Source organism: Centruroides vittatus, unplaced genomic scaffold, assembly GCF_030686945.1.
Source record: "Centruroides vittatus isolate TY-2023 unplaced genomic scaffold, ASM3068694v2 contig_461, whole genome shotgun sequence".
Taxonomy (NCBI): Eukaryota; Metazoa; Arthropoda; class Arachnida; order Scorpiones; family Buthidae; genus Centruroides; species Centruroides vittatus.
The window spans coordinates 720226-1008583 of NW_027122257.1; the positions used below are offsets into that span (position 1 = coordinate 720226).

Below are 288358 nucleotides of genomic sequence, written 5' to 3' on the forward strand. Positions count from 1 at the left end.
CGTTATTAAAAAATGAAAACAACCCGTTAATTGCGTTTTACTTAAAATTTATGCATCGATTAAGTACTTAACAGTTATTTTTATGTTATAAATGTAATTTTTAATTTTAATTATATTAAAATTAAATATAAAACAAAGTAGTCTTTAATTAAAATATATAGTTCATTTTATACAATTTTATTATCTATTTTATGTTATAATCATCTATAGTTCTTAATATATAAACCATAATAAATTTGGCAATCAATGATTTAAAATATATGCTCTCCACCTCAAATTAGTAGTGGCTTGCCCCTGTACATCATACTTTTCCTTTAACAATAGAGTCTTGCCGGTCATCTATATGACCCCTTTCAGGGGTAAAATTTGAATTGAAATAACGTGGCTTCCGGTGCACGTGGAAAGTTCGTGTATAGTTAATTGGGGCATCCTATCCCCGAGGTTTCCATTTGTCCGAATGTAAGTCTAAATTTAACTAAATTCGTCTTTTACATTTGATGTATTTATTTAACTTAATTATAAATAGGTCTAAATTGAAATCTTGATGAAGATTTTAATTCGAACAAGTAAAACGGCAAGGCCGTATTTGGAACAAGACTATTAACAAGATAAAACAAGACTTCTGGTTGGCCCTGTGGGTACTGAGAAGGGCTTTTTTTTAGCAAGCCCATTATGAGTTTGGCCAAACTCGCAATGGGGCAGCCGGATAGAGAAAGACAGTACCCGACATATCCAGATGGACTACACTTAAAATATTCCTGGGAATTTTCGACCTGTCTGCAGTCGATTCCGGGTCTTACAGAGCGGTAGGCTACCACCTTGACCGCTCGGCCCTCCGGCCATTTACAAATGATCGGAATGATAATGGCTATGCAACAAATGGACTGCCTTCTCACAATGCTGCCTCAAGGAAATAGTCTTCATTTTGGAAAGTTCTTCCAGCTTATACTTAGCTGTTAAATACAAGTAAAATCGAATTTAGTTACAAATGATTGAACTGATGAACTAAGTTTTGCCACGTTGCTACCTCCAAGAAAGACTATCCAAAATAAAAAGTTCTGCGTTATATTTGGATGTCAGACGTATGAAGATAATCCGATAAACTCGACATTTGAATTTCGTCACGCGAAAACCTGCCAAATGCACCACGACCGTATAAAATCGAAGAAAACAGGTAACCTTTTTGATTTTATGCACTCGGCGACATATAGGCTTTCTACAGAGTATAAGCTTTTGAAGAAAAATTATAACATTTCCTATATTTTATATAAGTTTCTCATTATAAGAAACATTTTAAAATTTTCAAAGTTATGTTTCCTTTTTAAAATCACACTGAAATTTTCGTAGGGATTTTATTTCGAAAGATCTTAGATTTAATCCATAAACTCAAAAATAAAGCTTCTGAAGACAACAGAAATATTTCTTGAATTGTTTCTAAAACAAGGAAGTTACACAACACAATGCCCAAAGCAATATATTGATTAAAACAACACATACAGTACTTCTTATGTTATATGAGACATATTTAGAGTAGGATGCAATTAATTAAAATTCTTTATCGAAGTATATGTTAGTAGTTAAAACAATGTTTTGTACCATTATAATAAAATAGCTAACATATCAAACAATTAAGTGTGTATACTCATACATAATTAAGGATAATTAATTTTCGATATCCATTACATGAAATATGCCAATAACTTAATGCACTTAGAAAATACTTTCTTAAACGCGTGCTTTTTTTTTTTTTTTTTTTTTTTTTTTTTTTTTTTAACTCTTTCCGCCCTGTGGGCACTAAGAGGGCCTCTTTTAGTAGGCCCATTATGGGTTCGGCCAGGCCCACAATGGGGCGACCGGGTGGTGAGGGACGGGGCCCGACATATCCGAACGGACCACCCCCGAAAAATTCCTGGGGATTATTCTAAACGCGTGCTATCAAAGTTGAGCTTGAATGAAGTGGAGTGGTGAGATAGACAACGCAACAACACAATGAGATATTTGATAATTTGATTTGATAATTTTTCAATGCTTTGAATCAATTTTCGTAAAATGTATTCTTATTTAAAGCAGGATTTTCCTCTCTGTCGCACAGGTAGGGAGGGTCTACCATAATTTAATCATAGGCTATACTGAAATTTGTTCACATTACTTATTTTCAAAACCAGTTTTTAAACCATATATCTTCCCATAAATAAATAGTGTTTAGTAATTAGATTGATATTAAACTAAATTTTCATAATATTATTACAACTAGATGGTGAAATTTAGAAAGTAACAGAAGATAATTCTTTAGTTGAAATGTGAAATAAGTTAAATATTTCACTAAATTTCGGCTGAACGGCCTTTTTAGCCAATTTTTCGAATACTTTGTACGCGTTTTTGGTCCGAATAATCATTCTCCACCGCCGAACAACGGACAATTTTTACGTCTATGTCAGAAAGGTTTGACCTTTTGAAAATGAACATTATGACAATGGACGAAGAAATTGACTGGAATGAACTAAAAGATCTGAGTTCTTCTTTGAATGTGCCTATAAATGAGGATAAATTGTATGACGATTACTGTTTACTAAGAGAAATTCGTGAAGTTGTGGCAAGCAAAACAAAGAGAGTAGACTCGCGTTGGGTCAATTTTTTTGAAAACTGTGTGGGCGAATCTGGCAAAGATATAAAAAAAAAAATTTGTTGCATTCACTAGCGATTCCTATCGCAAACGCCGCTGCCAAACGTGTTTTCAGCGTAGTAAACGAACTTTGGTCAAAAAGACGTAATCGACTGAGTGAAACACACGTAAAATCTGAAATACAAGTGTGCACAAATTTCAAATACACCTGTAAAGAATTTTATGATTTTATCGTCTCCAATCAAAAGGCATTGCAAGCTGCTCGCAGTGTAAAAAATATTAGATTTTCGTTGTATTTTTTATGTCACTTCCTGGACAGTGCTCTCGAATGCAACACCCTCCCTGGCGGAAAATTCAAAAGTACGAAAACCATATATAATAAACCCGAGCTATTTTAAACCCCATAACTCCATAACCTAAGTGTTTTAAACCCCACAGTTAGTTTATTTATTGTTTATGTAGAAAACGTTTTTATGGATTCCGAAAAGATATTTTCCAATTTATTTTACATAAACAATAAATAAATAAATTACATTATTAACTGTCCCCCGGTTTATGGGTTTAAAAGCTTAGATTATCAGTTATGGAGTTTAAATAGTTTGGGTTTGATATACATGGTTTTTCGTACTTTCGAACTTTCCGCCAGGTAGGGTGCTGCATTCGAGAATACTCCCGGATTTCTGACCCACTGAGTTGGCAACCCTAGGCATGACCCGAGGCTCGTTAGTTTAGTGAAATGATTCTTGCTTCGGGTGCGAGATATCCCGGACGAGCCCGTTTTTTTTTCTTCGGTAGTGAAGCTTGCGAAAGTGGTAATCGGAGCCGAGCAACCAAAATAAAAATGCTCGGCTCTGATCACCATTCTCGCAAGATGCTATTTCGTTTTTAGCGGCGTTCGCTTAAACGAGAAATTTTTTTCTGCCCGTTTGTAACAAAGTGAAATAAATATTCCTGTCAACATCTAACACTCTGCTAGAGAATAGAGTAATAGTCGGGAATATACACATTGTTTTGTTGAAAGTTTCGTGCATTGTTTTGCGAGCCAGTCGAAAACTGTGTCCGAACGTCAATCTGTACGATTGAGGCTGATAGACCATTCGGATTTGCTGCTGTAAAACGAGACGAAAACGATGACTAATTACGCGGCGCATGGACAAAGCCAGTCGCGACCACGTACAAGGACATAAAACTGATTCCTTGCTGTGAGAAATTTTGAAACTGTGCGGCGAAATGCGAAAAGTGCCGATTCGATAAAGAGGAGTGGAGTGTGCAGGATTCAATTGTGCGGGACGAGAAAGAAAATAATATACGGGGATGGAAAACGTGTGCGACGAGAAGACTCCACTGGAGCAGACCTTGTGAATTTGCTGTACTAGGATCTTAGCAAATGCTCGTGTTCTTTTGTATGCCACTAACTAAATGTGTTGGAATGAAAGAAGGAGAGACGTTGGGAAATCGACGAACGTTTAGTCGTAAAATAAGATTTCATCTTCTTTTTTCTTGCCACTAGTTTCTGTATTTGGTTTTTTCCTTTTTCATCTACTGTTTTCTGATTAATCTGTTTAACCTGCTCTATTTCTAATTCTGCTTCAGATTCTACATCTGAGTCAACTTCGTGTTCGTCTTTTTTATTAATTTGCCTATCACTATTTTGCTTATTACTATCCTGCTTATCGCTATCCAAGAGTTTTTTCTTTTTTCTTTCAAGGCTTTTTGCTCTTTTTCCGTTCAAGACATTTCTGGGACCTTTACTAATAATCTCTGCATAACTAGGTTTAGGGCAATCTTTATCTTTGTCGTGCTCCTGTCTACAATAATAACATATTGGGCATTGGCTGATTAAATGATTAAGGCTATTACAGCGAAAACATGCCTTCTCTTTACAATCTTTAACTTCATGCGTATCACTCCCACATCTGTGGCATTCTTTTCTACTACCAATATAAAACACTGGAATTTTCTTACCCAATATTTCGGAATCTTTTTTCTAGTGACAATGCCGACGCGATAAGAGCCCGTTTTAATTTTTCTATTTGGAAGGGTATTAGCAATTACATTGGTTAATCTATCAAATACATGGAAAATATTTCTAATTAACATTTCGTCTGCTTTACTAGGGACATATCGTAATGTTAAGGCCACTATTCCAGCTTACACAAACCCCACTCTGAACTGATGATCTCACTACACTCCTCCCTTCAAGCCGAAACCAACGATGTATCACACTTCACCAAATAACAAATTATCCGCCGTAAATTACGCGATTTACGGAGGATAATTTGTTATTTGGTGAAGTTTGTTATTTGTTATTTGTTATTACGGCGGTTAATTTGTTATTACGCGATTTACGGCGGATAATTTGGAGCTCTAAAACGCACGTCTGCGCTCATCAAGATAAGAACAGTACTTCACTATAACAAATTATTATAATAAAAACAATATTTTAAAAAACATTTTATCAGTTATTATTGCCTTATTGTCCTTATTTCGATTCTTAATATATTTGTCAACTTGGACATTAATTATTAACAGGACTGTTAAATTGGGGTTAAGTGTATATGCAAAATTGAGTAAAAGTTCTTATAGAAAACAGACATTCTTTATTGAGCCTTCTGTAAGGAGGCTCAATAAAGAATGTCTTATATACACTTAACACTAGTTTACCAGTCCTGTTAATAATTAATGTCCAAGTTGACAAATATATTAAGAACATTTTATCAAGTTCTAAGTCGTTGTAAGTGCAAAACTACTGTTTATTATTGTTTAATCGTGACATTTAAAGTGTTAATTTAAGTCATTAGGCTTTCTCTAGAAAAATCAAACTCGTTTGTGACTAATATTGAGTTAATAACGATTTTTCAAATATTTTCTCCCATAACTTTTCGAGCGTAGATGATTTTTATTATTGACTTTTCTTAAAATGACGAAAATCTGCATGAAACAAAGCGTCTCCCCGTAAACAAAGAGGATTCGCAGTTCCAAGGTAAGAACCCATTAAAAAGAGGAAAATTTATAGAATTCTGTAGAAACGTATTCTATAAATTCTGTTGTCGCCGTAATTCGGCAAAGATTTCCGATTGGATGGACAGGACTTAACTCATTATTTAGAAAATAATGGACCCTTGGAAGAAGCCCGACTCAAAATGATCGGTGGTCAAGTAGCTTCGGCCATAATGTTTATTCATAACTGAGGTAATTTTTTAAATCATTCATCTTTAACAAATGTAAATTGCACGATGAATTTGTTTGTGTCTTCGACAGGAATCATTCACAGGGACGTCGGGTCCAAGAATGTCATGCTAGATAAGTCAAAAGGAGCGATGCTGAAAAAATAGCATCAGGCCGTTCGACCAATTGCTACGAAACTCGGCAGTTACATTCACATACAGCTAACTTAGATAATGTCAAACATCGCATTCCAAAGTTGCTATTGGGTTTCTGTAAATCAATTGATTTCTATCTTCATTCGATTCGCAGGAAATTTAACAAAACGATAAAAGTAAATATAATTTTTATAAAAAGCGCGAGCAACGCTGGGTTCATCTGCTAGTTTATATATAGTTTCGCAAAAGCGCAAAAGAATTTCTCGACGAATATCTAGGGATTTAATGATTTTATCAACATGTTTATTGAATGTAAGTTTGGAATCGAAAATCACTCCCAGGCAATGGCGTAGCGAGGGGGGAGGTGCAAGGGGATGTATCATGCACCGGGAGCCACTCGCAGAGGGGCGCCCAAATGGTCTCCAAGACAAACTACAGTAGAGAGTCGTTAATCCGAACCCCGATTATCCGAACGATTTTCAGTCGGACTGTGTCGTGCTGAATCGAACGTTTTTGATACTAGATTTACTTCTAAAGTATAATTTTCATGTTTTTTATATTCTTCAATATATATTGGCTCGTTGGTCTAGTGGTATGATTCTCGCTTCGGGTGCGAGAGGTCCCGGGTTCAATTCCCGGACGAGCCCTTTGCTTTTTGATGTCTGCAATGCAGAGAATTCTGTCTATCTTTTTTAACTTAGGTATTTTACCAGCCGGTGAAGCGGCCAAATATTCTTTTTCCCTTATCTTTTCCTTTTATATATAATATATATATATATATATTCTCTCTCTCTTTTTAACACTGATAATGAAATATAACTTTTCTGTTCTGAAACTTATCAATGTTTTCCTTACACATATTAATCACTGTATTTAACAGGAACTTTCGATTCAAGGGACGGCTGCATTTAGAAGGATGAGACGACGGTGATGACAATAACTCAAGAAGGAAAAATCTGTCCGCCCGCTTACTGGAATAGAGTGCTGTGTCCTTGAAGACCGGGATTAAATAAAGTTTCGCCTTATATCGCCCAGTTCTATTGGTCGCTCTTCCTCATCCTCGCTTTCCAACTGGTCGCTTGCCTGTTACTAATGTAACAGGTAAGCGACCAGTTGGAAAACGTCAAGTGAAATCCTGTTACATTGGCAACAGGATTTCAACTTGGATCACGGGAGAGGTCAAACTCGAATTGAATCTGATCTCCCAACCGGGAGATGGCCGATTTTGGGTCTCGCATTTCTCTTACTATTTATGATGTCGTGTCGCGACAGACAACTTTTTTCTGTCTTTAACAAAATAATTTTTTAAATGCGAATTTTAGTGGTAGTTTGAATCTGTCCAGGTCCTCACATAGACGATTGATGCTTCCTGTAGTAGTGTGACTCTAGAACGAGTGATCGACGTGCGAAGGAAAGCAACACCATTGAAGTACAGTACATAGTAATTAGTACCTTGTTACGGCCAGTTACAACAGCTGCACCGTACAAAAAGTTAGTTTAGAAGTCTGATTTCTTAAAAAAAAAGTAGAAGAAAAAGCTAGGAGTCGTCAAAAAGGAAGAACCCAGACGAACATTTTCACTCGAGCAATGGAGTCTCCTCGACAAAACATTCGATTACGGATGCAATCATAAAATAAATTTTTTTTTTTTTTTATAACTCTTTCCGCACAGTGGGCACTAAGAGGGCCTCTTATAGCAAGCCCATTATGGGTTCGGCCAGACCCACAATCAGGCGGCCGGGTGGTGAGGGACGGGGACCGACATATCCGGACGGACCAACCCCCCGAAAAATTCCTGGGGATTTCTCGACCCGTCCGGATTCGATCCCGGGTCCCCCAGGGTGGCAGGCTGCTAGCCTTGACCGCTCGGCCATCCGGCCGCTCGTAAAATAAATGACGAAGCTAAATAATTATTTCGAACTTATTGTTTTTGTAAATAATAGATATACCCCTAGTGACTTTAGAGTGGAGATGAAGATTATATGAAATTTACGTTAACATTTTTGTATTATAAAAGAGGCATTGGGACCACGCCCATATTTTTGAAACTTAGTTAACTATGACCAGATAGCCAAGCGCTTAGACGGCCGGATGGCCGAGCGGTAAAGGTGGCAGCCTACCGCTCTGGGGACCCGGGATCGAATCCGAACGGGTCGAATAATCCCCAGGAATTTTTCGGGGGGTGGTCCGTTCGGATATGTCGGGCCCCGTCCCTCACCACCCGGTCGCCCCATTGTGGGCCTGGCCGAACCCATAATGGGCCTACTAAAAGAGGCCCTCTTAGTGCCCACAGGGCGGAAAGAGTTAAAAAAAAAAAAAAAGCCAAGCGGTTAAGCTGTCGGCCTACCGTTTTGGGGACACCCGGAATTGGAATCCGGATGAGTCGAAAAACCTTAGGAATTTTTCGGTTACGAAGAGCTCTGTCCCTCGCCATCCTCCCATAATGGATTTAGAAAAGAAAGGCCTACTGGACTCAAAGAATTTTGAAAAAATATGCCTCGTTATCAGTCGGAGGAAATACATCAAGTTAATATTTACGAATATATTAATTAAAATTTTTTTCGAATAATTATTTTTTTGAGTAAATAATAATTTCGAGCTGGCAATATTAATATTTAAGTATTTTATTTTTAAAAAATATATTAATATTTTTAGTATTTTCCCGTTTTTAATTATAGCCACCAGGAGGCATTCGACGACGAAAGCAAAGGGGAAGGTAAAGCGTGGTTTTCGATTTTCAGTTTCTCGTCTATGTTTTTTTAAAGTTTGTAACAATTATATTAATCTAGTTTTGTATTATTTGGCTGTCGAGAATGTCATTACGATTAGTTTATTGGTTAGTGTTTGTCGTATATTCGGCAGTTTGTTTACTTGTTTAAATTACTGTATTACGTGTTAATGTTGCATTTTACCTTCTGCTAATCGTTGTAACTTGAAAGCTCGCCACCACGTGACCAGAGCAGTAACATTTTGTCTGCTGGAAACTATAAGATACGGTTGGAGATGTGAATGACGCTGTTGGTACCTTAATAAGGCTGTAGAGCATGCCCATAGGAGCAAAAAAGTCACTGGAACCATACCTCTAAATGTGACCCTTTGCCAGATATTTGCCTCCGAATGTGGAAACCTAACTGCTGGTTGACATCTTGCTTGCGGATGTTGTGAATGCAATCAAGTTGCTTTGGGTGTGGTGATTAGTACCTGTAACAAATAATGCATTCATTTCTACTGATCAAAAACAGTTTTTACCTCGAATTGGCACTACTACCTGTTATTCGTGATGGTTGAGGCGAGCGATGGTGAGCCGTATGTATTCATACATGGCCGTGTGCTTCGGTGTGAGCAATGGCAACTACCTTGGCACCCACGTGAGGGTGAACCCACACACGCTGTAAAAAATTTTGAGTACTCGAGAATGGTCGATTTGGCTCCTCGAAGCTGGCATAGTTGCACAGACTAAATAGTTAAATGCGATAGTCTTAACAGAACTTATGGTGTGCGACAAGACTCTCCATTGGACGTGACCAATTTCGGGAGGTCGTATCTGATAAAGGGTCACATGTAGAGGTACAGTTACCTTGACTTTTTGCTCCTATGGGCATGCTATACAGCTCTGATAAGATCCCAACAGTGTCATTCATATCTGCAATTGTATCAACTATAAAATATTAATTCAGATTGTTGGCTGTAATGGAAGATTTCATTTTTGGATTACTCTTAGTGTTGCAGGCCATATCTATGCAGCAAATACAGCTTTGAATGAGGCAGTTGGACCTTATCAGAGCTGTAGACCTTGCCCATAGGAGTAAAAGAAGTCAAAGAAACAAATGATTTATGTATGATTCTTGTCAAGATGTAGTCCTTGAAAGTTCCCTATCTGTAATTTAGAAGAGGTACAAAAATAAGATACAATTTAAGTGAAAAATCTGGAACTATTTCTCAAAACAATGCCAAAAATAGATAATTTTTTGCTTTACTAGAGATGGTTAAAAGCTCATAAAACACGAGAAATGCTATTGCACTTGCTACTTCTGAATGCAATCGGAGTTATGCCGTGTTCTTGTTAAGTCTATTGTGTGTTTAATAAGCAGCCCAGTCAGATATTCTTGGACTTTTTCTCTCTTTATTTGCAAGGTTTACAGTGTCACCCACCTCATTTACAGTTGATTTGTATTGAGCAACTTTTCATATGATATGTCCTCCCCAAAATTTTCTTTCTAGGGGCTGAATAATATACAAACTTGATGAATTAAAATTAATATCTTCTCATACTGACCAAATCAATTATGAATAAGAATATCCACAACTGATGCACATCTGAGAAAAATATTCTTAAAAATTTTGTCTTAATGTTTATTAAGCAATTTATTTTGTTTTACTTAATGTGCTCACTGCTAGCGATGACTTGGAGCACTTGCCGTCACAACATTGCATGTGTTGACCCTGCTTGTGAGTGTCATAAAGATTTGCCATGAATATTTCAGGAATTCTAAGAATATTTTATATAATTTCTTTGACATTTTATAGTTAGAGACGTTGCTTGCTGTGTTGGGAGTGAACACATTAAGCAAATAGAATATTTTCTGTGATGAACTTTGAAACATGCAAAATTTTAATCATGTAGATCCAGTAGAAGCATCAAAAAAAGATATGAGAGACAGACAGTTAAAATTATTTCAAAATTATACTTTATTAAATCAGATGTTTGTTTCAATAGAGAGCAATGTAATTATTACAATTTATTGTTTTCTTTGTTATACCCAATCTTCAGATTAGCATAATTTTAAGTTTTCATTAGATTGTATTTTTACTGTTTGGATTCATGTCAAACAGTATAAACCCTCAATTTGTTTATAAAATCTTCCTAACTTCTCCAGTATGTCCATTGAATTGTTACTGTTTTTCTTAGTATTTATGTTTTAGTTAAATTAATTAACACACCTTTAACAGCGAGTGAAGGCAAATGTGGAATGTCTAGGCACAGGAATTCCACTTTCGACCATCTACACCCAAGGATGGCTCGTAACTGGGTTGAAAATGTTAGCATTATTTAAATTTTGCCTGTCATTGAAGGCATATTAATTCGGCCGAGTAACCGCAGTACTTAGTTTGTCCTTATGTAGTTTGGTATTTAGTGTAAAAATATTTCAAATGCTTACTTTCTGCTTATAGGACCTAGAGCATCGATGCCACTATTTTCATATAATTTTAAAGGACAGACATGACTCTTGTTTACAGCATCTTAAAGTCTATGAATATGAAGATTTTTCAGATGGGTGAGGAAAATTTTGATATTTTCAAACATATTGATTTTATGTTTATTTTAAAATATAAGAATTTATCATATTTACGTACAGTATTTTTAAAAGTATAAATAAAAGTTTGTGTTATTAATATCATAAAAAATTGTCATCTGTTTTATTATTTACTGATATTCTTTTGAAATTATTAAATTGTAATATAAAGTGAGTGTGTTCCTGAACTTTCTTGCTCTGAACATTACGTTCAACCTTTAGTGCTTGTATATTCTAAAATGTACAATATTATAGAATATAACGTAAGGAAAATATAGTGATCGGTGAAATTTTGATCACCCTTTATTACATTTTTTGATGTTTTGACACTCAAAGAACCAAAAAATTGAAAAACCTTGCAAAATTGTAGTGGATATTGGCATCTATTTTGCATTCTACCTTGAATGAACCAAAAATTTTGAATCTTGACTGGTTTATTTTTATCTGTAGGGCATTGATGCTATTAAATTTTAGTAGTTAAGGGTCATACGGGCTACGTGTAGTATCATATTGTGAGTGAGAGTTGGACTTAATGAAAGTTTAGTCATTATTAGCATTTACAATTTCTTTAAAAATTCACTCCACTCTCCAAAAAAGTGTTTTGTTTTCTTGTAATAATTAATAATCTAAAAATTATTTTTTAGTGAAATGTTACAACAGATGGCCCTAGACATAACTTTAACTTTTATTAAGGAAAATTCTTTCATAGATTAACTGTGAAAGAATTTTCCTTAATGTATATTCAAATATAATTTTCAAATGCATGTCTTTAATGTCATTTTTAAAATGTTTGTTAGGAAAACATAAACTTATTCAAAGAAACCCTTCAACTTTTTTACAAATTTACAAGAAATTCAACTTACTGGATCTGCAAGAATTTCTGTTCACTTCAGTATACAGCAGTCTAATCTTATATATCATGAATAAATTTGGCATATTGGAACATAGATTTGAAAATAAGAACAACGGTCATAGTTGCCAATTTATTTAAAGGTTTTTCTGCATGCTTTCCATCTTGTGAGCAGTAATGGGGCCTTTATTTTGTGTCTGTGGATATGACGGGCACCTGACCGGTAAGGTACAAGGCTCATTTAAAGATTACGCAGATGCAAACAATCAGATTATTCATGTAAAGTGACTAATGTGTTGCACTGAAGGACATCAGAGGAGATACAAAAAAACTCACTTGGTTTCTTCTGCTCGATCTTGAATATGGGAGACCAGAGTATGGAAAGAATGTAATTCAGACACATGAATTCAATCGACAAACTTAGAACTAAACTACCTTATTTATATGAAATAAACAAAACCAAATAAGTAATGTATACAAAATTTAAGTTTTACAAATGGATGATAAGCATAAAAGTGAACTTGTAATTTGCTACAGTTACAAAGGACTTAAAGGACTTACAAAGGAGAGTTTCTGGAGAGAGAAAGATGATTTCAGTTTTTAATACAAAGGGAAAAAAAGGAGCTAAGTCAGCTAAAAAAAGCTGGACTAACTAAAAAGATCTCTAAATTTAACTTCATTTTAGTTTTTAGGAGTCAATACTGATTGGGGACAACTGTGCATCTTAAGCCTTCCACAACACTTGGCCAACTTTAAGCTTTTACCACGTGAAACTGAAATTATAATCAAATGTTTTAAGCATTAAATATTAATCCAAGATGGCAACATAATCACTTGCCTTTAATCCAAATTACTTTATATCTACATATTTAATAAACCAAGTTATGGCCAATGAGTCCAGTGTTTTCGTACAATTAATCTACTGCACCCATTAAGAAAACGAGACCATGTTTAATTAACCATTGTAAAAAACAACCTACTAATATTGCAAACTCTTGTGGAAGGTATTTCAAATTAGAATTAAATTTGTTATTCTCACAAACATTAAAATAGCCCATAATGACTGCTCTCAAACATGGGAGACTAGGTGTTAAAAAATATATAATTGGATCCAGAAAAGCACCATGTCTTTTATAAGAGGACTAATATACAGGGTGTGTAGTAAAGTGCTTACATCACTGACGTGCGAGTGATGCACAATATACAACACTCTGTAACAACTACAGAACGAAGACATGGGAAAATGAGAAATGCACTGTAAAGAATTTCAGTGGATTCTTAACAAACAAAGACCACGTGGATCACTACAACATTCATCCTTGATATGCTGGGACAACATCTCACCATCTGATTTCCTCCTCCATTCCTTAACGTATGGTCCTATGTGTGCACCACCTGGTCCCTACATACGACTGGAAAAGATCATGCCTGACGTCGAAAACCTCATTTCTGGAATGAATGACGTACACAAGGAATATTACCGATGGAAATCTGCCTTCAAGATAATAGCTGCTAACAACCGGAAACAAAAGGATGCGATTTGGAAGCAGGTCACCAAATCCAAAAAATGGTTGGAAGACCATAACATAATCGTCCTCAAGGCAGACAAAAGCAAGGCTCTCGTGTTATTGAAGAAAGAAACATACACTTCCATGATGCAAACATACATCAACGACACAGAATGTGAACGCATCGATGATGGATTTGTCAACAAGCTACAAGCACGTGTGAAAAGATTTACACAAACTTGTTTAGCCAGAGAGCTGAACCTTAGCAGAGCAGTGGTACCTTCCCCTGATACCCCCAGGCTATTCGCGTTCACTAAAACGCACAAAGATACGCCATCCTTAAGACCTGTCCTTGACAAGGCAAGATCCCCCACTAGAGAGCTGGATGCGGCGGTGCACAAGCGCATAATTCACGACTTAAACAATTATCCATGGACAGTCAGGAACCCACAAGAATTATTAGACGTATTGAGACCTCTCAACGTAACGGACCGTGCATACATCACTGTTCTCGATTTCGTTTCATTGTACCCGTCGATATAAAAATCCAACCGTGCTTTTGCGCGATTAGAGATCTCTTACTAACATCGCACGGAGCGCACCGTAAACTAGTCCTGGAACTAGCCGACATTCTGTGCAACACTTCCTTTTTCCATTTCGACGACAAAACGTATCTGCAGAAACGTGGTGTTCCGATGGGCAGCCCGCTGTCGGGCGATTTATGCGAGTTGGTCATTAGAAAACTGGAACAAAGAATCATACCCCTCTTTAATTCAGATATACATATTTATAGGAGGTACGTCGATGATATCTTTATCTTATGGAAAACTAAGCCCAATATAAATAGATTCATCGATGCAATGAACAACAACCCATATGGACTCCACATCAAGCTTGACCAAATAAGCAACACAAATGCAAACTTCTTAGACATCCATATGCAAATAGATGGCAACACAATATCCACTAAAGTCCATTACAAACCATGCTACACTCCATTATTCATCCCTGCCGTTTCGGAGGACCCCTTCTCTTACAAGGTAGCTGCCTTCCGTGCCCTTACGAAAAGAGCCTTCACGCACCACTCCAGAATCGAGGACACCATATCTGAATTAGAGCGCATCCAGATCATAGCCACAAGACACGGCTATAGCCGTACATTAGTTCATAACCTTGCGTCTGCACATTTGCATCGTACTGACAACACCAACACACGCACTAACGACTCCAATACCACTCAAGCACTTGTAGTAGTTGAATATAATAAACACCTAGACTCCATTTACAGGGAAATTGCCGCATACACCAACAAAAAGATCGCTTACAAGAGACGTAACACTATATATGACCTCATGCGCAATTCCAAGGACATCGTAGATAAAAGAATGGCACCGGGGGTATACTCTGTTCCATTATGGGATAGCAGATTCCAAAGAGAGCTTGTATACATCGGTTCAACGAAACGGTCGCTCGACAAGCATCTACGCGAGCATAAATATGATATCGACCGCAACAGAGGCACCACTACCCTCTCTGCTTATGCCTCGACCCCGGGCATAAGTGCTGATCTGCAAAACGCGGAATTGATTAAAATATCCCACCGATTGGACCATCTGCGATCCCTGGAAAGTCTGGAAATATACAAGGCTGGACTGCACACAACCTGCATCAATTCTAAAGATGCGTGTAACATTTCTCAAGCTTGGAAGTTTTGTTACGAAGGGGATGTTCCCCATAGCTCCATTTAATTCGTTTGTATATGGATTGTAATTTCGTTGTGTTTTGCGCCACACGTATTACGCATGCCAACACGTAACACGAATGCGCAACGGTTCTATTCGAAAATTTGAATACGTTCTGGAACAGTTTTGAATCTCAATAGTTAGAACCTGATGAAGACCGAGTTAACGGTCGAAAACGTTTGTTTTCAAATTTTTATTACTGGTTTTTAAAAGGTTGAATGTGAATTATTTGCTCACACCAGTACAGAAGTCGAACCTTTAACAGGACTTATTATACTGGAAAATATGGATGCAGATATTTAGTCTTACAGATCAAAAATAATGTTCTTTATTTAGTTCACCTGAACTTTAACAGATACAGAACATTATTTTTGATCTGTAAGGCTAAATATCTGCATCCATATTTTCCAGTATAATAAGTCCTGTTAATATATAGAAAGTACTAGTATACAAAATAAATTTTAAATTAAGTTAAAAAAGGACACAAAGGCATAATAATTAGTAGTTACAATAATTTAAAATGTTTTTTAAGTTATATATAAAAATTTTCAGGGTGTTTTTATATGGCAAGCACCGTCAGTAAATCGTCTTCGGTGTTTGGCAAACAATCTCTTCCTCGAATCGGTGCTATTTCTGCTGCTTTTTTGAGAACTAAATCAAACTTAAATGACGACCAGGCAAAGTGTGGCGAAAATAAGTACAGCACAAGGCCTTTGGCCGGAGAAGTACTAAAACCCGACGATGCCGACGAAAAGATCACCAAAGGTAACTTTTAATTTCTGCATTTCTGATAAACTTAGAATATATAAAGGAAACAAATTTATTGAATTCTGAAGGTATTTTCTCTCTGTCCTTTGACCACCAAGCAGGCTTTTTTAGCAAGCCCATTATGGGTTTGGGCAGACCACAATGGGGTGAGGGATGAGACCCGTTGTATCTGGATGGACCACTCCCAAAAAACTTTTGAGTTTTTTCGACCTGTTCGCCCAAAGTGGTAGACTGCCATCTTTACTGCTTAGCCATCTAGCTGACTTTGTTTTTAGAAAAGTCACTTCTTAACTTTTTAAATTAAAACTAAATACAAGAATTAAAATTTTGTCCGTATAAATGTGCTGGTAAACATAGAGTATAAACTTTCCTCCCTGGAATTTAAGTCTAATTATGTCTCTTGGCCAGTTTTTCTCATACATTTTGCCAAGAGTGTATTGTTGACTTCTTCAGAGGGGTGACAAAGTATGTTCTGCTTACATCCGAAAAATGGCTGGAATTGTAGCTGTCTCGAAGAACCAATTTGGAATGAATTGACAGAAATAATAAAGGAATTGAGTCATTACATAGATTTTTTTAGAATTTATAATTAACCAAAGTAATTTGTGTTTTAAATTTTTTAATAACATTTTCAAAAAGACAGATTAAAAATTTAAAATACTGATCTTTTTAATGCTGTTTCTTATTTTTCATATTGATAAGATTTCAAAAGTATTATTATTAATCAGAAATACAAGGCAAAGTTTAAACTGAAGATCAATTTTCTTATTTTTTCTTTAATAAAAGTCAAGATTGCATTGTCATTTATATTTTTAGAAGTAATAGAGGCAGTGAATAATCAAATCCAGACCAGCACGACCGGTCGGCTGTTTGCTGTAGTCCAGATAGCTGCGAGACAGTACAAAATAACCGAAAATGACCTCGTTCTATTGACTGGATATAATCCGATGGCCATTGGCGACAGAATAGTGCTGGAAAAGGTTAGTATTAGTATTATTATTTTGTGTTACAGTTTACAGATACGTCCTAAATAACTATTTATATAAATGAAGAATTATTGGAAAAATATCAAGTAGTTAAATGGTAATAATTGATTTCAAATGAGTCTCGAGTCATTCGAGATTTTTTGGAAACGAGATAATTTTTTCAAATGATTTTTTCATTCTGTAGGTTGATTTGGTGTAGTTTTTGCCTTATGGCATTACGGAATATATTTGTATACTGTTAATTGTGTGGTAACTGTATCATGCTGCCTGAAGAGAGACCCATGTGTACTGTATGCATATTGGATTTTAAGAAAAGCATGATTTTAGAAGTTTAAGAAAGTAGCTGATCCTTCTGTGATATTGACATTCGTGTTGGAAGAAATGCAAGTGTAATGCAGTAAAATGGTCTCGGTGAGAAGACAATCATATGTATTGACATCAGAAGTCTTATTCATTTATGCAAAGCATTGCACAAATAAACAAGAAAATTGGTACTTGTATTTATATGGAAGATATATAGATGTTTTAAAATCCTTTCCCGGTGAAGACATTTTAGTATAAACATCGAGTGGTTTATTAAATGCTTTTTCTTAGCAAATTAACACTATCAAACTGATTTTCTTAACTGATTAACTCGAGGTAAAAGTAATCTGTAAAGTGCATCAAAGAGTTAATCTATTCAAGTTTTAGTATCTTTAATTTTAGGTTATTGTACTTTAGGATTGGTCACAAGGAGGACACAATTCTTTCCTCCTCCTGTTGAATTCAGTGTAGCATAGGATGTAAACAAATTAAAACCCAAATCTTAACATTGAGAAAACCATTGCTGAATATATTTTTTGGTCTTTATTTGTTATTTGCCTAATTTTACATCAGATTCAGATATTAGTTAATTAAAAATAATGTAAGTGGAGACCAAAATTATTCGTCAATGTTTACCTTATGTATTGCACCGGATAATTATCCAGAAAAAGTAAATGAATTTCTTTGCTCATAAAATTACTTTAACAAATTATGTTTCCAATTCATTTTACACATTTTTTTGTATTAAAGAAGCCAAATTATTATTTTAAAATGCACGAGACTTTATAGATTCTTGTTAAATTATAATTATTTATCATAATTGTGAGATTGCTATTGTGTATTAATTAACGGGTCATGCTTGATTTTTGAGTGGGTTAATCTTTCTGTGATATCAAATACATGGAGCATCATTTCTCGTCATCCCTCGGTATGCTTGACAGATGATGCTCTTACGTAAACTATCCTTGATAAATAATGAGGAGCCAGATAGGATTTAAACTTTAAGTACTTTAATTTTTAGTACTGTATTTCCTGTAATAATTGTCCCCTCTACAATTTTTTTCCAGTTTTGGTGGGGATTTATTGGTGTAAAATTGTAAGAATTCATTGTTAATGTTGCAAGACCTTGCATGATTCAAAAAACTAACTAATGTAACAGCTAAGATAAAACTAGTTAAATCTGAATATCCTGACAAATACATAAAAAGAATAATTTGAATGAAGTACTTGGATTACCTTAACCCCTGTCATATCAAATGTCAATAATAATATTAGCTGGTATTCATTTTTTTGTCTTTGATATTGGAAAATACTGTATCGCTAGTCAATTATTCAATAATATTGAACATAACCGATATGCCAGTATTTAGGTCGACCAGTGAGTTTACCTCACAATACAAGTTAGATGGATGATTATTACATGAAATACGGTACATTTTAAAATTTGGCACATGTAATTTTTAAATTTCTTTACATCAATTTTCTTATAAATCTAGATTTTGTTACTTGGAAGCAAAGATTTCACTTTAGTTGGACATCCTTTACTCAGGTGAGTCTTTACGTCAATCGTATTGCCATAGTGATAATCAATATATTTCTAATTATCAAAATTACTTTCGATAGTAAAGACCAGATAAGAATAGAAGCGACCGTCATTGAAAAGACATTGTCTCCTGTGGTAACTTTGTTTAAAATGCAACGTAGAAAGGAATACAGGAGAATAAAATGTATGCATTTAATTAACTCTAATTTTTATAAAATTTGTAGAATTAATTTATAATTCATTCTTTAAAAACAGTTTTGAGGATCCCTCAGACAGTTTTGAGGATTAATAGCATTAGTTTAAAAGAACTTTCGAAGCCCGACGTGGAAGGAGTTGAAGGAAGAATATTTTAGAACATAAATCTGTAGAATTTGTGGAATTTAATCTGTAAATAATTTATTAAAAAATATTTCACAAAAGCTTAATTTTTATACAAAAAAATAATCCGAACAGTTATTTTTAATTTGTCCAAATTCAGCGGTATTGGTAAATTAATAACTTAAAAGTTTTATAGACGACAGAAGTGTATATATACTTGTATAGTAAATACTTCCACATTTCTTCTGCTTCTGGAGCCCTTCTTCAGATAAATGGGATGATAGAAGATGATATAAAGTTGCAAAATACTGAAAAAATTGACTTTGTAAGTATTCACTTGTAATTTGATAAATATCTTAAAACATTTTTTCTTCTTACTCGAGTATTTTCGATTGGCTCGTCACTGAAAGATGAACTCATTTCGTGACAATGGAGGAAGAAAGCGCGTTCTTGTTCTACCATGAGTAATGCGTTCATTCCCTAAAAGTATCATAAATTTTAAAAAATGTTACTGCTTTAATAATTAAATTAAAATTACCTCTGATTCTCTTTTGCATGTTTCAACACACTTCATCACTATCCTGTGCGACTTGTTTGTGGAATTCCAATGACTCCACCCAAATGTATAAACATTAGAGTATAATGCCATCTGTTTATAAACGTCATCTTCTAACTGACTGTCCTAATAAGGATTAATAAAGATGTTAATAAGTAACTATAGAAAGTTATGTTCATGCCAAAACAACTTCACCTTTGGGGTATTTCCTAAATATGATTTTGCAGATTCTTCGGGAGTTAGAAATATTCCAGCCTCTTTCAGCTCCTACAATTAAAGATCAAGACAGTTATTGCACATTAGTGATTCACTTAAATCATTAACATATAACTTGCTTTGAGAAGATGTTTAGGTTTGGACCATTCTTTGCCTATGTTCGGATGAGTTACGGAGTCTTCCAGCGTTTGCAGTCTGGTTACTCGACAGAATTTACCCTTAATTTCTATCGTCAGTGATACCAAAGAACCGGTTATGGTTAATTGAGCAGAGTCGAGATCACTCTGTGATACAAGCTGCCACGACTAAACAAAATTAACATTGAAGTCATTACATAAATAATATAAAATAGCAAATAATGCTTACCTGGTATGGGAAATTAATATATTTATTCTGCACGATTCCAATTATGCCCCAGCAAGTGGCTTTAAAAGAAAGCTGTCTGTTTTCTGTAGCAGAATGTTTTAATGTAATTTATTAGTTAAAAAGTTTAATTTAATTGAAGCTTACTTGCCTTCTCTATACTTTACTTCGTGAAATCCACCGGCCACCCAGCAGCTCTTCTTTGCATACCAGAATGCTGGTCTAGGTTGATCCAGATACATGGTATTCTCTGGTAAACTATTAAAGACACATTTATTATTTAAATGTAATTGTATTTTTTTTAAATGAGATGGACTGGCAATAATGTCATTTACTTTCAATAAAACAAAATATATGTTTATATATATATATACTCATTGCCATAAAAATTAATGCACCAAGGAGTTGTCAGAATTAAATCAAATTGTGAGTGTGACAGGGATATAAGTGATTACAAAGTGAAAGCAAAAAGATCACTTATTGCAAGTAAAACTACAAATGAAAGAAGGTTCTAGTACCTTGTTGGGCCACCTCTAGCATAAACACATGATGTGATATGGGCAGGCATGGAGGCATACAGATGCTGTATGGTGTCCTGCAGCATCTCAGTCCACAGTTGCTGCAAGTGGTGTTCTAGTTTGACCAAACTCTTAAGCCAGGAATGGTGAACCTATGGAATGCATGCCCAAGTGGCATGTCGGGAAAAACATCTGACATGTAATGTAACATGTGGTTTCAGTTTATCACCTTTCTTTTTATTTACATTTATTCTAATTAAAGAATATTCATTTCATTTCTTTGAATATCTTTAATCAAAATGAAAAATTGTGGCATGCATAAACATTTTTAAAGCTAAGCTTGCTTGCTACATTGCACGTGGACTCAAAAAGGCTCACCTTCCATCCTAGTGTGAGAATCCACAGTGCAGAATAGAGATTGTCTAACTCTTATCACCTATTTGAGAAATTGGGACAATAAGGCTCGCTTACTTTGTCAGTGGATGGGATTTATTGTAATTTGTCACAAGATCATAAGATTTTACTGACCATTTTCTCCTGACACCAGTTAAGATAATTTGTGATTTGGAATCTGCATAACTGTGTTTGAGTGGGAATGGTCGTAGACTCATCGATAGGGTGACCAACTATTAGAAATAATTTAGCTCAAAGCCAATTAAACGAAAACAAAAAGTTTAATAATATAAATGAATCTGGACCAAACTGAATCTGGAGTCATTGCTGTGGACAATCCAGCTCCATTCCATTGCAGTCTGATTCCATCAGGAGCAACGCCATTCCAAGCGGAGGCAACGTGAGTGGTGTCAATGGCAGTACACATAATGGCCGCTGCAATATGAAAGATTACATGTAGATAAAGTTAACACCCTTGTCAGAGGATCTGATATTATATCAAAGGAAACAAAATATATAGAATATCTAACTAATTACACCTCTAATTTGACTAAGAGAGAAAGTTTGCATTATGTAGTGCATAATACTTCTTTATGACAGTCAGATATCTTCATACACAGGCTACAGTCTTTCAGTGGATTGATTATAACATCAGAACACCTCTTGAGAATCTTTTCTTGAGTCTTTTGCTGCGGGAGAGACAGACGAGACCCTTGAAACTCGGATGTTTACCTCTTTTATCTCCTAATCTCTTCCAATCAGGAGTCAAGTTGTAACACGTGTGACGGGATCGTGGGATGAGTCACACTTACAGATGTATCATCAATGGGCGAGATAAGATCTTGCCACAGGAAGTTGATAACCAAAAGGAAGTTTTATTTCCCTTTTTCTAGCAATTTTGAAAGTAAATGTAAAATTATATATTTTGTTTCTCTAATAAAAAATATTTAATTCATTAAATAATTAAAACAAATTCCAAATAAATCTTCCCAATCTAAGTAGAGGCTCTTATTTTATGTCTCCAGCTTCTCACACTAGGCTATCTAACTTGGGATCTCGGATGATCCTAGACATGTTCGATTGGTGACAAATCAGGACTGGGCAGGCCAGGGAAGTGTGGAAATATGGTGGAGGCAGTCCTGTTACACCCTTGCTGTGTGGGGTCAAGCATTGTTGGAAAATGGCTCTTGGGAGCCCTGCCATGAAAGTTAACACATGTGGCTGCAGGATGTCACTAACGTACCATTGGGCTGTCATGGTCCCTCATATCACTGCTAGAGGTGATCAGCTTTCATATGTGATAGCACCGTAGACCATCACATTGACTGTGGGGCGGTGTGTCACTCCAAAGCATAAACAGGATTGAGGATTGATTCATCACGTGGCCTCCAGATGCAAACAGGGCTGTTGTCAGCGCCCAAACTGATTCTGGAGTCATTGCTGTAGACAATCCAGTTCCATTCCATTGCAGTCCAATTCCATCAGGAGCGACGCCATTCCAAGCGGAAGCAATGGCGAGTGGTGTCAATGGCAGCACACATAATATCCACTGAAATATAAAATGTTTCTCACCCAGGCATCTCTAAATGGTATGGAGACATGAGCCTGTAATGATGGCACCACCTATATCTGGATGCAGACAGTGATATAGTTGGCTATGTGCATGCTTGTTGGAGGACTAGTCTAGTAGTAGTCTGCTGAGGGTATGTGAGAGGTCTAGTAGTTTGCTGGGTGAGCTCTCTCTTGTCCACTAGTCCCAACACTTTCTCATAGTGTTGTGAGAATGGCCTAGATGGCAGACTATTCAGCAAGATGACCATTCGGTTTCTCTAAGCCCAATGATCTTTCCCCTCACAAACTCGGTTCGTTGTTTATATGATCTTCAGTTGTGACGTAAAGGCATCTCTCTGCAACAGGTAAATTACGGACAAAATGACTTTGTTTGCTTTTTTTTACAGGCCAAGAGGGACGCATTTTGACACCCTCTGCTGGCATTACACAATGAGTTATCACACTGTATCTCTAATCGTTCTATATCTGCTTGAGACTTATCTGCATGCCAAGTTTTTCAGCAATATGACAATTCCTTTTTTTTGGTGTGCTAATTTTTATGGCAATAAGTGTATTTTCTTTGTTCTGACAAAATTGTTAAATCATAAGCAGTTCTTAAACAAATCAGCCTCTTAGTTATCTGACATATCCCTATCATCTGCATGTTTTTGTTTCCAAAAAAATGCTAGTTGTGTCACAAACACTGTTTTTCTGTTTACTCAGGTTTTGTTTCCATGTACAGTATTTTGTGTCAGTACACTGTATTTTTTGCAATTATCCTTTCCGCTGTACTGTATTACAGCAATAATTTTAAAATGCCACCCCACAGTTTGGTTTTGTGTTTTGACCTCTGACTGTCAGAGCAAGTTTACAGACATACAAAATGCCTTTATCTATTGTTTCATCTGAATTTTGAAAGTATCTTACAAATTTAAACTTAATATAATCTCATGATATAGTGGACAGCTTGTACTTATTTATAAAAACAGGTTTGTTTACAAAATTTTAATTTTTGTTACATTGACGAGCATTATCTCCAGAAGTTTTAATTTTGTGCTGCAATTTTATGCTTATTTGACAAGAAAAGAATCTGCTATTAGTTTAAAATTATTATATGAAAAGAATTTTGCAACTTAAACATTAAATTTAATTTATTATTTATTATGCATTTGAATTTTTCTATTCTAGTAATGAATGAATGTCAGTTTTGTTCAAAATATATATTTCAATATAATTTGAACAATATTACATACAGGTTGTCCAAAAAAGTTACTATGCAGGAGAAATTTGTAATGACATTAAAATTATATGTATGGCATTACATACAAGACTTGTAAGTTGTACGTTCTGCATTTCCAATTTGTGGTAGATGGTGTTACTACTCACTTGCAAATGTTTCGGTTTTTGGACTACAGTTTTTGGAAAACTTCTTTGCCAATCATATAATCTCCAGCTATGTCTCTTGTAATATTACAAATTTTAATAATACAGTAGAGCGTCGAAAATCGGAATCAGTTGGGGACTGGGGTTGTTTCGATTAGTCATTTGTTCCGATTACCGACTTTGTACGAAAAAATACATTAACCTGTCTGATGTTCAAACTTTTTTCCGTTGTGTGTCGCTTCGTGTTGAACTTTTCTTCGTCGCGTGTCGCTTCGTGTTGAATTTTCGTCGATTTTAAGCCTAATGAAAATTTTTATAATAATAATCCAGGCTATCGTATCGTTAAAAATTATTTTTTCATTTTGTACAAACAAAATAAATATATTGAAGAATATAAAAAACATGAAAATTATACTTTAGAAGTAAATCTAGTATCAAAAATGTTCGATTCAGCACAACACAGTCTGACTGAAAATCGTTCCGATTACCGGCCATTCCTATTACCGAAGTTCCGATTAACGACGCTCTACTGTACAACAATTGAACTAAAAAGAAAGGCGATCACAAGCACAGATGAATTCAACGTTTGTTCCACATATGTCCAGTCTGAAAGGTGACCTTTCTCTCCTCTATCCCCTGACCAAGCTCTTCCTTCCCCTTTGTGACCCCTCAGTTCTCCGAATTCTCGACAGATGTGGAGTTAATGGGGAGGGGTGCTAATGAGTAGCAGATTTTAAACTCTGCTTACATCTCTAAACCTTACTCCCCAGATTTTGGAGACACTTCCAGCATTTACTTTAAGAGATATTGCAGTATCATACATAAAACTTCACTTTTGTTAAAACTAACACCCTGTATTAAAATATAAAGCATAAGCACATAGAAACTAACTAATAGTACTGGACTAGTTAAACTTTCTAAAGCATGCTCTTGTTTGTAAGTAACTATGCTGTTCTTAATGTAATGGTAAATAACACGAAGAATCATTGTTTAAATAACACATATTTTTACATACAGAAATGGAATTACGTTAAAGAAATGGAAGCAGTATTGACCAGTTCTTCTTCGTAGCGTTTATTTTCAGATTCTGCAAAGCTGGCCACTTCGGTGGGTTTCATGTTAGGTTTTGGAGGACGGGGAGGAACCACTCTCACGTAGAAAGGAATGCGTCTCGGTTTCGGTATGTCTTCCACTAAAACATAAACTTTTGTTTTGTAGAAAAATTAAGTATGGAATTTTCTCTAAATTAAATTTTGAATTGACATTATTGTTGTTGCATTCACTTATTTTGAAGTTTAAGCAAACTTTCTTTTGCCTTTCTATCTATGCTGTGAGGTTTTACAGACTTTATAAGTACTATTTACTTGGTTTTTTTCACTTGTAAGATAATCCCTCCCAATTACAAAAGCTCTTTTCTAAATGGGGATTCATTTTGATCATTCTTACAACCCTTCTTATTATGAGAATTACTCTTGCTTTGCTATCAAATATTGGCAATTTTAATACAAAAAGAGATCACCTTCTTGTTTATCATTTTGTTAACAGGATTATAAAGCATTAATGATTGAACAAATTACTATTTTATATGGCACAATACAAGTTTTTCCTTTACAAAAATAACCTTAGTTATCAGATAAGCAGTTTTGTTCTCTGTTGATTCTGAAATTTGATGGTGATAAAAGAAATTTTCAGAATTTCAAAATAAGTGAAATGTATTATTAAGCAAAATATTTTATAGTTTGTGCCAAAATTGTGAATACAATAACACTGTTTTAAATATAAATTCATAAATTTCATACCTTGTTGTATAATCCAGCATCCTTTCTGAACAAGTTGAGGTGGTATTTCTACTAACTCCACTTGAAATATACCACCCAAGATATAATTTCCCACCATGTCAATCAATTCCGATGGTTCATCCTCTTCTATTTAAATTAATTTTAATTAAAAGAAATATATTAAATATATAAATGAAATATATTAAACATAGACAACCTGGAAATCTCAAAAATTCAACTGAAATTTAAATTCTTCAAAGTTTTACTGGCTTACTTTCACAACATAAAAGATATTTTTTTACTTGTTTATAATAGTTTATGCCCTAAAAGTTAAACCGACAAGTCTTGAAACATTTGAATTTTGTGATTTCATTCCAAAAAAGTATAATTTTCTTATACTAATGAGTTATAAAAGTTTACCTTCTTGATTTATATGTTCATTTTTGGGATTACTTCTGTTAGATTGAACAGATTCTGGCTAAATTAAAAAAAAAATTATATTTTTATAATAAAAAATTCAAGAAATAAAATAAAATTATGACAATGATATATGAAATTCTGAAATTTAATTTTTTATACGATAGAAGGATTATAAATCAAAGTATAAGACAATAACTCTTAAGGACTTACTCGACTCTTAACTTCGCTTCCGGCCGATGCAGTAGAAAAACTTTCACGTTTAGAAGAGGGAGTCTTGGGGGACAAATGTTGTTGTTGTTCTGCAATTGCCAGTTTATCCGGCTCGGTAGGCAGGATTCGAACTTCGACATCGGGTATGCCGTCGCCTTTGTTATCAACTTTTTATATTTATTTATCTGTACTTAAATCTAACATTAGTCTTTAATTTAAAAATTTTACCAGTTTCTTTCTGCTCTTCTGTTAACTTTTCCTCTTCTGGTATTGTGTGTAGTGGAGAATAAAAATCAAATGCTGTGTGCAAAATAATTACTGCGCATCTTTTTATCCTTAGGAAATAAGGTATTTGAATTTCGTGTCTTCCTGCAAATTTGGGGCCTTCATACCTTGGAATCTGTGACAAGTTCCCCCATAGATACATCTCAATCTTTCTGGTTGGATATTCATCTAAGTTGTCGTATTGCACATGCTGCATGTTGAATGTTTCTATATCAATGTATTCATTTGAATTCTAAAAAAGAATAATAATTAAAATGAGTACAGGGACATCCAAAATGAATGCTACCATTTTAAATTACGCGGTAATTATGTTATTATTTGCAAAGTATGTGCCATACACCAATTGATAGAAGATCATTTGAGTTTCAACTCCCATCTGCATTCAAATGTCTCATCGTCTATTAACTTTAGGAAGTGTCATAAATGAAAATGGCAACTTTGCAACAGAGAAGGCATTTTGTGTTCTGCAGTTTGCAAAGTTGGAATCACTCATCATTGTGTAACATGAGTAATCTGCAGGAGCTGCAGAATACAGCTGTAAACTTGGAGGTACCAATCTCCCCTCGAACAATCAAACTCAAAGCAGTTCCTATTATAGAAATCCAATACCTAAAATCAAATATATAGTCCCAATATCCTTATGATTTGTAGAATACAGTCATTGCAAGGTTTGAGTGAATGAAACTCCAGAAATAAAATTGTAAATTTCATTATGAAATGGTCCCAAACCAACACAGCTTACTATTTTCATCAAAACATTAAATTGCAAATCTAAAAATTCAAATCAGCTAAGCATGACTAGGGATTGCAATTGCTGGATCCCTCATTCAGCAATCCAGCTGGATCCAACACATTCTTTGGCCTGCTGGATCCGCAATATTCTATTAACTTTCTAAGTAATGGTGCAAAAGTCTACATTGTCGGCGTTGCCGCTTTGCTACGTGTGCTATCACTCGGCGGCGAGAGTGGCGTTGCCGTTCAGTGCGGCATGTGCTACACCCCTCTCTACACCGCACTGTCTGTCCTTTTGCCTCTGCTGATGTAATTGCTAGTTGACTTTCCGCTCTTGCTAAATAAAGAGTCTTTGCGCTAAATAAAATAAGTAACTCCTCTCCTAGTCCTGGTGCATAATTCTAATTTATGGTCAGTTGTGACATCAATGAATCACGTGACGGAACGATTTATGATTATTTGATGACCCCGAAACCAACTAACGTAGAGGCAGAAAGGGCCTTTTCTGCAGCGGGATATATATACAGTTCATTAAGAAGTGGGTTGGGAGACAACACCATCAATACCATTTGTTTCTTGAGATCCTACTTCCAGAAAAGTCAAAAAAATAACAGAAGTGATTGATTTAATTTTATTTAATCCTTTAAAATACTTTATTCAAGACAAGACTAATATTTTATAACTTCTACTCTAATTCTATTAAGTTAGAGTTTTTAACTTTTATTCTATCAGTGGTTAGTGGGCTAGACTAGACAATTTTATTGTGAAAATTAGTGAGAAACTGAGACTACCTAGTTAGTTAAATAGTTAATTAAATTAATGAGTATCAGCATCTTAGATATATGATAATATGAATGTATGTGATTCGTGATTGTGATAATAATAGCTAACTACTAGACTACTACTAATTACTTACTCACTACTTTACTAACATGAATAATTAAATTAGTTATAAATAACAACAAACTGATATGTAGAGTTTATATAAGAAAATTGGTAAGACTGATAGCCACTTAGCCACTGATTATCCGTCCTTACATTATTATAATATATTAATATAAATTAATTAGTAGAATTACCTTTGCTATTATTTAACTTAAAGACTACATTATAATTATAATGTAACCAAACATTTAAAATGAATTATCTCTATCTCAAGTGTTAAACCAAACCAAAGTTAAGTTTACTACCTAAATGTGTAAGAAGTTTTACTGATTTATAGTGACCAGTCTAAATAATAAAAGTTTCTTAAGTATTTTAAAAAAATGTTTTATTTTCTTTAAAAAAACCATAAATTGCTAAATAGATAGATAGATAGATAGATAACACTTTATTGCACCAAAAATACATTCACGCTGGATCCAGCTGGAATGATGTTGGTCCAGCAAAAATCCAGCTGGATTGAAAATGCTGCTGGATTGCAATCCCTAAACATGACCCATCATTTACAGCTTTGAAGGCTATTAGTTTCATTAACTTAATGCTTATAAAAAAAGAATAGGATAAAAAATTCCACCAAACAAAAAAATTATCAAACACAACACAAAAAGAAGACATACCACTAAATAAAGCACCATAAAATAAACAAAAAATAATAATAAAGATTAACTAAAGAATATAAATTAAAAAACAGGACAAAAACACTTTCAAAAGACCGACAATTACCATTTAGGAAAAAATTCCAACATTGGAGGAAACCCTCCATTCTTAACATTAACATTCAATAGGAATTACATTATCATCTGTAGAATTGTGGCTGCTGTGGAGCATGATAATGGATATGCCATGGCAAGTGTAGGAAGATTCTGAGTATTGGTTGGTTGGACATGTGTTATGTGATACAAGGTGCACCTGTTGAGAAATTGTAATGGAAAAATGTGCAACTTGGACAGTTTTCCAGTGTTTTAACATGATACAACATTCTCAGGAAATAATTAACATAATTATAATAATTTAAAATGGTAGCATCATTTTTGGAAGACCTTGTATTTAGAACATTTTCAACATACAACCAAGAAAGTATATATTGTTTTTTCTATTTTCTGTTGCAGCAAATCTTGAAGATTTTTCAAAAGACTGTAATGTGTAAATATAACAATTATTTATTTTATTAATATAATTTAGATGAATATACTGTGATATACCTCTTTCCACTTGATTTCTTTGTCAGTTGTTTTATCTGGAGCATTGTCTAAGGCCAGATTTAGTTCTTCTATTAACTAAAAATTGATTTTTGGTGATAAACAAGGCAATTACTTCTGACAAACTATAAATGTTTACATGACATACCTGTAAACAAGTACGACATTCTTTCAAGATGACGAGAGTGTCCTCTTCTTGCTCGTCTCTCCATGCCGTGATGTACGAATTTACTTCTGACGTAATTAGAGGATTCGGCATTCCCCATGCAGACAGTTGCCACTAAGAATATAAAATTTTAAATTTAAAATGGTTATAAAACAGATCTGTTTATTTGCAATTACCTGTTTGTCAATCCATTCTCTAACTGCATTTTGTTTTGATACTGTTTCATGAACTGTTACGATTGAGTGCAGCTCCTTCAGTTGAATTTCCTTGATAGCACTCTCCTGAATAACAAAATATGGTATTTATTTTCAATAGCATGTTCTTTATGAAATTTCATATGGTATACAGAAATATTTCATAAATTTTTAAGTATACAAATGCATCATCAATGCTACTAAATTTTATCCATCAATATAAGTTAGGAATAACTGCAAACAGCAAGTGACATGGTATAAATAACTGATTACAACTGATGGCTCCTAATGGCTGAATGCCGAGGCACAGCCCTCTGGAACCTGGGATCAAATCTAGGCAAGTAACTCTCCACGAAATTTTTGTGGGCAGATTAGCCTATACCAGATAGACCCTGTCCGTAACCAACTAGTGCCCGCATTGTGGACCTGGTCAAACCATCAGTGGTCAAGTGAATAAAACCTTCAAATGTTGGTTATAGGTTGCAGATTTGCACTTCACCAGGGGATTGGTTACATGGAGTTTCCTAGGTTTTTTCACACATCTTTCCTAGAACTTGGACTACTGATCAAAATATCTAGCATGTTGCTGTCACTGATGATGTCACGAAGTCAGTGGAAAATTATAGTTATCGTGGAAAATTTAGGAAAAGGTACAGTATTTTTGATGGGAAATGGTTTGATACGAGTATCTTGCCATGTTTAGTTGGAGGTGTTCACATTTAGTAGCTACTGCAGTTTGAACTGGTGAGAAGCTTGCACCGATACAATTTGGCAATATGACGGCAATACTCGAGAGTCGATTAGTGTCGAATTACTGGATGTGTCGAACTAGCGGGCGGCCGGATTATCGAGACTGTACCGTATTTTTACAGTATGAAATAGGAACGTGAGAATGATGATGATTGGATGCCGAAATCGCGAGGAAATGGATCGTTTCAAATATTTTGTTAAGTATGATCTATCATCATCATCAGTCAAAAACGTTAAGTTACAATAGTTTGCCTATATTTTATTTTTTAAATTTGTTTTTTATTACAATACTTACATCTTTTTCTGTAATTTCTGTCGGATGTTCTTCAACTTCTACACTTTTCTGATCTTCAGATGGTATCAAGATGTCTTCTAGAGAGAAGATAAGTTAAAAAACGAGCGATTATTTATTGCGACATGGTCACAATGCCGGGCTGCAATTTTTTAATCATATTTTTCATTTATTTAATTTAAAATATATGCTCTCCACCTCAAATTAGTAGTGGCTTGCCCCTGTACATCATACTTTTCCTTTAACAATAGAATCGTGCCGATCATCTATCTAACACCTTGGGATGGAAATTTTTGAATTCAAATAACGTGACTTTTGGTAATCGGAGCCTCCTGTCTCTAAGCTGTCATATCTAGTCTTGAATTTCATTTATCTAATACCGTTCTCGAAATTAAGGAAAGACCACAGACGGACGACAGTGGGAATTTTATAGGTCTACAATGTTTTAAATTGCAGCCCAATAAATGCGTTCAAATTATGCTTTAAGCATGACGCAAACGAAGTTAGGTGGTGAAACGATGCAACGAATATCAAATATACACATTTATATCCATAATTTCCGAATTGTATGAAGTAAACAATACCTTTTTGCCATTCTTTAGACTCCTCTCCTTCGGTACTCTGCTTACTCAATTTCTTCTTAATGCCCTTCCTTTTCTTAGATTTTTTCTTGCAGAAAATAAAATAACATTAATGAAGCTCGGAAGGAAAGTTAGAAATCTTATCTATTATTTACCTCCATATTCGCAGTGAATAATTGAGACTCACACAATGCATACCATAAATATTCACTAAACGTGAAGTATAATCTACTTTTCCATTAGCAGAAACCACGAAGATTAAGGGCTATATCGAAAAGTAGTAAATGGGAATTGTTTCTATAGAAACCATGACTATTTCGTTGTAAACAACAGCGATCGATTCGTTGAAATGTTGCTGCTGTTACTACTATCATTTGCTGTGTTGAAGTTCCCAACTTTTAGTGGCTCTTACGGTAAATGCTGATGCATCCATCTTGCTTTTTTAAATGGAATTATTGAGGATATTGTTTCTTGTTGAAACTAAAGCACCTATGAGTTTCAATTTCGTGATCAGTGCTTCCAGAATTTGTCCTCATTTAGGTATCTTAACGTACATAACTGCGAGACGTATTTTTGAGCTATACCCCAATTGTACTTCCAAATTTACATTAGATAAGCATAAAGTTGCTGTAGATAGATCTTTATGATTTTTCGAGGTATGACTCGTTCGTCATTTGAATCGATTACTCTTAAGATTTTTAATTAAATATAAGCACAAAGCACAAAACATCAAAATTCGTGCTTTGTGCTTGGATTTATTATTATTATAGCCTAATTTTATATGTTGGGTGTTTAAATTATTATATTCAGTTATAAATGTGATTGAGTGTACTTTAATGTTGATTCCCTATCGAATTTTTAAGTTTTCCTGTAGGTTTCATCAAAGGAGTATTCAGATATCATTGTTGAGAGTATCCGAAATACGTTTGCGCGTAAAATTTTTATTTGTAGATAGGCCTAAAATATGCCACCCTTTAATCTTAGCCTCTTAATTCCCCTTCTGATACCTCCTGAATATGCCTCAGGATGTCACGAGCAATAATTTGGAAGCGTCGCATTCGACATTTGAAAATTATTTTCGAAGATGGCGCATTAAGCTATAAGGATACATGCGTTTTAAGTGTGAAACGTAGTTGAAATAGCACTTTTTTGTCCTATTGCCGTAAAGAGTCAGAGTTTGAATCCTATTCCGATCTTTATTCTATTTCATTACTTACTGAATGTTGGCCTCCAGTTATATCTCATATATGTTACGTGCTACAAATATGTAACTTTCAATGATTCGTTTATATATTTAACCATGTTGCATGTTACGTGGGACGAACATGCAACACGGTTGGATATACAAATGAATCATTAGACCTTAAGCTAGAAAGAGGAGGAATTTATGCAGTAACGTCATAAATTCGCAAGAACTTCAAAAGAGTACCTTCATATAGCCAAAAATTCGAGACAAAGTCAAAGAACAAGTGAATTACGTTATCTATAGACTACATGACCTATGTAGCAGGTGGGCTCGTATGAATATAAAACGTGTAAAAAAAGCTAAATCATTGGATGGGTATGGAAAAAACTTATAATGACCACAAGACGGGAAGAGAGAGAACACACAGAAAAAAAAATTACACATCATAAATCACGAAATATGTTTAAAAATTATTAAGCACGCAGTTTAATTAGCGAAAGAAGTGGGTTCGATTTCTACGCGGAGCCACACACATTTTGAACTTATTTATGGTCAAGAATTTTCTGAATTACGAAAGACACTGTTTAAATTTAATCCCAAGTTTCAAGATTTGCCATAGCGATAGGAAGGGTCAATACGTTCCTTCCATTATTTTTGTACTTGCCGATTCTATTACAAGCCTAGTGATGGACAGAAATTGAAACCAAGTGGAACGGTTTCTCGCGAGAAATATCCAAATTTTAAGTGATGCTTATAAATTATTCTCTTTTCCGTACGCTGTAGCGAATCTTCGATCGTATTGCGGAATGAAACAGGAAGTAGACAAATGACGCCATTTTTCGGTTACGATCGATATAACGGACAGTCGGAAAATGTAATTTTTGTTCTTCGAATGATACGAATCAGTGACACGAAAGGAAAACTGTGAACTGTTATAATGCTCGAATCAATAATGGCGGGGGAAGAAATACGAATGTTTGTCTATGAAACGTCCGTCGTGTTTTTACCAGTCATAGCTCTCTGATTCAATTTAATTCTAGATTTTCCGAGATGGAATGTAAACACAAACTTGTAGGTGCAATCAGAAACTACTTCACTGTAGTTGATCAGTAATTTTTGCAATTGACTAGCTATAAAATAAATTAATCATTCGCAAAGAGCATTTAATCGATTTAAGTTTACGTGTCGGAGAAATGCGCGACGCATGTTAACAATGCAATTAGATATTGGAGACGGAGCGATACACGAGAAATGTTTGAATCATCTGTATGAAGTTTCATTTTACATGTTTTCATTGTTCTATAATTGATTTTTAAATAATTCTTTCGCCTTGTGAGCGCTAAGAGGACCTATTTTAAGCAAGCAGGCCCACAGCGGAGTGCCAAACGGTGATGGAGGGGGTTTGAATTTCTGGAGAGATCACTCCCCGAAAAATTCCTGGGGATTTTTCGATCACGGGTTCTCCAAAGCGGTGGGCTGCCACCTTAACCACTAGGCCATCGTCTATAATTTGAATTTTATGGGTTATTTAATTAGCCGCGACTACGAAATTTTCAAAATCATCTTGCCTAAATTTGAATCCTTATAAGTTACGACGAGAATACTTGAAAATATCGCCCAAAAATAAATGCAAAGTCAATTCTGGATCGGTTTCGAATCCGGGCGCATCGCTGCTTACAATACGAAGTACAGTACGTCTAGATGGCGATCAACTAATAAGTTTCTTGCTTCATTTCTGGTGTCTAGATGCATCTATAAATAGTACCAGATTAAAGAAATTTTGAATTCTAGGAAAAAACCTTCCAAGAAAAAGTCAAAAAAACTTGTTAAATTTGTTATTGGATCTTGATGAAGCGGTGATATAGTTGCATTGTTTATTATACACTAAATATTTTATTTACTTATATATGAACTAGCAGATAAGACCGAAGCTGCCCGGACGAAAAGTAAGAACAAATAAAGGAACAATCAGATTTCGAGGAAAACGGACTAAACATTGACTCCCGGAAAATCTGCGACTACATGTTTTGTGTTCGCTAATAATGCGTCATTCGAATGGTAGGGGAATGGCGCGATTTCATTGGTCGGGTAGACAGGAAATGGTTTTTCAACAGAAAATAGTTGTTGACTTCTTCCTGCACCGGAAGGATTCGAGATCCAAATTTCTGTAATGTTAACTCAAACGTACCCACTCATGACCGAATACGAAATGATAATCGGCCAATCGATTAAATTTCGCGAAAAATGGGCAAATATTAAAACTCGGCACACTCACTTTGTATTAAATAATAATCAAATGCCACCAATTCGCTAGTCGGATAGAAAGGGAACCTTTTGTGGGCTGGGGTTGTGGATGGCCCCCGAAAAGTTTCATTGAATTTAAACTGAGAACGCAAAGGAACGAATAAACAAAGTGCTTAAACAACAATACGTCATAAAGAAGTATAATTTACAACTGGACGTGACGTTCTATACTACATATCGACTTTCCATCACCGTAATAACGAAGATGGAAAGATAAATATTGCAATTTTCGGGTTTTAGATAGATTCTAATAGAATATTTAACGTAGAGAAACGAATAAAAATTTTAATTTAATTAATCGGAACTCGAACCCAAATTCATTTTTTAATGAAATGCGAATTTGCTAGCCGCAAGTTTTAAATAATGAAGTAATTCGGAAATATAAACTATTTCGGAATAATAATAATTACATCAAATCATTCGCTAATTCGTGATAAAAGGTGTGACGTTTATTCTTAACCCGACGAGGGATGTCTATTCATCTAAAAATATTCACAACCTCTCGTTTTAGCAGAAAACGACCCCCTCCAGGTTGAATCACGTTCTATTTTAAGAACTATTTAACGCGATTCTCGGAGCGAATATACCGAGATTTAGCCAAATTTTTGTCATTTCCTCCTCGTAATTACCGACTAAAATTAAATTTTATTTCAAATTTTAATTAAATTGGTTTATTTTCCCCAATGTTATTTATTTATTTAAGACTAATAAAATTAAATTCTCGCCAACTCAAGTTAAAATGGCGAAGAGGATATACGAAAATCTTAAAGAAACGTGCCAGATATATCGTTTTCATCTCACCAAAATTTCACAATTTTTAAAGTTTAATTTAAAAAAATAAAAAAAAAATTAAAGGAAGGATAATAAATCGGAAAATTAATAAATTAAAAAAAACAAAATTAGAGCGAGGTGCCGACGGTGGCTCCTCTCGGCGTCGGTATCGATCCCTACTCGAATGTCGGAAACGGGACGTCGATGTGCCTAAAATCGAAGCCGTAGATTTAAAAAGACGAAATGTCGGCGTTAAAGCAAAATCGCGTTATATTTGGGATTTGGATCGTCGCCGTTTCACACTAAAGACGGTTCCTATGCCTATGGAAACGCGTTCGAGCAACGCTCTTTTCAAGAGGGCCGAACAGTTGAAAAGGTGGGAAGAGTCGGAAACGAATCGAGTGTCGTCCGATCCTCCGAAAGACAAGAAGAAAAAGATCCGATTTAGCGATGGATGCGTCTTCTTGGCCGCCTGCGCTTCCGGCGACAAGGAAGAAGTCGAAAGGCTCCTGAGCCAGGGAGCCGACATTAACACGGCCAACGTCGACGGATTGACCGCTCTACATCAGGTAAATGGCTCCTTCTCTCCTGTCCCCTCCCTCCCTTTGGCATCTTTTAAAATGCCACTTATCCCCATTATGTTTAAAAATTCAAAATGGCGACCGTGCCCGATCCCGTGGCAAATTTTGTATATACAAAAATTATCTGTTTTTTTTCTTTTTTCATTTTTTTAATAGGTGTTTTTATTTGTTTTTTTCTTTGTATGGCTTTATATACCAGGGGCGCTCCGATTGACGTGTTTCGAATTTGGTGGTTTAACTGGGTTCGATTTCTGTGGAATTTGGGATCGGGTGGCGTTAGGATTGCCTTCTTCTCGGTTTCGACCTCTTTCCGGGGCGTCGGAGTAAATTTTGGGCCCGGTTGGAATCCTCTTGGCTGGCCCACCGGAGAACGGGCCGAGACGTCGGAGCAGGAAGATCGTTCGGTCCTCCTTCCACAGTTCGGTCTCTCCATGTTCTTTCCTTTGTCGTTCGGATCCACCTCCTTTCAGATTGCACCCAGTGCTTGGATTCGTTCTTTGTTTGAGTCAGATGTATGGGCTTAAAAATTGATGTTTCTGCTTATTTTTTCGTTTTTGGAAGTCTCTCGGTTGCGTCAGCTTTAATGAAATTGTGTTTTGTGAATGCAAACTTACAGAATGTAATACTAGACGAGAATGCTGTTGCTGAATGTTGAATGGGTTTAAAATATTTTTTGTAATGTGAGTACTTTTGATGATATGAAATTGTCATCACCGGGCTAATGAATTTTTTGAATTTAGAACAAATGTCGTCGCATATGACATAATGTTCTCAACATTTAAAATTTTGCAACGGAATTCCAGGCTGGCGAGTACGAGAAAGAACTGTGTTTTTTTTTTTTCGTATTCACAAGTATGTTTGGAATATTTAATGTCGAGAATGTTGTACTGCACATAATGATGTTCTGTTCTAAATTCAAAATCTTTGTTAGCCCAGTGAGGACAATTTTGTATCGTTGAAAGTACTTGCATTATAAAAAAGACTTTAATGCCATCTGACGGCATATACATCTAGTATTGTATTTTTGTGTGGACTTGGAAATACTATTTGTCTAAGCTTACAGAAATTTCAATGAAGTGTAAGATGCAATAGAATGTCTTCTATATGAAACTGTATATAAAATACTTAAAATTAAATCAGAATTTTGGCATAAATTGTAAGAGAATAGGATTAAGAATAGATGCGTTTAGTTATTTGTCGGTTATCTTTATATTTTGTATTGTGATTGACAGAATTACAATAAATTTTCAACTTAAATTGTATACAAATTGGACATAATATGCTTTTAATATTAGCTGATTAATATGCTTTTGTCTAGAAGATATGAAGCAATTCAACAATTATAAATAGTTATATATGTATTATTGTTTGAGTTTAATTTAAAAACAATTGCTAATTGTTATCTACCTTTAAATTTAATTTCCTAATTAGTAGTGTAGTAATTTATATATATGGATTAATTCCACATATCCTTCAAAATAACAAATTAAGTAAGTTTAAAATGTGCAGAGTTATGTTACATGGTTAGATGATTGACAAATTAATGGCCTTTTGATTATTATCCGGTAACAGATTGTCAAACCTCCCCTTATTCGTACGACACGTTTCGTTGTTTATGACAGTGAGCAAGATCCATAACACTTATGTATGCGGTGAGACTGCAAGTTTCGTCGTGAATGATATAAAAATTATCTGTCACTTCGAATTTTGAATTAGAAAAAATTTGATTGTATGCAGGGGTTTAATTGTAGAAATTTTGTTATCTGTAAATATTGATTTGTATCTTTGCAAAAATACTTACTTATCAGACAAGTTTACAAGCTTTTATCTAAAGTAAATATTTAATGTTGTGATTGTAAATGTTAGGAGGAAAATTACGAATAACAATAAAGATGAGGATGAAGTAATTATAAGTTATAAAGTTATTATATTTCTTTTGTTGTCAAATACGAAACACAAGGCTAAATTGGCTTCTTAATTAATATACTTCATGCAAATTGTACAGCATAAATTTGTGATTTAGCAGCAGTTTCACTCAATCACTTCAAAGGTAGTGCTATTTTTTAATGATATGCACCATGTTAGTGGATTTCTAATAAAAGTTAAAGTACTAAAATAGGGTTGTGTCATGTAAAACTTCAATGTAAGTAATGGGATAAATATTTTCTATATTATAAAAACAGAATTAAAGACAAATTTTCAAAAAAGGAAAGCATTTTTATGAATTTAAAGTTGATATTTACACTCCTTTTCCTTTAATATCATGTTTTGTTTAATAAATTATAGATTTATATTACATTTGAACTTATAAGTGGAAACCAGTGAACAGAAACAAACTCAACACATTGATTCGAATGACAATCTAACTTTGTGTCGAATTACCAGGTTAAAAATTTGATCCAAAATATAGATTTTAATATTAAAGTTTCAAATAAATTAATTTTTGATAAAGAAAAATGATTTTTCTGAATTCCTATTCATTTTTTAAGTATTATTTTTACATGCAAGTAAAATAAGTAAATATTTTTGACTTTTATATTGTTAAATCTATGTATTAAGAAATATGGCATATATTGACAAGCATTTGCTTCTGTTTCTCATAAAGAACGTTGCATTTGCATTTAACAGAACCAACCAACAAGCGAAACAAAATCATTAGTCTCGACCAAGTGATTTTCCAATAAGCAAATAATTAATTGCTAAAGTATAGAAGTTATAAATCGTTATTACACAAATAATTGTATTATTATCATTCCATTAATTTACTAGACTCTTATATCTGCAATGATGCGCGTTAGGAATTTAAGTTTTAAAATAGCCGCACTCTGTGAAAATCTCCACCGGTCTCTCTTAAATTTGGCTGTTAAACAAAATAATGTTATATAATTGGATTATATTTGTTTCAGTCATTTGTCATGATATGTTTCCAATTTTTAATTCTCTCTATAGCTGCTTGACTAATTTCTTTAGGAATTAATACTATTGCATAAAAAATATTTGATTTATTTGAAAGAGAATAGCTTGTTCATAATCCTTACAATAGAGTAGTTTCTTTATAAGAAGAAAAATTAAACTGTTAATTGTGATATTAACTGATTAATTAATTAAATTATTAATTCTACCACATTTATAAATCCACAATTATGTATAGTATACTGTATATCTATCTAATAACTGATTAGATTACTTGCTGCTGAGAAGAAAAGTAGCGACGTACTCTCCGAATTCTTTAGGCGATGCCTTTAAAGTGTTTTGAAATTACCAACATTTTCTACATCTCTAGATACAGGAACGTTCGGAGCATCAACTAGAAAATCGATTAAAACTCTCCCGTCATGTGTTTTTCTGATGTAAATCAGATACCAGCTAATCCATATTTTTAAATATCTAATAATAAAACTCCAAAAATAATTGGATTATAGTAATGTTTACACTCATTTTTTCGTAATTTATCTAAAAACGTTGTCACTTTATTTGATAAAAATGCTGATGCTATGTACCAAATTGTACAGATGATAATAAATTTTATGTTTATTACACTTTATATTTACATCTCTTGAAATAGTTTGACAATAATGTTGCTGATGTAGGTGAGGAAAGGATTACACTTGATGTATTTTTGTTTTATTTCCTTCCTCCTCTCGGTATTACTCAGGATTTTCCATCATTTTTAATGTCTCGGTTTATCTAGGACACCTAATATGAGAGATAAATATAGCCACGTTTATGATAAGGAAAATATTTTTGGTCAAATTGAAAAAAAAAAATCTTGTTTTTAAGTAATTATTAATGTAAAATTATGGAGGATGTTATATTTATAATTAATCATTAAAAGTGCAAAGTAATATAAGTTTTTGTCAGTGATATGGCTTTGTTTATAATGATTTTTCTTTTTATTTTGAGAAAAGAATTCAATAAAAATGTAAGTTTATCATTTTTGGTGACAAACTGCAATTGTTTGTTTTTGTTTCCCTTTCAATTTTTGCAAGTAATTAGTGAAAGTAAATAATCTGTTTTTTAATCCTTTGCACTTCGCGTGTGTTGTTAGTAAACAAATTTGTAAAGAATTATTGTCGCCCTAAATTTCAGAAAACGCCGAATTTTTTTTCGCTCCTTTATGTTGTTAAACATTGAACTTTTGTTTTGATAGTTGGCAGGGTACCAAGATTTTCCCCCCATTTTTTTATAGTTTGGTGTTTAGTGATTCCTATTTTCTAATTATTATATGATTTTTATCTTATTATTATTATTATTATTGTAAAATTTTTTAAATTGTAACTTTGTATTTTAAGTCATTTGACATAAAAATGATAAGAGTCCAATTCCAAAAGCACTGTTTATAAGAGTCAATTATAACGAACTGATTTATTTACAAAATGCAAAGGTGTAGTAAATAAAATCCTGATAATTTTTGGCTAAGATTTTAGTATTTTGGCCATAAAACTACATAAGAGCTATACTAGAATTGGTTTTAAGTAAAGTATAGAAAGAATTGATTGAGAAAGAAAGTTAATATTTTAATTTGAAAATATTTTGCTAAATTTTGATTCATATTAAATTAAATTATCCAGTAATTTGTCATTTAAGTCAATAATTAGGTTTCTTTACAAGATAAAAATATCCTTATATAGAAATATATTTTATATATATTTATATAAAACTAGATAAAATTGCTAGGAGCAAGTTTAGTATCACTCCTTTAATAGCGTAGATATGAAACCGTTATTGATTTTTTTTTTGTTTTTTTAACTCGGAATGTTAGCATCTAACATTTTTTGGATAGTTGCAGAAACAAGGAAACTTCTCCTGTCAAATGTGGAGAAAGTCAATTTTTGTAATAAGAAAATTTGTCGAACTGGAGTCGATTACTCCTCTACGGACGATTGGAACGGTGGAATGTATCATTGCATTACAAATTTAATTATGTTTTATTAAAATTCACAAATTTCTTAACAAATTAACGACATAAAAACGAGTGTTATTACAACCTAATTATATAGTGTACGTAATTTAATTTCTATTATTTCATGTAATTTTTTTCCAATAAATTAGCTTTACGAAATAAAAATAGCAAATAGAATAGATTAAGAAAAAAGTTATTAAATATGAAAGTTTTTTCCTTTTCTATTTATGGCTGCCTACTATTTGCTATAAATGTCCATTCTATTTATTACTTAATGATATAGTAAAATTGCTGCCGCAAGTTTTATTTTGAAATGACTTTTTTAAAAATAATAAAGTCGATTCAAGAAAATTAGAATAATTTTTCTGCAATTTTATGATCATTCTTTGACAAATAGTAATTAAGTTTCTTATATATTTTATTTTAACTTGAGAATGTTTGGAGTTTCTGAATGGATATAAAGGTTTTATTTATAATTGAAAGTGTTTTTGGATGTGATAACTTGCTGCTGATAATTTTAAATATAGAAGACGGACTTATTTTTAGGCGTCTCTGCGATAAAAGCATTCATAATTATCGCCAAATGATCCGTTTAAATGCTACAGAACCTGGTGATTCCTAATGTTAATAAAAAATTGTAATTCCGTTAACAAACGGTTTGTATGTTAAGCATTTAGTAAATGTTAACAATGAGACAACTGTATCGGTGGGAGATGTTTATCGTAAACATGATACTACAGTCCACAATGTGCTTCTTGTGTTTCCCTCTGCAAATAATAATAATAATTTGATAATTAGCAAAATTTTTGTATCAAGCAGCAAATGCAATGTGTTTGGAATTTGCGTCGTTATGCTCGGTCTAAAGAATTTTATTTTTCTACCATTTTTATGACTGTTTAATTAAATATTTCTATTTATATTATAAAAATATTCTATTTTTACTCTTAAAGTTAATTACAAAGTTTATTATCCAACATTTATGAAATTTAAATTTTGGTGTACTTGTGATGAGTTTTAATCTTAATTTAAATTGATTGCTTTGAAATATTTAATTATAATTAAGCATTATTCGTCACAGTTACTTTTTAACATAATTAATGACTACAGCGATGACATTGTTAATTCATGAAACAATAATTAAAAGGAGAATTACTTGAAGCATTTAACTTAGAATATATTTTGATTAGCTAACAATCATCAGGCTCTTAATTTGTTGTAAATTTAATGATTTTCGAACCTCGACTCATTAGTTAAAAACACTCGAGACTTTTTAAAATCAAACTCGTCAAACCTGTAATTCTTGTGTTTAGTGTTACTAATGCTGTTGTTGGCTGTTTTTAAGTTTATAGTAATTAGAAAGTAATGTTTTGCCAGTTTTTCTTATTGCATAAAATTAAAGATGTCTGTCGAATGCAGAAGATCTTTTAACTTACGTACACGCTTAGGAGTTTGATGTCGGCTTTAATTGCATACGATATACAATTTTAGCTATTAAACATTTTTAACTTTCATTACATAACATTGTAGAGACTGTTAGAAGAAACTAAAGTATTGATACAACATGTACGTGTAAATTTCGAGGTTAGTTAGTCGAAACTTTTCATTGTCAGTCCTTCATAGATGAAAATTGATTATAAATATTCGAAATGCAAACACTAAATTAATATTTAGCTGATATCGGCATTTTTCTGACTCTGTAAGTCATTTAGAAAATAAATTTAGTTACATTTAACTTCTGAGGATAGTAAGAAGTTGTCACAAATGTTTTGCTATACTCTTTCCATATTTTAAATAAATTTAGAAATGAATTACTATAGCTTTTTACTTTAGTTTTAAACAGTATTTTCTTCACATTCTCTGCATTTTATATCTTGCATTTGTACTATCTGCCAGTAAATTTGATAAATTCCATTCCCCATTCTACTTATGGGGTGGCCTAAGAGTGAGTTAACCGAGACTAAATTGCTGTCTCGTATAAATACTTTTATTATTTACAGGTGCTGTGAGAAATTGCTTGCAATTACATGATTAACATGTATTATTACAATTTGTGAAGGATAAGAAACTAAATCTATAATTTTAGTCAAAATATAGGGTGAAAATTTTGTGTAGTTTTAGTATGATTTAATTATTTTATCATGAAAATAATAAATACAATTTAAAGATAAACCTTATATGATAGTATTGTGTTATCAGAAAGAGAATAAAATTCTAATTATTTTTCAGTTATTGCATAACTTGAATTTGGTATTTGTTGCAAATTGAGGTGTGCAAAATTTATATTCGGAAATATTTGTAAATTTAAAAAATGCGCGCAAGTTCTCATTCATTCTCAGATACCGAACCGATGCAACGCATTCGAAAGATTTGAAAAATATTATATTTAGCAATTTATGAATGACAAACTATTTCGAATAGATCTTTTAAAAATGCTTTTATTTAGTAACTGACTGTGAATTCTTTACTGTAATTCGGTCAATAATTGCTATTTTTAAGTGTGAAATGATGATAATTGAGATAAGCTTTGTAATAAGTTCAGTATTTATTTTTTATTATCAATTTTCTAAATCAAAAATTTTATCTGTATCGGTGACATTTTTTATAAGGATCGCACTGCAAAGGTGTATAAAAATCATTCTTATATCAATATAGAGATGTGAAATTTAATCAAAAGTAAGATATTGAATATATAATTTTTGAATATTTATTATTATTTGTTCAAAAAATGAAAATGTAGATTGCAATTCATGGTGAAATCTTTGCTTTATTTTTAGAACAGATAGTCCAAGTGTATCACTTTGCAGTCTGTATGAGACCATCCCATCATTTAGTATATATTACAAGTATTTTGGAATGCAATTCAAAATTAAGGGACTTGATAAAAATTAGTGACATTGGACTGTCGACTTTTTATGGTTGATTTTGTTTACGTATAATTGATTCTCATTATTAGATTTATCTGAATATCATGTTACATAATGATTTTATTGTAAATTCTGTTCTTTTGTGTGATTTTAAGTGAAAGAATAATTAAAATAGTGAATAAAAATTCCCAGAAATTAATTACCTTAAAATGTTTTTTGAAACATTAAGCTTAATCATGTTTACATAGTTTATTTTTCTTTATACTTAACAATTATCACAGCAAAAAATTTACACTTAGATTTAAAAAATTGCCAAAATGTCTGTACTTCGAGTGCTGTTAATTTGTTTAATTAAAAATTCAAGAAATGAAATTTTTGCTTGGAGTTCTTTCTGCCTTTTATTGAAGTCATTTGTATCATGGAGTGTTCACGTAAAAGTATTTTTAATGTAATTCTTTATCATAATCTTGAGATTTAAATTGTCTCGGTTTATCGACAAATGCCAAAGAGGAAATTAAATGATTAATATTTTGTTAAAGGCATTAAAAATGTATTAACTTTGATAGATCTTTTTGTTAATTGCAATTATCTTGTTGTATTTTTATAAACTCAATGTTTTGTGCATCATTATTTATATCAGTAAGTTAATGCTTGAAAGCAGAAATTAATGTGCCAAATTCTATTGTATAAGTATCAGAGAGAAGAAGTCTTAGATCACTGATATCTTATAAAACATTTGAAAGAAGTTTCTTAGATTAGCATTTGAGTGAAACGGAAATGTTTCATTACGATTGGATAACTTTTATCATAGTCCTCATGTTATAAGAGGTATGTTATCAACAAAACTTTATCTTTGTAATAAAAATAATCATTTGGAGGAATAGTATATCGACACTAAGTATTTTGCATTAATATACTTGTTATTTCTAAACTGTTTTACTTCCTTAAATATATATATATATATTTTTTTTTTGTAGATAAAGCAGTTGCAAAAAATATTCTAAATACTCTCGTTATATCATATTTACTCTACGTTCAGTATTTTTAATTTTATCTTCTTTAAAATACGGCATTCTGGATTAACTTGAATTTTTATTTGTATGTTGTATTATCAGGTATACAAGGTGTATCAAAAAGAATGACCCGATTTTAAAACTTTATATTTATTGATGGAAACACACTACAAAACACAAAATGCAAAATACTCACAAAATCTTAAAGTTTTAGCTATGTTATTACAAATACTCTGTGTCCACCAGTAGCCACACGAACAACATCTAGATGATAGCTAAATTCTTCATACACTTTACATAAGATATCTACGTTGACAGCAGTCATGGCAGCTCTTATTCTCTTTTTTAGCTCATCTAGGTCATGAGCTAAAGGGGTACGAAAACTCTTTCCTTCACGTATCCCCACAAGGAAAAAGTTGTATGGGGTTATGTCTGGAAATCTTGGAGGCCAAGAATGTAGGACAGTGTCTCAGGGTCCCATGCACCCTATCCAATGTTGAGGCAGTGTGTCTGAGAAATTGTCATACATTGTGGCATCTATTGGCGATTCTCTAAAACTTTAGGCCATACCCATTTGATCAACACACATTTCCTTCCTGGAATGTCTCCAGTTTTGTAGTTATAACACTCTAAAATCAGGTCATTATTTTTAATATGCCCTGTATATATAACACTATATATAGCAGACAGGCAAATGCGGCTCTTTTTGAGTTTCATGCGGCTCTTGCTGAAAGTGTTAATTTCTGCGTTTTATTATTATTTCCACAATTTTGTGAAAATATGAAATTATATATATGTAATATTTAGTAATTTATTTCCAAGTTGGTGCAATAAATTAAATTGACATTTCAAGTCTATTCTTTTAACACGTTCACAGCATTTGTAGATAAACGTTTAGGCAGCTGCTGGGCGTTACAAGTCATGAGTGACTCTTAGTTTATTTTAATACAGGGCGGCATGAGTCACCTGTGCTTCGTACTATTAAATTAATATATTTTATTGCACATAATAAAATAATATTGATATATCAAGTATGATGTTTGTAGAATAATGTTATCAAAACATATGTGCCGCCCCATGGAAAAACAAGCAATTATGTCTGTTGCCCTAAGTAGACATGTCCATACAAGTCACATGTGCCTCATAATGCCGTAACTGTGTTAAAACAAGTTTTTGACCCCGATGGGGGACACCCTATCCTTCCCTGCCTTACCATACTATCCACCACGACAGTACAGAACTGCGGCTCCCTTGCATTTTGCAAAACCTACATTTCGGCTCCCATTGAACTCTTGAATCCACCTCTGATATATAGTATTACAAGCCTACAGATTATAGCTTATACAGTTTGTGTAGTTATGAGCATGAGTATACATGTAATTTTTGTATGTTCTTTAATAAAATAAAGCCAGCAAGGGCACGACTTTCCTGACGCTTGGATGGGAGGTTAATATGACTAGAAAGGAAATTTGATGATTTTCAATTATACTTCAATATAAAATTTTAATAATAATAATAATAAAAGCTTAAAAGGAATAGTTCTGTTAAATTCTGAGAAATTTTTCTATTTTCAAATACTGCTTTTTTAAACTTGAATATTCTTATGAGATTTTATTAAAAGATAATTTTGTATTATTTATTATAAAAAGGCAAAAACCTTATTTTTGAGGGTAGGGATGAGTTTTCTAAAAAATGTAATGAAAATTTTACTTGTAATTTGCATTTAAATCCAACCCCACTTGATATACGACAAGCGAACTCCTATCTATCTCCTCTCCTCCTCGACCTTTAACCACCAAAATTTAGTAGCATCAATGCCCCATATATTGAAATACTCTTGCCAAGTTTCAAAATATTTGTTTCATCTAATCCTGAGAAGTAATGCAAAATAGACAAGCACATGCAGAATTTTGTAAAGGCTTTTCTTCATTTTTGGTCTCTGAGAGGTCAAAATTTTACTCATCTCAATACTTTTCCTATATTATATTCTTTAACAGCCAGGAAAATAATTCTAACATAAAAATTAAAAAAATTGCAGTCTATTGATTTGAATATAAATTAATTTTTAATGTGGGAACTAAAATACTGGCTTAAACAATGTCGTTTTATTTGTAATGAATTTTTTGCATTTGTGTAACACATTTTCACATGAGTCTTTATTGGTGCGGGTTTAACTATTTCTTAAGGAAGCTTTTCTAATGTATCCGATCCAATTTAAACTTCATTTTTTGAGCAAAATTTCAAATTTTCTGAGAATTGTTTGCTACGAGAAAACTGTTTATTACACACATTAAAGTAGACTTTTAGACTCATCAGTTTCATTTGACTAAAAAGCAAACTTTCCAAAATGATATTTTATGCACATCACTCGTTTCGAATACATAAACATTTTAGATTTTAAAAGTAATGTGAATAATTTGTAACATTTTAAATTTTATTTATAGTAGAAAATATGAGTTTTTTTCTAATTTCATCTTTCTATTTCTGCTAAGTAAAATAAAATAAAAATAAATTTAGAGTTTAAAAATCTTGCATCCAAATTATTTTATGATTACAGTAGAGCATCGATTATCCGACTTAATTGGGGACTGGGGTTGGTTGGATAACTGAAAAGTCGGATAACCGAAAAGTATGAAAAAATACATTATTAGTATAGTGTATTAGGCCTGGTTTAAATACTAGCCTTCCTTTCACGGTCGAGCCAGTGCTGCCAGCTAAAACATGCAAAAATTTAACAAAAATAATATTAAAGTAGCCAAGACATAACCAAATATTGTAGCGCCACATCACTAGCGGACATTTGAATTTGCCGACTAGAACGTGGTCTGTTAATCCGGGGTCAGATAATTGATTCTCTACTGTATTTTCAAATTATTCTATGCATGAATGATTTTATATTTATAATAATAGCTTATCTGTCCGGTAATTTTTTTACAATTTATTTCGTAAGCTGGCGCATTCAACAGTTATGAATTAGTTTTGTATAAAATGACTATTTTTTTTGTAATTATTGTAAAAAAATATCTTTTGCTTATTAAATAAAGCTACAAATATTTTATCGCCAATTTACAAGAATAAAATAGTCATTTTTGTAACTTACCTTTCACATTACAAGCTAGTGTTTGTGAACAGGGCCTTCAAGAGGGGAGCTGGTGGTTTTTTTCTCTGTTCTGGAGGAAATTTGGGGGCTCGTAGTAGTTTATACTTCTGTAAAATAATGTTATTTCTACTAACAGAAAATAAAATCTTGACTGTTTTTTATTAATAAAGAAACATTCTGTTTAAGAAAAAGTTGGCGAAAGGGGTCCACTCTATCCCCAAGCTCTGTATGAGCTCAATGGTCCCATTTGTAGACATTCAAATAGAGCTTAAAATTTATTAAATATAAAAGCTTCATTGGATATTTTTTAATGAAATTTTCATAAATTTATGCTTCAAATTTATTTTCTTATTTGTTTATAATTCTAGAATTGTTGTGTATTCTTTACAAATGCATTATTTTTATCAATGCAATCTTTGTAGATTTCTCATCTTAAGATATTTGTAATTATTCTATTGCAGAAATAAACAAGAATTATAAAAGTATCCTTCTCCCACTGCCAAATTTGTATTAATTAATGAGACTTTTACACTTGAATTACTTTCATAAATTTGGTCTTGAGAATTTATTTTGTTTTGAAATTGTTTAATTAAATAAATGATTAGTTAAATGCTTGACATAGAATTTAGTCAAATTAGAATTTCTATAGTAAATAATTTAACAAAGTGTTCAAATGTTTAAATATTATGTATATAAGGTACGCTTTCACGCAACTCAAGTGATACATCTTTAATTTATTACAATTAAATACCTTGAGAAACTTCTCAAAGGACGGACTTAAAAAGGCCCGTTAATTAATTACGTTAGCATTTTTTTCTTTCCGCACAGGACCGTGGCACAGAGTCACGTCACCCACCACAGTTGTTCATTTGTCCAAAGAAGTTTCGAGTACACTTTAGAAGAAAGCTCACTGTGTATCAAGGTTATGCAATTTAAAAGGCTTGTTGTGTAGCTAGTTGTTAATACTGTGGTAGGATCATTGTGAATGTTTATTTATAGCTCCTGTTACATCATTGAAATTAAATGTTATAATAATAATAATAATAATAATAATAATGCTGCAGATTCAAAATTTCATTTTTCTCTGTATTTATTAGCCCTTTGTTTATTGCAATTTAAAATAGAATAAAATTAAAATGAATAATTTCTGTTTATTATTTTTATTTTGCAAGTTAAATAGTACAAAAAAATCAAATAATTTTTGCTAAATTAATGATTTTAATAGCAATATATTTTTTAAAATCATTATAAAAATGCCTTAAGTGTAACAAGAGTGGAATGCTTGTTGCACGGAGTTCAATACTGAATGAAAGTATTTTGGCAGTCGTTAAAATAGAATCCTTGAATGGTCTCGGAGTAGAAGATAGATTAATTTACAGTCCTTAGAGATAAATTCTTTTGAAAATTCTCACTTCTAATAAATTATCTGCCAATTTTAATTCGAAAATTAAATATTTTTTTGATTATTTTAATTACTCATGCTGTCGGGATGTTGCGTTTAACGTTTCAAAGATTCAATTTTTTAGGATTTTTTAAGTCTTGAAGAAAATAAAATTTTGAATTAGTATTAAGGATATGTTTTTTTTCTAATTATTGAGGAGATAGATTTTTAGTTTGTTGTCATTAGAAACGTTGGGATAGAATTACAAAGGCAAAAAATAGTCTGATGCAAATGAAGTTTGAATTTTTTAGAATTTGCATTCACCTTTTAAAGTATGCACTTCGAATGCATATTTCTGTAGGTGAACTTATAGGTGTAGGTGAAAGATTGGCCCATTATTGATTGATTTCATTCCATTTTTCTATTTTGTTTAACATTTAGTTATAAATTATGCAAATTTTATTTTAGAAAATAGTGAAAGTATAAATACTAAAAAATACTTTGCATGTGTAGAATATTATTAAAATCTACGACAACCTTGACCTTTTTTCAGTGCCTGTGTTGCCTCCAAAGGTAAACATTATTTTAAAAGTGTTTTCTGTCAAACACTGCTTTTCTTGTCTTTTTGACTTTGAGACATTTAATTATGCAAATTATTTGAAAAGACACAAAAATGTTTTTAGAACATCTCTAAGAGGGCTTCAAATTAACCAAAAATATGTTTTTTTTTTATATCGTTGAATTGTATCAAATCAAATTGTAGATATCCAAAGAATGTATTATGAAGATTTTCTTCAATTTTTTTTATTATTTTTTAAACCGATTTTTATGTTTAGTGGTTAAGAGCTTTGAAAGAAAGGTTCAAGGTCATAGTTTTTAGCTGCTCCCATACAATTAGTATTTTTAAATTCGGTCTTCAATTTTATTACTTTCTAATATAAATAATTTGTTTATTTTTGATTTGTAACTAATTTTATGATGTGTGTTGTGTTTAATTTTGACTTGAAATCTTATTCCTAATACATGTGCATTAAAAACATGCTCTTATATTGAGAAATAATCTTAACATGGTTCTATGAGGTTAAGATCTATAGAAAATTGTAGTTACTATTTTACATACTGTATGTTTAAAAATTACTAGAAATTTAGTCAAATTTAATCAGCAGCAAAACTGTAGAAGTAATAATTATTTTTATTACAAATTAAGATACAGAACACAATATAATTTAGCCAGCATGCCACGTTATCTCTGCTTTGTAGCCTTCAGACTCCATAAACCTGTCATTTCAATCCTTTTCTTATATAATTTGTGTTCAGGGAATATCTCTCGGTGTTTTTGGGCCCCGTCCAATCTTCCATCAAACAAATTTCGAGGTTAAAAGTCTACTGGTGCCGCCACTGCCAAGTATTGTTTGTCACGGTGGCAATGACTGATTTTTCTCGAACGCGGAAGTCACTGTTATATAGTACAAGATACAATTTGTCGAGGTTTGAAGATTCAGACTTTTAAATTTAATTCGGTTTATCTGAAATATCTTTGTTCTGTCAAATAAATAATTTAGCATTTATAAACAAATTAGTAATTACTTTTTATATTTGTTTTTACTTTTTGTTTATTGAAAAATTTTTAAATTATGAAATGTTGATTGTATGTTAAAGATGATGTATTTCATAATATTTCATTTGGCATAAAAATTAAATACAGTGAAACCTTAATGTTGTGCTCTCTTCCTCTTGAAACCTCGATATAGTGCTATGTCACTGTTGTAAATCCCCAATAAATACTCGCAAATAGACTTTTCAGTATCTGTGAATTACTATATATATGATTTTGCATAGCAAGTGATGTTATTGACAGATACAAAGCTTTCAAGTTTATGAACTCATTTGTGTGGATCTGTCCATTTTTTGTGCCTTTATCATTAAATTGTTTATTCTTTAGAAAAAACAAAAATTTAAATGCTTGAAAAACTACCATAGAAAGTGCAAAAATTAAGAGCAGATCTGATGTTTGTAGACATTAGAACAGGGCTTCTTAGACTTTTTCCATTTATGAACCTCCTTTTATTTGAGAAAATATTATGCAACTCCCAGTATATAGGTATACAAATAAAATCACTTACTGATAATAAATAATAAAACAATTTGTTGATATACATATTTTACCATTTATTAAATCTTATTAAATCTTATTAAATCTCGGTCGAATATGTGATACTGTGGGATGAAGGAAAATAATCAAATATTATGAAAATTACTAAATCTCTGTAAAATTCTAGTCTAGAAATAAAATATTCATAGTCATATTTTTGATTGAATTAATAAATAAAAGGTATGTAAATTGAATCAAAAGAACACACACTTTGATTCTCAAAAAAAACCATGCAACACTTCACTGCTTTACTCAGAGATTCGTCTCTCTATTACTAGTCTTTGTGCTCCGAGCACTATTGGAGCTATGCTCCATCTTTGGGGTTTGTAACAAATGTAACAAAAATAATATAAAATATAAAGATAATCTCTTCTTTTTCTCTTTGTTTTTATAATTTCAAAAACCTTTATATTTGAATTATCAAATTTGCACTAGTGAAGAAAAGAGAAGAACGAAAAGAATGTCTCGAGTTTCAAATTCTCTATTCAAATGTTTTATTATTTTTTTTAAACATTTTAATCTGGAATTTAAACAGAGTTACTGTGTAGGGAGATATTCGTAATGATATTATACATGTAGCATTTCGTACAAGGTCCAAGTCGTATGAGTAGATGGTGTTATCATTCACTTGTGGACGTTCTGATTTTTGGAAGACTTCTTTTCCAAGCACACAGTATCCTGCAGAATCTGACTTGCCAGGTCTCTGGATCTCACTTCTCCATGTTTTGGGGCTATTAAAACTTTAGTTAAATCTGTTCTACTGCACAGTAACTTTTTGAACAGACTGTATTTTTGAACATTTATATCAGAAAATGAGAGCAAACAGTTTAATTTTAGATAAATGCCAGATTCTTTCAATTATTCTAACTTCAACTTTTTCGGTGATGGATTTGAATAAGGCAGCATTTTAGTCTTCACAGAGCCTAATTTACTTTTTCATCTCTCTGTATTAATTGCAACGATAATATTTTTATATGAAAATACTTAGAAAAAAATGTATATATTGATATAATTGATAAGAGAAGAAACAACAGTATATTTTCATATACAGCAATAAGATTTTTCTACCAGTTCTGACATAGTTCAATTAGTTACATTATACACACAATTATTCTGTTTGAATTATGTTAATACATAGCCTCTTAATATATTTATAATAATTGCATGGTAAGACAATAAACTACATCTTTATGACTTGAAAAACTTTTAAATAATTAAGAATTATTATTTTAGTAAATAGGAAACTTGAAATTATGTGAATTTAAATTCATTTATATAATGTAAAGAATTCTTTAATAGTAGTAATTAACTGAAAGTGCACTTAAATTTTAAAAATAAAATTTCTTATTTTAATAGGCTTGTATAGATGATAATTATGAAATGGTCCAGTTTTTAGTAGAACACAATTGTGATATTAATAAGGGAGATAATGAAGGTTGGACACCTCTCCATGCAACAACATCTTGTGGCATTTTAAGTATAGCGAGGTAATTCAATCATAAAATTATTCTTCTTTTATTTATTAAAAATTGTATCAGCTTATCTCTTCTCGACTTAGATATTTGATAGAACACGGAGCTGATGTTGCAGCCGTAAACAACGATGGTGATCTACCTATCGATATTGCCGAATCTGAAGAAATGGAAGAACTACTTCAGGCTGAAATCGATCGTCAAGGTAATTTAAATTTTATAATATGCTAATATAAATTTTACACTCTACTATACAATATTTAATGAAGCGTAAGAGTGATTTTGAGATGTTTTTAAAATAATTTATTCTGAGTCATTAAACAGTTACATTTTTGACGGTTTGATACACAGTATCGTTTTTATAGCTGTAATTCTTACATTTCCACATACAGAAAAATAAAAATTGATACAACACTAAATATATTATTTCACAATAATGTGTAAGTTTATATTCTATCACTAACATTGATGAATGTAAACAAAATTTGAATGTGTATTAAAATGAGAATGAAAATCCATAAAATGTCCATTCTTTATAATCAAAACAATACTTTAGCAATATGAAGGACCAGTCTTGATAGCCTTGAAACCTAAATACATTATGGAGTATTGATGATCCATAGCTTTTCTCACTATACAGTGGGTGATCAGTTACCAAACAGTTCAGTTAATGCTCAAATCAGATAACGAACACTTTTGTGAAAGATTTTTATGTTTGGACAATGAACACATGTTTGGATAACGAACATCTCACAGAACAAACACAAGAAGCAATATAAAATAATGAATACCGATTGGTCTTCCCTTATCTCTAGACAACAATTCAGAACTTTTTGGAGCGGGGAAGAAGTCGACATTGACGCTCAACTCTGTATATACTGATTGGATAGTATTCCTCCGAACTTTGAAACTCTTCCTTGTAATTCCAGTCTTTTATTTTTCTGACAGAAATAATTCTTCTGTAGTATTTGCAAGACTGTCGGGTGGGCACTCATTAAGTATTGCATGGGTTTTTATTTCCAAAAGGTGAGAGTATAATAGCAATGGTATAGAGTGTGCAGAAGATGTCTGATGTTGCTGGGCAGTATGGCTTGAACAGGTATAGGGTGCAGTTCAATCTTATCTAAGAAAGATACTGTATAATCAAGATGATTCAAGAAGCTAAAGGAGTAACAAAAATTACATCTGAGAAATAAAGAACATTGAAGAGCTCATAATGGAACCTGAAACCAATCTGACGACAGAAGAACACCAAGAAATTCGACGAGATATGTTTTCTTCTGAAAAAGAGGATTAATGCCAATATCTGCAATTAAACATCTTTTAAAGAAGTGGGAAGATGTCAGAACAACGTCTTAGAATGGCATCCAAACCAAGTTGAGGTTAATAGGCTTGGGGATCTCTACAATTACAATGCTATTAATTACTTCTGAAAAATCCTGAGAGAAAAGCAATTGACATTAGATAGATTCTTTAACCTCCACAAACGGAAAAAACATGACTAATAAAAATGCAAGACTGTATATATATATATTTTTACTATTACATATTAATAAACATAGTAAGAAAGTATATAATTTTTATTTTTTGGAATCTCCAAAACAAATTAATCAAATTCCCATAAAAACCTATGGTAAATTGATAATTGGTTAATTATTCAAACAAAGTCTTGGAACGGATTATGTTCGTTAACCGATCACCCACTGTATTAGCTTTTGCAGATTTCTTAAAAATTACAAAAGTGTCACCTTTTCCGATTTTTTTTCATTAATATGGATTTTGTGGCTTAATGGAAAGTTTCCTCTGAAAAATGTTAATCAATTATTAAGGAAGTTCACCAATAGAGGGACCACAGTTGTTTTGAGATTTAAAAAATGGCAGAAAAAACAATTTCAACCAATAAAGTGATCCAACAAAGATGAAATAAGGACTGCAAATTGTTTTATTGGCTTGCATGTTTGTGGCTATAGTGTTTGTAGAATGCAGCTTTTCTAAAAGTGAGGAAAGCTTCCCATCATAGATACTCTTATTTATAATAAATGAAATATAAGGCTTATTAAAAATGATAAGCAGTTTGTGTTAATGTTGTTCTTGATTAAATATTCTATAGATATTATAATAATGGGTTAAGACGTTGTTTTCCTAATTTACTAGATTCCAGTTCAGATCCACTTTGTGCATTTATGTTTATATTGTCATTTTAATTAGGATGTAATGTTATTTTCTATGATTTAAGGCATTTTACTGACTCTTTGATTGATACTTGAAGCAGTATAGAAAAAATTTGCATAAAATTTGTGTTTATTAAAATTAATCTGTCAACTTGTTGGAGATTGGAAAATCTGCTGAAGAAATAAAATGCAGACATCAACAATTATTTTATTTTATTAAAATTAACATCATAATCACACATTTTTAAATTTTTTGGTTTAAAACGACATTATTTTTCTGATCATTTTAGCTTCATAAAAGCATGTTATCTCTTGTCAACTGCACAAAAACGAGCATAGTTTAACAGGCTAACAACAACTGGTTCAACATCTACTTGAATATCTGTAGCCCCACTCAAAATTTTGTCATAATTTTGTACTCTCAGAACTCCTGGATTTTTAGCAAATGTGTTTTTGAATTTCTCAAATTCCTGTAACTGCTAATTTCTGCTGTAGCGTAGAAATTGTCTTCAGCTGTGGAATTGAGAAAGTCTCTGCCTATCAGCTGCTCAATAGTTACAGGAAGAAAACTGAAATGTCTAATAGATATACAGTATATGTTAATCTGCTAAGATTGTCTTTATATTTTGCACAGCATTTTCATGGATCTCTTCCAATACTTGTTAAAACAATCTGTAATTATTTGAATAGAAATTTGCTGCTTTTAACCATGTTCCACATGTGATTACTGGTTCTGGTGTATTGGTAAGTGCTTTTTTTAGCAACTGACATTCTGGAAGGTAATTTTAAAAAATACATTTTTATTTGTAAAATAGCATCATACACTTCGTTTTAACACAGAATCACTTATCATTATTGAATATTTTGTTCACACGGTGCAGTTCTTACATTTTCTTGGCTTTTCCATGTAACCCTTGTTAACCGCATAAAGACCTGTCCATATTTAGTAAAAACCATCTTCTCACAGTGCTATGCATAATATAGCTTATTTACACATCTTGTATGTTTGTAGTTTTATCATTCGTTAAGTAATAGTAGCTGTTCTCTAAATGGGTTTTAATTATTTTCATAGTTTCTTCATAATACCTAGGTAAATACAGTTTTTTCAAGATGCTCTTGTTGCGAGTCACCTTTTTAGTTTACTTCTCCAAGAAGTGGGAGAGGATTTTATTTTGTAATTTCTGTAGATGAATATATGCTGCTACTGGTGCACTTGGTCAGCCGGACTGCTTTGACTTTTTAAAATCAGCATCTGCTAATGTCGGCAGTGAAATGTACATTGCTAAAAAAGTTTGAATAAAGAAAAGTGTTCTATGTAATTTAACCTTTCATACTCAAGGTACTGAGTGATATTAGAAACTAGCATGAAGGAAACTTATTGAACTTACAGTGGTGATCAATGCAAAACTTTGGTTATGGATACATTCTTGCAGATATTGCAAATTATTATACTGCCATAAGTTGTTATTATTTAGTACAATCTATTCTCATCAATCTATTCTCATAAGTTATTATTATTTAGTACAATCTATTCTCAATCTATACCTTCAAATACTTTGAAAGTTGTGGCATTTTGTAGTGGAATCAAACATACAGTAGACGAATGTGAAACCTTAAAACATGTTAACTCCGAAATGCATATGGTATGCAAATGTGCTCTGCATGCCTGTTGGAAGGCATTTCAGTACTCTTTATGTTCTTGAATGTGAATGCTTACTAATTGATTAGCATCGAGTGATTGTTAACAATTCTGTCAGTACCTAGTAATGGACTCATGTTAGTTAAATTTTGAGTTTAGATTGTGTTTTCATATTTAATTGATTTAAGCATATGCAGTTAATGTGTTAAGGAAGTGCAAAAAGAACACACACGAACAGAAACAAGGCTCAATATTGTTTTTTGGAAACAGACATGCACAAAAATATTTAATCAAAACTTATAATTGAAAGTAAAAACCAAGAAAATTGGAAAATAACTAAAATCAACACAAAATGCCATTAACTGCATAGATGTCGTAATGTCAAGATAAAGCTCTTTAAGCTTTGAAAATTTCTTTTTTCTGTATAACTGCAGACAAAATTGCCTTCGCCCCTCAGGCTACGAGGGGAATTTGTACGGCAAAACCAGTCAGACAGCTTTCCCTTCGGCTGATTTCATCTTGAATGAATTAAGACAATTTTGACCAAATTCATGTTTAAATCCTCAGCATTCTTACACAATTTTTTTAACCTAAGAAAAAATTACAATTTACTATAGAATACATGCACAAACTAAGAATTATTTTTAGATAAAAAATAAAATTTTAAAATTATAAGTACAAAAATTTTCTATTATTCACTTTAAGCTATTTATTGATAATTTAGTCGTATAAGATTGTATCAAGTGGGGAGTAAGAACTAAATCCTTACATGTGACAGACCGGAAAGGTCACTGTGCATAATAATTTAATTAATATTTTAATTTTTTCCATTTCTTTCTTTTGAATCTAGAAATTATAATTAAATTTACAGTAGCAAAAATTTATTTATTTTTTTATAAGATTCTGCTTGCATTTTAATTAGAATTTCTTGATAGTTCAGTTTGTTTCATTATAACTTAATTCTAAAATAAAACAAAAAAGATTTTAAAGCATTTTTTATTAAAAGAATTTGACAATTTAAATTTTAAATAAATTACAAAATTTCAATATCCCCCCTGTAAAATTTTACAAAATTAAAAAAAAAGTAAGCTTTTGTTTCTATTTATTTTATTTAAAATGGGAATTAGTAAGGAAGAAACAATGCCAAATTATATATGTTTTTTGTTTTTCTTAAAAATATACTTGGTAACATTGTCTTGCTTCAGTTGTCAATCGTGTCCAAGTTGTTGCCACGTCTTTAGATTTATTCCGAAAATGATTAGAAGTAATTAAAGTTAATGTTTCTGTACAGTCAAATAGAAGGTTTATTATTAACGCTGAATATAATCATTCTTATTACGCATTATTCATTTAAAAATAATATATTGTGTTACGATATGAAATAAAATTGAGTATTATTTTCTTTTTTAACAGTAATTTCTTATTTAAATCTCTTTTTTCAATGAATTAATCTTTAAATATCTTAAAAGTTGATGTACAATATTTCTGTAATTTTTATTTTATTATTAAATTTTCACAAATTGACATTGTTAAAATAGAATTGTAGCTTTGCATTCTAGAAAATTGGTTTTTAAACTAATCTTTTTCTTGCATTTGCTGTGTGTCACGCATTTATAATTCGAATCATTGTGATTTATGAATGTTCCCTGACACGCTTTCCTTTTCTAACACTGGATTTCTTATATTTATTAGAAGTTATCTTCAATGTTATATTTTCTTTATTAATTTCAAATTACAAAGCTTCTAACAACAGTGGCTAAGGTGTATTTCCTCAAAGCAGAAAATAATTTGAGGAAATATACTGGAGACAAACTGGACATAGAAAATAAATTGACTAACTGGAAACATTGCAGTTTTGAATTTTTCTTTGGATTTCTTTAATGTGTTTGCTGCTGGTATAAAAATTGATTTTCCTACCAATATGCAGACAAATTTTTAAAAATTTTCCATTTAATTATAATTATAGAAATGATAAAAATAAACTTTTTTTTTTATAAACAAAGGAAAAACATTTTTTAAGTGATTAATATAAAAAACTGAGGGTGTCCGAGTGTCCACTGCGTACCGGGTGAGGTGGTACGGGACACTTCGAGATGGCTTCGGTATTGAATGCATTAAAGTAGAACTAATATTTTAGCTCACTCTGCTGTTGGGATGCCTACTTTTTAAGATATTCACATAACAACGTAAATTGTGTTAGACTCTATAGCTGAGGTTTCTACAAACTCTAGAGCAAGGGTTTCTAACTTAGTCCCCTTAAAGCAATGTCCTATTTACCATCCTGTGTAGCTCATTTTAATTGGCATGCTTTATCATCAAATGAGTTGAAAGAATATAAACTTTGAGAATGTAATTAGAATTAAAAGACTTTGCTGCAAATGATTTATATAAAAACCTGTTTAAAGAAGAGAGTTTAAATTTTTATGAGTCTTTGCCAGAAGAGAATTTTAAATCTTTGGTGTGCCATAATTTAGTTAGCATGTAAAAGTTTTACTAAACAATACAAAAAAGGGAAGTGAGTATGGAATCTGTAAATCTTTAAATTTTATAATGATAAAAAAAGAAAAACAAGAATTTTAATTGTTTAGCTGTTTTTCATCAGCATAAAATGAAAAATATGGTTTCTATAAAAGAGAAATATCTGCTGAATAAACAAAGCCATACTTCTCAAGTTTACATTAAAATGTCATAGAAATTTATATAATTTCAATAATGATTAATGGAATTAAATTCTAATTAATGTTATAAATTAAATTTAACATTAAGCCACGGTTTTTGAACTATATAGTGTTTTGTAGATAATTTTCAATACAGTTTTGTTATTGAAATTCTCTGATTTGTAGAGGCTAATTAATTATTTTGTATTTTTGCACGTCTGACAGAAATTGACTGCGACGCGGCTCGAACAGAAGAAGAACACATCATGTTGGAAGACGCAAAAAGATGGGCCAACAACCAGTACATCGAAGACTGCATTCATCCCAAGACCGGAGCTACGGCTTTACACGTGGCTGCTGCAAAGGGATACATACGTGTTATGAGGTACCTGTTTTGTTACAAAAAAATCGGTAATATATGTCATTTAGTTTTAAAACTAAAATGCATATGTTATCGCGTTTTAGTATTTTAATAAAAGCTGGAGCCGACGTAAATGCTCAGGACAACGACGACTGGACGCCGCTTCACGCTGCGGCTCACTGGGGCCAGAGAGAAGCCTGCGAAATGCTCGTGGAGAGTTTGGCTGACATGACCATTGTAAATTCTGCTGTAAGAAAATTTTATTTACCATATGGCCAAATTACTATTCAAATTTTAGATTATTTATTTACATTTTGAGAAATTTGTTATTTTAGACATATAATACTATAGATATATTTTACTAATAAAATGTAGCTTTTATGCATAAGATATTACTTACTTTGTAGTTGTGTATTAATTATTATACATAAGGAGTGAAAAGTCTCCATACCTCAACTAAGGACCCACTTTATCATGCAGTTAGTAATAAATAAATCAAAATATGCTTCATATAGTGCCATTGTAACTGAATGCAAGTACAGATGTGTTCCTTTCACAATGCTTTAATGTTATAAGTGCATTTATATCAGAGATGCATTTTTTAAGTGACTTATGTTTAACTTTTAACTTGTCCATGCAATCGACAAATTTTTATTACCGCAAAAATTAATATTGTAAGCACGTAATCTATGAAGCTGCATATATTTTACATGTTTTTAATATCATGGATATATAATGGAAGATGATTTCATCTCAAAACTCTAAGAATGCTCTCTCAAATTTTACTTAATTATGTACAAACAGACAAATCAATTCATAATCTTATCAATGATGTGTAAATTTCCAACTTCATTTGATGCCATACACCCTGCACTGTGACTCTACCTGCTCCATGTTTAATGGTAGGATACGAGTTTCCAACATCTAGCTTGGTGTTCAGTTTTCTCAATGCTATAAAGCCAATCTTTATTATAAAAATAGTAAATTTGCTTATGTCAGACCAGATAATCTCGGCCTTATGCTAAGGCTTATTATGTTGAGAGACTTTACCTGCTGGAAGGAAGTTTGTCAATGACTTTACTGATATAATGAAATGATTTACCCTCATCTCGATTTTACTATCAAACACCTGAAGGGTAGATACTTTTTGACCTTTCTCCATAACATTATTTCATGTGTTAAAGACTTTTTTGCAGCTTGCTTTGTACAGAAGTGCTTATTTGAAGTTACTTATTTTTAGCTATCACTTTTCTTTATATGCTGTCAGGTTGAAAGTGCAAAAATATAAGTTCCGTTTTTATGACTTCAAAAAATTGAGTGGATGGTGCCACACAGCCTGATAAATTTTTCTTGAACAAATTGAAAACAATGAAACAACAAATAGAACAGGTATAAATAAATTCAAATTTTTGTCAGATATGATGCTGTTAGAATGTATAAAAATGATTTATTTATATTAAAACGTCATTGAAATTTGGGGGAAGATGGATGCTACTGTCTGTTTTAAAAGTTCCTATATACAAGATTGTATTTTGGGTTTCCCAGTTAGAGAATGTCTTGGGAGACATTTTGGTGGATGATGGATCAAATGGAACATTGTAAAAGGAAAATTTTGCAACAGTACTCCAAAAATAGCTATCGACAACTGCTTTAATGACTTACGATTATCATTATGAAAGATATCCCAGAAGAACTTGAGAAAAGAATTGATGTTTTCATAGAGAATAATGATGAGGAGCATACAGATAACTTCTAAATATCATTCTTAAGAACTTTATAATTACTCTGTAAATAAGTCTAGGTAGTTGCAATAGATATTTGTATAAGTGATATAATGTTTTAAGCAAATTAAAAAAATTATTTTTAATGATTTTGTGTTATTTTCTTTATTTAGGGACAGACTTGCTTTGATGTTGCAGATCCAGAATTAGTTAAAGTATTAGAAGAACTTAAGAAGAAACAGAATTCTGTGAGTCAATTATTTGTTTATAATCAATATAAAGGTAATGTCATAGGAATGAAATACCTCTCTCAACAAACAATATAACCACCTGTTAAAAACACATAGCATACAAATTATTTTAAAATACAACGTATAAAAGTGTACAATAGAACAAAGGTCACAAATTTAACTGCAGAAGATATTTACTGAAGACAAAATACATTTGCAGCTATACACTTCTGCTGACATTTGTACCACTGATTAAAACAGTCTTACAACTTATTCTGCATTTCTGGTGCAGCTGTTGCAACACATTTTACCTTATTCATTCATTTAAACTCACAAGTTTCAGTAGTGCTTTCATTTTGATGGCAAGAGTGAGGTCTGTTAACCCTTGTACTACTGACTTTTTATTGTTACACTGAATACCATGGGGTCAAGGATGACCCCAATACTGTTTAAGAATATATTTAAGTGACTTTTTTATTTTACGGATTAATTTTGGATTAATTACAGATACTTCCACTGAAAGTACAAAATGTAATGTTATGTATTTATTTTATTATACATAAATAGAAATACACACACACGTGTGTGTATATATATCTATATATATTATATGTATGTATGTATGTATATATTATTCCTCTTCTTCCTCAGTGTAATGACTACTTGATGTACTACTTCTGGAATTGTCCTATCAAAATGATACTTACTTTTTGACAGTTTCATTATTGTATTCTTGAGCACATTCAATACAAATCAGCTGTTTAGAACAGAAGTGTGTACATTTAAGAAAATGACTTGAATGCTTTCTATCTTTTTACCTAGTTCAAAGCAAACATCAGGCAAAGTTTTCATCCCCTTTCTGGTAGGGTGACAGTTTTTAGTATTTTGCTCTACTTCCTCACTAGTGATTTTTCTATTTCCAAGAGAAATAACCTTCCCCTAAACCTCTGTTTTCATTCCAATTTGGGTTTATATATATCCATACTATAAAAGTGTCTAGAGTAGTGATATCAAGAATGTTGAAACAGATAACCAGTTTTTGTTGTTTTCTATTTTTTCAAGTAGAAGATGCAGTCATTTTTCTATCATTTTAGTTTAATTTGTTTGGTGCCAAATTGGAGAACTCTTATTGTGTAGACCAGGCCTGGCCAACCTGCGGGCCGCATGTGGCCTGTCACGTTAAATTGTGTGGCCTGCTAAGCGATATTATATATTTATTAAAACTTTTGTTTGCCGTTATGTGTATACCAAAACAATTAAATAAATGAAAATTTGCCTGTGTTATTTTTATAATGTGCAAGAGCAAGTACAAACTCTTGGTATAATAATAAAATCTTACTCATTTTGTATTTGTTTTACTATTTTAAAAGCATGTTTGTCTAAATTGTGGCCCACCGTAATGTTACGCGTGATCAAAGTGGCCTGCGAAACAATTTGGGTTGGCCAGGCCTGGTATAGACAGTCAAATTTACAATCTGTTCTTTGAGAAAGTGGGTGATAGATATGAAAGTGATTTAGAAGATGTCTTGTACAATAATTATGAAGATCACTCAAATGACGACGACAATGAGATTGCTATAACAGAAATGTAGGAGCAGTATAATTCCAGCAGTTTGTCAAATGATGATTTATCTGAGGACAATCAGGAAATATCAGAAATGATAAGGAACAATCATTAATGAATATTTTACAATTCTATACTAATGCAAGAAAAACACAAGAGACTTATCAAAATGAAAAAAGTTAACTTTGGGGGGGTCACAGTTTACCCCATGGTAACAGATGTGAGTTTTAATGTAACTTGCAAAATAAAGCCTCTGGCAGAAAATCCTTTTTGGACAGGCACAACTGAGAAAGAAATTACAAACATTTTTGAAAAAATATAAGACTCAAAAAATAGGGTATGTGGTCACCATTGACCCCATAGTAGTACAAGGGATAAGAAACGATGTTGTGAAAATACAGATATCTGATGTTTATCCTGATATTCACTGACTAGAAAGAGCTGGATGTACTGGGACATTGTTTCAATGGAGAATAGGACCATACTAAACCAAAATTTTGATATTGATATCAATATTGGGCTTGATATTGATATTCTTTTGATATGTTGGTAATAAAAAAATTTCAATAAATACAAAAAATTATTGATAGTGTTGAAAACTGATATATAAAACTGAAACTAGTGTTTATATCAATATTCTAAAATCTAGAATTTTGATATTGATGTACTAGATAAATACCAAAATCAATAAAATAATGACTCAGTATTTAACATTGTTAATAAAATATTTATTGTCAATGACTATAGTCAGTTCTACTTCTTTCAACTTAATCTTCCAGCTGTCAGAAAATTGCACTAGAACATTTAAAATTCTGGAGGGAATTGTTACAGTTTTCTCAATTAGTGCCTGCTGATAACTAATACATAAAACCATAATTAATAAAGGTTTACAATATTGATATCAATATCCTGAAATCTAGAACAAAATATTGATATTGTAAATATATATATATTGGTTTTGATATATTGTTATTCTAAAATATAAAATATTGATATCAATATTGTAAATATTTATTTGTTTTGATTAGATGTCAACACAGCACTAAAGGAGAACTCTTCTTTTTGCTTGTCAGACATAAGACCATTTTCATTTTACTATGTCACTGGTAACTAAGAATACCAGTATTGATGAATGTACTGTTGGGAGCAAACTTGTAATGCACTTGGTCTTTCCCAAGTGCATTACAAAAAAAGCTGCAAGAATTACCTTCCCTCTGGATTTGTTGAGACAAAATTTTTCTGTCTTGGTGAAGAAGTTGGCTATGTTGGTGAAGCATGTTTGCTGTATGGGTTGTACAAGAAACACTAGGTGTCACTGCCAGTAATTACTCTGTTTAAGATATCAGAGTGTCTTTTCACTGTATTGATGAGTTTTCTGTTGATGGGTACATCATGTTCTTCATGTTGCACCTCTGTTAACTTCTTGAGAACAATGTGAAAATGGATATGATGCATCAGCTCTTTCAAAACTGCCTATTATAGCCTTTTTATTTATGTCCATATCATGGTTTGGCCAGGTCTCAACATATGTGGGATGGACCATCTCCCCTGAAAATTTGAGATTTTTTGATCCACCCAGATTCAGTTCTGGGACTTTAGAACAGTAGGCCGACACTTTAATCTGTGTACTGATGGCTGAGTGAATAAAATCACCAAATGCTGGTGGTCTGTCACAGGTGTGCACTAGACCAGTGGGTTGGCCACATGGAATTTTCTGAATTTTTTTTTTTAGATGTCTAATGCTTAGATAGGAGTAATTTGCATAGAAAGTCCTCTTGGAAGGCATTGTTGCATTGCTACATCCCATCCAATCATAATTGTTTTGGTCATTCAGCTGCCCAGTGCACATGGTAGCATCACCACATGTTTTCTTAAGCATATCAGATGTTTCAATAAAGTTTTGTCTAAGTTTGACACAGAATTTAGTACCAATCAGTTGCTTTTGTGATACATCTCTTTATAATCTTAACATGCACCTCTACATAGTCCATACTTTTGACATTTTGTTCTAATCCATCTGATTTCATGCATCTACCACATTCAAACAAGTACTAACAAGCTATGTGTGAAAAAGTTTGAATGTGTGTGAGCTTGTAATTACAACCATTGCTAGATAACATCATAAGTTTGATTTATTTTTGACTTTATTACACATTCTTATGCAGATTTTGTTCAAGAGTTCAATATAATCATTTTTCAATCATGGCAAATTATTAATGTAAATTACAGTGGATATTAATATGGAAAAGTTTTAAAAGAAAGCATCTAATTTAGTTGTGTCAGATTAGAATTGATTCAAATATTACAAATAAAATTTCAGATAATTAATCAAATAATTTCTGAAAATTGATGGATTAACTGATTTATTAATGTTAGACTTACAGACAATAGGCCAAACCAAATTTTTCCCATTACAAGTGGGATCGATCACATTGAGATCAGCCAGACACTGAGGATTCAAGCTTGATATATTTAGTCAGACAATTTTATGAAAATTTTTTTAAATTGATGACTTGCATTCAAACTCATCAGCAAACAAATCAAAATAATCCGGTTTTCAACAATTATATTGATTTTAATTTAAAAAAAAACTGGATGACAATTATATCTCTAAAAAATTCACAAAAATAAGTGAAGAACCACAAAAAATCTTTATTTTTGTCCATGACACACCTGAAGCAGAGTGCCCTTTTATTGTAGGCTCTGTCTTTCTCAATATTTTTTAAAAATATAATTGCCATCCTGAAGGAAAATTTATTTTACATGTTTTACATATTGAGGCAGACAGAGCCGACAATAAAAAGTCAACTCTGCTGTAAGACTGTTTTATTCCTGTGGTGTGACATGGATAAAAAATGAAGACATTTTGTGGTTCTTCAATTATGTTCGTTAATATTAATTTTTAGTAAAATGAAAATGATTTAAAGACATTTTGTCTTAAAGAAAGTAATAACTTTTCAAAATACAAAGATTATAAAATAAATTTAGTGACTTTTACATCAATGATTATATTATACATATTGAATAATCAAACAAACACATGTGCTAGGAGTAAACTTAGCAACCTATGAATTAGCTACACTCATTCCTAATGTGCTCAATGTCATGAGAAACATTAAAATTTTTAATATTTATTTTCTACAGATTTGAGTGATAGCATTTGAAACTTCTTGCTAACATTGCCAAGTAAATTTATTTGATTACTACATTTAAGATTAATGCTTTAACAATTATATTGATATAATTATGAAAGTGATAAGAAATAAAATTTTAATAGTTACAGAAGCCAGATATTAAAGATATTGATCTGAGAAAAGTTCCTCCTCCTCTGAAGAGAAGAACTTCCGTCAATCGCATGAGTGTCGCTGACAAGAACAATGTAGTAATTAAAGATACCTTTTCTGAAAGACTACAGATTCAAGCAAAATTAAGATTGCAAGATATGAATGATGATAAAGGTAATTATTTTTGTTATTTGAATAGATTTAACCCAGTAGTTCTCAAAGTGGGTGCTACCACCTCCTGTGGGTGGTGAATAAATCTAGGGGGAAAAAAGAAGCAAGTGGGCAGCAGGGTATTGAAAGTTGGGGTCACTGACTTTTCTCTTTCCTCTGTTAAAATGAATAAGAAAAAACATTTTGTTTAAGGATTTCTAGATGTTGAGAACAATATACAGTAAGGACACAAAGTGCAAAATTTGTAAAAAAGTTTTTCTAAGAATATTTCCAAGCCTTTCTCACTGAAGGGAAAATGGATTAGGAAAGTTGGGGTACAGTGCAGGCATTGGGTATAATGTTATGTAACTAAGGGAGTGTGACTCGAAAAAGTTTGAGAATCATTGATTTAACCAAATGTGATCCAAGAAAATGATGCATTTATTTTAATATATGCAATTCAACATCCATACAAAGAAATTCTTCCAAATTTCGTTCCACAACAAGAAATTAATGTTTGATGTGTGCTAATCTGTAGACTAAGAGAAATGGGTATACTTCTGATTTATGTAAACCATAAAATTGGAGTTTGTTTCTTTTTACATGCAAAAATTTAAACATCAAATTAATTACAACAAAATTTCTTGATAGTTGTTGAATTTTTAACATTTTATAAACCTTTAATAATTTTACAATTTAGACAAATTTTATAAAATAATCTTTGCAAATTTAAACATTTTTTGTATTAATTGAAAGAAAATATCTTAAAATGATATTCAAAAAATCATTTAAATATATTTAGAGATAATCTTCTCTAAAGTAATTTAATTTTTTTAATTAAATAAAACTAACATTTGTACAAATACAGTGTGAATTAAAAGTAGTTGGACAGTAAATGATAACATATATTGAGATTACATACATGCAAATTTTGAAGTTACATATACAATTATATTTACTAATACAATACAATACAATACAATTTTACCAACACAGATGCTCAAACTGCTGTTCATCACAATTTACACAGCTTTGAAGTGTACATTTACATTTCACCATTTCGTGCTTCAACAAACATTTTTGCACACGTATCTTTGTGTATTAATTTCTTGAGATGCATCTCTGATGTAATTTTTCAACTATAACCATAACTAAGTTAAATATATACCATTGTTATAGTATAAACCTAACACAAACCCTATTCCACCTACTGTCCACCTACTTTTGGTTCACCCTGTATAGTAATTATAAAATTTATTCTATAAAACATGTCAAGGAGAATTATTCAAAATCACAATAAATGTACAGGGTGTCCGAAAAGTTATTGTGCAGTGAGAAATTTGTAATGACATTAAAATTATACAGAAACCTGTAAATCATATGCAATATTGTATGATCAACTGGTACCAAATGGACAACTTACAGATCTTGTATGCAATACAGTATGCATAACTTTAATGCCATTACAAATTTCTCAATGTATGGTAACTTTTCAGACATATACCAGTGTATTGTGAAAGTTTTTTAAAATACTTCCGGCTCACAGACGTAATTTGAATCTTCATTATATTTCTTAATTTTGTAAATGGAATTGATTCAGAAGGTAAGCTTTTCTTTTAACTACTAAAAATATTTTATGGTAGAAAGAATTAACGATAAAATTTGTAAAACAAATGAAAACTTTCAACAATTAATTATTAAATTATTTCAAATAATTCAAGATTTTAGACATGATTAGAAATTAGTACATTTCAAAACAGCTGTGAATAATTTTTATTTTGCATTTTCATAAGTAACAATAACTAAGTTCTGGCTTCATAAATACTAATAAGTAATAACAAATAAAGTAATGACTTCAAGGATACTTCAATGAACTATAATATTACAAAGAGATTGATTTTGTTTTTCATTTCATTTGTCTGTTGTTATATTCCTTACTGTATAATGATTTTGAAGTTGTTTTATTCTCTTTCATATTAATTTGCATTATAAAAAATTTTTGAAGATTAACACAATAAATAAGACTGTCTTTTGCTTTATTGATTACATAAAACTTAGCTAAATTAAATTCTTAAAGTTTTTTAAAGAAATTTTATATTAAATGCATAACAATATGTTTTTTATGCCTTGAATTTTTAATAATGCTACACAAATTATAAGTAAATATTCTTCTAATTTTGATGTATTTTATTTAATTAAAAGAGTTGAAAGTTTTTGCTCTTCACTAATGAGTGCTTTGTGATGAAATATTTTCTCTTCATTCACAAGCAGAGAAGATCGCAAGTGTCTTTGATAAAATATTCTTTTTTTAATATTAGATTTTATTTTATGGTTGTTATTGTTTTAAGAGTTAAATCATATTCTATATAACTCTTTACTATTAGTTTCCTAATTTTGTTTTTCCATGAGAGATGTATAAATTCTTTATGATTTTATTCTCTAAGAACAGTGATAGTTAATAGCATTTTGCTTTATCTCACACTTGTTAGACTTGTATTCATACATAAAGATTTATTTATTAGTAATCTGATAATGTTGTTAATTAATGTGTTATGCTATGCTAATTGCTTTAGAGTACTCTCCAAACAACATTCCATTAATTACAAATATCTAAAATCCACGATAAAACTTGGAGCTCCTCAAAAATCCACACAGACGAAAGCTTAAATTCACAGTTTAGCAAATTAGAGACAATGTAAAATTTTAAGAGATTCGATTGTCAGACCAGATTAAAGTGTTAAGACTAATGCATTATTATGTACATAAAATGTGCTTAGATCTTTTATAATCTGTTTTGTTAAATTAAAATCCTTTATTACTTAATAATGGATTATTGTTAATTAATAATAAATTGCTTTAAGTACAAAATTAACTTTTTCTTTTTACATATTTTCCTACATGAGTAATTGTATTTTGTATGAATAAATTTTGATTAAATTTGTTATTTAAGTAATTGTCATAAGATCTTTTGATAAAAGTTTCATATCAAAACCAAAATTATTTTAAGTTCTAATTTTACATTTCAAATGCAGATTATTTTTACAATTTTACCAAAATGAAACTTAAAAAATGATTAATAAATCACTTTTATCGGATAGTTTGGTTATTGTTGATTATCCCTACAAAAATTTAAATTAACACGATCATTTAAAAATGCTTTAAATTGTCATTTTCACTGGTAGTGACATACAAAATAATTAGATAAATACTTTTTTGTTAATCCAATTGTCATGACAAAAGAAAATTAAGTGCCTCTTCACTGGATATTTTGCAAGTCACATTGGAATTAAGCCGTAAGAGGTCGTAGTTCTCGGTGACAGTTGCAATTTGTAGAATTGTTTAGCAATGAAATAATACGTAGAAAGTAACAAATTAACTTTTTTTTCGCAAAATTATAATTTGGAATTCGTCTTTGATTCAACAAACGTAAGTGAAATTTTGTAAAGTCATATAAAAGAGTATTTTCGTTTAGTTCTTTTGTCGTTAAGTATTAGAAACTGCTAAAAACGTTTATTAAGAGAAGAAAAAATGGAATAAAAAATCATTTATTAATGACAAATTAAGCATGTGATGATTATTAATTTCAATATAACATTGATATTCTGAAAGGAAAGATAGGCCCAAAGCAGAATATTCTAAAATTAAATAATTTTATTTATAATAATTATATTTAATAAGACATGGCGGCCTATCTCCTGCTTAGTAATTATTTAGCCTTATAGCCTGATAAAGAATTTTGCTATCCATTTGTTGTTTGAAATAACTGTCGGATTAGTTGTATTTATTATATAACATCACAGTTTGACGAATAGGTGAACTGATTTCAGAGGCAATATGGTAAAAACTTGTCCAAAATGGAAACCTGTTAGTGGAAAAATTCTTCAAACAGCTATTTTTTATGTTAAAAAATCTGGTAGGCTTGAACTATTTAAACAAACAGGAAAAAATATTTGGTATTGTACTGTACAATTCCAGTTTACACCAGCTTTACCATAGTTTTAAAATTGAATTGAAATATAGCTAAAGTGACTTTATTTGTGAATTTCATATTTTGTGAACTCAATTCATTTATTAATTGTTACATTAAAGCATTTATATTCACAAAATTCAGTTTATACTTTATAAAGTAAATTTAAAAGAGAAAGAAATCTCAGATTTGTCTTTAGTGCCAATGGCAATTTAGTTTTGGCATATAGAAAGACTGCCATCACTTACAATTTCGTTTATGATTAATTAATTAAGGACATTAATCTAGTTCTGTGACAAACTTGTCCAATTGACTGCTTTAATATTAAGTATCTTGACTTAATATCAACACTGAACATGCTCAAAAATAATAAAAGTATATTATGAACAATATGCAAGTTTTACTTGTATTTAAATTTTTAGTGAAGTCATAGACACCAATTGTAACGCCGACATAGCTATATCATAATTGTAGCAATACCGATGACCCTCAAATATAAGTTTTGTTTTTGTAAATATATTTAATCTTTATACTATACTACTCTAGACCAATAAAAACAGAATAATTGCACTTTGGTTATTAGTTTATTGACACATTTGTGCTGTACTGTACTAATAGTATAAATATGTCAATAAACTAGTAACCAAAATATGATTAGTTGGTAGAATATAGACAAAAGAAGCAAAATATTAATACAGTCTCTGTGAAAATTAACATCCTGTTAATTTTAAAATGCTTTTTATATGCAATTAAATTAACAGATTATTATTTTGTTTTCAAATCCAAGAGTCATCACTCTTAAGATTATTTATTTGTTTAGTTAAATACAATTAAAAATAAAATAATATTTTTTACAGTCTCAGAACTACAGAGAGTACATAAGCAATAATACATTTAGAAAATGTTTCTGTGCAGTTGGACTTCTCATACATACATTTGTGTAATTAAAATTAAGTATCTATATAAGGAAAAATAGATAAATTGCAGCAGTTTCATTAGTAGCAGATTCAGACAATCTGCCAATAGAAAATACTTTTACATGTTGTTTGTTGAATCTTGACTCTAAGCTCTTATAATAAATTAGAATTTGGTTACGTTATCTCTTAACTAATAATTATTATATGTATTATGTTATTTATAAACTTCTAATTGATTTAGTCTAGTAATTATCTTAATTTGTGTGTGTCAGTTTAGGTTTTACATACCTGTTTTATTACAAGAATGACGTGCTTGTCTATCGGTTAATTAATAAATAAATTTGAGTTCAGCGACAATATACCAATGAGAAACTGCTTTATTTTATGATGATTCATTTATTTACTCAAATCAGCTTACTTTCTTATGATTCATTTTTAGTTTTTTACTTAATAAAGCAAATGTTATTAAGGATAAAGCTGTTAATCCAAGATGAAATGATAGAATAATGGTAGAAACTGCCTTTTCCTACCATTTTTAGTATCTTAATATTAGAATTTTTAGTAATTAATAATTTTAGAGTAGGATAATTAAAATTTAAAATAAAATTCATTGAAATTTCGAAGTATTTGACTCTTAAACTATAAAAATCTTTTGAAATTAGACAGAAAACAGCCTCCTGGAATTGAAGTCGAATTAGAATCTGCAGAAGAAATGAAAAAAGAAGAGAGTGAAATCGGTACATATTAGATTAATTGAAAGTAAAATGTTCTATTTTTACAAATTTTTATTGATAATTTTTTTTGTCAGCAATTCGAAATAAAGCCAATAATGCGGAAAATGAAAAGGAAATAATTTCTTCTGTGTCGACCAATTTAGAAAAAGTACAAAAGGACGAAAGCTTGCAGGTAGAGGTTTAAAAACATCTAAAAATAAAACTTTAACAATAAAAATATTAAATATTTGTCAAGATTTTATTAAATTGAATAATTTATTCAGTCGAAAGTCGTGGCAGAACCGGAATTACCTGACATAACAAAGCAGACAAATGTAAGAAAGAGAGATGTATCCAGAAGTTCTGGAGATAGTGATGCCATTTCAGCTGCAAAAGTTCCGTTGTTGTCGAAGGACGAAGAAGAAACCATAGTACTGCGAAAAGTGAAACAAGATTCTTCAGATCAAGTAAGAAATATTAGCCACATCGTCTTTTGCTTTTGAAGATTTTTACGTTTACTTATATTACAAAATAAAATTGTTTATAGATTAACTTAAAACCACAAATTGAAGAAATTAACAAGAACAAGTAAGTGTTTGTTTATTTTTGTATTTTGTAACAAAAGAACTCTCTGAAGTGAATTAAAAAAGAATATTTAATTTAGGAATAGGAAAAGTGAAGGAGAAAGTCAGCCAAAAGTTCCTAGTGATGTGCCATGTGTCAAATTTGATTCTTTGTCTCCAGAATCTCTGCCAAGCATTACTGCACAAGCACCGTCGTCATCATCTCAAACAAGGAGGTAGTATTTAACACTTGTAATGTGATTATTATAAATCTTTTGTTTGTTGTTATAATTAGTCATTTATTTTTCGAAAGGTCTTTCGTTCCACCCGTTCGGGACGAAGAATCCGAAACTCAGAGAAAGGCACATGCGAAGCGAGTCAGAGAGACGCGACGCTCAACGCAGGTAACGAACGACATTCCAAAGAGTGAATTATGTTTTTAATAAAAAGAAATATTTTAACAGATGATTGTTTTAGGGTGTAACATTAGAAGATATTAAATTGGCAGAGCAACAGTTACTTAAGAAACAGCAGGAAGCTGATGAAAAGAAGGAACAGGAGAACAAAGAAAAGCGGGGATCGGATGCCGAGAACAACAGCTTAAATACCAAAGCTTCCGCGATCAACACTGCATTAACTAAATCAATTACCAAAGCAGAGAAAAGGATATCACTTGACGATAAAGAAGATCTGAAAGTATGTTTTGTTTCTAAAAATGTTCAAGTAAAATGCAAAAAAATATATTTTTATAAAGTTTCTATATGACTTATTTTAGACGGAACAATCTACAACTCAACTTTTGCAAGATCTGCCACTCTATTCATCTAATACTGACAAAAGTAATGTTTCTAAGTATTTGACTCAGCAAAGCGATAGTAGCGATATTATTTCTACGAAATTACGCTCAAGGTCTTCAAAAACTGAAGATGCTAAGACAGGTAGCTTGTTAATATTATTCGATATATTAAATGTCACTTGCATGATTTAAATTTACATTAATAATAGATCTGTAGACGTTGAGATATATAATGTATTATTAAAAATTTGATAAATATAATAACCGAATGACCTAATCCAATGCATTGTTTCATTACCAAATTTTATAGAACACGAAATAGATAGTGAAAAAGATGGAGACAATCGTAATGCTCAGGGAACACAAGCCGTCATACAGAGACGAAGGAGACCAAAACGTCGATCTACGGGTGTAAATCAGATGCCGCAAGAGGTAAATTTGTCCATTTGTACGTAGAATAAATGCTTTCATAATTAGTTTTCGAACAGTTGGATCACAGCATTTGTCAGAATGTCATTTATAATGCTAATTTTGTTACGTTACACATATTAAGTACTATGCAGTTAAATATATAATACAAAATATGTATGCATGAAAGTTTAATACCAGACTAAATAATTATGATGGTTGTTTTTAAATTATTTTGATGTTTACTAAAATGATTAAGAGAGATTTATCATCTGTGGATATTTCATTACACATAATTTGAATTGAAAGCCATGAATTGTACTGGTTGTATCTAAATTTGGATTTTTTAATTAATGTCTTATTGCTAAGGCCAAAATTTCAGTTATGAAAATTTTGGTGATAATATTAGATTATACAACAGAATTCACAAATATATACTGTATATAAATAGTAATCAGACAGATAAGTAGACATGTATTTTTGAAATATTTTTTCCTTTCTGTTCTGTGGAGACAAAGAGCGATTCTTAGCAGGTCTGTTGTGGGTTTGGCCAGGCTTGCAATAGGGCAATCAGATGGCAAGGATGGGGCTCAATATATATGGACGAACTGTCCTGAAAAATTCCTGGAGTTTTCAACTTGTTTGGATTCGAACCTGGGTCTCCAGAATGGCAGGCTGCCACCTTAACTACTCAGCCATGATTATTTGTTAACATTTAATGTTGTTATGATAGATTAAAAACAGTCAATTACAATTGCTTTGGATAGCAGCCAATAACATATGTTTCTTTCATTAAAAGAAACACATTTCACTGTAGAAAAATATATGCATATCTTTTTGTTTTTCTAGTTTGTTAGTATGTGTTTTGGGAGCAAAGCTCAAAAAAAGCCATTGCCAAAAAGAGCTCTTTACCTTGAGTGAAGAGGCAGAATCTTCAAGAACTATTTTGTCTAGGTGTGCCAAAGGAATTTTGTGAAAAGATTTGTTCTTTTTCATCTGAACAAAACACTGTATTTTGGTACCAGGATGATGTTTTCTTGTTAACCATCCATTTTATAAGGATGTAAATGTCTGTTTGCTTGCTCAATACTTTCCTGAGACTGAGTGTGTATGTCAAGGTTTTCCATGTTTTAGAGCCAAACATACAGTAGAAGTTAGCTTGTTTGTGACTTGCGTGGCAAACTCTTGTTCATTGTCACTATGTACTATGCATGGAGTATCTTTAGTGCAGAAGATATCAAGAAGATTATAAGCAACTTGCATTGCTCATTTTGTTTTTAATGTCCGTTTAATTCCATTTATTTGGTTCTGCAGGAAACAAATTTTATAAGTGGTCCTGGTAGTCGAGGACAGACTTGTAGCCCTTGTCCAGCTTATTTTACATGTCAACGAGTAACTTGTTTTTTTGATTTTGCAATGTTGTCAAGAATAGGCTTTACTCACTAAACCCTTTTCTTTGTTTTTCAATTCCTCCAATGACCAAGCATCATATCTTTCGATAGAGTAGCTTTTTACTTGCAAAACTTTCTCTTCTGTATTAACTCGTGCTCGGCTGGAATGAATGTCGACTGCTTTAGCACTAGAGAGATTCACACAATTTTCGCTTGAAATCATCCTTAGAAACTATAGATACATATACCACACTTACAAATGACAACGAAATAATAACTCACAAACTTATCGACAATAGCAGAAACATCTGGACACTAGACGTCATAGAAATGTCTGAACAATGCATTCCAGGTATAAATCTGTGTTGACAATTGTTTTTGTGGTTCAGCTTTGGATGATGATTTGTTGTTGAAGCCTAGATTTGGATGTTTCAGAATAACCATGACTCAAAAATAACTGCATTCTATACTTTGGCAGTTCACTAAGTCCTGGGGACTACAGTTTCTGCTCCTAATATAGAGCAGTTAATTTTACCACAGACCAAATTTGGCTCGTCTGACAAATTGCCATGTGCATGTTAATCTGGCTCGTGACATATTTGACACATTAATATAAACAATATACAAAATTTGGACGTATTTCCGTGTGGACTGTGTAAAATATTTGTGGCCGTGCAATTTCGTCTACCAGTCTAAAAGCTCAAGCATGACCATTTTATACAAAGATCCATTTTCAAATCTGACTGTGATGATTTTTTTTCCTAATTATTATTACTGTTTATCTTGGCAGATAAGACGATAGTTGAATCATAAAAAAGCCCTGAAAATCATGGGTCATCTCATAGGACAGATACAAAAAAAAAATTAGATTGAAATTTATATAAATTAAAACCATTATAGTAAAATGGACAAACTAATTATTTACTAGTAGAGAGTAGAGTATGTCCACAAAATAGAATAGGCCATACGATGTTTTTATGAATAGTCAAGGTCATTACCCGAATGTTCGAATCAGTGTGAATGTTTTGCAACAATCGCAAGGCAGTGCTGCCAGATGCAAGAAAATAAAATTTGATGTTCTTTCAAAAAATTACAAATAGAACATGATTCCGTATGCTCTATACAGTGTTATTATCCAGATGATGATCACTGATCTAAAGTAAATACATAGGTTGTTGATAGTTTGGGGTCGTCTTATAGGACAGATATATGCTAAAACTATAAAACTTCAATGAAAATTTATACCTCATCATATCTGCCGAGATATACAGTACTTTGTTTAATCAATGTTACTTAAAAATTAGTAATTAATAATTGAAATGATAATTTATAAACAGAATTATAAATACGATGTGTGATCTCTCTCAATAATAAGAATGCTACAAATGTTAATTTAAAGTTGTTTTATGACAATGATACTAACATTTCAAAATTGGAATTTGTTATTGACGTATTCAAAATTAAAACTTAATCTTATTAATGCATTCAGTTCTGGTAAACAGACTAAATTTATTCTTATTGGATTCTTATTTAGAGTAGCTGCTAGTCCGTTTCGAGATCGACATCCTTTATAGATAAAACTGCAATTGAGTACAGTTTTACTGCCATTGCAAAAATGTTAACAGGGTGCTCTCGCTAGACTTAACTAGTTATTATACAGGGTCTATAACTGTATAGGAAGAAAAGCAAATAAAAATTAAAGACAAATTTGACACTTTTTTAAAATTAATCTGTAAATTTCTTTCTTTATAGACACTGCATTAAGCAGAAAAACAGACAAAGTGAGTTTGGGTTAATGAGCACATCATATACTGGTTTGCCTTAATTGCATTTATTAACTTAAGTTTTAATATAATCATACTTTATCTTTGATATATTGTTTGTTTGGGATTTTATGTTGATGTGGGGGAGAAAATCTTTTGTCCAGGAACATTTTCTAATTGTAAAGAAAATAAATCTGATAAATAATCCTAAAGGTAATTTTAAAATACTGTAATTTTACTTCTAATTGATACACACATTTATTATTAGTCTTAATTTTTTTTAATGTAAATAAAATTTTGTAATAATACTATCACATTTTTTAAATAATGTGATCTGATATTTTATTGTCAGATATAATATATCTTTAACGTAAGCCAGACGTTAACCAGTTACTCAGTTTATTGAAACTCTCAAAAAGATTCTTAAATTAGAAATATAATATTGCAAAGTCTTTCCTCAAACATTAATGAGAATCTGTAGATTTTTTGAATTATTTTATAAATGTATAATATATGTGATTAAGTAATAACTAACTAAATTATTTGTGTTTGCAATCGTAGAATGTCTGCAGAGAATCTAGCTTGCCCTATCCAATTTTGTTGTTGTTTTAAAATAAAAGGAACTAAAAGTATTTTATTACAAATCTGTAAATTGAGAACTTATGTTTTCTAACATTATATTTAAAAATATAAATTTGACTTTAAGATAAGTCAAATTTAATTTTGGATAGTTGCCACTCTGTATTTTAAATTTTCGAACAAAAACTCTCGGAAGCATGTTAGGTGGAGAAGTCATCTAATTAATTTTTGATGCATCTCTAAAAAATTTAAGTCGGATCAATGGTGAGACGTGATTTTCTGTATAGAAGATGTTGGCTTATTTGAGGCAGACCATAGAAGAGAGGGAATTTTGTACAGATAAAATTAATGTTTTGATAGGCAAATTACAAAGTTAGAAATTTCTAACTAGTAGGATAGACTTTTAGAATGGAAAGGAATATTATGAAATAAAATAATATGGATATTAAGGAATTGTTAAAATAATGCTGTCGAGCCAGTAGCAGTTAAAATAATATCGTCATGCAAAATTGTTCGTATCAATTGCTAAGATCTTTGTTCACAGAAGAAAATAATATTAGAAATGAGAACAGACTCACAAGTGAGTTTTTATCTGATTTGTGAGAAAAATCATTGCATTGACTTTGTAATGTCTCTTTTTTTAAAAGGCTCATTCTTATATGAAATATTAATTTTGATTATAAGAAAATTGTTGTTTCAAAAATTTTCTGTTTATAGTTTTAGTGATAAATAGTATCTCTAGTTCGGTGTGTGTCAAAATTATGTGGTCCTTAGACCAATTAAATCAAGTCTCAGATGAATTGCAGATTGTCCATTTCTTATAAAAATCACTTTAGATACATGCCAAAATACTTTTTCTAATCTAGAAGTCTAACATAAATGATAATGTGCAAAAATATTTTTTTCTCTGGTTAAATAGCATATTATCTTCTTTTTTATGAATTTAATCAATTCCTAGAAAATGTCAATCAGCCATTATAAATCAAAGATTTATAATGGCTCAATGACATTTACTGCAAGTTCAGTGTCACAAAATGAAGTTCTATTTCTAGAAATGCAGTTTGAATTATATAATTTTATACCAAGATAACCAGCAGAATGTGGAGTGGTAATGTTTATTTACTGTTCTCCTGTTGAGACTTGAGGTCGGTTTTGTTTTAATTAAATTCTTCTGACTTATCTGCTCAGTTTGTCCTCCTTGCCGTTCATTCCTCGCTCGACCTCTTTTTTCTGAATTTTTAAGATACCATTTCTTGAGAGGGATGTCTTGTTTATATTCCCAATGGCAATATTATTACAAACTATGGCTTAATACATATTTATAACAGAAAATTTATACAAATTATGAAGTGTGTGTTGTAAATCAGGATCTACTATTCTCTGTTTTGCTTTTCTGCTTTGTGGCATACTAAGAAGATCTTTTAAATGTACCTGTCTTGGGCAAGACCAGATCTACGACGGAGTCACCAGGTAGCGAGAGACAGGACTCAGTATATCTGTGAATACTTGGGTTTTTGTCTCCCTGGAATGATAGGCCAACGCCTTAATGCCTCGGCTATTTAGCCAGTTTAGTCTACTATATTAGAAGCGTCAACTTTAATGTAAAACTATTGTTTTCAATTTACTAAATTGTTACAAGAAGCATTTAGTAAATTGAGATAAATATATTTACAATGTATAATTTTTGTAGGTGATTATTACGTCTGTCTTTTGCATAGCAATTTATATGCCGACAGTAAAAGGAGACATACGCATTAACAAACATAAAAAACAAAATTTTTTTTTTGAATTATAACATGGAGATTCTGTAATAAATATGAATCTATATGAATATTAATAGATAAGTAGACTATTTTAATAATACACAGTTTGTTCAATTAATAATGGCATCAAACTTTCATAATATTTTTATAATTATAATATTTTTTGCCACTTATAGCATCCAGCTGAATTATATAAGGTAGATTTGATTATTTATATAGATTTACTTTCGTACGGTGCCATAATAAAGTCAGAAAGGATTAGATAACTTTATCAATGCATTTTCTAAATGAAATATTTATAAGAAGCTTTGGAACCAAGTTATTTAGTTATTTTGGTAAATACTCAAAGACTTCTGCTAAAGTAGTGGTATATTATGAAAATTTTTTCTTGTAAATCTCCTGAAATGTGGTTGCTGTGGGACTTCGTCTGTAAGGATAATTGTAGATGTAGACTGAGACTGAACATATTTATTCAATTCTAGCAAAGTATATTGACACTTAACTATCACATATAATCCAAAATATATATTTAAGGTTGTGTTAATTGTGCAAATTAACTCTCGGTATATGTTGTTTAGCATCCGACGCTGCCAGTTGGCTATTAATAGTATTTTGTTAGTTTGACATTAGCCAAGAGTTCTAAACGTCAATTCTGTACTGGCTTGTTTTGCGCAACAATTATCTATTGTTATTTTGAAAAAAAAGTATTTTATTTTATTGTCTATTTAGTTATTTTTGCTACAAAAAAGAGCGGATTGTTTGCTTTTTTTAATTTCCTTTTCTATTACTTTTGTTTTTTGGTAGCATTTAAATGGAAATAAATTGACAAACGACATTACGCATGATAAAATTTAATGTCTTTCCTCCAGCATTTCTCATGTAAATGTATGTTAAGGTGGTCCAAAATCATTTAGCTCTTTAATTCTTTTAAAACATTCATATAAATTACAATTATTTGAAACTTTAAAAATCACACAATTAATAATTAAATAATAAATAGAGTAATAAAACACAGTGTTGTAGAAATTAAATAGGCAATTAATTGGAACTTAATTAAATGATTCTATCTCTTCAATGCTATTTTTCAATTATTTAAGGTAAAGTATTTTAATTGCAATTAATTGTATTGGAAATACAGTAGAGCATCCTTTATCCAAATCAATTAGGGAGTGGGGTTGTTCGGAAAATCGATTTTTCAGATAACTGATTATGTACGAAAAAATATATTAACCTATCCCATATTGAAATTTTTCTCCGTTGCATGTCGCTATGCGTTGAATTTTCATTGATGTTAAGCCTAATGTAAATTTTTTAAAATAATAATTGTGGGTATTGTATCATTAAAAATTATTTCTTTATTTTGTATAAACAAAATAAATATATTGAAAAATATAATTTTAACGTTCAATTCAACACGACACAGTCTGACTGGAACACTTTCGGTTAACCGACGTTTCGGTTGATCGGATTTCGGATGAACAACACTCTACTGTAATTAATAAATTAATTAAATTAAAAATAATTTAGAATCCTACAGCTCTAAACTATATTTGATTTATTTTATCTCAGAATATTTTAAATTTTGGTAATTTTACAAGTTTAAAATAATTACTAAACTGAAATTTAATTATGATATTTTAATTATATAATGTTTTTAGATAGCCTCATTTAGAAAAGTAATAAATTATTAAAACTATTTAAGGATTGAATTTATATTTGTTTGTTGCATTATTATTTGTAATAAATAATTATTAAAGTTTCTTAATAATCCACAATGATTTATCTTTATAGGAAAATCAGGAAAGTGCCAATACGATGGAATCCAAGGAAGAAAAGTCTGAGAGCAGTCAAGAAGAACCAGAATTAAAGGTTAATCCATTTGCTATTTTCCTTGTTTTTGGATCGTAGAACTGATCTTTGGAGAGATTCATTTCTGTAGTATTAGTGAATAAGACAAAAACTTCAGTCTACTTACAAAAAATTTATTAAAAATACAGGATTTGTGAAAATTGTGGTACAGTTACCTATTTTAAACACTGTTTTAATATGTCACTTGATTAGATAGCTGAAAATCTATAAGGTGTAATCTGTTTATTGAAATTTATCCACTTGATCTCTATAATGCAAGACATATTAAATATTTTATAGTAAGACTAAGAAGCTTCACTTTCCTGCTGACTTTGAAAATTTTGTTTCTGGTGCTGCTGTTCCTATTTTTATTTTCCCTTTTTTTGTACATGGTGTATCTGTAAATGTCTTGCTGCACTTTTATTTACATATATGAGCTAATGGTCAAATGGAACAGATTTGCCATTCAATAAAGATGGGAGAGGCGAAATTTTCATTTTTTTAGAGGTTCTATTGGACAATGATTTCAAAATGACCCATGGGCCTCTGCACTTGGTGAGGCAGGACGGCGGCGGCAGTATGACCACGAGTGGCAGGATTTGATGGTGGTCTCTGGCAAGTACTGGCTGTTGCCATGTGTAATTCATTATATATATATATATATATATCTAATGTCTTAATGTAAAGATGTGTTAACGTTTAAGATTTTGAGTATTAAATAAAACAAAGGGTAAATGCATACAATCAAATTTTATTTATTTTTATCTAATGCATGTATATCTTCACTCCTGTCATACATTAATAGTTTCAAAATTGTATATTATTATTTTATGAACAAATTGAACTTAAATGAAAATGTCATCTTGAGAAAGTTGGTAAAAAGATTAAATCAAGAATTTCTCATACCCAATAATCTCAAAATGACTAAAATTTGCCCAGCAGAGCCATACTGGATTTGATTGGATTTGAACTGTTATTTATCTCTCTAGACAACATTGAATAGAAGTACTTTAATTATAATCACTTTGTACTTTAATGGTGTGTTATATTTTAATTTAAAAATGAAGTGAAAAGGAAGTGATAAATATTTATAAATTAAAATAATTTAATTATTGTAGGTGAGACTTAATCATTATCAATTACATCTCAAAAGATATAATTGATTAAATAGGCAAAGTGGGTCATTGCTTCATTAGCCTCATTTGGCCAAACATCTTTCTAAGTTTAAGTTGTGTATTGTTCCATAATTAATAGTTTCAATTACTAAATTTTCATTGCAGGCAGAGAAGAGGAAGGAGATCATGTCTTCCTCTTCAGAGAGCAGCGAGTGCCTCGGCTGGGCTGGCAACGTCGGCTCGAAAAGAGACAGCGATAGGAAAGAGATAGAAAAAGACTATAAAAAGGTAAGACTTTCTTGTACTAAATAATTAAAACCAGTATTTTTCATGGCTTCTCTTCTGATGTAATTGTCAGATGTGATCATACGTGATCTGTTCAAAAAGTTCCAGAACTTATTTTTTCTTCAGATTTGCACATACCTACAAAGTCGTTTTCTTTCAAAGTATTCTCATTTATCAATACACTGCTTCCAGTGGTGCTGCCATTTCTGGAAGCACATCTGGTAGCATTTTTTGGAATTGCTTATGTGTCCCTGTTTTTCTTTATGTCTTCAATTACATGAAATCTATGTTCTTTCACATTGGATTTCAGCATAGGGAATAGGAAAAAGTGCAGAAGTGAGGTTAGGTGAATAGAGAGTGGATGGGGAAGTGCAAGTGTTCCTGTTTTATGCAAGAAGTTGCGAATCAGAAGAGATGAATGTTCTGGCACATTGATGCAGTATTCACAAGATCTTTTTCAGAGTTCAGGTCTTTTCTTTCTGAGACTTTCTCTTAGGCTCCTTAGCACTTATAGGTAATAGGTCTGATTCACAGTTTGTCCATCTGGTAAGAATTTGAGAAGCACAATGTCTTTGATATCAAAAAACACTGTCAGCATGACTTTGACCTGACCTTTCACATTTTATTCAGCTGTGATGATGTTTTCCCAACCAGCTGCAGTGATTTCCTTTTTGTGTCCATGTTATATTTGTACACCCAAGTTTTGTTGCTGGTAATGATTCTTTTCACAAAGGTTCATTTTTGTTGGCACAATCCAAAAGATCCTGATAGATGGCAACCCAAATGTATCTCTGATCTTGTGTCAGGAGTTGTAGCATGAACTTTGTAGTGACACAAGGCATCTGCAATTTTTCCTTCAGAATGCTGTGGCATGAGCCTATTGAGATATTGCACTCTTCAGCAATATCCTGAACTGTGAAATGATGATTAGAATGCACGTCTTCCAGAACTTGTGCAACATGAGCATCATCAGATGAAGTTGATGGTCATCCCTCTCATGGGTCATCGTCTTCTGTCTGCCGACCATCCTTAAATCTCTCGAACCCCTTGTAACGCCATGTACTAATAAGATACTTATTGCTATAAACCTGCTTCAAAATTTCATTGGTCTCCATAAATATTTTTTTTAATGCTTTCTGCAAAATTTGATGCTGATCTATTGCTTCTGCATGTCTATCATCTTGCAAATTGCAGACCACCCTATACATGCACGTAAACAAAAATATGTAGCACGAAAATAATTGTGGCAGAATAAGATGACGACCTGGCAGGCTATGAAAGAAGATTACTGCTATTCAATGTGCATTGTTGCCAGATTGAATTGGCATGCTATTGAAATGTACCAGAACTTGAACAGACCATGTACTATTTGTATTATAATCAGAGTGAATATAATTTTGTGGTGTATCTTTTAATGACTCAGAATAGTATAGAGTTTTTAATGAAAATAATTGTTTAAAATAATTTTATAAATATTTACATTTAAGTATGTTTATGACTGTGATGATGGATTCTTAAAAAATATTTATTTACAGTTTTATCACCAAATGAAAGATGAAAATAAAACTCTAAAAGATAGATTAAAGAAAGTAGAAGTAGAATTAGATAATACAAAACAGCAGTTACAAAAAGCACTACAGGTAAACAGTTTTTTTTATGCAAGTTACATTTATTTTTTTTAACTGTTTGACTAAAACATATTTTGAATTTTTGCACGTAGAATAACAGCAGGAATTCTTTAAGTGACGCAGAAAAAAGAGTGAGTCAAAACTTTTCAAATATTTAATATTTTTGTAACTATCTTGCTATTATAAACCTATTATTATTGTCAGTTATTTAATGTACAGCTTTTAAAATCTGTCAAGAATGATGGGAAATAACAAGATAGATATCTACTCTTAGGTTAAGTTATATTGGAAGAGTGTACGGTTCTCAATGACGCACAATTTTAACAAAAGTATAATAAAAATCATAGAAAAGCAGGAGTAGGAAGCTTTAAATTGTGTATATCTACCAGTGACTTCTCTGTTTTTTCTTTCTTTTTGGTGCATCATATCATTGCTTCGATAATTTGAAATTCGTGAATATGTCATCAATGAATCACGTATATTTCTCTTTAATAGTACATGCATCTTATTACTAGAAATTGAATGATTTGAGTGTTAAGAGTATATTTTATCTTATATTTAGATCTTTAACTTGAAAAATGTACTAAAATTCTTATTGAATTATGAAGAATCCAAGTAACTTCATTTCACACATTGAAAATCTTCCTAAAATAAAAATAAAAAGTCAGCTCAAAAGTTTCCAAATAAAAAATTTATTAAATGAAATTTTAAAATGTTTTTCTTTTACTAATGAAGTTGGAACATAAGAAGCTTTCAGATATTTCATGCAATGGGATTTTTTTCAAATTCTAGTCGACAGAAAACGCCACAAACATACAAAATTATTTGGAAAAAAAAAAAACAGTTAATTTTCTGTTTTTATCTGAAAGAAAAGTTTTATACAAATGACAGACATTCACAGCTGCGCAAATGACGTGAGGTTGCATAATATTTAGTCATTTGTGAGTCACGTTTCCAAATATGTAACATGGATGCTGTATTATAGCATCTCGGCAAATATCGGTCATAAAATATTTATTAAAAAAGTAATTTTTAAAATTATTTTTACTTATTTTTTTTTATTCTTGTTATAGAAATGTATTAATCATTTAAACATGGTTTTTTAAAAAAAATCTAAAATTAATTTTTTTCCTAACAGGAACGAAGATCTTTGGAAAGGAAGATATCAGAACTAGAAGAAGAATTAAAGGTGGGATGATTCATTAGAAAAAAAATTACATATTGCTTTTGATATATGATCCTCCACTAGTAAATATAAATATTTATTTTAAAAAAATTCAATATTAATACTGTTCGTGCTTATAGCAACATTAAAATATTTTAAAGCATGAATTTCAATCTCCTTACACGTCTCAAATTAAAGAGAGGCCATTTGTAACGAGAGATACGTGAATACAAGAGTTCATTCAGTGCGGACGGTTCCGTATTCGAATGCTTTTTAACTAGATTTAAACACTCCAGTTACGGTTGAGAGGGAAAAGGAGAATCCGCATTATGTATTAACATGTGTCATGACGCATTTGATCGTTAGAGTGATGCACACCACAACAAACGATCATCGTACCGGAATGGTGCTTGAGAAATGTGCTCTGTACGTAGTGGCTGTCGTTGTGTAGCGGCTGAGTGTCTCCAATGGATATGAGAAACAAAGGATGCCTAAAAACAGACAAACTAAAGCTTTGGCATGCATTCCTGTCTAACAAAATACTATTGCCTGTGCTTAGCTACTTAGCTTTAGCTGTTGTTGTTGTTGTTGTTGTTGTTTTTTTGTTTCCTTAGAAAAAGAAAACTATAAGTCACGAATTCATACTTTCAGAATAAGTGATGTCTGATTCTGTTTCAGAAAATTGCCAAAATAAAGGTGGAAAATGAGATACTTAAAACGGAAAACAAGTCTTTATCTCAAGTATTATTCAGTTATGCAAAATAGGTATGAGAACATTTTCGAAATTCTGGCTTAGCCGGGAATCGTATGCCATAGCTTTTTCTTTTTTTAAAATTATTTATTGAAAGCCTAAAATGGTGAATATGTGGTTGTAAGTAGTTAAAATGGAATTATCTGATTTCATTATTTTCTTTTAACTCGTTCTCTTATCAAAAAAAAATAGCCAATTGAATTTTGTAAAATTTGGTCCCTTTTTTTTTTTTTGTATAGATTTTGTTTTTGAAATTATTTTTCAACCATCCACTTTTATGTATAAATTTTTTGGGCATGCAAGCTGTGAGATTTTTGGATAGTTTTAGATGCTAGATTTTTTTGCTTTGTAGTTTGATAATTAGATTAAACAGTTGTTTTAATTGTATATTTTTAAACAAACATTAGATTTTTTTTAGAAGTATTTACACCCCTTTCCTATTAAACCAAATGAAGAAAAAAGATTTTTTATCGAGCTATTTTTGGGCTACGGAGAGAAGGCAATTTGTCACTTATACGACACAGTCGTCCTCTTTCAATAACATTAATAATTAAACATTATCGACAGGCGGCGCCTCGGTTCACTGAAATGGCAAATTATAATAATAGTTGAATTCTTTATTAGCCTAAATATAGCCCAAGAACTTTCTATCGTTTGGTTTAATTTCGTCCGAGTTCGCGTTTAAAAATCTTATACAACCGAAACGGTGAAAAAGTCTGCCGAATTAGGCTAGTTGTTTTAAATATAATTATTCATTCGGGGAGAAGTCGCCTCCAATATCAATAACATTAATAATAATTAGAAGCGCCTCTATCGGCGATATTCGTTAAACTAAGAGACAAGTTGTCACCATAGACGGTTTCAAAGCTAGCCTATTAATAGCCCAAAAACGTTTTTTTTAATCGTTAGGCTTAATTTCATTACGAGACTTGGTATATTTTTAATTAATTACAAAAGCTAGCACTTACAGAATATTAAAATTAATATATCGATCGGAAGCGGTGCAGTTTTTTACACTTCCATCTATTTTTGTCTTTCAGGAGACCGAACAACTGAAACTGGATAACCAGAGGCTGAGAGAAGAAAATGGAGCGCTGTTAAGAGTTATCAGCAAACTTTCCAAATAAGTACTCTAGAAAAAAGGCAAACAAAAAAATACACTTAGTAACATATTCTCTCTCCCGTCTCGCATCCGAACTTTTATATAAAACATTATACACGTATATAAAAGTCGACGGACGAAAGTTCTGCAATAGACTTCTTTACACAGTAACAAGGTAACAGGAGGTGTAGACTACGTTAAAATTACTCGTAATTTTACCGTCGACCACCGACAAATTTTCTTTGCCTTCCACGTCGAAGAGCGCGTGCGTCGAAAAAATAAGGCTCGAGTGCCTGCTTTAAAGTGCCTTAAAATCCAAAAGAGGAAAAAAAATCGAGTTCGAATTTTCGGCTAATTTTTCTCGTTTTCGATCCGTTTACAAAAGTTAGGAATCCGCCATCTTTTTTACTTAGCGTTCCGGGTTCGAGAATCACGTCGTAGCCATCGTCGCGCGCACCCGATAACCAATCGCGAAGCTCGTTACACGCTTATTATTATTATTATTATTTTCATTACCGCCCGGTTTTTAAGTGATTCGTCCCGTCGGTCTGCACTCGCACGATCTAAGGCGAGAAATTCGCCGAACTTAACGTTAACGAAATAACCGATTTTTTTAAACGTCCGGCATTTAAAAACAATGGCTGCGATCGGAATATATTCCGCCCCCGACGAACGGACGGACGTCAGTGCAATGCGCGTTAACAATTTTTTTTTTTCGTTGGTTTGGTGTATAGATTAGAAGAACGTGCTCAAATTTTTACGTCTAGACACCGGTGCAGACCGTCTTAAATGAAAGCATTTGATAAATTCCCCTTACCATTATTATTATTATTATTTGTCTGCTGTTAGTAAAGTTTATTGCCTCGTCCACTAATAGTGTTTTGTTGAATTGTGTTGATAGTCTGATATAGTATTTATGAAGTTTTATAATGTTCTTTAGGTTTACAACAACCTGTACAAAAACAAATAAATATAGGCAAATAAAATTATACTTTTTTTGCTTTAACGCCGATTTTTATAATTATTATTCGCTTCCTCTGTCTTACGGGAGGGCCTTTGAAACGTACAGATTTACAAAGGCCCTACCGGGGATCACTCCACACCCGTTTGTATCGGGTGTGTGGAGGCCTTCCCAAATGTGTGTGACTGGGTATTACGTGGTGCAGATAAGTAGACGGGTGGCTACAATATACTTGTGTGGAGCCCATCCGGCCACACGAGTCTAAACTTGTTTACAAAATTTGAGCTGGCTTCTCTAATTACCTTCCATCAATTCTCCCGACACGCGGACGGACGTTTCATTTATAGAACGCAATAGATGTTTATCCTTTTGATCCGCGTAATTTCTGATCGTAGCCAAAGGCAATTTATCATTGCGTAATGCATTTACGGGACGGGATCGATTGGGATAAGCTGGATTCTCCTTTCTACCTGGATGCCCGGCGGAAAGCGGAATTTACAGGGGCGCGCCCCGCTTAAATCGGATTTGAACGTCGACGTGTCTTCCCATCGATCGACCCGTAAACGACACAGTTTGACATTCATTATGTAAATTCGTGCGGGATGACGCGTTGCCTTTTTAGAGAGGTTACACGCCGAGCATGCGACGTTAAAACGGATGGCCAGAATTCGCGTAACGCTATGTTTCGGAGCGTGGTGGATGACGTATTGGTTACGCGGAACGTTTGGAAACGTCATGGGATTAGGTTTACGAAACGTCAGGCCAATTCGACGGCTCCCAAAAATGCTTAACGTCGGGTTAAAGTACGAAAATGGCGGGTCGGAAAACGCGCGCAACGTTTTCCAGCCCGTAACGGAAGTTCTATTAGGTAGTGGCTCCATCTGGCGGTTAAATGTTTGGAAGCGGACGAGTCGGTCGACAGCGACGACGCGATAATTTATTTTTAAACATTACGACGCACGCAACGGCACGCGATTAAAAAATGGCCGAAGCGTTAACCGGATCTTGGCGTAAGTTTATTTTGGCAGAAGGGAATCTCCGGCATCATCGCGTTTTTCCGAAGCCGGCAATTTTTTCGTGATTTTTTTCCCCCGTGGTTTGGGTAATTACGTCGGGAGATTCGGTCCGGCAGAGGGCGTCGCGGGTTGCTAGGCGACAGAAGCCAGGCCGGTCCGTCAGCCAGAGGTTGGTCGTCTGCCAGCGAGTCGGCCAAGCCAAGAAAGAGGTTTTTATTTATCGTCCGCGTAGTTTTTTCGCTTTCGCCAGCCACGAACAAAGCGAGTGATGGTTTGTCGGCCGCCATCTGCACGGAGACGCTGCGAGACGGCAACAACAAAGGACGGAAGCGGGGCCGGAAGGACGAATGCCGAAATGGCCTAAAAATGGATCCTTATCCGGGCAGAGGCAGCAGGCACCTCAGCACCCATTTGTTCTTTCGCATGGACCGCGCAATGCACAGGAAGCAGGACTCGCACCCCGCAGCCTCGGGATTCTCGTCGCTGCGGCCCGAACTGGGTCGTTCGGCCTCCGAGAGGCCCGTCAGGCCCCCCCGCATCAGCCGGAGGTCGACCGACACCTGCAAGTACCAGCCGGGCCCCACCAGGAGGCACCTGCCCACCAACTTCGACGACTTCTTCAACCTGCCGCCCCCCGTCTTGCCGCCGGAACTGGCCAACTACTGCCGGGAACAGTTCCAATCGTCGGACTACGCGCACCGGCCGGACGACGTCTACGCGCCTCGCTCGCCCGACGCGTCGCCGCCCCCCGGAGACTTCGGCGTGGCACAGGGCCTGCGCGACCCTGGGCCCTACTCGCCGGATGCCATCGATCCCGAAGAAGCGTCGCTCTTCCACGACGCGCCCGACGACGCCGCGCGATGGATGGTGGCCGTCGAACACCGAGGATGCGACGCGAGGACCAAGGTAAGAGATCCGTCGCCGCCGCCGTCACCTGTCGGCGGAGGCGGTGTCTTTTAATTGTTCTGGAACGCTTCCAACTCGACCTTTCGCCGCCTTTTTTCCTTCTTTCGCCTCGCGTCACGCCGTTCCGTGGCGTCTGAGCCGGCGACCGGCGCCGGCAACGGGGAAAGCCGAAAGCCACCGAAGGAAGGGCTACGCGTGTCGTCTTCCGGTCCGTTACGAAGTTTACGCGTCGTGGCGTACAATAAAGTCGGTAGGGGAAGTCGCCAACGCTCCAAATTAGGGAAGAAGACGAGAACGGTCGCTACGTTGTTTTTATCTGGGATCTCGCGTCGGTAGACGACTAGATCTAAACGCGAGGAGCGACGCAAGCCGCGAAGGTTGGTGACGTCGGAAGGACGATCGAACGCGTCGTGCCCAAAGAGGAAAGCGCCGTCGATTCGTGCAGCGCGTGTGAGTCAACGGGGGACTGCTGCTGGGCCATGACCACCCTCTTTCTGTTTCAGGAGAGCGTTTCCGGCCGGGCGACTCACAGGGATTGCGTCATCATCGACCTGGCGGAGAACGCGGGTTCGTCGGACGCGTCGCCGGCCGCCGGATTGACCGCCACCTGCCAGCTGACCCGGAAGGCCTTCGAGTTCTTCCGCGAGTCTAACCCCGACAGCGAAGGACTCCTCCTGATGGACGTGGAGAGAACCAGTAAGTCCCTCTCGCGCGCGTCGCCGCCGGCCGGGATGCGCGGGAGGGGTAACGTCCGGCCACGCCCCCGGATCCGTGACCGCGCCGCCAAATTAAAAAAAACTCATCTTTCTCCGGCCACGCCCTCGACGTAATTACCGTCGGGCGGGGCTTCTATCGATCGCTCGGGTCCTTCGGGACGGCGCCGTTTCTTTCGCCTACCGCGCACGCGACGTAATTAATATACAGCGGGGAGGAGCCAACCAACGACTCTCAGATGAGCCATTATAAACCGGCTTTAATCCCACGTCATTTAATTCGGTCGCAGGTTTAGTCAAAAAATCTCGTACGCGTAGACGCTGAACGGAGTTTAAAGGTCTTAGGGGGTTAATTACGCGGAATGACGTCATACTAGTATTTTGTATACGCGTCGAACGGGAACCCGTTTCGCATTTTCGGTAGGATTACGGAGACGCTCTCTTATTGTTTGTCCTTAATTGGACGGAAGGAGCCGTTCCTTCCGTCATGTGTCGTATAAACAAAGACGAATTCTTTCCTCCGGAGTAAATCACCAAAGTTTTATTAGAAGAACAAATTACAGGAGGCCTTGGCTTGTTTGAAAACGAGGCTGTGGTCTCTCCGTCGTGTAAACGGCGCACACAACCTTTTCCGTCAACAATTCGGCGGGCTTCTTTTAAATAACAATACGAGTTTCTTGTGTTAGGTTTCGTCGGGTAGGGAATTACGTAGCTTGACATAGTCGTCTCGATATCGAAAAAATACCCTCCACTCGTTTCTTGTTATACGAAATCCATTAACACCTTTCTCTGAGAAGAGCGTGCGACGGACGAAATATTACCGGAAGTGCATTTTTTTTTTACCGGAACGTGCGAACATTAATTCGAAACTCGATATAAACCAGCGGTACTCGAAAAATCTCCCTCCCACGCTACGAACTATTAAAGTGACGTGATAATTTCGTAACGCGCGTCGGTCGTGTCTTCGTAAGTAATGACGTAGTTTTTCTCGGAGTACCTCGCGTTTCCGCTTCCGATCTGCCCGGACTCCCGCACTAAGGTCTTTTTTTGTGTCACGACAGGTCAGTTCCCTTTCGTGACGTACGTGGTGCCGAAGACGGGAAGGGCCGAGCTGCACCGGTTGGTATTCCACCTGGAGAGCACAGTGGGCTCGCAGGAACACGACCAGCTTCATCATATAGGTAAGGCACGCGCTCGCAACGCGACACTTTCGAACGGCACTCGAATCGCGGCCAAATATCTAAAAATAGAGCCAAGGGAATGCGGTTTGGCAGCCCCTACCCTCTTATAAAATTCGATTACGCGCCCCGTTTAAGGTCGGGTGGGGCGGACGAGTTCCGCTTTCGGCGGTTCAGACAAATTACGCACGTCCGGTGGTCGCGCGCGCGAGAGTTCGAGTACCGCTCGGCCAGGAATTTCTGAAAGATATTTTTAATTTTTGCAGCCGGCTACGAAGAGGTGGCGGCGGTGGACGGGCCCGAGGACGAGGCCCTGCCGTCGGGGGCCTCCAACGTGGGCTTCATCATCTCGGCCTTTCGAGTATTCCCCGGGGAGGACCGCGAGAAACTGGAGCGCCACTGGCTGGTGTGGACGGGGGCCAACCTCATCTACCACCGACTGCCCCGCCACCTGGGCCTGACCCGCATCACCCTTCACAAGAAGGTTTTCCCCGAGCGGGGCATCAACTACGTCATGGTGTGTGAGTGCGCCACCCTCTTGGACTACGTCACCGAAGCGTGCGTCTTCGTCGACCACTTGCGAGCCAGGTGCTGCGGTCACACCGCCCTCTATCGAATAGTGGACGTCTTCTAACGTCTAGTGATACACAAAAATCTCGGGTACATTTATATGGGCGAGCGCCGTCCCACCTTTGTACAGAGCGGTATTTTTTCGTTTTTGTTTTGTTTTTTGCTACAGGACGGCGCCGGCCTCTTGTAGATACTTCCTGTCCGTATAATAAAGAAAATCGTTCCGTATGTCGCCGTTTATCGGGCCAGTGGCACCTTGCCACCCATTGTTAACGACAAATAAGTCTGTAAAACGACCAGAAATCGGAGCACGTAAATAGAACCCGTCGCGCGCGCGCGTTATTCCCGATTAGGACACCAGGAGAAAATCGGGCGCGGCGGAGTCAATCAACCAGAGGCGAGTTTCGTTGGTGGAGGTTTTTTATTTCGTCTTTGACATCCCTCGATAACAAAACGATGTAAAACAAAGGGCCACCGTTCGAGAGAAGTATTTACATAGAAAGTGGCGACACGCAACCCGCGACAAGAAACGGAAAAAAAAAACACCGGAACGAGAGAAAAAAACAAAAGACGTCTTCTCCTCCGTTCGGACGAGTGTAAAATTATTTGTTTTCCTTTGTTTCTCGAAATGGTCGACGGGAGCCGGTAGAAAAGTTCCTCCCTCCCCCGACCGGAGGGGAGGTCGACTTCCACTGGGACCGCGCCGCCCGACGTCGAAGGGAACGGAAGCGGCCACCGAAACTTTTGTTGTTGTTTTTTTTATATCACAAAGAATCGACCTCGGAGAGAGTTAATATAAAAAAACCGGAACGGCGATACGGACAGACACACGCACGCACGTATACACGGATAGAAAAAAGTCGGCGGCGCACCGAGCGCCTTCCGCCCGCAGACACTAAAGGGGGGAGAGACCGGGGTGTTAGTAACCTCTACGACACGAGTTGCTACTCTGGCTACGGGGGATGCGGATGACGTTGCTAACCGCGACTATCCGTCGGGCGACGTTAGTCGAATTAGTAGTTTTTTAATTAGTAGTATTTGGAAAAACATCGAAAAGATGGCGCCGGCGGCGGCGTCGCCACCGCGGAGGGCGAGTGCGGGCGTCGCGCCGCCGGTCGGAAAGTTCAGGGAAGATCTTCCGGCGGCAGCCGAACTTCCGGATAAGGCTCTTTGGGCGAGGGGTGCGGCGGCAGCACCGGGCCCACCGCCCCCTCCTCCTCGGCTGCTCCTCCCACCGCCCCGTTGGCCGGCGGCACGGCCGGCTCCAGGGCCCCGTCGGCCGCCGCCACCACCAGATTGGTGATGGACTTGCTCTTGACGCACTGGAAGTCCACGTGACGACTCTTGGCTTCCTCCTTCTCCCACGACATGCGCAGAAAGGGTCTCTGCACGTAGTTGTAGATGACCTCGGCCCGGCCTCCCGGCCTCCTCTTCACCTTCTCCTTGTAGGTGGGGTAACCTGCGAACCAACGGCGCCCGGTTAGTCTCCCCTGACAAGCCGTCGACCCGGGGTCGAAAGATCACTCACCTTCGATTCCCAGTCGGATCTTCTTGAGTCCTCTCTCCTTGAGCACCTGCTTGGCCACGTCGCGGTTTTCGATGTATTTGAAGAAACGGTACATGGCCGAATTGTAGATAACTGCAAAGAAATCCCACGTCATTTCCGGCTTGCGGCGGGCGGCAAAGGGAAAGTCGAGTATACTCACTCTGAGACTGCTCTTCGCCCATCTGGGGAGGGTACTTTTCGTCCCAGTCGACCACGTCGTCGTCCAGCAAGACCACGATGTGGCACTCGCGGTCCCCCTTCTGTGGGCCGAAACCGAAAGGTCAGAGGAAATAAAAGGCAACGGGAGGGGAGGGGGAAAGAGTCTCACCTGTGCCGAAGTGACCATAACGGGTAGCAGCAGCTCCTCGAGAAACTTTTCGAACTGCCTTCGCGCTCCTTCGTTAGACAGTTCGTGCAGCAGTCCTCCTGGAAAACAGCGGAAAGAGATGAGAGGAGGGGAGGGAACCACCAGGGAGGAAGAAGGCGCGCGTACTCACTCAGGTTGTGGCACTTGACGGTCTGGGCGTCGAAAGGGACCAAAAGGTAATCGCAGGCCTCTCTCAGTTCGGGAACCGACACGCTCGGCGGACACCTGACCACTCCCGTTTTGTAGTACTCCTGTTAAATAAAAGCGTTTAATCCGTTAACTCGTCCTTAAATTTCACCCGCTTCTAATTTCCCATAATTCTACGTTTGGTTACGTATAAAGCACGTCACGGTTACGACGAACGTTGCCACAACGTACGGCATGTTAGCACGAGACCCCTAGCACAGAAAGACTTTCCGACATTCTTAGACATCCCTTAGCGCGTATCGACGTAGACTCACGTGCATACGCGGGTAGTGACGTAAGCGGTCGAGGGGTACCACCCTCCCGCCTCAATCTGGAGAAACACGAACGAGATTACGGACCTAACATACAGGCGATTTTTGAACTTCCCGCTGAAAAGAAGGGAGAAAACAATTGTCGCCCGGGATCGACGACGAGATCTCGGTATGACGCGTAAACGTGGCTAAATAGAGGTGGAATTTTTCGACGGCGGGTGACACCCTCTGGAAGACGACCCCACTTTGTCCTCGGGGTCCTTATCGTTCACGAGTACTTTTGAAAAATCCGCCAATAATTCCGGTAAAAACGGGGGTGAAGAATGGCGGAATCAATATAAATCCCAGGTACTGTACGTTCTCGAATAAGGAGGCCGAAATAAACTCTCGGGATTCGTTTTAAACGGGATTTCGGAAAGTCTGGCAATTGGGCCCAAACAGAAGAAAACAAAACACAAAGAAGTGTGTCGTTTGTAAAAACGGGAAGATCAGCAATTACCACGGAATCATTGGGCAGCCCTTGAACCCACATGTAGCGCGTAAAAATATCCACGGCAGAAATAAAATAAAATTGCGTGCGGTGCCACCTGCTACGGAATTTAATAACTTTTTACACAATTAATTATTACAAAATGGCAAAAAACTTAATTTTGATAGTAGAGACGATTTTTATAAAACGAGTATAATCTCTATTATCTCCCCCACTCCACCTTTTACACCAAAACCGCAACGTTCCGGAAAGTTTCGACAAAAGCTGCGAGAGTTATTAAGCTTGGAAGTGGTGAACAAAATCGTCCCCATCACACGCTAACATCTGTACGTACAGAAAAAACCCCCCAAATTTCTTTCATTTCTCGACGTCTCCAGGCGCCGAGTTCAAAAATGTAAAAAACTGTAGTGTTTTAATTAATACCGAAGATTCGGGGAAGGAAAAAGCTAAGTGTCTATTTTCAAAACAATTACAGAATCGAAGAAACCGGAAGATTTTTTTAAGTATTTTTCCGGGGCCAAATCGCCCAATAAAGAGCCGTTCCCTAGCGGAAACCGGGTATAAACTGAAAGGCTTCCGACCCCGGAATCGGAAAACGAGACCATAAACAAATTGGAGTGAATGGGAAAGAAAAAGAAAACTATGTTTACGTCACAGAGCATTCTTCCGTTCTCGTCGGAAAATTTCTGGACCACCGCCAGAAAAAAAGCAAGAAAGACAAATGGTGGCACGGTTAATACAATCGATTGGCCAACGTCCGGAAACGATTTATCGGCGGACGCCAGACACGTGGCAATTTCTCCTCCCAAACGGGGTAGAGGCCAAAGGTGAGGTTTCGCGGCCTTTACGGTTTGATTCATTTCGGTTACAAGGCGACAGGTGGGCCGTCTGTCGAAGGGAGATGCATCCCGGGAAGACTTTCCGAAGGAAACCGACCTCTATTCGGAAGCCACGAAGGTGAAGAGAACCCGGAAAACTCCACGTGGCCGGGCGCCAACCCGCCATCGTTACCGGCGTTGGGTGGTTTCGCCCGCCACCGGTGGCGCCTCTCATTTAGGACGTCGGCAAATAGCCAGGGCTTTTTGGCGGGAACGAACTAAATAGGAAAAATGGGCACTCACCAATATGGCTCTGAAGACCGTGGCGGATATTCCTTCCGCCACTTCGTATTCTCCTCTGTCGTTTGGACGTGTGAAATTGTTTTCCAAAGAGGAGCCGAACATCCTGCAAAAAAAAAGAAAAACGTCAAAATCTCCACCTTCAAATTAATTAATACGAAAGAAAACATGGCGCAGAGAATTAAGAAAAAATTTCTCAACCCTTTAATACGCGAAATAATCTTTTTGTGTTTTTACATTTAAAAAAGGCGTTGCGCGTAGACGGCGGGGACATCTCGCTAGACCGCCCCTCACAACACAAGACCCGGCAAAGAAACACAGTTAAAAAACGGGTTCTCGGGTCCGTGGTAGTCAAAGCCTGGATAGAGCACAGTAAGTCAGTTTAATCCGCCAAAATTCTTACTGGGTAAAAGCGGTATGTGTCCACACAATTTTGAAAAGAGGAATAGGCGAAAAATGACGTAAATAGCTTTATGATTTACTTCGTTGTTGGATGGCGGGAGTCTTACCCACCTGATTTATTCGGGAGGGAGACGTAATATCTCCCGAACTCGGGTCTCTACAAGTCCCCGGGATGCTACTTTTGGCCACTTCTGTGTAAATCTTGTGCCTGACAGAATACGGCACCCGCGTGTATCCAGGCAAGAGGAAATCCTACCGGGTACTAAACGTTCCTGTAAACTGTGCCCTTGTTCCGCAATAAATTGTCCCTTTGTTTTGATATTTATTGGCATTAATGTTTCGTTCGTTTTTAACATCTCGGTGCGTAACTTTTAAACCAACAAACACCCATCGACATATGTTAATTTCCGCCGTCGGTAACGTTTACATCTTTGGCCCACAATTATAAAAGAGCTGTACAGTGTGTGATCGGTTAACGAACACTTTTGCGAAAAATTTTTATGTTCGGACAACGAACACCTCACAGAACAAAGACAAGAAGCGACGTAAAATAATAAATACCGATTGATCTTCCCTTGTCTCTAGGCAACAATTCGGAACTTTTCGGATCGGGGGAGACGCTTAACCCGGTAAATACTCATCGGATAGTATTCCTCCGAACTTTGAAACTCTCCCTTGTAATTCCTGCCTTTTATTTTTTCTGACAGAAGCAATTCTTTTATAATATTCGCGAGACTGTCGGGCGAGCACTCGTTAAGCTTTGCATCGGTTTTTATTTTCGAAAAGTGAGAGTATAATAGCAAAGGTAGAGTGTGTGCAGAAGATGTCTGATGTTGCTGGGCAGTATGGCTCGAACAGGTCTACAGTTGGCCGCAGTTCAATCTTATCTAAGAAAGACACAGTATAATCAAGAAGATTCAAGCAGCTAAAGGAGTAACAAAAATTACATCTGAAAAATAAAGGACATTGAAGAACTCATAATGGAACCTGAAACTGATCTTACGACAGAACACCAAGAAACTCGGCGAGATATGTTTTCTTCTGAAAAAGAGGATTAATGCCCATATCTGCTATTAAAGATCTTCTGAAGAAGTGGGAGGATGTCAGAACAACGTCTTAGAATGGCATCCAAACTAGGTTGAGGTTAATAGGCTTAGGGATCTCTACAATTACAATGCTATTAATTACTTCTGAAAAATCCTGAGAGAAAAGCAATCGACATTAGACAGATTCTTTAACCCCACAAAACATGACCGATAAAAGTGCAAGACTGTGTATATATGTATTTTTATTATTACATATAAATAAACGTAGTAAGAAAGTATATAATTTTTATTTTTTGGGGTCTCCAGAACGAATTAATCAAATTCCCATAAAAACTTATGGTAAATCGATAATCGGTTAACGAAGAATTCGGATAGCGAACAAAGTCTTGGAATGGATTATGTTCGTTAACCGATCACCCACTGTATACTTAGAATATGAAAATACAGTTTTATTTACACGATCTAAATCCATTTTAAATGTTGAATTATGAAGAATTTCATATTGAAATTCTCCATAATTCAACATTTAAAATGGATCGAATATACATACAGTATATATATGTATCGCAAACTCGTCAATCAGATGTCCACGTGAAAACACGCCTGTTTTATTTTTCGGAATAAATGACATTCTGGGGAAGTGTCAACCTTTGGCACGATCACCGACTACTTGTTTTGAAAAAAAAATTTTAAATCACTTTCGAGGGTGTAACTTTTAATCTCGTACAAGTGTTTTTTGAAACATTTACAATGGCTTCCTCTAGATTACCAATGGTTTTTCAAGCTCTTCTTGTACATGCTGTCCTTCACATAGGTCCGTGGGAAGTAGTGGCAAAGACTCGGATTTGGCAAACAAAAAAATCCCTTCTGTGTCCCTCTGGAACCCCTTGTTGGATATCAAGCAATTACCAAAAATGCTGAAAAGTTCTGTATTGATCCTAGTGGTATGCGGTCTTACATAAACCATGTTTTGTTCACGTTGAAAATTTTTCTGGATGAAAAATGGTAAAACTTCGTTTTTCCTGATGTTGGAATAAATAGTGGTACTCGTTGTCTGATGGAAAAATATTGGTCCAATTACGCCTTGGTGATTCATTGATGTCCAGTTGTTTTCTGAGGATGCACGGGCATCTATATGAATTTCTGGGGATTTTCGGTGGCCTAGAATAAATAATTTTGCCAAATGAAATCTTTCTAGATGGAAGTGCACCCCACCCAAAAATCACAAATTGAGCATCTGTGACTTTGTCATCAATTAGACTGAGAATTGCATTTGCCACATCAGCTCTATGTTGTTCCATTCCTTAGGAATCTCTTGAAAACATGTGGATCTTGAATGAAACACTCCTGCAATTTTCCTGTGCAAAATTTGACAGATGCTACTCTATGATACTACAGGTAATTTTACTGATAAAATATCTTGGGAACTCCAAAGCAGCCTCTTTGCTCAATTCTAGCGGCTCAGTATATCATGATGGCAACCCTCCCATGCATTAAAAAATGCTCCACAATTCTGATTTCTTGCTCAAGTTTTATGGCTTCCATTGCTGTTTATCTTATTCTCCTCCTTCACGAAACTATCTCAAACTTACTTGCACGAGCACTTGCTGCAAAATAATGGTCTTTGGCACATCACTTGAAACACCTAGTATAATGATTAAATGTAGTGGCTTGGCTGTAGTTCATTGTGCATCTCTATTGTAATTTATGCTTTAAATAGGAAAAATCATTTGTCAAAGTATAACAATTTAATCATCATACAGCGTGTTAATTTTGAGAATATATTTTTGCAATCTGCTCATGTATTCTTGTATCTCTACACTGTAGAGACAAAAGAACATGTGCCAGGAATAGTATTGATCTAACTTATAGAGTTTTGTCTGCAAGACATGTTTAAATATCAGTTGATGTGTTGAAATGATTTATTTACTGCTTTTCAAAATTCATCAATGTTCATTATATTTGCAAGCATTGATTAAGCATTAATTTTGTATTCACAAACAAAAATATTATACAGGGTGTCTATAAAGAATGTCCACCTCAAATTCTTAGTCAAATACCCTGATACATTTAGCCGATGTTTTATGAGTTACACAATGGATATTGCACAAGATGTACAGTTTTTTCCACAATTCATATAATGTTTACATTACAGTGACTCTGTATGAGGCCCATGTAATGTGACAAACACTGATATAGTATTTTAACTCCTGTTACACTCTGGATAACATGTCAGGTGTCACCATGGCTACAGCTTCTTCAATTCTCACTTGCAATTTGTATAGATCACATGGAAGAGGCATGTCGATGACACTGTTCTTTACGTAACCCCACAAGAAAAAAAACTGCAAAATTTGTGGTGGCGTGTTATAAAAACGATGTCATTGCAATGTTTGTGACCAACTAGAATAACTACATCAGGACAGTGGACAAGAGTATCCACCATCAGTATGTTATGTTGCCTTACACCTAATGCATTCTGATACATTTGCCAAGGTAATATGCTATAACTTACTGGGATTAGGACTTTATATACACACTGTATACATGCAAAAAGAAATATATAGAAGATAAATACGATAAGAAATGTGGTGGTTAATTTATTCATTTACTGGCCCTTGGCACCGTAGTAAAAGAGAGGAAAAAGAAAAACAAAAAGTTATTTACCTCCCCAACATGGTGTCAGGATGAGCTGCGAACAGAGCGGGATCTACTATGAAATGCGTATTGTCTACAATTAACGTGATTCGCTCGTCGCTACTGGGAAGAATGATGGGATTCTGATTGGCTGCGGGCATCTCGTCGCTGCCACCGCCTCCATCTAAAATGAGACTAGATACGTTAATACACTGATCGGGTAGATGATTCCTAGCCGGACCCATGTGGTGATGCGGGTGATAATTACACGATCTGCAAGAAGAAATCACAAAAGGGTTTCGTTTAGTATGCTTTTCCTGAAAATAAAATAGAAAAAATATCTTTAATATGACGCGTAATTTAACAGAAGCAAACGTTTGAGGTAAATAAAACTGGTCTCAAATCTGGCAAGACCAGACTTTTAATTTAAAAAAATTCTCAGAAAGCTCACTTTTTGTTACACCGAAAAGCCTTAATAACTGAAAATTACCAAAAAGCACCGTAATAATTCACAATTATTAAAGTGCTTTATGGTACAGTAAATTTTCTCTTGTAAAAAAAACAAAAAATAAAAATCAACACCTACTTATTTCTGAGGACTGTGTTATACACAAGCTTAGAAGTGGAGGGACTGACTGTTGTAGCACTGTCTGTTAAACTTGCACCACTTACAGTGATCTGTTCTAGACGGCTGACCAAACAAGGCTTCAGTTTGGGAGAACTATTGTACCTAACGAAGAATCGTTACTCTTTAGAGTCTGAAACTTAAGTTCGTTACACATAAATTATGATAAATAAATTTTAAAAGACAATAAGCAAAAATAAATATCTTGAAACTAGCCAGATAACAAAAGAAGAAATATAATTTGTTGGTTTTCTCCTATTTTTTTTGATGTTAAGCATGTCGGCAAAGAGAATAAAACCATCAAAGAATCCAAAATTTCTCAATTTTGTCCATGAAAAAACCCAATACAAGACAATTTAACCAACCTCTGTCTGAAATATGACAGTGTTAAAACAATTCAACTAGGCAAATTTTAAAATTTGATATTTTTAGATTGGTTCTCGCATTTCAATTTTGTCATGTTTCTCGATTATAAGCCCGAATAAAGTACCGCAACACATAAATGTCAATCCACTATCGCACGACTAGAAGAATTGCATACCATACATAGTACATATTTTTCCATACCGGTTGCGGCAAATCAATAATTGCAAAAACGGAACGGATCGATGATAACCGCACGCCGAAACTACGGTTTACGAGCTACGCGGCATCGTAGTAGTTAATTTGCCACGCCGCGAGGGAATTGTTTCGAGAAACACTCGAGTAAATTCGGAAACAATTATGTCGAAGATATTCTGAGACAATTTCTGCCTAATTTTAAAACCTGCTAGGCTTACAATGTAACCGATCACACAAGAAACCAAAGCACCTGCAAATATTTTAAAAAATTCAAAAGAGTTTTTTACAGTTTTTATCAAAGAAGGTAAATATATTAAAGACTATTACTTAAATATTGAGATTCTTAATAAATTACGAGAGAGAAAGGGATTGAAATTTTTAAATTATGATAACTTAGTTCTCCCCCTCATTCTTGATTACACAAGAAATTGCTAAAGAAATTTGCCTATTTGCAATTTACTTAATGACCAATAATTACAAATATCGAGAATTTTTAAAGTACAATTAGAATTTAAATATCTTCAATATAAATATAATCCTCAATTTAAATATAGAAATAATGAAAGGGAGAAAAAGAATTAAGGTAAATTTAAATATAAGATATTTTTTGCAAGCAAAGGAAAGACCGATTTCTGCTTTGTATCTTTTGGATAAAAAATAAACATTCAGATCTATAAAAGAAATCTTAATGAGCTATTTTGCATATAGAGACTCAAACGTATTCTTTTCTAAATTAAAAAAAATCCTAGTTTTAGAGGAATGTGTTATTTGTATCCATTGTTTACCACGTTTTACAGCTTGGCCAAGGCCAAGAACAGACTTCTGGAATAGAAGCGACCTTTAAAATTAATTAAGATATAACAGTATGCGATAAAGAAAAGGTATTTTCTTTGTTTTTCTAAGAAATTAACAACGAAACATTTCCCAATTCCAATTCGACTAGAGAAAGTTGTCGTCCACGTGACGGAGGGCGACAGAAAATTTTTGGCATCCGACCAAGGAGAACCACGTGATGGTTTCGAGACAGTTCAAAGTGTAGTTACAGGCTATTAGGATGTTTTAGCAACCGAATACATCTACACCGACAACTCTATTGTTTACACAATCAAAAAATATATAATATGATAATCTAAACAATATAAAAAACAAAATCTTTGTATTAGAATTGTAATTGGAATTTAAATATTTCTTAACAATTTAAATACAGTAGATCCATTAATAACTGTAAATTATGTAATGTGTTTATGACTTATCACACAAAGCAATCTCTAGATACATTTATAATTGTATAACCCCAAAATTTAATTAAGGAAATTATCTAAATATAAAATATTTTTGATATATACATACATAATTACATTAAATAAATACTTAACAGTTTGGTATCAATCTTTAATTAGTATCATTATTAAATATAGTAGACTCTTGCTAATTTAACCCTCAAACATCTGGCCTACTCTCCAGTGTGATCACCTATGCACTTCCATTTCTGGGAGAATGTTAGTCGTGTCACACATCACGTTCAATTGCATTTCATTTCCGTGTACAGTGTTGCATTTTGGCAAGCCGTATTATTTGTTTTCCTGCCTGCTTGCTGCCAAAAACAAAGAATAAAAAATTGGTACCAAAGGGCAATGGGTCACATTATTTGACATTTTAGGGGCTTTGGGCCTATACATTTTTGGTAATCCAACACATTCTAATTTCCTACTCCTCCGTGCAAGGAATGGTTAGATTAACGAGATTCTATTGCATTTGATTAATAGGAAAGACTAGGACATTCTCCGAGACGAAAGAATACTCCGTTCCCAGGGCAAGACATTTCTGTATTTTAGACAAGACATTTAATGCATAATTTATATAAAAATGTACACCGCCGCAAAATAGTGGTCGTCCCTCAAATTTGACAACCAAGGAGGAAATGTTTTCCGGTCGCAAAGATTCTCCATTCACAGAGGAGGGCATGGAAACAAAAGGAAGACAAGTCCCACAATGGAGCCGATAACAACAAAAACTCCGACTAACTATGGTAATCCCTCCATTTACACTAATTTATTCTAATGTGGTTACACATTTTTTAAAATTTATTTTAAATAATCGACTTTACAAAAATAAAGGATAGTTATATCAAAAGGCATGTTTTTTATGTCATCAGTAACCTCCTACAGATGTATAGGAATTAAAAAATCTTTAGTCAAAACTTTTCTACCCTGGTAAGAATAAAATGCCAGAGAATATGGAACAAATCCCATTTTAAAGAACTTCTCATGGTTCTGTCTGGGTGGTTTTCACCAAACCGGCATCCGGCCAAACGGAGACGGGCGCAAGCACGGCAACGCTCAAAAAGAAAGGGGTCCACGGATCCCACAAATATAAACGAGAGAAAAGCTTGGAGGAGAAGAGCAATTTACAGTGTAGGCTACATTCAGCAAGGCAGAGAGAAAGGAGAAACCAACACCTTTGGAAATAACAAAAAAAAAAAAAAAAACGGGAGTGGTATGGGAGAGAGCAGAATTCCGATAGCAAACGGATGGTTTCGAGGCCGTAAATGCCAAAATTCCGCTTACGGGGGGGTCGGAAATCGAACGGATAAAAACACAGGACGGCGGTTCGAACGTATCGGCATAGGAAGAGGAGGAGAGGTGGCGCGAACAACACCCCCGTTCGATATTTTAAAAAAATAATCAATCGGTACACCTACACGGACTCGAAAACAACATTACGGGGAGAGGGAGGAGAGGGGTGGATCGGAGGAGGAAAAAAGGAATCGCAACCTTTCCGATCGTCGATCGATTAACCCAGATTCCAGAGGGACGAGAAACGGCGGGAGGTGCTCGGCCGATACTCGAATTTTAAGGTTAAATGTCAAAGCGCGAACATCGGACGGACTTATCGGTTGTGGTGGGAAACGTGCCCCGAAAGTGGAGGGGGAGGGAGAGGCAAAAGTACGGGGAGAGAACGTACCTGAGGAGGAGGTCACGTGATCCGACGGAACTGTGATATGGTAGGTGTCGGCGGAGGTCACAGATAGGAATGTAAAAGAGGGGAGAGAACGATAAATCCGATGACGAAGAGAGCGATAAAGAACAAGACCACGGTGGTTAGTTTGGTGAGAGAGCGGTGACTCGAGACCCAAATCCGACATTCCGGTAGCACGACCTGTTCATACGTGTCGTCGTCGCAGCATTCGTCTGGCAGAGGAAGAGGCAGCGGAACGTCGTCGATGAAGCTGTGCTCGCATTCTTCGGTCGTGGGGCGCTTGGGGTCCATCCAGGGCAATTTAGCACGATCGGGACTAGCGACAGACATTCGTACACCATATTTGTCGTCATCGTCTACAGTATTGTCTACACTCCATTGCACTCGACCGGGGCATATACGGCCAACGGAGACGGCGCCGTTCGGTCGATATTTATTCTCTACGCTAGCAATGCCTACCAGTCGATTAATCAACATCTCGCGCGCGCCGCGTGCGGGCGTGTGCCGCTTCCGCATCCGTCACGCGCCCTCTTCTCCCCGCTCGGCGGCGGGAGGCTCGTCCCTCCCTTGCCCCTCCTCCCTCGTAAATCTTCTCCCCTCGGCCGCCGCTTCCGGCGGCTCGACCTTCGACTTCCGGTTCGGGACTCTTCCGCAATTAAAATGCCAAAAGCCACGGCCGAAAAATCAATTCTTTCCTTTAATATCCCTCGGAAGGACACGCTCGCGTGCGCGCCCTTCTCTAATGACGTTGGCTAATGGCACTTTTAATCGATGCCCCGATCCGGTTGGTCCTTCGAAAAAGGGTGGTCCGAGCGCCGAAGAGGGAAGTGACGTTGGAGTGTTTACGTCACCTGGGCCGCCGCGTCCGTCGAAAATGTCGCGACCCCTAAAAAGTGGATTCGTTAGGAATTCTGGGCACGCGCCCATGTGTTAAAATGTCAATCCCATCGTAGAGGTATTATTTGCAATTGTTTGCGGCACCGTACCTTATAAAGACTAATTGCAAAATAAATGCCATAAATCTTCATTTGTTGCTACCATTGCTATTTTAGGAGCGGTAACAACAGAGAAATTCACAACTTTCGTTTGCACATCTGAGTTAAAGTCACTGCTCCTACTATAGGACCACCCATTTCTTTCAATTTAACTTCTGTTTGGAAGAAATAAAACCTGTGCCAGAAATTCTAAACAATTTACACCCATTTACATATAATAATATAATTTTGTATATGGGTATATTATTATGGGCTGAAACCATCATTTTGGTCTCCATTGCAAAATCTCCAAAATAAGCAAGTTTTTTTGCCAGAAACTATGCTCGTTGTTGGTCTATTTATCCAAGCAAAAGTCCAAGAATCAATACCGTTCTATGCAGATGAAAGCCAAAAAACTATTCTTTAGATGGGCTCAAAATTAAAGAAACCTTTGAGCCCACTCGTGGCATTGTTCTGAAATTATGCCAGATGTTAATGACTTCCGGAAACCCAAATATCTGTAGTATCGATACGATATAGCCACGTTTCTTCAACTGATGAAGTATTTGTATTTTTGTTCACTGATAAATACAGCTTTTGTAATTTAAAATGACAATTGAAACAATAAATATGTGACAAACAATTTCCAACAAATTTTTTGAATTGGATACTATAAACGAAATCACAGACCTAAAACAAAATCTAACAAATGGAATATAGTAAATCCTTACACTACTAAGCTTTTAGGACCTCCATTTCCGATAAGTGTTTCGTTGGCTTGGCTGTTTATATTATCGAGTAAATTATTACTATTATTATTTGACGCTAAGTTGGCTTGATGAACATAATGCATTCATCTCATTCAAATAATAATTTATATTCACTATACTATTCTTACATATCACTGTACTGTACAGGTCAATTCAGAAATCGCACGACACGTTGATGGTCTGGTTTTGGACGACACCATACGCAGAATAATGTTTAAGTTGTCTATTCGTGTAACTCTCATTATTGCAACAATTTCTAACCAGACTAATAGCTGCTTCTGTCTTCATTTATTGGATACACATGATCTCCACCTTTATGCGTGATTGCTCTTTTCTCTTAATATTAAATTTTTATCTGGTCACTGTTTCATCACACAGTTTACATTAAATTTTTCATTAATGCCATGATAAATTTCTCATTTTCTTTGGCTATTTTTTACACTTATTCTTAGAATCCTCAATTTTTCACTAATAACACTTACAAATATAGGATAATTACATTATTATTTCTCTCTTTGCCACTTCCTGCTTTTCATTACTGTCCAACTTTAAAAAAGATCAAAACAAAGCACACTTTTTTAACATAAAAAATAATTAATTTTATCAGTTGGTATCCTACTGCTCGTCCTTTGTTAAAGACGGCCACTAAATATGCCGGCTCGTTTCGGTTTCCCACTTCCCGAGAAAAACACGACTCTTCCTATTCTCCAACCTGTTTTTCCGCCTTTGATTTTACTCAAACTCATCTTCGTTTGCATTTTCTGGCAGGTAACAAATTTTATCGAGTATATCCCACAGTGCCAATTCACTGGTGAAGATTAAAACCGGGTCATCCATTTACAGAATGCACTATTAACAGAAACACTTCAATTCTGACTGCCTTTCATATATATTAACAGATTGTTTTCTTAAATTGCTGAATTATGAGTCCAAGAAGACTATTTTGAAGATTTTCAAGTTGAAAATTTAAGATGAATGTTTACAAATTACTATTTGTAATGAATTCTCTTATTTTACAACAATAAATTATTATTATTATTATTATTATTATTATTTACAATAATATAAACATTTTAGATAAGAAACTTAATCTAAGAGTAATACGAAATGAACCACATTAAATGCTAGTTCTTGAATGGCATAGAACTCGAAGATTAACGAGATATTCTATCAACAGGCAAAAAATTAAAATGCTAATTAAATTTGAACTGAAGTAAACTGTAAATGAAAGAAAAATGCATGTGTTTGTGCTGCAAAAGTGACAAAACAAGAGCAGAAAGCTTTTGAACGCCGTCCAGAAAACTCACTCGACCTATTTCTTCTATCCTCTGGCTATTCAAACGATTTCTTTAAATTTTAATAAAGCTATCCTGTCAAATCTTTGTGTCAGATTTATGTTTTTATTTTTTTTTTAACACAAAATGGGTCACAGGAGTTTAAAAAAATAATAATAAAGAAAATTGACAAGATGGTACAATTCAAAAAAAAATTAAACAGCCAAACACTGATAATTGTAATTTTTTAAAAAGTACATCTTAGGATTTGATTGTTTTATCATTAAATACTACAAATGAAAATGAATTTGTAAATAGAATTTTGAATTTGTGTATAATGTGCATCTTTAATAAGAAATAATGTCTTGATGCCATTTCCTTAAATACATTAAACCATTAACATATATTACACATATTTATAAAATACAATATAATTTCTATCATATCACAGCATGAATTATGATTTTTCAGCTATTTAACTGCATATATTAGGCTTGTCATCCAGAAATTTAGACATAGATTTAGCATGATTAAAAATAAAAACATCAGAATTAAAGTTTTTCCATGTTTGGAATAAATTACAAATGTCTTAATTGTTTGATTCAATAAAATAACAATAAACTTGAAAGTATTAAATATTTGTTCTAAAGTTTAAAGTATTACCTGTTAGTAATATGACCACATTATAGTAACAGTACCCGAAGCTGACACAAATGAAAGCATGCGACTTATGTTAGTAATTAGAGAAATGCAAAACCTCTCGGAGAATCTACGTAAAACAAATACGAGGCATAAAAACAACCTTCGAGGCCGTACGGCACTTCAGAAGTGTAAGATAAAAATAGATAGAAAATTTTCCATTGTCTAATTAACGGAGTCACGATGCATTGCATAATACTAATTCATAACCGTTTTGTACGGTTCCCTTTCACACACTACTTATAATTCTCATCCTTTGACTATCATTTATTGACATGTTTACAGAATAAATTAAAATGAAAATATTTTTGTTGTATACATCAAACTATTTGCAAATTTATAAGTAAAAAAAAAAGGTATTTTGTCTCTGAAGTTTTTATATAAACCATTTTCAAATTTTAATTATATATTAATTAACATCGTGTAATTGTAGAATTGTTTACTTCATATACGGAATTTATACGTAAATATTGTATTTGGCACTACGATTATTTGGCAAAATAATTTCAGTTATGTACAGTACATATGTAGTAGTAAACAGTAACTACAAATCTGCATACTCACTCAAATATTATCTATGACACAATTTATAACTTTCAGTTTTATAATATTTGTATTTGCAGACAAATGTTTTTGTTTATTAAATTATACATAAAACATTATCTCATACAAAGTAAGAATTATCTCAACTTGCAAAATACAAATTCGGCAATTTGTATACTTGCTACACTGATATATACACGCTTCAAATTTAGATGCACCACTTGAAAACTCTCAATTGTTTTTATGTGGTTATTGTGAGATTTGACTTGTTTCAATAATGTTTATAATGCATTAGTAGTTACATAATCACAGAAGAGAAAAATACAAATATAAATCCAAATGCATCCGTAATATAAAGTTTCTGCACTTTGAATAAGAACGACTATTAATAAATAAATTTAAATTACAGAAATTTGTAAATGGGAATTGTTATCTTCGTGTTCTATCAATTGGTGAATTTCTTTTAAGATTTTTGTTCGGGAGATATTTAAAAGAGAAACTCGAAGTCTCCGCATCTTTTTAATTAAAGATAATCGCTGGTTTGACACAATTACTCCATATATTGTAACTAATAGCTAGCTTTGTCATGATTAGATAAATTCCTTTCTGTCTTATCAACTGTTTTAAAATCATTTCTCTTCACTTCATTATGAAATAAAGTTTATTCTTTTGTTACATTTATATCTGACTCTCTATCTGCTTCTTTATATAATTTCTCTCTCAATTAAGTCAGTAACTTTTTGTTAATTTTAATGTTGTGTTAATAAAATCTTGAAAAATAGTTATGTAAATTTTGAGACGGTAAAGAAGAAAGCTGTTCTTTGATAGTGAAAATCAAATCTATTACTTAAATCCCTTACCTGGAACAGAATAGAAAGTAAAGCTAAGATTCCAGTGATGTACTTTAAATTAGTTAAATATTTCAAATTAATAGCTTAAGTATTAAAGTTATAAAAGATATAATTATCATTTCAGTATCACATACAAGTATATTAGTTTCTCTAACTCACAGTAAGCAGCAACCATTTTCCTACTTTTATTAGATATATTTTTTACATCTGACATATCATGTCATCTTCGAATGTTTGTATAAAACTTAATATCGTTGAAAGAAATGCATAAATGCTCATTACAATTTTCAAACCTTTGCTTTTTTTTTAAAAAAATCCATATTCCATATTATGAGTATGTCAGATTCAGACTGTTGCACTTCTACAAAGATGACGCTTGATGATAAAGTATCAAATCTGTTCAACAAATCTTTATGTCACTAATTCCAAATGCTAGTTTTCTCGTCTTAATATTATCCCATTTTATCTACATGCCACGATAGGCTTAAATATAAAAATGTTATTCTGTGCTTTATTATATTCCAGCAAACTCTTCATACTCCTTTCTGATGGTTGTTCATTTGAATTAGTTAAAATATGTATCATTTATTTCTTTCCCTTCTCATTTTTGAGATTCTATTCTATTTTATATTTTTAATAACGGATCTCTCGTGGCTCTCTTTTATAAGGTAACTGTTTCATTTCTGTGTTAATGGTGAACTTAAAAGTTCTTCATTATGCAATGTAAATTATTATATCATTTATTTGACAAGAAAATTTATAAAATCATCTCCTTTCCATTTCTTAAAAATTTCAAAAGATTTCATAAATATTTTATTTATGCATTATTTCATTTTTATTCCCATTTCTCTCTCTCTTTTTTTAAAAATAAATAAACATTTAAAATATTCTTCTTCTTTTTTGTTCTATTTTCATGTTTTATATATTATAACACAAGCAGTTACTATGAATAGTCTGCACGTTTGCAGGTTTCTGTCGGTCAAAATATGCAACGATCAATAATTACGGCCAAGAATCTGTTACACGTGCCGACATGCATTATGTATTCGTAATGAAGTTGTCGCTCTATGGTATTTATTGTTGTACTTTTAGATAAAATATAAAAATTATTTAACATACTTTTAATTACAGTTTCAATTAAAATTTAAATTTTTTTGTTGCTATTAATCTGTCCAAACTTTTCAGAAAAAAACAAATGTAATCAGAGAATATTCTTAGTATCCTGGACAAACCTAAATAACTTGACACTATTATTTCAGAGCCCTATATCATACAGTATGTACTGTACTTAGGCAACTACCTAGTGCCTATCACAAAAGTTATGCATGCATACGTTACAAACAATCTTATACAAAATACTTATTTACCATTTAACCATTTTGCTAAATTTTTTCAAATGCATTTTACCCAGAAAAGACAATATATAGAAATATATGACTGTTGACAAAAGAGGTGCTTCCATAATTATTTAAACTATAAACAAAATCACTCGGGAGTCTTATAAACAGGATTTATATTTATATTCTTTAAATAACACCGAATGTAGATTCAAAATCTGATTATGTAATAGAAAAAATGAATTATTAACAAGGTTAAATAAAAAATAAATGACTTAACCACACGAGAAAGTTATTCTGAATTTATAAATGGAGGGATAAAGACTTGCCATATACGGCTACAACTTTACAATGTAAAAAAGTAAACTTTTTGGGTCAATATAATATATATATTTATATATTTATTTATTCAAACAAAATGTAAATAATTTTGATAATTGTATAGTTATTCTATTTTCAAATATTTTCGGTTCAAAAATAAATTTATCAATGGAAAACCTGTATTAACAATGTCCAAGAAAGATGAGGAACTAGCAAAAAATTAACCATTAACCATTTGTAAAATTTGTTTTATATCGGTTTATAAAATCCTGGTTATCTCTTGTTAAATTTTAAAAAAATAAAGGAATAATTATTATTTGGCACAATGCCACTAACTTGCAGTACATTCTTCAAACAACTATTTCCATCTGATAAACAAAAGTATCCACGTGCAAAGCAGGATTTAAACTCGCACTCTGGTGAAATAAATGACTTATTAACACATGCTGCCATCACATTGTCTTACATTTTACAATTTATTATTTAGTTTTTAATAAAATGTAATTTGCATGCTTCATAATAATAATTTTATCAATATTTATATATTCTTATTTCTGTCCATTAATTTAACCAGATTCTTTTAACATGCATAGTTGAATCTTAGAGCTTGTCCACGCTGATGATAATCGAACAACAACATTGTGTGTAAATAAGACTACAGTTAGTGAAAACTTATTGACTGACATTAAGAGGATATGCATAATTAATGAATTTCAAATTATACAATTATTATTATTAATTAATAGTAATTTATTCAATGTATAAGTGAAGTAACAAGTGCCAGCAATTAGAACTACCATACAGTCCTGCAAACAACAATTGTAACGATTAATGCATATGGTTTGAGACTTATATACAGGTAATCAATCTTTTGTCAATGTCTACTGGATTAGCAGAAATATAACATGTTATTAAAATATGTGGCACACAAATTCAAGAAAAGATCTGACACAGAACACTGGTCTTGGGTTCGCACCTCTCAAACGGGCTCGGCCACATGGATTTTTCTGGGTTTTCTTCATGTTAGTAATACCTAGGGACCAGTTTCCCATGAAAAGTCTTCCCAGGAGGCACTGGCAGATTGTCCATGTGTTGCATTGCCAAAAATAAAAACCAAACCAAACCATCCAAATAAGTTGGGTCCCATCCCTCACCACTTGGCCATCGCATTGTGGGCCCGGCCAAACCCATAATGGGCTTGCTAAAAACACTTTCTTAGTACCCATAGAGCAGAAAGAATTGAAAAACAAAAAATTAAATAGATGCATTGTGGTAATTCATTTCTCAAATGGAGTCACAATCATTTAAACTTTTAAGGATTTTTGTTAAACGATTAAAAAATAATAGTTAATACTGTGCACGACACTAATATTTACAATTAACCAAATCTTTTAATGTTTTAAAATGACAATCTTCAATTTTTCATTAAGATCACTTTTGCTTAGCTTACATTTAATAAATTTTCTGACTTTACAAAAATTTACTGATTTGGCAATGAACAATTTGTACATAAAATTTGTCAATGTCAATGATCAGAATCTATATAGTTAAATATTTTAAAAATTTTTTATTTATATTTGTGTAAATATTAATATCGCATCTTTATATATTCACAATCCTTTAATTTAGACATCAATGCAAGTCTCAATTCTTCTAGATTGGCAACTTACTTCCATCATTGTTAAGCATAACTCTGTAGAAAGTGGATTTTTACTTAATTTGGTTTCATTTTATGGCCAGTCACCAGCATGGGTGGGATAAGGCATCACCATCTGTCACCTCCAAAGAAAGCGCTGTTTGGGTCTGTTGCTACTTAACTTTCGTGATCTGACAACAGCTGGTGCATTCAATGAAAACCATTGCTCTAACGATTCCTGCTTATACCATATCACATATTTCCGCTCTATAAAAAAGCTTAAATTGAAATGCTTACAAAAATTCTCACATCCTGCTTCATTTGTATTTCACTTCATTAATTTGTATCTTTTTTTTTTTTTTTAATGTATTTTAAATGGACATTACTTTTTTGAGTTTAAATTCATTCAGAAATTATGTAGTGCAGTTAAATGTCTAATGAAATTTCATGGAATACATTATAGATTGTTAGGCCAGAAAATAAATTATCTATGAGAAATTGAATAATAAATTTATCTGAAAGATATAAAAACCATCTTAAAATTCGATTTTTATACACTTATAGTTTAATTGAATCATAAAAAACATTAATGAAAATCTATTTAAAATCAATATATTGCAAGCTGGCACTGAACTGCTATTAACAATTATCGTACTAAATCATGGTAATAATAATAATAATAATAATAATAATTTCTTTTATTAACCAAGAAAAATTTTATAGTAAACTTATTGATTAAAATTTAAAGTAAGTGAATTTTTCACAAAGGAAATCAAAAGTAAAAATATCTGTGCTATGTAATGAGTTCATGACCGCTTTTTTCAGACATTTTATCTGTATCCTCAGATGTTTTAAAATTAACAAGTTACGTTATATAAAATATAAATATTTTTTTAATTAAAATTATGAAATTTATTAATTAAATAATAGTAACTTCAAAAAATTTATTTATATAACAAAGGGTGGAGATTTTGAATCACAAGACACTTATAATACTCACTGTAGATGTTCCAACAGCTCCTTGAATACAAAACTTGATTTGAACTATTCGTTAAGAAAAACTATAAGACACCGGATCAAAACTAACAAACCAACTAGCAATGAGTAATGATCTGGCTTCTTCCATTGATCTTTATCTCTGTTGTTGATTCTTGAAGACAGGAATACATCCATCGTTAGTCTTAAAATGCTAGTTTTTCAAAAGTTTTTCACCAAGAAAAGTTTAAACCTTATTATAATTTGTTGCATGGTTTCATTCAAAAGCCATTTTGACCAGTTTGTAAAAGGGTTTATAAAACAGAGAATAAATCCAATTTAGTTTCTAAACTGAAAATCAGGAACGCTCGATCGACTTCGTTTTGCGTCCTCGGTAAGACCAACTAAAAATCAAGTAACAGTTTTTATCCTTATAATGAAATTCTGATGCTGTTACAAGTTTACTTATATTAATAAATAAACTTCTCCATTGTAATGGCATCATAACTTCAATATCATTTTCTGGAATTCATTTGCTTAAGATCTAACAAAACTGTAATTGGAATTGTTATTATTAGAGTGAGATGCGCATCAAAATTAATGCGTACATTAATTCTCGGATAATTAAAAGATATAATTAATTCCATTTTAAGAAAACGTATCGACGGGGAAGACGATCCGAAACTGATAAACAACTTGTAATCAATATTAATTTTTAAAGCTTTATTCACTGCATGTAAATAATAGAACAGTATTTATATAATTTGTTTTATATAAACTTAAAAAAATGCTAAATCCTCATTAATGATATATTATTTTATTTTTAAGTTAAACATTACATAACAAATTAATATGGAATTTACATATGAAAGTACTGTACATATAGTATGGATAGTAATTGGTAAATAATGTATTAACATAACAATAACAAAACCAATAAAAGCTTTTGACCATTCTCATCATTTCTTACTTATTTGGGTAAACAGACAAAAACAAGTTTAATAAAAGCATTAATTTGGTGTACTTATTCCATATAAACAGATTTAGAATTTCATTACTTTGTATTCTTTTGTAATATTTTGTCCACGTGTGCACATTTATCAATTTTAATTTTACCTGTGGTAATTTTTGAAACAAATATTTGCTCAATTTAAATAACGACACTTTTATTTGCTTGAATCGTTTCAAAATCAAATTGTTTATCTAGATTTTATGAAAAAAATTTTAAAAATTGCTTTCTATTTAAAAGCTTTACTGAATGTAACTTTGTATTGCATTATTCTATAACAGAAAAGACATTCGATAGAAATATCTCCTGTATTTAAAACAAGTAAATTTCAATATTTAATTGGAGAAAATAAACATGTTATTTAAAACAAGCAATTGTTAAACATATGAAACTAGACTAAACGTGAAAAGTTACCAAAATACGTCCGAATATAATATAACAAGAAAGTAATTTTTCTACAGTTATAATATCAAATTACTGACATATTTATATATATATAAATATATAAACTATTAATTTTTGTTTACTCTACAGAAATAAATAAAATAAAAATCTAGAAGTTAAGAGAGATCTATTAATTATCACTTATCCTGAATTTCTGACACCACTAGCCAAGTTTGGTCATCCTGAGGATTCTTGTGTTTCTAAATTTACATTGATTTTATCAATATAATTCTATTTATAAAGCATTAAACAAATATTGATAAAATCTTTTAATATAAAATAATATATATATATATATATTGTTATAAATAATATAATTGTCTCTAATAGTTAAGAAAAAGTGGGCAAGTTTATTAGATACAATGCTACATGGATCTTAAACTTGTTTCTATGTATTACTCGGCAATTTTGTATTTGTAAAAGTAATATAATTTAGTGAAATATTGAATAATAAATTTTTTAACTTTTAGCATGTAACTAAAAGTTCATAAATTAATTCTTTTGGTACATAAAATATTGTAAAATTCAGCATAAGCCATAGTAATGTGAAGCAAATAAAACAAGCAAAAAAATTTATTAAAAAGATGTTACTTCTTTAATTTATTCAGACCGAAGAAGAGAAAATTCTCAAAATTTTCCAAGAAAATATAAAAACACAATTTGAATTTGTGGATTAAATATACATTAACAAATGCTTAGAACACCAAATTTATCAAATCTTAGAACACTAACAATTATAATTATTGAAATCTTTATCAAGTATAATACCTGTTTAATTATTTTAGTAAAAGCAGTTTGTGTATTACCACTTACTTATCTAACTGACTTATCATGCCTATCATCAGACATCATCTATAAAAGTAATGTATGTTAGCTTTACAGACAAACAAATGCACTACATGCCACAAAGACAACTGAAATAGACAATAAAATAAATAATTGAAAATGTTCAAATTTTCTGTAGCATTCTCTCTTTAGAATATCATAAAAATGCAAAGGCATACTGTATAACATTAACATTCACTTTCATAACTTGCAGAACAAATGCATCTCTGAGCGAGTTTGTTGAGACTTTGTCAGAAATGTAGGCCATGCCTGTAGGAGTAAAAATATCCAAGAATCTGACAGTCTATATGTGACCATTTACAAGATATAGTCCCCTGAAATTTTACCTTGTTAAACATGCTACAGGCATAACAAAGCGTGTAGCGTGACTCCAATCACACTCTGAAAATTGTTGGTGCAATGGCATTTCTTTTGTTTAAGAGCTCTTCCATTTCTAGTAAGGCAGATAACAGTTGACTTTTAGCATTATTTTGAGAAATAGTCCTAGATTTCTTCACCTTTAAATTTTACTCCAGTTTTGCAGTCTTCAAAATTCCAGATAGGCTGATTTTGGAGGGTTGTATCTTGCAAAGGGTCACACGTAGACCGTCCATTCTTTTGACGTTTTTACTCCTATAGGCATGGTCTACAGCTCTGATAAGGTGCCAACCATCTCATTCACAGCTACATTCGTGTCTAACTAACTTGCTACTATATTTTGGCCAAGAAATTGTCGTTAGACTAGCAATATGACAAAAGGACATGGGGCTAAATACTTACCGACAAAGAATAATACACTAAAAAGCAGGTAAGTGTATTTTAGAGAGGTAAAACTGACAGAGATAAACATTACCATCCTAAAATAACAAAAAATCTGACAGCCAACAAATATATTCATTTCAAACATGAGTAGAGCAAGGAATTTCTACTCAAATAAATCCATATTTAAGCTGTCGTAATGCATGTTTATTTATTTTACATCTTTACAAACTAAGATAATTATTTAGAAATTTCAAATAAATAGAGTTAAGTAAAAAGTCTATAAGTTTTGTTACAATAGTTTTCAAATTTCCTTTTACTTATCTTTAGTTTTATCAGAAAAATCAGAGTTTTATTACAAACTCATTTAGTTTATTTATATATTTCATTGCAAGTTTTCAGATTAAGAAGAGTGACGAGAACTCGCAAATAATTCATTGATTATAAAAATGTTTAAAGCTAGGGTAAAAGTATTTAATTAACTGTAAATTTGATAACAGACACGAGAAGGATGTATAGGATCCTATATCTTTTTCTTTTCTGATCTTACAAATATCATAATGGATTTTACTTTGGTATTCTAAACATCCATTCAAATACAATATTAATAGATTTTGGTTGAAAATATTTGATAAAAACCTTCAGAATATTCTATAAATTAAAGATATATCATCTTAAAATTGAATATTATAGAGTTAATAAATTAGAAAAAAATTATAGATCATCCTTTAAGAAACAAAGGAGCTAATCTACATAAAAAAGTAATTTAAAATTCAAATATAATGTCTACGAGATAATTAAATATCTAAACTATTTCAAGATTATAATGATTTAATAAGTGAGAAAATGTAATTCAGAGTCTGTAGATATGTTCACCGAACAGCCACATTTTCGGACAGTCAAACACGATAAAATTCACGAAAATACTCCATCTTTGGAATGACGAAAAGCCAGATTTTGAATTTTAAGACAAATTTGTAAATGCGATAACATACAGATAAAAAATTACATTTATTACTCTAAGATATTCATCAAAACATTCGTAAAAACTTATACGTTCAAATTTTATTAAAAGACATTATCGACCATCTTATCACAGTACTTACATCTCTTGATTTCCAATGGCGGAAGCCCTAGCAATCTAGTTATGCGTTCTAGAAGAAATTCATTAGAAGTTCTTACATACTACCAAAGAAATAACATACGGATATTAAATCAATGACACAGAATAACAGAACATCTTACACTTATTAAAGAAGTCACTGGAATACGAGAATGTTACAGTTTGCGACATTACATTACCTATAAATTGACGTATAGAATAAAAATATATCACACATTTAATAAACGAATAATATGGTCGATGCTCTTACTTTCAAAAAACAGAACTATAAGAAATTGTCATTTGGTATTCTAATGGTTAAAATCAAAAAAAGAAAAAAACCCAGAACACATTACACAAATATGACATATTGCATCAAACAAGCATTAAAAAAAAGGCACAAAAACCAAGAACTTTAGACAAGTTATGAATAAATGTAACTAATAAAATGGCAATCAAAGTGAAGTGCAGAATAACAACAACATCTATCAAAAGATATATATGTAAGGAAGCAACACGATAAAATTTAGAAGTGCTCAAAATAAAAAGTTTAATCAATAATTTAAAAGATCATCAGAATAATTAAATTATGCGCAACTAAGATAATACAATAAACTACTTTTTGTAAATTATCTTAATTTTAAAACAGTGAATAAATATTTAATTATTAATGTAAAATGTAATAAAAATTGGTATAAAGTTTTAAATTAGATCAACTCGAATCTAATTTAATTAACGTCCCGTATTTTACTGCCAATTTTTATAAATATTTTACTTTAAAGAAGATTTTTTTGAGACAAATTTATCAGAATAGAAATGCTTTTTTGTCGGTCAATTTTGCTGTATTTTAATCAAATTTTCCACTTTATTTTCCAAGTCGCCCAATCAAAACGATGACAAATAAAAACTGTTTACAAGACCAAAAAGGCTTTCTAACTTCAACAAACACTTGTTTAACTTCTTTCCTTTTTTTCCTTCCTCTAATTTTTTTCTTTTTTTTAAGTCAATGAGGAAGTAGTTTTCCATCATCTGTTTTAGTTCAAGGTTAATTTTTTTTTTATTTTGGGAAACGAGCCAATTTCTTTCACTTTTTAAAAAGTTTTTTTGGATGGTTGCTTAGTGTTTTTTGTACGCTTTTTTTAAACTGACATCTAATAAAAATATTTTACCTCAACTGTCATTTCTAATAATATCAAATTTTAGTGCTTAAACCAATATATATTACATATAAGTATATTATAATAATATATAATCCCCTTCATCATATATGCTTGAACACTGGCAGAATGTAGATACAAATGTGCATATTTATATAAATTAGCTTTGCAGGCTTATGAATTACAATTTTCTAACCCTGTTAATCTATAAACTCTTATAAGTTTGTGTGGTAATTCGTGTGCCGGATATTATCTCCGACGTGCGACGTGCCACTCCCTCTAATGTTTGTACATATTAATAAATGTAATATATGAATTTGGCTATTCTTTATCTTATAATTTACTCAAACAACAGATGTAGTATTCTCACTTTATAATCCTACCTTAAACAAAAGGATAGATCATATTAAAGTGTTGCAATGCCACTTCTTTATTGGTTTTAAGCTCAGTTTACACTATCATACAAACCACTACAAACAAAGAAAATGAACTCTAACCAAAATAAAATATTGTCTGCACTGTACTAAGTGACATAAACTAAGTTAGGACACGATTAGTTAAAAAGGTTTCATACAGCAGTTGTGAAAAGATATTCTCAACTCCTAATGAATTCGTCAAACACTTGCCGAAAAGAGAATGAACTGGCAGTTCGTATCTACTTTGTGGGAGTCCTTGCGCCAATGTGAATCCAGCTTTAATTAATAAATCACAGTCCATCTAGGCAGAAAAAGATGCAGAGAAATAAAATAATATGCAATGCAAGGTTTATTTTGACAACAATGTTAAGAAATAATCCTTTTAGGACTGTAGATTATTTTGAAATTTTTCATTTTAATCTATTATGGCACATAAGTAAACTTGGATCCACATGTAAAATCCAGAAATAAAGATGTAATCTTCTAAAAATAATGAATGGCCTTGTTCCTAATAAGACATAAAATGCTCACTTTAACATTTTTGGAATGAATTAATACCATTTCTAAAAAAAAAAGCCAAACAAATTCATTCTAAATAAAATTAATAATTTTCAACTATGGTAAAGAATACATTTCAATTCTTATAGTATCATGTAAGTACTAAGAGAATTTTTTTCCTGAACCTATGAGTATAAATAGTAAAATAAAAAGGAAAAAATGTATTTTTACACACCCATTCTGAACTCCTTTCACACTCATTACTAGTTCAGTTATGACCATGACGATATAGCTAAATAGTGAACAAGAGGGGCCCAAAATATCTAACTTACAAATTAGATTAAACCATGAGAATTTCAAATATAAAAAAAAAAATACAAATAGTATTTTGTTTTAAAATAATTTCAGCTGGAATAAAATAAAGATCAGAGAACCCACTTTCTATGTGGTCTCTGATCTTTCTGAAGGGCATCCTGCCATAAAACCAAGCCAAATCACGAGAAAGTAGTAACCTCATAGGAAACGGGGTCACTGCTCTGTCCTAATTTGACATTGTTTTGTAGTTGGATGCCTTTCCAGAAAATAATTTTTAATGAAAAAATATAATATATACGGATTAAAGCATTACTATTTCTCAATTTTGAATGCTTAAGTGATAAACAATGCCAATTAAACAACAGACATTTTAAATATTTAGTCGGCATCAAAGCTAGTAATTTATGAAGGAAGTAAATTTACTATGATCACTGCAAGCATTTATGACTTTTCCTACACAAATTTTGAAATTTGTCCTTTACTAAACATAATAAAGATTTTAAAATGAAAGAATGATAAACAATTTGTATAAAAATACCTAAAAATATAATTTAAGAGAATTAACTACCAAGATTTAATAAAAATTGATTATATAAATTAAAGAAAATAAGATTCTATTCTTCTTCTAATTATTATTTTATATAAAAACAAAGAAAAAAAATCATAAATAAAGTTAAATTTAGAAATAAATTAAATTCAGTTATCTGAAAGAGCACATTTGCTTAATAATTTTGAATAAACACAATAAGACAACTTGTAAATGTAAGATCTCTCTTCTATAAGCCATAAAAATACACAAATAAAGATGATTTTTCAATGAGGGTGATTTTCAAATGGGATGATTTTTCAATGAAGTTAAATCCCAACCTTGGGATTTAACTTCATTGACTGCCATTGCTGCCCTCATCAGAAGGGCTTTTTTACTATCATCTTCGCAAGTGCTGGTAAACATTGAATTAGACAACATCAATTTGGCAGCACACACTGCTGTTTTTCACGTGCTAAATTTACGCATGTGTTCAATATGGTAAAAAAATCACTATTTCCAAGCACTATGCTATGCAGTAAGAGGGAATTTTCTGTGGTCCAAACATTGTTGCCATACCTCAGACCCCTTTCTATACGCATTTGCGATATTTTTAAGCAGCATAACCTTGTCCTACCACTATACCCACTTCCAAACCTATGCAAGCTCATTTTCAATGATAGGGACAAGTTTTCTACTCTCGAGAAGTTGGGGGTCTATGCTGTTCCACTGGAGAATCTTGCAATGGGAATAAACACAAGGTATATCAAGGCCACTACTAGAATGCTTGCCAGCCACCTTGCGGAGCACCAAGAAGATGTTGTGAGGGGCAGGCACACCACAGAACTTAAGAAAAAGGTACTTGAGCAGGATTACAACCTGCTATGGTCCCAATCAAGTAAAAATCGAAAACTCGTTTTTATATGGGAATCTCTTCTTACTACCACCTTGGATACATGCAACACTCCTACCCTCAACCTGCCCAGTGCATGGGTCACGCTGTACAAGCGATTAAGCAACTATTAGCATCCTCCAGTACACGTGTAGTGTGAGCCTGGATCCACGCATGCGCTGCTTCACATATCACAGAGCTTACTGCTCGTTCAATTTCAAACACATTTGAATATTTGTTACATGTTCTTAACGGTTTTGACAAAAGTTTTAATTTAAATTTTAAGCATTCTGTTCTTCGTCGGATTATTTCTGTTTAATTTTTAGTATATTTCCATATTCGCCTAATGATGATGACTATAGGTTTGTCGAGAGTGCTTGCGATAAGAAAATGTACATATAATGCCGATCTCAGTGTTTCTCCATTTTGTTATATACAAATAAAATCAACAGAGTAAATAAAAATAATTTTTTTTATCAAGTTCTTTTTATGTAAAAGTATAAATTCTTTAGTTCCCTCTGTGTCCAGGACCTTCAAAATTTAGACTTGTTTAAGTCCAGATAAGAGAAAACCAATATGCCCACTGGTCCCTCTCATATGCAACTTCTTAAAAAACAGATAAACTCACTTTTAATCTATAGCTTTAACAAGCTTAATATATATATTTCAGTGGAAATTATAAACAATTAAGAGATCATTTATCAGTTTAGACATTGTTTTAAAATAATTATATAAATCAGTTAGTAGGATTATTTATACTTGTATATAGAAAAGTTGAATTTCTTGATTTAGAAACTGAATTCATTACATAAAAAGTATTGTTCAAAACAACTCTTAGAAAGAATTCATTTTTCTATTACTTCTCACAATTCTTGAATAGACCCAGAGATAAAACTTTCCCAAAATATAAAAAAATATCAGTCTCTATTTCCAAATATAGATTTGTATCCGAATGATATTTGTGCGTTCTCTAAAAGGATACATTATATTATCCACTATATTCTGAAGAATCTTGTGATTTAACTTCATTGACTTAATTAAACTTTCTATCAAACTATTGCTAACTGTAGTTATTATCTCATTGAAAAAATGATAGGAGCAGAGGAAAATTACATAATTCTTAAAGTAAAATATTATACTTTCATTACATTTTTAACAATAACTTCCAGAATAATATATGAAAATAAAGTAACAATGTTCTGATTTCCGCACAGATTATATCAGCAAATATTTTGCAGAAAACAGCAAAACTTCAAGAGTCTTCTTTCTCTCCTATTTTTGTTATAAAATTTAAAATTTTATAATATAAAATAGCATTTTAAAGATCTCAATATTAATTCTATATTACTTTGACAACCCTTCATGTTTTTAATTAATATGTACTGTACATCAGCCTTATCATAAGTATAATGAGTGAGTGAATGTCATAATAAATGCATGACTGGACAGATTATGTTATCTTGAAATACATTTTGTAAATTCTTATAATATCCTTTATCCAAAAATATATAAAGCCAGTTGAGTTTTTTCTACATCTGTCACATTATTCTTTTGGTAATAATAATGCTTAAGTTAATAAAAGGCTCTCTCTGTATTCCTGCAGTCGAACTTTTATAATACAAATCTTAAAAATATGCAAATGGTACAATTATAAATTATAATTCATAAGTCTGCAAAATATTTTAAAAATTCACTACTCAAGCTATACAATAGAAGCAGTAATTCATAGACTGAAACAACAATAAACTCCCAAGTTTCTGTAAAGGAAACTGCTTATCAGGAGGCAATAGTACCAAAGATGGTGATGAGATATGAGAAGGCAATCTGTTAAAATACACAAAAACCATGTCTACTGTGTCAGTGAAGAGAGAATTTTGAGCAGAACGTAAGAAGGATCCGCCTGTATACAATGATATCGAGAAGTGGTAGGAGAACTAGAATAAATACTGCCTGTGCACTGCTCCTTGGCTGGGACATCCAGGACCATCCAAAGAAAGTGTGGATTATATTGGTCAAATCTAAGCATGTAGTCATTGCAAATCCACTATGTGCAAGCATAGAATTTAAAACCTTACAACCAACAGTGGGTTGAATTATCCATAACTAACTGAAGATAAAACCCTACAAGCTTCACAGTGGCGTAGTGAAAGGAGTGCAAGGGGGTGTATCATGCCCTGGGCACCACTCGCAGAGGGGAACCCAAATGGTCTCCAAGACAAACTATATGTATTTCTGGAGAAGGGAGGGGGGCGTCAATAAAGTGTCGTGCCCCGGGTGCCAGTTATGTTTGCTATGCCACTGAAGCTTCAGCTGAATCAAGTTCTCAGTATTAATAACAAAGAAGAGTCATCTTCATTTTTGTATGAAAAGGCAGGAGGTTGAGACTGACAATTACTTGGATTCACTAGTCTTTAGTGACAAAGCACGATGTACATACAGGGAAAGATGAATCAGCACAATGTTCAAATAGACCCATATGGGAACTAAAAATCTCCCACAGTTATTGAACATGTACAAAATTAGCCAAAGTCTGATAGCAGGAATATACAGTCTGATAGCCAGGAATAAGTCATTGTATGACTTGAAGTGCAGGTTGAAAAAATTTAACTAGTTTTTCCCAGCCAGTACTAGGTCCATTAGCTATAGTTTGTGTAAAAATAAGTAACAATAGCCTAAGTTTACACAATGAAAGCAAAAGCATATATAAGCACTGCTGACTAAGCTGAGAGAGCTCAGCCACCTCATAACCAAATGGCTATTGGTCTGCTTCTGAACAATTCAAAGGTTAAGGTACACAAGCCATTTTTCTTAACAGTAACTACCATCATAGGGATGACATATATGGACATGTTGGAGAAGTGGCTAATGCCAGAGCTTAATGAAGTCAGTGATGATTATATTTACCAAAAAAACAGTAGTCAGAACTAATTACCAACAAGATGTGTGATAATATCTCAATGACAATTTGCCATAACATTGGACAGGATGCAAAGTCCCCATGATAAAATGTTAATGCAGCAGCCAAGCCAATTACTAAATTTAATCCAATGAGATACTTTCTTGTAAACTGATAAAGAATACTGTCTTTGTACAACACTTCCTGCTAATCTCACAAAACTTCCTAACAGTATCACTATGGCTGTGACACTTATCAATGATGACATGCTCACATGCATAAGGAACAAAATGGAATATCATCTAGATGTCTGCCACATCTGCACAGGTAGACCAGATATAATGAACATTTGTGAAGCATGTAAAAAAAAATAACTTGAAAAGTTTGCCTTTATTTCAATATACTAAGAAATAGTATCCGTTGTATAGTTTACAAGTGGTATATTTTTAAAATGTTTCATGAACTTAAATAATAATACAGGAATTAATCATCATTATTTTTATTGTTTATATTTTCAACTTTTTATTGCTTGTTAAAAAACATTATTTTTTGAAGGTTCCATTTTTTAAAAAAAATTCTATAATTTTGAAATAATATTCATTTGATTTTAATAGAAATTATATTCAAATACATTTTACAAACATTTGCTATTTTCCATAAAACAGCTTGTTGTCTTTGTTATTATCTATATCTAAAACTCAAATTAAGTTATTATTCTTGCCAACATGCAAGTTCTACATATACACACACTTGTGTTAAATGTTAGAAAATAATTAATTTGACTAGAGGTAGGCAGTTATGTTTCCATCTTGTATTAAATTTAATAATTATAAATAGTTAATTTTTATTTCGAACATTTCTAAAATTTAATTTGGAATCGGTCATTAAATTTAATGACCCAAGAAATTGACATATCGTTTGGCGCGTTTATTATATAACGGGCTATGGTTGTTGATGTTTTTAAAGTAATATGTGTGAACACAAGTTTGGAAAAATATGTGATTACAAGTGACAGTAAGATGCTAGAAAAACGAGTGCTAAACACAGATTGATGGAGCATGTCTCATGCGCACAATTCGGGACTTCCCCTCTCCTCAACACTCGCTATGCGAAACATCACTCGTTAAGTGAGGCAAATTTTTACAATTTGTTTTGCTCGTTATGCAAAATACTCATTATGCGAGGTTCCACTGTAATAATAGAATGCAGTACCTACTTTAAAATATCTATAATATATTATGAATAGTTACTATTACCTTCATGCTCCCCCCTTGCTACACTACTATGTATTACAGTAATGTAAGTACAGATGAAAATGACAAGTGTATATTCTTTATATAAATCTATTAAGCATCTATGTAATGAATGGAAATGTTAATTTTTGAAGTCAAATTCAAAGCATGTCACTATTATTGTTGCATTGTTTATATTAAATATTTTATGTCTCCAATTAACACACAAAAACAAATGAGTTAAATTAGCAAAAGTATAAATTTATAACAACACACACACACACACACACAGCATTGATACATATGTTCAATTGTGCTACGTTTGTGCCAGTTCATTATTTCTATATACCCATTTATGCAAACATTGGTAGATAAAATTGCCGATAAATTACCGTTGCCAATACCTTCATCCACCCATACCGATACAATTTCAAATCATATGTATTAACTTGAAACTAATTTCTGCTCATCTATCACCTACTGTCACTCAAATCGTGGATAATGCATCGATGATATATTTATAATTCTCCGAATACTTATAACTTTGCATTAAATTCAATATTTCATTGATTTTTTTCCTCCCAATATAACTGAATGATAAAAGATTAGTTTCAAAAGACAGAGAGAGATTTAGTACTTCATCACTCATTATTTAAATTACCAATATAATATGTGATAAATGCCAAGGTTTGGAAGATCAAAGTTAGTATATAAGTTAATATATTCAAATAATAAAATAAAAAATAGAATTCATTAATATGTTATAAAAAGGTATTTAAAAATTAATTAAATGACTTCAAAATTATCATTTCCTGATTAAGAATATAATTCTAAGTGATTATACATTATAAAAATTACATTATAATTTTCAAAAACCTGTTTAGTATTTAATTGGAGATTTTACATACTCTTAAAGTGCACCAAATAACTGTCATCACCTAATTTTTCTTTAAAACTAATTGTGCCATCGTCTTAATCAAATCTATTACGGACTATTGACACAAAATCTATTAAAATGGTCCACGGCCATTCTGACATATAAACTCTTTTTTCTACCTTTATTTGATATCATTGTGTAATTGAGAAAATGGGGCAAAGGACAATCTCATTTTCCTCAAAAGCTTCATTCATAATGTTTTTTACAAATGAATCAAGACATTTGATTTAATTAATTAGAATCCGTTAAAACGTAATGAGAATTTGCACATTAACTACTTACAGTTAAAGGATTCTTTATAATACAAACTTAGTTTTTTAAAAATAAATAAAAATTAAATAAAAAGTATTATATTCAAATTATATTATTATTATTTTTTTTTTTTCGATTGGAAATTAAGCTGTTTCTTTCTTTTCGGGATTTAAAATTATTAAAATTTCATAATATTTTAATTTAAAAATTATAAGAATAAAATAAATATTCAGAAGATTAACTGATCAAAATAGACGAATTTTTTTAATTCATAAATTATTATTATTATTATTATTAGAAAATTTTAAGACAGTTTGGATCATCAAATTTGTAATAATATCAAATATAATCAGGGTGTTTCCCTCGAACATTTGTAGTTTCAATCTGTTCTGCAAAATCCATTTGCTCAGATATGTGAATGTTGGTCAATACACCAAGTTTCACTTGCATATGCTGGAAAGGGACCCTGCTGCTGCACAATGATGATCCAGACCTCCACTGCTGCACAGTCTAGATCACCAAAGCCCCATTTCTTGGTCTTCTCCAATCATCCGACATCATCTCTTTCAACTTTTTTCTTTATGGGCATGTCAAGGATCACAGGTATGATACCAAAGTGCCAAACACAAGAGCCCTGTGTACAACAATTGTGAATGTCATTAATAATGTGACTTCTAACATGCTGGCTACATTACGATGCAGCATGCATTCTTATGTAGGCAGCATGGGGCACAGAACATAAAATAACAGAAAAGTGTTACAATTTAAAGTTTCTTATATTTCTATGGAAATATAACAATCAACTTCAACATATTTTTCGATTTTAATAAAAAGTTCATTGCTAAAAAACATGTATTCTATAGTTACTCAAAAGGAGTTTGTTTCATTACAAGAGCAAATTGCTTATATGAGTTTCCAGGTGACTCTGGTCAGCCAAAGCATTGCTGACCTCACTTGGTCAGTTCTGATAAACCAGCTAGTGTATGGCAGTGATGGTAACAGTTCTGAGACCATCAACATTTACAGTTCAAGTATCACCAGTAATAATATTTTGGCCAGAAAATCACTTCCACTATGAATGTCATCCTTCTTCTGCCATGGAGAGGACAATCAGCACCTTCTCTAGTGACCCACTTCACAAATATATGTGAATCTAATGTTTCTGAATTTTTTGTGGAACATGAAAAAGTATTCGATCAAAATTTTAGTACTATCAAATTTTAAGTAGCCTACTCTACGGTTCCACATAGATTTTCTTGCCTGGAGGATGCACTTGCAAAGTGGTAGAACAATGAAAAAAGACAACAGATCAGTATTAGTTAGCATTTTTAACTGACTCTCAATGAGCTTTGTTCTTCTCCAGCTGATGAAATCTCCTTATCTAAGAAATTGCACATGTGACAGAAATGGTAAAATTAAGATCTTCACAATATTGTCCAACTATAAAATACCTAAAGCTGTTTTCTACAAATGAAAAAATAATTTGCTGTGTCATCCCACCGATTCTTTTAGCATTTTCAGAGTTCCTTAAAATGAGACACTGCTACACTCTATATGAGGTTTCAGAATTGCAAAGGAATGCAAATATTGCAGACAACCCAAATGATGTAACCTCTACCATCTTGACTGTGCTCTGTTTCTTCTTACCCTGCCCTCTCATTTCATGATCCAATATTTTACTTGTGGAGAGCTGGGCTGTTTTTCAAAGTTGTTTAAGGCCATGAAAACTATCCAGCCATGCAGATCAAAAAGATCACTCAGCACCTGTAACGCAAAGGAAGACCAAAAAAAAAAGCTTGTTCCTCTCCTGAAGACAGAAATCAGTTTTGTAAAACTAATTCTTGTAATTAAGGACAAGTTGCCATTAATTTTCTTTTTATTGGTAAGATTTTATTTACAGCCAGACTTGATACTGGAGCTGATTATATAGCCTTAAGCCAATGCCTGCAGAACAAAATTAAAAACACACACACAAAGTTGCTGCTTCAATCAAGACCCCTGTTCTTGTACAACTGTTGGACAAATCAAATAGGAGTTATGCTGTTTGGCCTGAAAAATGTGTCTGCCATTCAAGCAATTAATGAATATCGTGTGTTGAACGTCACACGATATTCATCAACATCAAAAAAATCTTCTGTGAGGTAGGCTATATTTAAATAATATAACAAACAATTATTTATTGTGACATTGTCAAATGCTGGACTGCAATTTTTAATCATATTTTTAATTTATTTAACACAAAATATATGCTCTCCACCTTCAAGATAGTAGTGCCTTTGCTCCTGTACATCATACTTTTTCTTTAACAATAGAGTCATGCCAATCATCTATTAACTGTTTTCAGTTTTGAATTGAAATAATGTGACTTCCAGTTTGTATCAGAAGTTCGTATATAGTTAATTGCGGCCTCCTGCTCCTAAAGTTTCTGTATCAGATTTCATCTAACTAACTCAATTCTCGAGATTAATGAAAGACAGGTGGACAGACAGATGACAGTAGGAATTTATAAGTCTACAATTTTTTCAAATTGCAGCCCAATAATTTGATCTCCCACTTTTATAGATCATATGACATACTTCAGAATTGTCTTGCAAAGATTAGCAGGGTTGAGATAGTAAATTGTCAAAAAGCCACTTTTGCCATTGGATGTCCATTATTTGAGGTTCAGGAGGCTAATAAAATTGAGCCTGTCAAAAACCTTCTGGTCACAACTCAGCAGTAGCACAGTTTTAGTTTACTAAAACGAAAACTTAGTTTTGACATTAAAAACAAACCTAAATACACATGCATATAATGACAAACTAAAACTCAGGAACATAATGTTACTCAGCAACTGATATAGCCAATTTGTATTACATTTTTTTAAATTGCTGAATCACTTTATAAATTCTGAATAAAACAAACAAGATGGCACGAAGCTGAAGAATGTCAGTAAACATTTGTAAGTTAAAACAATTTTTAATTACTGCTTTTGTTTTACAGTTCTCTCATTCTGGTGCACGCTATATTCTTCATACTGATGCAAGTACCGTTGGTCTGGGTGCAATCCTCTGTGATTACAGTGCTGTAGCACATGCTAACTGGATGCTTACAAATTCAAAAGAAATTACATTCCAACCAAGTTAGAATGTCTTAAAATTATGTGGGCAGCAAAGAAATTATCCTTAACAATAATGTTATTTTTCAAAATCAGTGGCACTCTATATACTTTAAAATATAAGTACCAAGACGGTAGTAAAATGTATGATTAATTTTAATGACCACTTCTTTTGATATATGATGTGATATGCCTATTTGATCTCAGACAAAAATCCTTAATTTACTTCCCATATAATGAAAATATTGTGTTTACAGCTTTGGTATTAAATAAATCTTTATGGTTCTATGTCATTTCCAATCAATTATCATCAAATCAGTAAAGCAACGAACGAATGATTGCCACCTAAATTAAAAAAAACAACAAAAAGTGGGATGATCATGTGCACTTTCAGAACAGCCCATAGCAGTTCCAGATATACTGCTGCAAGATTACACTTTGACAAAGATTTTGTGCCATGGGACTGCCTCGCATGTTATCCTGTAATGATCTAGTACATTTGGATGCATGAAAAACTTTCTCCATTATTTAACGTTAACATTGGATATTAATGTTACTTAATGTCGGTGTTATTTTAACAGTGATATATAACAGCAAGTTGTTCGGCCACATTTATAGAATTTTATTTATTAACAATTATGTGAAATTTTTCAAACTAAAATTTTTAATTAGGGAAAATATACATCATTTTAGAATCGCTGAATTATTAAGATTTAATAATTTTATTTTATTCTCCTATTAATCTCAAACTTTAAAACTGTACGACTTCCAAAAGCTGGGAATAATCAGTGATTTTAAATTATTATTCATTAATAAATCATGTAATCTGTTCAAAAATATAAATTTATTACATTTGTACCCTAATAATTTTCCCAAAATTTATATTAATAAATTTAAAGAAAATTTAATAATAATAATAAAAAATTTATACAGTTTAAATTATAATAGTTTATAATTTCTTTATACTTTGTTTTCACTAGTCAAGTTTCAGTGATTTTTAATTACATTTTGTGTGAAAATTATCCGGAAACTCCATTTTTATATATATATAATCAAAATATCAAGTAATTCATTTCATTTCTTCAGTGATATTCCATTGTTTTCTATTAATTGAGACTGGTGTGTTATAATTATGCTACAAGAATGTTTAAAAATATTTCATGTAGTCAAATTCTGAATTTTCAAGAAATCTGTCAAGACTTTTCTTCTTTAAATTACATTTTAATACACAATCTTTGGTCATTAATATCATCTGAGTCCAAATATGACAGTAGCTATACAACAGCAATTTGCAGTTCTTTCCAACAAAAGTAAATAATATTCAATGTATTTTCTAAAAGTAATTAAACTTATTAATTTTTTCAATAAAACTTGATGTAAAATTCTTCTTATAGTCAAAAAATAAATTATTATAATTACTTTTTGACAGTTATCTCATTATATCTATGATAAATAATGTTACAAGATTTTTTCAACAAATCTTTTCTTTTGTTCACAAAATATAAAGTACAGAAGAAACTAAAACATCTTTGCTTTCCTTCTGTCCTGTTTCTTTTATTTAGTTATTGTAGCAGTGTAACATTATTAAAATTTAAATTACTTCCTGCAAAAAATACAACAATAATGCAGACATATATAGTAAAATGACAACTAATTTTAATCAACGTAAATTATATAAATTGTATTGTAACAAAAGTATAGAAAGCATCAAGTACTTCATAACTGAGCCAGTCATTCTGTATAAATAATTTATTTCAATCAATAATTTAACACAAAGTATCAGCATAAAGAGATTATATGGCTAGTCATATTTACTCTCATTGCAAGTGGACCTAGCCCTTAATAAAGTTGAACAACACGGATGAGAAATGAGGAAAGACATCCCAAGACGTACTATTCATACTTAATTACGAAGGTCTACATCAGACCGGTGTCCACCAACCTATACGACAGCAAGTATTTTTCAGATTCTTTTAGAAATGCCATCATTTTCTAATTTTTAGCATTGGCAATTTAGCTGATTGCAGACTTTCTGCAGTTACTTCTAACCCATGTAATTTTACAAGTTGGTCAATACGTCTTATGCATGATGTCATTCCTCTGAGCAGTTGGCTAGGTTGGGGACAGCTCAAATCTCTGGTATACAAACAATTAACTTTTAATTAAATATAATCATAAAACTATGTTATTACAAGCATTCAATTAAACAGAAACTCTTGATAAAATCCCAACAAACATAAAAATCTAAGTCTAAAAATAATTTTTTGAACTTGCAAGATGACATGAAAAAAATAAGTTTACAGTAAGATTAATCATTAAATTTATGCTAATTCATCGTATTAATTCTAAATGAATATTTTGTAAACATGAATATACAACATTGAATTACAATTAATAATGAATGCAAGGATTTTGAATCATTTAGGAAAATTTAAGGGTATTCAAGAACTAGAAGAAACTATGAACGTTCTCATTACATCCTTTTGCACACTACAAGAACACAATTGTCTTTTCTGGGTGAAGTCAATCTTTTATTAGACCTTCGCTAGGAACAGACAATTACATTCCTGAGGTGTGTGAAAGGACATAATGAAGACACAGTTTCTTCCATTTTTTTAAACACAGTCAAAACTGTCTGTAACAGAACCTGTATATAGTGAAAACCTGTCATTAACAGAAATTTTCTTCAGTCCTTGAATTTTTTGCAGAAAGTAATGTAAATTAATCTGTACATGGCAAACCTATCCAACGCAAAAGTAAAAAGAAAAACAGGGCCATATAATGGATATCTTTATCTGATTTAACACAAATTTAACAAGAAGTTTACAAGCCTAACATGTATAAATCATAAAGTCAAAAAATACACACACCCAATACAGAATAGCAAAATATGACTACTGCATCACAGTAATTTTATTGGGATTTGAATGGAAAGTTTTTGCATATTTTTGCTAACCTAACCTAAAGATGTGATGTAATTATAAGTTGTGAAATTTAACACATTATTCCTGATATGAGATTGTATTCTTTGTTTTGAAGCTTATTTTAAACTTTTTTACATCACATTTTGTTTGAATAAAATCAAGTCAAAATGTCTGCAGATAAAAGCACATCAAGCATATTATGTATGCTTTTTAAGTTTTGTAAAGGCTATTGTGCTATACAAATAGTAAAAAATACTTTTACCATGTATGGAGAAGATGCTTCTAAACTTCGAATGTGTCAATGTGGTTTTGAAAGTTTCATTTGGGAAATTTTGAACTAAAGGATGCAAAATGTACAGGCCCTCAAAAGCTGTCTAAGAGAAATTGCAGGAAGAAATTGCTAAAGATTGATGAACAACAACTCATGAATTTGCAACAAATCTTAGTGTGTCACAGACACACATTTGTGAGGTTTGCCGACTGTGTGCGATTGTCAAACAGTCGAGAGATCGGGACAATCGTATGTGGGCACGAAATATTCACTGAGACAAGTTTTCCATGTTTTTACTGTTTAATAAATTATTAAAGGTTTTCTTACAAAAGAGCTAATTCTCCATTGTTACAATTCTTGTGGGGAGAAACCAAATAAAGTCCAAAAGTTCCTTACGCTGTTTTCTCAGTCCCAAATTGATGTTTTCAAGATCATCGCCCCCAAAGTGCACTGTTCAGCTTTGAACGAATGGGCCTGGCAGTAGGGATGATTCTCGAATCAAGAGCACAATTCCAGGGGAGCGAACGTCACTCCAAAAGAGATGAAAATCCAACAGCAGAGGTTTATGGAAACACCAAATTGTGGGAACAATAAACAAAGATCCAAGAACGTTGCATCCTTTAGTCGCACATTTTTATACATTTTACCCCCAATTCTGCTTTTTGATTAGACTTCCTTTGTCACCTGGTGACAATTCAAAACCATGCAGAGAGCACAGGAGAGGTAAAACTTGTGACTAAACACGATTCCTCTCTAACTCCGTTTCCCTCAACTTTGGTCTTTTCAACACAATTCATCTTTTGTTTTAAATTTTATAGAAAACTTTCTTTGCTCAAACAAGAACTTTAATTCTTCCTTTGTTCATTTCTAAAAAAGGAGATCTTTAATTTCTCGTTTGATTGTCAACATTCGGACCACTAAGTCGACTTCTGTCTGGGATCTCACACATTGTTGAAGCATTACATCACTTGAAATGATTGTAAAATATGCTGATGACTGTGTTCCATGCACAGTTTGTTTTTTTCACTTACGAAAAAAAAAAAACAAACTGAATTGAGTACAATATTGTCTGCCTAAAAAATAAAATAAAACCTGCCTACAAAGGTAGGCAGGTTTTATTTTATTTTTAAATTGGTTACTCATTTTTATCTTAGAGAACTTTTTTAAGGATTAATGAAAAAATTAAAGTTAAAATAAAAATAAAGAAACTCAGCATCACCTTAACACCGGGGGTGAAATCAGCACTAAATCCGGAACCTGTTAAATCATGTGAATCATGAAAATCCGGTGTAAATCATGTGAATTAACTGTTTAAATTAATTTATCTACATTAGTCAATGCCTTTAATGCATTTTTGTTGCCAATAGTTTATATATTCAGTATCCTGGATACTGATAATTCTTCCAATTTAAGCCACAAATTCCTTGTTGGTATTAATTCTTTATGACTTTTAGTATACATAATTTACTAACTACTTCAAGAAACATTCATTTAAGGTAAAAAACTATTTTAACATATTAATTGTCAACTCATGCCTATGTCTGACACACTCAGTAGGCAGAACCATGTCAACCATGCATGGCTAACAATCTATGTAAATTTGTATTACCTTCCTCAGGCAAAAAATCTGATGGAATGCTTCCACGATTCGAAAACATTTGTGAAGAAAGGTTTTTTCACACGATTTACACCGGTAACAGGTTCCGGATTTAGTGTTAAACTAATAATATTTGTTATTAACTGAAAATTTGTTATATCGGGTAGTGATTGTTCGGCCAAGTACCGAGTACCACTGTATTCGATTAATGCGCTTTTGATATATGCGGTAACATCAAGAAATTCGTTAATTGCATTAATCGAGGGATAACTATAGTAGGTAACCAGTATATAGTGGAAACCTGTCTATTACGAAAGAGTTGTTTGGTCCCTTGTGGTTCTGTTATAGACAGGTTTGACTGTATTAATGTTGTCCTGGCAAATGTGTGAATTAACATTAAGTGCATTTGTTTAAAATTTGTTTTACAAAATAAAATAAATTAATCTAAAAATACATTAAAAATTTCCAAAGTAACCAACCCAATTGATTTTTCAATAGTTAAATAAATAATGATGCTACAGAGTTACTATTGACTTCAATATGAAAAATTAATAAAGGACAGGCAATGTTTCAATAATGCAAATTGTTTGTTATATCCAAAGATGTCATAGTGAATTACAAAATGAACTTACAAACACTGAAATATGATAACAATACAGACTGCACTATGGTAAATACAAGCAAAACAAATACCACACTTCCAAGCAGGATCATAAGAAAAACTTGTTGATAAACTGCCTAAAAGACATTCTTCACATTAACAGTCTGATATTCTCAAATATTATATTTCCACATCAAGTCTTCAAACAAGCATATTTGATCCATTATATCAGGGTTTGTGAAGACAGTATAATCATCTAAGCTGTTTCAACTGATTTTTGTTTTTATTTCTTCCTGACTACTAATTTAAAACATATTTTATTTATATTAATTTGTTTAAAAGTATTTAAATATCTCACAAATAACACCACTTCAAACATAAATTATGATGTAAGGAAGTATAATATAATATACACACTACAGAAAGACCAATTTACATTCAACTTCATTTGTTATAAAACTTACTTTTAAATTTCTAAATTCACATTAATGTTCATAGTAAACATATATATGAGATTATATTAGCCAGCTTTTTAATTTAAATAAAACAAATCTTTTGTTTGTTTAATTGATTACATTTGAATGCTATGAATAAAATTATGTATGGATGTTAGTCAAAATATGAATACGAATCTGTAAGATGAGAGTTACAATTTATGATTTCAAACTTAAATTTTCAGATAAACAAACAATATTTATATAAAATACAGGGTGTCTGAAAAGTTACTGTTTAGTGGAAAAGGATTAAGTTTTATGCATCATATTGTAGTTTCTCCTTCAACAAATGCTGAAAATGTTCCCCAGAGATCTAAGACGTGCGCGCAAGAGCTGCATATCTTATATATAAAATTCTCCTGTCACAATTTTTGTTACTGTACTCCTCCGAAACGGCTTTACCGATTTTTACCAAATTTTATATGCATACTCAGTAGGTCTGAGAATCGGCTACTATCTATTTTTCATACCCCTACACCATTTCCCCCCTTTCAAAAATATATTTATATATGGATTAAGGCTTTTATGTCCAACAGATGGCGCTACCTTCCGACGACCTAAGTTTGCTTTTCTGTGATGCATTATGCTTTTCTGTGAGAATGGACTGAAGCAGATCATTTCTATCTATCTATATAAATAAAATATAACGTTCGTTTGTTCCTACCGATTCCTTTGAAATTTTGACACAACGTTGCATTCGAATACGCACGTGTTTCTATATAATATACATGTCGAAATTCTCCATACTGGGGGGAGATGGACGGGATTAAGGCTTACCGTGAAGAACTCGGCTTCTATTATACTATTTTACATGCGGTTTTTTGCGTTTTTAATTGCGTCAACAGAATATACACTAAAAAGGGATTTTTCGATATTCCCCAGCGGGAAAAGTGACGGGATTAAGGCTTACTGTGAAGAACTCGGCTTTTATTATACTATTTTAGATGCGTTTTTGATTGCGTTTTAATAGGGTACGTCAAGAGAATGTACACTAAGAAGGGATTTTTTGAAATTCCCCCCACGGAGGAAGTGTTATACATTTATAATAGATACATTTTGAGCCACAACAACGCGTGGCCGGGTCAGCTAGTTATCAAATATATTCTGCAGGATGGTGGGAATAATCTGTTTGATATGTTGGGTAATTACCATATTCAGCTTCTCCAAAGTGTATGGTTGTTCTCATACACCCATCTCTTAAGTGCACCCAGATATAAAAATCCAGAAACTTAGGTCTCAGATCTTGTATGCAATACTGTCAATACAAATTTCTTACTGTGTAGTAACTTTTTAGACCTCCTGTATATACTAACAGACTAAAGACATTAAATTTATATAAAATATATTTGAATATATCAATGAAACATGACTCAGAATAGGAAACAATTATCTAAAGCTTATTCCTAATATCAACCAACCTGTTACAGCAACAATTACTATTAGTAATTCTAATTAGTAATGCTAAATACATAAAATGATCAGGCAATTCTGACAAAAACATTAAAATTATTCTATATAGAATAAGCTGGATTTTAAAGGAGCCAAAGATTTACACATTGTTACTATTTCATATTAAATTTTAAATAGTAAATTTAAAACAGATTAAACTGTTGAATAAAATATCCAAATCTTATGGAATAACAGTACATGTAATGAAGTAATGTTTATATTCTATCTCACTTATCTACATAATCTAACACAAGATATTATAGTCTAATTTCTCTAAAACTTTCTTAATTTGTAAAAAGTATAAATAAAAAATTTAAAAAAACATATACCATATTTTACGGACTATAAGACGCACTTTTTTCTTTGAAAAATTGCCTCCAAAATTCAGGTGCGTCTTATAGTCCATAATGTCTTATAGTCCGTAAAATACGGTAATTTAAATTAAAATTTTGTAATTAATTCAACATTCACAAATCAAATCTATTTGTAATTGTATAAATTAATTTAACATTTGATCTAATATAAATTTAACCGTGGAAAGATTATTTCAAGTTTTCCAAGATTGAAACAAAGTTTAAAATGTTAGTAAATCCACTAAAATTCATTCAGCTAATTCATTGAATTAGCCAAATATCCATGGAAATTTGGACAAAATGAACTAATGCCAGCAGCCTTTCAGTATATATTTATATAATAATTAAATTAGTTGCATTTAAAAAAATGAAAAGCAATATATTATCAGTTTAACTTAGATAAGTTTAATAATAATAATAATAATAATAATTTATATTTCTATAAATTATTATTATTATTATTATTGTTTTTTCAAAAACAATAAATGTCATACCCAGGCCTGTTTTTATATGGACGAGAATTATCTTCTGGCGATGCGTCGGTCTCTTCCGTGTCGCTGCTACTGTTGTCGTAGTTTCGGGCATTTGGCGAATGATCCGCATGCTCTTTCGATGAAGCCATTGTCCATAAACCTTTAGCATCAAATTGCCTTAGAATTAATACAAAGAACTGATACAAAGCAAGTAATTTATTGCATATAAATATATATTAGAAACGTGTAATATATATAAGAATTACAAGATTCCTGATATATTTTGATCTCAAAGTTAATTCCCATCTTATTTGAAGCATGCAGTAAGGGATCATAGTAAAGTTATGAACTCTCACCATGGGCTTTCAGATCATGGTTTGAATTTGACACATATAAGCAAAGTTGCTTGCATATTTCATTTGCAGGTATACAGAAAGACCACTTCAGACCAATATAAAAATAATTATATTTTTACAAATAAAATAACATAATTCCATACATGTGAAAACATTGCATGCATCAGTTACTTTAAAGCTTTGTTGTTCTTATATGAATAATGTTATACTGCAAAAAGTACATAGTTGTCCCTAGAATACTCTTCATATTCAAAGTGCATAATGCTAATCAGTCTTTAAAACCTTTAGTGAACAAACAAAGCCATCTTTTATTCCCTTTAGAAAGAAAACTAGTCAGTCATTTCAACATTTATTGTGTGATTCCATATATATAGTAAATTCAAGAGTTCAAAGTATAGATTGCTTATTTACAGTGGCGTAGTGTAGTGGGAACGGCAGGGGCTGCCTGCCCCAGGCGGCACTTTTAGGAGGCCGCAAAATTTCACAATAAATAATAATATCTTGTAAAAATTTGAACCATTTCATTTCATATTTTTGTCGCACCTACCGATTCGGATTGATTGAAATGAGCACCATTACTTATACCTAAATAAGGTAGTGGCGAAATTTTCCTCCGCTCTGGGCGGCTGACAACCACGCTACACCACTGCTCATTTATATTCAACCAAGTAGATCAAAACTTAAAATTTGTGAAGTAGGTGCATATAGTTTATACCCTTCTATTAATTCTGGAGGCAAAGCAATTCATAGAAAGTTTATTAGAAGGTAAAATGACCTTAAATAGTAGATGTGCTTTACTTAATTTTCCAAACAAATTTTTGAGATTATAACAAATTTTATTTACAATAGTCAGGTATCCCAATGGCTCATCATTATTAGCGTCTTTGGTAAAAGTAGTTATGACTGTTGGTAGAACATATATTTTTCAACCTTGTTTCAACATATATTTCATATAGATACACTGATGATATCCTAATGGGATGGCAACATGATAGAAACGATTTCAATAAATGCTTCAATCACAATAGTAGTATATTTCAATCATTAAGCTTTCACTAGAGGCACTAGATATCACAACAATAGCTTTCCTTGATTTGTTAATGTCTTTTCAATGCAACAATTTTAAAATTAGTATTTATAACACAAAAACAACTTGCCTCCAATGTTCACAATTAAGGAAACTTATCAAAATTTGTTAATGCTGCATTTGTTTCATACCATTGAGGGACTTACAAATATTCCTCCTCTACAGCTTTATTAAAATCAGTTAATTCAGATTTCTAAGCTTGACAGTGAATATTCAGTCTCAAATTTAACTATTTAAACAGCAGAATTAAGTGAAAATTTTTCCCATTGACTACCTTAGTTACAGAAGATTAGTAGTAATGATATTCTCCATTCCATGCTCTTTCCAATAGCCTTACATATAAATTATTAAAATCATGTAGGAAATTTCCTTTTAGGATGCCAGGGACATCATTGCCCATGCAGCACAGATTATGCTATACTGAGACACATGTGAAAACGGGGAGGGATCAGGAGTTTAAAGCATACTGTTAGAAAAACAAGGAAACAAACTTTAATATTTATCTAAGGTGCAATGGAATGAAACTTTAATTACTGAACACAAAAAAAAAATAAAATATCAAAGAAGAACAATAGTATTACACACCAAGAATAAACTTTTTATTTACACCCAGAATCAAATTTTTATTCTGAATAGAGACTATATATTAAAACAACTGACATGCACAATGCTTCCACACTTAAAATATCAAATGTATGGAATTATGTTATTTCGTCTGCAAAACTATTGTGAAAAAATTTTATATCAATTATTTAAACCAATATTTGAACCTTTTTAGAACAGCATCAACTGAAGAAACTTAAGGTTTACATGGGCAGAAGTACTTTTAGATTACTGTAATTATTTTTTGAATAAATTATTGATATTTCATATTGCGGAATACGTGAACTGTTTTGTGTTAAGTAAGTGCTAATTAATAACTGTAATAATTAATAACATTGAAAAAGTATCAAGTCTAATATGCAATTATAAATTATTCATATATTATTTTACTGTTCGTTTTATTGATCTCGTTACTACTGAAATTGAAACTATTTAAGCTACGACACTTTAACACGATTATAATATGTACATAAAATTATCTAAAACGATTATAGAAAGTTATTCCCAAGAACTTTCCATTAATTGTCTTAATTTATAGAAAGAAAAATCTATACACAGCATTAAGTCATTAATCTTTGAAGGAAAGAAATTCTTAATTTTAGCTCCAAAATTCAATTTAAAAAATTTTTAAAGCAATATACACATATTTTTTTAATGCATTAAAAAATTGTAAGTTGCGTAAGCCAAAATATTTAAAATATTGAATTCAATCCAATGGAACTACATAATTTATAGATAAAAAAAAGAAAAAAAAAAGAAAAAAAAAAAAAAGGAATATTCTGGCTTATATTCAACAAATATTTTTATCCTTATAAATTTAATATATAATATATATATATATATAAATTAGTTATAAATCTTAGGAAAATGTAAATAATTTTCCTGTTAAAAAATTTTATATGGAATTTAATAAATTTGTAGTTTCGAAGGAATTTATCGTATCAAATAAACGAATTTTTAAAATTTAGCATTTCTAAATTTATTTAACTAAAAAACAAAACAATTTAATTGCGCTCGAAGACACGACGATCGGTCGTCATTCTTAAATTCCAATATACATATATACTCTCGAAAACTACTGTTTCATTTTATCACATTAACCAAACTAAATATAGACATGAAAGTGCTACTTAGCAACAGTTCGGTAAACATGTAATATATCATTTCTTGTAACTTAATGCATCAATTTAATCTAAATTAATAACCTAGGTTTGTATCGAATAAAATTACTTTTCCGTCGAGCTTATCGCTACGCAACTGCCAAAAAAGAAAAAGAGAAAGGTTAAATGTCAAAACACTACCTTATGAATTCCAAAATTATGAATTGCTAAGTTTGCATATCGATTTGGGTGGAGCTTCTACAGAATAAATAGAAACGAGATTATTGCATTTTAATATTTTTTATTTATACCTTTACCTTAAATAATATTAATTAACGGACGTACGGATCATTCGTCACACACGTGTCTATAAAAAACTAATTTTCTATGAAATTTTATGTTGAAACCTTTCATGGATTGCTTAAATTTCAAATCATTATTAAAACAGGAAGTATATACATTAAAATAATTTTTAAGATTTGCATAAGAACATTATAGGATAAAATTTTTCAAGTGTTTTGGTAGGGTATGACAAATTAAATGAAGCAAATGAATAAAATGTAATTTATTTATATTTGTTGAATTATTTACAAAAACTGTAGACAAGAATTCTTAGTGAGAAAGAAAAAAAAAGTTAATTTCTTATTTACAAATCTATAAAAAAAGTTTGTTACGTAACAGCTACATTTATAAATATAAGTACAAAATAAAAATTTATAAACAATTTTTATTTCTAAAACACATTTTTTGATTACAACTAAAGATGTAGGGGTATTTGAATGTAAGAATTGAAAACTTTTCAACTGCAAAAAGTTCTTGTTGTTCTCAAGAACTCATTCCATTTCTTGAACAGCAGTACAGTTTCAGCAGTACTTTCATTTCTTTTAGACTCTTAACAAAGTAAATGAGTTAACTGTTTAAATTAGTTTATCTACATTAGTCAATGCCTTTAATGCATTTTTGTTGCCAATAGTTTATATATTCAGTATCCTGGATACTGATAATTCTTCCAATTTAAGCCACAAATTCCTTGTTGGTATTAATTCTTTATGACTTTTAGTATACATAATTTACTAACTACTTCAAGAAACATTCATTTAAGGTAAAAAACTATTTTAACATATTAATTGTCAACTCATGCCTATGTCTGACACACTCAGTAGGCAGAACCATGTCAACCATGCATGGCTAACAATCTATGTAAATTTGTATTACTTTTTAAAAGTATGGCATCTGATGAACACATACTGAAAATGTTAGAGTAATGCAGAAAAATATAAGTGCGTAACTTTCAGTAGAAAAACAATGTATTGAAAAATTTGTATGAGTAATCATTATAATGTAACTTCATTATAATGATTTACGCTATTCAAAACATTTCTATAAAACAGTTTGAAACTTTCCCCTTTTATCCCAGAATGCTTTTGTTTCTTTCAATTTCACATAAAATAAAATATATATTCTTCTAATTCTTTCATGCTTGCATTGCACTTAGTATTTAATAAATACAGAATATATTGATGAACTTGATTTGACAAATGTGCAGGTTCAAGCAAATCAAGGCAAAGCAGTACAATAATAATGTCACACATGTGTGGCTGGCATGGCTTCTTGGTCACTAAATTAACTTACTGAGCCAAGTCAGCCATACAGAAGTGACATAAAGAAAGTCACTGGGCTGTCTGTCCTTTAATCTCGAGAATGGATAGTCATATATATGAAAGTCAAGTTCATATATAGTTAATTGGGGCCTCTTGCCCAATTAAAATATATGAACTTCTAGTTTAGACTGAAAGTCATGTTATTTCAATTCAAAAATTTTCTCCTGAATAGAGTTAGATAGATGACTGATAAGATTCCATTGTTAACGGAAAAAGTATGATTTACAGGGGTAAAACACTACTAAAATGGAGAGCATTATGACAAAAAATTGCAATCATGTGTTGTGACAATGTCACAATAAATACAGTGGACCCCCGATATAATGCGCATGTTGGGTGGGAAACACACCCGCGTTATACCGAGCAGCACAGTGTAATGCGGTTCACCTCTTTACTTTAGCAATAATGTCAAGCTTTTCTTTCACACTGTAAGCTTTTCTTTTACTCATCATGCATACAATAATTAAACACTATTCAAAATACATTCAGGAACTCAATACATACACGATTACTAGATATGCAGTAACAATAAAATGCGCTACTCACTAACGCCGCACGGACCTGTATAAACATGTTTGAGCTTATCACGAACATCACCCACGCTATAACCGAGTGTGTGGTATAGTGAGCAGTGCTATAACAAAGGTCCATTGTAGCTTGTTTTTTTCTTTTTTCTGGAAAACTATTAACTCAATAGATGAATAAATCATCAAGTATAATATTTATTTCAGTTTTATTAATCAAATCAATCAACCAGTTTTGCTTTGACTCTGCAGGTTACTTTAACTCAAATTAGCTTGGCAATTAACATGTTAAAAAGCTGAAACATTTTATTATTCCTTTTAAAAGTGATTAGTCTAAACAAAAAATTTCCTTAAAGTAATTACTGAAATTCACACAACCAAAAGACAAAAACAAGTGATACTAACAATAATTCATCAATACAAACAAATGTTAAAGCTTTTAACTTATAAAATTTCCTCTACCATATCAAAACAAATTTATTTATCAAATCACTTTAAAAATTAATAAAAACACAAAACTTAAATCAGTTAGCCAACATGAGAAAACCCAATTCATAATTGCTTTATTGAATAAGTTATCATCTATAATTTCATTCCATGTTAATAAGCACCAACACAGTTTGATTAATTTATTATTACCTTCCATATCTATACTTACATAATGTAATGTAATTAGTGAGCACTCTCAAAAAAGATTTCTCATCTTCAAGAAACTCTCACAATATCAAGATGATATTCCAATTGTGTTTATTATATGATCTTTTAAGATCTGCGGCAAATGCAATATTACATTTCTTAATGTATTAAGATAACTTATTCCTAGGTTTAAAACATAATGCTACGTTCACAGCATGATATACATAAATTCTGTGACTCTCTTAGTTTGTCTGGTGATCACTAGATGACATCATCTCATTAAAAACTTGAAATTTAATCAATTGCTTAGAATCACATGGTGCATTCAATTTGGATTTTGCCAGATGTATTCTGCAAGATAATTCTGAGTATGTTAATTCAGGTATTGAAACACAAATAATGCATAAAGTGTTTGATAAAACCAAGAGTCATATTCTGGTCACTTATCTCTTGTCTCTTCTTTCAAAGACAAATGACATCAAAACGAGAGAAGAAACTTGTCTTCCAGAGACAGAGGCAATTCTGGTTACTTGTAATAATCTTGTCTTTGCTGTAGACATCACGATTCTATTAGGTTGATTATACAAGTTCAGGTTATCTGTGTATGCAACACAGTACAGAATTTTAACCAATGGAATTGTAAAATGTTTGAAAATGCAGCATAGACAAAATTGTAATCAGGTGGTAAGAAAAGTACGAAGTTCAAATAAAGCATGTAGTTTTGACAAAGATATGCATTTGTTTTATAACGATTTTATGGATGTAATGTAAAAATTTTTTGGATAATACAGGTACTCCTCACTTTACGACCAAGTTCCGTTCCGACAACTATGACGTTAAGCGAATTGGTCGATAAGCAAGGAGCTTGTGCCGGGAATATAGGATTGTTGTAAAATTATACAAATTATGCAACAAACTTCAAATTTATTCATAAAAAGACTATTATAGTATGCTATAAGACAATTATAGTAAGCACAAGCCTATTATAGTACACTTAGTGTGCATGTCACCATTCGTCACTGATCGACACTCAAGCTGAGAGAGGGGATTCCCCGAACTGCAGGTTGAAACTCGATTGGTCGTAAGTGCAAGTGGTCGTTAAACAGATAGGTTGTAAAGTGAGGAGTACCTGTACTGTCAAATAGCAAATAAGAAATTTTAATAACTTAGTTAAGGAGAAATTAGTCATTAATATTTCAAAAAGTACTTAGAGACAGATGGCTTGAAGTAACAAATAAGATTAACAGCATATTCAATGATTCAGTAATTTATGTAAAATCATTAAGATTTGAGTTTCTAGTCCTTTATTTCATATGTTGAGTATAACTTGTCTACCTGGATCCATACAAATTCAATGTAGAATCGGTAAAACGACCACTTGAAAAAAAGGATCAAAAGCGTTATCTCTTTCCCAAAATACTCTTTTCTGAGATAATAGAAACATTCTTTAATATGACTGTACAGCATAAGTATCATCCAGTCATCCATATGTTAAGTTCGATATTCAATTCAACAAAATTGTAACACGTGTGTTTATGTTATCTAGCGTTGATGTACAGTCCACAGTTCTGTCACATGTGTCAGGTATGTTATGTAACTGTAGGCTTAAAAATGCGGGGTGAGACCTTCCCACCTAGAGAGGGAGAAATTGTGCATTCCTTTTGGTGTGTCGGGTCAGTGTTGACCATAGTGTGTGACTGATAAAGAACCAGTGTTGTGATTATTAAATTAATTGTTAGGTGCCTGAGTGTTGCTTGCTTGTGGAGTGCAAGAGTGTTACTCGCTAGTGGAGAAATTAAAGTTCAAATTTGTTATTGTTGCGTTATAAAGAATCTGTGTACTGTTTTAGACTGTGTAAATGGGAACATTTTAAAGATGAAAGACAACTTTCTGCTCATCTTTGGAAGACAAGAGAATCTCAAGAGAAAAAGTCATCCGGAATCACATTTCAGGAGAAGTGACAAGATCTGAAGATGTAAACAAATGTTTAGCCAATCAGCAACCAGCTCGTGATGTACAGTCTCTCAAAGACAAGAGACAATAACCAGAATACAGCCCCTGGTCTTTACATAACCCAAGTTCAAAGGGAGTTATGTTAGGAGAGTATGGTAAAAACCAAACTGGTCCATCTCATTCCATTCATTGGTTAAGAAATACTTCATTTAAAAGTTCTACCTGTAATATGCAGGAAAAAGGTTTTTATGTTTTGCTGATGATTATTAAAAACCGTGTGTTAATCTGTTTTCCTTCATTACTTAATACTTTTTTTAATCCATCAATTCTTTTTCAGGCAACCGATATCTTAGTTTTACGAGTTTTTGAAACTAAAATGAGAGAAAAATGATTTCCAACATTCATCTTTTCATTCAACTTTGAAACTTAGGAATTAAATCAATTTAATTTGATTATTTTGCTAATAATCTTAATTTTGTAGTTTAGTAAATTTTTAAACTCTTTTTCTATATAAAAAGCATTTTAACTTTTTATAAATTAAATTAATATTTATAACGAAATACAGTTATACATTAGTTTTCAAACCCAAGGTGTAAGAACTACTTTGATTATCATGCAATATTGATAAGTGCATTAGCATATTATATAGGTCAAAGTCATAAATATTAATTACGAAAAAATTCCTACCGAAACAGATGTTACTGCCTAACTTAGCTGTAAAAATAGGATCATACATTAATAATTTTTATTTAATTTATGCTGATCTCATTTTATTTCTGAACCACAATACCATACTTGACAGAAAAGGTGTCTCAAAATGTATGATACTTGAAGTAGTTTATTTAAATTGGTATTCATTTTATTAACCATAATCCAATTCGGAAATCTGTCACATGTTGACTAACAAATTCAATTATAGTTATTCATCATAGATACATCAAAATGAGTAAAACAATTAAATAAAAAAGGAAGAAACTCAGTTTTTAATCAAAATATTTCCAGATTTTTAATTAATTTTGACATTAAAGTAATAATTTTAAATATTACAGTTAAATTTCATATCTTTTCTCTGTTTATTAGCTTTAAATTTTAATTATGCAGATGATTCCGAAGAATAAATTACACAAATTCTCATTTGTCTGTAATGAAGTAAATAATTACTTTTCGAAATAAATTGAGTTTTTTTTTTTACTTATATTCACTAATAATAATGTTTTATTTAAATTTCATTTTTTAAAGCAAATTTTAATAATGAAGAGAGTAATGACAATGTGAACTTACAAATGCAGCTAATTTGCAACAAGATATCATTAATATTATAATGATTTCAATAAATTTATAAAATGTAGTTCTTCTTGTGTCTATAAATATGTTAAATTTATTTTTAATATTTCTTCTGTATCGATTTAATCAGTCAATTATTTCTTTTATGACAAGTTACATTTAATCCTTAATAATTTGATACACAAAACTTGTTTCAGAGAGTGTGTTTTAGGGTCAAATTTTTCTAAATAGATGAAGAAATCATTAAAAAAATGCCTTTGAAAATATTATGATTGGTATAATAATTAACTAATCAAAGTAAAAAATATTCTTCTTAAAATGTAATTAAATCCAATATGTTGCTAAACAAATAAATAGTAGTTAGCATTGAAAAACTTAGAAGTTTTTGCATTCGGATTCTATAAACTTGTACACTTGAAAAATGAAAGATTGTTAAAATTAAGAAAAGATTTAATAAAAATGACAGAAATAGGAGATATTAAAAAATTTTAATTGAGTGTAATTGCCTTTGTGCTAGTGAGTATGGTGTGGTCGTGTTTTATATGGGGATTGCATGTCAGCAGTTACCACATAAAACAACATACATTATAATGAAAAATCTTGAGAATGTGTGTTCCGCTTATGTAGCTTATCTTGATATCTCCCAAGCTTTTGATTCTGTTTTTACCAACTTATATTACAAGAACATTTTGACATTAATCTAGTTTTTCATACATGGTTCAATAATTGCTACCTATCTAGATCAAGCAAAATAACCCTTAGCAACTTTGATTTCTTTGATTTATCCCCAATTTGTGGAATTCCACAAGGCTTAACTTTGAGCAAGTTATTTTTCTCAGCTTACATTGTAAATTTATTTAATAATATAAAGTCAAAGGTGACTGCATATGCTGATGATATCAAGCTACTAAATCAAGATTCATCCATCTTACAATATGACTTAAACATATTATTTTCTACTTTTTCCAAAGCCAATTTAAAAATTAATATCCATAAATCCATAATAGTGTGGTCTCGCATCTTCCACCTCTATATATTAATGCACATGTCTTAAAGTACATAAACACAATCGGCGACTGAGAAATAGTTTTCAACAGTAAATTGACTTTTAAGAATCATGTCGAAAAAATAGCTAAATCTCTTGCAATCTGCTGCGAGATATTATGGCACTTCTGCAAATCAATCTCTTCCGAAACCATGCTTAGAAGTATTTTCTTTACAAACTTCCAATCCATAATAGATTATGGCTTACCTATTTGTTCAATGACTGCACCCTCACTATTAGATAAAGTTAATAAAGAAATACAGAAAACCTACTTTTTGATAAATAAATTCAGTAATTTGCCACATACCAACAATGACAAGGTTGCTAGAGTAAGGCTTGAATTGCCTGATCTTAAAAAACAAATCAAATATTTTGATCGTATTTTGTTTTAAATATTTTAATGGATTTATTCATGTCTTTTGGCTAAAACTAAGAGTTCTCCAACAAGACATAATGATTCACGCTTATTCGTGTCTTTTTATCATCTATCCTTGACCCACGGGTCATACTTCTATTGAAATGCTGAAAACTCAAAATCAGTTGAACATTTTTTACATTATAAACAAATATGTCAATGTATCTTATACAAATCTTAACTTATTTTTATAATATATGTATATACACTTGCGTTTTTTATTTTTTACTTTTCAGTTTGTCAGACTTTTATTCTATTATTACATTTGTTAATAACGCTTTTTATAATTTTATGGGATATACTGTTTTTCAACTGAGCTCCTCAACTGTTTTAAAATATTATGTTTCTAGATACTTTGTATTAATTTTTAATTTAATGACAGTATGTTGGCATAACAGTTATTTATCAGCATCATTTTGCATAAAAAAGCAATGCAATATAGAGATATAAAACAATTTTTGAATTACTAGACCAATCTAGAGTGTTTATTCTTTCATTTTAATTGCTTATAAAGACATTAAGATATAAAATGTAATTTGAGTTTAAGAAAGAAAACAATGTGACAAGGGCAACAAAAGCCATTGCAAAGTTAATGGAAAATGAAATGTATCACAATGAGGTTAATGTAAATGAAAGTAAAGTAATTTTTATATAAACAAATAACAGTGTAACTAAAATATGCAAGATAATGTAACAACACTAAATATATATAAAAACAAACATGTGCTACACCATTTTAAAGCCATGAAATTTGTGAAAAAGTATAGTATATGGATGATATGTACTGACTGTACTTCCCACCCAACCAAAATTTACTAAACAATATGACATGTGCTTCATTGCTTGAATGAAAAATATTTAAATAAATCTTTTAAAGAGTTTCATTACAAAAATAAAACCTTTATAGTAATATCCAATAGAAATGTTTTTATGAGAAATAATGAGAATATTGAGAAATCATCTTCAGCCATGCCAAAACCCGGATTATATCAAAAAATGGAATATGCTTTGTAGAATTAACTTATAGAAGGATGTCATCAACACAGCTGCCAAAAACTATTCTAAATTACAGAATTTGTAATTCATAACTATTGAAAAATTTTTGTTTTGAACTTATATCTTATCGAATAGTTGTAATCACTGGTTTTATATACTATTGAATGTAATAATTTATGCTGGCCTTTTTACACTGCTTATGTACAAACCAACAGTATAGATAAGAGAGAACTTTTTGAAAATGAATAACTCTCTTATGAATTTATTGTAAAATAATTTTAAATTAATTTTTAGAGAAAGATTTTGTAACTGCTGAAGAGGAATGGTAGACAGAAATACTGAATAATTATTATTGATAGCATAGAGATTTGTGTTACAATAAATATCTGAAAAACAATTGTTGTCCTCTAGTTTTTTGTGCACACTTCTCCTTGATGTAACAAGTCTCTAAATGAAGTAAGGTTCTCGTAAATGCTTTTTTACAAGAAGCATTGATCATAATGAATAATTATTTTTAAACTATTTCTATCCCTTGGGAAATAAAAGATTTTTCTCTTTATATCCACGATAGATTCAGCCATGACCACAATGGAAGTGTTGGGTAGCAAAGAAATAGCCCAGATCAAACCATTAACGAAAATTTCTGATACTCTGATCCAGACTTGAAAACTGATCTCCAGAATAACAACCTGATGTCTACTCCTTCAACTGTCTCAGCAGTTTTCGAATGGAATGCTGCAGCACACTAGAGTGGAACAAAACAGTGCGGAGCAGCACCATAACTCTTCTTACATGTATTACTAAAATTACAAAAATGCAATAACTTTACATTGATAAAAAAAAAGCATTGCAAAAAAAAGTAACCAAGTTGGGAGTACCACTACTAAAAAGGTTGAAAAACACTGAACTATCTGACCACCTAATTAAAAATTTAAATATTATAAGAATTCATCCAAAGAAAATATAAGGAGCAGTCAAATGAAAACAAGACAGATGGGAAAAAAGTAAGTAAACTGTTCATTATTTCAAAAATAATCATAATAACTGTTACTACATTTATCCCACTGTGAGACAAGACGGTCAATGCCTTCATGGAAAAATGTTTGCGGTTGCCTATGGAACCATGATTGTACCCAGGTGTGCACCTCTTCGTCCGAAGCAAATCGACAGCCACAAATGTCTTTCTTCAGGGCTCCAAAAATATGGAAATCAAATGGGGAGAGATCGGGACTGTATGGAGAATGTGTAAGGGCTTCCCAGTGAAACTTCTGCAGTGTAGTCAAAACAACCTTGGCAACGTGTGGGCACGCATTATCCTGCAACAGAATGATGCCATCCATCAACATTCCTGGGCATTTGGACTCAATAACGCACTTCAATTTTTGCAAAGTTTCCACATACCGCTGTGTGTTAATTGTGGCGCAGTGTTCCAGAATGTCAATGAGCAGCAGGCCCTTGCAGTCAAAGAAAAAGGTCATCATGACTTTCCTGGTGCTGGCGGGCACGGCTTTGGATTTTTTCAGTGGGGGTAAATCCATGTGTTTCCATTGTTTGCTCTGACACTTGCTCTCCAGCTCAAAATGATGACACCATGTTTCATCTCCCGTGACAAATTGGGATAAGAAACGATATTCTTCATCGTGATACCGTTCCAGGTGCAGTGATGTCAACATTCTGTTCAACTTCTGCTCCTCTGTCAGGCTGTGGAGAACCCACTCAGCACAGATTCTCCGGAACTTCAGATGCTCTGTCAAGATGGCGTAAGTGGTACCGTGACTAATGCCCAACATGAGCTGAATGTCTTCCACCGACCTTCGTCAGTCAGTTCTGACGGCAGCATCCATCGCAGCAATGACAGAAGGGGTAATGACACGATGAGCCTGTCCTGGCTGACTGTTGTCTTTCAATGACACCTGACCTTCTCAAAATCATGTATTCCACTAAAACACATGCGCATGTGTGACATACTGTGTTCGCCATACATAGCAGACATTCGGGCATGAATTTCACTTCCTGACACTCCTTCTGCAGTCAAAAAATGCACTACACCTCGCAGTTCCTCTTTCCTGACCTCCATAGTAATGTCGGATGCACACACGACTCACCGACCTTACTTCAAGCACATCTAACAGACAAATGGCACAGTGGTGAACGTTTACGCTGTTCCTTCCTGATTCCCAATAGAGGGCACTTCTATACACACACCTACCTGTGTTACCAACTTCCATGCCACACTCGTTATATAGTCTGTCTGATTTTCATTTGACTGTCCCTTATACTAATAGGTTCATTTACAATCATAAATTAAATAAGAGCATAATAAATGCTACTTCAATTATCTGAAACACCACATGGACAACATAAATGAATACATATAATAGTATATATATAAAAAAAAAACATACAAAATCTGTAGACAGTGAATAACTTATAAATTAAAATAAACTGTACAGCTCGTTTCACAAATCTTGGCCAGACTGCAAAAATATGCAGTAGCAGGGACCAGTCTACTTACTTAGCAAAGGAAGTGGATTGTTTGACTAATCTAAGGTCACTGTATATAAGTAAAAAGGATTTGAGCATTTTAAAACTTCCAGAGACCCAAGTATTGCACATTATCTGACCAAGATATGTGAAAGAATCTGTACTACGTTGTGAATATCATTTAAAAATTTTTTTCACAAATTACTCTCTTTTAATTAGAAACAATTTTAATCATCTACACAAGTCAATAGGGATAAGAACATTCATGCAAGTAATTAATATCTTATTCTTGTCAATTCATTTCATAAAACAGATACATTGAGACTGTCAAATTTTGAGAAATTACTCAGTGCATTTTTAAACACTATCAAAAATATACAAAACTTTTATATGTTAATATAATTGTTATAAATAAAGCAATTTTTAATTACCAATATATATACAAATATTTTATCATCATCTCTATGTAACATTTAGATAAGTCATGCTATCAGATTTTATGAAAAACTCTTTTATAATGAAACAACAATTCTGATAAATACTAATTAAAAATCTGATAGCAAGTTAACACTGTATTTTTGTCTTTTTATCTATTATTATTATTACTATTATTTATTCTTGAACATGGATTTGTAGTATCCAGTGCAAAGTATATCATTTCTCCTTTTAATCTACAATTTACACACTGGATTAGATTTAAAAACAATAAACACCTATCAAAGAGCCTGAATTGTAGAATTTCAATGAGAACTCTAAATGGAGATCTTCATCAAGTCCATATAAGGCAATTAAAATACACAAAAAATAAAATTTTAAAACAAAAAAAAATATATTATCTAGAAATTATTTTGTTATTTACTCTAACACAGGGAATCATAAATCATATTATAAAACTACAATTATCTGAATGCTTCAAATTAAAAGAGAACCAAATTTAAAAGATAAAAGTATTTTTAATATTGAGTATAAAATATTTTAATTATTAAATTATGACAATAAACTAATATTCAAATGGCAGATGAAACTGCATAAAAATGATATTATTACTTTGCCAATAGTGTTAACGGATGAGAAAATCTGCATCCAGAAAACACAAAGAGCAATTTTTACGACGGCAATAACGTCTCGAGTTTTATTTGAAAAACATCTACCGGCACATATAAATAATGAGGGTGTCTCGACTACATGTCTTGTGTGATCATCCAACAATACGTTAGTCTGCATATAGAATTGGAAGGTTATCTTCCGTTGCAATAAAAATAATGGAATACAAAATGCATTTACACGATATTAAAAATAATGTTATTGTTCAGTTATTTTTTACTTAGTGTTACCAAGATGAAAGAAAAAAAAAAGACCATTCTGGAATTTATCATTAAGACAATACAATCTAATTTAATATTAAAATTAAAAAGTAATCCACAGTCAAAACATTTTTGCATTTATTCTGCTCTTAATTGAAAGCGTGCTTTTGTTTTTATTATTTTAATAAATATTATATACCAAGCCATTTATTTTTATAAAATTTTCAAAGTGCACTTTGCAAAATTGTAAAACATAAACATAAATGTTGAGAGAGATCAGAAACAGCTTACATTTTAATCCATAAAAAAAGTAAACCTATTGTAGAAAATAATACTAAATTGAAAGAAATTAAATTACTTCTCATTGAATTATAATCTGTATAATTTATAATTTGTACGCAATATTAATGATCGGCAGTCGACCCAATCTCGACTTATAAACAATCCTAACGTTATCTAATTCGATTGCCACACAAACAGTTTCAAATCAAATTTGAATTTTGTAAACAAAGCAATGTCCATTTGATTTCTTCCGTATGCAAAGGGACCGATAATTTGATGATTATTTTTAAAATTAAGCTGACCTCCTGAAAGCTTAACTCTTAGACTCATATCAGAGAAATATTTTACCATTTATGATGTTTTTACCTACTTTTGGATTTAATAAACAATAAATATTAAAAGAAAAAATATTGCAAAATATTTTATCTACAATATTTTAACTATAAAATGCTATTTAAATCATCACTGATGAATTTTCTGATAGCATGCATCAGGATTTACATAACTGACTGTTATCAGATGCGTAGCTAACAAGTATTATTTTAACATGCCTTTCCATATGTTAACTTTTAAACTGATAACAGGAAAGGAACAAAATGACAAATAATGCTTAAGCCAGAATTCCACATTTAAGAACAATGCTGTTTTTAAACACAAGATAAGTTTAATGTAGGATTAAAATACTAATCACACAAAAAAATGATTTATTGCTTTCATGCTATATATATACACACATAGCTCACTTTTTATAATTTTATGAGATATGCCATTTTTCAACTGAGCTCAACTGTTTTAAAATATTATATTTCTAGATACTTTGTATTAATTTTTAATTTAATGACAGTATATTGGCATAACAGTTATTTATCAGCATCATTTTGCATAAAAAAGCAATGCAATATAGAGATATAAAACAATTTTTGAATTACTAGACCAATGTAGTGTTTATTCTTTCATTTATTTTAATTGCTTAAAACACCTGAGGTGCTCAGTTGAAAAACAGCATATCCCATAAAATTATAAAAAGTGAGTTATTAACAAATTTGGATTTGTTCATCATATATATAGCATGCGTGCAAGTACATACACATTTAATATCATTAATTATATTTAAGTAATTAATAAATATTAACTGTATTAGTAGTTAGTTTCTAAAACAAATTTATCATTTATGTTATTTGTAATAATATATTCTTTTGATAAGCAATTTCTCTTCCACTCAATATAATGAAATTAGAAAACAAACATATTTTTAGTTGTGGTTGTGGCTAGAAAAGCATATTCTTACGGCATTAAATCGGAATGTTTAGTCAATTATTTTACAAGGAGAATTGTTATTTCTTTGGCATTTCGCCTGTTTGTAAGAAATAAATAAATCTGAGCAACAATAGAGTAAAGTTTTGGCAGTTTTAAACTGTTTACAACCAAAACACAGAGTAATAGCTAACAAGGAGAATCAGGGAACAGATTAAAATTTATTTATTAATATCATATAATCTATCTGTCTAATAAAATTAAAAGCTTTTCTATAAAACATATACTCAAGTCTGGACAAAATCTCAAAATTTTCTATCCACCAACCAAAGCCGAATATAATCAGGCGAGAAATGGCTATAATACTAATATTGGGTTGTCCGGAAAGTAATTTCATTTTTTTATTACTAGAGGAATTAGATGTATTTTTACCAGCAAATTTTATTTTAAACCACATTTTCATTATATACTTTGACAGCTGACATTTTAAGGCTTATTTGTAAAAAATTTTGTTTGATTCTGTACAATTGTTTTTTTTTCCGTGACCCATCAAATATGGAAAATTGAAAGCATCATTTTCAGCATATTTTGCTTTTTTATAACTAAAAAATCAAAATGCTGTTCAAACAAGACAAAAATTGTGGTACATGTTTGGAGAAGATGTGTTGAGAGAAAGACAGTGCCAAAACTGGTTTACAAAATTGCATTCTGGCAATTTTAATATTGAAGATACACCACATTCTGGATGGCCATTTGAAGCCAATGAAAACAAAATAAAGGTGCCAATTAAAGCAATCTGCCGTATAACAACACGTGAAATCACTACGAGATCATATCTGTTAAATTGAACCGTTTATTACTACTTAAAATGAATTTGTTTCGTTTCAAAGCTCAATGGGTTCCACATGTTATTAACGTGAGATACTCTCTATGGTCGGATTTTAAATAAATTTTTTTTGAGCTTTTACCAGACAATTTAACAATTGATTCGAAAGTGTACTGCCATTGAGTAAACAAATTGAGTAATATCATCAAACAGAAAAGGCCAGAATTGATCAACAAACAAAGTGTAGTGTTTTACCATGATAATGCCAAATTTCACACAAGTTTGGTAACTCGTCAGAAACTGTTATAGCTTAGATTGTATGTGTTATCACACCAACCGTATTCGCCAGATTGGGCACACTCAGATTATTACTTGTTCCGGTCTATAAAAATTTTTTTTAACTGTAAGACATTTACTTGAAATGACAATGTCAAAAATCACTTGGATCAGTTTTTTGTAAACAACGATCAAAATTTTTATGAATGTGAAATCATGCTACTACCAGAAACAATGACAACAGGTATTTGACCAAAATGGTCAATATATAATTCAATAAAATATTTATTTATCGTAAGAATACTGCATTTATTTTTCTATGGAAAAAACGAAATTACTTTTCAAACAACCCAATAATTCAATAATATTAGTGTTATAGCCATTTCTCGCCCGATTATATTCGGGTTTGGTTGATGGATAGCTTTACATGTATCAGGTATAGTAAAGATGTTTGATTACTCAAAATTTTCATTGATTCATGAGAGTTTGACAGTCTTGGATCCTCACTATCTATCTGAATCCACTGTATGTATGAAAAGACCATTTGGAAGTTGCAAAACAATAACAATTAGAAAAATATATTGGTATGTAAGTATACAGTTTATATAACCTGAAGTATACATAGGAATCTATGCCTGTTACATCAGTTGTAATGGCTTGAACAAATCTTACATCATAACTTCTTGCATGCCTTTTGTAGAAGATGCATGAGTCTGGGATGGTAGTGACTCAACCAAACAACTTTTTACAGAAACAAAGAAAATTTAATTATCCATCAGATTTAATTCATTAACAAAGGTCATTGGTTAAACATCAACTAAAGTCTGGTAACTATTTGAACTATAAGATAGGTCATTTAGACACTTGAATATATTTATGTAGAGAGAGAGAGAGAGATGTACAGCAAAATATTCTTATAATCTATATGTCCATCCTTGGAGAATTTTATTTCTCAGCTTTGCAGTGTTCTTGACATGCAGTGAGGAGTAGGTCTCCCTTGTAACAATCACAACAGTTCAAACTTAATAGATTATCTGTTCAGTACATTAAAGTTAGTAAAAGTTTGTCACCACACCTGGTAAGATTCTTCTGAATTAATCCTCTGGTGCACAAAGTGTTTTTTCATTTGTTTTGTGGCTTCCATACCTGAGCATTGTTTAACACTTCAAAAAGTCATCCAAATTTTAATACATTTGTGAGTGTGCTGAACTCTTATTAATACTCACAAAAAATAGTCCAAATTACTCTTCTTTCTAAAACACCCTTGTTTTCTGCATTGAACAAGCAATCAATCAGACAGCAAATCCCCAATCACCTGCTTATTCATGGTTCAAGCAGGTTACTGTTTGTCACTGGTAAAAATTTCCTGTGAGGCTGTAGAGCCACTGACTGTTGATAGTTATATAAAAAAGGGAGATGCTATTCATGTCCTGAGTGACTCCTTTCCTGTGGGACTAATCAGGACCTCACATGTACAAATACTATAGGTTCTGCCAATGATTGCCTTCAGTGATCCAACCCGATTTAAACAATTCTACACTGACAATTCATGTGTACACTGGACAGGCAGAAAATGAAGGTAGAGCAAATAGAAAAAGCAGAATTTCGTTGGTGTGTGCTCCTTTGGTTGCATTAAAGTGACATGTCAGACAGAATTTAGAGAAAAGACTGTGAGTGAAAGTATTTGGAGATTTGTTTCAGTATGAATAACATCCATGAAGAATTAGTGGTAGTACGATGCCTATTATCAGAAAAGAATGCTATAAATTATATAATTCTTTATTAGTTTTGCACAAGAGAAATTAGTTGCATTCGCCATAGGATAAAAGAAATGAGTACAAATGACAGTGGTTTATGATAATGAGTGAGATGCCAGGAGGTCTCGATAGCTAGTCATCTTGATTAATAATTTTGTGAGTTTGAGACAAATGGGTATAAATGTTGCTTCCTCAAGAATGCAAGATGAATTTCCTCCCATAAAACCTGATTTCTCTGTCTGCCTGCCCGTCTAGTGTGCGCACATATGTAACTTATAATGTAAGTAGAATTTTTTCTCCATCAACTCTGTGTGTCCCATTCACCCACATGAAACAGGTAAAGTGGATAGAGAAAGCAGAGTGCTTGCTTACCTTTACAGTTATGTTACTTATAAATTAAATGTCTTTGGAAACAGGCACATAATGCTTAAAATCAAGCATTCAGATGCTATTTCCTCAGGTAGGTAGAGAAAATTAAAATTTGATGTCTCTTAGCACATTTTAATTTGAGATTTCAGATGTTTCTAGTAACATACTTGTTAGGGAAAATGAAATATACTGCATTAAAATACATGTCAATATAGTAAACTATCTGTGAACTAACAACATCATGTAAGACCACTAGAAACAAAGGGTTAAGTCAAACAAAGAAACCTGTTCTTAGTTGTGCGCCAAGCTATAAATGTGTGAACACGTGTATGTATAGTTATAGATTAGAATAAAGTTTAGTGCTAAGATAAAGGACTGTCCCATCATTGTTCTAATAATACTCAATGACCACTTTTGACTATACCATTTTGTTTTTCTGTAAGAAATTTGCTTTTACTTAAAAGATTTCACATCAATGATCCACTGAATAAATTAATCTGATGTATATTATATTAGATAAACATTAATAAAAAACATTCCAGTTAAAGTCATTAAAGTTTAATGTTCCAAGAATTAGAATCATAAACAAACTATTATTATTGTCATTAGAAAATTATACTAAATGAAAGTACAGATTACTCTTCTGTAATAGTAATTTTGCTTGTTCATCAACAAGTGTCTGTACACAACTAAATAAAATTCGATGATTTGTATAAAAATTCAATTGTATTAATATCAAACTGAAAGATATGTTGAGTACTCTCTGAAAGATAAACTGAAATGAAAAATTATTATGCATTTTAGAAATATATCCAGAGGTTGAAAAAATTACAAATAAAATTACATAAAATAAATCACCAAATATGAATAATTAATTCTATTTAAAATTTTTTTCAATATATTTTAAAATATATTTTCAATGTTTTTAATTTAGTTTCCAAAATTTTGTACTTTGAATTCATGCAATATAAATTTTAAAATACAGATTCCTTGTCAATATTTCAAGAAAATAAATTCAATCAAAATCATTCTTTTTTATCACAAATGTATTTGTTAGAAGAAAAAAAAAGCTACCCTGTGATGAAGTAAATGGTTGTGAAAATGAATATAATTTTATTTTTTTTGCACATCCACTTTTCTAATAACTTAACAGTAACAGCAGGTGCAGCTTATTAGTTTTACGATATTAGAATAAACTACATAAAAGTGCATTATATTATTATTATTATTATAATGAGAAGATTACAGAAGTATCAACAAAAGAGACATGGAATTATATTTCGTAATAAACATCATTACGACAGAGAAATATTTTAACGTAATGAGACAAATTAATTAATATTTACAATTAAAATACGTTTTCCAAATGATTGAAAAAGCATATTTCGATCTTAAATATCAAATCTAATTGGGATTTGGTAAGTTATATTAATTTATATACAGGGATAAATGACAGCAGATTTCCATAAACTGATGTATTAAAAGTTTAGAAATTTTTATTTAAATTCTTTAAAAATACATTTTGACTGGCATACAACTGGTTATCTTCACTGATAAAGAGAACAACAAAGAGTATCAAAGACCAACGGGATGTGTGTGTCAAAAAAAAATTGACATATTTGTCAGTTTTCTTTGACACACACCCTGATAGAAATGCATTCATAGAGTCAGAATATTTCCAACTTTTCACGATAGTTCATATATTAGTTAATTTGCTAAACTATTATTAGTTATTTCTTTACCTGAATTAGCATTTAAAACTGTTTATGATAAAGTTTCTCTTATAAACATTCTTGCTTCTTAAATAATATTAAAATTTAAATCCTTTATTAAACCCCAAATTATTTTCATAGTTGCCATGGTTTAATATTTTAAAAGACATCAACAGCATTATTAACATTTAATAATGATTAATAAAACTTAATATATTACATTCAATGTTGAAAGATTAACAGTTATATAATTTAACATTGAATCACTCATAAACTAACTTAACAAAAGTGTTCCTGTGTTATCAAGATATTAATAATTATTAATAAGATTATTATTAGCTTAATTTCAGTATATTATAATTTAAATCATCTAATTTCTCCTCAAAACTTTACACAAATTTCCACAGAAAATTAACATCTTAATAATAATAATTAAATAAAACATCGTATTTTTAACAATTTAACAAGAGAATGAGCCGAGAGAAAATATCATTTACAAATTTAATTTATTATAAGGTGTCCAAAAGGTTATTGTGCAGTGAAAACTTTGTAATGACATTAAAGCTATACTTACAGCATTGCATACGAGACCTGCAATTCTGTATGATCAATTAGTACCGAATGGACAATTTATAGGTCTCGTATGCAATACAATATGTATAACTTTAATGTCATTACAAAATCTCACTGCACAGAAGCACCCTATACTAAATAAATTGTCACTATTTTATACAGAAAACACATATAAGCAAGTTTCATGGACGGTATAATCTTATGATCAAATAATAATAATCATAAATACAGACTAACATATTTACTGCCATTCACTTAAATTTTTCATGAAAGAATTTTTGTTTCTTTCTTTTAATTTATTATTACATATAAACAATTCCATATAATTTTTGAGTTTAGAGGCACTTTAGATTTGTGAGTACATACAGCAGATTTAAAATATTATACTTAGAACTAATGATGCATAAAACAGGCTTACAATGTTTTAACTAGATCATTTATAAAATCAATAGAAATATTCTAAAATAAAAGTAAATATTCTTTTAGTATAATTTATGGTATAATTTAAATCATAAATTTGAAGTTTAGGTGATGAATTGAAAAGTTGTTTTTAAAATGGCAGAAATACAAGATCTTCCAAAAGAAATGCTACCACTTTAAATTATTGTAATTAGGTTAATTATTAACCAAGAATGTTGTATTGTACATTAAAACATTAGAAAACTGTCATAGTTTCACATTTGTCCATTACAATTACTCAATGCATACACCTCGTATCACACGACAGCAATCAGACCAATACTCAAATTCTTCCTTGCTTGCTAGAGCATATTTGTTGTCATTCCCTCCATGGCATCCACAATTCTGCCTCTCTTACAGATTACTCCCATTGAAAATCACAGTATGATGAGTGATTTTTACTTTAAAAACTCCTTTTCTGTTGTGGAGTTGCTATATTTTATAGACTTTCCAAGACATTTGAATGATGACAAGAGACAAAATTCGAACGGTTACTCTACCAATAGGTGTACATTGCAGTCATCTTGAATTTTGGTAATTTAAAAACGTAGTATTCAGGAAGACCCTGTATATTAATATCTCATATAAATGTCAGCCGTAGTATAAATTAATGAAAATAGAAAAACTCAAACAAAACACAAAATAAGATGTATGTCATTTACTACATATTTAAAAATTACAAAGGTCTTTCACAAATACTAATGAATAATAATGACTAACAGACCTCTCAAGTTCAATGATACAACAAATGCACTGTGCATCCAATGCAATATCCTACTTGCATGTCGAACGTGCTGTCTGCTACAGTTAATGTGTTAAGCATTTATATGTAAATTAAATAATAAACAGTTCACTCAAGATAAATTCACATTTTTAAATAAAGCACAAAATAGTTAATCCGAAAACAATTGTAAATAAAACTAATTTACTACCAAACTTTATTTATATTGATTAAAATCAAATATTTTCTTGTTAATCAAGTCTGAACTTTTTAAAATCATTCCCCTTCTTCACAAATATAAGTCAATTGTTCTAATTTTTCCACCTAACTATTATTATTCTAATTATTTCCTGTTGGAAATGTGTGCAAAAAAAGCATCTTTTGTTAATGGAAATAATTAATAAGATCTCATGTACATTTTCTTGATTCAACAAAGTATAGAACTGTAGAAGAACTAGAAACAGATTATCCTTCACACTATGTCTAAAGATTAGATTTAAATGTCTCTGTAAAAGTGGTTCCAGTAATATAGCAATAATTTTGAGCGATTGGTGAAGTGTGAGAAAGATTATTCATTTATTACCATAATTCATGATGAAGAGTATCCTCTCTTAACCTTAGTAGGTATATTATATTTTTATATATGTGAATGGGTACAAAAATTAGAGCCGTATTCCACCAGTTTAATAAGTTACAATATTAATAATCAAAAATTAAAAAAAAAGCAAAAATAAATATAGAGAGTGAAAAACCATTGAACAATTTTATTCCTGTCTTTTCTATATTTGTGAAAATTCATCAAAAAATCCTGTCCAATGTTAACAGTGAAATGCTATAGGACAGGGATGGCAAATCTTTTTGAGCCACATGCCATAGTTTTTAGCTTGCCAATCATACTTAGTTTTAAAGATGTTTATGCATGCCAAAATTTTGGATTTCAAATAATGATATTTAGAGAAATTAAATGAATATGCTTTAATTAGAATAAATGTAAAAAAGCTAATTGAAAAAGACAGATGATAAATCAAAACCATATGATTTGTTGCATTCCAGATGATTTCTCCTTATGTGCCACTTTGGGCACACATGCCATAGGTTCGCCACTCCAGCTATAAGGTATTCAGTCAGAAAACTTTCTTGCTATTGGAACACCTAAAGTCAACTACTTATTGAAAATTCAGCCAGACTAAATTCTGTGCAAATAACCTAAATTTTGCATCCTCTCAACCTTTCTCACAGAAGAGCTTGTTTGAACTAGTGTGCACATTATTATTCTTGAACAGGCCAAAATGACCTGTTCTGTGTTTGGTTTACAAACTAATTCTTGACATATTTTCATTTAGAGAAATCAAATGGTCTTACAATTATTCATCTGCATCTTTCACAATAATTGTGTGTCAGTCTGGGATAGCAGCATGTTGAATGAAAGCAAATATTACTTAATATATTTGCAGGCAAAACTGACTATTTCACACTTGTGACAAGATACTTAATCCATGCGTAAGACTTTCTCTGTGATGATGTTGAGCCCAAGTTTTGTTTTGTGGATCATAACTGTCCATTCTTATGGAGCTCAGCATATTAACAATTACTTTGAAAGTCAGCTGGATCTCTAGATTCAAAGAGCCACTTGAGTTGTTTCAGTGAAACCCATTATAAATTTCCTTCCAGACATTACTTTAAATTCAAAGTTTTACCTTCATATAGAAACAGTATTGTTTGTAATTGAAATGAGTTACTCATCATTTTGGAGTTGTGGGCAATGAGAAATGATCATATTCATTTATTAATCAATTACTCTGTCAATATTGTCATCAAAATTTAGTACACATTATCAAACATAATTTATCAAAACAGTTTTACTGTTGTATTTAACTATACTGCAGTGTTTATTGCAATTGTATGTACAGTACATACAGCTAATTTCAATAAATATTAAATTTATCCCATTATTTTAAAAAATAACTTTTGGACTTTAATTCATATGTCAAGAAGTGCAAGTGTGGATGTGAGCTTGACAGAGAGATGAGTGTTTGTGTTTGTTTGTATGCATTTGTGACTGAGTGTGTAACTTATAATTTTGAAAAATGTTAATAAAATTACAGTTTGTAATGTTAGATTTAATAGTTTCTAATTAAAAAAATTCTAATATAAAAATATTTAAATATCAACTTCCCAGAACCCAATGTATGGATACTAAGCCAAACGATCATCATTAATTAATTAATAGCCCAATTACGACAATCGTTTGGCTTAATAAAAATATCTTGTATTAAAGTTATTGAATAAGATCTTATCACAAATATTTGGAAAATTACTAAAGATTTCAGTGCTGATAAGCATTTTTTTAGTTTATCAACTTGTTTTAATATATCATGCTATAGTTAAACTAAGAAAAAAAAAGATAAACACAATCTAAACAAAGTAACAAAGTTCATTCAGACTTTCCAAAAATAAGTTTCCTCAAAAAACATTCTCTTTTTCTATTTAAGAAGTGATTGATTTTATATACAAATAATACTTCAATCTATCCAAAATCTGACCTGTTTAAACAAATGGATTATTATAATCATCACCTTAAGATAACTGTCTTAAAAAGCATATTTTGTCAGCTTACGAACTTATTTACAAACCAATCTATTATAATATATAATAAGTATTAACTTGAAAAGAAAATCCTTGTAAATTGTGAATACAGATTCACAGTTTACAAGAATTTAGACTTTTAATCACTTTAAACTGTTACTTGTCACATATAATTTGATAAAATTTAGTAAGTTACAAAATAAGTTATATATATACGGTTGCAAATAAAACTTACCGAAGTTAAAGTATGACCAGAAGCAGCGCATGAGATAATAAAACTTCAGTCATCTCTGTTATGGAGTTTAATCGAGAACTATAAAAAGGTAAATAAAAATTTATTAATAGCAAGGAATTAGTTTTTGAAATATATAAATTGTTCTTAAGTACAAGTAAATTTTAAGAATTTTTTCTAGACAAATCTATCTTTACAACTCAGTAAAATAATTTAATCAATCATGAATACCATCTACAACTAAAATAAAACATAAAATATTTTTATTTTCATTCATTAGTCAAAACAATTACCAGACTACTGAAAAGAATCAATTGTTATTGGTGTATTTTAATTATTTAGGCTGCTTAGACAAAAACAGATTTTGTTGATACTAAGATACAAGTTTGCAACCTTCAGACAGGGTAACATTGGTCTAAATTGGTATTGTCAAGTACCAATTCACAGAAAAAAAAACTGTAGAAAACTTGAAAATAATAGTAAAAACAGCAGATGTCTTTAGAATTTTATTATTATTTAAATAAAATATTTTATTAAATAGTATTGGGCAATGATCACAAATTTCATAACATGATAATGACGATAAAAATTTTCATACATATGCAGTGTATTAAAGTTCAGTTTACACTGTCGTATGCATCACTACAGACAAACAAAACACTGTCCACATCATGTTACGTGACACAAACCATTCATATGCCAATATGAAACTAGCACATTACGTCAAATCTGAAGAAAAGTGACCAAAAATATCAATTCTAGAGAAAAAAATTTGGGAAAAGCTAGTCTAAACTTAGAAAGATGTATAGTCAACCCTTTACTTGGAGATTCATGAATGTAATCAGTTTGGTACTTGTCTACTGTTAACAATAACCAAATGACAATATTAAGCAAGTTAAGTAATTAAGACTACAATTAGCAGAAATTTATAAACCCTGTTATAAAAAGTACATAATAAATGTTTATAATTATTTCAATAATTAATAGTAATTCATTCATAATTGTTTGCCTGTTGTTTTCTAGAAGCACTGATATAATTGAAGTAAATGTCAACAATTTAAACTATCCTAACTGCAAGTAAATAGTGATTAAAACAGTTAACTACCTCTTTATGAGTTTCTACTCTATACAATATATCAACAAGAAAAATAACCCTAAATACGTTTAATTCTGTTAAAATTGATAACAATTGTGCATCATCAGCCACGTATTGAGGCTTTTTATGATAGTTACCCAAAGATAATGGTAATTAAATTTATTTTAATCAGAATTCAGTTACAGTTTAATAAGTGTATTTAACTTACATTTTGGAGACATGCTAATTCTGATATTTGTTATTACAATAATTATATTCTATTGATGCTTGAACACAAACAAGCATTTATACATTCAAATAAACTGAAGTGCCAAAAAATTAGGAGCACTTACATAATAACTTGTGGCTCCTTGAGTAGAATAACTGTGGTTATGTGACGTGACAGACTCTACATGATGTCTGAGTTGTTGCACAGGTATTTCAATCTAGACATGTTCAATGGTTCTGCATAATTCAGTTGCATTTGCTGGATAATTCTGAAAGGCATTAAGTAACATTCGCACATTATCCCATAAGTGCTCTATGGGGTTTGAGTCTGGTGACTGAGGTGGCCAAGGGAGTAGTTGAAAAATCTGTCAAGTGTTCTTAAACCACTGTTATTCTGCCTGTGTCCTGTGAGGAGTAGCATTAACCTGCTGATACAAACCATTACCATCAGGAAACATAGCAAGCATAAACAAGTGCAAAACATCTGTTGCAAGATTAGAATACATTGCAACTGTCAAAGTTGATTGCAGTCTTACCATTACTCCCTGTTCATGCTAATAAAACATACTCCAAACCAGGACAGAGCTGCCACCAGCTTGAACAGTACCTTGCTGATACAATGGATTCATGGCTTCATGTGCTTGTTGCCACACATGAACATAACTATCAGCTCAAAAGAGTTGTAAATGAGATTCATCTGACCACATAACACTGCATTAACTTTAAATTAATAATTAAAATTTAATATTTACTAATTTCTATTCAATCAGAGCGCCACTGAAAATCATCCCACGTGCCACATTTGGCACGCATGCTATAGGTTGCCGATCCCTAGTTTATTATATGTTAAAGAACCATCCCTTAACACTGACTTACTAATCCAGTGTCCAATTTTGATGTTCTTTGGCCCAGGTGAGGCTCATTGCCCGATGTCTGGGTGTTAGTAGTGATACCAGAGTGGGTTGATGACTACCAAACCCCAAGGAATGCAGGGTATGTTGTACAGTGTGTTGACTAATGAGTTCAGCAGCACCTCTGTCAAAGTCTGATGTGCCAAGTTATCCTTCACTGCATGTTTACTAACCTGGTTAGCCAACGGCAGTGACGTCCTTGCATCAGCCATAGGTGCTTCAGTGCGCACGCGTTGCTGGTATTTATCTGGAATTTAAGTATTCCTGGTGAGCCCTTGAAACTTTGCATGAGAAAATCTAAAAGCATTGGCCACCTCCCTGATAGTGTGACCCATTCTTCTTATTCTAACAATCTGTCCACGATCAAATAGCAATAAATCTTTTATATGGCCCACTGCTACTCTAACCAAGCTCACACATAACCAATAAGTATCATATCTATAGTATCAAATGCAAATGTTCCAGCTCAAAGCATTTCTCTGTGGGCAGAAGGTAACAACATTGCATGTGCTACTGACTCTAATTTTTTGCAACTATAGTTTATTACAGGGGTCGGCAACCCCTCAGCAATGTTGCGCCTAACCTAAGTTATAGTGTTATTCTGGGTGCCAACATGATTACCAATTTTGTTACATATAGTATCAAAATTGGTCCAGTATAATGGACTTCAAAAATTAATAATTAAAATTTAATATTTATTAATTTCTATTCAATCAGAGTGCCACTGAAAATCATCCCACATGCCACGTTTGGCACGCATGCTATAGGTTGCCGATCCCTAGTTTATTATATATTAAAGAACCATCCCTTAACACTGACTTACTAATCTGAAATTTTCTGGGATATTGTATACCTAGTACCAACAGTGGACTGACATTGAACTGTATTTTTGAACTCCATTCTCTTCATTTATTGTTATTTAATTTCACAACAATACCTGACTTCAAAGGATTCGAACAAGAAACACTGGTCTATGAACATTCTAAAGCGTATAAAGTTTAACTCGATTTCCATTTATTTTTAAAATTAGATATTTCCTAAATTACATTTAAAATTTATCCAAACTAAAGATATATAATTTTATTTGTTTATTTTCCAGAAAAAATAAATATATATAAAAGTTTGATTGATTAGAATGAAGATAAAATCTATATTTTTAAACATAGGAAGTAGATAAAACAAAGTATTTTCAAAAAATTCATGAAAGACAAGAATCTTAAAGTGCTTCCTGTTCGTGAAGTAGAAAATGAAGATTTTGATAAATAATGTACTTAAACTGCTTTTAGATTAGACATTTCTTAAATAAATAAACTATGTAAAGAAATGCACAGGTTATTAGAGATTATAATTATTTTATTGAATCATATTAAATTTGGCAAATATATGAACTGCACAATATAATTCTAGATATAAAATTACAAACTAGTATCAGACATAAAATGTTAAAATTTTAGTAAATGTAATTAAAGTACTGTTCTCAATTATGTCAAGTATGTAGATACAAGTACGTAAAAGCTTTTTAAATGTATTAAATATCATCCAAAGAGGCTTGTTGTCTTGAAACAGTATAATTTCTTTGAAATATGTCTCAAATATGCAATTAGTTTGATATATTTCATAAAAAGGCCAAATGTCAAAGGTTAACTTGTAGAAAAACTTAATGCTTGTAGCTACTTCTTGTATACTTGAAAACACTTTATATGAATAAAGGTGAAAGTACTCACACAAAATACATTTACTTTGTGTGAATACTTGTCTTATTGAGATTTTATCAGCTGCAATGACCATCATGTTGCTAAAACATGCATTTTTTGTAAATATGTTTTATAAAAACAATGGCAATGCTGCAGTTGAACTTCAGGAAATTTGCTATTATAAGAATTTATGCCAAAAACCATAACTCAACAAGCTCTCAAGAAAATGATAACTTGATTTGAGAAAACTACATTTGGGAGTTTTATCCACACAGGACACAAACCTATCACTTTATAAGTTATTGAAGATGTTACCATATCAATTGAACAATCAATGAATAATATTGCTGGTTCCAGTAGTGAGTGACATTCACAGCAGTTGGGTGTATTTCGCTGGCAGAGTGTAGAAGGGAGTGAGAAAGTTGGTGCATTGTTATCTGTCAGATTGAACAACTGACAGTTACTTGCTGCCAATAGAGAAACCCAATTGACCTTCCTTACCAAAATGGAAGTGAATGTGTTGTGGCCATAGATGATCCTGTGGAGTGATGAGGCACATTTTCATTTGGGTAGTACTTACAGTAAACATCTGTAATTATTGCAATTGGGTCAGAGAAAACACTCATATTTTCCAGTGGATTTCACCACACTATCTAAAGTTACAGTTTAGTCTAATAGAGATTCACAGCCACAATTATTCTTGAACCATTCTTCTTCAAAGAAGCCAGCTCCAATGGCCCTGTAACATGCTGAGATACTGAGAGACACTCAACATTTTTGTTGTACCCCAACTACAACAGTGAAAATGCCTTGAGTTACTTTCATGCCAGATGGAGTGCCTTTGTATATCAGATGCTGCATACAGCAGCATCTGATAAATGAAGGCTGCAGTATTTTACCAATAACAGAGTAATTAGTTATACGTTTCCTACTTCCTAGAAACCTCCAGATCTTAATCCATGTGTTGTTTGGTCGTGGATTCTGTAAGGCAGTCTTGAAAGACAGTATCACATTGCATATGAGAAACATCACAGAGGATCAATTACAATTAACTGTGAACACATCGCTCATCATTTTCAGTTTTTACACCTTTGGAATAGAGACCACATTGAGCAGTATTCTCTGAATAGCTAAGATCTCTTTATAGCATTCATGTCTTATATGAATATGTTTGTTGCTTACAGCACCAAAAATGCCATGGTGGTAAATTGTAGTACTAAGTTCTTTTATGGAAAATGTCTTTCGCATGTCCCAAAATCTCAACTTATCAAATTTTATTGAATTTGGACTGCTGTATCTCTCTCCAGACAATGTTAAATAGCAGTACTTTAATTATGATCATCTGGTATGTTACATATTTTTGCACATTATTAATGCTAAATTGAATTAAAAATATCCTAAATAACTCTGAGCACAAGATAAAATTTTTAACATGAAGGTGGCACTTGCTTCTTTCTCATTTTATTGAGAGTAAGAACACACTATATATATAATGTAATATATATAGATACACATTTTCACTGAAACAGAATTTATCTAATACGATATATTTTATAGTGTAATTGATTTAGAAATAAAATAAAATCAATTTAACTAATAAACAAAATACTTGTAAGTTAAATTAAGAAATAATTTAACTTATCTAACCAGGCACTTGCATAGATCCAGTACTAGTTTGTATTGAATTGTCAATTGTCAACAATAAAAATTACTGCATAAAATGAAAGAAAATTTATCAAAAAGAAAACTTTTATTCAATGAAATTTAGACAATTCACAGATTTTTATAAAAAATAATCTAATTAAGGTTTTCTTTAATTTTTAATATCAATTTAAGAACTTTTGTCTATTGTTTGACTCCTCTATTATGCATAAAGAATGGACACTAATGGAATAATAATGTTACACAAGTATAAAGCGACATGTGAAACAAGAAGGCATATTCAAAGCCCACAATTAAAATAAAAATAAGTTTTAAGAAAAACAAATAAAAATGCTTTCAACAATCTGTATGCATCAAATAGCAATAGAACCATTACACAACATTGAAGTCTTTCATATTTTTAATACATAGAGAATAAGAAAAGCATTTACATTAGTGCATAGCATAAAAATTCTCAATGAGCACAAATTAATAAATATAATTTCAACATTGCTAAATGATATCCTTCAAACTAACTAAAAGTTTAAAACTATCGTTTGTATATAAATGATCACAGTATCAGTCAGTTCCTTAAACATTTAATTATTTATAAAAAAAATTATGTATACAATCATGGCTTAAACCGAATTAAAAACATTATAGAATACTATAATGAAATCTCTTACATTTAAGAATCTGCCAATTCTATTTCATTTCACTTATCCAAATTGAACAATACATCATTTAATTAAATCATATATTAATCAATTAATAATTTATTATTGTTCTTTTCTTTATTTGATTGCACCAAAATTGTTTTTAATTCTAATTTAACCAGTTTTTAAGCGGCAGTATTGTTTTTAATGTATCTTAATTAATTTTACACTTAAAATATTAAATTTCAAAACAGTTTTATATATTTGGCAATAGTTGAAAACAGAATATTTCTTAATTACTACATTATTTTCATAGTAACAATTTTATAAAGTCATTAATTCTAATAAATTATACTTCCTCTTAACAATATGAATAAAAATACGAATTTAAAATAGTAAATAAATTATTTAAAAAATTATAACAATCGAATTGATAATTATATAAGACATTAAACAATAAACGGAAGAATTAAGCTGCAAAAAATAACCATTCAAATTGTTAAACAAAGATCAATAAAGCCATTGTCTGGATTAATACAATGAGAAGTAACGTAACAACCTTCTTAAGATGAAAGTAACAAAATAATTAGGAAATCCTGCATAACTAACTGTAGCTAGAGATATAGAATTATTCTTAATACTTCAAAAATATCATAATTTTATAAAAACAACCATTAATTTTCTAGATTAATTACTACTTTTTTCAATATAAAATAATGTAAACATATAATATTTAATGTAATTAAATACAGAAAATTTAATTTATTTTCTGTGTAAACTTCCATTAGTAAGATACATAAATTATGCTAACTGCTGAATCTGTCACGTAACAAAATAAAAGTGCAATGTCTTAAACACTAATTTTAGATATTCTAAATGTATAAAAAGGCAGACAAGACGTCCTATTTTTACTCAAGCATCTATTAAGTACTCCAACAAGCGCTACTAATCTAAATAAACGGTTCGTCTTGTGACTCCCCGATAACGCAAACACCAAAAGAATAGCTACACGTAAACGAATGTACATAATACGAATAAAAAAAGTGAAGGAATTTATCATTGACACATTATCTTTTTAAGCTATGTAAACACAAATTTTTAAGGCTCCCATATTTAAATAATGTAAAAATAGACAGAGGTAACCTCCGCAATACAAATACAGCCGTCCATTTTGGTTATCTAAAGGGGGGATTAAATTTGGGAGGGGCGCCCCCAAACCCATCAATCCAGAAGCAAAATTTTACCCTTTGTGAATTATAAAAAACATAAAAGTAACTTGTGACGGGAAAATATACATGTTTTAAGTTAATCAACGATCCAATAAGCTATAATAACAAAGCCAATATATATTTCGATGCCTTTTAACGTAAATAATGGCTTATTAACAGAATTCCTCACATGAAATTTGTGGAGATGTATGTGAAGACTTGTCACCATTACTAGGAACATCACAATGATACTTTGGTGCTTATAATCAACAACACAACCGGGTATACTTAATAAACGAGGCAAACTAAACCGATTTTGAGCACAAAAAAGTTACAAGAAACAGTTTTGACAGTGTTAAACAGGCTAATTCTGACAGTTAGCCTGTTTAACACATCAAAAACATTGGTCTTCTCATAATTTTGTTTGCCTTGTCTACTTTGATACTTAGTAAGCTACTTTTATTACCGGTACACTTTTCAGTTGCTAAGGCCTCTTCCGCCGTACAAATACGTAAACAAACAATTATACTTTAATAAGCCAAATTGGTTTATAAACTACCATCACAATTACAACTGCATACAATTGCAGCAGATGTGTTACTGCTGCAATTGTATGTAAAGGCTGCAGAAGTAAATAATGGCTTAGTAAATTCATAACTGAGTTATTTACAGTGCAAACCTTCAAAGCCCATGTAGAAAACTGAAAATAACTCTTCTCCAGTTTCAGTGCTGCTTCTACACAGATTTTCACGCAAAAACACGCCAGTTCTGTTACGTAAACTTGGAATTAAGTGTTTATCCCTGCACGAGCTACAACACTGGGTAACTGTTTACTTGAGTCAAAGGCCAAGATCCGTTAATTACTTAACAAAAACTGTAACTTCCGTACGTTTTGTCACGTTTAAATCGATCGACACATGAACATTCGACTTACCTTTCTAATATTAACACATAAATTTTTAAGAAAATAATAAACTTTGAAGAAAACTTTGAATTATTATCGAAGAAATGAATCCATTTAAACGGAAGTAAACTCCACGAAAGAGTAGCTTTCGCTTTTCGCCGCTTGGGGCAGCGTCGTCGGTGTAGTCGACTTTCCATTTTATAATTTTTAAATATTAAAAATAAAATTGTTGTTGTTCAATTTATTGTTGGATAAACCAAAATTATGTAAAATTTGTAATAAACGTTTGAGGGAATCGGAAGAAAACCCCGGACAATGTCCTTTTAAATTTCTACCGGATAAAGGACAAATTCAAAAACTTATCTTCGGCTGTTCTTATTCTGAAGTTTCGGGAATTATTTTCGGTTTCGATGTCGTCGAGTTACCTTTTAAAGTGAACATACTCTTGATTATCCGAAAAATTTCTTCCTTGAGAATTATCTATTATCAGACGTTTTCACCATCCGAACATACCAGTCGATTAATTTATGTCTTTTTCCGACAATAATGCGAAATTAAATGTTTTCTAATACAAAATATTTTTATACCAAATATTCAATGAATAGAAAAGTAACAACTGGAGTAAACAAAAAGGGCGATAGCTCAGAGAAATTAATAAAAATACAACTTCTTTTTGTAGCTTATGCTTGTTCCGAAATTCTCAACCCTGCATCCTGTGATCCTCAACCTTCTGATATATGGAGTATGAGTGTCATTTTATGTTATGGTCTTCGGTTGTATATCGTTCGACGAATCTGATATCAGAATTTTCTTGGATCAAATGAACAAGAGCGTAAAGTTTCCAGAATTGAAGAATGTATCTGCAGATTGCAAAACTCTTGTACAGAATATTCTGACCTGAAGATTTTAAAGTAAAAATTAAGGAAATCGAGAATAGTGTTTGACGTAGGCCTAATTCAAAATGGAGTTCGAAATGGAACGAAGAGTCGTTTCGTGCGGAAAAGTGCTACGAAGAGTAATACAATGGTATAGGAGTACGTCATTATCATTCCGGATTAAGTAAATAATTTTTAGGAATTTAATCCATTGATACAGAATCGTAATTCTGTTGTTTTCAGTCTCCCTCTCATATACACGTAATGATTCCGGAAACAAATTCGAAAAATACCTCCAGCAATGTCATCGAAAGTGTTTGAGAAATAAATTTAGATCTATATACACAAACTGAAGAAAATAACAAGAAATAAAAAAAATTTTAAATGTATGATATTAATTAATCTGTGCACTTTTTAAGTAGCAACTACGTATGCGAACTAAGGGGATAGTCAATTTCATACGAAACAGACTGTACCATTGGTTTGCACACTTACTTGGACGTGCTCTGCTACATAAAAAGTAAGTAACGTCTTGTTTAGCCTTTAAATATCTATACTTACTTAGTTAATTCTTAGGAAGCTTTAGTAATCTTCATTTTAAGGCCGGATGGCCGAGCGGTAAAGGTGGCAGCCTACCGCTCTGGGGGACCCGGGATCGAATCCGAACGGGTCGAATAATCCCCAGGAATTTTTCGGGGGGTCGTCCGTTCGGATATGTCGGGCCCCGTCCCTCACCACCCGGTCGCCCCATTGTGGGCCTGGCCGAACCCATAATGGGCCTACTAAAAAGAGGCCCTCTTAGTGCCCACAGGGCGGAAAGAGTTAAAAAAAAAAAAAAAATCTTCATTTTAGTAGCTTTTGTTATTAAATAAAAATGAATAGTAAAATATGTTATTTAAGATATTATCGATACGTACGAACGTTGCATTTTTTTGCAAATAGTTCTTGAGAAGTAGAGCGTAACAGAGAGACAGTTCAAATATCGTTCACAGTAGACATTCTTCGTTTAAATCATAAATAATATATTTAAAATTGGAAAATGATGTTTGTCATTACACAATCTTATAATTTAAAATGAAACTAGAAAATTTTATATTTTTAAAGTAACACAAAAATTATTCTCTGGTTATGTACTGTACAGTACTTCTTATTGACTTAAATATAGAAAAACGATTTAAATCGACCTCTAATGCAAATCTCAGAATTGAAACATCTATTCTTTTATCAAATTCGGTTTTCAAGGTGAATGATCCCATCTGGAGAATTCGATCTTCATGAAGATACAATGAAGCTTTATAAACGTTTTTAAATAAATATAAACTCTATATAAATTTTGTGAAGTCAACATCTCTAATTGAGGTGAAAGTTGAAAAAAAACTTGAATAATATCAAGTATTATGGAAGAATTTCAATAATAGTTTGACTGCTATTAATATAAAGTCGAGTTGAACGATAGGTCAGAGCAGGCATTGTGATGTGTACACGTTTTCACATGGTTCTGGAGTGACAGGAGAAAACTTGGTAGAAGAAAAAAGCTAGGAAAAAAAAAAATGCAAATAAGTATGCAAAGCGTTAGATCCCTGCTCTTTGTGTATCTAAGCACGTCACTGTAAAGAGATTAAGAAGTATTCTGTCGAGACATTCTTAATCTCTTTCGCACGACTTTCTCGGTTTGTGACATTTATGATCCTCTCTAAATTTCTCATTATTAGGTAAGTCCATACGTTAATGAATTATTAAAACAATGTAAATCAGCTGTAGGAAGATTAGTATTTGTATGTAAATTGAGTTTTCATTTCCTATAAGAAATTATATATAAGTAAGGAAAATTCTACCATTTTGACAATCCGCTACTTCAGAAACAAAATTTGAGTTCATGCTAAAAATCTTGCTAATTACTTTAGTCTAAGATTGAACAAAATGGCGCCCGTTTTTGGATTATTTCGTTAAAAAACGTATGACACTTTGTTTCTCTGTGTTAAATTTGTTTTACAACAAACAATTTAAGATAAACCCTCATATAACAATCAAAAATAAAAAAAACGCTACCCGTTTTTTGGATTAGGTTTAGAGAAAATATTCTGTGTTTTATAATCCCCGATGGCACTTCTAGTATAAAAAACAAATTAGAAATTCTGATATAAAGGACGGGCCTAAAGTTCCTGGAAAACTTTTTAAAATAATTGCAAACTAAGTAAACAGCGCGGGCGACACACACGATCAATACAAGTCGCACTTTTCATTCCGGAAACGATCTTTAGCTTTAATCCAATTAAATGGCTTCCGATCTCCAACCGAAACACTTGTCATCTTTAATTGATACAATTATCGTTCGATCTCGTCACGTACACATGACGTTTAGCCTCAAGCGATTAGTCGCTTCTACATCGCGCGAGTCGCGTGTCTTACACGCATTGTAATCGAGATATACTGATGATAATAAATTAATAATAATGTTTAAACATATAAATTATAGTAGGTATATTAATGAATAATATAAACGAGAAAATTTCGTTCGCGACGCGTTCACAAATTTTTCGTCACGCGCGTCGCGAATCGCGTCGTTTTGATTGACAGAAGCAAACTTTCATTCTTTTTCGTTATATCGAGGTTTATTGAATAAAAAAACAGATTTTTATTTATTATATTAAGGACTTGGACTTAAAAATCATATTTTTCTGCATTTAAAGCAATTTTTCTGCCTTAAAATATAGAAAGTGTATTGCATATCTTGATTCTATTTAAGAAGAAACAATTTACTAAACTTCCATTACGCTTCTATAAAAAAATTACAGCAACTATTTTATAATTTAAAAAAAAAAAAAAATTGCTTTATTCTCGTTTAGCAAATTTATTGCAAGAATTTTACGATAATCTATGTATGTACGGTTTGGACAGTTTTATCCACTCGTCTCGTCTAGTCTCGGCCTGGACGCGTTACAAACGAGATCGACGTTGACGTTTATAAAAAAAAAAACGTTCATCTAAAAATCCATTTGACGTCATCCTTGTCGTGACGAATTCTAAAAATCTTAATTTAAAGCTGTTAGAATGAATTTATAAGCGAGGAACGTGAAATATTTCTTGATGATTAACGCTGGAATAATATTAAAGATGGCGACCGTCAGACGTCGCTATTTTTGGATTTTTATGATTAATATTGAAATGTTAATTATCGATAGGGCCAGGTATTAATAAAGTCGAATTTAATTACTTGGAATAATCGATCGAGTAATTTACTTCAAACGTTTAAAAGTTACCAATTAAAAGCCGAAGTTTTAATTTTGTTTGATAAAATACGTAAATTAATCAAACCATGATCGAACCTAACGTGAAGTTTTCAAAATATGTAACGCTTATCATTTATAATTTTATGTTTATTATCCGGTAAATATGTTTAATATTTCAAAATTATTTATTATTTTCGATTAAACATTTTTTTACAGAGAAAAAAATCAATTTAACTAAAATAAAGTTAGATTTAATATTACATATAATTCATTCTTAATCAAATAAGATTAATGACACAAACGTCCACGTGAAAGCGCCGATATTTTAAAATAATTTTTACGTAATAATTATTTCAATAAAAACTTAATTTTATTTTTATACGCTTTATAATATATAAAGAATTATAAAAAGTATGATAAGTGAAAAAGTTTTACACATTCAAAAATATACTTATGTGCCGCCATCTAGTGTGTCGATTACTAATTATTCCAATATCGTAATTATTTTTAAAAAGGTATCTTCGTACATAAAACGAATTTTAAAAAATCGTTTTAAATTATCCCACCGTTAATAATTAACGGTGGGATAATTTTAATGAATCGTTTAAATTAAAGAAAGATGCGACGCATATTTAAATACAGAAACTGCAACGTAGTGATGAAAAATATTATAAAACTTTTCGAATTAATTATAAAATTTGCTAAGTTTATTAAAATTATAAATTTTAGAAAGTATTTTTTAAAAATAATTCATTACTTTTAATTAATTATTTTTTTATTATTCGAAATTTTCAGACGAACTCTGACGATGTCGGTGGTTTACGTGAAGCGCACACGAGCGGGTTTTGTTTGTATGTTTTAAATAAATTTATTTAATAATTCATCACGGCATCGCCGCTCCTCCAGGTCTTATTATGGTAATTTCTAGCAATTTTATCGATTAGATCTCTAACGAGTGTCACTCCCGCCACGTGTTGTTGCCGAGTTTCTCTTCAATAATCGATGCCGCTCGCATCCATTAGCCTGTAATAAACTATTCCATTTTTAAACTCTTGAAAATCTTCTTCGAGATAAAAAAAAATTGAGTAAAATAAAAATTTGGGCTATCGGTCAATCGAGTTTGATAGAATTCTTCGAAAAAGGTCAAAAGTTTTTATAAGAAAAGATTCAATCCATTGACGAAACGAGGCGCCATTAAGTTGGTACATCAAATTTCATTGTTGTAAAAAGTGTTGCCAGATCCATACAATTTTTTTTGAATTAAAAAAAAAAATCGAAATTTATCGAGTCTATTAAAATATAATGCAGCTTAATTCATTTATTGTTTTAACGGTGTTGGCTTGCTATTAAAGTAAATTTTCTTCAAATTACTTACTTTTTTTGCTTTCCAAGTTAAGTAATTTTCTATTTTTAATTCCTTGTTACTGACTTTTTTTTTCTTACAAGTTCTTGTTCGTGTTCCGCTAATTACCGAAAGTGCTACGAACTTTTAGTAATTCGAAATTCGTCACTGCAACGTATTGAGTAACGCGAATGCGTCAATACCGCCGTTTCGCGAAGTACAGTGCCCTTGTACGGAGTTATAAATATCGAACGGTTACTTAGAGCACATTTTTCTTTGAATATCTGTAGAATGAGTTGATTTTTGCATTCTTTTAAAGACTCTGCAGCACCGGTACTAATACTAAAATCATTCGTTTGTTTGTTAGAATTTCTATAGAGGCTAATACGGCCCGGTATATCTATGGAGTAGATATATCGAGCCCTTTTGATGGAAATCCAAGAAGTCTAGCCGTTTCTCGACCGATGAATGGCCTGACTAAGTTGGTACTTCTGTCTCAGTATTTGATGGATGTTTCGGCACAACCTTGTAGCATCCTTTATCTTGGAGCATCGATGGTTTAGTGGGTATTTAGGATAAGAATACATAAAATATTTAATTAGTTAATTAAGGAAACAAGAATAGGCAATGTAAAGTTTGGTTTACTCCAGTTTTAATCTATTAAGTATAAAATACACATAATACAAAGCGAATCAAACAAGAAATCGATAGATGGGTAACAACAATCCGTACTAGTAACGAAGATAAAGTATAACACAATTGAAAAAAAAAAATGTTTAAAAAATCGGCAATATATATATATTATCAATTTAGAGAATTATAAAATACACCTCCGATTAATGAGGGAGGTCTTTTGTAAGGGTGATCGAATAACAACTTTGATCCCTTCTTTATTGAAACTCTTCGTTCCAATATGACGGAAACGGATTTCTACCATTCACCAATTACGTTTTATGTGAATTTTTGCAGTTGCAAGGGCGAAAAATTCGGAAATTAAGTCCGTAACCCGATTATTTTTTTCCGAGCTTTTAACTCTGCCTGATAGAAATCCGATTCCGAAGACGAATCCTAAAATCCTCGTAAAAATAATCGATATACAAAATATTTTTTTGTTTTTTCATTTACTGATTTCGTTAAATTTCATTTTAAAATATATTATATATAATCTTTTCATAAAAATAAATGATTTTTTTAATGTAAAAATGTCGGTGTTAAATATAAATATACTTTGAAGCATGTACACGCGCGATCAACGATAAAGAAATACGTATGTTTTTTTGTTTGTTTTTCGTTTTTTAACAAGTTTTTGAATAGATAAAATAATAAAAATTATCCGTTAATAAGCGATTATATTATTTTTTGAATTAATATAACGTTTCTTAACGGATAATCGATTTTTGGAGCCATCTCGATGTCGTCTTCACAATGGGGTAACATCATGCAAAGCGAATATTACTATCGTGTCACGTGCACCCTGGTCTAGAATCGTATTGTGGAGGATTCTTTGTACAAAAAGCCGCCATTTTAAATGTTGGTGTCGTTCGTTTCGTCGAAAGAACTTCCGTCTCCTTTGCGTTTGCAGCTTCCAACCAGAGTTCGTTTGGCAGCGATGGATAACTTTCGGATGGGTCCTATCTCGGCCAATTCCTGCTCCAAGCGAGCTTGATGTTCGGCATCTATCTGATCCAATTCCGATTTAGACAAGTGATACACGATCCCGGCTCCGAATGCGTCACCCACTACGTTGACGGATGTTCGAAGTCGATCCCTGCAACGACAGTTTGCGTGTGAAATGACGTAACGCTACTCAAACAATTGCATTATTTTATGATTCTACTACTTACAACAACCAATCCACGCTAAGAATCATAGCGATGTCGTCCACTGGCAGTCCTAGAGCGGTTAATACCAGCATCATGGTCACCAAACCGGCACTGGGTACACTGGCTGCACCGATACTAGCTGCTGTAGCTGTAAGACTGGAAATAAATAAATAAATATATGTATATATTATAATAAAGAAAACTTCTAGGGCATAACTATACATAAAACATACTTATCCGAAAGGAAAACAGATAAACAGAATAGACAAAGCCATCCTTATTAGGTAAACACGCTTGGATAAATAGTTTCGTTCTTAATGTGGATCCGAACTTTATGATAAATTTGGAAATTATAGCTATATAAACTATATAATACGAGATTTTACCTGATAATATTTATTAAAACGTCTAAAATAAGGATTCGATGTAGAAGGTAGAAGAATATTTAAATGTTTAGCAATAAATACAAGAGTACAGCACCTGTATGTTCGTATGATAAAAGTTCTGTTTATAAAATAACAGTTTAAATAAATCATAAGATGCATCAGACAAGTGAAAAATATATAAGAATCGGTCGATTCTCTAAAAAGTAGTTTGTTTCTACTTACATTATCTTCATCTACTTTCATGAGAATGAATAAAACACGCATAAAAACTCGCAAAAACTCCATTTATCTTACAAAATGTAGTCTTTCGAACACTACAGCACCTGGATATGACTTAAGATCTGTGTAAAATGCCCGATATAAGATAAAGTAGAGGGGCCATCTCGATGCTCGTTATTTCGTGATGGCTATTAATTTAACATAAATTTACTGTTATAAAATACCATTGCTGCAAAATTTCACCCGGCTCCTCCTTATGGACGCCCTCGATTCCGAGTTCGATTTCCATTCGAATTGTAGAATAACATTTATTATTCCTCGACAGTATTTAGATATAGAGAAGTGGTTTGTATCACTTTTTTGGATTATTTCGTGATGGGTATTATTGAAAGGCCTTGTGTGGACATTCAGAAGGCCTTTTAACCATACCCATCTCTTGGCCAGGCCCACAATGAAGGAGCAGGGTAACGAGGAAAACCCAACGTATCCACCCCCAAAAATTCCTAGGGAACTTTCGATCACGGTTCTCTCAGAGCACGAAAAATACAAATCAACGGAAACAAGCTGTTAATATACGTTTATTAAATCAATAAATCTTATTAAAATGTCTTTTTTTCGAAGGTAGAATATATTTTTTTTCCGCTATCGATTAAGTAATTTCTCATATAACACACGATTAAAAATCTCAGATAGTAAAGAATAAGCCACTTGATAATCATGCAAATGGTTCGATTTATATTCAGGAGAATAAAGCAAAAAGAAGAAAACCATAAATCGACATCTTTTATACTTTATTCTTTAAAGAATAAAATAATTTGCAAGTTAATGGAACCTCGATTAGTTTATTATCTTTAATTAGAAATGGCTCGTATCTAATCGATTTTTAAGTCAGAGCGGTTTTTGAGAGGGCGGAAAAACTAGAATCGGACAAGAGGAAAAAACTATATTTTGCGAAAAACAAAGGAAGAAAACCTCTCTGATTTAATGATTTTTGTTTTAAAAAAGATCTTCTGATGCTTACTAAATACATGCAAACGTCGAGTCATTAAGTTGTTTGAATACATTAGACTAAACGCTCAGACCTCCTCCAAATTTGCATAAAAAGATTGTCATTCATCGAGATGTTCTCCTTCATCGATTGCCATCAATAAATAAGTCATGCCAAGATTTTTATTGTTTAAATTCGCTAAATACACTTCATTTTATTTTTGATCGAAAAATCGAAATTTGAATTTGAAGTAGTTGTAAATGTGCCAATATAATGGACACCTTCCTAGCGGCAAATCGTCGAATCGTGCGATTAAGCTACGATGATTCGTTGTGTTTTGTACAGTGTCCAGGCAATACACAACGTATTTCGTATTTTAATCCTTAGAAATCCAAGAATAGAAAATGTAAATGAAGTCGTGGTTTCACTTTCGTGATGGTAATCGAATCCGGATCCTCGTGTACAAGCAAATACAGCTTTCGATAGAAGTTAGTGGGCGTGTGGTTAATGAATTATTATGTGGATCTAAGGGTTACTTATACTTTAGGACAAAGAAATCGTGCTTCGAGTGTTACAAATAATGTACCATCGATTAAGGATTTTTTAAAGCCATTTACCAAATTTTGCTGTTATCATTTAACAGCCGTTTTTTTCTAAGTGTTCAATTAAATAATTAACGAAAAGGAACCGGAACCACAGATGGTTACACACCGGTGGTTACGCCCTTCCTTTATTACCAAGTGTAAGAAAAATTATGCCGATCGATCGGACGTTTTTGAAAGTTTAGAAATTAATTTTAATAATTTTCTTGCCGTCACGAATGATTTAACTCGTTTCGTGGTAACACGTTTAATCGATAATTTTTTCCGGTGCTCGAGCGTTTGCTTCAAATCCCCCGTGTGACGTCACTCGCACTGGTCTAATTTAAATTTTCTGCCAAACTTCGTTGACAAGTCGATCGAGCTCGCAACAATAAACGTTATTGAACATTGCACTCGGAATTATCTATTGAACTTTTGCCAGGAAGTCACCCGATGTGTATAATCAATAGATAAGTACGGCCACAAAAGCCACATACTAATTATATGACTAGGGGTATTAAAATGGAGAGAATTCGTGAACAAGACTAACCTTACTGCGATAATTTTACCAGGATCCAATGGTACATTGTTCATCTGGGCGATGAAAATAGAAGCCACAGCTTCATATAGAGCTGTGCCATCCATGTTGACTGTTGCACCCACTGGTAGCACGAAACGTGTTACACGCTTGTCAATCTTGTTGTTCTCCTCCAAACACTGGAATGTAACTGGCAGAGTGGCGGCACTATGTATATAAATAGTAAATGAAACGTTGGTTTTCTTGTGGCACACCTGTAAAAACGTCTGGTGTCAAGAACTCACCTGGAAGCGGTACCCAAAGCTGTAATCCAAGCTTGCAGCATCCCTCGGAAGAATGTGAGTGGGTTCTTTCTAGTGAAGACGAAATAAAGCAGCGGTAGGGTGATGCACGCGTGGATGATGAGTCCCGTGATAACCGTGACCATATAAAGTCCTAGCGCATTAGCGGTAGTAGCTAAATCCTTGATAAGCATGATCTTCCCGATGATCAAAAACATGATACCGATAGGAGAATACCTTGAAAATTAAATTAGAATTAGGATTGTCTTCTTAATTGATGTATTTCAGTGCGTTGTGGCACACCAGTGCTTTGTGAAATGTGGCACCAGTGCATTGTGAGCACTGGTGCCACAAACTTCTTATAAAAATAGCAGAAAATTTCAATAATTCACTTTAAAAATGTTAATTTTTTGTTTACTTAACGTTATTTACGTAAAAAGTTCTTTAAAATGGCATCTTTGTCCCTACACGTGCCACCAAAACTCGTGCGCGCCACTGTTCAAAAAAGATGAGAACCACCGCCCTAGATGATAAAATCCCGATAATAAATTTAATTCAGTTAACTTACCACATAATTAAACCAACGATCCTCATGATGATGTCATTAAGTACAACGAAAAATTGCACCATTAACTCTCCATCGTGACCCATCTGACCCGCAATTATGCCGAAAGCCACGCAAAATACAATTAAACCTGAAAAAAAGTTTGAGTTTTGCTAATTTTAAATAAAACTATTAAAACATTTTTACTATTTTAATGAAGATTTACCCATGACGTTGGTTCCATCTCTGTAGACTATAATGGCCTTTTCTTTAATTTCGGTCATGTTATCCCTTGTAACGTTAACCTCTTTGTACGTTGTGTGAGCAGACTGGAAGCAAGCTTGGAGCAAATTATCTGGAAACAAATTCCTGAAAGAGAAAGTGTTAGGGTCCTTTATGCTTACAGGAAGTTTCAGAAGATTATGCTCACCTGATAAGATCCAGGAAGGAATCTAAAGTAGAAACATTCACGGGTGTTTGTTCCTCTTCCACGTGGACCTGCTCCTTAATGGCGGGATCACCGGGATGAATAGACGTTACCAAAATGATACCAACAATGGCAGCAAAAATGGTGGTCGCGAAATAATATAGTAAAGCTCGATAACCCATTTTACCACTGGATTTTGCATCCAACTGAGCCAATCCTGCAAGTATAGTATATTCATGTATTCGCAATTAAAGACGTGAGCATAGAATTATATACAAAAGCTAAGCTTACCCGAGATCATGGAAGATATGATAAGAGGTAGAATCAACATTTTCAACATGCTCATCAATATATCTCCCGGGAATAAGACTAACATGGCGGTCTTTTCGCTGTAGTCACCCAAACGTGCTAGAAAACCTATGAGTATTCCTAACAGAACTCCTATGATGGTCAAGACTAGGAGCAAATTGACTCTTATCCATTTCAGGACCTACATCAAGATATTAGAATTACAATTTTCAATAAAATTTCCATGTCAAAATTGAAATGTTTACCTTTCTTAGCGATCCAGCTCGCGAATATCTCAAATTACTCAACATTGGTGATTTAGCATTTGGTTCCGAAGGTTTCTGATCCGCCATTTTGTTTCAATCTAAAAAGCCATAATTGTAGTGAATTAGTTTTGTAAATGGTCAATGCATCTCTTACAGGAAGAACAACTGGAGATGCAAAGAATAACGCGTAGTTTTGATAGTGAATCACGCGAATATATGGACAGTTTTTTAAATTGAAGATGATGTGGGCTTTAGATCCCTGTACCCTTTCAGGAAGCCCCAGCCTCCTGAAAGGCTCATTAAGTAGGGATTTAATCACTAGGTCTGAAGGGACCTATCCATCCATTACTAAGGCACAAAAGGCTCGCTGTACAGGAGTCGAGTGGAAATTGAGGGGTGACATATCTGGCATTCCACCCCATGAAAATCCAGCTTCTTCAAGCAAGAAGTTATGGTTGTTTTCTACACTTTCAAGAAAATTGCTTACGTATTGACACAAGTGATGACGACGATGGCGATGGTTTATGAACTGTCCTAAATCACAAATTCCTATGGTGCTAGATCTTTATATCTCGCGCCGAAGTACTCGAATCCCTTCAGGAAAGCAGAGAGAATCTTCGTATGAATAAGTAAATTCCACCTGAAACTGACCGGAATTCTCGTTGAATTAAGTAAATCCGTACAAAGAATTAATATGCAGTGGGCCAAAATCCAAATACAACTAACAAAATCTTCAGCAGCTGCCATTAGAGATACGAAAGATTCAATTAGTTTCCACATACTTCTTGTAAGGAGACATCCCTTCTGGTTTAGTAGACGAGCCGTATCGATTGACCCCGTAAGCTTCATTGATTACATCATATCGAATCTTCCTGAAGACATCCAGACTAATATTTATGTCTGACATTTATTTACATTTAATTCGGGGTCAGGGGTCAAATTTTATGCAATTTTTCTTTACAAAATTTCCTCCTTTTCTACAATTGTACGTTTCATTTTAAACTGTTAAACAAACCAAATTTGACTAAATATTGAATGTTGGCCTTTGACACGCAGATTCGTCGATCGATTTAACTGTATTTTTTATTAATGCCTAATGCAAACACCCGAATTAGAAGGCATTTAACAATCTAATTTGGCAACCTTTTCCGGCAAGCTATAGACAGTAACATTAAGAATGTAGTTCGCGATCTACCGGTTGGAAAACAGATACACACGACACGCGAACTCAATCGACCTTACGTAGTTGGGCTAAATGTAAAAATGGCGAAAAAATCAAAATATGTTGGAAAGTTTCGTGCTTTTTAAAGTGTTTCACGCGGAGAAGCCAGAGGGGAAATGGCGTGCGAAAGCGGAAGTTAGAAGTTAATTTACATTTTAAACCCCGGGGAGAATCCAAGATCAAGATTTACCTTTCAAACGAGTCATTAATTTTTATAAATTGAAAGTTTGTTTACTCGACAAATACCATTTTCTCTTTAAATACGTTATAAGCGGGCTTTATATCGTCTACATTTTGACGTTTGTCGAGCTGTTCGACGTTTATTTTACGTCATTTAAAACGTAATACGTTTCGAAATGTATCGAGAAAATTTGCTTTTTCTGATGTGTTTAACATAAATTGTAGTTTAATGTGTTGTACCGATCCTTTCAAAATATACAAATGTTCTGAAAGGCACGGTAAAATGCCTGCCCATTTATCTTCTAAAAGGTTAGGCACAGCCATTGCTTCTATATCTTCTGAAAGGTTCCGCAGGGTGCATGCTTCTATATCTTCTGAAAGGTTCCGCAGGGTGCATGCTTCTATATCTTCTGAAAGGTTCCGCAGGGTGCATGCCTCTCTATCTTCTGAAAGGTTAAAAGGTTCGGCACAGCCATTGCTTCTATATCTTCTGAAAGGTTCCGCAGAGTGCATGCTTCTATAGCTTCTGAAATGCACAGTATAATGCGTGCTTCTGTACCTTCTGAAAGGCAAGCGCAATGTGTGCTTGACATTCTTCTGAAATGCTCAGCATTATGCCTTTTCGTCATCCGAACCGCTCAACACTGCTTTAGTATATACTCGATTGTTCAATGTAATTTACATATTGTCAGTTTCTTTACTTAAATTTAAATTAATCCATTAAAAAAACATGCAATAAATAATTTAGAATATCGACGACAGATGGCAAGACGTGTCAAGTAAGCAGCCATTTTTAGTTCCACGTCGTTTGTCTTTTAAAATCCCCTTTAAAATACTTTCTTTTGTTTTCGCTAATCACTCGGGACTTACTTTTAAAAAATGTTTTAAAAATAGCAGCAAAAAACCTTGAGATTTAATTAACAAAAGTAACTTAAACCCTAAGTAACTTCCAAAGAACGAAGGGAGGAGGACGAACCGGGTTTAAATATTCTCACGTGCTTCTATTCTCGCGAGATTTGGATTGAATGACAAAAGTTGGCAGAGCCAAGGGGGGAGGTAGAAGAAAAAAATGTACATAACGTTGCATTCTGGTTTGAAATAAAATAGCTCGAGACCTACTTAAAAGTCTTAGCATTCTTTTAGCAGAATGCATGAAGGATAAGCAAATTCGATGAATTTTAACACCTACTTTACACTTAAAAATAGAAAAAAAAAATCAATAATTTTTCACTAAAATAGGAGAAAAATGAGCCACCTTTCCCGAATTACGCTTAATATTTCGGGAAGGACGATATAAAATACACAGAAATATATAATATTTCGAGTGCCATCTTACCTGCGATTGAGGGAATGATGGCGCAGGTTTAAAACAGAAGGGATAAGTCAATACAAAATCATCATTACTAGATAAAAATCCATACCTTGCATTATCGGACGAAGTGGGGCATCTTCCCCTCATTATAGACACGTATTAATAAAGAGGGAGGAGGAAAGACAATGAGATATTGGGATTTCCACATTTACAGTTTTATAAATAAGCCGTGACATAATTTTAAACGTGTCGCGCTGTCGAAACGTTTTGGCACAGCACGAGGCACTCGGCTCCTTTCGATAATGCATCCGATTGCCTGTGTCGTTTTGACCCCCCTCGAAAAAAATCCTCGGGCTATGTTTAACTACTAGAAAATAATAAACAATACTCAGATCCAACATAAATCAAGCCAATTGAGCCAAAATCTAGCAAATGGAAGATAGGAGGGGGTGCTAAATGTTTGCAAAGTGGATGCAGGGGAGGTTTTTTTCGAATTTCTTCTCACAGTTTTCGAAGGAATTCCATCTATCATCAGGCGTGTGTTCGTTCCAAGTGGAACGACTGAGTTAACTTCTTTTGGATGACGATCAGCAACGTGCAGTGCTAGTGCAAACACATTAAACATTCAGTGGCGCGTTATAGATTCATGGGCGCTCGGGCAATTTTGAATTAGGGGTCCTCGTGTACAGTGTTATATTTCGAATCGTTTTATTATAAGTTTGATTCTGTGGGATGCGGAAAGGCAACACATCATCAATCCTGACAAAGGCGTGCTACTCGGAAGGCCTTTCTACGAGAAACTGGCCATTGTTTAAGTATTAGACAGGTGTAGAAAACCCTCAAAACTCCACGTAACTTAAGTCGGGTGTGAACACGCGACCGAATACTAGTGTTTGGCGGTTTTGTTAGGCGCGAACCCACGACTAACTACCAGTGTTAGGTTTTATTCATTCGACGACTGGTGGGTGGGAACGTTTCATTATAAGGATCTTCCACTTTCTTACTTTCATTACAAAGTACACAAACATTTGTAAAAGTCTGTTATTAATTGAAAGAGTGAAGTAAACAAACCCGAAATTACACAATCTGCAGCCAAGCAGATAACACAGAGTCGTGTTTTCAGAAAACAACTTCCTTTTATGTAAGTAGATATATTATATTAACATTCGAGTTTTGTTAATCTCTGTTTTGTAACTGCCAGCGGGAAAATTATTTAACAGCAATCGCCTTAAGTGACGTCATACCAGACTGATTTATTACACTTCTTGGACTTTTCTTTTTAGATTTACAACAGTGTCCATTACTTTTGCCATGTAAAAAATATGGCAAGTGTACTGTACTTTCGAGCGATAACACTTGGAATTTTGATCAGTTTTTCTAATACAGATGGCATGATTAGTCGCGGGTTCGCACCAAGACAATGTCACGTTACATTTTTTTTTTTTTTTTTTTTTTGTTTTCTTTGCATGCTTAACACCTAAATGGGGCCAGTTTGGCGTAGAAAGTCTCTTGAAAAGTACTTGGGCGATCCGCCAAGTATTTATACATAAATGTGGGCCAGTTTCTATGGGAAACTGGCCCACATTTATGTATAAACACATGAATAAAACCCGAAAAACGTCACGTGCCGTTGGTGCGAACCCACGACTGCTATTGGGTGGTTTTCATCCACTTGGCCATCGGTGGGCCATTTGTATGGCTAAAAAACAAACCTTTTATAGTTTTATGGATAGTTGCAGTCAGGGCCAGTTATGAGGGAGTCAACCAGAGCACACTTAGTGGTTCCTACCCCTGCGAATTGCGAATTAATGTATTTTTAATCAAGCATTCCACGCGTTACAGAAACAGAAATGGTAAAAAGGGGCCCGCTGAAAAAACAGGTGTCAACTCTACCCGGGCTCCGTACAAGCGCTTGAAGGCCCAATTGGAGTAGGCATTGGCTGCATTTTATATATATTGAACTTTTTATGGGTTTGTGGGTGGTCGTACGTGGGTGGGTTACAGTTTCATTGGGTCATACTTAAAAAAAAAAAATAAAAAATCTTTGATTTACGCCGAAAAAAAAAATGTCGCTTTTCAACAGAAATTTCGTCGAAAAAACATGAAATAATTTTCTCAACAAGAAAATAATTGGAGGGGTGAGAATTAAATTGTAAATAGGAAATTGCAGCATTCTAAAAATTGCAATTGTAATAATTCAATTGATCATCCTACGCTACAAGAGTTAGAAATGGCGCTGTTTTGTGCCCCATTGTTTGTGTCTCGTATTAAAGAAACTAGTGTCTAATTAAGGGACGACGTCACTTCCTGTTTGACACAATTATATCCGCTTATCCGGACATCGAATTGACAAACATCCTATCAAAAAATTATAAAGAGTAACGGCGATAACCTCGGGTAGTATATACTGTATATATAAATATATATAATTGAACGTTATATATATATATAACGTTCAATTGATAAATTTAGAGTGTGGCAACTTCACCCGGAGGTTATCTTATTCAAATAAATAAAGGCACGTCGAATGGGATACGTAGCCTTTACGAATAGCAAAAGATAGTTGAAAGTTACGCAATGAGGACGCGTAACGTTATGTTTTCTTCTCCATACAGCGAAGATTCTTCTGTATATATATAAGAAGATGTTACTAATAATGTAGGGTAATAATGATCACGTGTACTTCAATTATCTATTGTATGCGTGTAATTATGTGCTTACTCATGAAGCGTAACTAGAAATAATGCAGTTAAAGGGGAAGGTTAACCAACTCTAATCGATCCGTGTTACGTAAAGCATGCATCTCGATGCTTAATTAAGTTTTTTTTTCAAGTTTTCTAAGTTAAAATAGGCCCGTAACGTCACGAAAAGTAACGTTACGGGCCTATTTTAACCCAACTTCGAGTAGGAATTTTCTAGTAACAATTTCGAGTGGAAATTTCTACTTTTTAACGTAACGACGACAAAAAAGTCCACAAATTGATGTAGAAACTTAGTTTCGACTATGAAACGAAGAAATTCGATACGAATGGAGGTATATTTAGAAGATACAAACGCGAAGTGACCCGTCTGATTGTCTGTCTGAACGTCTGGCACCTCGGTTGGCTTGAATGGAAGCCAAACGAGCACAAAACGGGGGGGAGGGACAATGCAGACGTAATTGGTTCCCACCTTTCCTCCTTCTTTTATATCATTTGTTGCGCTGCTACTATAGCATCAGATTCGTTGGGGTGTCGTTGTCGCGTGATTCACACAAGTGCCGCCTGTTTACACTCTCCCCTTCGTAAGAACACTTCACACGCGAACAATTAACACACGATCTCTACCTCACAAATTAAGTGGCAAACCATTCTTACTAAGGGGTATTATCGACCCTTACTGTGATACAATAATACCCTTAACATTTGAAGTGTTTACGCGCCAATTTTCTAAGGAATTTTTCAAATTTTTCAACACTAAAGAAGCCCTTGTCTTCGCTTCAGTGTGAAGCGTCATTGAAGTTGTGTAAAAGTTTATTAAAGAACAATTACTCTGTAAACAAGGTCTTACTTAAGGCCTCAAGTAAGACTTTATAAAGGAAGTACCCCACAACTAATGAGATTGGAAAAAGTAGGCTTGCCCCTTGTGTAGTACTTTAACAAATGAAGTGCTTCGTAACTGTAAAATAGTCATTTTGCACGTGATGCTTAACAATTAAAGTATTACCAGACATTTTAGAATCCCTTTCCTCGTATTTACAGTTGAATGACTGTAAACGTGAGGAGGGATTCTGCTTTCACTTTACCTACCTTCACCAATTTTCTTCGAGTTAGCCACGTTATGTACGACTTTCCACGCGCCTCACTTCACGAAAAACAATTCGAAACACCCATAAATCTATTCACCACCGCCGAAATTAACTTTCAACTCGAAAATATCGTGATTTTTGTCAGCTTCTACCTCCAAAGTTTCGTGAATCCTGACGAAAACTGAAGCACCCTTGGAATCGGCATCCTCACCTCAAAATTAAATAGCTCTCGTGAATAATGGCGATTTTTTTGCTCTTAGTTACGCGAAAATTACGATTTTACGAGCGTTACGAAGGTTACGAACACCCGTTTCACTGGTGTAAACGGATACTTTCGCATTTGCAGGGGATCAAAGGTGAGGGATGGTACTGTTTTTACACTGACAAAGGGTCAAAGATTAAAGCGAGGAGTGGGTAGAGTAACATAAATGCGTAACGAGCTCCGAGAATATTTCGTAACTGCTCGCATCCCTCACGACAGGCAAGGTTACGTGTCATTTTTTCGGTTGAGAACGCATCTACAGGAAGGGAATTGCGTGACGCAAGTAAATAATTCGATAAATCGATTAATCCCTGGACGAATCGAGCGTTCCGCGCGCCAAAATTACCCCTGGCGAAGCGCGGGATGAATCGAATTGTTTGCGCTAGCGGAGATGATTGATGAAGGTGTACTGTACGTCTCGTATGTGGGCTCGTTAATTACTAATCTTAATAAGAATGAAACTAATTTCCTGAATGGAATATGATTTTATCAATGAATTATTCAAACTCGTAAATTAACTTTACTTATTATCCGTTCCGTGAATAATATTCTCGTAATTTATATTATATACAACAACGCCCTGAAATTGCCATTTACTACGCTACTTCATATAATAATTACGCGTTAAGAGTCGAAACAATGACAAATTATATTAATTTGTAGCAGGATATCAAAATTTGCTTTGAGATATTAAAATTACCAGCACTTTAAAGCGAAATTTTGATGGACGATCTCGGCGCATTTTAGCATTTTCGATGTAATTTTTGAATTTTTTTTTGCTGCTTTTGTCGACTTTAATGAATATTTTTGAATATGAACAGACTTTTTTTTTACAATAGACACACATTTCCTTATACTGTAGTTTCAAAGTACATTTTTGTGCTTAAATTTAGAGATTTTGATCACTTCACCGTCTCGTTGCTTCTCTAATAATCGCTGCTTTTACGCAACTTGCGGGCATATTTTGCTCAGGGTTCACGCCCATACAAAGCCTAAAACAGCTCAGGGTTATGCTCATATAGAGCTTAGAACTGCTCAGGATTCACGCCCATACAGAGCCTAAAACAGCTCAGGGTTCATGCTCATATAGAGGTTAGAACTGCTCAGGATTCACGCCCATACAGAGCCTAAAACAGCTCAGGGTTCATGCTCATATAGAGGTTAGAACTGCTCAGGATTCACGTCCATACAGAGCCTAAAACAACTCAGGGTTCATGCTCATATAGAGCTTGGAATTGCTCAGGATTCATGCCCATTTAGAGCCTAAAACAGCTCAGGGTTTCTAAGCTCTAAGTTCAGTTCTAAGCTCTATATAAGCATAAAGCTTATATGAAGCTTAGAACTGATGTGGGTTCATACATGTACAGAGCTCAGAACGGTTCATCCTGGTTATTCGCATCTTCTATCTTGAAATAACGAACATGTACGAGAATTCGTGCGAATTTTCCGAATAAAACTAATATGAACTTTTTACAAACAAATATGGCTTCCGTCAAAGAAATTAATTGAAACTTTTCTCTATCGAACTGCGGGGTTTCCTCTTCCATTCAATACTTTTAAAAGGGGGGTTTCGTAAGCGATTTTCGAAGCTGCAAAAATGATTTCGGCGGGGGATGGAGACCGGCTTGGTTCCCTTTCGCTGGAGCCAAAGTCTGGCAGACGGGAGGAAGATAGACAAGAAAGAGGTCGACTTCGATCGTCACACAACAGAAAACGTGACGCAACGACTAATTGGCGGTTGCTGATGTATCGAGTGTGTTCCAAGGTCATCGAAGGGAATAATTGCATGCAAAATTAGTGAGTGATTAACGAAAATTGGTGAAAGTGTAGCATTTTCTACCGCCGGCCTCGAATATAATTAAAGACTATGAGTTAATTCGTACGCTATACCTCGTCCCCCGTTTAATTTATTAATTACGTTCGGTTCACCCCCCGGTAACTAGTTAAACGTGTTTAACGACTAGCAAAGCTCTAACCCCATTCGTAACTCGAATGTCGTAAGAGACGTTTACGTGCTCCACTTTAAATTGAATTAAATGTATCATAAAAACGTTTCGAAAGATAATTTCGGTTGGTTTCCGGTTGGAACTGTGCATACAATATGAATTTCCGGTGTTCTAATCGGGTCTCGTCACATATTGTTGAGATTTTAAAACTCCGAAAACCCCAAAATTTACATTTTTCAAGCTTTCGTCACATAAAATGTCGATTGTTTATCATATTTTGTGATGATCTGACTTTTTATCTTATGATTTGTATGATTTGCATGAGTTACTAGTATGAGTATTTTCGGGTATAATGAATTGAGAATTGTTATCAGATCTAAATTTTTAATAGTGCTCACAATTGTTATAGGTTTTACATCTGTACAGAGATTAGAACTGTTGTAGTGTTTACACCCGTACAGACATTAGAACTGTTGTGGTGTTTACACCCGTACAGAGATTAGAAGTGTTAAGGTTCCACAACTCTACAGAACTTAGAATTGGGTTCATAGAGACTAGAATTGCTCAGAGTTTTCATGCATACAGAGTTTATAACTGTTCGGTTCACATCCAGAGTTGAGAACTATTGTTATTACAATAGCAACAGGCATTATAATAGAATTTATATGGTATCTGGTTGACGAAACTATTACAGGATTCATAACTATAATTAACATCCTACGTTAATTCAAACCAGAATTAATATAGGATTTAAATACACGACGTAGAAAAAGACAGCTTTATTCAAAATTTATTTAATTTTAAAAGTATATCATTAAATACGCGCAACACACCGAAACACTGAAATTTCTATTTAAAAATCTCCTATAGTGTTAAACTTAGAACTCAGTATTCGAATTAAAATGTTAGTTTCTATAATAGAAAACAGGAACAGGCTATTGTATAATATGTGTACTAAACACAACACACGTTTCTCTAATTGTAAAATCTCCATTAACAATTGAAACTGTTGAGCGAGCATAAGAAACCATTACATTATGCATGAAAGCATAAGGTGGCCTGACCATTCAATATGGACAGAGAGATAAGTCTTGGTGTTTTTTCCTTTCAGGGTCTTCCAAAAAACACCACGTGCCACTCCCGCAGAGATAAACAAAGTTTATATTCTCCTCACAACTACTTCGACCCCCTTATTGAGTTATGCATTTATCACTTTCCGATTGCAGACGAGTTTTTGTGTAGAAAAGTGAAGGTTTCTACACGCTTCCAATACTAATAGTGTTGGAAGCGTGTAGAAACACAACTTGGATAGTGTTTACGTCACAAAACTAGTTATAAAATTAAAAAATAGCGATTAAAACTACTCAGGAAGTGCAATCGGTAATTAATACTTCCTGTCAAAGTTGTACGACTGCACACTTGCTCTAGAAAATGTCTGGAAGGGAGAGGAAAGCAATGAAAGTAGTTAATTAAACAATGGTTAAGTAGTGTTACGTCAGAGAAATCGATACTTTTCAGTAAAGAAGACTGCATTTATTGTAACTTTACAGAATAATTCTAACTTCACTCGACTCTACGGGGCTGCATTTGCTACGAAACCGAGCAAAAGATGTCGTCCACCACATTTAAACACGAGGAAGAAACAGGTAAATTGAAAGGCTAACGAAGGCGCTTACCTTTTTTAGTCGCTGTGAAAGAGCAAAACGATATCCTTGTGTCTGATGTACGACTAACGCTTCGGAGAGACACCCGAAGAGGTCACGTGGTTCGGGTAGTAGGCTACTTCCTTCGAATCTCGTGATAATCTACGAGAAGACACGGATATTTGGCATTCATCCAGGCAGTTTTCGTAGACATTTCGAAGACGAGACTAACTACGAATAAAATTTAATAATACAACCGATATTTGTTCCGTCTGTTTTTGCTCTTTATTGCATAAATAAATTGATAACTATGTAATTATGCGAACGAGACGTGCGAGATTACCTGAAACCTTGCCAAAGAAAACGATGTTACAGGAATAAGGTTAAAGTATATAATAAACATCTACTTGTAACCCTAAACTCTCTCTACCTCTGCAACAATGCAAGCTTCTGCAGTGATTTTAATATATAATAAAGTTATTTTTATGCTTAGAATATATACAAATTTGGAGCCATTCTTGTAAAATTATCGTAAGAAAATGGAATAAATAAAGCGTAAAATTACAAGATGATAGCAGCTGTTAAGATAATTTCTGCTGATTCGGAAGTAAATCATGCCAAAGTGTAACCATGCATCGAATGATATGCTCCAATGATACTTTCTGTATCTTTATTACTAAAGTAAAATTTCGTGCCAATACTAGTCAGTGAAAAAAAAAAAAAAAAAAAAAAAACAATTTCGTGCGCTTCATTCAGCCAAAACGACCCTTTTACACGAAAAAGTGCAGGAGTTTTGCGCGTTTCCGAACGTCACAACAATACAAAGTCGATTTGCATTGTTATCTCATTCACTTGTAATTAGCATGCATCGTTGGTGTCGCTGCGATAGTCCCTGACGTCAGCAACGTAAGTTTTCCATTGTTAAAGTCACGATTTTTACATTGTTGACGTCAGTTTCAACAGTGTAAACTTTTCATTCTTACGTCACGCTTTGAAACAATGTAATATTTGTATTCTGACGTCACAGACACGATAGTGACAACTTTTCTGTTTCAATAGTGTGAATCTAATATCATTTATGTCAGCGGTATTGAAACATTGTTTATCGCAATTTCGCTTTAAAATTTAAATATTTTAAACAATATATTCGAAATAAAAACTAGTTTAAAAGGCTGGCAACGTTGTTGTTGAACTTTCCGGCATTCTTACGTGTTTTCATCCCTAATAATTGCTATCATTACTTTTAAATCTCCAGATTGTTTGAGAGATATTAACGGATGGATCATATCTTTCGAACCAATTGCCCGATTTTCTTGAAAATTTCTGGAAACATTTCCCCTAATACAAAAATCTTCCTGCAAAATTTCAGAAAATTTCGACAAAAGGCACAGGAGTTATTAAGCTTTAAAATGGGTGAACGAAATCGTGCACTCAGACACTAGCATCTCATATGTACAGGAAAAAAGCCCCAATTTTTCTGTATTTCAAAGTCTTGGGGGGTCATTTTTTGACCCATCGTCATACTTTCTGTTATATATAACAGGCGGGAAGCAAAAAGTGAGACAAGATACAGATTTTATGCACTAAATGTCAAATTCTAACTCATTTTAGCTCACAGTAACTCATTTATAGCAAAGTGAGAGGGATGCCAAGACGTAAACAGTACGTAACACTACATAATATCTCGCATAAACTGGCAAAAAGACTCGAGGTTACGGTTACATTTTAATGTTTTTCTATCGATACCATCATTGAAGCGTAACCCTCTATTGTTTTTTCAAAGATGGTTCCTCTCTATAATAGCCCAATTACTTATTGTAGTTACTGTCCTGTAAATAAACTGGTGTTACGAAGGTTAAGAAATAATGTGGACATAACCTAATTGTTCATCGATGCTTTTCAAGGACAAGAAGTTGTCAACTAGATGAGCAAATTAACAAATTGAAGATGATTAGAAGAGGGAGAGGGGATAGTCCCATTATTCCCACACTCTCCGGGTGACGTCAAAACCTAATTAGAATGGCATATAAATGATGACGAAATAATTTGGACGCTACAGGATGTCTCATTAATGTCACACCTCGATTAAAGAAGTGTAGTTCCGCATTCGCACCTTCTTTCACTTCATCTGCACTTCAATACAGAAAACAAAGGAGTGTCGTGTTACGTTTCGTCACACGCGCTAACACCTTTTTTATTACGGAGGAATACAGCCGATAGACGGAAATTACAGCTTAAACATGTAGAAAAAATATACAACGAAGATTCTCCCTTGTTTACTCAATAGATTGGGTGATAGACACAGTTGAAAAGTCACTTTTACTTAATGTAAACAAGCATCTCACCAGATTTTACACGTATTAATGAGAGATAAACACGGAAACATGCGATTTACTTAGTAAAAATATTGAGATTCAATTTCAAATGAACTTTTTTACTGTTTAAACGTTTAAAATGCTGAAGGATTTACTGTTAGAGCGGACGTTTTACTCGTTATTGTACAGAATTTGAATTAACTTTTAGTGAAAATAATTACTTTTTTCGGTTATTTTCGTACATTTTTAGTGGTTTTTTTACAAGTCAAAAGATAAAAAATAGTGAATTATAAATTTAAAAAATTCACTGAAGTGGCCATCTTGGAAGGGTATGCAACAAGTGAAAAACCTTGTGAAGAACGTAAATATAAGAGAATTAAAGAATAATAATCATTTTTCGCACCATTTTTTCATTTTTTTCTCACTTAAAAATCAAGAAAAATATACAAAAATGTTCCTGGCTTTGAGTGTTGATACTCCATGCCAACTGTAAGATTCTTGCTGCATATGGTTCCACTTAATTACAATCAATGACGTAATTAATACGTGGGAATAAACCAAAAGGTGACGTAACTTATATGCACATGTTTTACTGGAAACAACCCTAGCCAAATGTACACAACCATTTAAAAAAATATTTTTTAAACTCCACATTAGGCACTAAGAGGATCTATAGCAATACAAAGCTCCATCTAGTGCCCGGAATCGTTACTAATAATTAGTTTACGGTTTTATTTATCGTTGATTTACGTCACACGCGGTAGAATGCCATCTACCGGTTGAAGAAAATTATTCAGAAAACATTTTTTGTTTTAGTAAAAAGTGATTTTTTAATAAAAATTATTTTCTCATTTTACAACCTTTTAGAGTGTGAATTTATATTCTTTTTCCTCTTCTAATTATAATTTTTAGTAAATAATTCGTTTTAAATATTATTTTAGATTATTTTGACGATTTAAAACGCGCGAAACGAGTCGAAAAATTTGAGAAAATTCAATTGAAAGCTCGTAAGCCAGACACTTTTGGATATAAAGAAAAAGCAATTTTTCCCCAAAAAATACACATAATCTAAACTTTTTTAAAATAAAAATAAAGTTTTCTGAAGATTTTTACAGTTTTATAATTAATTTTAAGTACCTGTATTGTGAAACGCCATCTAAAAAAAGTCTCTTGACATCTGCTTATGATAAAGGTCCATTGTTGATTAACAGATGTTAATGACATTTTAGACGAACTTTTCTTAGAAATTTCTCGTGTAATAAAGAAAATAAATGAATAAATTTCAAGAATATTTTATATTTTTCATATTTATGAAGTTATCTGTTCAAATTTTACTTTCCCTCTGTTATATATAACAGAAGTATAAGATCAAAAAAGTATAGCAGAGGGAAAGCATAGATAAAAAAATTACCCTCAATATGTTTACATTTTTGGACCTCGTGGACTCCAAAACGTCCAAGAAGTCCAAAATTCAAAAATATTTGGGGGTTTTCCCTGTATGGATGCTAGTGTTTGCGGGTAAGTGTAGGGGACACGATTTTCGCCCACTTTGAAGTTTAATAACTCACGTGCCCTTGGGCGAAAATTTTTGAAACTTTGCAGGGAGGTTTGAGTATTAAGGGCATCCATGCTATTAAATTTTAGTGTCCGAAGGTCAAGGCGACGGGGAGATAAAAGAGGTGACGTGTCGTGTTATTAACATTTACAATATATTATAAAACTCGTCTATACCCTCGAAATTCATCTTTTTGCCGTTTTATAATAATTCATAATATAAAATTTGGTGACACAATTTTTTAACTTTTGCCGGAAAAGTTATGCAACTCGTGTTGGATTTTGTGGCGCCATCTGTTATCACATTTTATTATTAAAATTTTAAAAATATTTTTAACTATTATAAAATGCAAAATGCTTAATTTTGAGGGTAGGGACGGGTTTTATAAAAAATTACAAATGCTAATAACGAGTAAAATCGTCAATAAGTCCGACCCTACTGGGGATACACACGGTCCCCATTATCTCTTTATTTAAAGTGTAAATTTTGTATTATCAATCTTAGATGCAAAAATATGCAAATTTTGCATAAAATACCACAGAAAATTTAGATTTTTATAGTGGAAAACTCTCCAAAAATGCCAGATTTCCATGATAATTATTTAAAATTTTAATCATGAATGGTGTGTGATTTAACATAATAATAATAATAGAGATTTCGAGTGCATTGAGTATTGGTGAAAAGTCATAATTATTAATTAATATTTTGCTATCTTCATATTAACTTTGCATTGAAATAATTTATTTATCCTAAAAAAATTCAATTAGAATTAGAATTTCTTTCTGATTCTATCTACTAATGAATCTTGTTAGTCCAGTTTATAAGTGGAAGAGAATAAATGAAAGGTCGAGGCAATTAACGAGTAAAGTAAATTAAAAAAAAAAAGAAAAAAAAGAAAAAAATATTTTATAAATAAAGTTCATTAAGAACTTTATTTATAAAATATTTCAAAAGATTTAGTTAGTATAAATTTAGTTAGTAGCTATTTTTAATCGAATTCCGTACTGTTTACCGTGTATAACGCGCAGGATTTTGATTAAATTTTCCAATAAACTTCGAACTACGCGAATAAGAAAAATTGAAAATGTTGTAAAAAACTAAATTAAATTCATTTTGAACGACAAGAGTTGTTTTTATGTCCTTGATATTAATCCGCGTACAAAAGAATGATTAAGTACGTCAGAAATAATAAAGAGTTTATTGTTAGTAACTTTACATAAGATAATTTTCTAAAAAAATAATTAAGTTAAGCAAGTATTTATTTTAAATAACAATTTTCTAAACTTCTTTATTTGTGTCTCTCGGCTTTTCTACTTTTTTGAATTTCTCCCCTAAAACATTCAGCAACGAGTTGCTTAACTTACCAAGTAGCATTTGGTGACGCCATCTGTTATCATATTTTATTATTAAAAACTTTTTATATATTTTTAACTATTATAAAATGTTAAAAAGTTTAGTTTTGAGGATAGGGACGAGTTTTATAAAAAAAAATGTAAATGCTGATAACGAGTAAAATCGTCATCAAGTCCGACCTTACACATGACCCCCATTATCTCCCCAACCCGTCAATCTTTAACCATTAAAATTTAACAGCATCGATTTCCTAATACAGAAACCTCCCTGCAAAATTTCAGAAATTTTCGACGAAAAGCACAGGAGTTATTATGCTTCAAACAGGGTGAACAAAATCGTGATCCCCACACATTAACATCTATACATAAAAAACCTCCGAATATTTCTTAAATTTCTTAACGTTTCAAGTCCAAAAATGTAGAAATCTTGGGGGTCATTTCTTAATCGATAGCCACACGTTTCCTCTGTTAAAACAGTAGGCAAAAATCATTCTTTATACCTTCATATAATACAAATTCCTTCCTATTTATTTACATTTTAGTGACTGAAAACATACAGAAAGGTCTTATTGCTGTTAACATCTCCTTTCTAAAAGTCTTTTTTATTGCTTCTCTTCACAAATTATTATTATTTTTTTTTATTGCTACAAACAATTTTGCCAATATTTTTTATGGATTCTTTCATCACTCGATCAATCTTGACGAGAGACAAACGAATAAAATCTGTAAAAATGTTTTAATTTTGTAAAAAAAATCCTACCAGTAAAAGCAATTTTCGATTAAAACAGGATAAAGAGGAGGGAAATAATTTTAAAATTGAAAGAAGATAGAAGAAAACGAGAGGTAATGCTCTAATTTAACGCATGACTTGACAATTTCCTATTTCTTAGTGTGGAAAACTCATTTTAGAAAAGGAAATATCTTAGAATTCATTGATTATCTTGAACTTTCGCATCTTAAAACGTGAAAAAATTAAGAAAATTGCTAATTATTTACAGTATCTTGTGTAGTTTATCAAATATTAAGCCACTCAAATCCCTGGTTACATAATTAAATGGGAAAAATAGGTTGATTAGTATATTAATTAATTACTGTTCCACATCCCTTTTAATTCTTCCGCTTTTCGGAAATTAATGATGTGTCCTAAATTTTTAACAATTTTGTACGAGATGCACGAATAGGAAATTGATTTGTCTATTTTACATCCTAAATAAATTATGTTAGAATGTTTTATTTTCGATCAACCGGTAGTTCGCGACTCACGGAGCGAGGAATCGTATTTTTGTATCATGTAGGATGTCGGTAATAAAAGATTAAGAAACATACTTTTTGGCATGTTTTTAATCGTGTAGATCTATCCGAAAATACAATTGAATGGTGGATCCATTAGGCAAATCACATGGAGCAATGGAGGACTCACTAGAATAATAACGAGCAGTACGTATAAACTGTGTTGAGAATACAATCAGGTTCCTCGTAGCGCGTGGTCTTACAGCTTGTTTAACTTACACGTAAATCCGGCTCTTTGTGGAAACACGCAATTTACACGGTATTCCTGCCATTTTGAATGAAAATCTATATGATATTGCACGTGAAGTGTTACTTCTACTCGGTGTCATACATCTAAATGATAAGAGGCCAGAGAGAGGCAATAAGAGAAAAGAGGCAGAGAGAGAGAAGAGAACTGTAATTAATAACATAGTTATCCATTTAAAAAAAATTAAAATCCAGCTTAAGATAAAAAAAAAACTATAAAATACCAATTATATACTGATAACTGTAATTAGTAGAAGTTAACAATCATCCGATTTCTTATTTTAGAAAATTGTTTTTTTAAAATTCAGATTATTAAAACAGCAAGGAAATGAAAAAAACGAATGGGTGATTATACGCTAAAAAGAATAAAAATAAATACCCTCTGCTAATTACAATATATTAAAGTAATGTTAGAGATGTTATGTTAGTAAGTAATGGGACGATAAGCTACTTATTTCGGAACATTGTGAATAATGATGATTTATTAAAAGTGTAAGTGAAAAGATAAAAATCTAAGTATTCTTTATTTCTTCAATTAATTTAATACCAGATTTAAAAGTTGACGTTGTTTGAATGGCTGTTTGGGGATCGAGACACTTTACCCATAAAATACAATTTATCATTTGAAGCAATAAAAATTATGTATCAAGGAAGAAGAAATTATCTTTTCTTGACCCCGAGCAAAGTCTTAAGCTCTTTCCGTTAGGTTTCGCCCATAATAATTAATAAGACGTCGGCATACCTCTCTGGGAGAGCCGGGATCGAATCCAGAGCGATCAACAGGCGTGACGCGGATATATGGCATTATTTTATGAAGCGTACCCCTGTAGTACTAGAAGAGAATGCTTGAAGTTAGTATGAAGCGGGAAATTGAATATCTACCGTGCGGATTGGACGAGTTTTCTTTCATGCTAAAGATGACGGTTTCATAAAATGCCAACTTTTCTTTCGGCAACCGTTATCTTTCGAACAATTGCAAATTATACTCAATGGAACCAAAATGGAGGCCTCTAATTTTGTCATTCGGTCCATATAACCTATAACTTTCTTGTATTTATTTTAATGCAGGATTAATGATATACAAACCAGTTTATTGCACTTAATTACAATTAATTACTAATTTGTCATTACCGGAAATCAGCAAAATTAGTATTGAGAATAAAGAGAAATCTTCATATTCTTTTAAGCTTTGAGTGTTTCGTAGAGAAATTTTTATTATTTAAAATTTTATGTTATTTGTTCAAAATTTACATAATTATATCTAAAATTTCCTATATATATACTTCATTTTATTACGTAAAACAAGTTTATTGTAGATGCGTTTACATAATTCTTCTTAGAAACCTTTCAAATTATGTAGATATTTTAAAATTTTTGTGGTAATATTTGCTGTAATAAAATATGAAATTTGCATCTGTTTACCTGAAAATTTAGATAATTAGTTTATATTCATAACATGCCACGCACAGAAAAAATGAAAAAACGAGTTAAAATGTAACGATTTCTTTAACCTTCGAATATGCAAATTTCTTTCTGTCGATAATTTACAAGATTCGCTGTTTTATTTATTTTTATTGTATTATATAACTCTATAACAGCACAATTTTTCAGTATAACCATAAATGATGTCCCTCTTTATAAAGAGTTTTTTGTAATTTTCATCTTGAGAGCCACACGGAAAAACTGAAATTGGAATCGTATTATATGAAAAATGTTTGTTGAAGAGAGAATAAGTCGTTCTGTTATGTAAATTGTTAAATTTTAGATTATTATGCATTATCTCATAAGGGAAAACATTAAATTGAGTTTACTTTATCAAGAAGCCAGACAGAATCAACTCTTAATCCATTCCAGATACTATTCTGAGATAAAAATTTAATTGTATTCTTTATAAATGTATATCCGAGAACACTATAAACGCATTGTAATAATGTGTATTAATAAAAAAAATATGCAATTCTGAAAAAAATTTATGCATGTGTTCTGGCACACACGATCCTGAAAGTCTTCAACGCGTGTTTCAATGGGTTTTATCAAAAACTTGATCGTGGCATATTGTGCTCGTTTATTGTATTATATTCTATATTTGTTTGTGTATGTGTCAGAATAGTTTAACATTAAAACTTATTTATTTCTGTACAAGTTTTCAATTTCTTTGTTATAGAAGTATTGTGGTATTTTTTGTCCTCAAGTAGGAACATTTTCAAGAATATCGATCGGTTTACTAAATTAAAAGCAATTTCATAAAGAGAATCTTAGAATGGTACTAACATCATTACATTATTTTTTCCTTTGTTTTAATACTTTCATCAACTAGCGTTGATTTTCTTTACTTTATCAAGTTCTGTTTCTAAGGTTTATCTTCTCTTTAAAATCATCCGATAGCCATTTTTGATTACAGAGTATATATATTTTTTCTAAAATAACATATGTATTTCTCATTCTTATATGTTTATTTTAATATATGCTGCTTTAATATTTGAATTTTAAGATAAAGTAAATGTAAGTTTAGAGTCCGAACAATGACGTAAGAAAAGATCAAAACAGGAACATAAACAGCAAATATTTTTCTAGTTTATCCATGGTTACATAATCTTTCTCATTACAAATTTTAAACATCAGAAGTTAATTTACAAACCTTACTTAAACTCTTTGTTTTAATATAAAATCTATATACTTAAACCCATCTCTTCTTAAAGTTATGTAATTAGAACTGTTTTGTTGTTGATTTAGGTCAATAGAAGAAAAGTAGTGTGTTCTCTTACAAACACATTTCCTTCCAATAAAGAAGGAAGATTCAGATTCATTGAAATATAAAAAAGGGGAGAGAAAAATCCACTTTTCATCTTTCATTGGTGTACTTCAGTGGTTGAACCTCCCTAAGAGAAGAGGAAAACATCGCTTTTTCGACTGTTTGTTCTAACAGATAAAACAAAGAAACTGTAGGAACTATGAGGAAGAAGCTTTGTAAACTACCGAAGAAATTACTTGTAAAATAAATAAAGAAATAACAGAACTACATAGTTGAGAAGACTGCAAACTTTAATTACTTAATACTAAAGAAAGATGATGAATTGTTGCCTTTAGGATAAATTAAACAAGAAGAATATAAGGTTTTATTGTGTACCACCAGCACAAAGTATAGAAAAAAATATAAAAAGCTTTCAATCTTTCCTTTGTACTTCGTTTTCTTTTAGTACAATTAAGAATAAATGTTAGTTGTAAGAAAGACATTTAATGACAGAGAAACTAAGTAAAAGAACGAAACAAATCTCTAACACAAGAGCCGCTGTTTACTTAAGACAAAAACTGAAAACATCTGAACACTGGAAGATGAAGTTTAGATAGATTTTTTAAATTCCTACTATTAGTTCACACTCTCCCTATATATATATATTGTTCAAATTTTCAATCGTTAATAAAATACTTTTTATTCATCCACTCAATTTCAAATACATTTTTTTAAACTTGTAGTGGATGACACTTGATGTTAATACAGTTTTTTCAAATATAAATTCATTAATTAAATTTAATTATTGGTTAATATTACCTGTGGTATCGAAGATGGCGACGGGGAATTTTTTCCCTAGATACTAGACGGCGACGGGGAAATTTTTTTCCCTACGTTCGAGATGGCCGCGTTTCCGGTAATCTCGAATCAGATTCTCGAGTGATAATCTGGAAGCAGATTAACAATGGATAATCTCGAAGTAGAATACCGAGTGATCTAAACGTTAGGGGGCGTACCCGTACTATCTGTCGCATTATGCAAATTAATAAATTTCCCCGTCGCCGTCTAGTATCTAGGGAAAAAATTTTCCCGTGGCCATCTTCGATACCACGGGTAACATTAACATAATTATTAATACTTTAAATAGAGTTTTAGCAGTTTGTAATGAAAGTTGAAATCAACAGGCAGTAGCTCAATTGGTAAAGTGTAAGGATTTTTCACGTGAAGGTGAAGAATGCGAGTTCAATTCTTGCGAAAATCGATAAATTTTTGAAAATTTTTGCTTTAAATAGACGTTTTATCCAAACAATTTTCGAGAGTGAGTTAGCAGTTGTGGCTTAGTGGTGAGAATGAAGGATTTTTCTCAAAAAATAAAATTGAAGAAATTTTATGCTTTGGGTTCAATTCCTATTTCTCTTTCTATTTTGCCACTTAATATTGCGATTCTGTCATGTGTATATACATATTTATATTAATTGTAATTATTTAATAAAAAGTAACTAAAATAAAATTTTTCTTTGTTGAACTAAGTAGGAATTGGCTTAAAAAATTTTTTTATATTACTTGTTTTTTAATTTAAAATGCAGAACTATCCGAAAGTCAAGCACAACTTTAATGAACTTTGATCCTAAATGCATACGATTTTTACAAAGGTACACAGAACGGCAATGGTTTTTACACTTCAAGTGAAAATATTTTATGCAAACTTCAGATACAATTTCTGTCGTTAGATGGCGTTATCTACTTTTTAAACAACGCCATCTACTGGCAGAAATTGTACGTGAAATCCTAAACGAGACAAAGTTTCAAACAGAACTTAGAGAACACCAAGGAGTTAGAATAAGATAGAGTGGCCTTTGGTGACTTCTACCCATGACACGATTTAGCAATAACCACCCTCCGGCATAGTAGTTTGAGGTAGCACAATCGGATATTTTGACAAGAAAAAGATGAAAAAAAAAAATCTGAATATGTGAATAGGGAGGAATTTCTTGGTTTCTCGGTTTTTCCAGTCAATCAATAATACGTTCGATCCTTTCACTGTCGTCTGACAGTTTGCTGAAGACGTTGGATCAATTTCAGTGCCACACTTAAGTGGGCTGAGAGGTGGCTAAGCCCCAGCTTATATAGTGCCCAGTGCCCATATATAGAATATATAATAACTATGGCTTAGAAGAATAAGGGCCAATGTCGAGTGCATTTGCTCTTTATCTTCCAAGCCACAGATATACACTTTCGCTTTCATCGTTTAAAAACTTAATTTTTTTACATATGGACTGTAACTGATAATATTAGCTGGAAAAGAAAAAATACCAGTCATTCGTCACAAAACTTGTTCATTTTGTGCCGTGTTTATGTCTTAATCTTTTATTATGAATCCAACCCTGGTCCCTTGCATTATCAAATAATGTTTGTTTGTACATAGCAACCCGACACTACAGAGGGGATGGCTCCCGCGAGGACATGGGAAACTGGTACCTAGTTAGGTGTTACAAGTGTGAAGAAATCCCAGAAAATTCCACGTGTCCGGCACGTTGGTCAGGCGTGAACCCATGACCAACCAGTATCAGTGTCCAGTGGTTTTATCCACCCGGGCACTTGTCGGTATTAGGCCAGCTAGATAATGTAAACCTATATCTAACATTAAATTAATAATAATCGTTTACACAAATCTAAAAAAACACGGAAAAATTAAAATGACGAAGGTGTTCATGCCTCGCTAATATACAAATGTACAGAGACTAAAATTAATCAGAAATGTTTTAATGAACGTAGATGGTCCTTTGCTAGTTACAAAAGATAAAATGTTGGAAAGAGCTTAAAGACGATTGGTTCTGTGACGGCCGACTGAACGATGATTGGTTGAAAAATAAATTTGAATTTATATCTACTTATTTCTGTCGCCGTAATTAAAATAGAAAGTAAATTATTGAATTATAAATATTTAAACATTAAATTTTTCGTCGACTTTTAATTAATGTTTTAAATAACGTTACAATTGTCTATTAGTATTAATTGTGCAGTACATTATTCTATAAAGTTGAAGGGTATTAATTTATTAATATATACATTACATTTCTTTTAACGTTTGATCTTAAAAATATAAAATAATTAATTAAATAGTAATTAATTTTGCAGTAGTTCTTTTATCTTTTCGTTCATAAACGAGAAAATTTAATTTATTTTTTAGTTACATGTGTAAAGCTGCCGTTCTTTACTATTATAGATTAAAAAATGAAAGAATACACTACAATTTTCAATTTTGAACAAAGAAACCGCTGACAGGAGCCATTTTTAACGAATTAAACCGTTTTATCTTCATATTTAACAAAGGAGCGCCTGTGTTTGTAAACAAGTTTACAGTTTATTCTATCGCTTAAACAATCTTAAAACCTCATTACTTTGCTTAATTAAAAGTATTTTGTTATAAGATGAAAACGTATAAATTTAAAATATTTATTACTTTTTCCTTGTTTATTCAGATTTTCAAGCCAATGAAAATAGAATTTATACTTACAGATTAAAGCTGAGTCTTTTCTCCCCTTTTTATAATAATTAGGCGCGTGATTAAAATATAATATAAAAGTTATTTTTTAATAACAACTTAAGACGGATGGCGCCAAACACAATTTTAAGTAGTTTTTAATGGGGAGTTTTACCGTAATTCGACAAAATGACCCCATTAAAGCTTTGTTATTACTTAAATTTTATTTTCAGGTATAATTTAAAATTATTAAGGGTTAAGAAAATCGAACAAATTTTATTTTTAAAATTTATTTTGTATACTAGTACTTTCTATATATTAACAGGACTTATTATACTGGAAATTATGGATGCAGATATTTAGTCTTACAGATCAAAAATAATGTTCTTTATTTAGTTCACCCGAACACATACACTTTAAACATGTGTTTCGGACTTGTTCGTCCCTCCTCAGCAGGCCTTTAAACGACACTTTCTACAATTAACAATAAAAACACTTCTTGGTACAATTATAACTAAAATTAGTTAAAAACAAACATTTCCCGACAATAAATTTAAAAATTCTTACAATTTCTGTATTTCCGATCTTCTCTACATTTCCACTTAAACTCACGATCCACAGCAACCATACAATTTTACACATTAATAATAATAATAATAATTAAACATTATTTAATAATCTATAGCCGAATTTTTGGAAAATTGGAGAACGCAGAGAATGGGGAATACAGCTGAAGAAATAACAAATTTAAAAACAGAAATATGGTATTTACAGAAATGTAAAATAGAAGCCATAAAATTACCAACGTTGAGTTTACCAGTTGAAATAATTAAAATGTTTATTTTAAACGATTACCCAAAATGTATAATAAAAAAATGGCTTGAAAAACTAGATAATGACAAACAACCAGAATCAATAGATAAAGAGAAAAAGTTTATTAAATTAAGATATGTTCCAAAATTATTTGAAAGAATTAAAAATGTAATTAAAAATAGAATCAACTTAATAACGGAAAAAATAAATTCAACTAAAAAACAATTATGTTACAGAAAAGAAGAAAAATATGATATAACAGAGGAGAAAGGAATAGTATATTCATTTGATTGTAATTGCAATCCAAAGAAAACATATATAGGAGAAACTAAAAGAAAATTAAAAATAAGATTAAGCGAACATATCAGAGCAATCAAAGGAAACTATGCAAATTCAGCAGTAACTGACCATTGTAATACAGAAGGTTGTGCAATTGATCTAAATACGGTAAAAATCAGGAAAAAGGAAAAAAACAATTATAAAAGACAACTGTATGAGCATTTAAATATAATTAGGCAAACTAATAAAATGAATAACAACAATAGTAGAGAGATCCACCAATCATGGTTAAGCATTATAAGAAGGGAAGAGGAAGAGGTATAAAAGATGTGATGGGAACGTATTAGAATCGAAATTAAGTAGAAACGAATAAACAAAAAGAAGTAAGTTAATTGAAAGAATAATATTTTAGATAATAATTAAATTTATCGTTTTAAATTGATTTTAATGTATAAAAATTAGGAATGTGTAAAATTGTATGGTTGCTGTGGATCGTGAGTTTAAGTGGAAATGTAGAGAAGATCGGAAATACAGAAATTGTAAGAATTTTTAAATTTATTGTCGGGAAATGTTTGTTTTTAACTAATTTTAGTTATAATTGTACCAAGAAGTGTTTTTATTGTTAATTGTAGAAAGTGTCGTTTAAAGGCCTGCTGAGGAGGGACGAACAAGTCCGAAACACATGTTTAAAGTGTATGTGTTCGGGTGAACTAAATAAAGAACATTATTTTTGATCTGTAAGACTAAATATCTGCATCCATAATTTTCAGTATAATAAGTCCTGTTAATATATAGAAAGTACTAGTATACAAAATAAATTTTAAATAAAGTAACTCACTTAACCATTATTCGAATAAATGTGCAATTATTTATTGTGACATGGTCACAATGCCTGGCTGCAATTTTTAATCATATTTCAAATTAATTTAATTTAAAATATATGCTCTCCACCTCAAATTAGTACTGTAGTATCTTGCCCTTGTTCATCATACTTTTCCTGTTAGCAGAAAGCTCGAGTTTCCACAATGTACGAAAGAGTTAAAAAGGACACAAAGGCATAATAATTAAGTTTTTATTTTTGTTTTTACTTTCTACTTTCAAACAAAATTATCAATACTTTTGTACATTACAAAACTTTTCCAAGTTATTTAATGCGTAAAACAAGCGCTTCTTCAAGTAATAAGAATATTAATTACCAATACATTTATGGCTGTTTTCAAAAGTCCATTAGAAAAGCTAAAAAATTCGAATGTTCAATGAAAGTATATCGAATGTCCGCCCACGTGATTCGAAAAACTGAAAAACGTAAGTTTGATAACCTTGTAAGCTTTTAATTAACGTGAGAATTAATTACTCTCTCCTTTTGTTTATTAATAAAAAAAAAACTTTACTGTTTATGTAATTGTATCAAATATATGATATATGAGAAAGTTATAATGGATTTCATATATTATCAAAAGGTATATAATGCCAATGAAAAGAACAGCCTTTTAAAATATAACTTATTCCTCCATTGTGGTAGTTGCCGTATGCAAGGTAAGAGAAATAGTGTATTAAGATGTATGTAATCATAGTATATAAGTTTCTCGTGGAACAAGTCCGTTTGTCTGATACCTTATAGGTATCAGACAAAAAGGTGGTCGAAAAGTCAGTTAATCATTACATGGGTTTATCAAAGTCTCCATATATATATCAGAGTTTACTATGTATGTTTATGTGTACGGCTGACTCTCCCTGAAAAGTTTCAATTACTGTCTTTTTTATGACTAATTTTATTAATGTGTACAAGGAAGCACGCTCTAAACTCAGTTTACTATGAATATACTGTATGAGCTTCTAGTCCTATTTTTTATGTCGAGTATAACTTGTCTACTTGGACTTTCTCTTTAACTAGGACTTGTTAGCAAGTCCTAGTTAAAGAGATGAACTAACAAGTCCTAGTTAAAGAGAAAGTCCAAGTAGACAAGTTATACTCGACATACCAGTTTACGCTGGACATACAAAACAAAACGTGGTTCTCCCTAATAAACAAGAACGTATTTAAAATGTGCAATTATTTATTGTGACATGGTCACAATGCCTGGCTGCAATTTTTAATCATATTTTAAATTAATTTAATTTAAAATATATGCTCTCCACCTCAAATTAGTACTGTAGTATCTTGCCCTTGTTCATCATACTTTTCCTGTTAGCAGAAAACAATTAAAATTAACGTAATATACACAGATACCAAGTAAAGATATTCATTATTTGAATATTAATAATATAATACTTGAAATGTCACACAAGATTTCCGTAAAAGACTACAATAAACAGGTAACCAATTTTCTAGAGTTTGTACGAGGAATTGTTTGTTTCTGGCTCTTGTAGAAATTAATTAGATACTGGTACTACGTTTTAATTACATACACAATATTTAAAGCTCGAGTTTCCACAATGTACGAAAGTGCAAGTGACGTAAAAGTACCATGTGATGTCAGCTTTATCGAACGTTCGATACGTACGTTTCTATACTCAACGGTGAGAAAACGACGTTTCTAAATGGACCGTTTTTAGACTAGTGACGTTAGTGCTGTTTCACAGTTGAGCTAAACGGTCTCAACAACCCGAAAGACCGTAGAGTATTCAACAAACTAACATGGCGGCTTCCACGAAACAAGTAAATTTCGCTTACAGAAACTATGGATATACAGGGTGGGCCAGCGAAAACGAAACGGCAGAGTGTTCGTGTTCGTCCAAGCAAAGCGCTCGGACAGGTCGATTTTACTCTCGAGGGGACATCTTTTGCAATAAAGTTTTTGCGATTCTGAATATTAACTAAACAAACATTTTTTTCGAAATAAATGTTTGTTTAGTTAATAGAAAATAAATGAGTTTTTAAAATTTTTTGTTGTCTTTTGTATTCAGAATCGCAAAAACTTTATTGCAAAAGATGTCCCCTCGAGCAAAAGATCGACCTGTCCGAGCGCTTTGCTTGGACGAACACGAACACTCTGCCGTTTCGTTTTCGCTGGCCCACCCTGTATGTGTGGACGCTGTAATAGCAGACAGATTAACGAACGATCTGTATATGATAAAATATGAGATTGCACGATTATGTTGGATAATTTGGTCAATATTGAAATATTAAGCTTTTTTTCAGAAACAACCTCCACGAATTTGTTCAAAATTGATTATGACTGATATTTGGCCTTCTTTAAGTCTTCCTAATGATATAAATATCCAAGAAATTCAAATTATTAAAGAAAGACCCAGTATAGAAGTGAATGATACAGATAAGGAAGGGTTCATTTGAATAAAAGGATTTATTCGAATAATGGTTAAGTGAGTTACTTTAATTATTTGGCAAAACAGTCACAATCGTTGCCTTCTTGTTAATTAGACTAAGTCGGCCATCATGAAAAGTGTCCTTTCAACGGAAACGTTTCTATTTTCTACAAAACGTGACGTCAGATCGTTCAACGGAGGGACTCAACGGAAAACTCCCGATAATATGTGTTGAATTTAGATACGTACGGGATAAAACTGACATCACGTGGTGCCTCTACGTCACATATTATACTCTACGAGACAGCAGTCACTCGAGGGAGTGGGGAGATAATCGGGGTCGTGTGTATCTCGAGTAGGGTCGGACTTAATGAAGGTTTTACTCGTTATTAGCATTTACAATTTTTTATAAAACCCATCACTGCTCTCAAAATTAAACCTTTTGGCATTTTATAATAGTTAAAAATATAAAAAGTTTTAAAATAAAATATAATAACAGATGGCACCACCAAAATTTTAAATGTTGCCGGGAAAGTTGAGCAACTCGTTGCTGATTTATTTGGAAATAGTAAACTTAAATAATAAATTTTTGACTGAAGTATACTTCGACGTTTTGGCATTTTCTGCTAGCATTGCTATTGTTATTTCTTGACAAACTTCACAATGGATTTCTTGTTGGTGCTTGCTGAGCTTTTTGTGATTCTGATGGTTTTCGAAATATAAGGGTCTAACATACTCACAAACTGTAAAAACGGACGAAACAAACTATAATAAATTAATATTTATGAGTTTAAACTTGTTGTTTAAAATCTGTAAACTTTTTATAATAATTTGAAAACTGTAGCCCAGTAAAACAAATATTATGCGTTTGTGACGTAATTGGTAGTCTGGTAAGTTTATGACGTAAGCGGCAGTCTTGCATGTTTGTGTGTGAACCGGTAGTCTCGTACGTTTGTGACGTAAGCGATAGTATTGTACGTTATATTGTACTAAAATTTAATATAACAAGGAACTTCAATCGTAAATTCATGCAAGTTGCAAAAGAGATCTTAATATAAAGATTGGAGATTTAATTAGCGAAGGAATGAATTTGTGATTACAATATGATTTTCTTGTACGATTGCTTTCATAAAGTTGTATAACTTAATGAAATGAAGATTACAACATTGTTATATTTATACGGATCGATAATCATACTTGGAATCATAAGTATTGTTAAGTAAGGGCTGGATGTTTATGTAATATCTTTACTGTTCAATTGAGACTGAGAAGGAATAAAGAATATCGTGTAATGAGGATTCTTATCCGAAAATAATGGAATTCTTTTCGTAAAAAACATAAAAGAATATTTTTGTCAAAAGTACAATGAAACTTTCTATTTTTGAGAAGAAAAACTTTAAGAATTTTTCTAAAAACTTCTTATTTGTAGAAATTCGTGTAATGAAATATTTATTTTATTTCATTTCAGTTGTATTTTAGAGAAGTATTTTTGATAAAAAGATAAAACTTTTAATGTTTTCGCCATTAAAAAAAGTTAGAAATTTATCTCGTATTCCTTGATTTAAAAACAGACGAACGAAAATTTTTTGTGAAGTTTTTTAAAAACTTTCAAATTTTTTAGTGTAATTCAATAAAAAGACAATTAAGTCATCTTAATTGCTTTATCACTCATTCTCTTTGCAGTGTATTTGTTAGGCTCAAAAAACGAAAACGCTCATTGAGCGAGCAAACGTCCACAACGCCTTGTGGTCTCTCTAAATCATCCACAACGCGAAATTAGCGTCGTAGCACTTGTAAAAACGGCCACAAAGCGTTGTGTCTAATTCAAAAAGACCACAAAGCTAAATTCACTTCGTGGATTTTACGATATTTGACCACTACGCGCTGTGATGATTAAGAAAAGCCATAACGCATTCTGAACGTTAGCTGATGCAACTACGATACGACGGACAGGTTGAAATTGGTTCGAATGTTTTAATTAGGGTGCCTGATGTTGATAGGGCATCTCCCAGAAATGTTTTATCTGTTGTTACGAGCATTAATCCATTAGGTCTCTATCAGTTAGGAAACAAGAAAGGTCTTCTTAATCGACTTTTCGCTCGTAATGAATTTACAATTTCTGAGAGTAACTTTATTAACATTCAGGACGTATCTTCAATTTAACACTTCGCTCGGCATCCTAGTTAACATCTGGAAGTAAGCAAGGGTTTATAATGTCTCACTGGGTAAAAGATACTGTCTTGATAAAAAATGCAAATGTCGCTCAGAAAACATAAAATGCACCTCGAAATAATTTTGTTACTTACTTATATAAGATGATTGAAGATACATAAACCGTAATGAAAAAGAAAGTTTTATTTTTTTTATCATCACCTCGTTATTAGTTAACATCCAGAAGTTGTGGCGGCTTTTAACCACAATAAATCCGTCGGACAATGGTTTTTAACATTAGCAATGGATTTTTGTCATCGTGTAGAATACATCGAGCACCTACAATTACATGTAGTTTGTAATTTAGTAGTAGAACTAATGTTGTTCGGCATTAAAAACTGGGTTAATGTTACCCTAAGATCCAAAATGGCGGCCGGGGAAATTTTTCCCTACTTCGGAGACTGCAACGGAAAAATTTTTCCCTACTTCGGAGACTGCGACGGGGAAATAATTTTCCCCTGCATTCAAGATGGCCGCGGTTCCGGCCGCCATCTTAAATTTCTCTGCAGACTCCGCGGATTTTTTAACCGAAATAAACAATAAAAAACAACAAAAAGAGGAGTTTTTTACTCACTTTTCGATTGTTCGATATTCTGAGTATGATCTCCTGTTTGGGGGTCGACGAAATTTTTCGAATGGTTGACTGTTCTATGTTCGACCGCTACTCCTTCTATGTCGTCAATGTGCATATATCCTTTCCATTCGTCCGTTATTATCGTACTGCCGGAATTCACGTATTTACAAACGATCCAATTCACAGTGTTTTCTGATCTGTCGTTCACCTGACATATGAAGCATTTCTTATCTTCATCGCAATGAATGCAAACGGACTCGGTCGGCTGTATGCTTAATTTTACAGCAAAATTCGATGCGTTATCGATACGGGGAGGCAAACCTAGCTCCGAAAAGTCGTCTTCCATTAACTTGTAGAAATCACGGGAAGTGCATCTCGACCAAAATTCGTCGTTGCAACTCAAATCGGCAAAACTAGTCATTATCGAACAATTGGCAATAAACTAAACGCGGGGAGGTAAGGAGAGGAAAAAAACACGGTCTTTCCTTAATTTCTGATTACTTGGTTCTCTAACTTTTAGGATTAAATTGTAAAAACAGAAATAAAAACACTTACTAATACTGGAGGAATTAATAACAATACATATTCACAGATAGCAATTTGTGTGCAAATGAAATATCGTTACGAAAAAAAAAACACAGCAATTAATCCAATACGCAATTCGTCGCAACACAGCAGTAAACGATTCCAACAGGAAACTAGTCGATTTGCATAAAATTGCCCAGAAATGAACAGAATTCACGTCGCAGATCATGCATTTGCATATTCGTTCGTAACACCCCTACGAATTTCCCGCCGATTTTACTCTCGCACGACGTCACGAAAAGGCTCCCTCTACCGTCGCAAATTTACACACTACCGTCTCCGTTTCGAGGTTACAGGATACTCGGCAACGTCGAACGCAGGGTAGAAACCGAATGGGGAAAAATCCCCAGGTCGTCGACGTGTCGACTCTAGAGATAAATTTTTTCCCCGTCGCAGTCTCCGAAGTAGGGGAAAATTTTCCCGGCCGCCATTTTGGATCCTAAGGTAACATTAACCAAAAACTGTAAACAAAAAAATGTTTCGAGGATAGAACCCATGTTTTACGGTTACAAACCACTGTGCATCGAACGCGTTATGTCTTCTTAATCACCGCAACGCGCAGTGGTCAAATATCGTGGTCAAAATGAAAGCCACGACGCGAATTTCGCTTTGCGGTCTTTTTGAGTTAGTCACAACGCGTTGTGGTCGTTTTTTTCACGCTCAATGAGTGTTTTCTTTCTTTGAGTCTAACATATTCAACAATTTTGAATTCTCGAGATGAATTAACCGGGAGGACATCTTTGACATTAAGTCTTGAATAATCGAGAGTCTATTGCTGAAACCTCTGAACAACGACCACTGACGTAAACATTAAATTGTAATCGTTGTTTGGAAATTATTTAGTACGCACTTTTGTTCAGTTTTAAGAAAATGGCCGCTATTTAGAGGTGGCCATTTTGGGAGGTGGCCGCTGTTGGAAGTTCTAGTGTATTTATAAAAATATAAAGAAGTCTTCGCTTGTAGTTCTGAATTCAGTTAGCTCTTGAATAATGGGATTTTTCATGAATCATTTGAAGATATCTGGAGTTTCTTTAAAAGAAACCCGACTAAGACACGTATTTTATTTTCCCGTCTTGTTTTATGTATATAACACAAAGTATTTGAATCGCGTTAAATTTGACTATCTGGGATTTTTGTAAATCTCCACGTTTTGAGACCTCCCAAACCTACAAAAGTCAAAGAAACAACAAAAAATTCCATGGACACGTGTATGTATGTGTGTGGGAGAGGCGATTTTGTTTATCCTGTTTGAAGTTTAATAATTCTCATGCCATTCGTCGAAAATTTTATAGGGAGGTTTGTGTGTTAAGGGCATTGATGCTATTAAATTTTTACAAGTTAAAGGTCGAGGGATAGGAAGATCGAGGAGGGTCACGTGTTGTGTCTGAAGTGCGGCCAGACTTAATAAACACTTTACTCGTTATTAGCATTTGCAATTTATTTTACAAAACTCGTGTTTACTCTCAAAATTAAGCTTTTGTCATTTTAGAATAATTAATAATATAAAAGTAATTTTTTAAAGCAAACCTTATAACAGATGGCGCAACACACAATTTTAATTTTGTGTTAATATATTTTGATGTTTTTTTTTTGTCCATAAAGTTATTTTTCTCGTTGCTAACATTTCTTATATTTTCGTAAAATAAAACTGCTTTTAATATTAAATTTCAGAGCGAACATTAATTTTAAATTTATTATTGTTTTACAAAAGATTAAAAACATTTTAAAATTTAATATATTTATTTTCTCATTAAACATTCAATTCAATTTTTATATTATAATTTCTTGTTTTTTAAAAATAATTTATTCGAGATTATTTGCTACAGTTTTGACAAGGTTTTTTTTTACAAATTTTCAAATTACTTAATTTAAAAAAAATAAATTAATAATAAACGTTTGATCAGCAAATTTCTATTTTTTGTAATATGTTTCTAATTTCATTTCAATTTAATTTAAAAACATTAAAATTGTTCTTTATTTGCAATGGAAATGTTTAATGATCGATCTTCAAGAAAATACACTGCTATTATGACGTATAAATAGAAATGTATCCATTATTATTTATAAGATTTATATGCCAAATTCAGTTCTTTGTTCTGTTTGTTTATTAAGTTATGGCAACGCAACACGTGGGCAATCTGTCTGGGAGATGCCTTCCAGGATGTCTTTTTAAGGGTGACTGTCTTCTATTTGGGTGTTACAGACATGGAGAAAACCTGGAAAACTCCATGTGGACAGCTTGTTCTGGAGCGAACCCTTGACTGAACTCTCAGTGTTCACAGAATAGAACCGCTTGGCCACTGGTGGGCCCTCTGTTCTGTAGATTTGCAGATTTTTTTTAGCAAATTTTGTAAATAATCGCTGTTTTAATTCAAGAAAATTGATTTTTATTTTCTATTTCAAATTTTACTTTTCTAGGGAAAGTATGGTGTTGGTCGGAAAGTAGCCCTCCCAAGATTTTTACATTTTTGGACTCGGAGGACCTCGAAACTTCGAAAAATGCAAAAAATTTCGAGGGTTTTTCTGTATGTATGGATGTTAGTATGTGTTTGAGGGGGCATGATTTTGCTCGCCTACTTTGAAGCTTAATAACTCTTGTACCTTTCGTCGAAAATTCCTGGAATTTTGCGGTATTGTTTGTGTATTAGGTTTATTCTTGCTATTAAATATTGGTGATGAAAGGTCGAAGGGGTGAAGAAATAGATGGGATCACGTGTGGTGTCTGGAGTGAGATGTGACTTAAAAAAGACTAATCATTATTAGCATTTGCAATTTTTCTATAAAAATTGTCTCAACTCTCAAAACTAAGCTTTTTGCCATTTTATGATAATTAATAATGTAAAAATTTTAAAAATAAAATCGCACAACAGATAGCACCAAATGCAATTTTAGCTTTTTCTGCCATGAAAGGTATTCAAGTCGTAGCTGGTGCGAATTTTTGCTGATTTTTTTCCCAGTTTTGTATATGCAGATATGAAGAAAAGTAAAGAGAGAGAAACTTTTCTGCTTATGTTGATTTTATTTTTACATGTTTTCTTATTTACCTCTTGTTATTTCATAAATAAAAGATAAAAATAAAAATTTTCAAGAGGTTTTCCATTTTAGAATTCAACATCGAATTTCTTTTAAAACTCTTTCTTTATTTTTATATAAATATAAAGAAATTTGTCTTTTAACTTGATACATTTGAGATTTTACTTAAAATTTTAAAAAATACAAGTAAAATATACATTAATATGAAGATAAAAATTACTTCAAACTCTTTGTTTCGTATAAAGAGATCGTTTTTCACACGAAATCCTATAAGTTATTTGAGAAATTCAATTTAATTCAATGATGTAAAAATTTTCTGAGAATTTGATATTTACGTTTATGCAACGATTATTTAAAAAATTTGTTCTTTTACTTACTTTAAATTAAAGTTCTTCCCTGTAAATCATGTTTCTAAGGATGTATTCTATCTTACTCCTACTTCTGCATTCATTTTCTAATTATCTTAATGGAGATTTAATGTTTCAAGATAAAAAAATTGGCTTAAGTTGCAATCATGAATACAAACAAAGATTAGATTGGACTAATAAAATTAGACAAAGCAACACAATAGCTACATGTTAGGGAAGAATGCCTCACTGAATACTTTTGTGAGAAAATGGCGCCTATTAGAATATTTTAAACACGAAGGAAACTCCACGTGGCTAGCTCCTAGAAGAGAAGCGAACCCACTACTCAGTTCACTTGGTTTTATCCACTCAATAACCTGTTAACAGTTACACACAAGTTTCTTCAGTTACAATCAAGCACCAATTGATAGGAACCCCACGTTGAAAACTAAATAATCGAGTTGGTTAAGGTGTCAGCCTATTTTTCTGCGAAGTGAGTCGAAGACCCAAGAATTTGGGTGGTGATACGACCCCTTTAAAAATGTTAGACTGAGTTTATCACCACCAGTCTAGCTTAACTGGCAGAATCCATGATGAGTAGGATTAAAAGTTGTACATTTCTTCTGTATATACTACACAGGATTGATTGGTGTATACAAGAGGATGAATCCAAAAATAGAACTATATTAGATTTTCTCTTTTATGAAGAACATTTGAAAGTATAGATAAAGATTGTTCCAAAAAAAATCCAGCAACATTTGCTGGTACCATCTGTTATGATATTTTATTTTAAAAAAAACTTTTTATTCTTTAACTACAGTATTATAAAATGGCAATAAGCTTAATTTTGAAGGTAGAGACGGGTTTTATAAAAATTTGTAAATGTTAATAACGAGTAAAATCGTCATTAAGTGCGACCCTACTGGAGATACAGCACACGACCCCCATTATCTCCCCACCCCTCAACCACCAAAATTTAATATCATCAATCCCCTAATACACAAACTTCCCTGCAAAATTTCAGACATTTTCCACAAAAAAGCAGTCTTCAAAGAGTACGAACAAAATTGTGTCACACTCAATACTAACATTCATACATACAGAAAACTCCCCGAATTTTTGTTTTTTTTTTTTCTATTTCTCGATGTTTCGAAGTTTCCAGAGTCCAAAAATGTAAAAATCTGGAAAGAGTCATGTTTTGACCATATGCCATATTTTCCCTGTTTTATATATAACAGAACAGGGAAACTAATAACTCTATTTTCTAAAGCGAAATGATAGTATCTAACTTCGCTATTTTCTAAAGCGAAATGATAGTATCTAAAAATCTTGCCATTTTCTTTCATCTCGTAATACATATCACCATTTATAGAAAATCTTATAACAAATTGCATTTACTCAAAAATAGAAGATAAGTAAGTAATATTGGAGCAATTTTTATGTAATTTCTGATGTTAAAAATAGGAAACATTCAGACATAAGGGACGGATATGTAAAAGCACGGAAGAAAAATATTAAAAAGTTTTTATATCTAACCATTGAATGTGTCAGCTCTGCCAATTTATAAAAAATTGTCTATACATTACACTCAACACTCAAAGATAGTTTCAAAATAACTTTATCGAACGTATTTATGTCTGTATGTAATATTCGAGTGATAAAGTTTAAGATTTTGTAATTTACTTCCTTCATACGCACCTTTCAAATTTTCTATCTACTTGTTTGAAAATTGATTCTTATCTAAACGTTAATGATTTACTTTCTCGTGGATTCTTCACGTAATTATATCATTAATATATGTTTAAATAAATATAATAATGGGACAATCCCTGCTTTAAAACAATACTGAAATTCTTAATTAGATCTCATAAATTATATAGAAACCCGCGCTCGAAGTTTGATCTTCAATAGATACTTTCTTATTTTCTTTTACATTTTTTAATTTAGAATCGAATTTTGATAAATTACTCTTTTAAAAGAAGTAATGAAAAAGGATATTCATCATAAAAATATCCCCAGGAAGTATGGGGAAATCCACCAATCCCGCATCCTGTGAAATGATGGATTTGGAGAGATGAAGCAAAGCTGTCAAGAGGGTGACTTCCGGGGAACTTTCTATGGTAAATGTGCCTCTATTTAAGCGTTAGACAAGTGAAAAAATCCGGAAAACATCACGTGTCCAGTACGTTGGTTGGGGTTAGCCCACTACTAGTGTTTAGTGGTTTCTTCCATTCTTACTGAGGGAAATACAAAAGAAACATGTAATTTAAAGGTTTTATTTTAAATATAAAAATTAGATTTATTTATATCCTCTGGGATGTAAAATATAAGTAAACAAACTTTCAAAGTTCAAAGTTGTTTATCTTATATAAAATTTATAAATTATAATTTATGGATATCTTTAATGTCTGACGATATAAATAAACTAATTGACTATTGATCTATTTCCGTTTCTCAAAGTAATTTAAATGATTGTACTGTACAAACATTCTGTATTAACAGCGCGTCCAGAAACTTCTAACGAACGGAGCAAGAACCTTTACCGGATTTTTATTATAAAATTTATACTAAAAATAACTGTTCGGTATCACTTACATATTGTCTATTGCTTTTTATAAAATAACATATCACAAAATATGTTATTTTAATATTAGATCATTTTATTTATTAACTTGGCAGTGCAAACAATTAGTGTCGTGTTGCCAATCTTCTGTCGTGCAAACCCCCTAAACAGTCCCGAAATTTCCTCTAAAAACTTTTTCCCTTAATAGTTTTTTTCCGGGTGCAATACATATAAAAAATAAAGTATTAATTTTTTAAAAATCCGAAGAAACACAAATTTTCATTTTAGGGCACCGACGTTATGGGCACAGGTTGAGCAAATGCATCAAGTGGTAAAGCGACCCGCGCTGAATATTGCCATAAAATTCTCGCGCCACAACAGTCATGAGTCATGCCACTTTTCGTCGCTGAAACTTCACTAACCAATACGGGAAGACTTTACATCTCTTTCCATCTTGCTGATTTCCCCCTAAATTTAGGGGAAAACTTCTAAGCCGGCATCACTGTCTTGGGTACTTTGAGTGATATTAGCAGTGGAGTAGCGTAGTGGGGGCGGCAGGGGCGGCCCGCCCCAGGCGGCACTTTTAGGGAGCGGCAAAATTTCACAATAAATACACAATACACATTATACCTGTACAATACACAATAATGTTGATCGTTCTTTGCCGAAAAGTTCTTTAGAATTACTCTATATTTTAGTCTTTTGAATTGAGATACCTAAATAAGGGGGCGGCGAAATTTTCCTCCGACCCGGGCGGCTGACACCCACGCTACGCCACTGGATATTAGTCACTTTTTAGTGATCAAAGTTTTATGTAATAAAAACCACAATTAAGTTTATTATGTTTAAATTTTAAGTACCAAGCCTCAAGCGATACAACATTTGAATTTACCAAGCATCATGTATAAAAGTGAAAAAATCACGTTTTTATAACAATAACCATTTAAAATTTTTTTTAAAAACTTTTCCTAAATTTTTAATTTTAATAATAATATAAATGATATACAAATAAAAGTAAAAATATTATAAATAAATAAAGTTATAAACTACTTTTCATTGCTTTGAAATTATTAATTAAATGGTGCAAAATATGAGATACTTTAAAAATTGAGGGGGTGCTTAAAATAGTCGATTCGTTGCTAAACTATTCGAAGCGCTACCTCAGTTTTTTTAAACATTTCGCGCTTTTTTTATGTCAAACCTGTAGTGAATAGATTTGGAACTCATTTTATAGATGAAAAATTTGTAAATAAATTTATTTAAGAAAAAATTCGGAAAATATCCGTTGGAATAAAGGCGTAAACTCTCGATTTTTTGGTAACTTTGGCTCGACAAGTCGCAACTGCGTTGCAGAAAATCTATTCTGTTTGTTATTTTCCGCACGGTGTCGCTTTGCTGAACCAATCAACGAAGAGGTTGGAATCACGTGCTAGCATTCGAAAAATGATGGCGGCCGCGTGTACATTCGTAACTGAAATACGCTTAATAAATTTATGTAGAGAATGCAAAACGTTATGTAACAACAAAGATTTTATGTAATGGAGCAAGTTAAATTTAAAAATATGGGAGATTATTTTCTAAGATAACTCGAAAACGGAAAGCTAGCCAAACATCAAGTTAATGTATTTCTTTTTATTAAATGTAAACATTTAAAGATACATTTCCTTTTATTAAAACAATGAAAACATTTTTTATAGTATTTATTTATCCATTGCGTAATCAACTTATACAACATTACATAGATGAAATTTTCTTTTAAATATCTCACTTCCTTAATTAAAAAGAGAATTTCCGGTTTGGTATACAAATAACACTTTTAATCCATTAAATCTGGTTTTAATTTTAATATTTATCTTTCTGACTTAATATTTTAAGTAAATTACAAGTTTATATTGTTTGTCATCTTCATGCTCCTATATATAGGAGAATATATGTATTTTTATATTTAATTGAATATAAATAGGATCATTTTCTGAGAGATAATTAAACCCCTAGAAGAAGAACTTCAAAAAATATTAAATCCATTAATAAATACTTTTATTGTTGATAAAACTTCAATAAGAAACATTTGATTTTATTTATATTATTTTTAGACTAGGGTTTCAGCTTATAATGCTGTGCCTAGTAAAAGTTCAGATAATACGAAAGATGATGAAAATATTGATCACAAGACAGCTTATCTCTTGAGTAGCGGGTTTGAAAATCTATCAAGTAAAAGAAGACGAAACTCGTATCTCTTTCCTGGAAATCGCTGTTCCTATATTAAAGGTCATAAATAAAAATACTAAATTAATTTAAAATGCGAAGGCTGTACACTGAATGAATGTTTAACAGAAGCAACGTGAAATACGTTTACAAATTTAATAAACTTTATTTATTTTATAAAAGAATAATTTATTGGAAATTGAAATATAATTAAATTTATATTTGCAAACTAACTTTTTTTTTCTATATGAATATAAGTTATAATCGAGCAATTATTTATTGTGAAATAGTCACAATGCCGGGCTACAATTTTAAATTTATTTAATTTATAATAATATATGCTCTCCACCTCAAATTAGTGGTGGCTTACCCCTGTACATCATACTTTCCCTTTAACAGTAGAGTCGTGTCGGTTATCTATCAAACACCTTTCTGGGAGAAAATGTTTGAATTGAAATAACGTGACTTTTGATGAAAACCGGGAATTCATATATAGTTAATCGGGGTTTCCTGCTCCTAAGGTTTCCATATCTGGTCTCGGATTTCAAATATCTAACTCTGTTCTCGACATTAAAGAAAAACAGACAAACAGACATATTAGTCGTATCATACAAGTCACCTGTATATTACAAATTGCATTATATTACCTTACATACATGATAAATATCGTCAATTCATTTAAATTAACCTAGGAATAATTAGTTTTAATGTCATCCATAAACAGGATAAAATTATTTATGAAATGATCATCATGTTTATGCCGGAGGCGAAACAATAAAAAAATTAAATAGTCGTCGACTCTTGAGTCTAGTAGGAAGAAATTACAGTATATTTGCGTACTTACCTGATTGCGAGGGCGCTACGATTGATATCGATTACCCAGTATAGAGCGGCATACTTCGTACTCGTGGCTACCAGTTGGCTTTTAGACTTGACACGTGCAGGTAGGAGGATGTTTTCTGCACGTTCTGCTAACGGAATAGTGCATGGCTCGCTTCTATAAATATCCTCCCTCCTTTCATTCAATCCTCAGTTGGATTTCTATCTTGGTAGTCGAATGCATCGATTGTCGAATTAATTTTAACGGTTTATACATAACTGAGCCGCAAGAATTGTCTACATATATTTGGCGGGAAAGTAGCCATTATCTATCAGGTATGCTTCTTATCACATTTAATAATGAGTTACAGTTAATTTTAGCTATTGTTTGACAAATGTCTTTAGTTTGTAACTAAGTTTTAAACTTTTATGATTCTATTTTTACATTCGATGGTTCCTTTAATTATAAATAATTCTGGTATAATAAAATACTAGAGACTAGCGCTAGTCTTTAAACTAAATCATTCATTAATTTGAATATGAATAACATAGTTATTCGCTTTATTGTCTAATTTTAAGCCATTTTAATACTCAAAATGGCCGAAGAAAAGGAATTTATTTGTTTACAACTAGTTTTAGACGAAAGATAATTTCTTGTAGTAAATTATGCCTTTGTTGTTTGTTTACTTTGAAACAAATTGTTTATAAACAAAGACTCGTGCTAAACTTGCAGTCTTATAACTTATAAAAGGCCTTTCGCTTTCGTCAAATAACGATACACGTAAAAATGTTAGGCCCTAAGCTATAAGCTCAACGCGAGGCCTTAGACTGAAGCTTGTTTAGCTTGTAAATCTGGTCCTGTGTATGCTTCGTTATTTTTAACAATAGAAGTATGGCAGTTCTTATTATATAAGCACAACTAGAACAATTTGGGTATGCAGGTAATCGTTACAATGCGTTATAACGCCGACGAGTGTTTACAAAATGTTACGTGATGTTATAATATCGACCCTCGGGAAATAGAATAATTCATATTTGTTATCAAAGCGTTGCATAGTGAAACGTACAATTTATTTCACTGCTTTGTACTTTATACATGTAGTCAATACAATTATGTAATGTCTAGTATCCCATGCAGTGTATTATTTCTTAATACAATAAGGTCGATAGAGGAAAGGTAATGTTAGGGGGTGGATATGTGTGTCAGCGTTACGGAGAGTTATGGGAGGTGGAATGGTATTTGAAATGTATAAAAATAGCGTTACGTAACCTACAGACGATCCCCTTTGTAAGTAAGAAGATCTATTAACAGGTGAAAGACACGACAAATCACAATCTAGACTACTCTGATGCATCGATCCGTTTATCTTGCATTCCACACGTTTATAGACTTTCTTCGACCCGATTTATCAAAGTTTGCTTGCAAATCAATAAAAAAATCCTCTTAGGCTTTATATCTTTTGAATTGTTATATAAATAAATTGTAAGGCGTATTAAACCAAAGTTTCCTTATCTTCAGAGAGGAGAAAGTTCCTCTCTAGAGATTTAACACGCCTTACAGTACTACAGAAAGTAAACAAAGGGGGGGGGAGATTCAACAGATGACATTGGTGCTGTTGGATTATCATTTTCGAGAGCTGAAGATTATAATTTTTCACAATTTGTACTAAAATTTGTTTACTTATTATAAAAAAGTATTATCAATTGATTAATTAACGCGATGTAACAACATACTATAAGCCATAATTATGCTCATAATGGAGCGTTTGCTAAGAATTCGATAAATTATGAAGAAAGAAAAGCATAATTAATGGTATACACCTGAAATTAATTCTCGTAAAACTTCACAAAGCATTTCTTTGACTCCAACGCAGCTCATTACTCGAAGACCTCAAGAGTAATCCCTACAAATTCATTTTATATTTTAAATGTATGGATTTGTTTACTCAAAATCTTAAAATAATTTCTCAAGTTATACGAATACTCCAAATATGTTGATGTATTTTAATGTTTATGTGTAGACTACTAACATCTTTCTATTTAAAAAGAAGAGATTTTTCTGGAAAACTAGTAGAAGCTCTTCGCAATGGATCAAAATAAAAGTACAAAACCGAAAAAAAAAACATTTTGGAAAATTTCCCAAGAGAAAGCGAAAACAGCACAGAATAAAAATAAAATTTAATGTAAACAGTCGATAGTTTAAAGTAACACGTGATGACTTTTGGGGCTGTGCAACTATCAAAAGTGAAATATCAAAGAGTAACAACTTGCGACTAGTGATTTCCTAAAGAATCACATTATAATCTTTTGTTCTTTTTTCTAGTTTTCTTTGTCTTACAGAAACAGCATAATTATTGTTAAACGTCTGAGTGCCCGATGGTCTCCAAATGGATTCTTTTGAAGCACCATGTAACAATTTCTAACACGGGAATGGTTTCAAAATAGTCATTAATATCTTCATCGATCGTTAAATTAATGTAATAATGGTATTGTATTAAATATAGTTTATTGTATCCCAACGAAAAAATCTAACTTTCTAATGGAATTTACAATTGGAAATACAATTGAAGAATTCTTAAAGAGTAATAATTGAGCCGTTATAAATGAAAATCCATTTGTACATAAAAAAATCGTTAATTTTTTTAACTATTTTATTAATTATTATTATATAAAATTTAATAAGTTTATAGTTTTAAAAACATTATCTGAATTTATTAATGTTTGTCAATATTTTTCAGTTGATTCAAACGCAAACCCTATCCTGCCCCATTGTGGGTACCGAACACGAAGATATTGGGAGTGCCACGTGCTACCAATCCATTCAATGAGAGTGTCAGTAACACGTGACACTCCCAACACGCTCGTGTTTCCATTCACATGGCTCACCCTGTGTTAAAGGAAATAAACGCCAACACGAAATTTTTCTCCGTTATTTTGACTTTTTTGGGGTTAGGGATCTCAAAATCTCGATATTTGAGAGTCAATTTTGACACGATTACAATACTTTCCCGTGTTATAACAGACGGAAAAGTAAAATAAAAATGGTCAAACGTAGAAAGAAGATATTGGATGTTTTCTCTAATGTTTGCACGAATGATTCCTACTTAGAAAACAATTCACTCACGTAAAATAAAAGTTTAAAGCAGCAAAAAAGTTATTTTTTAAGAAGATTCTATGTATAAAGAGAGTTTGTTTTCCTTTTGTGCAAATCTCTTTAACCTTATCGATTGCCAGCACGTTGGTTCTCCTCATACACGTTTAAAGCGTGGCTACAGAACACCACCATTTGATACGAAAAAATTAATTGCCCTTATTATTTTTAAATGTAAATTGCAAATAAAAAAAATTGTTATTTTATTCTCATAAAATTGATACTTAAATTATATAACTCGCTGTTAATCTCTTTCAAGAATTCTCTTTTTTCTTTTGCGTACTTCAGACATTTTATGGCGAATTTGCAACACGCACATAAAATATACTTCAGAAAACACTTTTCTTACAGAAAATAAGATTAAGAGTTTCAGTTTTCAAGATTTTCATGCATTTATTTCGTTACTAAATTTCGTTTCAAGGAAAAATTGTTAACAGTGTAGGAGGATGTAGAAGATTAATTAATAGGAAGTGTATTTTAAATATTTACTTCATAAATTCTATTCGTTAAATTAAATTCATTTAATTAAATAATACAAATAAGATATTTACATTTTAGCTTAGTTTAAACATATTTAACTCGGAAAAATCGATATATAAATTAAATTTATCTGAATATAAGGAAAATATAGATGCTAGAAGACGTATCTTAAGAAAATTTGAATCGATATTTGTGTATAGCACTTTGAGAGTTACCGATGTTTACTATACGAAATATGTTAGTTATAGATTATGATTATAGATGGGATAAGGCAACGCAACACGTGGGCGATCTACTAAGGAGTTGTGATTGTCGGGAGAACTTTCTATGGGGAACTTGCTCCTATTTATGTGTTAAACGCGAGAAGAAAACCCGGAAAACTCAACGCGACTAAATCGTTGTTTGAATGCGAACCTTATACAACACGTGGAAAGACTTCATAAATCTCCTTCAAATATTTTTAGTGTTGTTTCAAGCATCGAAAAGCAATTACTTTTCGATAGTACACACTGCTATAAATATTGCGGCTGCTTTTATTATATCAATAGAATCTATTGATGCTTGAAGATAAGAAATGTTTTGGAGAAAATTATCGATCTTAGAAGAAACACCAGGAAACTAGTAGACGTCAAAGAATGTTAATGAGAACATTGCCTTCTGAGCGAGAGTGATCTCTCTGGGATTCAAAATTCACTTAGATAGAGTTACCTATCCCCTGAGGAATGTAACTAAGGTATTAGTGAACACAAGAATTTTCTATAATAAAAATAAATGAATACAACGTCAAGAAAGCAATTACTTTTCGATAAACTCATCAATCAATTTAGTAAGAATTTATGTAATGAAAGATCATATTTACGTTTCCATCTTTAAATCACCAATCGCACTCTACAAATTTCTCTATCGTGAAATCCATATTGTTTAATGCAGTTTCTCAAATTCGATATAAATTTTATGTTGGTTAATTAGTCGAGGAAGATAGTAATGGTTTAATCTCGTCTCGACGTGCCAAAAATTACAATATGGACGAGAAGGTAAAGGCATCAGTCTGACACTTCGTGGGACCCGGATTCGAATATTGATTGAAAATAAGGATTTTTCAGTGTTAGTCCGTTCTACCCTTGCACCACAGGATTGCTCTATTAAGAGTCTGGCTGAACTCACAATGAGCATATAAAATTGGTTCGTAGGGTCCACAGACATAATTACCATAGCCATGAATTGCGTTATAAATAAATATAATATAATATTATATTTAAAATATAATATTATAATATTATATTTATATAATATTATATTATATTTAAAATATAATATTATAATATTATATTTATTAATGTTTCAAAGAGAATAATTGTAATTATACCCATTTGAAAGCCATTAGGCATTTGGCCACTTGGTAATGTTTAAGATTTCTTTGTTGATACGTTAAAAAGAGAAAACGGTTTGCAAAGCGGTAAAAATTATTACGTTTTGAATTAGATACCTTTTGATAATTCAAACTTCAGATGTCAGTTGCTTAGAAAAACGCAAGTAAAGACAAATAATGAAAACCTCTTAACACGAAAAACAGAAAAAAAAAAAAAAAAATTGAAATCTAAACCGGCTCGTGAAGTTTTCCGGGTTTTCTTTACGTACCCACGCCCGAATTGTGGCCAGTTTTCCATTGAAAATTCTCTCTGCAGGCAATCTTCCTTTGGTAGATCGCTCACGTGTTGCATTACCTTATCCCATTAATCGCATATAATCCTACAAATTTCATCGAATATTCCAACAGGTTAATATCAAAACATATTTAATTTTCATTTCAAGAGAAATTTGTTGATACTTTCATTGAAAAGTATTCCACTCCTGAAAAGAATTTTAAAAACTTTTTAAGAGAAACTTTGATCTCAGGTATTAAGACGTAGTATTTTCTCAATATAAAACACGACTGTCGTCGGAGTTATACTCATCATCTGCGTAGTTCAGTCAAAGTTAGTACTTTCTTCGATATTGCTCTTATTACTCAAGCATTTTCTTATTTCTTTACATTACTCGTAATTCGTGAGAAATATTTTTCAATAAAATTTTCCAAATGTGATTTTGAAGCAAATTATTTATATTTTAATTTATGTATATAATAAAGATGAAAAGGCTAAGACTTTATTTCAATCGCTTTATTAGATTTTTTCTCCGAATCACTTTATATGTAAATGTAAGAAGTCGATAAGTTGTTATTTATTCATACATTTTTGTATCCATTATCTGTAGCCAGAAAACTGAAGAAAACACTTATATAAAGTTTTCTATTTTTAGCGATATTTATTGTACAAATTTCTTGATAACATATCGTCAAAGCAACTGTTTATAAAGACAATATATATATATATATATATTTCTTTTATTTTATGCTTTATTGGGATAAACAGAAGTCTGAAAATTGCATAAAGAGATCGATTAACTTTAAAATATTTTTGGTGGTTGACTACACCTATAACACTATACTATGGAACTCAAAATCATGTATAAACACAGTATTTATGATACGGTTGACAGAAACACTGTGTTTATACATAATTTTGATTTCCATAAGTATAGTGTTATTGGTTTACCACGAAATACCGTATGACAATTCGTTTATAATTAGCGATTATGGCATTCATGGAGATTGGCCCACTCGCTTCGTTCGTGTGCCAAACTTCGATTCATGCCATAATCACCTATATTATAAACTAATTGCATAATATACTATTGCCGAATCCATAATCAGCTTAAATTTAACCTTCTGTTATTGCCCACAGAACGAGGATACCAAAAAGTAAGACAAAGAATCCATGATTAAATTCATTCACAAGACACCTTGACGTTACTTCTATCGAAACAGTACAATACATTCGATACAAAAATCTACTTTTTCTAACATGTAACTTGAATTTTCTTGATTATGAGCGGGAGTGGTCCAATAATGTATCAGTAAGTATGGATGAGGAATGGAGTACAATGTGCATTTCCAATTACGATGATAAATTATGAAGACCCACATCAAATTCGTGTATGGATCCCTCATTGCAATGGCATCTTCTATTATGCTAGTTAAAACTCTACGAATTTTGTATGATACAATGTAACATGTTTAAAACGAATATATCTTTATTTCAGATGGAAGACAATGAGACTTCAAAGGTTGGCATGCATAACGCTTCCGACGAAACCATTGTAGATTTTAGTCTCAGTTATAGAGCCGTGAAAATTTTGAGCGTGTACTACATTCCTGTACTTGTGATAGGAGGCTTTATCGGGAATGGTATCTCCATAGCCATGTTCTTCTTTTCCCGTATACGTTTTCGTCCTTCTAGTTGCTACCTGGGATATCTTGCAGTATCAGATATCTGCTTCCTCTTAATACTCGCCTTTCAATGGATTCACGATTATTGCTTCGAGGTAACATCAATATCAATATCGAATTATTTAAAAAAATTAATTACTCCTGACTCTTATATGTTCTTTCCCCTTGTAGATTATTAATTATTGGATCGTTTGCAAAGTCATGGCATTCTTAACATCGTCATTCAGTTGTTGGTCCGTCTGGCTGACTGTCAGTTTCACCGTAGAGAGATTCGTTGCTGTCAATTATCCACTCTGCCACAAGTGCCATTTTGGCACCAATAACAGGGCTAAAATCGTCGTTTCCATCATCGGAATCGTCAGTTTTTTATTAAATTCCTACATCTTTGAATTTGTAGGGCTGTACGAATTCGATAGTCATCTGATGTGCGAAGTTTATTTAACGTATTACACGTAAGTTTGCTTATTTTAATCTATTTTCTTTTTATAAAAAATTATGAAGAATTAAATACATAAATCTTATATTAATCTATAATATATATATAAAATTTTATAAGTATGGTTTGTTATATTGCAATAATTTTAGATGATAAAGGATAGATGTTTTCGCGAATTTTAATGGTTTTTTTTGCAATATTTTTAAGTAATAAAAGTTTAAAAATTGCTTTAACCTTGATAATATGGTTATCTTAAAGGTAATTGATTGAGGAAATAGAAAATGTACTTATCTGTATTCTTTCAGCCAAACACCTTGAAGATAACTGTCTTTGACGGAGTGCCTTTAAGATAAATTTTCTGTTAAATAGCCATATCTTCAGTCAATCGCCGTTAAAATAACTGCGAACCACAACTTTACATTGTATATAGGATGACGCAAAAGTCAGTTAGTCATTGTAAAGACTTCATTTCTGTCTTCTTTAAACGCTTGATTCACTTACAACCTATCCAAAAATTGTTCAAAATGAGATCGTTCTCGTTTCAGACACAAACTGTGACGATTGACACACTTAAAAACAATTAACTAAGTTTTGGGCCATCCTATTTATTGAATGCTTCTTGTTTAAAATTTTCTCTTCCATCCTGATTCAAGGTTATTGTACTACATTTCTAGGTTCATACAGTACACCTGTCACTAAATTGCTTACCTCCAACACAATTTTAAAGAGAAATTTTCATTTTCAGTGAAATGTTCTACATAAACATTGTGGATACGATCGTTACGCTGATATTACCAGTGGTTATCATCAGTTACGCCAATTTTATGATAGGACGTTCTTTGTTTGCATTTTATACAAACTACCACCGAGAATTTGGCAATTCACCTACAGAATCTTCTTCGAGAGATCAAGGTAAATTATTTAATTTTTTTTTATTTTAAATGGCATAAAATATACGACAATGTACGTTGATTTTGTACACGTGCTTATCGAGTTCTGTGACATGCTGCAACGTAATATGGTTTCCATTTAACTCGTGTCGTTTACAACTCAGACACTGTCTCGTTTGTGTTGCTAGACTTCTAAAGTCACGTGTTGTTGACATATATCTTTTTAAATTGATTTCTACTTTAGGTTTATACAAAATGAAAATGAATTATAAATTGTATTTTATTAACTAGATTCTGAATTTGATATAAAAAATTTTAAAATGTTAAATTCGACCGATTTAACTTAATATAATTTTATTTATTTTCATGAAAATAACACAATCTTCCTTGTTACCAAAGAAGAAAACTACTCTTTCGTAAACAAACAATGCTTAATTTCTTAAAGGAGGATTATCGAGGATTATCTGAAACCGTATCAATGATAATCCTGTGTTAACTTTATAAATTAGTAAAGGTAAACACGAAAGTGCAATTAGAAATGCCAGCAGAGAAGAGTAAAATTTCTGAAGCTTTGCTTTGTAATTCGGATTCATTGGGAAACGTGATTCTGTTTGAATCCTCGTATTAGTAGGATACGACAATGCACACATTGGCGATCTTTCCAGGGCTTTCTATGGGGAATTGGCTTCTATTTAAGAGTTAGACACGTGAAGAACCCGGAAAACTCCACGTGAAGCGTGAAATTATCACCAAGTATCAATTGTTCAATGGGTGATGGACACACTGGTATAAATAAATCTTGAAACAACCCTCTTAAACTTTGTATAAAATCACTATAACTGATAAATTTACACACTTTTTTTAAAAAATAGAATTTAAGTATGGTTATGATTAATCTTTTGCTTCTTAATGATATTTTCTAGTTTAGTAAACACTTGAAATCCTATTATCAAACTTGTACAATACTTCTCCTTTGTTGTTTTTTCCATACGATGACATACATTTAGAAATGATTATTAACATTATTGTATAAAACATAATAATCATCTTGTATATTCCTCTTGTTTGTGTCGAAGACAAGGTCATTTTATAGAAACTTTTTTCATTTTTCACGTAATAAAAATATTTATTCTAAAGTTTTTTGACCCGGTCGTATATTACAATAGAATTTGGAATAGAAAATTTCTCTTCTATTATAAAAATAAATAATATCGAAGTATAAAATGAGAATAGAAGCGATAGTAGTAACGAACTGGAATTCCTCCAGGGCAAAAGATTTATAATTGAACACGAATTGTGGTTCTTTTTTCTAGTAGAAAATATATAAAACAATCCGAAAACAAGAAAGAAACTTCGCGTATTATTAAAAACAATGAAAGGACTTCAAAAATTGTTCGATAGATAACGCACAACTGAAATGTTCGCGATCGATTCTTGTATGCCATTTGTCTGGTTTCCTGTCTAATGGCCTTATGCACAATCAAGAAGTTTCAAGTTAACCAATCACCATTCACTTTAATTTAGTACGCAAACGATTATCGGATAATATCTAACTCTAACTCTTGATGGTTTCGAAGATGGCTTCCTGGAAGTAAGGTTGTGTCTGTGCAAACTCTCGTTTTAACCGTTAGTTCTGCCAGATTATTTTGGATTACCACGGACTTGTGGACTACCATCGCGTCCAGTACGTCAACCCGGTTCGTTCAATATACTTTTTGTCTCAATATCTTAATTAGGGGGAGTAGATTAATTTCTAAGTCCTTGGTTTTCGATCGTTTCTAAGTTGTGGGAACGATTTTTTTTTTTTTTTTTTTTGGGAGGTGGCACTGGGGGGTTTTCTCGGCTGTGCTTCCTTTAGTATCCCCTAAGGTTGGATTAGGATAGATTAATTATATATCGAATTACGGCGATTTTTAGATTTTTATATAAGCTTTTATGGAAAATTTTCAAATCTAAAACGATCGTTAGAGCCGTTTAACGTTCTTTCTAACGGTCCGCTTTAAATCTTAACGATTTTCTAACGTTTTTATTCGCATTGCCGTATTTATCTTTTGTCCGATTTTTCTTTCTTTCTTTTTTTTCTTTTATTTATATAGTTATGTTAAGCTAGTTTTGCACTTGAGGGTTCATTTTGTAATTTATTAGTTAAGTTTTCATTTGTGTTGTCGTGTTTTCGTCGCAAGACTACAGTTCGGTTCGGAATCAGGGTAGCTTGCGTTGCTTAGTACTTTTGTGAGTGTTTGATGGCGACGGGCAGCTCATCGAAATTTCTTGACGAGGCGCTCAAGCTCCTCGATGAGCTTAAGGGTTATCTTGCTAGAAATAGAAATAGGAAGTTGGGCTCAGGAGCCCATTCGCGGTTTATAACTGTTCAGTTTCAGCGATTGATTGATCTTGCGAGTTCCACAGTGTCAACTTGTTCTGTTCTTGATTCCATTGACACTCGGTTGGATTCGCTTATCACCAAGGGTGATCTCGATGGCGCGTTTGCTGCACATGCTGAGAGGACTGGGGCGGTTTTCTCTGAGGTCTTAGAGGCCTTCGTGGATTGCAGCGGATTGTTCCAGCGTCGGAGTCGGCGGTTGGTGGTCTCACTGATGCATTTGCTGCACATGCAGAGAGAACGGACGCAGTTATCTCTGAGGTACTGGAGACCGTTCGGGGAGTGCAGCAGGTTGTGCCGGCTTCAGGGCCGGTGGTATCCAGTGCACCCGGGCTTTATAGTGACGCTGTTAAGCTTCCTGCTCTACCCTTAGATTCAGTTTCGGTGCCTTCCAAATCTTGTCACACTGTACTGGTGTACAGTAACCCCGAGTCTAACGACTCTGAGCTTACCAGAAAGGTCCTAACTTCTGGAATCAATCCGCATAGCTTAAAAATAAGTGTTCAGAGAATACGCCGTATTCAAAAAGGCGGGATTGCTGTTGATTTGGGATGTAGAGCAGATGTGGGAATTTTATGTAATGCTGTTTTTGAGGTTTCCGGTTTACGTTCAGTTATTCCGAAAAAGAGACGCCCACTGATCAAGATTATCTCGGTACCTAAATCTATTGAGAGGGACCAGCTCTTAGATGCCATTTATGAGCAGAACAGCCGGGTTGCCGTGTTATATTCCAAAGAAACATTTCTGGAGAAAATTAGGGTGCGTTTCCCAATTGGACAGCATAGTACCACTCTCGTTTCTTGGGTTGCAGAGGTCTCACCGGACCTCAGGTGTTTCCTCCTAAAAGAGGAGAAGGTGAACTTGCAGTGGACTAGGTGTAGTGTCGTAGACTTTCTTCCATCGAATCAATGTTTCAAATGCCTTAGATTTGGGCATTTCGCCAAGAATTGCGATGCAGAAGAACGTACATGCAGTCAGTGTGGAGGCAATCATGCCTTCAAAGATTGCAACAAGAAAACAGAAACTCCAAAATGCATGAACTGCATTAGAGAGAATAAGAAGAAAATAAACCATAATGTGCTCGATAAAGTCTGTCCTGCCTTTATTCGATCAAGAACACAGCTCCTTGCCAGAATAGACTATGGCGTCTAACAGAGATACGGATTTTGCCATAGAAACTCTCAACTACGCACTGTACAGGGTAATCTGGAACGAGCGATCTCTGCAGGCTCTCAGAAACGCAAGCAATCTTCAAGACAGACTATGGACTGTGATAGTCCTTGTGATGCTAGTTACCGGATCTCAAAAGTAAAATTTGTGCAGGTAAACTTAAGGAGAATGATTGCTGCCAATTCGCAGCTCTGCTATGAACTTAAAAACTTTGATATAGGCCTAATGCAGGAGCCCTATTGTGTTAACAATAGGGTGGCCTGCTTTCAAACTAGGGACAATATCATGCAACATAATGAGGGGCAGCCTTGGGCAGCAAACATTGTGACAAATCAGCATCTTGCCTTTATACCACATCCAAGATACTCCTCCAACAACTTGATTTGCATGGAGATTGCTCTGCCACAGCTTCAAGTTATTATCTTTAACGTGTACTCTTCAAGCGATACCAGTATCACCGATGTCCTTCATCCTCTCTCAGAGGCAATGGGACGCTTCAAAAATGCACAATTCTTAATAGCTGGGGACTTCAATGCGCACTCCCCTACATGGGGTGGTGAGCGTAGTGACAGAAGAGGAGAGGCTCTGGAAAACTTTGTGGCAGTGCATGATTTACTAATCCTTAATGATCCTAGCTCGCAGCCTACCTTTACAAGTGAGAATGGAGTTTCCTGGATTGACATTACTATCTGCTCAGGAGGACTTCATCCTTTCATAAAGGACTGGAAGGTTGGCACCATAGATAGTCTCTCGGATCACGAATATGTAACATTTGATCTCTTTTATACTGACCCTCGCTCAGTACAGGAGCTGACCACTTCCCGCCCATTTAACATAAGGTCTGCGGATTGGAGTCTGTTTAGAGATATCCTCGAGGAATGTCATCTCTCTTCCAATCATGACTACACAAAGGAACGGGCAGAGCAGTACATCGAAACCATTATTGAAAACATTGCTTATGCATGCAATATTGCCATTCCCAGAAAGAAAACCAGGGCAAGAGCCAATCCCTGGTGGAATGTAAAACTGGCCACAATGCGCAGGACCAACAACCAACTGAGAAAGAAATACCAGCGTTGTCATGGCATACAAAGGGAGGAACTCCGCAGGCGATATCTTCAATTCCAGCAGGAATACAAGGAAGAGATTAAGAAAGCAAAAATAGAGTCCTGGCGTGCTTTCTGTTCTGGGGCATGTGGCAACCCCTGGAGCTTTGTATACAAGCTCAGTGTCAACAAACTTAAGACATTGAATCCAATTAGCAGTGAAGACTCTGGGTCTGCCGCTGATGATCTCCAGGCCACTGTTGGCAGGCTCTTTGAAGCCTTCTGCCCCAGCGATTCCTGTGAAGAAGACACTCCAGAACAATCCAATATTAGGGATTACAACCATGCCAAGAACCTCTCAGGTGATGATCCACCTTTTTCATTTCTAGAAGTAGATGACATCATTGCCAAGATGCCAAAGAAGAAGGCTGTTGGTATAGATCAGTTAAGCGCTGATATTGTTCAAGAGATCTGGAAAGTACGACCAGATCTGCTCTTGGAGATCTTCAATATCTGCTTGCAAAAGGGCATCTTTCCTCGTCCGTGGAAGTGCGCACGAGTTATCATCATTCCCAAAAAACGCGGGGAACCATTGACACTGAATAACATGCGCAACATTTCTTTGTTGTCCTCTTTGGGCAAAGTTCTTGATAAGCTCTTATCTAACAGAATTTACTGGTTCTGGGAGTCAAGAAGGCTCTTTCACTGTGCCCAATACGGGTTCAGACGGCAGAGAGGAACCATCGATGCCATCATGGATTTAAAGAACCACATTAAACAACTACTTGCAGAGAATGCTTATGTGTTTGGGATAAGTTTAGATCTGAAGAATGCTTTTAATTCAGCATGGTGGCCACAGATCTTACGCAGACTCAGCGATAATGGCTGTCCCAGAAATCTGTTTTACATAGTGAAAGATTACCTCAAAGACAGGCAGGCCACGATCACAGTGGGTCAACACCTCTTTTCCAAAGATCTACAACGAGGGTGCCCTCAGGGCTCTGTCTGTGGCCCCCTGTTTTGGATAATTCTTTTTGACACTTTTCTCCGTTTGGACTTTGGGCATCAGTGTCGAGTTTTTGCTTATGCCGACGATGCTTTTCTCATTTTTCCGGCCAGATCCAGGCGCATGATTGAGACTATCGCCAATGACATTCTTATAAAAGTAAATGAGTGGGGAGTTAACAACAAACTAATCTTTAACACTGCCAAAACGAAGGGTATTGTTTTTTCAGCCCTTAGATCAACGAGTTTATACCGGCGGGTTCCCTGTGTTCACTTTGGAAACACCTCGATTAAGATAGTGGATCATCTTGCTTTTCTTGGAGTGGTCTTCGATAACAAGCTCACATGGAAACAGCACATTGCGTATATTACTAAGCGGACAAACCTTATCTTCAACAATCTTCTTCGTGTCGCCAGAAACAGTTGGGGACTGGGATACGAGGCTGTCAATGCAATTTATGACTGTGTATTCGTTCCTATTATCTGCTATGCTTCGGCTGTCTGGGGCGAGGCGGCCTTTCATTCACACAACCACCGCCGACTCAGATCAGCTCAGCGCCTTGCGCTCTTGCGCTTGACACGGTGTTACCGTACAGTCTCCAATGTCGCCTTACCTATTCTTGCCGGAAAGCCACCTATCCTTCAACAAATCCAATACTGCACGGGAAGGTTTCTTCTCTCCCGTGGTAAGTGCATTAACATTTCAGATACCACATTTGATGCGTCCTGCTATGAGACAAACAGTTCTTTTGCGGACTTGCCCCATCCTGCTCTCAGAAGAGGCCTTGGATCCCGGGACTGTTCGACTACAATTGAAGTCTATACTGACGGGTCTAAGACCAATCAGGGTACCGCTTGTGCATTTGTGGTTTATGTATGTAACAATGAAATTCACCATGACACCTTCCTCTTACACCCAGAGTGCTCAGTGTTCCAAGCCGAAGTGTTTGCTGTTTACAAAGCCATCGAATTCTGTAACACAAAGTTTAATAATTGTAATATCTCTATTCTTTCGGATAGCAAGGCTACTGTCCAAGTTCTAACTAATAAGGATACCACTCATCCCATTGCAAGAGAGACTTTGTCTTCTGCCAACCAGTCTAGTAACAAATTTTACATCAAATGGATTAAAGGGCACTGTGGCACTCCGGGCAACGAACGTGCAGACATGCTTGCTCGTACAACAACCATGCTCACGGACATCATTCCGGCATACAATCAACTCCCGGTTTCAAGACTAAAAGAACTCCTGTGGCATCAGACTGTTGCCAGATGGCAAGAAGAATGGGAGCGAACTCCGGAATCGCACATCACTCGACAATTTTTCCCAGACGTCGAAAGACGGCTCAAGTGGAAGTGGCTTCACCCTGAACACCGCAGTTCTCAACTGCTTACAGAGCACGGAAAATTTAACGTCTACCTGTATAGGTTTCGGCATAGTGACACTGACTGTTGTCCTATCTGTGGGGTGCGTGACGGGGTTAAACATTATCTGTTATCGTGCCCGATATTGGAAGATATAAGACGCGAACTCAAGATCTACATAGAAGAAGACAACCTGAGTTGGCCATGTAAGCCAGAACATCTTGTGTCAAGCAAAAAGTACTTTTTTCTTTTTCAAAGAATGGTTAAACTTTACTTCATCAGAACATTAATACACTAATTATTGTTTTACTGTTTTAGCTTTATTGTATCGCCAAAGACCTTTCATGATCTTCTACTAGCCTACTATGTTCTTTTGTGTTGGTTGCTGCACAAATCTGCGCTGTGCCCTCATTCTGGCCTACGTTCTACGGGCGATTCCATCTGTTTTATCTGAGCTCAGGAGCTCCTATATACTTACTGTGAGTAAGTTGCAGCATAAGATCTGTTCAGTGTTTGTCACCTGGTCCTCTGTTTATACGCGGATTCTGTTTAGGCTGTTTTACGGTCATTATAATTGTCAAAAACATTGACTCATTTACTGATATGTTTTTTTAGTTAATGTATATTTTCGCGTTTTTGTTTTTTTTTTGTTTTTTTTATTTTTTTTTATTTCATTATCATTTACATTGTCAGTTCTATTGCTCAGAATGTAACACTACTGTATTCCATGTCTTTCTACCCCGACTGTGCCTAGCGGTGTCGGGAGAAATAAAGTTTATTTTGTCTGTCTGTCTGTCTAACTCTTGATCTTTATGAATATGGCATGATAGAAAAATGCTAAAAGTGTTTCGAAATTTTTTAAATTAGTGAATACAGTATATTGCATACTTTTCTTAGTTCTCGTATGTTCTGGTGAGTATTGTTCTTAGTTCTCGTGTGAAAACGACTTAATTAGCTTTAATTAACACCGATCAGAAACACCCATGTTGGTGGTTTTAACTTTGTTTTCTTTCATGTAAACCTCACCTCTTGATAGATCTTGAACACTATCGGAACGATTTAATAATTTTCTTTAATCATTTCTTGCGTTGCATTGGCAAAAAAAAAGAATTTTATTCAATTAAGTCACTTTTCCAACGATATAAACAATGTCGTTATAACGAGAATTACGTTTAATACGCAAATTTTGGAGATAGAAGTGATACGTTTTCTAAATCTCACGTGCTCATGTATAATTCAAGATTTAACTTTTTAACGTATTCTTTTGTTTTTATAAATTCCGTTTATGTTAGGAATTCAACAGATTGTATTATCGATCGATAAAGAGAGCCATTTGAGATCACTCTAATAAGAGATTTGCATGAAGAGACGTTTCCACGTGGAGGAAATTATAAAATATTTAAATTAAAATAAAGTCGACCTTAAGTATAAAGTCACAATGTGCCCTTTAAATCATTAAGTGTCTTCAAATTCAAACAGATAAAGCGAATAACATAATTTTTCTTATTTTGATCTTTCATAATAAATGAAGAAATTCATATTTTATATTTCCCATTTTTAATTTTTAAATATTAATCCAGTATCTTTTTCCCTCTTAAGTCTGCAAAGATGTTCTACAGCATTTCTCTAACCATTTTTAAGTTGTCAAAGATGCCGAAAAGTATTTTTCTTAACCTGTTTATTTACTTTGCTTTGAGTAAACTGATGCAGCTCTTTCCAAAATGGGGAAAGCGAATTGAAAATATCGAGTTTAAATCTTTTTAATCGGTGTTTTTTAAACGTCTTTCTTGTATGTTGTCATATTCCATGCATTATACATGATGGCAACTCGCATTCTTTTGAAAATATGAAGCTGTTACCATGTATAGTAGCAATACAACATTTTTATCCTTCGATAAATACTTCTGTCTGGAGTATTTTCGAACATCTTTCCACAGGAAGGAATTCTTCTTTATATTATAGCTGAAGTTGACACCTGGTGTTTTTAATTAAAATACTCCTATTCAACGTGATATATTCCGCATATCCTGATATATCATCATATCAAATACTGATAATTATTTCTCTAGACAGAGTTGAATAAGGGTCTAATGTCATCAAAGAATGCAATTAATACCTGCAATTTTATCTTTCATCTATTTAAAGATAGATATTTTCCAGATTCCTGCAGAAAACGGAAGAAAGGCACGCCCCAATCGATCCAAATGAACACGGCACGCATGCTGTTTCTCGTCTCCACCACGTTCCTGATTTTGAATCTTCCTAGTTACGTCATGCGACTGTACACATTGTATCTGGAGCTCACCGACAGCAAGCCAACAGTCAACGTCATCATTATACAGCGTTACACGATGCTTCCCTACTACAGCAACTTCGCGGTTAATTTTATTTTATACAATTTAAGTAGTCGTGTGTTCAGACGATGCGTATTTAACTATTTACGCAGATACTACAAAGTGTTGTTCGATTGCGGAAGCGATCATTCTAATCTCGATAATCCGAACAACATTGTTCGGTAATACTTTTATCTTTCTGGATTTGTACGCGTGTAAATTTAAATATACTTCCATCAATGTAAATGCCTATTTGAAAAGAAAACGAAGAAATTTGTGCTGAGGATCTCCTGTACAGGGCCAAAGTTACACTCCATATTAAACCAGTTTAAATGCTCAATTTAACAAAGTGCCATTTTGAGATTTTGTGTGTTCATTTTTCACGACAAGTCTCAAAAAATATTCTAGAATTTGTAAAAATAAAATTCATGACTTAGTTTAAACTTTCTACATTAAATTCTCAATATATTTTGTTGTGTTTGTTTAGAAAATTTATAAGTTTAGTTATAGAATTTCGACCAAAAAATTGTATTCCTCCATTCTGGTATTAATATTATATTTTATATTTATAGAAGTATCTTTAATATATCAGATGAATTGATTACACTAATGGAATCTTCTATCCGCATCTTTCCATCTTTCAATTGTAAATAAATTCTTCTAAACTTTACTTTTATAATATTTGAAATATTTTTTTGTTTTTTAAGTCTCTAATAAAATATTTATTACTCGAAATCAATTGAAATAAAACAAAAAAGTATTTACAAATTTTTAAAAATATTCTTTTCAACGCTTATTTCGTTTGAAAATTGAAAACTTGGATGAAGCCCCGCCCAATTTGACGTTATCAATCAATCATTTTAAAACGGCCAATTAGTTTCTTCATTGTGAAAATTTTTCTGTAACGTATCTTACTTGTATCGCAGCAGACTGCTTACTTTTTTAACCTATTTTTAAATTTAATTTTACGATTTTTTTTTGTATACTTGATGAATTTTTCTCGTCGTAATTATTACTAGCTATGTATAAACAATATTACTAACGACGTGTCAAATTTTAAGATAATATAGCATCTCATTCTAGCTTTCACAACTAATTACATGAAGTATGTTAAAAGAGTTTTTTTTTTCTATTTTTACGTGTTATACACGACTGGATTATCATCTCACGATGTAGTCTAGACAGTTAATTTTTGTCATTATTATGTTAATAGCCTTTCAAAATCTGATGAGTCTCCTAATTATAATTATCAGGAAAATTATATATGCTCATATTTCCTATCTAAAAGCCAATTTATATACAAGTTAACAAACAAAAAGTTATTGAGATTTTCTTAAAATCTATAGACAAAACCTTGATGATAACCTCTCACACCCATCAAGATAATGTAGCCTTATGAAAAGATGTGAAGATTTGGCAATAGATATTATTTTGAGCATTTTAGATATGTTTTTACTACCAAATTCTTGTTAGAAACAGACACTTAGATCTCCTGTGAGATTAAAAAAAAAAAAAAAAAAACATAAAACTGGAGTTCCTGAGAGTATTCTTAGAGTAGAATTTTTTTGATGTGTCGATATTTCAACTCGTTTTGATATCTTGTAAACATTCAAATGGTGCTTATATATCTTTGAGAATATACTTATACATGTCGTACGTAACATTTTATAAACTAAACTAAGTTTTTTGGACCTATGTAAACCCCTGGTTTAGAATAAAAGCTGTTTATATATGTAATTAACGACTTGCTGTATGAAAAAATTTGTTTGAAGTGTGGGTACGTAAATAATTTAAGTTTAATGGAATTTAAAATTTGATTAGTACTTAAATTAAGTATTAAATTTCTTTACATTACAAATTCAGAAAGTTGTAAACAACACATTTACCTCGAAAAATTAATTACAAAAAGAAAAAAAAAACCGATTTTATGAAGTTTTCTCCCCCTTACTGTAAATAAATATTTGTTACTCGTGTATTAATCTTTAATGAATTATTTTTTTTATTAATAGCCATTGTGATATGATGTAGAAAATAGGAATGAAAATAGAGAAAATAAAAGAATATAGTTTTATTTCATAAAATTATTTATGTAAAATTTTTTAAATGAATATATTGTGTACATGTATATATTGGACGTTATATATTGTAATGTATTTGAAGTTAAATATATATTTTAATAAAAGTTATATTTCATGAGAGAATATACTTTTTGTGTTTCTGCTAATTAAAAGAATTTGTTTACGCACGTTCGTTAGTACACAGCACATGAGTACAATGCTCAACGAAGGTAGGGATAAAGAGAAAGGGGTGTTCAGCGCATCACGTGTTCAAACAAATACCGATTCGCGGAATAGTAGCATGCCGGATTATCGTCTTCTTTTCAGAAGGTGTCGGATTTACCGGCGCTTTCTAAAACTCGAATTTCTTATTACTCTATACAAATTTTTGAAAAAATACAGCATACGAAATGAAAATTTCTTATTAATTTAAGAAATTTAAAATAAAATTTGATATTTAAATTCTTTTTTAAAGTTTTAAGTTAATCTATTTTTATGTAATAAATTCCTAGAGGCGTGTAAACGAAAACGTTCGATTATGGTTCTTATAGTCAAGTTAGAAAGCTGACATAAAAAGGATGAAGCTGTAAGCAAGTGAAGGCAAACACGTAAAGTGGATAGGGAACAATATCTTACTATTGAATAAAATATAAAGTTCTGAAAATAACCCCCAAAAAAGTAAAGATCAACACACTACTCTTTGAATATAAAATAAAATATATCAAATTTGTCTTTTTGCTGTAAAGGGAGGAAGTTTATTACGCCAACAAAAAGTTAGATCTTAATAGAAAACAGCTTTTTATACTCTCTCGACTGTTATGTAATAGAGAGGAAGTATGGCGGTGGGTTAAAAAAAATGTCCCTAAGAAATATAAAAGAAATGTAGAAGCATGGAGAAATGTAAAAAAGTTGGAATTTTTTTTTTCTGTATGTATAAATGTTAGTGTGTGTGGAGGCACGAATTTATTCACCCCTTTGAAGCTTAACAACGCCCGTGCACTTTTGTCATAAATTTCTGAAAGTTTGCATGGGGGTTTGTGTGTTAATGCTACTAAATTTTAGTGGTTAAAGGTCCAGGGGAGATGCAGGAGATCACGCGTTGTATCTGGAGTTGGATCGGACTTCATAAAGATTTTACTTTTTGTCATTTTATAATATTAATATAAAAAACTTTTTTTAAAATCTGGTAATAAATAGCACCACACACAATTTTAGCATTTTTACCGAGAAAGTTACGGAACTCGTTACTGGATTTTTATACTAACGAGATCAATTTTGCCCGAAATTCGCGAATACTTACATAAAAATTTAAAAAATAACTTTTAACACGATTGAAAAACTTGTCGCTATAAGCCTATATTATATAAAATGTTATTGCTTTCTTCATTAAAAATTATGCTGTATTAAAAGCGATATTTCTCTGACAATGATGAAGCTTATAAAAAAAAACATTAAATTAAATAATTAAATGAATATTAAAGAAAGACAAATTAAGGAAAATGATTATGCTATTAAAAATGGTAATGTACCTCTATAATAATGATGTTCCTAATAAATATAGCTGAAGTTTTAGTAAAGAAAATACATTAATTGCTTTTTTGAAAAAATCCAGCAACGAGTTACTTAACTTTTCCGGCGACATTTAAAACTGAGTGTGGCGCCATCTGTTATGATATTTTACTAAAAAAGTTTTTATATTTTTAATTATTATAAAATGGCAAAAAGCTTCATTTTAAGGGTAAAGACGGGTTTTATAAAAAATTGTAAATGTTGATAATGAGTAAAACGTCATTAAATCCGACTGTACTCGAGATACGATACACGACCCCCTTTATTTCCCCACCCTCTTGACCTTTAATCATCAAAATTTAATTGAATCAATCCCCCTAATACACAAACTTCACCGCAAAATTTCAAAAATTTTCAACAAAAAGCACGGGAATTATTAAGCTTCAAACAGGGTGAACAAAATTGTGCCCCCCATACTCACACATATTAACATCCATACATACCGAAATAAACCCAAACTTTTTTGTACTTCTCGACGTTTCAAATCCCCTGAGTTCAAAGTGTAAAAATATTGGAGGGGGTCATTTTTTGACCGATTGCCATTCTTTCCAGAAACTCTGTTATATAAAACAAAGCTAAGAAAGTAAAAATCAGGGACTGGATTTTTCAGTGACTGAGCTAGGAAATTACTTCTTGAAATTTATATTTGTTCATTCGTACAAATAAAACTTATTTCTTCTAATTTATAAAACAGGAAGTTACAAGAATATTACTTTAATAGAACCCCATGAAATGTACGTAATAGAGATGTTTTTGAAGCAACAAAAACACTTCTTCAGGAAATCACCACCGTCTTCATTAGAAATCTATTGAGTAATATAATAATCTTTTAATGGAATTCTTTCGATATTTTTCTGACACCGACCTCCTCGACTCTCTTAAGAAACATCCTCCTCAAAAGAAGCCACCCTTTCGATTATATAATATTAAATTATCGATTGTAACATCGTTCGGAACCCGACAACACGGTGTGCTTTACATAATAAACACTCTTTTGAATAATATTTCCTTGCAGCAAAACAACAATTGCTTTATATACATTCAATAAACGACCCCGCCAGTGGCTCAGTGGATAAAACTAGCGTGGATTCGGGCCCGATCAACAGGCTGGTAGCGTGAAGTTTTCTATAGAAAGTTCCCCGAAATCCCACCAATTTAATAAATGCACGTTTTTTAAATACGCACCTTGTATAGTCTGGTGTAATAATCAAAACACACGAATCACTCCATTAACAGTAAAATAAAATAGGATCACCCCTAAAAAATACCCCCAGTTTAAAGTTTAAGCAGCCACGATAAGTCTCTTTAAAAAAAAAAAAAAAAAAAAAAAAAACGGAATTCTCACATTGTTCAAGAGGTACTTAGAAGTATAAAAATAAATTATTTCCGTTTAATTTGTGTTGTAATTAGAAAATATACGTCTGGAGATTAGAGTATTTATTTAAATTAACGAAAGTAAATAAGCGCTAGTACTTTTAATGTTATTATAATTAATTAGTGGTATTTACGAATACTTTACATTAAGCCAATTGTAAAAGTAAATAAGACAATTTTAATTATTAACCTATTTTGTAAACAAAGTCCTGTATCACGTGTAAATTTTAAAATATTAGTGCCACTACCGATGTATTTACAATATTTCTAATGCTTTTTACTGTAAAAGACAAACTTGTTTCTTCTTCATTTTTTAAATTCACTTCAACTCAAAGAAATGTATTGTTAATTTTAGGGAGAATAAAAAATTTAATTAAAAAATAAAATCTTTATTCATCTTCTACTGAAAAATTTCTTTTACTAAAGAATTACGAAACATTTTAATATTAATACTTTAATGTATTTAAATATTTAAAATCTTTTCAAGAAAGTTATTTTTTAATTATTTTTTTAATTTAAATTACTTTTTAAATTAATTACTTTTAATGATATGTAACTTAAATATTAATAATGCTTAATTAATAAATATTAAAATATTATGAAATTAATATATTATGAAATACTATATTAATTTCATAATTATTTAATTTCATAATAATAAATATTATATAATAAACATTAATAATAAATATTATGAAATTAATATATTATTTTATAATATATTAATTTCATAATATTTATTATTAAAGAGCTGGCAAGATTTATTTAAGAGAGACCTTCTTTTGTTCACAGTTTTCTAATAGTGGCACCCCCTCAGTTTGGAACAGTAGAACTCCGATTATCCGAATTGAAGTGGATTAACATGTAAAAAATGAATTACAGGGTAGCAGCACAGTATTGTACATCTACTGCATTTATTCATCTATAGGGTGCAAGTAGCATTCTACTGATCTATTGGATCTGTCATAGCAAATAGGGAATTGCAATCGCATGATCTAAGAGAATTGTAGTGTGACACTAGTGGAAGAGAGAAAGAAAGGTCAAGTAGTGATACGGATAATTGGGCATTCGGTTAATCGACGTTCGAATAATTTAATTCTATTGTAATATTTTTCTTGCGATAACCCCATACTTATAGAGTTATTGCGCTTTTTGTGCTTTTAGTAATACAGGGTATAATTTAAGCTTTTAGTAATACCGTAAGAAGTGTTATGGCGCTGCTCGGCACTAGTGTTTATATTATACATAGACACGCTGTTTGTTTAATTGAGATAAGCCAACACATTACTTGGAGGATCTGCCAAAAGAATTCTTTCTACAGGATATTAACCCCTATTTAGGTGTTGTCGGGTGAAAGTAACCTGGACAACTCCGCGTGGGTGGTTCCAGTGTTTAGTGGTTTTATCAACTGTGCTATTGATGGACTTGACACACGCACACAAGCTTGTCTATACGCATACACGTTCACACAACTAGAGTGCATATTGAAGGCATCATCGTAAAGGGGCATTGAAGCAATTTGTTTACTCATAAATCTTATTTGATAATCAATCTAAAAGCACTTATACATATACATGCGAAAATACAAAAAATATTTATACAGGGAGTTATAAAACATATCCTTCTGCTCCCATCTGCCCCAATGCCGAGTACCTTTAAAGTACACACGCAAAATAAACTTGTCTATACAAACATAGATACAAATACACCTGTAAGGGCCATGTTTACATACTTTTACTTATACATACGCATAGTCGTAGGTAAAAACACAAAAACATAAATACAATAAGTAATTAACACAATTTCCTTCGAGCTAGTAAAACAATTAAATGATAAATGGATTACACAAACGTTCGAACTTGTTGATTTTGTAAATAACAAAAAATCGGTAAGACATAAAATATGAAGACATTAAAAAATATAAACGAAAGACAATCACTGCAGCAGTTAAGATGTCAGCATACCCTAGAGATGATTTTAGATTCCGTCAGAAAATTCCTAAGGTTGAAAAACCCAGGAATCAGGAGGAGAGGAAAATTTTTGGGGATTTTCAATCCCAGGAATTTTCTGAAGGTACTCCTTCTTGACATATAGGGCCCCTTCCCTCACCGCCCAGACGCTCTATTGTGGGCCTGGCCGAACTCAAAATTGACTCGATAAAGAGGCTCTTTTGGATACCTTCATGGCATTGTTTTTCAAAAGGTCAAATTTAACAAATAAATTAAAATGGAAATAAAGATAATAATTGCAATAATGAAGTTATTGAAAGCAGGTCCGCTTCTGAAGTCGGTTTTTTGGAACTCAGACCGTGGCTCTACGTTCAAAAAGGCCTCGCACTTTCAGATTTCTAAAGAAATTTGATAAAAATATTCTTTTTTGCGAATATTTTGGGGCCCTATTAATAACTTTTCCCGAGGCCCCGCAAAACCTTCAGCCCTGAATAGAAGGCATTTTTTTGATTAGTAAACTTTATTAGAATTACAAAAATAGTAACAGGAAGATTTATTTAATATTTTTTTAAAGAAGGAATTCAGAAAAAATGTTTTTTGCACTTAATTTATAAAATAATTAATGATACGTTATTAATTATTACTTCTCTTCCTCTAATTCTACTTTCGTCGGCAACTTTTCTTAATTAATAATGTGAATTGTTGGCATTCATTTATTTCTTATTAATAACTTCTCATAAAAGAAGTATTTATTCACTTGATAAAATAAATTACAGGAAAATCACGTAATAAATTGTAATTACATAAAAGTTAAATAAAAGAAATTATCGTTCTGTTTCTAAAAAATCAATAATTGCCATCGTGACGTTTAAATAAAATTCGAATCTTGTGCTGCGCCATTATAAAAGCTGCGCGTCGCATTTGCATATTTTAAATTCAGGCTTATTTATTTAATCTAAAAATAAAATGAAATTCTTGTTTATCTTAAAAGAATTTTTCTACATGTAAAAAAGTATATAAGAAAAAATAAAATATAGGAAAAAAACCGATGTTTCGAGTAGGAATTACATTAGAATCAATAGAACGCACTCACAAAATATGATTAAGAAACATCAAAAACATTGATTTAATAGCATTAAACTACATAAAAATTGATTCTGGTTACTTCTAAAGTGCATAAATATATAAAATTTAAAAAATATATAAATTAATTGGTGCCTTTCTAACAACTTATCTATTAAAAAATAAGCTTGCAAAGATAAATCAAATGTTTATTGAATTTATAAGGCAATTATATGAATTATATTCGAGATGGTCAATAGAAGAACACACCCGAGGCTGAATGTAGTTTTATGTTATACAAATAAACATTTTCTAATGTAGAAAAGTAAAATAAAAGTAATGATTTAGATAAATAAAGTAATTATTTGAATGTTTATTTGAGTAATACAGTGATGACGTTTTTTATTTATTTAATTATGTTTATATTTTAGTAATTTATGTGAGGAATATTTACACATCTCTAGCAGTATCCTATTGATCCTCATTACTTCTATGAAAAATAAACTGCTCGTTTAAAGTGATGTTCAATGATTAATACGCAAATTTTAAATCGTAAATTAACCGTCAACGTCATCCCTTCATGGGCCTAGAGGTAGTGATGGATCTCTCATTAGGCGTCTTAGTCCGAGTTCTAGGGTGAGCAGAGCTTGCGGGATACAGAAATTCAAAATAATAATAATAACAATTCTATAAAAACAAATTCTTAAAGGAATTAATGCAAATTAAAACCTTAATTAGGGACATAATAAGAGCGGTTGAGTAATATATGAATATACAAGTTTTGCTCGAAAGTACCCGATTTTAATTCGCTATAAAGAATGAATGGTTTAAGATATGGGAAGGTGGTACAAGATGGGGCCATGGGGTAAGACGGGGACGTCTGTTTATTCGTGGTTAACGCGCTTTCATCTAGCTGTTATTTGGGGAACTAAATGTCAACCTCAAAAGGGATCACGGGACCAAAGAACGTCCGAATCGCTCTCTTTGTTTGGAAGTAAGACAGTTTTCCATGTTTCGGCAATACTTCATCTAATTTTACACCCGCTACAAAGTTTCTACAAAATAAGTATTATTGTGAACTTTTACATTACTTTTTAGATGAAGATATTATGGTATTCGAAGTAACCTTTAAGACTGAAATTGTTTAGTTTTGAAATGAAGTTGACCTATGTTTGCAGTCAGTATGAAAAGGGGCAAGATGGTTGGGGGAAGATGGGGTACCCCATCTTGCCCAAGGTTGGCCACGAATTCTGCTGCTGGCTAGAGACACTGCAATATAGTGCAGTGAAGTAGTTTTAAATTCGTTGTCATTGATAATTCTATATCACCTTTTCGAATATATAAAATAATAATTTTAAAAATGATCTTTTTACAGAAAATGAAATGTTCCACTTTTAAATCATATCTAACTGTAATATATTTATACAGTATATACTGTATTACTTTATTATTTATGTTTCTACGTTTTATTTTATTTATGAAAACATTTTTGAAATTTAAATACTATCTTAACAAGAAATAAAATGTGAGATAACAATCGAAATAAAAATTTTTTTCACAAAAAAGAATATCGTCTGTTTACAAAATAGCGAAACTGCGCATGCGCGAAGTGACAGTATCGTCTGGTAAAGTAAATACGAGTAAGTTCAAACTTTTATATTGATTTATTCGGAAAATAATAATAAATAAGCCGTTGTGTAGTGCCTGTTCTTGTGCCAATATTGAAGAAAACGACAGTTTAACCATTTTAATTTGTCCTTGTAAATAAAAATAATATCTCCATCCGCCATGGGGTGGGGCAAGATGGTGCATTTACATATAATTTTAAAACATTAAATTTTCTTGTTTTTAAACACGTTTTACAAAAATTAAATTTTGTATTATATATTACCAAATGTTGTAGTTGCTGAGAATAAAAAAGTTATTGTTCTCATTAAAGTGGTTGCCATTTTATGACTTTTCAAACCTTAACGTCCTCATCCTGCCCCACCTTCCCCTATATAAAAGCAACAAACGGCATCTGGTGGAAAACCTTATCGAGTTTTATAAAGATGATTATCGTACTGCAAGATGTTGCAGAAGTCGAATCGTGACATTATTAGCGAGGTTGAGGTCGAAGTTTTCAACGCGAAAACGTGTACGTCGGATGTTCGGCGCCGCATTCGTCGGAACGTGCCGAACGTCCGACGTACACGTTTTCGCGTTGCAAACTTCGGTCTCAACCTCGCTATTGTCCAGTCATGGCTTGGCCACAGCAGAAAATGCAAGTCGTGGTCTAGTATGCCCGGTAGCCTAGTCTTCAAGATATCCCGATCTGACCCCTTAGATTTCTTTCTGTGGGGTTACGTGAAAAATATGGTTTATATAGTTTCGGTCAGAGATCTTCAGGATCTTCGGTAGCGTATCATCGCATCCATCACCACTGTGAGAAAGGGCATGCTGCAATACACATGGCAGGAAAGTGTCTAACGCCTTGATGTTGTCACTGTGACTGCTAGAGCACATATAGAGTTGTGGTGAGTTTTTCAATGAAATTAAGTAAGATTTTCTCTCATATAAAATCTTAATTAAAATTATATCTTTAACCGTTTATTTTTTATAGCCAAATGAAACTGGGTACTTTCGAGCTGAACACCCCCTATTTTGCACGAACAAAGTGTTAGTACTTTTGTCTTTTAGGTATTTAAAAATGTATAAAAATGCAATTGCTACATAAAATTAAAAAATATGACCATTCAGTGCGAAAGTGGCACTATTAGTTTGGGTGCATTTATATTGTGGGCCTGGGACGCCATATTTTACACTCTAAATGTGCTATTGCTACCGACTCATTTCGTCTAACTCCCCATCTTGTCTGCACTTTAATTAAGCTCCAGATCTAGCTAATCCGCTAAGCTTCAACCGACTCCCAACTTCCTACTTTTTCTCCAGCTAATCCTGTTCGAGAGCTAGAAGTAAAACTTTAACCACGCCAGCGCGAGTTCCTATGTTATTGTTTATTTTATATTTAAATGTGGTCTAATTACTTTCAATATGCAATATGTCACTTTGGTCATCCGAATTACAAGGGGCTGAAAAACAAATTAAATCCTTCATAGTACGTTTAAATTAACATAAAAAACTAATTAATACGTAAATTATAAAAGGTTAATTGGGAATTTTGGAAGATAATAGGCCAAGTACAACGTTTAATTACATATTTTAATAATAATATAATATTTTTTTCTGCGTAAAGAAAAAAAATTCACGCTTGACGAAACCGTGACGAAAATATAATTTAAAAATTTAAAAATTTTTTTATAATTTTTATAATTTAAAAATTTTTTTAAATTAGTTTTAAAATATTCGAGATTAAGTAGATAAATAAATGTGTAAAATCATTAAAATTTATTCAAAAAAATAATTTAAAAAAAATGAAATATCATCTTAAACTAACGACTAAAAAAACTAATTTCGAATGAAAATTTTTAGATAAAAAGATTAAATAAAGATCATTAAATATGTAAATTCTTATGTTCAACAATATAATTACATATATATATATATATATATATATATATATAGAATATTAAAATATTAATTATAATATTTTAAAATTGAAATTTTTAGAAAAACTCTTCAAATCAAAAAATAAAAATTTTGAAAAATATTTGAGTATTAAGTTTTAAAATATTACCTTACAATTTAATAAAATTTGCATTTTTAATGTGTGTACATTCATCCAGAAATTTCAAAAATATTTAAAAAAAATTTTAAAAATTAATTGGGAATTCCCAATTAATTTTCAGAATTTTTTCTAAATATTTTTGAATATGTTTATTCCTTTAAAAAATCGATGGAAAGGTTCAGAATAAGAATAAGAAATTTGTAGGAAGATAAAAAAAAAATTAGATTTACTAAATTTTCAAGAGAATGAAAAGTAATTTCTTAGGTAATCGATTCCTATAAAAACCCATTGACACCTTAGTAACCAGTAATTGTTATCGTTTATACGTTTAATAATATTAAAGTAACTATCTGTCTATCACGCGATGCATAATTCGAAAATAATATTATATTAATATATTGTATAACATTAAAAATAAAAAATATTTTAATCAATAGAAGACCATTAAAATATAAAACAATATTAACATAAAAATTAAAGAATTTAATTAAAATATTAAAATATCAAATATTAAAGATTAAAGTATTAAACAATCATTAATAAATATTGATTTTTAAAACTATTTTTAGAGAAAAAATCTAAAGTACACTTATTCAAAGTTAACGAATATTTCATGCCGAATTTTTAAAATATAATCTAAAAATAGCAACGTATATTTACACTTTGACATTATAATAGTAAAAACATTAATAATTAGATAAATAACTAAAAATATACCGACTTTTTTTTCAAAATTCCAAAAAATTACTAAGATTTTTGTACGAAATTTCATCTACATCAAATTTAACAATTGAATTTAACATGAATCGACGCAGATAAACACAATTTTCTTTTGGTTCTTTTTGAAAAACATATTTTCCGATTCGCAAAAAGTTTTACAACTGGCTTTTTAGAGTATTAAGAACATAAAACACGCCTTTTTTTTAATTGAAAGGGATTATATTATGAAGATATTTCAATCGATCTTCCAGTTGCATTACAATAATCCCTGGCATTTCGATCTATCTTCTTAGGATCCAGTGTCTTTTTTTTTTCTTTTTAATTTCCTGTCTTTTTCGAACAATTACTGATCTGAGGAAATAATTATCTATGAAAAGACCATGCAAAGATATTTTTCGATCCATTTTGGCAATCGCGTTTGTTTGTGAATATAATTAATGAGCAATGTTAAAGTGAGTTAATTAATATTCCTTCAAGATTTAAAATGATAATAAACAACATATTTATTTATGATCTTTTACCAACAAAAATCGATAATTTGCTAAAAGTCACATTGAAAGTTGGTATATTTCCTTAGCTGCTTAGCGATTGATACTCGACTAATGCTTAAATTAAGAGAAGTCAAGCGTGGCATACGAAATTTTCATAAATTCTTTATCTGAAAAGTTGATCAATACTTTCAGAAATATAATGAAAGGGATTTTACTGTAAAATCTTATAAAAAATTCATTAGATTCGGTTCAAACTTTCACCCGAATCTCTGATTGATAAATGTAATTTCTCTGTATTAAAATGTCCTTCTGAATTTCAAAGAGAATGCTATGTTGCAAATTGTTTTAGAGAATTTAATGCAAATAATTACAGTTTTCGTTAAGTTAATAAGCCAAGGTAATGTAAACATAGTAATTTTCGTGTAACATGATACTTAATGGCTGATTTCTTCGATTCTATTAAGCACCCGTTATGAAAATAATTAAGCATAATATTCTACCTGATGTAGGATGTATAACAATCGTAATTAAAAGTTGTAATTAGTAATTAAATACTTTCTTTTCATGATATCATTCTCTCGAGATCAAGCGTATCGTCTTACATCTAAGGCGGAGAGTATCTAACTCAAAATGCTTAAATTATATTAAGTAGCGCATACGTCTAACTGTAGATACGTTATTTATTTTATTTCATTCTTAATAAAATTAATCTACGAGAAAAAGAACACAGAATTCGGTAAATAATTACATTATAAACTTTATGACGTCCCTTTCTTTTTATCGAAAAAGTTCCGGATAACGAAGTAAATTTATATGTTTTAAAAAATATTTATTACGTAATTATTTTTAATTTCCCGAACCACGGATGTTTGTTCGTTAAGTTTGTAAATTTTTACATTCTCGGCATAAATTAAATATATTTTTAGTTTTTAGTTAATTAAATCGACGATAGGAGATTAATTTACAATGGAAAGCCGTTCCTTTGGTAACCGCCAATTACTATCGTCGTCTGCTGTTTTAAATTTTAGTCTTTTAAAATAAAATTAACATTAATTAATTCATATTACTTTGTAAGGAATTCTCTGTTACAATATCTACATAATAATACTTAATATTTCAAATTTAATATTCAGAAATCGCATTGATCGTTTGATTTTTGAATATTAAATTTGCTTTGCTGTAATAAGTTAAATTTTAATTTACTCGAAAATTCTTTTCTTTTTTTGTTATAATTTTGTTTCGAGAATTTAATGTATAAAAATATTTAAATAATAAAGGAATTTATAAATATATATTCTGAATAATTAATATTTTTCAGTCAAAGGAATGACGTCACAAAATTAAAATTTTTTTTTACCGTTATAAATGCATTTCAAGGATTATATTTCGAATTTATTTATTTATGTAACTATTATTTTTTTTTTGTAACTCTTTCCGCCCAGTGGGCACTAAGAGGGCCTCTTATAGCAAGCCCATTATGGGTTCGGCCAGGCCCACAATGAGGCGGCTGGGTGGTGAGGGACGGGGACCGACATATCCGGACGGACCACCCCCCGAAAAACTCCTGCGGATTTCTCGACCCGTCCGGATTCGATCCCGGGTCCCCCAGGGCGGCAGGCTGCTAACTTTGACCGGTCGGCCATCCGGCCGCTTATGTATTTATTTGGAATTATAAATTATTTATTGATTTTATAGACTTTAAAAAATTTATTTTATTCATTTCTGTTAAATAACAAAATTTAAAAAAAATTGAATAGTAATTTTATATATATATACAAATTAATTAAAAAAATCACTGCAGATGTTTAAAATTTAGTAAAATTTTACTTTTGCTCTAGTCGTTTGATTTAATTCCTTACAATTATTTATAAAGTGCACATTGCGTGTGCGATTCCAATGTGGCGACGGGTTACTGATTCTGAACTTTATCGTTGTGTTTACTAATCAGAAAAATATTGTTTATTTGTTGTTGTAAAAGTAATAATATTTTATATCAATTTAAATAAAGCCAATGTGAAGGTTTTATGTATAAAAGTACAGTGGTACCTCGTATAACGTACTTAATCCGTTCCAGGTGCACGTCCGTTAAGTGAAACGTCCGTTATACGAAACGCACTTTCCCATAGAAATACATGTTAAAACATCTAATTCGTTCCGCAGCATAAAATAACCGCATTGTATCATAAAAAATTGAACATGGGGTGCGTTCTTTTATTCCTCCGCGTAACTCTGCGCGAGCGACATCCATTTAAAAATTCCTGCGGAACGCGTTCCTAAATTCCGGTGGGAGTGCGCGCCATCGAACGGCAAAAACGGCCGCTTGTAGCAGCAGTTTACGGTGGAAAGCAACATGGCGTCCTCCATGGCTCAGATAGTTTCGTTTCTGGGTCCATTATGTGGTTTTATGAATGAAAATTTAGAAATTGTGAAAGCGCGAGTTAGCGCAGGCGGTGATGTAAGTGTCTTTACGAATTTTTTTCGAGGCTGCTTTGAATGCTCTTTCAACAAATAATCCATTTTATGGTTAAATTTTACAATTGGGACCCTTCTTTTGCCTTTTAAAGCTCATATTTTAGAATTATAGATTCCTCCATCACGATACTATCGATAGTGCGGGCGCCGCCATCTTTCTTTCTTTCACCGTTGTTCCTAAATGCCTACAAACAGCAGCGCACTCCCGTAGTAGCGGAGACGCAGAGTGACCGCTATTAAAGAACGCACCCATGGAGCAGTTACCAATTATGCTGGGAAGTCCGTTGTTCGCAGCCAGTCCGTTGCTCGAGTCACGTAACGGCCAAACAGAAAGTCCGTTGTCCGCAGCGTCCGTTATTCGAGGCGCACGTTATACGAGGTACCACTGTATGTTTAATATAGAGATAAAGAACGATATTACACTACACATTCGACATTATCACTCCAGTTCTAACTGAAAAAAATTTAATTTTATAAGATCAATGCATCTACAGTTGATTGGTTTTATTAATAATAATAATAATAATAACTCTCCTGTGGTCACCACCTGGTCGTGGTGAAAGAGCCCAGTAATTTTACTGATCCATAGGGCAATGCAGGCTGGAGCACAAGCTCCTGGTAGGGACACCCATGCCAGTAAGGTCTATGGGAAGAAATGAAGCTAAGAGTGACCACACACCCACATTCTGTGGAGATATATATCATGGTAGTAACCAGATCTAAATGTGATACCGGCTCGGACGTCGCCCGGGTTAACAAGGTCCGCGTTCGTGGGTTAGGCAGAGGCTCACGTTCGAAAAATAGGCCACAGTCTCCCTTAATTACCTGTGGCGAAAGCAGCACCGGCCCAAGCATGGCTACTGCAATGCCCTCAACAGATGTGAGGAATCAACCCAGCCTTGGTGTTTCTGTGGCAATGCATCCACAGACCACAAAGGCTGGAAAACCACGCCAACGGATGAAATGGACAGTAGAAATGAACGAGTTTATCATTCGTAATTATTACATTATCACAAAACTCGAAACAAACATGACAGCATACAGACAACAACTACACCATCAATTCACACAACAATATCCTCACCTCACTGTTACCGAACAAAGGGTTGTTGATCAAAAAAGAACAATTATACACAACAACCTTATTTCACAAACAACACTTGAACTTATCAAACAACAGGTTGCTGATCAAATACATCAACAGACAGAAACATCTAACATTAATGAAGATCATGTAACCTGTCAGGATAATCCAGCAACAAGCATTGATAATAACACACATACAACAATTACCACTAATGATACTACAGACACTTCCTCATCCATCACTGATAACATACACTTGGATTTAGTTAATACGCTCTCACTTATATTTCAGGAAACACTCACTAAATATACAGGTACAGATCCCACACAACGACCACGAATACCAAAAATCAACACGTCAAAGGAAGTAGGAAAAACATTAAATTATGTAAACACTCACTTACTACCACACTACATTCATTCAATTTCTACACTCGCAGACATTCATACATTAGTTTATGCTGGGGCAGTCACAGTAGTGACACACCATGGACTGAAAGTACAATCACAGACAAATACACAGAAAACACAATTCTATCACAAGCCTGCCTGGCAGAGAAGAATAGAAACACAAATAAATGACATTAGACAGCAATTAGGCAGGCTAACACAATACACTAAAAACAACATAACACCCAAATTAAGGAAACAGCTCAAAAACATTTTCAAGAAAATAAAAACACACACAAAACATGAACATCACAACACACGCATTACAAAATACATTGATACACTAAAACAAAAACTTGCTGCCAAAGCATGTAGACTCAAACGATACAAAACATGTACACTACGAAAACAACAAAATAAATTATTTACAAACAATGAAAAACTCTTTTACAGACAAATTAATAACAAAGCAAACACTGATACACAGCACAGTGGCACACCAACAGAAGAAGAACTCACAACATATTGGTCTTCTCTTTGGTCCAGTGCTGTCACGCACAATGCTGAAGCAGGCTGGATCGAGGAGGAGAACAGAAACTTGCACAACATACCAACTATGCCCTGTGTTGAAATAAACATACATGATTTCCAATACACTGTTAACAGAACACACAACTGGAAGACACCTGGTGTAGACAACATTCACAATTTCTGGTACAAAAAGTTTACATCACTGCACCAGGAACTAGCTAAACATCTAACACACATCATCATCAATCCACAAGACAGGCCAAATTTTCTTACTCAGGGCATCACCTACATGAAACCTAAAAACAACAATACCACAGACCCCACACAATACAGACCAATTACATGTCTTCCAACACTGTACAAATTATTGACATCCTGTATTGCAAACAAAATATACAAACATGTTGAAGAACACGACATTCTAACAGAACAACAAAAAGGTTGCCGTAGAAATCACAAGGGATGCAAAGAACAGTTACTCATAGATTCAGTCATTCTACGGCAAGCACACAAACAACACAGAAACATACACATGGCATATATAGACTACAGAAAAGCATTCGACAGTGTTCCACACAGTTGGCTGCTACATATCCTACATATGTACAAAATACATCCATCACTCATTGCATTCTTTCAAAACACTATGCAGCACTGGAGAACAACACTACATCTCAGGGTTAGTAACACTTCCATACAAACAAACCAAATTTTTATTAGGCGAGGAATTTTTCAAGGAGATTCCTTGAGTCCTCTCTGGTTCTGCTTAGCCCTGAACCCATTATCCAACATGTTAAACAACACACAATATGGTTACAATATCAGACATGAAAAAACAACACAGTTTACACTGTCACATCTCATGTACATGGATGACATAAAACTTTATGCATCCACACAAAAACAACTTCATCAACTCCTACAAATCACACATTCATACACCAAGGACATACAAATGAAATTTGGCCTAGATAAATGCAAAACACTTCACATAGAAAAAGGAATCCTGAAGAAAGAAGATTTTGCACTTGGAAATGGAGACGTTATTGAATCCATGGAAGAGGGCGAGTTCTACAAGTATTTAGGATTCCAACAGGCCAAACTAACAGAACATACACAAATAAAGCAAAGATTAATTAAAGAATACCAAAGTAGGTTAAATGCTATTCTCAGAACACAGTTAAATGCAAAACACACAGTTAAAGCAATAAACATATATGTCATTCCAGTACTCACATATTCTTTTGGAGTTATACATTGGACTCACACAGATCTCGAGCAACTCCAAAGGAAAACAAGAACAACACTTACTAAGCATAAACAACATCATCCTAAATCCGCCACAGAAAGATTAACCCTTCCACGTAAAGATGGCGGACGTGGCCTGATTGACATAGTTAACCTTCACTACAAACAAATACAGTCACTGCGAGAGTTTTTCTACAAAAAAACAAGAAATATCACAATTACATAAAGCAGTAACTCTAGCAGACTCAAATAACACACCATTAAACTTACACTCACATCATATGGACACAACACAACATATAAAAAGCATAGACACCATTAAGCAATCGTGGGCTCGAAAGGCACTCCATGGCAGGCATCCTTACGACCTGGCCCAGGATTTTGTTGACAAAACTGCGTCAAACAGCTGGTTAGCTCGAGGATGCCTCTTTGGGGAGACGGAAGGATTCATGATCGCCATACAGGATCAGGTCATAAATACTAAAAACTACAGAAAACACATACTCAAAGATGCAACACTCACAAATGACACATGCAGAAAATGTCACATCATGCCAGAAACTATACAACACATCACCTTTGGTTGCAAGCTCTTGTCACAGACAGATTATTTACACAGACATAATCAAGTAGCAAATATAATACACCAAGAGCTTGCAAAGAAACACAAATTAGTAGACATCCACGAACCATACTACAAATACATTCCACAGACATTAGAAAACAACACGCACAAAATGTACTACGACAGAGCCATAATCACAGATAAAACAATTTACCACAACAGACCAGACATCACACTCATTGACAAACACAATAAAATCACATACATTATAGACATATCCATTCCAAACACTCACAATATACAAAACGCATGCACTGAAAAAATTAGCAAGTACACAGAACTCACCCAGAAAATAAGGCATCTGTGGAGGATGGATAGGGTGCTTATTGTACCTGTTGTTCTCTCCTCTACAGGTGTCATACCACACACACTACACAAGAGCCTGGGCACATTACAATTGAATAGAAACACATACATCACACTACAGAAGGCCACTATATTGAATACATGTCGTATTGTGAGAAAATTCCTGAATACAGACACACACACTGATACACTTCTTTAATTTCTGTTTTGGTTACTATGCCTTGACTTTGGTCCGGCATAGTACACAGCCACCGGTGTTAACCGAGTATATCTCATTTAACCCAACATAATAATAATAATAAACAAAAATACTTTTATTTAGTTGAAAAATCAAATATCAAAAGTTTATCATATTGATATGATGTAATGTTTTAAGATCCAATTATTTTAAATTATTTATATTCGTCTCGAAAAAAATTTAATTGGTATCTCGAAATCGTTATCATTTGAAGTGTTTTCATTCAAATTTTCTAAAAAACATCTTTAAACATTTCTTTTTTTTTCTATTGTAAGCACTTCAGACAAATTGAAATTTTAATGAATAAACATCGTTCAAACTTAAATTATTTATTTTTAAAAAATTTATTTAAAATAATCTCAGAAATAAATATTTACAATTTCCTGACGTATACACGTCTTCGTTTTATAAGATTCAAAATACATTAGAAAAAGTAAGTAGCAAATTGTCTTCACCATGTTCTCTCTTCCATGATAAGGTTGAATGCGACACGATACGCTTTATGACGAATATTGATAGGAAAAATCAATCAAATTTGTTGTTTTGTACGGCGTGAGAGCGGGGGAAGTGGTTTCTTTATTTGACAGTGACTTGTCAAAATAAATACTGTAAAGTAGTGTTTGCTTATACTTATTGCAAATCGCCCATCTGTCTTTGACGGGATTTTTTTTTCTACGTTATTGATTTAATCCCTAAGATTTAATTCAAACGGTCACATTTGGTGCAGAAGTCTTTATTTGGATTTAAAATAAGAAGCAAAAGAAAGTTTAGCGAGGTTTTTTTTCTAGCCAATTTTATGCTGATGTTACGTGATTATCATTGATTTAATGTCGTACATTTTTATAATTATTGAATATATACTTTTCAATCAAACTCAGCTTCTCCAAATGAAAATACAACACGCTTCTATGTTTCGCATAGCAGGACACGCAAGGGATCAAATTAAAAACAAAATTGGTGCTCGGATTCGATCTGGACAGGGTAAGAAATGCGATTAAAGAAGGGTTATGGAGACCAAAAGTTTCCATAGCACTGATGCCTGTGCTGTTTCTCCGCGGCAGTTGACGGTATACTGAACATTGGTAGTTAGTGACTAGCTCACATCTAACCAACGAGCTGGCCACGTGAAGTTTTCCGGATTTTCTTTGGGTATCTAACCCCTAAATAGCAGCCAGTTTCCCATAAGTTTGATTTGTGTTTGTTTTTCCGGGAACGGGTCATGTGGACAATCTGCCAAAAGGGGGTATGCCTCCCGGGAGGACTTTCTACGGTAAACTAGCCCCTATTTAGGTGTTACAAACATGAAACTTCTGGGTGTTACAAACAAACCCAGAAAAGTTCACGTGGCTGGTTCGAGGCACAAACCCACAACTACTAATGTTCCGTGGTGTTCCACGGAACATTAGTAGGAACTCGACCGCTTGTGGGTCAGTTTCCCAGTTTTCCCTTGGTATATCGCTCACGTGTTGCATTATCCTATCAATCTAATGCGATTAGATTGTTGTGCGAACAGGACACAAATAATTCTAATCACTCAGACCATGTCGATATCGATCGATAGAACAGTTTAAATTGACAGTTACGTGTTCTGTTAGTAGAATATTAGCATTCTGGGTTGGTTTTCTACTTTTCTAAAAGGAAATCTAAATCTCGTAGCCACAAGAAGGCCTTGTTGACAGAACAGAAGATCAAAACGAAACGAATCTATAACACAGACCAGGTTTCATTCATTATTAAGAATATTTAATAATACTTAATAAATAAATAAATATAAATATTTAACCAAAATACTGGTCGTATTTTGTAACTCTTCTCTTATTTTGTATGTTTTTATTTTTGTTACTTTCTTGTTATAACTAATAACTTTTATTTTGTTTATAAAATTTTGAAAAATTTCTGGAATAATTGGCACTCCGTATAGAAATAACACAAGTAACAAATACCCCTTCCAAATTACTGTATACTTAATCTGTCCCGTATCTAATGCTTTATTTGATGTGTGTACTACAGTACGTTGTTTAAAATATAACAAAAGATTTTTACGTTAATTTATTGTTAAATAAATATAAGTATTTGTTTATGTATATTTTTAGAGATTTATTTAGCATACAAATTATAAAAAAGATATGTAACATTTAAAACAAATTTCATCTCTTGTGGATAGTTCTGATTATTGATCCAGAACTATCTCTAGATAAACATGCACAAGAGCGTGTTTATCTAGGGATATACCTGGGAGTTATGTCAAACGTAAATAACGGAAAAGAATATGCAAAGAAAAATATCTGCATTTGAAAAAGTGGTAAATGCTGATGTTAGTAGGTGGTATTCCTGTAGAATACGTGTTTATTGTAAATTATTTTCTGTAAAATATTTGTTATTTCTGATGGGAGATAAGAAGGGATACCTCCTAAGAAGACTTTCTATGAAAAACGGGTCCCTATTTATGTCACAAACATGGAGAAAACCCGAAAACTCCACGAGGTCAGCCCGTTGGCCAGGCACAAACCCATGATCAATGTTTGCTTTTATCCACTCTGCCATCGGTGCCGAAATCCACTCTAAATGGGAAATAATTTATATCTATTTATTTTTCATTCTTTCTACTATGTGGACACTATAAAGCTACTACCCATAAAATTTCTGCGGAATTTTCGACCTGTCTGGATTCGATTCCGTGTCCCCACAGCAGTAAGCCGCCACCTTGACCACTCGGCCATCCAGCCTGACAACCAGAATATCCGGAACTGACTAATTACAAAAAATTGCCCGGATTCGATTCCGGATCCCCTGAGCGCAGGCTGACGCCTTATCAACTCGGCTATCCGGCCAGCAGGTTATTTACTCTCTGCCTGAGTTTCACCAAATCCCCACTACAGGATAATCTGACGAAATCATTATCCAGATAACGTCACTCGAATACTACACTTAACCTGAAAGTATTTGTCGTCCCCTACAACAATAATATTTTTCATATCACACATGGACCTGAAACGAAAAGCTAAAAAATAGTTAACTGACTTTTTGGCTTAATCCGAGTTTATGCATTTATTGTTATATTTAAAAATATACTTAAAATGTTAGGAATTTCATACGAATATAAATGCAATAAGAAATTCCTATTACACAACTCAGCTTAAAAATAAAACATGGTTCTTTTTATTATAAATACATTCAACAATTTATTATACAAATAGAATTTTCCAGAATTTCTGTCGTTTATCTTCTTTTTTAAGAAATTATTTCTTCAATGTACATTCATTTATATTTCTGTTGGATTTTCGAACATCCATTTACGAAACAAAATATTTTTCTAAAATCAGAATAGTCTAGAATATATTATTAATATCAAAAATATTATTTTTGATATATTTGTTGAAGAATTGTACCTTCGAATTTTTTAAAAAATAGTATTTTTCACATATTTGGAAGAATTTTGTGTTTTTAGATGTTTGGCTTCTCTGCCGAACGAAGAATGCCCGACCGAGAAGCCCAACTTCAGTGACGTTTTAGTTCAATAGGAACAATTCATGAAATTCCGAATTGTACGAGACAACTGATTAGCTAAATAAAGAATGGTCATTAAATAATATAACAGGCTAAATAATTAATCATTTAATAATGCTGAACAAAATTAATAATGATACTTATTACGAATTAATGACTTTCCGATTTAAAGTTAATTAATATAGATTTCTATCTATAAAATAAGAATGTAGATTCGAAAGAAGATTAAAAATTATATAAATAAATATTTCCTGGATTTATAAAAGTCAATTTTATTAAAATGCAGTAGAATTAAAGTTATTTTTTTTAATAATAATAATAATAATTTTTATTTTCGTAATATGTATAATATGGATTATGTGTAATATGGGATATTCCCGTTACAAGGGGGAACATAAATTAACACATTTGATAGTTAACATTAATAACAGTATTTATCTTGAATTACAAAAAGATATTTTTGATTAAGTCTCATTATCAGATTTGTTACTGGCCTTCCCGGACAATTTAACATATTTAGTAAAAAAATTGTATAATCTTGTTATTATAGTTACACGAGTACAAAATATCTGCAAACAAATGTCTAATAATTCAAGCAAACAATACTTTAAACAGACGGAAAAACAACGAAAATGTAGATTTCTTACCGTTGATCACTTTACTCTTTTGGTATAATAATGTACAGTACATATCTTAACGTATAAAAACATACAAGTACTGTACATATCATATACTGGAGCTTCATTCTGACAATACAAAATTATAAAATAAGCATTTTTTTCTATTTTATTTCCCATAAACAATAGAAAACACTTCAATGTGTGTGTCGTTTAGCTATTAGAACAGAATAACCGTTAAAGTATTGCAATCGTAACAGGATGGCCCAAAAGTCAACTATTTTAAGGTACAGTACAAATTTGTCTTATTCAAACACATTGTTACATACAAAACGCGCTTTCACCACAAAATAGTTGTATTGGTATAGAGGTTGCAAACAGATAAACATTCCAAAAACTGTACATAATCCTATTCGACAGAGAAAATTGCGAATTTCAAGAATATATTTTTGACAGAATTATAAGAGTTTTCGATAATATAATCATTTGTTTATTCACACTTTTTCTGCGCCGTGAGCAGTAAGAATAGCCCACTCTTCCATGTTCACCAAGGCCCAAAATGAATGAGGGATGAAATTCCAGGTATTTGGATCGTCAGAATTAATAAAAATTCGTTTCAACCCGGTCTCTCATTTGTCATTTCGAAAGGACAAATCGACGAATGATGGTTTTACCGCCTTGACGGCGTGGCAACTTGATTGTTTTATATATAAAGTGGATTTCTCATTAGGATAGACACTTAGAGAGGAAAGCAAGGCCATTTAGCACATAGTGAGTCACATGTTTATGTAGCTCACTTTGGGCTGGAATAATTTCTCAATATTTGTGAGAAGTTATTTCAGTGCATTTCTCGTGTATACAAGAATTTTTACCATTGTTTTGTTTTAATGTAATGGGCATATTAAATTTGAATGGATCTGGTGTTTCTAAACTCTGAGAAGACCTGTATAAATTAAATTAGTTACGGCCGTACAAAATAAAAACCAATTTCCAAGTGAAAATGCGTATTAAATGAAACTTTCTTGTCATTTTTTTCAAGAAAACAATACTTTTTCCTTCCGTAAGCACACATTATAAAGTGGCATGGATCATTACAAAAAAATCTACAAATATCACTTCAGACATGCACCAATATCACATGAATTCGAAAATATTTCAAATATATGAAATTTATATTTTTACATAAAAATTTGAAATTTTGTCCGGTTTTTAATTCTCTCAAATCTATTTAATTACTGTATATTTTGTGAAGATGTACACATCTCTTGTTATCTTTAATATTTACGTCATTTTAGAAAATCGTGAAAATGCAACATGTTCCACCATGATGAATGAATTTAAATGTGTTGATTATTAGAAAATGTAACAAAATTATCATATTTCTCTTTAGTTTCGAATAATTAACAAGTTATTTTTCTTAATTTCTATCGTATTCACATTAGCGGATTACATTCTACGCCACGCAGAAATTCTTTATCTAGATTTTCTTGAAACTTCATAAGCAACTCTCTATTCGAACGAATTTTTAGTCATTTATATAATTTAAAACCCAATTTAGTAAACATTTTTAACAGTTTGTATTTATAAAACAATTTTTTTTTTTTTCAAGTAATGAAACTCTTATGGCTTACTTTCAGCATTTTCTCAATATATATAATTTATTAGATTCGAATTGCACTCACAGCCAAAATCTATTAAAAAGCAATGTATCACAATTATCAATTTACAGTAGAGAGTCGTTAATCTGAACCTCGGTAATCGGAATCGCCGGTAATCGGAACGATTTTCAGTCGGACTGTGTCGTGCTAAATCGAACATTTTTGATACTAGATTTACTTCTAAAGTATAATTTCCATGTTTTTATATTCTTCAATATATTTATTTTGTTTGTACAAAATGCAGAAATAATTTTTAACGATACGATAGCCTCGATTATTATTATAAAAATTTTCGTTAGGCTTAAAATCGACGAAAATTCAACACGAAGCGACACGCAACGGAGAAAAATTTGAACATCGGACAGGTTAATATATTTTTTCGTACATAATCGGTAATCCGAACAAATCACTAATCTGAACAACCCCAGTCTCCAATTGATTCCGATTAACGACTCTCTACTGTATTTGAATAAACTATTTTAGATGAGCTACAATCTCTTTTGTATGTCAAATATACTAATGATATCCAAAGACCTACAATCTATTTTGTTTCAATGATTTTAATATACAATACCAAGGTCTATATAAGAAGGTCAGGACTCGCGTACCGGAGCTCGCCATTTTGGGACTTTTGAGTCGCATGTTTAAAACAAACTTGTACGAGCAGTCAGTTTTATACGACATTAATTAAACTACAGTAGAGCATCGATTATCCGACTTATCGGTTAACCGACCGCGTTCTAGTCGGCAAATTCAAATGTCCGCTAGTGATGTGGCGCTACAATATTTGGTTATGTCTTGGCTACTTTAATATTATTATTGTTAAATTTTTGCATGTTTTAGCTGGCAGCACTGGCTCGACCTGAAAAGGAGGCTAGTATTTAAACCAGGCCTAATACACTATACTAATAATGTATTTTTTCATACTTTTCGGTTATCCGACTTTTCAGTTATCCGACCAACCCCAGTCCCCAATTGAGTCGGATAATCGATGCTCTACTGTAATTTATGCAATTTTAGTTAAATTAATGTCGTATAAAACTGACTGCTCGTACAAGTTTGTTTTAAACATGCGACTCAAAAAGTCCCAAAATGGCGGCTCCAGTACGCGTGTCCTGGCCTTCTTATGTACTGTACCGGTACACCTTGTACAATACTAGTAGCCCGGGATGCCCCCTAGTGGGCGTTCTAGCAGCATTACAAATTCCTATGAGGCGTGTTTGATGCACTTAATATATGAAAGTTTTACGCGCTTAATTTTTAAAAGTTTGATGCACTTAATATATATAATGTATACAATTCTTTATTTTAAAAACTAAAACTTAAAAAAATCAATACACAAACAGTAAAACAGTATTTCTATATTAGAAAGTAAAGATATTCTTTATTCAAAATAGTTCAAATATATATAACTAGCAGTAGACCCGGCGTTGCTCGGGCAAAAAGTAACGATAACGAAGATTAAGATTATTACGTTATGAGTCAATTTTACCCTTTTCGCAGAATGCAGGAATTGGGTCCCCCTTTTTCGAGACTAATTACAGAATTTTTAGATGGGTCTAAAAATATGTTCGATTTCCCGAAACGAAAAAAACGCTTCTCTTTAACACTTCCATTGTCACTTAACACTTCCATTGTTGATGGAAGTGTTAAGACTTAATTCTCTGCCTCTGCCCCGTGGGGAGGAATTTCGAAAAATCCTTCTAGTGACGTACCCTAACTGTGTACCAAATTTCAACTTTCAACTCCTAACCGTTTGGGCTCTGCGCTGATATTATTATTATTATTATTATTATCAACTCGTCTCCATTATATATATAGATTAACATACTTAAATCGAGTATAGAGGCGGGAGCTTTACGTTCCTCCCCAGTGGCGTATTTCTTTGGTGGTGTCATGAAAGGTTTCTATTTTTAAAATATTATTTTCCGGGAGTCCACTATATAATTTTCAAAACGATTCAAAACTATTTTAAAACTATCCTACTTTTTGGTTATTCGCCCCCTAGTGCACGTTACAGGCATTCCGTGACAATAATAAATTCCTATTTCAAATATACTGAATTATTTATACTGTTATTGGCCAAATTAATAATAATTTATATCATTAATTTAAATGTTTGAAACATGACACACGATAGGGGCGCCTCTAGTGCCCATTTTTTGACATAACGTTACACGAACGGACGGACACGCGTTCAATGGGTTATATATACAGTATATATATACACCGTAGATAAAATGGATGAACTTATAGATTAGCAAATAATTGAACAAAGGTATGAAGGGTAAATCAAAAGTCACTTGACCATTGTAAAGAGTAAATTGCTATTTTATTTAAAAATTCTTTCAAAAATATTTCATTTTGTTCAGGAAAGACGAATTGCAACTTCTTCACCCGCCTTCACAAATTCCTGAAAAATTGAGATATTTACTGGCACAAAGAAGATAAATTGATTTTTGATCCACTCTAAAATAATGTTTGTGAGTTTTTACAATGAGATTTTTCGGCAGAGGGACTCAACAATAATGTAAAATAATTATACAAAAGCGTATTCCTCACAGAACATTAATACAATTTAAATAGAATTCTATTGAAATGAGACATAATCCTACAGTTGACTGATTCGTAGAATAAATGACGACAAAATATCACTTTCCAGATGTTCATAATTAAGATAATGGATAACATAATTGTGTAGTAGACCGAAAGTCAGTTATCCGAGATATCCTGAATCACGGATAATAACAGGCAACTATTTTAAATCGTTTAAACGTTTTTCCTGTACATTGCACAGGAGAAACGTTTTTATAATTTCTGTATATTTCACGGTTTTGTATTAAAACTGTGTATTCTAGAGGTTCTTTTTACAAATTATCATATGCATATGCATAAGATAATTTCTAAAGGAAGCCGTAAATACACAATTTGAATATACAATATACAATTTGCAGTCTGAAAGTAAGAATTAATACCGCCTTACCGCATAATAAATTGCGCACTTACCCTTAGAAAATTGAGTATTTAAGCATGTAAATTATAGACGATATAATTGTAATAACAAATTATTGACATGCCTCAACTGTCTTGTTTGCTATCAACGTTACTCGACGAACAGTGCGTGTAGACGTTGAATATTTTCCGTTCATATAATAGATTAGCATGGAATCAATTTTGAGTGAAATTCGTAGAATAAATTTAATGGTTTCTGATATTTGCATATCCGAAATTTAAATTTACACATCGAATATTATCTTTCTAACGTAATAAAGTTAAGAAGAATACCAGGAACAGTTGTAAATTTAAATAATACACGAGTTAACAGCGATAAAACACAAAACGAACGGAAAAATTAAATTTCAAAAGTTTCGAAAGTAAATCTGTAATTAAGGAAAGAAAATTAAGATTCAAAGATGAAAATGTTCTTGCTGTAAAATGCTCGAATCACTTTGGCAAAATGCAATTAGGAAGTTCAATTTTAATTATAAAAATCAGTAATAGATTTAAAGTAATCAGCTTATTACTTTAAAAGCTTCTTTCGTTTTTTAACGAAGCAAGAATAAAGAAATTTACTTTTCAATCAATTGTAATTGTTAAAATCTGTTCTTCACCTTTTTCCTCGATTCTTTGTAAGGCAAATGGCTTCCAGCACGAACAATGCAGTTCTATTCTGACGAATTTTAGCGTAATTAAAAACAAGAAATAGCATAGAAATCGTGATTTTGGGCAGAGAAAATTTAAAAATTTCCTTGGTACATCTTTACTTTATTCTTATATAATGCAAGATTTAATTTCGAATTTAATTGAATGTAAATTAGAATTGATTATTTATTATCATATTTCATTTTTTTCTGCAAAATAAGAGAATTTATCGCTTTTATTTCTTATAAAGTATTTTCTGGGTCTATTTTAAGCTGTTATTTTTGTTTGCTTGAAATTTCGAACTTTGCAATAAGATTGTGGAAATTTTCATAAGTTTGGAATAATAAATATTTCATTCAATATTACTGTAACGCGTAAATGGCTGTATGCATTTGCTCTGCATCACCGGAGAAAGTAAGATAAATTGGTTTTATCAATATTCAGCTTGAAGGAAGAGACGTGTTCTAATAAAATTCGACACTTCCTTCGTAAACAATACGAAAATATTAAACTTCAAACATTAAAAGAAAAAGTTTGATGGTACTTTGAAATATTGAAATATTGCCTAGAGCTTAAAAGTTTCTTGACAATTTAGGAAAAATTAAAATATTTTTTTGTAACGAATAAAATATTAATTAATTTTTATAATTAAAAAATTTCGCTTTAACAAACAATCTTTTGATAGAAATTAAATTGATCTTTTCTTTCATATGAAAATATTTACTTAACACTAAAATAAATGAATAAAAAAGTCTGATTAATTTTGTTTATAGCTTTAATGTTCATAAAATTATAATTTAGACACAAGCGATATTAACGTAATTATTGAGCACATTTTCTTATAACATTATCAAATACTCAATTTAAAAAAAAATCGAAAAGATTAATTTTAGAAAATAACGTTTATATAGGCGGTTCTCTGCAATATAATTAATTAAAAATTGCCTATTCGGTTTTAAAGACAGTTTTATGTTACTAGCACAACATTGATTGGTCGATACACTGTTATCTGAATAGTTGTTGGATGAAACGTATGGTTGTCTTAACAATAATTGGCAATTTTTAAATTTTCTTACGCGGTTCTTTGCTTCTCGATACAGAAAGTCTTTAAAATTTTTAGGTAAATATATTTTTTACTTAAAAAATCGTAGAATTAAAGATTTCTCTGTTAGTTATTTGCATGATTTAATAGTTTTTTGTATTAATATGAATTTAAGCTAAGAGGAAGTTTGAAAATATTATTCGTAGTAAACTCTTTCTAAGAAATACTTAAGTAAACTATTGTATCGGGGTGGCAATTTGAAAAATATTGTATACCTATAACTTCCCCCTCTCGTCCTTCCGCTGTCTGTCCGTCCTTAATCATAATAATTGAGATAGATAAGTGAAAGTTGAAAGAAAATATGGAAAGCTCATTGATAGTAGTCCAGAGTAACTGTATAGGAACGTCCGGTTCTAATCAGAAGTCACGTTATTTCTTTTCAAACTTTTCTCCTGAACAGAGATAGATGACCGGCACGACTGTAATGCTAACAGGAAAGTATGATATACGGGGGCAAGACACTACTAAAAGAATTGAGAACTTCGCGATGAAAAATTGCAGTTCGGCATTGTGAAAATGTCACAATAAATAATTGTTATTAAATTAAAGTGTTGTCAACTTTTCAAGAAAATTTTTCAAAATATTCTGAAGTTTTTCATAATAATTTTATTTTAATGACATGATTCAGAAGTAAATTTTCCGGTGAGTAGATTTTGTTTAAAAATATATGAATGTAAACTTTTAAAAATTTCCGTAAGTTTATATAAAATATTTAGCTTTCATTTATTAGGTAATAAGATAAATTTTTATTAATCTTAGTTTTTAAAAAATATACATATTTTTAAATATTTTTTTCTGTCGTGTTCTTCAAATATTTATATTGATTTTGATAATTATATGAGACGTTTTGGCCATTTAAAAATTAGCCGATAATATTTTAGATAGAGTTTTTAATGCATTACAGTGCACACGTTAACACGAAGTTATAAATTAAATCATAAAAATTTTCAACATCTGTCAAAAATAACTGATGATGCTATAAAATCTGTCCTTTTAGAGTTTGACGAGTAAAATTTAACGCAAACTTTACTCTCCTTCATTAATTATCTGTTTTTCGTCGCCATTTTTGCACATTGGTAATTATAATTTGCAGATTTCTCTTAATAATGTAAATAATTTTTATGTAGAATTATTGAAATTGCTAAATATATTTTTAATATTTGAAATATTAAGCACCGTATACTGTAATAGTGTATAAAAGTTCGAAATACGTATTAAATAAATTGTTTTATAATGAATCTATGCACACGTATACGAAATTTTCGTACTTATATTTCTTCAGCCAATCGTGGTTAAGATATCCATTTCGTTGTCGAATCACCGTGAAGCTAATCGTGTTACGAATCAATTACTTTTTAAATATCGATATCGATAAATAATTATTTTCATATCGTTTACATTTAATATCTTAAATATATTCCAGAGGACCGCTTATGTTTTTCAGTTATTTTTTCAGTTGTTATCGTCTTTAAAACTTGATGTACTTGCCGAATATTTAACTTTTACTACACATATTATAATTATGTATGAAACTGAACTCAAGATAGCCTAAAATTCAAACTAAAATGCTGTGTTCACCAAACACTTTATTATCTTAAAACACTTTAGAAAAATCGTTCGTGAAGAAATATTTCTTTTACAATACGCAAATTATAAGCCTTTATCAAACCCGTATTCACAAGTATCCGTGAAATACGTAAAACAAAACACACTTAATCGAATCTTGGGCCATCGTGTACGACATGATTTCCCTTTAACAGAAGACGGTTTTAATTAAAATATTGCATTTCTAATTTCGTATATGTTAAACACTAACATTACATTAATTTTAATAAATAAAATAGAAGATTTAAGTTTGAAAACATATTTATTAACTTCTTGATTTTCTTTTCCATTTAAATTAATTCTCTTGCGAATAAAGCCTACTTTTATCAACAATATTAAGATATATTACTCGTCACAGGCAGAGTTTTTCATGTAAATCTTTATCTTTGAATTTGAGTAATAAAATTTACTTATTGTTTCCAAGATTTATGTAGATGATAATTTAATACGGATATTTTCTACGTTGGTGAAGTTTTTTATTAAGTTATATTTAAAATTTTACTAGAAGCCACACAACAAATATGAATTATTACAACATATTTAATTTTTTTAAAATAACTTTAATTGGGGGCGCTTCAGACCTTCGACCAAGATGGCGCAAATTGCGTTGGAGTATCTTTGGTGTGCCAAAAAATTAAATCAATTGTTAACTTGGTGGTTATTGTTGAACTGTTTATGGTTAGTAATTAGATTAAAATTAATAATGGCAGGAGTAGAACAAAATCCAGGGCCGTTAGCTCATTCACCGACAAAGAGAGGACGACCTCCATTGACACGAAGTACAAGTGCCGTTAAGGTGTCCAAGGATGCATGTGTAGATACAATGCTCCGTCGTCAACCAACTACACTTAAGGAGATGGAAAAGATGAGGAAAATAGCTGAAATAGAGAGGGAGAAGGATGAAGAAACAAGGTTAGAAAATTTTTCCGAATTGGTAGAGACAGAAGACAGTTCGTCATGTACTACTCTACAACAACTTTCAAAGTTGATACAAGACTCTCATAACTCTATCACAGCACAAATATTGGACCTTAAAGCCGAAATAAATTTAATTCACCAGGAAATAAGCGAATTTAAAGCTAAACTTGGTACGTTAGAGCATAATTTAAATCTATTGGAAACAAAAGTGCCAGACTTAGATAGAAAAATAGAAGCCCAACAATACTTGGTAAATACCATTTTAAATATAACTAACCAATGTAATCTAATGTTATTTGGATTAGCGATAACAGAAAATACAAACTTGAAAGAATGTCTTACACAATTATTCCGAGAGAATATTAAGGTAACAGAATTCAAAAAAGAGGAAATTCTGGACATTCACATAATAAAAAAAGAAGATCCATCAATATTGAAAGTTACACTGAACAAGGTCCAGAGAAAAAATCAAATACTTTCAAATTTTTATAAAAATAAAGAAGTATCCTTAGATGAGCCATTTAAAAATATACGTATGTCATCCGACCTGACACAGGAATCCAGAAACCGTAGAGCAAAAATCCTCCCATACTATAAAGAAGTCAAGAAAAAAGGTGAACAGATATTTCTTAGAAATGACTATCTAATATATAAGAATAAGCAAATAACGTATAGTTTTATAAATAATTGTTTAGTTGATACTAAAACTTTTTTAGAGTTAACTATCAATATTTAAGCTCCTCTAATAATAATGGTATTAAGATGTTGAGTAATCTAAATAGAGAACCTGACAAAGTTAATATAGAGGAATTTAAAGATTCGGATATTAGAATTTTATCTTGGAACGTTCAAGGACTTAGAAATAAGTTTTCCGCCTGCTATTTTGATAAAATCTTAACGAAGTATGATATTATAGGATTGGAGGAAACGTGGGTCAATAAACTAAATACAAATGAGGAAAATCTTCTCCAGGCCTTTGAATATTTACAAGTTCCAGCAGAAAAAAATCTAGGTGTAGGTCGACCAAAAGGAGGAATAATGTTAATAATGAAAAAATCTCTGGGTGAAATGATTTATAGTTTTTCAACAACTTACTTTATATTCTCATTAATTAAATTGGAGTCTCCTAAATTTAATAATCAATCAGATAATATTCTGGCAATAATAGTAAGTTATTTTCCACCTTATCAAACGCTACAAAATCTCTATCAAGAAATGGAAAAGGTTATAATGGATTGGCTGCATTTTACCTCTTGTTGGATAATCATGGGTGATTTTAATGCAAGAATTGGTAACTATAATGATTCCTATTATAAGGGTAATAATCAAACAATTTATAACTTAAGAAATAGTCATGACACTGGTAGTAATCCTAAAGGGAATCTATTATTAAATTTCGTTAAAAATTATGATTTATACATTCTTAATGGTCGTACAAAAGAAGACTATCCCGGTAGGCATACTTTTATGTCATCAAGAGGAGCATCGGTAATTGATTACATAATGTGCTCTGAAGCCATACTAGATTATTGTGAAGAATTTAAAGTATTAGACCACGACTTATCTGACCATTTCCCTGTACACTTGATTATTAGAGATGATTCAATCAAATCAAAATATGAAAAGGCAAGAATTAAAGAGAAAGAGCAGGTTGCGAGAGACAGATTCAAATTAAGAAAGTTTGAAACTGAAATAGGAGGAAGAATTAAGTTAATTGAAAAAATGGAGACTAATGAACTATATGATAGTTTAATAAAAATATTTAATGAATATAAGATAGAACCAAATCATCATAAGAATAGATATTTAGATAAAATAAAATCCAAATTTAAGCAAGACTGGTTTGATATGGAATGCTACAGAGCAAAGAGAAGAAAGGAAACTAAATTAGCAACTTTTCGTAGGTTTAGAACAAGAGATCAATTAATTGATTATATAAATACCAAGAAGAGCTATATAAATCTTATTAAAGCGAAGAAAAAGAAATACTTCAATTTAATCAATCAAAAACTATTGACTGACAAAAGCAACAAATTTTTTTGGCTGACTGTGAAAAAATACCGTTTGAGGAAAGGTAACGAAAAACAAGACCCTATTGGATTTGATAAATGGATCAAGTTTTTTGGAAAAAGACAATTAACTAATATTAATTTTTACCCAGATCAAGAACAGATAGGTTTGTACAGGGAGGAGAGGATAATAAATATACCAATTCTGGCCTCAGAAATAATAAAAACTATTAATAAACTAAAAGAAACCACGGCCACAGGTCCTGACTCAATTCCTAATTGTTTATTAAAAAGACTACCACCTGAAGCAATCGACTTAATAGCGCTTAGCTTTAATTACATGTATGAAAATAATAAATATCCAGATTCATGGCGTTCAGCATACTTTAGAATGATATATAAAAAAGGAGACTGCACAGACCCAAGCAATTATAGACCCATTGCAATACTATCAACTTTAAGGAAGGTTTTTACAGCTATTCTCGCAAAAAGATTTAAACAATGGCTAGAAGAAAAACAGTTGACGTCCGATACTCAATTTGCTTTCGCTAAAAATGGTGGTACAGAAATAGCCATTTTTATATTGATATCAATTATTCAAATTCAGTTATCTAGAAAAAGGCATAAAGTTTACGCTGCTTTTTTAGATCTGGAGAAGGCCTTTGACTCAGTTTCAATAGAATTAATAAGTGAAAAACTAGGAAAAAATGGAGCAGATATCTTATTCATAAATGCCATAAAATTTTTATTTGGTCATTATCATGTTACTATAAAATCTGGCAAAACTGTCTTCTCCCCCATAGATATTTTTGGGGGTCTGTTACAAGGTGACCCATTATCGCCATTTTTGTTTAACTTTTTCATATTTGATATAAATAAACAATTTGATAAAGCAGAGGATGGAATAAGAATTGGAAATTGTGTAATCCACTCAATACAATATGCAGATGATATTGTTTTACTTTCAAATACAAAAATTGGTCTACAGAGAAAAATTAATTTAATGCAGAAGTACTTTACACAACTTGGGCTGAAAATTAACCCAAGCAAAACATATATTCAAATTTTCAGGAGAGGAGGAAGACTGGCGAAACAAGACCATAATTTTTACCTTTTAAATGAGAAATTGAAGCTTACAGAGGAGACCTCTTACTTGGGGCTTAATATAACTTCAACTTTATCTTTCGAAGCCCACTTTAAAAATATGAGAAATAAAGCTAATAAACTAATTAATAACCTTATATATCTATTGGTCAAAATAAAAATTAATTCAATTCAAAAACAAATGCAACTTTTTTCGGCAATAGTGATGAACTCGATATGTTATGCTTTCCCAATATGGGGAATTGACTGGATTACTCGTTTTGAAATAATACAATTACAATATATAAGGAAAATATATGGGATAGATAGAACAGTCCCTGGATATGCCATACGACATGACACAAACCGACTACAATTGGAGCCCTATTTGGTATCAAGAATACAAAAATTTTATAAAAGAATGATTAACAGTGATCATCCTTGGATTAAGACCATATTAAATAATCTGAAAAGTCTAACAGAAACAAAGAAAAATTATGTCAACAATTGGTTTACTAAATATAGTCAAATGCTGGCTAAATATGGAATTTCTCCTATTTTATTTGGAAATACAGAAGAAGACTGGCAATTTGGTAACCGTACGTTAATAGAAAATGTGTTTAACAATTCTATTAATCAAGAAATACTTAAATTACAGAGTTCAAAATTCCATCCCTGGTATATGGAGAATTTAAACTTTCCTCCTTCAAATGAATACATCAATTTTCACCTACCGTTTATAATTAAAAAATTTTATATGCAGCTCCGACTAAACAGTTTTTATATATTAGTGGATCAAGAATTATATAAGGATCAGAATGAAGCTCCAGTATATGATATGTACAGTACTTGTATGTTTTTATACGTTAAGATATGTACTGTACATTATTATACCAAAAGAGTAAAGTGATCAACGGTAAGAAATCTACATTTTCGTTGTTTTTCCGTCTGTTTAAAGTATTGTTTGCTTGAATTATTAGACATTTGTTTGCAGATATTTTGTACTCGTGTAGCTTGTGTTTTGAATGCCAAGTATAGGAAAAAAAATTGTTTTTTTTCAACTTTGCATCTAATTCGTTTACTTCAAAGAAATACAAATATGTAACTTTTAACTCGACTCCTGTTTATTTGTTTTGTTATTGTTTCTTTCTTGGGAATAATCTTAACTGAAGAAAACAAAGATTTCGTTTGTCTAAAGTGAAAAATTTTTTCCTTCTCATCTAATTTTTATTACGTTGTTTTTTATATCACAAGAGAACTTCTTCGTGTTGTTTACTTTCGTTATCTCTTTTTAGTGTACCCAAATTCTAACTTTCGCTTACATTTCGATTTGTATTTTTTCTTACAATGGTACAAAAGAATGATTATAATTTTATAGGAAATATTAATTAATAACAGTTCAAATTAATTTCACTTAAATATAAATTAATTCCTAGCCAAAACCATAATTCATTTATGAAGGTAAATGTTTCTTAATCAATAAAGTATGAACCACAAAATTGTTTAATTACGTTTAAGTCATTATTTAATAAAGCCCGATGATTTATTAAAATAACTGACTTAATAAATAATAAATTTAATAAATGTTAATAAATTTTGTCTTTTGCATCATCGCCAGAAGTTTAATCTATAGTGATAAATTCAAATCTTTTAATTAATAATTTTTCACTTATTCGTTTCATCCACACTTGCTGCACCGACGTCATAATGAGGCTACCGAGCCTCATTATGCCACCTTGCACTGATGTCATGTGCACTTGTGGACCTGGCCGAATCCATAATGGGCTTGCAGAAAAAAGAGGCCCTTTTAGTGCCCACAGGGCGAAAAGAGTTACAAAAAAAAAAAAAAAATCGACGTCGTAATGGAAACCAGTGTGGCATGAACAACTTTCTTTCAAATTTGCATAAAACTCTGCATCAACCAAGAAAATCAACTAGTCACATCTTTGCCATCTGGTATTAAATTTTTACAATATTTTTTGATATAATCTAAGCAGAAATAAAAAATCCAGCAAAGAGTTGCTTAACTTTCCCGGCAACATTTAAAACTGCGCATGTAGCGTCATATGTTATGATACTGGCGTGGCTGGTTATTCTGTTATAAGATAATTTTTGTAATTCAAATCGATGGTCGTTACAAAGTTCGTTGGAGAACGACCGTTAGAAGCAAGGTCCTAGAATATATTCTAGGACATATTCTAGGACCTTGCGTTAGAAGGTGACGGTTGGGAAAACCGCGTTTGTTTTGAAATCTACAATCGACGATTGGCTGGCGATGATCGTACGTTGGCTGGACGAAACGGAGACATCGGGCGCTGATTGGTGGATCAGCATGAATCACGAGTATAAAAGCATCAACGAGTATAAAAGCATCAACTTTAGGCGGGAAAGAGGTTCCCTTTTCAAAGCCCGAAAAGTGTGAGGTTCCCTTTGAACTTGGAAAGGTGTGTAGCTCTTTCGGACTGACGAGTGCCAGGTGTGCTAAAAAGGACTCGAGGACTCTACTGCGGATACGTCTGTGCAAGAAAGGTAGCAAGGTGTTCTTCTAACGGACCTGTTACGGATTCAGTAACTGTCTGAACACTTAGTTGTACTGTACGTGTATGGAAATCTGTTTAATCATTGCATCTTGTTTTTTAAGTGTCGTGAACTTTGTAACCTTTGTAATATTCATCTGTTAATATAAATGTTGTGTTATTGTCAACTATACGTACTGGTGACTCGTTTTTGAATTTGACTGATACTTTACTATTAAAAGCTTTTATACTTTTCAATATTATAAAATAGCAAAAATCTTAATTTTGAGGAAAGAAATGCGTTTTATAAAAACAGAAAAAAATTGCAAATGCTAATAACGAATAAACTCGTCATTAAATCCGACCCCACTGGAGATACGAAACACGATCCCCTCTTTCTCCCCATTCCGTCGACTTTTAACCACCAAAACTTAACTGAATCAATCCCCCTAATACACAAACCTCCCTTCAAAATTTCAGAAATTTTCGATAAAAACACTGGAGTTATTAAGTTTCAAAAAGAGGATGGACACAATATTTATTGTCATTTATCAAAGCAATGTGTTATGCAAGACTAATTCGTTTTGTTACTCAACACTTAAATACTGTGAAACAGGCAGTAATATCTCGAAATATTTTCCTCAAAATTTTGAATCGTAAGGGATGGCCCAAAAGTCAGTTAACCATTATAAGTACAAATCTTCGCCTTATTCGAAACCTTTGTTATTTACATACAAAAAGCGAGTAAGGCATTTATACCACAATAATTGTAATAGTATAGAGGCGTTGTATTCAGATAAAAATCTCGGTAACTGTACACAATGTTATCAATGCTATTCGCCAGGGACAATGACAAGTATCAAGAATATATTTTTCGATTTGTATATTTTTACGATCTTCTCATTTGAGAAAAACATTTTCTTGGGAAAATATGAAACTCATTTAAAAAATACAATCAATTGGGTAAGATAAATCGCTATATTTTTTGATTAGCGTGAACTTATTTATTATTTTATTATTATTGTCTTAATATTTAAATATTTTCTGCAGTATAAAAATATAATGAATTTATCGAAAATTTAAAACAAAAAATAAAATAAAATGAATTGGCAGATAATATGTAAGAGTTAAATTACATTTATTTGTCAAACAAAATATATAAATCTGAGAAGTTACCGTTTTAAACATTCATAAATGGTTGACAGTCCACGAGAGAGTAATGAAAGAAAATCAAAAGTAATTTGCACGAACTTAAAAGAAAATGTTTCATAAGTGTAACAACTTTAAAATGCGTAAATAACGCGTTCTTATATGTTGCTTCTAATATTTTCAATTGCCAGAGGTCGCTAATTGTTGAAATCAGCGACCTCTGACGTTTTCAAAGTATAGAAAACAAAATAATTGAGCACTATAATATCACTGCCAGAGGTCTCTAAGTGAAATTAGCGACCTCTAGCGGTGGTTTAAAATGCGTAATGCAAAAAAAATATATAATAATCATTATTATTATTAAAATTTACATGATAATTTAACAAGTTTTAATTTTGTACAATAAATGAAACAGAATTATAAGAGTCTTCGATAATATAATGGTTTGCTTATTCAAACTTTTTCTGCACTATGAGCAGTAAAAGAGCCCATTCTTCCATGTTCATCATGAGTTCAACCAGGTCCAAAATGAGGGCGGCAAAGTGGATGAAGGATGAAGTTTCAGATATTTGGGTCGTCAGAATTTATAAAAATTCGTTCTAACCCGGTTTCTCTTCTCTTATTTCGTAGGGACAAATCGACGAATGGTGCTTTTACCACCTCAACAGCGTGGCAACTTGATTGTTTTATATATAAAGTGGGTTTCTCATTTGGATAGACACGTTGAGGCGCTTCTAAGGGATAACAGCAAGGCCATTTAGCCCATAGTGAGCCACAATAACATCTGTAAGAAATTTTCCAATGCATTTTACCTGTATACAAGTCTTGTGGCATTGTTTTGTTTTAATGTAATGGGTATCATAAGTTAAAAGGGTCGGGTCTCTCTCGAACTTTGAGTGGACCTGGATAGATTAAATTAGTTACGGCCATACAAAATACAAATTATTTTCCAAGTGATGAATTCAAGGACTTCGAAAAATACATATTTAATAAAACTTTTTTTGTCAATTTTTAAAATACTTTTTCTTCTGTAAGCATAGATTATCAAACATTTAAAAACATTTAAAAATTTCAAATATCATTTCAAACATGTGCTAATATCACACGAATTCGAAACAACTTCAGAAATATTAAATTTAAATTCACTGGAATAATTTTAATTACAGTATTTATTGTAAAGATGTACCTGTACATGACTGTTGTTATCTTTAATATTTACATAATTATTAAAATACGAGATATTTAACATGTTGAATAAATTTATATACGTTACATCTTGGAAAATCCAACAAAATCAATATATTTCTACTTCATTTTGATTGCTTAGTAAGTTATATTATATCATTTTAAATTTCTGTTTATTTATTATCTAGCAGATCTAGCTTCGTGCAATTTAATAAGCAACTCGCTATTTTAAATAAAGATTATTTTAAAATTTACCTATTTTAAAACTCGATTTACTAGACATTTTCGGCAATTTATAATGTCAAAACAGAATCTTTTATGAAGTAATAAAACTCTGATGATTCAGAACCTTGAACAACTTGTCAATATTCATTGGGCTGCAATTTGAAAAAAATTGTAGACCTATAAATTCCCACTGACGTCCGTCCGTCTGTCTTTCCTTACTCTCTAGAGCAGAATTAGCTAGATGAAATCTAAGACCAGAAATGGAAGCCTTAGGGATAGGAAGCCAGATGGATTATACAGAAACTTCTTGCATCGGATATGACGTTATTTCAAGTCAAAAGTTTTCCCCCAAAGCAGTTAATAGATAAATCGGCACGATTCCATTGTTAAAAGTATGATGTATAGCGGCAAGATACTAATAATTTGAGGAGGATAGCATATATTTTAAATAAAATAAATAAAAAATATGATTAAAATTGCAACCCGCCATTGTGACGATCTTACAATAAAAAATCGCTCGTGTTAATTAGATTCGAATTGTGCCCACAGCTAAAATCCATTAAAAGCAATGTATCACAATTATCAATTTATTTGAATAAACTGTTTTAGACGAGCTACAATCTTTTTTGTGTCAAATACACTAACGATATCCAAAGACCTACAATCTATTTTGTTTCAATGACTTTAACATACAATATAAAATGGATGAACTTATAGATTAGCAAATAATTGAATAAATAATCTGTATGAAAGGTAAATCAAAAGTCATTTTACCATTGTAAAGAGTAAATTGCTATTTTATTTAAAAATTCTTTCAAAAATATTTCATTTTGTTCAAGAAAGACGAATTGCAATTCCTTCACCCGCCTTCACAAATTTCTGAAAAATTGAGAAATTTACTGGCACAAAGACGATAAACTGACTTTTTATCCACCCTAAAACAATATTTATGAGCTTTTATAATGAGATTTTTCGGCAGAGAGGCTCAACAATAATGTAAAATAAATATACAAAAGCGTATTCCTCACAGAACATTAATACAATTTAAATAGAATTCTATTGAAATGAGACATAATCCTACAGTTGACTGATTCGTAGAATTAATGACGACGAAATATCACTTTCCAGATGTTCATAATTAAGATAATGGATAACATAATTGTGTGGTAGACCGAAAGTCAGTTATCCGAGATATCCTGAATCACGGATAATAACAGGCAACTATTTTAAATCGTTTAAACGTTTTTCCTGTACATTGCACAGGAGAAACGTTTTTATAATTTCTGTATATTTCACGGTTTTGTATTAAAACTGTGTATTCTAGAGGTTCTTTTTACAAATTATCATATGCATATGCATAAGATAATTTCTAAAGGAAGCCGTAAATACACAATTTGAATATACAATATACAATTTGCAGTCTGAAAGTAAGAATTAATACCGCCTTACCGCATAATAAATTGCGCACTTACCCTTAGAAAATTGAGTATTTAAGCATGTAAATTATAGACGATATAATTGTAATAACAAATTATTGACGTGCCTCAACTGTCTTGTTTGCTATCAATGTTACTCGACGAACAGTGCGTGAAGGACAGACGTTGAATATTCTCCGTTTATTTAATAGGTTACCATGGAATCAACTTTGAATGAGATTCGTAAAATAAATTTAATGGTTTCTGATATTTGCATCTCCGAAATTTAAATTTAGACGTCGAATGTTATCTTTCTAAGAAGAAGAATATCAGGAACAGTTGTAAATTTAAATAATACACGAGTTAACAGCGATAAAACACAAAACGAACGGAAAAATTATATTTAAAAAGTTCCGAAAGTAAATCTGTAATTAAGGAAAGAAAATTAAGATTAAAAGATGAAAATGTTCTTGCTGTAAAATGCTCGAATCACTTTGGCAAACTGCAATTAGGAAGTTCAATTTTAATTATAAAAATCAGTAATAGATTTAAAGTAATCAGCTTATTACTTTAAAAGCTTCTTTCGTTTTTTAACGAAGCAAGAATAAAGAAATTTACTTTTCAATCAATTGTAATTGTTAAAATCTGTTCTTCACCTTTTTCCTCGATTCTTTGTAAGGCAAATGGCTTCCAGCACGAACAATGCAGTTCTATTCTGACGAATTTTAGCGTAATTAAAAACAAGAAATAGCATAGAAATCGTGATTTTGGGCAGAGAAAATTTAAAAATTTCCTTGGTACATCTTTACTTTATTCTTATATAATGCAAGATTTAATTTCGAATTTAATTGAATGTAAATTAGAATTGATTATTTATTATCATATTTCATTTTTTTCTGCAAAATAAGAGAATTTATCGCTTTTATTTCTTATAAAGTATTTTCTGGATCGATTTTAAGCTGTTATTTTTATTTGCTTGAAATTTCGTACTTTGCAATAAGATTGTGGGAATCTTCATAAGTTTGGAATAATAAATATTTCATTTAATATTGCTGTAACATGTAAATGGCTGTATGCATTTGCTCTGCATCACTGGAGAAAATGAGACAAATTGGTTTTATCAATATTCAGCTTGAAGGAAGAGACGTGTTCTAATAAAATTCGACACTTCCTTCGTAAATAATACGAAAATATCAAACTTCAAACATTAAAAAAATAAATTTGTAAAGAGAAAGTTTTATGTGGCTTTGAAGTATTGAAATATTGCCTGGAGCTTAAAAGTTTGATTGCAATTAGCAAAGAACTAAAATATTTTTTGTACACGAATAAAATATTAATTAATTTTTATAATTAAAAAAATTTCGCTTTATTAAAAAATTTTTTGTTAGAAATCAAATCGAGTATTTCTTTCATATGAAAACATTTATTTAACACTAAGAGAAATGAATAAAAAAAGTCTGTTTAACCCTCCGTGAGTCGCTAGGAATCGTTATATAAAATTATAATTTAGGCACAAGCGAGGGGGGCGCTCCAGGCGTTTAACCATGAGGGTGAAAATTAAGTCGGAGCTTTTTTGGTATGAAAAAAAGAAACTTTTATCGTTAAATTTGTGGCTAATTCAGGTATATTTATTAATAATTATACGGATAAAGCTGATAATGGCTGGGATAGAACAAAACCCAGGTCCATTGTCACATTCTCCGCCAAAGAGAGGACGACCGCCATTGACTAGAAGTACAAGTACAGTTAAGATGTCTAAAGCAGCTTGTGTGGATACAATGCTCCGTAGACAACATACATCATCCAAGGAGAAGGAAGGGACGGAAATAACACATGAAAATGAGAGAGAAAAGGAAAAGGAGTCTATGTTGGAAATCTATGGTGAAGTGAGGGAGAGAGATGATAATCCGATAACAACCAGCATAGAACAACTGTCAAAACTTGTACAAGCTTCTCATAAATCCATAACTGAACAAATTCTGGAACTTAAATCCGAAATAAGTTTAATTCACCAGGAGTTAAAGGAATTCAAAACAAAGTTTGGCCTGTTGGAGCAGAAAGTAAATCAACTTGAGGCGATGGTTCCTGACCTTGACAGAAAAATGGAAGCCCAGCAATATATGGTAAATAACACTTTAAATATAATTAAGCAAGCTAACTTAATGTTATTCGGATACCCAATAGAAGAAAGTACAATTATAAAAGAAAGCCTAGTTAA

At 32.3% G+C, this 288358-nt stretch overlaps 8 protein-coding genes, 1 long non-coding RNA gene and 1 other non-coding gene across 17 annotated transcripts; 6 read left to right on the plus strand and 4 right to left on the minus strand.

Moving 5' to 3' along the window:
- Positions 1-6521: 6521 nt before the first annotated feature.
- Positions 6522-6593, plus strand: TRNAP-CGG (transfer RNA proline (anticodon CGG)). The gene has a single exon. It is a non-coding gene; the product is annotated as a tRNA-Pro (tRNA).
- A 4481-nt stretch (positions 6594-11074) lies between these two features.
- On the plus strand, positions 11075-19364 carry mRpL21 (mitochondrial ribosomal protein L21). Its single transcript, XM_067273105.1, has 6 exons — positions 11075-11221; positions 15892-16104; positions 16924-17087; positions 18893-18945; positions 19020-19123; positions 19195-19364. The coding sequence occupies exons 1-6, from the start codon at positions 11167-11169 to the stop codon at positions 19290-19292; spliced, it is 687 nt and encodes a 228-aa protein (XP_067129206.1). The 5' UTR covers positions 11075-11166; the 3' UTR covers positions 19293-19364.
- LOC136977619 (dynein axonemal intermediate chain 7) lies at positions 19365-29729 on the minus strand. Its single transcript, XM_067273154.1, has 13 exons — positions 29672-29729; positions 26874-27162; positions 26646-26800; positions 26436-26493; positions 26037-26162; positions 25267-25429; positions 20544-20650; positions 20396-20478; positions 20149-20334; positions 20009-20080; positions 19796-19939; positions 19636-19737; positions 19365-19565 (listed from the first exon to the last, which is right to left on the minus strand). The coding sequence occupies exons 2-13, from the start codon at positions 27124-27126 to the stop codon at positions 19431-19433; spliced, it is 1584 nt and encodes a 527-aa protein (XP_067129255.1). The 5' UTR covers positions 27127-27162; positions 29672-29729; the 3' UTR covers positions 19365-19430.
- LOC136977586 (dynein axonemal intermediate chain 7-like) lies at positions 29718-32404 on the minus strand. The gene is made up of 6 exons (XM_067273106.1): positions 31942-32404; positions 31790-31874; positions 31209-31285; positions 30146-30250; positions 29952-30083; positions 29718-29881 (listed from the first exon to the last, which is right to left on the minus strand). The coding sequence occupies exons 1-6, from the start codon at positions 31945-31947 to the stop codon at positions 29783-29785; spliced, it is 504 nt and encodes a 167-aa protein (XP_067129207.1). The 5' UTR covers positions 31948-32404; the 3' UTR covers positions 29718-29782.
- Positions 32405-36201: 3797 nt separating this feature from the next.
- LOC136977588 (protein phosphatase 1 regulatory subunit 12A-like) lies at positions 36202-89050 on the plus strand. Of its 3 annotated transcripts, none has more exons than XM_067273108.1 (22): positions 36202-36616; positions 53398-53528; positions 53600-53718; positions 60206-60365; positions 60446-60590; positions 62236-62310; positions 67134-67314; positions 72837-72911; positions 72983-73080; positions 73172-73354; positions 73435-73475; positions 73552-73686; positions 73764-73854; positions 73928-74146; positions 74226-74388; positions 74557-74678; positions 81942-82019; positions 83279-83401; positions 84934-85038; positions 85119-85157; positions 86165-86215; positions 87983-89050. In XM_067273108.1, the coding sequence occupies exons 1-22, from the start codon at positions 36365-36367 to the stop codon at positions 88067-88069; spliced, it is 2673 nt and encodes an 890-aa protein (XP_067129209.1). In that variant the 5' UTR covers positions 36202-36364; the 3' UTR covers positions 88070-89050. The 3 variants fall into 3 exon arrangements, with proteins under 3 accessions (XP_067129209.1, XP_067129211.1, XP_067129210.1); XM_067273110.1 differs by having other exon boundaries at positions 67140-67314; XM_067273109.1 differs by lacking the exon at positions 87983-89050 and adding an exon at positions 86870-86985.
- A 1067-nt stretch (positions 89051-90117) lies between these two features.
- Positions 90118-93616, plus strand: LOC136977593 (uncharacterized). Its single transcript, XM_067273121.1, has 4 exons — positions 90118-90927; positions 91431-91623; positions 92702-92821; positions 93085-93616. Exons 1-4 carry the CDS (start codon positions 90388-90390, stop codon positions 93450-93452), a joined length of 1221 nt encoding a protein of 406 aa, XP_067129222.1. The 5' UTR covers positions 90118-90387; the 3' UTR covers positions 93453-93616.
- A 174-nt stretch (positions 93617-93790) lies between these two features.
- mri (mrityu) lies at positions 93791-174493 on the minus strand. Of its 6 annotated transcripts, XM_067273112.1 has the most exons (11): positions 174359-174493; positions 166015-166092; positions 139538-139676; positions 102039-102182; positions 101483-101725; positions 97371-97473; positions 95432-95552; positions 95263-95360; positions 95095-95194; positions 94917-95027; positions 93791-94847 (listed from the first exon to the last, which is right to left on the minus strand). In XM_067273112.1, exons 2-11 carry the CDS (start codon positions 166043-166045, stop codon positions 94513-94515), a joined length of 1425 nt encoding a protein of 474 aa, XP_067129213.1. In that variant the 5' UTR covers positions 166046-166092; positions 174359-174493; the 3' UTR covers positions 93791-94512. The 6 variants fall into 6 exon arrangements, with proteins under 6 accessions (XP_067129213.1, XP_067129214.1, XP_067129219.1 ...); XM_067273113.1 differs by lacking the exon at positions 102039-102182; XM_067273118.1 differs by lacking the exons at positions 102039-102182; positions 139538-139676 and having other exon boundaries at positions 101483-101636.
- A 5912-nt stretch (positions 174494-180405) lies between these two features.
- On the minus strand, positions 180406-196693 carry LOC136977589 (excitatory amino acid transporter 2-like). Its single transcript, XM_067273111.1, has 10 exons — positions 196502-196693; positions 186117-186214; positions 185854-186052; positions 185566-185779; positions 185362-185504; positions 185160-185286; positions 184595-184828; positions 184323-184517; positions 181620-181754; positions 180406-181543 (listed from the first exon to the last, which is right to left on the minus strand). Exons 2-10 carry the CDS (start codon positions 186201-186203, stop codon positions 181300-181302), a joined length of 1578 nt encoding a protein of 525 aa, XP_067129212.1. The 5' UTR covers positions 186204-186214; positions 196502-196693; the 3' UTR covers positions 180406-181299.
- A 14183-nt stretch (positions 196694-210876) lies between these two features.
- Positions 210877-211186, plus strand: LOC136977649 (uncharacterized). The gene is made up of 3 exons (XR_010881119.1): positions 210877-210916; positions 210996-211072; positions 211166-211186. It is a non-coding gene; the product is annotated as an uncharacterized lncRNA (long non-coding RNA).
- Positions 211187-226329: 15143 nt separating this feature from the next.
- On the plus strand, positions 226330-244162 carry CNMaR (CNMamide Receptor). The gene is made up of 5 exons (XM_067273123.1): positions 226330-226473; positions 232910-233191; positions 233268-233548; positions 234278-234444; positions 243552-244162. The coding sequence occupies exons 2-5, from the start codon at positions 232910-232912 to the stop codon at positions 243908-243910; spliced, it is 1089 nt and encodes a 362-aa protein (XP_067129224.1). The 5' UTR covers positions 226330-226473; the 3' UTR covers positions 243911-244162.
- Positions 244163-288358: the final 44196 nt, after the last annotated feature.

Excerpts from the sequence above, each read along its gene's own strand:
- LOC136977586 (XM_067273106.1), bottom strand. Across the intron at positions 31,286-31,789 it reads GTCTAAAGAATGGCAAAAAG|AAGACATCTTGATACCATCT; the intron begins GTATTGTTTACT and ends TCTTCTCTCTAG. Across the intron at positions 30,251-31,208 it reads CAGAAATTACAGAAAAAGAT|GAGAGTGCTATCAAGGAAAT; the intron begins GTAAGTATTGTA and ends TTTGTTATTCAG.
- LOC136977619 (XM_067273154.1), bottom strand. The coding sequence starts at position 27,126 with ATGCAGCATGTGCAATACGACAACTTAGATGAATATCCAACCAGAAAG. Across the intron at positions 26,494-26,645 it reads GAAGCGAAGTTAAGAGTCGA|CCAGAATCTGTTCAATCTAA; the intron begins GTAAGTCCTTAA and ends TTTTTAATTTAG. Across the intron at positions 20,335-20,395 it reads ATATTAATTTCCCATACCAG|TCGTGGCAGCTTGTATCACA; the intron begins GTAAGCATTATT and ends AATTTTGTTTAG.
- CNMaR (XM_067273123.1), top strand. The coding sequence starts at position 232,910 with ATGGAAGACAATGAGACTTCAAAGGTTGGCATGCATAACGCTTCCGAC. Across the intron at positions 233,549-234,277 it reads GTTTATTTAACGTATTACAC|TGAAATGTTCTACATAAACA; the intron begins GTAAGTTTGCTT and ends TTTCATTTTCAG. Across the intron at positions 234,445-243,551 it reads ATCTTCTTCGAGAGATCAAG|ATTCCTGCAGAAAACGGAAG; the intron begins GTAAATTATTTA and ends GATATTTTCCAG.
- LOC136977588 (XM_067273108.1), top strand. The coding sequence starts at position 36,365 with ATGCCTATGGAAACGCGTTCGAGCAACGCTCTTTTCAAGAGGGCCGAA. Across the intron at positions 62,311-67,133 it reads TTAAGAAGAAACAGAATTCT|TTACAGAAGCCAGATATTAA; the intron begins GTGAGTCAATTA and ends AAATTTTAATAG. Across the intron at positions 85,158-86,164 it reads TAAGTGACGCAGAAAAAAGA|GAACGAAGATCTTTGGAAAG; the intron begins GTGAGTCAAAAC and ends TTTTCCTAACAG.
- LOC136977593 (XM_067273121.1), top strand. The coding sequence starts at position 90,388 with ATGGATCCTTATCCGGGCAGAGGCAGCAGGCACCTCAGCACCCATTTG. Across the intron at positions 90,928-91,430 it reads GATGCGACGCGAGGACCAAG|GAGAGCGTTTCCGGCCGGGC; the intron begins GTAAGAGATCCG and ends TTTCTGTTTCAG. Across the intron at positions 91,624-92,701 it reads GATGGACGTGGAGAGAACCA|GTCAGTTCCCTTTCGTGACG; the intron begins GTAAGTCCCTCT and ends GTGTCACGACAG.
- LOC136977589 (XM_067273111.1), bottom strand. The coding sequence starts at position 186,203 with ATGGCGGATCAGAAACCTTCGGAACCAAATGCTAAATCACCAATGTTG. Across the intron at positions 186,053-186,116 it reads GAGCTGGATCGCTAAGAAAG|GTCCTGAAATGGATAAGAGT; the intron begins GTAAACATTTCA and ends ATCTTGATGTAG. Across the intron at positions 184,518-184,594 it reads GCTTTGGGTACCGCTTCCAG|TGCCGCCACTCTGCCAGTTA; the intron begins GTGAGTTCTTGA and ends TTATATACATAG.
- mri (XM_067273112.1), bottom strand. The coding sequence starts at position 166,045 with ATGCGCTGCTTCTGGTCATACTTTAACTTCG. Across the intron at positions 139,677-166,014 it reads CTGGTCATACTTTAACTTCG|GTTTATGGACAATGGCTTCA; the intron begins GTAAGTTTTATT and ends TTGATGCTAAAG. Across the intron at positions 101,726-102,038 it reads AACACAGTCCTCAGAAATAA|ATCGTGTAATTATCACCCGC; the intron begins GTAGGTGTTGAT and ends TTCTTCTTGCAG.
- mRpL21 (XM_067273105.1), top strand. The coding sequence starts at position 11,167 with ATGACTCTTGTTTACAGCATCTTAAAGTCTATGAATATGAAGATTTTT. Across the intron at positions 16,105-16,923 it reads CGACGAAAAGATCACCAAAG|AAGTAATAGAGGCAGTGAAT; the intron begins GTAACTTTTAAT and ends TTATATTTTTAG. Across the intron at positions 19,124-19,194 it reads GGAATACAGGAGAATAAAAT|TTTTGAGGATCCCTCAGACA; the intron begins GTATGCATTTAA and ends CTTTAAAAACAG.